The sequence below is a fragment of the Salmo trutta genome, chromosome 6, assembly GCF_901001165.1.
Source record: "Salmo trutta chromosome 6, fSalTru1.1, whole genome shotgun sequence".
NCBI lineage: Eukaryota > Metazoa > Chordata > Actinopteri > Salmoniformes > Salmonidae > Salmo > Salmo trutta.
The window spans coordinates 42,507,007-42,716,722 of record NC_042962.1 but is presented as its reverse complement, the minus strand read 5'-3'; the positions used below and the strand labels follow the sequence as shown (position 1 = coordinate 42,716,722).

General features: G+C 43.2%; 5 protein-coding genes and 1 non-coding gene across 9 annotated transcripts; 1 reads left to right on the top strand and 5 right to left on the bottom strand.

The window, feature by feature from the left end:
• Nucleotides 1–21,554: 21,554 nt before the first annotated feature.
• On the bottom strand, nucleotides 21,555–40,189 carry LOC115195961 (trafficking protein particle complex subunit 10). Its single transcript, XM_029756342.1, has 23 exons — nucleotides 39,771–40,189; nucleotides 38,227–38,308; nucleotides 37,942–38,077; nucleotides 36,215–36,411; nucleotides 35,712–35,907; nucleotides 35,457–35,568; nucleotides 34,861–35,108; nucleotides 34,344–34,490; nucleotides 30,194–30,308; nucleotides 29,741–29,817; nucleotides 29,322–29,413; nucleotides 28,909–29,049; nucleotides 27,834–27,946; nucleotides 26,913–27,469; nucleotides 26,545–26,686; nucleotides 26,251–26,409; nucleotides 25,686–25,915; nucleotides 25,335–25,435; nucleotides 24,895–25,021; nucleotides 24,621–24,791; nucleotides 24,251–24,431; nucleotides 23,975–24,169; nucleotides 21,555–23,772 (listed from the first exon to the last, which is right to left on the bottom strand). The coding sequence occupies exons 1-23, from the start codon at nucleotides 39,829–39,831 to the stop codon at nucleotides 23,516–23,518; spliced, it is 3,837 nt and encodes a 1,278-aa protein (XP_029612202.1). The 5' UTR covers nucleotides 39,832–40,189; the 3' UTR covers nucleotides 21,555–23,515.
• Nucleotides 40,190–58,384: 18,195 nt separating this feature from the next.
• LOC115195960 (glycogen synthase kinase-3 beta) lies at nucleotides 58,385–105,989 on the bottom strand. Of its 4 annotated transcripts, none has more exons than XM_029756338.1 (11): nucleotides 104,955–105,989; nucleotides 90,152–90,345; nucleotides 87,251–87,334; nucleotides 68,474–68,584; nucleotides 67,147–67,277; nucleotides 66,656–66,762; nucleotides 66,249–66,346; nucleotides 64,855–64,962; nucleotides 62,761–62,968; nucleotides 61,723–61,821; nucleotides 58,385–61,079 (listed from the first exon to the last, which is right to left on the bottom strand). In XM_029756338.1, the coding sequence occupies exons 1-11, from the start codon at nucleotides 105,040–105,042 to the stop codon at nucleotides 61,015–61,017; spliced, it is 1,293 nt and encodes a 430-aa protein (XP_029612198.1). In that variant the 5' UTR covers nucleotides 105,043–105,989; the 3' UTR covers nucleotides 58,385–61,014. The 4 variants fall into 4 exon arrangements, with proteins under 4 accessions (XP_029612198.1, XP_029612200.1, XP_029612199.1 ...); XM_029756340.1 differs by having other exon boundaries at nucleotides 62,761–62,947; XM_029756339.1 differs by having other exon boundaries at nucleotides 64,867–64,962.
• A 10,791-nt stretch (nucleotides 105,990–116,780) lies between these two features.
• On the bottom strand, nucleotides 116,781–120,756 carry LOC115195959 (leucine-rich repeat-containing protein 58). The gene is made up of 4 exons (XM_029756336.1): nucleotides 120,115–120,756; nucleotides 118,373–118,501; nucleotides 117,925–118,202; nucleotides 116,781–117,712 (listed from the first exon to the last, which is right to left on the bottom strand). Exons 1-4 carry the CDS (start codon nucleotides 120,567–120,569, stop codon nucleotides 117,519–117,521), a joined length of 1,056 nt encoding a protein of 351 aa, XP_029612196.1. The 5' UTR covers nucleotides 120,570–120,756; the 3' UTR covers nucleotides 116,781–117,518.
• A 651-nt stretch (nucleotides 120,757–121,407) lies between these two features.
• On the bottom strand, nucleotides 121,408–142,499 carry LOC115195958 (follistatin-related protein 1). Its single transcript, XM_029756335.1, has 11 exons — nucleotides 142,367–142,499; nucleotides 142,194–142,250; nucleotides 130,142–130,243; nucleotides 129,714–129,843; nucleotides 129,410–129,445; nucleotides 128,494–128,624; nucleotides 127,610–127,728; nucleotides 125,353–125,465; nucleotides 124,597–124,707; nucleotides 124,226–124,326; nucleotides 121,408–123,410 (listed from the first exon to the last, which is right to left on the bottom strand). Exons 1-11 carry the CDS (start codon nucleotides 142,367–142,369, stop codon nucleotides 123,369–123,371), a joined length of 945 nt encoding a protein of 314 aa, XP_029612195.1. The 5' UTR covers nucleotides 142,370–142,499; the 3' UTR covers nucleotides 121,408–123,368.
• A 24,158-nt stretch (nucleotides 142,500–166,657) lies between these two features.
• LOC115195956 (gap junction alpha-8 protein) lies at nucleotides 166,658–171,047 on the bottom strand. The gene is made up of 2 exons (XM_029756334.1): nucleotides 170,942–171,047; nucleotides 166,658–170,536 (listed from the first exon to the last, which is right to left on the bottom strand). Exon 2 carries the CDS (start codon nucleotides 170,519–170,521, stop codon nucleotides 169,373–169,375), a length of 1,149 nt encoding a protein of 382 aa, XP_029612194.1. The 5' UTR covers nucleotides 170,522–170,536; nucleotides 170,942–171,047; the 3' UTR covers nucleotides 166,658–169,372.
• A 15,643-nt stretch (nucleotides 171,048–186,690) lies between these two features.
• Nucleotides 186,691–186,763, top strand: trnaa-ugc (transfer RNA alanine (anticodon UGC)). The gene has a single exon. It is a non-coding gene; the product is annotated as a tRNA-Ala (tRNA).
• Nucleotides 186,764–209,716: the final 22,953 nt, after the last annotated feature.

Below are 209,716 nucleotides of genomic sequence, written 5' to 3'. Positions count from 1 at the left end.
TGGCTTCATCTGTAATATTGAACGCATTGCATAGGTATTGGAACTGTGTACCTTTGGAATTGCAGTGAAGAGTGGCTTCGTGAGCAATATTTGAACGCTTTGCATATTAGAACTTTGATTATGGGGTGGCTTATGGATCACTGTGGTTTGGAAGCCTTAGGAAGAAGATTCATGTCAGGTCATATGAAACGTGAATTTTGCAAGATTGCTCTCTGGTGATTCACATCGAACAAGATTCGTTTCTATTGGATTCATGTGAACTGTCAAAATAACTGTATTCCGTGATTTTTGCTATGGAACTGTGAATTGTGTTGATTGGAAAAACGAAGACAAGTGACATTTGTGGAGATACATGATCTTGGGCGCCTTTTGAAGTAGCTCGCCTCTTTGGAACGCCGTTTGGGTACACCTCAAACACAGCTCTATTATAGAATGTTGTGTGTTCTGAATTTGCACGTGCAAGCCAAGCGCCACCACTACTCTCAGCAGTACTGTCAAAGCTGTACAAAAAAAAGTATGCAAACAAGCAAACACCGGCCACGAACGATGTGTTTACAATACCGCATTGGTAATAAGGCGTGATTTGTTCAACCGCAATTTCTGGGGTAGCTAGCTTTAGCTAGGTGCCTAGCTAACACCAATACAACCATTTACCTTTACATTTACGTCATTTAGCAGACGCTCTTATCCAGAGCGACTTACAAATTGGTGCATTCACCTTATGATATCCAGTGGAACAACCAGCCTGAAAACGATGACCAGTAGAAACTGCAGTCATTTTCATTATTCTTAGCAATGATTTAGGAATCCTTGTTGTTCGCCAATTGAGCTAGCCAGGTACTTAACCCTGTTGCCCAAAGCTAAAGTTATAAGCAGCCACTGCGCTTCATCTGGCTAGTGAGGCTCGACCTGACCGGGTTATGAGTTGTGAAGCTAGCCACAATAAGGATTAGGCACAATAGTGGAATTTGCGGTTTGCCTTCAAAATAAAAGTACCTATTTCAAATCAAAAGGTGAAATAAAAAATAAAAAAAATGTATTAGTCACATGCGCCGAATACAACCGTGAAATGCTTACTAGCCCCTAACCAACAATGCAGTTGAAAAAAAATACCGAGAAGAATAAGAGATTAAAAATAACAAGTAATTAATGAGCAGCAGTGAAATAACAATAGCGAGACTATATACGGGGTACCAATACAGAGTCAATGTGTGGGGGCACCGGTTATTTGAGGTAATATGTACATGTAGGTATTTGAAAGTGATTACAATTGGTGGAATCATGCCATATTTAGACTAGATAATGTTAAACAATTTGAAGCAATGAAACGGGGTGTCAGTCTACTCGTGATACCCACAGAACACAACTGTGAAGCTTTTACGCAAATATTAGCGTTGTAGCTCTTATCACGGGACTGTGACTGTGTGAAATAACCTCCCCAGTCAGCCTATTGTGTGTATTGACATTCATATTGCACTGTACAGCTTTGGGAATCAATGAAATGGGGTATCAGTCTACTCAATACCCAATATATATTTTTCCCAACATCCTCCTCAGAGTTATCAGACTACAAAACATCCACACAGTATTGTTTTTCCTCGGGAATAGTGTTCAATTCACAAATGTTGACAATAAATGTGGCTCAATTCACAGTTGTTTCAGAGTCCCGCAACAAGAGCTACGACACTAATGTTCTCTGGGTGCCACTGAGTAGACTGATACCCCATGTCATTGATCCACAATCCATAGGTAAGGTTTTTATACAACAACATTCCAACCTCGTTTAGCATGATCTATTCAATTATGGCATAATTTACTATTTGTATTAATTTCATCACTGTCAATGACATACTTTTATTTTGAAGGCTTACACGTTCAACACGTTTATTTGACACTTAAAATATTCTACAATTATGTAAATGTGCTCACGCATCAGGGGAGTGTCTTGATGGGATCTTTCCCCAGATATCTCTCTGGACTCATATGGTAGCAGGGTGAAAACTGAGATCTGGATTGGATGCAAATAGAAACTGTCCCATTATGAAGTATATCCTAGATCCATATATGAAATTATGGAGATGCGTATCTGGAGCATGTCTACTCCTTATATCTAATAAAATGTCAGGTATTCGGGTATATATCCTCTGATATTTAACCTTTTCGCTCAGTGGATGGTAATTCAAACCAGGATTTGGTTCTATGTGGTAGTTAGTTCAAACCAGGATTCCCATTGAACTGAACCCAGATCCCCTCAAACCAATCAGGTAAATTTCCTTTTATTTCCTAAACCAGGAACTCTGTGTAGAATAAGAGTGTAGATGTGAGATATTACCTTATAAGTGTATTTTTTTCAATCAATATCTGAGCAAGTGAATCATTCATTGTTCCCATTTTAATCAAACATTAGTAGACTACATTAGAATGACTATTTGTGAAATAAAAATATGAAGACATCTTGTCAGAATGCTTTTGCTTAAAATGTTTTCTTTATGTGTAATTCTTAACTTTAATTATTTGCTTACTTACCCTCTGGTGTTTTTATCCGTGAAGGTTAAATACTTCCACAGCATTATGAGTAAATATAGAAAGTATAAAGATCTACTGAGAGATATTCCTGTCTTTCCAGGTAATGTGTTTTATTTATATTTCTATTCTATTTCTGTTATGTGATATTTTATTCCTGTCAGTTTCATAGAGATGTAATAAAATAATCATAACTGGGGGGGGGAGAGGGAGTCCACTTAATAAATGTTATTATGAATTGACAGATATGCCTAGGCCAATTTTTGGTAATATTCAGCCCCTGGTACAGTCTCCTGATTCATTGGAAAGGATATACTGTAGCTTTCATGAGCAGTCGATGTTACATTCCAGTCTCATTTTTAACACAACATTTCAGTATAATTTATAACAGCCACTTCCAACTCATGTTCTATTTGATCAGCGTAGATGTTTGAATGTTTTAAAAATAGATCAACCATGAGTGCCCGTTAATGTGAATTTGTCATGTGTGTCCTTGTAATTCAGACATTTTTACTAATGGAATAACGCGCAATCTGGCGCACCCCAAGAAAAGCTTGATGGGCCTCTACACTAAGTGGAACATGGAGAAGTACAACAATGTGATGATCAAGAACGTTGTCAAACTGTGTCAGATCCAGGCCCATCATGCTGTCCTGGAGGTAACAGCTTATGTGATACACTTATACTTATTTCAGACAGAAGATGTGGTTACCTGTAAAAAATACAAAGCAATGTTTATATGACCTCCTTTCAAACAGCCCCTTACTTACCATTTTTTTTGCAGATATACCCCTTTTATACATCACATCAAATGTATTTATAACGCCCTTTTTACATCAGCAGATGTCACAAAGTGCTTATACAGAAACCCAGCCTAAAACCCCAAACAGCAAGCAATGCCGATATAGAAGCACGGTGGCTAGGACAAAGTGGTTGTATAGGGTGCAATAAGTCAGTACATCAGGAGTAAATGTCAATTGGCTTTTAATAGCCGAGTATTCAGAGGTCGAGACAGCAGGTGCGGTAGAGACAGAAAGAGAGAGATAGAGAGTGTGTCTCTATCTCTACCGTACCTGCAGTCTCAACCTCTGAATGCACAGCTATGAAAAGCCAACTAACATTTACTCCTGAGGTGCAGACCTGGTGCACCCTCTACAACCACTGTGATTATTATTTGACCCTGCTGGCCATCTATGAACGTTTGAACATCTTGAAGAACAATCTGGCCTTAATGGCCATGTACTCTTATAATCTCCAACCGCCATAGCCAGAAGAGGACTGGCCACCCCTTAGAGCCTGGTTCCTCTCTAGGTTTGTGGTGGAAATTCTAACCAAGTGAGAGTAACTTTGTCATTTCTTCAAACAATCATCTTTATTTAATATTGATTACTTATTGCGATAATGAAGCTGGTCTACACTGTCACGACTTCCGCCGAAGTCGGTCCTTCTCCTGGTTCAGGCGGCGTTCGGCGGTCGACGTCACCGGCCTTCTAGCCATCGCCGATCCACCTTTCATTTTCCATTTGTTTTGTTTTGTCTTGTCTTCCCACACACCTGGTTTCAATTCCATCATTACATGTTGTGTATTTAACCCTCTGTTCCCCCTCATGTCCTTGTCCGGAATTGTTTATTGTAGTGCTTGTGCACGTTATGCTGGTGTGTGACGGGTTTTACCCATTGATTTATTATACTGTTTACGGTGGTTTTATTTATTAAACTGCACTGTTGTAAATCAGTTCTTGCTCTCCTGCGCATGACTTCTCTGCCGCCAGTACGCACCCCTTACAGAATTCCGGACCACAATTACGAAGTCAGCAGGAGCAGGTACCCCGGGTATTGGGGTGGAGGAGCGCGTCTGGGGCACGCAGCAATGCTCCACCATCTTGGCACCGCCATGGACCGCGTTGTCCATACAATGGACCGCTGGGAGAGACAGGGAGTTCTCCCAGCGCCTCCACCAGCACAACCGGGGTCTCCACTACGCGCCCCTCCTTCTCCTGGTCCAAGTGGGATTCATCTCTCCCTTCCCCAGCAATACGATGGGACGGCTGCAAACTGCCAGGGGTTCCTGTTGCAGCTGGACTTATACCTGGCAACCGTCCACCCGGCTCCTTCGGGCCGTGAAAGGGTGTCTGCCCTCGTCTCGTGCCTCACTGGGAAAGCCCTGGAGTGTGCCAACGCCGTGTGGAGAGAGGGAGATGTGGCGTTGGACCAGTTTGAGGAGTTCACCTGCCGCTTCCGGGCAGTCTTCGAACACCCGCCCGAGGGTAGAGTGGCGGGTGAACACCTCTTCCATCTGAGGCAGGGGATGAGGAGCGCCCAGGAGTTCGCCCTGGCGTTTCGGACCCTGGCTGCCGGCGCAGGATGGAATGACAGGGCCCTGATTGACCATTATCGCTGCAGTCTGCGCGAGGACGTCCGTCGGGAGTTGGCCTGCAGAGACACCACCCTCACGTTCGACCAGCTGGTGGACCTGTCCATCCGGCTGGATAACCTGCTGGCTACCCGCGGACGTTCAGATCGGGGTCTGTTGGTTCCATCCCCCTGCACCCCTCTCCGATACCCATGGAGCTCGGAGGGGTGGTGCGCTTGGAGACCGGAGGGGATTCCAGCTCGTGAACCATCTGTGGCTGCAGAGGTCACACTGCCGGTCGGTGCCGTGTTGGTACCTCTGGGTATCGAGGTAGCTGGCAGGGCGCTCTGGCATCACCCCAGGTGAGCCGGCACCAATCTCACTCAGAGCCCTCTGTTGCACATATGTTTGTGTATGTCACAGTTTTCCCCGCATTCCCAGCATAAGGCGCTCGTCGATTCAGGCGCAGCTGGGAATTTTAATGATAGATCGTTCGCCCATAGTTTAGGGATCCCCATTGTTCCCATGGCTGTGCCCTTCCCCGTTCACACCTTAGATAGTCGACCATTAGGGTCAGGGTTGATTAGGGAGTCTACCGCTCCTCTGGGCATGGCGACGCAGGGGGGTCACAAGGAGAGAATTAGTCTCTTCCTTATTGAAACTCCTGCGTTTCCCGTGGTTCTAGGCCTACCCTGGTTAGCTTGTCATAACCGCACTATTTCTTGGCCACAGAGGGCTCTCACGGGGTGGTTGCAAGAGTGCTCAGGGAGGTGTTTAGGGGTTTCCGTTGGTGCTACTACGGTGGAAAGTCCAGACCAGGTGTCCATCGTGTACATTCCCCCTGAATATGCCGATTTGGCTCTCGCCTTCTCCAAAAAGAAGGCGACTCAATTACCACCCCATCGACGGGGCGATTGTGCGATAAATCTCCTGGTAGACGCTGCACTTCCCAGGAGTCATGTGTATCCCCTCTCACAGGCGGAGACGGAGGCTATGGAAACATATGTCCCCGAATCCCTGCGTCAGGGGTACATTCGGTCCTCCACTTCACAAGCCTCCTCGAAGAAGGAGGGAGGTCTGCGCCCGTGTATTGACTATCATGGTCTGACCCAGATCACTGTGAGGTATAGTTACCTGCTACCGCTCATAGCCACAGCAATTGAGTCAATGCACGGAGCGCGCTTCTTCACCAAACTAGTTCCTAGGGTATCGCATTTCCACCTCAGGGGTGGAGATAACAGCCACTTCCAACTCATGTTCTATTTGATCAGCGTAGATGTTTGAATGTTTTAAAAATAGTTCAACCATGAGTGCCCGTTAATGTGAATGTGTCAAGTGTCCTTCAACTGTCATTCATTTTGGCAGCTTGTAATTCAGACATTTTTACTAATGGAATAACGCGCAATCTGGCGCACCCCAAGAAAAGCTTGATGGGCCTCTACACTAAGTGGAACATGGAGAAGTACAACAATGTGATGATCAAGAACGTTGTTTTAGTACTACTTAGTACTATATCTCTTGACATAATGATGAAAATAATCATGGCCTCCAAACCCTCAAGCTGCATACTGGACCCTATTCCAACTAAACTACTGAAAGAGCTGCTTCCTGTGCTTGGCCCTCCTATGTTGAACATAATAAACGGCTCTCTATCCACCGGATGTGTACCAAGCTCACTAAAAGTGGCAGTAATAAAGCCTCTCTTGAAAAAGCCGAATCTTGACCCAGAAATTATAAAAAACTATCGGCCTATATCGAATCTTCCATTCCTCTCAAAAATTTTAGAAAAAGTTGTTGTGCAGCAACTCACTGCCTTCCTGAAGACAAACAATGTATACGAAACGCTTCAGTCTGGTTTTAGACCCCATCATAGCACTGAGACTGCACTTGTGAAGGTGGTAAATGACCTTTTAATGACGTCAGACCGAGGCTCTGCATCTGTCCTCATGCTCCTAGATCTTAGTGCCGCTTTTGATACCATCGATCACCACATTCTTTTGGAGAGATTGGAAACCCAAATTGGTCTACATGGACAAGTTCTGGCCTGGTTTAGATCTTATCTGTCGGAAAGATATCAGTTTGTCTCTGTGAATGGTTCGTCCTCTGACAAATCAATTGTAAATTTCGGTGTTCCTCAAGGTTCCGTTCTAGGACCACTATTGTTTTCACTATATATTTTACCTCTTGGGGATGTCATTCGAAAACATAATGTTAAATTTCACTGCTATGCGGACGACACACAGCTGTACATTTCAATGAAACATGGTGAAGCCCCAAAATTGCCCTCGCTAAAAGCCTGTGTTTCAGACATAAGGAAGTGGATGGCTGCAAATTTTCTACTTTTAAACTCGGACAAAACAGAGATGCTTGTCCTAGGTCCCAAGAAACAAAGAGATCTTCTGTTGAATCTGACAATTAATCTGGATGGTTGTACAGTCGTCTCAAATAAAACTGTGAAGGACCTCGGCGTTACTCTGGACCCTGATCTCTCTTTTGAAGAACATATCAAGACTGCTTCAAGGACAGCTTTTTTCCATCTACGTAACATTGCAAAAATCTGAAACTTTCTGTCCAAAAATGACGCAGAAAAATTAATCCATGCTTTTGTTACTTCTAGGCTCGACTACTGCAATGCTCTACTTTCCGGCTACCCGGATAAAGCACTAAACAAACTTCAGTTAGTGCTAAATACGGCTGCTAGAATCCTGACTAGAACCAAAAAATTTGATCATATTACTCCAGTGCTAGCCTCCCTACACTGGCTTCCTGTTAAGGCAAGGGCTGATTTCAAGGTTTTACTGCTAACCTACAAAGCATTACATGGGCTTGCTCCTACCTATCTTTCCGATTTGGTCCTGCCGTACATACCTACACGTACGCTACGGTCACAAGACGCAGGCCTCCTAATTGTCCCTAGAATTTCTAAGCAAACGGCTGGAGCTAGGGCTTTCTCCTATAGAGCTCCATTTTTATGGAATGGTCTGCCTACCCATGTGAGAGACGCAGACTCAGTCTCAACCTTTAAGTCTTTACTGAAGACTTATCTCTTCAGTAGGTCCTATGATTAAGTATAGTCTGGCCCAGGAGTGTGAAGGTGAACGGAAAGGCTGGAGCAACGAACCGCCCTTGCTGTCTCTGCCTTGTCGGTTCCCCTCTTCCCACTGGGATTCTCTGCCTCTAACCCTTTTACAGGGGCTGAGTCACTGACTTACTGGTGTTCTTCCATGCCGTCCATGGGAGGGGTGCGTCACTTGAGTAGGTTGAGCCACTGAGTGGTCTTCCTGTCTGGGTTGGCGCCCCCCCCTTGGGTTGTGCCGTGGCGGAGATCTTTGTGGGCTATACTCGGCCTTGTCTTTGGACGGTAAGTTGGTGGTTGTAGATATCCCTCTAGTTGTGTGGGGGCTGTGCTTTGGCAAAGTGGGTGGGGTTATATCCTGCCTGTTTGGCCCTGTCTGGGGGTATCATCGGATGGGGCCACAGTGTCTTCTGATCCCTCCTGTCTCAGCCTCCAGTATTTATGCTGCAGTAGTTTATGTGTCGGGGGGCTAGGGTCAGTCTGTTACATCTGGAGTATTCTCTTGTCTTATCCGGTGTCCTGTGTGAATGTAAATATGCTCTCTAATTCTCTCTTTCTTTCTCTCTTTCTTTCTTTCTCTCGGAGGACCTGAGCCCTAGGACCATGCCTCAGGACTACCTGGCATGATGACTCCTTGCTGTCCCCAGTCCACCTGGCCATGCTGCTGCTCCAGTTTCAACTGTTCTGCCTGCGGCTACGGAACCCTAACCTGTTCACCGGACGTGCTTGTTGCACCCTCGACAATTACTATGATTATTATTATTTGACCATGCTGGTCATTTACGAACATTTTAACATCTTGACCATGTTCTGTTATAATGTCCACCCGGCACAGCCAGAAGAGGACTGGCCACCCCTCATAGCCTGGTTCCTCTCTAGGTTTCTTCCTAGGTTTTTGGCCTTTCTCAGGAGTTTTTCCTAGGGAGTTTTTCCCAGCCACCGTGCTTCTTTCACATGCATTGCTTGCTGTTTGGGGTTTTAGGCTGGGTTTCTGTACAGCACTTTGAGATTTCAGCTGATGTACGAAGGGCTATATAAATACATTTGATTTGATTTAATTTGATCCAGGCCCATCATGCTGTCCTGGAGGTAACAGCTTATGTGATACACTTATACTTATTTCAGACAGAAGATGTGGTTACCTGTAAAAAATACAAAGCAATGTTTATATGACCTCCTTTCAAACAGCCCCTTACTTACCATTTTTTTTTGCAGATATACCCCTTTTATACATCACATCAAATGTATTTATAACGCCCTTTTTACATCAGCAGATGTCACAAAGTGCTTATACAGAAACCCAGCCTAAAACCCCAAACAGCAAGCAATGCCGATATAGAAGCACGGTGGTGTAACGCCCTGGCCATAGAGAGGGGTTTTTGTTCTTTATTTTGGTTAGGCCAGGGTGTTACATTGGGTGGGCGTTCTATGTTCCTTTTTCTATGTTTTTGTATTTCTTTGTTTTGGGCCGTGTGTGGCTCCCAATCAGGCACAGCTGAAGTTCGTTGTTGCTGATTGGGAGTCACATAAGGAGCATGTTTTTCCTTTGGGTTTTGTGGATAATTGTTTCTGTTCAGTGTGTTTCCTGACAGGACTGTTTCTGGTTGTTTTTGTAAAGTGTTCTCTTTTTGAATTAAAATTCTAATGATGAACACATCCTCTGCTGCACCTTGGTCTAATTCTGACGACGGCCATTACAGGTGGCTAGGACAAAGTGGTTGTATAGGGTGCAATAAGTCAGTACATCAGGAGTAAATGTCAGTTGTCGAGACAGCAGGTGCGAAAGAGAGAGAGTCAGAGAGAGATAGAGAAAGAGACACACTCTCTACCGTACCTGCAGTCTCGACCACTGAATGCACGGCTATGAAAAGCCAACTAACATTTACTCCTGAGGTGCAGACCTGTTGCACTCTCTACAACCACTGTGATTATTATTTGACCCTGCTGGCCATCTATGAACGTTTGAACATCTTGAAGAACAATCTGGCCTTAATGGCCATGTTGTCACGTCCTGACCATAGTAAGAGGTTATTTTCTATGGTAGAGTAGGTCAGGGTGTGACAGGGGGTGTTTTGTTCTGTTTTCTATATCTATGTTTAGTTCTAGTTTTCTATTTCTATGTTGGGGTTTTTGGGTTGATCTCCAATTGGAGGCAGCTGGTCCTCGTCTGTAATTGGAGATCATATTTAAGGTGCGCCTTTGTTCATAGAAAATAAAATGTTGAAAAAAAGTACAGAAAGTTCGGACGCCATCTTAATCCCTTCTTTTACATGTAAACCATTAGCAACCTAGACTACTTACAATGGGTAAAGTACCAACCAGTTTTACACTCGGTTAAAATTCCCTTCAATTGCCTTCAAACATCATCAAACTCATAGACTTTGTAATTAACCGTGTTACCTCAATATTTTGAGTGATATTGCACTTTTGCGGAAAACGTTAGTTTTCACAACTAGTCATTCTCCAAGAATGAGAAGAAATCTCCAAGACCTCACGATCTCACTAACGCACTCCATTGACGTCACAGCTCCCTTAGCTGCAGTAATTATATACATACATTAAATGTAAATACCTGGGAGACCAAGAAAATGGCTCCATGAAGGGACGGCTCCATAAAATAACAAACATCAGAAATGTGACCATACATATTTGTGTGTGTCACATAAACACATGGCATATGCTTGAGTACCACCTTGACATCTCTGATCTGCTTGCCTCAATAAATGAATGCTAGAACATTGGTAGCCAGGATTAGCCATTTGAATCTAGTCTCCTAATAATTGCATAACATTTACGTCATTTAGCAGACGCTCTTATCCAGAGCGACTTACAAATGGGTGCATTCACCTTATGATATCATAACGATGCAAGTTAGACATGTTGTTATCTTTTGTTTGCATGTGAGCATGTCTTTTTGTTGGTCCTGTCAATGTTGAGTGATCACACATGACTCAGCACACATAGGTTACCTTGCCTGCTTGCAAATACGTGCTAAAAGTGGGGCTGTTTAATAGTATTTCTGATTACCTTAATTCATCACCACCAATTATTTTAATTTTTTACAGAAAACCACAGAACCCCACTGCAATATAGGCCTACACTCTGATAAAAAGGTGCCATCTACAAACTAACATGATTCTTCCACTGTCTCCATAGGAGAACCCTTTTTGATTCCAGGTAGAACCCCTTCTGTGTCTAGGTAGAACCCTTTTGGGCTCCATTCCACAGAGGGTTCTACATGGAACCAAAAAGTGTTCTCCTTTGGTGACAGCCAAAGAACCCTTTTGGACCCCCTTTCTCACAGAGTGTACTCAACAAGTTTAGCCTGTTAAGTTTACACCATTTCATTCTGTACTCAAACATCTGCCTGGTATTCAAATAACATAGCACCACCACCTTTGAAGGTTTTCGTCAACCTCTGCTCAGACTTAAATCACAATTTTACAAGAACCTCCTCCAGGGGTGATTGTAGTATCCTCAAACGGACAAAAAGGAGACGAAGCACCCCACACTCATTTTAGATCCCAAGGGGTCTTTATTTTCATACTGTATGCTCTCACTCTCATCACTATCTCCTTTGCCATCTTCTCATGTCTTTTCTTGGAACTCCATCCATACACACACACAACTGTAGCATCTTGTTTACATTTCTCACATTTTAGGCATCCAGCTGAGGCCTTGGATGGATCATGTTGCACTGAGATGGGCACAGGGGTATGTACAGTCATTTTTAGTGTGGTGGAAAAGTAGTTTAACAGGAGAAGAGGATGTGGTTACTTGTGGAGGGAGAGCATTGGGGGTGGTGGGTTGAACGGCTGCAGTGAAGCTGATTGGTTGCTCTAGCTCATCACATCTTCACTAAAAGAAAGAGATTTGGAAATTAGTTCGACATTGCCATAGTTCAACAGCTGAAAAGCCGTCATTAACATACTCCCAGAGATAGCAATACATTCAGTATTCACTGAATGAAGTTGCCTACCCAGACCCATTTACAATTTCATGAAATGAATGATACTATAGCACATTCAATTACATTATTATTGTACAGTCGTGGCCAAAAGTTTTGAGAATGACACAAATATTAATTTCCACAAAGTTTGCTGCTTCAGTGTCTTTAGATATTTTTGTCAGATGTTACTATGGAATACTGAAGTATAATTACAAGCATTTCATAAGTGCCAAAGGCTTTTATTGACAATTACATGAAGTTGATGCAAAGAGTCAATATTTGCAGTGTTGACCCTTCTTTTCCAAGACGTCTGCAATCCGCCCTGGCATGCTGTCAATTAACTTCTGGGCCACATCCTGACTGATGGCAGACGATTCTTGCATAATCAATGATTGGACTTTGTCAGAATTTGTGGGTTTTTGTTTGTCCACCCGCCTCTTTAGGATTGACCACAAATTCTCAATGGGATTAAGATCTGGGGAATTTCCTGGCCATGGACCCAAAATATCGATGTTTTGTTCCCCGAGCCATTTAGTTATCACTTTTGCCTTATGGCAAGGTGCTCCATCATGCTGGAAAAGGCATTGTTCGTCACCAAACTGTTCCTGGATGGTTGGGAGAAGTTTCTCTCGGAGGATGTGTTGGTATCATTCTTTATTCATGGCTGTGTTCTTAGGCAAAATTGTGAGTGAGACCACTCCCTTGGCTGAGAAGCAAACCCACACATGAATGGTCTCAGGATGCTTTCCTGTTGGCATGACACAGGACTGATGGTAGCGCTCACCTTGTCTTCTCTGGACAAGCTTTTTTTGGGATGCCCCAAACAATCGGAAAGGGGATTCATCAGAGAAAATGACTTTACCCCAGTCCTCAGCAGGCCAATCCCTGTACCTTTTGCAGAATATCAGTCTGTCCCTGATGTTTTTCCTGGAGAGAAGTGGCTTCTTTGCTGCCCTTCTTGACACCAGGCCATCCTCCAAAAGTCTTCGCCTCACTGTGCGTGCAGATGCACTCACACCTGCCTGCTGCCATTCCTGAGCAAGCTCTATACTGGTGGTGCCCCGATCCCGCAGCTGAATCAACTTTAGGAGACGGTCCTGGCGCTTGCTGGACTTTCTTGGGCGCCCTGAAGTCTTCTTCACAACAATTGAACCGCTCTCCTTGAAGTTCTTGATGATCCAATAAATGGTTGATTTAGGTGCAATCATACTGGCAGCAATATCCTTGCCTGTGAAGCCCTTTTTGTGCAAAGCAATGATGACGGCACGTGTTTCCTTGCAGGTAACCATAGTTGACAGAGGAAGAACAATGATTCCAAGCACCACCCTCCTTTTGAAGCTTCCAGTCTGTTATTCGAACTCAATCAGCATGACAGAGTGATCTCCAGCCTTGTCCTCATCAACACTCGCACCTGTGTTAACGAGACAATCACTGACATGATGTCAGCTGGTCCTTTTGTGGCAGGGCTGAAATGCAGTGGAAATGTTTTTTTGGTGATTCAGTTCATTTGCATGGCAATGAGGGACTTTGCAATTAATTGCAATTCATCTGATCACTCTTCATAACATTCTGGAGTGTATGCAAATTGCCATCATACAAACTGAGGCAGCAGACTTTGTGAAAATTAAGATTTGTGTCATTCTCAAAACCTTTGGCCATGACTGTAGTGTATTACAATGTAAAATATGTATATATCCTATAGCAACACGTGTGTATATTTTCATTTACAATTTAATTCATCCATGCAATAAAAAATACTAGCATATCACATTACGTTATTGTACACTAGCCTACTCCCCTATCGACACAGTAAATAATATTGCCTATGTGCTTTCGACAATACATTATCAACTCGTTATCAACTAAAATGAATTATTATAAATTATTTTCAGTAGGCCTAAATATTTCCTAAAGATATCACAACTTAAATATAGACTACTTACTCCTCAATAGGATCAAGGATATCTTGGTAATTATTTTCATAATCTCTAAGGAAACTATCTGGGGCAGACATTCGAAAATCGCTTCTGCCGCTTGTAAAAAAAACGAACAAATGAATGTCTGTGTCGTCTCCGAGCTCTCAAATATCGTGCCAGTCTCTTACTCTATGAACGGTCACTGCTATCTGGATTCCTTGGGACATCCTTACCCTGAACCCTAAACTAACACTAAACCATTTTATATTTATACTTGATAGAGGTAGAGACATCCCAAGGATCACGAATAACACGGACCCACTGGGAAAGCCTATGAACTCCTCTATTCGACTGAAAGTCGTGGACACAACTCTTATTAGTTGTCTGATGTAGGCTACTGGGAACTGGTAACAACACAGTCTGTGATTGGCTAACAACATTTAGATCTATATATAGCAAGTCTGTGGACTTTTCCACCAAAAAAAATTGAATATTATCTGCCATGACTACAAGGTCCGATAGGAATTTAGGGAACTCAGTGAGGAACGCTGTATACGGCCTAGGAGGCCTGTAAATAGTAGCTATATAAACTGATTGAGTAGGCTGCATAGATTTCATGACTAGAAGCTCGAAAGACAAAAACACAGTCATTTTCTTTTTTGTAAATTTAAATTTATCTACAAATTATATATTTTTGGAGGTACAGAAAACAGTTTTCAACCAGCGATTGAGTTGTGAGACTTTGTTGTAGAGCTCATCACTCCCCCTAGCTGGGAGAGGGCCAGAGAAAATTACTTGATGCCAACTCATCTTTCTTGCTAATTTACACTCTGAAGCTATGTTGTGCTTAGCAGTGGCGATTTTAGCATGTAAATCTTGATGGGGCAAACTCCCCCCAATTTTTTTTTAATGCATGCCAGCAAAGCCACTACACAACACTAAACAATACATTGATTGCACAATAACGGTGACAAGCGGTGCCCACAAACGTTTAGGGCCTACATAAAGCTGTCCCAACAGCAGAGCTTTCTTTCCAGCACAATGGAGTGAATCCTTACCACCGCTACAACTGGCTATCAGCGGAGCCTTGTCTGGCAACGAAACAATTCATTCAGCCTCGTTTACTGCCTTTTTAAAAAACATAGCTGATATGGCTGACCATATCTCCCTGGCATATTACATTATTTATGCAGCAGTGTATAAGACATTGTTGGACTCACTTTGTTGTGCGCGGTGGTCCTCCTTGGCAAATTTTGTTATCAAAGAAAAAGGTTTACAATTCCGAGTCGGATGACCGTTCAAAACATATTTTCCCAGTCTGACTTCCCAGTTGCAATGCTTGCGATTAGCCACTGTCACCAATTCCTTCCAAACATCTCATTGTTGAATTTGCTATACGTTTTATCTATATTTTCTCTTCCTTATTTCTCTTCATATGACAAGGATTAAAAAGGATTTGCCAGTAGACTTGATTCACGATGATGACTGCTCGCTAAAATTGTGAAATTAAGGTGTTGACGTGATCAGTCCAATCAATCAAAACTACTGTACATATAACGTGATTTGACGTAATTTCTGTGGCCAATGACCTTGACCCTTCTTGGAAGGGCACTTGTAATATAACACTATGGTAGGACCCAAAGGGCTGACATTTTGGATGTCTACCCTTACTAAAGGACTGAAGCTAGGCAATTGCGCAAGGTCCCCATGAGTGACAGAATACTGAGCCAATCACGGCGCAATGCTCCTATTTTCTGCTGGCCCGCCCCACCACCACATAAAGCACTGAGCTAGACTGAAACACCTGCATTTTGGAGCTGCCTTACTCAAGAAAACAAAAAAGAGACCATGGTTGTATGCGGCTTTATTAACTCTAATATATATATTTTTTTACATTATTTGCAAACTGATACGTGACACGTATTAATGCCAAAATAGCATGCACGCCCCCCCCCCAACTTTTTTGGGTGTATATATATATATATATGCTTAGTGACTGTTTTATCCCAACATTATTGGTGCCGACGTGGATAACAATATCCCTATACTCTACACTCACCAGTTTTAGCCTTAACCAGCACCCTCTTCAGATTAGCCTTAAATCGGTAGCCCTGCCCCCTGGTAAACAGTGTAGGATCGCTGGATGATTCTTTTTAAGTTTAATATTGCAGTTAATGGAGTAGCCAGTGACTAGGGTTTTCCATTTGTCAGAGCTAATGGTGGGAAGCTTTGGCGGTTCAGACCCCGTAACGGGTGGAGGAGAGACCTGAGAAGGCTCGGCCTCTGACTCCGACTCGTTGCTTAATGGGGAGAACCCGTTCAAAGTTTCTGTCGGTTGGATGAGCGACACCAGTTGAGCATGCCGACAGCATTTCTTTACAGAAGCCTTGAGAAAATTGTCTGGTTGCGGGGACTGTGCGGGGGATTTATAGGACTTTCTGTACAGACTCTGTTTCATCCTTTCCTACACTTAAATTGCCCTTGCCTAACAATTGCATCTGGAGCTGGGCTTGCAACTCGGCTATCCTCGTCACAAGGCGATAGTTCTCCTGTACAGCGACTGCAATTAGATGGAATAGCGTTAATGTTAGCTTTTTCGGCTGGTGGAGGGCCTGTGGAACCATGTCCGAGGTGAAAAAGTTGAATTAAAAAAGGTTGAGCGAGGGAAAAACAAAGACATTGGTAAATGTATTAAATGCAGAATTGAATGCAGAACGCGGAAGTGTGCCATTAGCTGGGGAAGCTCATACCTATCAGTCGGTAACTGGCCAATTGGGAGGGGTAAGGGGACCGTGGTTGTTAAACCATGGGGTAGTTTGCAATTCAAATTAGTTGTTAAACTTTGGAAGAGTTAATGAATTTACCTGCAAAAAAGCTGAGAACTATTCACACAGACCCGATACCTGTATTTTGGTTACAGGGTCTGAAAATGTAGGTTTCATGGCACAGCCTCGAGGTGGGATTTAATATACCTTGTTTTTTACAACATACCCCTTTCAGGTACACAAAAAAAGCAGGTAGAAATCTCACCTCTTTCTGTCTGTGTATGAAAGACACACACAGACAGACACACTTAGATTTTAGTCATTTAGCATACACTTGTATCCAGAGAAACTTACAGTAGTGAGTGCATACATTTTCATACTGATCCCCCATGGGAATCGAACCCACAACCCTGGCGTTGCAAGCACCATGCTTTACCAACTGACCGCATGCACACACACACACACACACACCAATTGATCCAGTGCCATCAAATCTACTCAGTCCTCCAGGTTGGCTTTGGTCCAGGCCTGGGGCTCCAGGAGGCTTTGAAGTACCTGACGGACCCCAGGGGCAAGCTGTTCGGCCTGGACATCTCAGAGTACATGCACAAGGTGTCCCGGGAGCATCTAGGCCCTCAGCTGGTCTCTGGGAGGGTCCACCTGCTCCAGGGCAGGGTGGAGTGTATTCCCCTCCCGGACCACTGCATTGATGGAGTCTTCCACTCCAACTGCCACCTCTACTGGCCGGACATGGCCACCGCCACCGCCGAACTGCTCCGTATCACGAGGCCAGGTTAGTGGAAGCACGGCACACACATGCGTATGCCACAGGCACACACAAGATGCAATTCTTTATTGCAAACAGTAGAGGGAAATGTGAGCGCAGTCAGGGCCATACTATGCAAGCTGTATAACAACATGCACTAAACTTGTACTGCATCTCTACGGCACTGCATATCTATAGAGTTATCACAGTAGCCTATACAGGAAGACAGTATTGCAGTGCACAGAACCTGTTGTTGTATCTCTCTGTATGATGGTTAATACAACCATAGAAATAGAAGGATCGTTCTAATGAATACAATCCCCTCCTTTTCTATCTTCCCGGTAGGAGCGAGGATGTTGGCAACATGTGACCTGGACTTCCTGCGTCGTGGGGTGGAGCAGGGCTTCTTCAAAGGTGTGATGGTGGAGCCTGAGCCCTACATGCAGGCCCTGAGGGCTGTGGGTTTCCTGAGGGTCAGCATGGAGAACCTGATGGACGAGGGTAAGAGCTTCCAGGTTATCTATGCTACCTCTTCACTTCCCTCCACCACTGAGACTCAGAACAGTTAGGAACACGCTCTGTATGTACACTCCGGATGTGTTTGATGGATATAACAGCATAGTGTATCATAAAAACGAATGTTACTTCCAAAGAGAGTACGTCTGTTCATACTCAAGGTTTTATATTGAGCATGTATGTTACTGTGATGATTGGTTGTCAGAAATAAAGTATTTACCTGTCATTCACTTTGCATGGGAGGGTTATATACAGTACAAGCCTTGACTATTAAGGTTTTTTGGTGACCACAGAGTGCCTAGTGTTAAATAGCAGGTTTACAGTATAGACATATTGAGGATTTTGTTATCAGTGACAAATGCATGCATGTTCAGCAATCCATTTTATTATAATTTTCACTTATTTGCATATGACAGATTTCTGTCAATAAAAAGCAATCAATCAATCAATCATTCAAACAGGGTCTCACAGTCCCATCTCCAAATAGACTGCATTTGAAGGAAACAAAAAGATCAAGACATTAGTTTGCGTGGGTGAGCTATTTTATCTATCTGAAGCCAAGACAAGACCTTGGTTTTTAAATGCAATGGTTGTACTGCTTTTTCTGACCTTCAGCAGAGCGTTTGGCACCACTCAGTGGGCCGTAGGGAACTCTGCGAGGGAGGTGGTGTTCAGGTATGTGGATCACGTGGCCGAGCCAACAGAGATGTCCTTCAGCCATGCTTGCTTCAATGCAGGTCGACTTGGGGTTCGATTCAATCCGTATCGTTGAAGTTCAGCACTATAGCGCGATTGAAATGTAAAGGTAATTTCCGATTGAGCCGACATATGTAGTGTTCACCGTGAATGCAGTCTCTGCTAATGCAGTCTCCGCTAACGTGAAAACATTGCCTTTACATTTGTATTGTGCTGTAGCACAGCTCTTCAGCACTACAGATTTAATTGAGCCCTTGGTGTTGGTGAAGATCTCATTATGGAGGTACTCACTCTGTACTCCCAGGTTAACCTTAAGATGCGTTGGAGGCATCTGATGTGGAAGGATTCCAGGATGATGTTGTGCTACCTATATTGGGTCCAGGTCTCTGAGCCATAAAGCAGACTGGAGACACAAACAGCATTGTATACTGCCACCTCGGTGTGGGTATTATCGACCTTCCAAGACCTTGGCCCGAGGCATCCGAAGGTAGCGAAGTCTCTAATGACCCGAGTATGAACTTCTGATATCAAATAGAGCAGGAATGTATCCTCTCTCTGGGGTCTAGATGTGTGGAAGGATGCCTTTCAAAGCTCAGTAGGGTTTTTGAGAGACTGAGAGGAGGTAGTGTATAAACACATCTGATTATTCCATAGAAATAGCTAGATAAAAGTTCAAAGGAAAGGAGGAAAGACTAAGAGAGTGGTCGAGACTGGTCCTTGGTTGTTTACCAGAGTTCTTTGTTCAGACAGTTCGTCCAGAGCATGGTTCTAACAACATTAAAATGGCTGCCTAGCTCTAGTTTGTCACAGAGGATAATGTTGAACAATGGTCTAAGTAAACCATATAATTAATAGGCATTGAAATGTACATGTGTATTGTTGTGTATGTTTTCCAAACCCATCCCACTGGTCACCGACGTCAGTTCAACATCTAGTTTTGATTTACTGTTGGTTGAGTTGTCAACTTAACGTGAAATTAACAAGAATTGTCACCATGTCAATGGATTTAGGTTAGAAGTTGGGTGAAAAAAAATACAAAATTCCCTTTTTGCAAATCCAATCAGTTTTCCACATTGATTCAACGTCATCACAATGAATTTCTTTGTTGAAATAATGTAGGAAACAACGTTGATTCAACCAGTTTTTGCCAAGCGGGATTGTCTATCTACAGTACAATGAACTCCATTAATGGTCAAACTGAATATTTATATTAGTTATTGGATGTACCTGCGGTGGAGAACTGCCATTTTTCTCTCCCTCTTTCAACACATCCCTTTTTTTCTCCCCAATTGGTAGTTACAGACTTGTCCCATCGCTGCAACTCCCGTACGGACTCAGGAGGCGAAGGTTGATAGCCATGCATCCTCCAAAACACGACCCTGTCAGGCCGCACTGCTTCTTGACACACTGCTCGCTTAACCCGGAAGCCAGCCACACCAATGTGTCGGAGGAAACACGTACAACTGTTGACCAAAGTCAGCGTGCAGGCACCCGGCCAGCCACAGCGCGATGGGACAAGGACATCGCTGGACCAACGCTGGGCCAATTGTGCCCCGCCTCATGGGTCTCCTGGTCACGGCCAGCTATGACACAGCCCAGGATCGAACCCGGGTCTGTAGTGATGTCTCTAGCAATACGATGCAGTGCCTTAGACCGCTGCACCACTCGGGAGGCCCTTTTGACAGGCTGAAAAAAATTAAAGGGCCTCCCGAGTGGTGCAGCGGTCTAAGGCACTGCATCGCACACACATCCCAAAGCACACACATCCCTGAGTCGCTCGTCTTTTCAGTTCGCTGCAGCTAGCGACCGGAACGAGTTGCAACAAACACTCAAACTGGACAGTTTAATCTCAATTTCTTCATTCAAAGACTCAATCATGGACGCTCTTACTGACAGTTGTGGCAGCTTTGCGTGATGTATTGTCTCTACCTTCTTGCCCTTTGTGCTGTTGTCTGTGCCCAATAATGTTTGTACCATGTTTTGTGCTGCTACCATGTTGTCATGTTATGTTGTCGTCTTAGGTCTCTATGTAGTGTTGTCTCCCTTGTCGTGATGTGTGTTTTGTCCTATATTTTTAGTACATTTATTTTGAATCCCAGCCCCCGTCTCCGCAGGAGGCCTTTTGCCAGGCCGTTATTGTAAATAAGAATTTGTTGACTTTGCTAGTTAAATTAAAAAAATGGAAGAATCATGCATCTGTCTCGAAACAGGGGCAGCGGGAAAAAAATACATCTTTTGTGCACTTAAACAGCAAATGGAGGATGCTTTGTGATTTATTTTCATGCCAGCCAAGTAGGCTATAGTCCTGTTGTAAAGATAAGCAATGTGCTTAATATTAGAAAAGTAGAGGAATAAATATATTAGGCCTAACCTATAGAAAGCTGATGGGAAAAGCCTAATTACTGTGACTAAACGGTCACATGGAATTTGACTGCCTTCATGATCGCCAGGTGTGGCGGTAATACGGTCGCCGCAACAGCCCTAGGCACAGCACACAATGGCTAATATAGCACACTGTTTTACAGGGCTACCGTGGCACGTATTGTAAAGCAGTTCAGTAAAAAAAGTATTGGTGTATTTAAGTGTAAGTTAGGTCTACACCAATACTTTTTTACAGAACTGCTTTACAGAACTTGCCACAATAGCCCTGTATCTGAGGATTTCTTCTATATATAAGGCTACTGAAAATGTAAGACATACTTGTGTCCCAACCTTACATTGGATCTCTGTCAGATTCACACCACCTAAGAGCCTCATGCGCACCTACAAGTTCCTCCATGGCTTGCCCCAATCTGACCTGCTCTATGCACACGACCCTTCCTGCGGTCTCTGTTCCTCAGACTTGGACTTCTCACCCTTCCTATACAAAAGCTATGAGTGTGACAGAATTGCTTATAGTAGCCAAATCAGGCCCTGTAGGTGTTTAATTTGAGTCACCCAAAAAAAAACGTCCAGTTTCTCTTCGCACAAATACTTCACTGAGCACCAGAACAGTCACATTAAAACATAGGTATATTTAATTTCAACTGTATAATGCATACATATGATTGTTTTCAGATTAATTAAACTAATCAGTGGTGTTGAACTTCAATGGAATCATTTACATACAATTGTTTTATTTGATTTCAGTGACCAATGACTGTTGAAAAAAAATAAAAAATCACCAGACAATTCCCAATGGCATTATTTATTTTTGTGAGAGTGATTGATTCCATCCCTTCCAGCTATTTGCCGTTAAATAATATAGAAAAAAATAAGACAATAAATACAGCTGGACATAAACTAAGATGTGTACATAGACGAGCACTGATATCATAGTTTTTCCTGACCAGTTAGACACCCTCGTACACACCGAGGACACATGGAAGTTGCAAAGACAGGCCTGTGTTGCTGTAAGATCGGGCCAGTACGTTTTGTAAGTGGAGTCCGAGTGGGAGGGGGGTTCTCTTTCATTAAGATGGCCAGATAGAGGGAACAAGCCTTCTGCCTTTCGTCCTGGCGGTGAGCACTACTTTCTGTTTGTGGGATTATGCTAGATACAAGCCCAGAGGTCGAGGACTACAGGACAGGAGTATAGCTGAGGGGGTGGTGCTAAACCCTCATTGGCCTCCTGTAGATACCAACAAACCACACCGACAGACACAGAGCAACAACCAGAACTTGACCGGCGACACAGTACAAAAATAGGTCAATAAATGAACGAAAATCGCATTTATACAAGCGAATTTCCCCTCCTTCTAAATTGTTGTTTTTGTTAAAAGAATTGTGCTATGATAAGAAAGTGCTCTCCCTGACACAGTTACCGTAGCAACAGCGAATGTCTGAGAAAAAAAAAAAAAGGTCAGACACCACATTTACTAAACATAGAATTTACCTGCTCAGCATTCAAGTAAACCACAAAGTCATACAGAACACATGATGGTAACACTTCAAACAGACGGTCACTTTCAGACAAGTCACAAACAATCAAGTTCAATTTCATCCCATTGTTCTCAGATTTCACTGATAATTGAATAAGTGAATTTCAGTGAACCTTAAAACCTGAACAACAAAAAACAAGGCAAAAATAGGTCCTCTTCCAGAGCCAAAAGCATGTGTTTGTTAGTACTCGGATTAAGTGCGTCTCACACCTGCTCGAAAACAAAAATAGTTTATTTTTCCACTAACATATTCCTTCGAGACAATTTGTTTTTGGTGCAGCCTTTGCACACAGTCGGTCAGTACAGTGATTCCCTCTGGAATAATATGTACATATTGAACAGTTTGTACAGTGGCCAGAGGGTGGCGCTATGACTACAGCAAAGGATAGAGGATTCAGCAGGGTTTGGGAGCAAGGGGCTGGAAGTGAGTGAGGAGGAAAAATGAAGTAGATATTGCTCACACACACACACGATTAACTGGCCCCGCTCTTTCCCTTCATCTATCACAACTTGCCATGTCATGCATAGACAGAGACACCCACCAACCAATACAAACAACCACAAACCGAAGCACCCCTGTCCAAACACACGTTAGTGTGTCCATGTGTGCCTCATACAGAAGGTTGTGTTGACGATCAGTGGAACCAGCAAGCTGGTCACAGGTGCGTGGGGTGGGTTCTATGCAGAACCGTTTTAAGCGGTTTACTGTGTCCACGGAGCAAGAACCAATAAGAGAGCTAGTTTTACAGGTACACCAAACCCTCTTCTCTGACAGTGGGGGGAGAGAGGGGTATTTTCATATGAGAATTCAGTGAATACTGAAAAAGATTGACAAGATAAAAATACAGCAGATGGAACTCTCAGGCCAGAACAGGAGCAGGGCCAGTGGGCGGCCAGCAATGAGTCCTGAGAGGAGAGCCAGTGTCAGTTCCCTGCCGCCATGCCACGTCCCGGTTCCAGAACCACAGCCAGGAACCAAACCACAGAGGTCCAGGCGTGATGGGGGCACAGCGGGGGGGCAGCGGCCCACAGGGGTCATGTGACGTTAACCTCCATCACGTGTTCGTCAGTAACGGGCAGCACCAGCACCTGCCGCCCCTGGCTCCAATAGAACACCTGTCCTGGACTGAAGGGCTCCAGGCGGGGCATGGGCAGACCCCTCTGCTGCTCCCGCTGCTGCTCCCCACTGCCCACCGAGTGGACGCTGCCCCGGCTACGGATGCTGGCCGTGTCGCCCTGGTCGTCCAGACCTTTGTCCAGCAGGGACATGGTGTCGTTCTCTAAGCAGCTGTCTGTGAGCGGCCAGAGAGAGTGTGTGTGTGAGAGAGAGAGAGTACAACACATGCTGTAATAATGCCAATAAGCAAATAATCTAAACAGCGGGTAAGAGGTCGACAAAGACGGCACAAAATATAGACTACCATTTTGTTAAGTAATGGGAGACATGCCTACGGACTAAGCTTAAGTACCGTTCTGCAGCTGTGGGTTACATACCTGTGTCGGGCTGAATGGCTGGGACGGCACTGTGGGGCAGGTACTTGAACACTTTGATGTTGGGGAAGGGCAGGTACCCGGCGAACAGGGGCATGACCTCCATCTGAACCCTGTGTGTGGCGCTGGCAGCCACAGGCATGGACACCACCCCCGAGCTCTTGCCACACACCGCCCAGTTACTGCTGTTGTCCACCACTGCAGACAACACACACCAGGGTAGACAGGTAAATACCGGACATGGACGGACACACACATACACACCTTCCCGTGTCCTACCTTCATACATGAGCTTGGTGGTCCTCAGGCCCTCTATTTCTGTAGACTCCTCCTCCTCCCCTTCAGTCTCGCTGGGCTCTGCCTGCCGTGTGATGGACACCTCGAGGCCACAGAGGGCGCCGGTGCGACAGTGCTGGTCACCAGACGGCGGTAAGATCTCGGCCTTCAAGCTGTAAAGGGTCTGGGGAGGAAGGTTTAGCAGAGTCCACGGTTAGCAACATCGAGCAATGTTCGAGACCCAGAACGGCGTCTGTGATGAGAACAGGGTTGTGTTCATTCGTTTTGCAATGGAAAACAAAAAAAAATGGTGTTTTTCTTCCATGTGGTGCCTAATGATGGGGACCCAGAGCTGGGTCTTGAGTATACGCACAGAGACCCGGTCCAGCTGGAACTCGTAGCGGTAGGGTTTGAAGGCTGTGCGTGCGTCCGAGGCGGAGACGGGCGCGAAGCTGGCGGAGAATGCACACTGCAGGCACAGCGGGAGGTGTTTGACCCAACGCATCTCCCACAGGCAGAACACTGACTGCTGACTGCACACCGTCTGAGGCAAAAAGGATCAGATGAGTGAGTGAGTGAGTGAGTGAGTGAGTGAGTGAGTGAGTGAGTGAGTGAGAGACGAAGTGTGTGCACGGAGAGTTACTCACCTGTTGTGTTTTAGCATTGAGTGAGAGCAGCTCCACCGGGGTTGTGGGCTGGCGCTCTGTGAGGACCGGGTCCACCAGGTGGAAGTTTGTGTCGGACACGTTCTGGAGACACACCTGTATGTACTTCCTGTGTGACCAGTCAGATCAATATTTAGATTCTCAACGTCACCATAGATTCCTTACTAAATGACTGAGCAGACATGTCATTGAATAGACATCGAGGGCACCGTTTTTTTTTTTTTGCATTTCAAATCCTGTAGACGAGAAGGTATATTACCCAACGCAGGTTCAAAATACTGCAATTGGAATTTGCATTGCGTGCATCACTCAGTAAATAAATAAAAAAAGGTTCAAATTAAATCATGCTATATTTTTTTTTGCACACATCTGTGACTGTGTTTCCCCATACAGTAAAAGCAGATGTAGTGTGTGTGTCCTACCTTTTCCCAGCAGAGAGTATTGAGTGCTTGGCTTTGAAAGGGACATAGAAGGTTAGGGATATGAGCGTGGAGTAGATGGACCAAGGACAGTCGATGGAGACCTATGGAGAGAGAAAGAGAACACACAGGGCTGTGAACATCTGTTAGGCATGGTCATGTTCATTAGGGTACAGCGTAACAGAAGACTTTCAAACTTTTTGAGGCGGAATACTCATTGGACAAATCCAGGTAGTCCCTCCGTTTCAGTCTGTTGTCTTCCGTTGGGTCCCTAATGAACATGACCCTAATAAATGACATAAAGGTGGTCCTGGGGTTAACTCTATAGGCTAGGAGGGCAAACGGTCTTCTAACCTTCTGGTCGATGTTGATCATGCCATTGTCTGCGTGGCTGTGGCTCTTGGGCCGGTGGCGGACCTCGCCGTTGGTGAGACGCTCGATGTCGGGCTTAAAGGGTGTGGGGGGGATGTGGCACAGCACCTCCAGCTGGAACTCCAGGGTGTGGTAGGGAGGTGTGGGGGGCAGGGAAATGCTGGTCACCTTCTCCGATGACTGAACGGAAAGAGCATGCTCCCCCACACGCTCTGCAAAGATATGGAGAGAGGGTGCGAGAGAGAGAGGGAGAGAGAACAGAAAATAGTTAGCAACAGCATTAGTAGGGAAAGGCAGTCAGCATGGAACGCTAAGGTTGTCTCCCCCTATGGACTGAGGGTCATTGATCTCCATGGTAACCCCCAGACCTGCCTGGGCTAATATTAGTGATTGAAAGCAGTGGCTAGTTAAACAAAAGGTGTGGATTGCAGTCCCTCCTCGTCTATAGACTACTTTCAATGAAACGAGGCAAATTTGTTCATTTGGATGAACTATCCCCTTTAACCTCTCTGACCCTTGACCCAGAGTGGATGGAAGGAAGGCTGACCTCCCGTGCTGGACAGGATGGTAGCAGAGCAGCAGCTAGAGTGGAGGATGGGCATGGAGTCTGTATTGCTAAGCTGCAGTGCGTCACCCTTCTTCACACTGTAGTGGCCTGTTGCTATGGTGAACTTCACCTTCTGAGGAATGCCTGCCAACAGGTTGTCTGGAGGGCAAACACAGATACACACTGTTACACAGTCACAAATGTAAAAATACAAGGATGACCCAGTCCAACGGGCAGCGATTAGCATCTTTTGTTTATGGCAAAAGAGGGGAACAGAGGGCCAGACAGACGGACCTGAGAGAGGCTCGATGGTGAGCTGGGGCTCCTGGGAGTAGACCTCGTACTGCACCACAGGGTAGATGTGAGACTGGACAAACTGGACTCTCCCCACGCTCCCGCACAGCTGACGTAACGTGTACGAGCCCGGCTCTCCAGTCTAGAGAGAAAAGGGCGAGAGAGTGGAAAGAGAAAAAGAGAGGCCGACAAGGAGTGATAAAGTGACACTTGACCTCTAATTGACAGCGTTCCCCATTCTGTTTTAATGGAGAGGAGGCAAGGAGATTACAGATTTCTTTAGACAAATTGAAAATGAGCAATGGGGTGGACTTAGCTCCGAGACATGACTATTGATGACATTATAGGAGGCAAAAAAAAAAACGTACTGGGGCCGTGAACAAGATGCTGTTGTCGCCGGGCTGCAGCGTTATGTTGCGTGCCCTCAGCATCTGGGCCCCGTCGTCCACGGCAACCGCTGCCGGGAGGGCCCCGGCGGTGGGCGTGTCCAGGGAGGCTGAGCTGTCGTGGCGCCGCAGCAGCAGGTGCATGTTCTTACACACCACCCCCGTGGAGTTGAGCGAGCTGTCCGACGGGCTGCGGTCCTGCATTTCGTAAAGCTCCAGTGCGGGGGGTAGCGAAGCGCCCATCCCGGCCCCAGCTAGGGGGCTTCCCTGGGGGAACAGGACCACCCCATCCCCCTGGCCTTGTGGTCCCTGGCCCGTCCTCCTCTGGGTGCTGCCCGCCCGGCCCCTCGCCCCGCCCTGCTCCAGGCTGAAGTGGAGAGTGGCGGCCAGCTGCTCCACCTGCACGGCCACGGGCATCAGGCAGCGTACGTGCAGCTCCAGCTGAAGGGCGGCACCCACGTGCACCACGGCGCCAGGCGGGCTGAACTGCATCTGGCGCAGCTGGGCAAACGCCGCCATGCTCAGAGCCACAGTCTGGTCTGGAGAGACGAGAGGAGGAAGAGAGGGATGAGAGAGGGAAGTGACAGAGGGCATGGCATTACATGGAAACATTGTGAAGTCAGAGTTATGTTGGACTAGCCTGGGTGCCAGTCTTTCTCCTTATGGAATTGTCAGGCTTGACAATGACAATGGAGCAGGCAAAAGCACAAACAGATCTAGCCACTATTTACATGTTTGACCAGTTTAGTTGGCAAGACTCTCAGAAGTTGAGACAACCAGACAAGGATCCTTGAATTTTTCATTGTGCAATTAGAAGCTTTCAACTTTCTTCCTGTATCAATGAGAACAAACAACTGACTGTTCCTGCCATGTCTCGAGTGTACGTGGTGTGTGTGTGCTCACCTGAGGGTGCCGGGGGCTGGCTGGCGAAGGTAAGGATCTCCTGGCAGAAGTGCTTCCTCTCCAGCTCTGGCAGGTTGGCGTCGCCCGCCAGCAAGGCACTGGTCTGCAGGTAGCTGACACAGTGAGTCAAGGAAACTTGAACTAGAAGATAGCCAAAATACAGATACCTGGCTATTTCAATGCAATGGGAGAGTGAAAGGAGAGAGAGCCTTCAGAAAGGATTCCCTACCGTGCATGCGGATTGGAAAGGGGTAAAATAGTAACCAACCTTCCTTTGTGGTCATTATTCATCTAGCTACCCATGATGGAAATCTTTAGTCCACCCACTCATTTAACGGATGACCTCTCAAACAAGTGATAGCACAGAAGGCTGGGTTGTGTTCAGTAGACACAAAATGGGGGAAAGAAATAATGCTCCGAAACGATATGAACCAGAGAGGTACTCTTTCCAATAGGAGTCCCACGTTTTTGTTTTCCATTAAAAAAAACGTTGCTACGGTTGGCCCTATTGAACATGACCCTGGGTCATATAGAATGTACACCAATGAAGACATTGTCCGTGTTGAGAGCATCTAAACAGTGATGTATTATGGGTAAATTGTGGCTGACTGACCTACAAATAACATTGAGTAGTTATTTATGATGCAAGGTGATTCGTAGTTAAGTCTCGATTAGCCTTTAAAATTGGTTGCAATGTCGAACACGCCCACTGAGACTGATTGACATTGGGTCATATACACTAGGCACAGAACAGAAAAAAAACAGAAGAAAACAGGCAGGGACTACCTGAACTTGTCTAATGGCAAACACTTGTGTTGTTTCCCGTTGCAAAACGTTTTGCAACAGTGTGCGATAATGAATACAACCCTGTAGTGAGGTGGTCAGTGTGTAAACTCTTTGTCAATCATGAGGTCAGTGATCTTCAAGTCAGAAAGTCAGAGCTCTAGAAAGAGGCTCGAGTTTCCGAGTTGGAATTCTGAGTTGGATGACCATTCAAAACGATTTTCCCCCAGTCGGAGCTTGTTCTCCCCCCAGAGTTCCCAGTTGTTTTGAACGCAGCATTTTTGAAGGATACTCTTCAGTCTGCTGCAAGAGCTTCTGACACTCAGCCATCTGCTTCCTTGTATGAGTCACCTGCAGGCTCCACCCCTCTGCCACATAGGACCTCAGAGAGTCATCAAGGAAGCCCTCTGCTCTCTCCGGGTCACCTTTCTTCCTACGCACAGAAACCACACACACAGGTAACACCGTTTTCATTCATTTAGCATCAATCAATTAGAGCAACCCTATAAATCTTTCATTCATTAGTCATTAGCACATTTAGCTGACTGGGGCTAATCATTTTCCCAGCGACCTTCATCGTTTGAAAACTTACAATAGGTATACTACATTTAATCGAAATGATTCCCTCACTGGAAACACCATTCAGAGATGGAGAGTGAGAGGCAGAGGGTAGAGAGAACACAAAAAAAGATAGAAAAGACGTACATGTAAAATTCAGCGAGACTCTTTCCAATGAGCCGGGATGAGCGCATCCGGCCTATGGCTCTGTACATCTCCATAGCAGCATGTGACAGCTCCTGAAAAGAGGGAGGGAGGAAGGGTAAGAGAGCAGGATAGAGGGGGAGAGAGAGAGAGAGAGGGAGAAGGATCATCAGAGGACAAAGAAAGCATTCAGTAAATAAGAATGTTTAGCTCTGTGATGGCTTTCTGCCCCAGTGCCTAAAGAGAGCGGACCTGGAGGGCAATGGGGCCCAATGAACTAGATACCAAGACTATAAACAGAGGCACTCTGTCTATGAAGTGTCCCATGCACACACATAACATTATGAAGCATAATCAAGGCTCTAAACAAGGACTACAGTAACTGGCTACACCATTATCCACCTAATCAACATGGCACTTACCAGATAGTGTTTTTCAAACGCCTCCACAGACGATAAGGCCTCATTGAGTTTTTTGTAAGGGCTCTGCAGGCTGTTGACTGTAAGAGAGAACGCAGGAGACACACTTAGACTTTCTCTAAAGACCATTTCAGCTTTTTCCTTAGCGCAAAGAACTTCCAAGTCCTCACAATGATGTGTTTGTGTTGACAGTAAAAGTAACCCACTTCAACCTCAAACAGAGAGTCATATGCACAACAGAGGGCTAAGCGGTTTTGACATGGCATACAACACAGCACAACCATTATCAAATGACACCATCCAACATTATCCATTCTAATGCAATGCTCAGGTACTACTACTTTATAACTAAGGGCCTATTGTGAACCAACTGGGTCTCCAGCACACCTGTGTTAGCCAGCTGAGCTAAAGCCTAGGGCATTAGTGTGTGTGTGTGTATATATATATATATAATACCCGTCTCTGGTCTCTCTTCCCCCAGGCCAGCCAGAAGGTCCACGGTGCGGTTTAGGTCTTCGGAGGTGGGGCCCTTCTCAGCCACCAGGCCACACAGGTAGCCCAGAGACTTTAGCTGGGAACACAACAACACACGCGTCACAACATACATAGGGCCACAATGACAAGCTGGAAATGGAGTCTTACGGCGATGACCAGAAAGTGTGTTATCAGAGTTTCTTGACCACGTAAAACTCCTTGGGCCAGTTTCGCGGACACAGATTAAGCCTAGTCTTGAACTAAGAAGCACTTTTAATGATGATCCTCCATTGAGCATACTTCCGGAAAATAAGCCCCTTGTGACTTTAGAACGGTGTAGGTCTGCAGGGCAGGGGCTAACACAGTGTACCTGCAGTGATGTGTGTTAGGTCAGAGGTGCAGTAGGTACAGTGCATTCGGGAAAGTATTCAGACCCCTTGACTTTTTCCACATTTTGTTACGTGACAGCCTTATTCTGAAATTGATTAAATATTTTTTTTCCTTCATCAATCTACACACAATACCCCATAATGACAAAGTGAAAACAGGTTTTAGAAATGATTGCAAATTCATTAAAAATAAAAAACAGAAGTACCTAATTTACATACAGTTAAAGTCGGAAGTTTACATACACCTTAGCCAAATACATTTAAACTCAGTTTTTCACAATTCCTGATATTTAATCCTAGTACAAATTCCCTGTCTTTAGTCAGTTAGGATCACCACTTTATTTTAAGAATGTGAAATAATAGCAGAGAGAATTCTTTATTTCAGCTTTTATTTCTTTCATCACATTCCCAATGGGTCAGAAGTTTACATGCTACCAAATACTAATCGAGTGTATTGCCTATAAATTGTTGAACTTGGGTCAAACATTTCAGGTAGCCTTCCACAAGCTTCCCATAATAAGTTGGGTGAATTTTGGCCCATTCCTTCTGACAGAGCTGGTGTAACTGAGTCAGGTTTGTAGGCCTCCCTGCTCGCACACGCTTTTTCAGTTCTACTCACAAATGGATTAAGGTCAGGGCTTTGTGATGACCACTCCAATACCTTGACTTTGTTGTCCTTACGCCATTTTGCCACAACTTTGGAAGTATGCTTGTGGTCATTGTCCATTTGGAAGACCCATTTGCGACCAAGCTTTAACTTCCTGACTGATGTCTTGAGATGTAGCTTCAATATATCCATGTAATTTTCCTTCTTCAAGATGTCATCTATTTTGTGAAGTGCACCAGTCCCTCCTGCAGCAAAGCAGCCCCACAACACGATGCTGCCACCCCCGTGTTTCAAGGTTGGGATGGTGTTCTTCGACTTGCAAACGTCCCCCATTTTCCTCCAAACATAATGATGGCAATTATGGCCAAACAGTTCTATTTTTGTTTCATCAGACCAGAGGACATTTCTCAAAAAAATACGATCCTTGTCCCCATGTGCAGTTGCAACCTGTAGTCTGGCATTTTTATGGCGGTTTTTGAGCAATGGCTTCTTCCTTGCTGAGAGGCCTTTCAGCTTATGTCGATATAGGACTCATTTTACTGTGGATCTAGATACTTTTGTACCCGTTTCCTCCAGCATCTTCACAATGTCCTTCGCTGTTGTTCTGGGATTGATCTGCACTTTTCGCACCAAAGTACGTTCATCTCTAGGAGACAGAACACGTCTCCTTCCTGAGTGGTATGATGGCTCTGAGTCCAATGATGTTTATACTTGCGTACTATTGTTTGTACAGATTAACATGGTACCTTCAGGTGTTTGGAAATTGCTCCCAAGGATGAACCAGACTTGTGGAGGTCTACAATTGTTTTTCTGAGGTCTTGGCTGATTTCTTTTGATTTCCCCATGATGTCAAGCAAAGAGGCACTGAGTTTGAAGGTAGGCCTTGAAATACATCCACAGTTATACCTCCAATTGACTCAAATGATGTCAATTAGCCAATCAGAAGCTCCTAAAGCCATGACATCATTTTCTGGAATTTTCCAAGCTGTTCAAAAGGCACGGTCAACTTAGTGTATGTAAACTTCTGACCCACTGGAATTGTGATACAGTGAATTATAAAGTGAAATAATCTGTCTATAAACAATTGTTGGAAAAATTACTTGTGTCAATCACAAAGTAGATGTCCTAACCGACTTGCCAAAACTATAGTTTGTTAACAAGAAATTTGTGGAGTGGTTGAAAAACGAGTTAACGATTCCAACCTAAGTGTATTTAAACTTCCGACTTCAACTGTATGTACCCTTTGCTATGAGACTCGAAATGTATTTATTTTTTATTTAAACCTTTATTTAACTAGGCAAGTCAGTTAAGAACAAATTCTTATTTACAATGACGGCCTAGCCCGGGCCAAACCCTAACGACGCTGGGCCAATTGTGCACCGCCCTATGGGACTCCCAATCACGGCCGGTTGTGATACAGCCTGGAATCAAACCAGGGTCTATAGTGACGCCTCTAGCACTGAGATGCAGTGCCTGAGACCGCTGCGCCACTCGGGAGCCCAGGTGCATCCTGTTTCCATTGATCATCCTAGGAGATGTTTCTACAACTTGATTGGAGTCCATCTGTGGTAAATTCAATTGATTGGACATGATTTGGAAAGGCACACACCTATCTATATAATGTCCCACAGCTGACAGTGCATGTCAGAGCAAAGAAGTCGAAAGAATTGTCCGTAGAGCGCCGAGACAGGATTGTGTCAAGGCATAGATCTGGGGAAGGGTACCAAAAAAAGCACACCGAGACCTCCATCATTCTGAAATGGAAGAAGTTTGGAACCACCAAGACTCTTCATAGAGCTGGCTGCCCAGCCAAACTGAGAAATTGGGGGAGAAGGGCCTTGGTCAGGGAGGTGACCAAGAACCCAATGGTCACTGACAGAGCTCCTCTGTGGAGATGGGAGAACCTTCCAGAAGGACAACCATCTCTGCAGGACTCCACCAATCAGGTCTTTCTGATAGAATGGTCAGACAGAAGCCACTCCTCAGTAAAAGGCACATGACAGCCCGCTTGGAGTTTGACAAAAGGCACCTAAAGACTCTCAAGACAATGAGAAACCAGATTCTCTGGTCTGACGAAACCAAGATTGAACTCTTTGGCCTGAATGCCAAGGGTCACCTCTGGAGGAAACCTGGCATCATCCCTACGGTGACGTATGGTGGTGGCAGCATCATGCTGTGGGGATGTTTTTCAGCAGCCGGGACTGGGAAACTAGTCAGGATAGAGGGAAAGATGAACGGCGCAAAGTACAGAGAGATCATCGATGAAAACCTGATCCAGAGCACTCAGGACCTCAGACAAGGGCGAAGGTTCACCTTCCAACAGGACAACAACCCTAAGCACACAGCCAAGACAACGCATGAGTGGCTTCGGGACAAGTCTCTGAATGTCCTGGAGTTGACCAGACAAAGCCTGGACTTAAACCCGATCGAACATCTCCGGAAAGACCTGAAAATAGATGTGCAGCAACGCTCCCCTCCAACCTGACGGAGCTTGAGAGAATCTGCAGAGAACGTGGGAAACTTTCCAAATACAGGTGTGCCAATCTTGTAGCGTCATACCCAAGAAGACTATGCTGTAATCGCTGCCAAAGGTGTTCAACAAAGTACTGAGTAAAGGATCTGAATACTTACAATAGCAGTCAAACGTTTGGACACACCTACTCATTCAAGGGTTTTTCTTTATTTTTACTATTTCCTACATTGTAATATTATAGTCAAGACCTCAAAACAGTTTTGCACATGCTTGGCATTCTCTCAACCAGCTTCACCTGGAATGCTTTTCCAACAGTCTTGAAGGAGTTCCAACATATGCTGAGCACTTGTTGGCTGCTTTTCCTTCACTCTGCGGTCCAACTCAACCCAAACCATCTCAATTGGGTTGAGGTCGGGTGATTGTGAAGGCCAGGTCATCTGATGCAGCACTCCATCGCTCTCCTTCTTGGTCAAATATCCCTTACACAGGATGGTGTGAAAATTTCTAAAAACCTGTTTTTGCTTTGTCATTATGTAGATTGATGAACATTTTTTATTTAATCAATTTAATCCATTTTAAAATAAGGCTGTGCCATAACAAAATGTGGAGGGGTCTGAATACTTTCCCAAATGCACTGTATATGTAGGTAGGTAGGTAGGGTACCTTCTCTGTGGCATAGGTCCACAGGCCGACAGTGTGGGAGCAGTTGGCCTCTAGCTGGGCGCGGTCGCAGCAGCCCTCGATCCTGTGCAGCACTTCCAGACAGCTGAGGAACACCCAGCAGTCCAACGCCCCCTGGACTACAGACACCTACACACACAGGATGAGGATCTCTAGATTTACATTTTATATACATTTTTGAATCCACAAACCTTCTCCATCTGCGTCCCACACACACAGATACACAGCTCATGCACAAACCAAAGCCAATGTATAACACCAAAATTGATGTTTCCAACCAAACTCTTTTTGGCAGGAGGCTACAATGGTAGGGGAAACACTGGAGTGTGCATGGCCAGAATCAGAGTGTTTGAGGGGACCATTTTGAGCAAGATGAGGTGCACTGCAGAATAGTTCATCTTCATCACATAATGAGTAGTAATTTGGGGCCGAAGTTGATTCGTATGTCAGCAGTTTGGCCCAGTTTGACTGCAATAAAGTACTCAAAAATGCACTGTACCTCGAGCAGGCGAAGCTCCTGGACACAATTGTGCAGCAGCTCCAGGGCTCGCTGGGTGACCTCCCAGGGCCTCTGAAGGAAGATGAGCAGAGTGCACTGGCGGGAGAACAGGTAGCTGCGCAGGTCCAGCAGGCTGGCCTCACCGAGCTGGATCAGCTCGCGCTTCTCCATGTCGATGGGCCGCCGCAGGAGCAGCCCGCTCCAGCGCTTCACAGGGGCACAGAACGAGCCCAGCCAGTTTGCCCCGTCTGAAAGACACACAACAGGCATGGACACAAGAATAAGATTTTGCCCTGTGTAGTACAGAAAACATACACACAAATAGGCCTATAGTAGGGGTAGGCAGGGCTCTACGCTGACCTTTTTTCAAGGAGCACGTGTGCACCTAAGTTGAAAAATGTAGGCGTACACAAATACATTTTGAAGCACAATTAAACATTTTTTGGGTAATAAAGCTGGAATCCTTCATTTTTCTTAGCACACTGGTGTTGCTAAATAAAAATTCCAGATCACACAGCTAAATATGTAGGCGGATATGCAAGTAAAATGGTCGCACTGTAGAGCCATGGTAGGGGTAGTAAACAATGCCACTCTACCTCCAGCCCCAAAGTTGAGGACATACTGAGTGAAGAGAGCGTCCAGCTCGTCATACTGGACCAGAGCATCCTCAAACTGCTGCAGCATCTCAAACACAAAGGCCAACTCCTCCTGCACAACACACACACACACACACACACACACACACACACACACACACACACACACACACACACACCAATTGGTTAAATAGGTTACAACTGCTTCCCCTATAGTCGAGCAGGGATGATTGACAGGTGGTGGGAGTGACCCACCTGCACCATGAAGTAGTCGCAGAAGCTCCAGCCGGGCTCGGTGCGTTTCTCGCGGAGCGTGCGCATGTCATCCTCGAAGCGGCCCAGGTTCTTGGTGAAGGACATGAGCAGCAAGGTGCGCAGCTTGGTCAGGAAGGAGCTCCACGAATCCTGGGACCGAGACGACTCCTTCAGAGGGTCAGACAGAACCACACACCTGAACCATGGGGGGGAGAAAGAAAGAAAGAAAGAAAGAAAGAAAGAAAGATAGAAAGAAGTGTTAGAGAGAAAAGTCTCCTCCTGGAGAGCCACACTCCTGCAGGCTTTTGCGCCATCCCTCATCTAGCACATACAATTCTGCTAAATGAGTTGCTCAGGTCCTTGATAAGATGAATCTGGTGTGTTACACAACAGAAATGGATCAGAAGACAGCATGCCCAGTAGATCTCCAGGAGGGAACCCTTGGTAGACAAAATAGCTCAGATTCTGTTCTAACAAGAGATAAGAGCGGTGATTTTGCCGACCTGTCGCTCTGCTTGTTGCAGAAGTCGTTGCGGATCTTGTCTACGATGGAGGTGCGTGGCAGGATGTTGGTCTTGTTCTTCTTCTTGGCTTCGCTCTCTACCACCACGATGAGCCAGTCCACCGAGCCGTGCAGCCGCAGGGTGCTCTGCCACCGCAGCATGTCATCCTTCACCGACGCCTTGTACATCTCTGTGTCCTGACACACACACACACACACACACACACACACAGAGAGAGAGTATACAAAACATTAAAAGCACCTGCTCTTTCCATGACAGACTGGCCAGGTGAAAGCTATGACCCCTTTTTGATGTCACTTGTTAAATCCACATCAATCAGTGCAGATGAAGGGGAGGAGACAAGTTAAAGGATTTTTAAGCCTTGAGACAATTGAGACATGGATTGTGTGCCATTCAGAGGGTGAATGGGCAAGACAAAAGATTTAAGTGCCTTTGAACAGGGTATGGTAGTAGGTGCCAGGCGCATCGGTTTGTGTCAAGAACAGCAACACTGCTGGGTTTTTCACGCTCAACAATATCCTGTGTGTATCAAGAATGGTCCACCCCCCAAACGATATCCAGCCAACTTGACACAACTTTGGGAAGCATTGGAGTCAACATGGGCCAGCATCCCTGTGGAACGCTTTCGACACCTTGTAGATTCCATGCTAGGGATGCAAACTGACCCTCATTAAGCGAACAACAAACGGTAAAACATTTCCAAACAGTAAAATGACGTGCCCCAAAAAAATCAGATCTATCAGATCTGTATATAATGACGAGATATGTTCCCGCCCTAACAATGCGTGTCATCCCAAGGCAAAAAGGCAGACGACAAGCTTAGGCCCAAAATAAGCCCATAGAAACGAGTTGGACTTATTTTGGACAGATTTTGGCTAGAGTGAAACCTCTCGCCTCGCCTCTTCCTCTCTGATACGATGCATGCATACAAGGACTGGCCATTTTTCATTAAGAGCTTAACGGAAACATGCAACAATAGCAAGCTTATCATCTTACAGTCAAAAGGCTATAGAATGTTACTGAACATGCAACTTATGTAATGGACCAGCCAATAAAACGTCATTTTCAAACATTTGCCAAAATGCAACTAGCGGAAAACACAGTTCAAAACAGCGCACCTAATGTTCCATATGTGACAGAGATGAAAATCTCTGTCAGAAACTTAGAAAGAGGGGGAATCTAATAGCAACTACTATTGATGGCTTGCTATATGACTAGGATTGTGTCATTGGCTTATGGACAATGAAAGAAAGTTGATAAGAAAACCATTAGAACAGGAGAGAAATGCTGGTAAACGGCATGAGGAAGTCCATATAAAATAATTGCCTCCACGTTTCTATGGATGGATTTTCACAAGGCTACTTGAAGCAAGGTAAGACATGCCTCCTCATTATTTGAAGTAAAACGTTCAGGTTTCAAACAATTACACTGCCTCAAGCTCACATTGCAAAGTGGTGGGTGATGGGCTGGTAGTCAACGGAAGACAGGCTATAGCCTACGCATCCAAACGGCGAATGGGAGGCGCGCTTTACATGTTGAGATTTAGAAATAAAAATAGCATTAATACACCCATATTATACGAACACACAAACAGCTATTGGAGCTCTTGTGAATCATAATACGGTGTTGAATGTTATGATACCAACAACAATGCCGGTCTGTCCAATATGTTCTCACTACATCAAAGTGACGAGCTGACTACTCACACAACAGTCTGTCCAGTATATGTGCAGGAAGGGGAAGGTGAGCAGGGCTCTATTTCCGTCCTTAGGAAGCAGCTCCTCTTTGAACTGAACAAAGTTGGCCTCGAGGTGAATCATCTTTGGTGGGCGTCCGTAGGACCTTCAGATGAGGAGACATTGGCATTAAAAACAAAGGAATTTAAAACAGTCAGCCACACACTCAAACACACAACTTTGCACTAACCACACAGTTGCGCATGCCTACACACACACATCTGATAGCGAAGTGCAAACATCCCAATAGCTCACCTCCTCCACTCCATGGGCTCCCTGGGTAACTGCTGTGCCAGAGAGGTGTAGAGGGAAGTGAACAGGCTCTGGTCGCCAGCACCTGTGTGTCGGGGTTGAGAGACAGAGTAGTGAAGAAGAGAGAGAGAAAGGGAGAGCAGACAGGTACTCTGTGCTTCCAACCAGCATCTTATTCCATTTTCAGGGATCAACGAGATCTGTGACTCATTTGTTTCGTTACATTTTATTAGCTAGCCATCTAGCTAGGTCTCACTGCACACCTTAGGCTACATCACCCAGAGCAACAGTGTGAGATGGAGGCTGAAGAAATTTGGCTTGTCACCAAAAACACTCACAAACTTTTACAGATGCACAATCGAGAGCATCCTGTCAGGCTGTATCACCGCCTGGTACGGCAACTGCTCCGCCCACAACCGTAAGGCTCTCCAGGGGGTAGTGAGGTCTGCACAACACATCAACGGGGGCAAACTACCTGCCCTCCAGGACACCTACACCACCCGATGTCACAGGAAGGCCAAAATGATCATCAAGGACAACAACCACCCGAGCCACTGCCTGTTCACCCCGCTATCATCCAGAAGGCTAGGTCAGTACAGGTGCATCAAAGCTGGGACCGAGAGACTGAAAAACAGCTTCTATTTCAATGCCATTAGACTGTTATCCAGCCATCACTAACATTGAGTGGCTGCTGCCAACATACTGACTCAAATCTCTAGCCACTTTAATAATTAAAAATTGGATGTAATAAATGTATCACTAGTCCCTTTAAACAATGCCACTTTATATCATGTTTACATACCCTACATTACTCATCTCATATGTATATACTGTACTCTATACCATCTACTGCATCTAGTCTATGCCGTTCAGCCATCGCTCATCCATATATTTATATGTACATATTCTCATTCATTTTACACTTGTGTGTAAAAGATAGTTGTTGTGAAATTGTTAGATTACTTGTTAGATATTAATGCATGGTCGGACCTAGAAGCACAAGCATTTCGCTGCACTCGCATCAACATCTGCTAACCATGTGTACGTGACCAATAACATTTTATTTGATTTGACCCCGTCAGTGATACATTGACAGTCCACTGCTCAAACTTGAACAGTCAGCGCAGTGTGCTACTTGTAGCTCTTATACAGGCCTCGTTTGATTAGTAGCTTGTTAGCTAGCTAACTAAAAAAAGCACAAGCCGACTATGTAAAATAAGACAGAGAGGGGATGCCGAAATGCTGCATAAGGTATAGGCTATTTTGTTGGCGAGTTAGCTACTAACTGTAGCCAAGCTAGCAAGCTAAGCCCTTTTCAAAATTGTCAATGTAGGACTTCTGAAACAATCTTTAAAAACTGTATACGGTAGCTGGCTAGCATGCCGGTTAGACAAGATAGATTATCTGCAGCAGCCACTGCATTGGTTGAGGTGTCACTCAAATTCACACCGCACAGCAACCACTGAGGTATACTGTAGCTAGCTAGCCAAGAAAGCGAACATTGCTAGCTAGCTAACGTTAACGAGACAACTGAAAGGTTAACTAACATGTCACAATCGGCTTGTTTTCCATTGTGTAGATTGTTGGCGTTTCTTCATGGGCCTCCATGGATTCCGAGAGTCAACATTAGTCCTCCATTTGAAAGTGAACAATATCACTAGTGTTGTTATCAGAGCTGTACATTTCTGTTTGTATCGAATTTGGGCCTTTTTCCTTTTCATTTCCTGTATGTCCCTGACAATATGACGACATCCGGCACAAAGTCAACGAGAGTAATGCCGCGTTCATGACTTCATGATTTGACCTCCTTTTTCTTCCCGAATTCCCAGTTGTCTTAAAAGCACCATAACTATTGTGGGCGTGTGGCAAATGTGTGCCTGTATTGGAGTGTCAATATAAGTATGTGTGAGTCCAGTATGTGTGCATAGTCAGAACGAGTTTGTGCAAAATGGGTCAATGCAGATATTCTGGGTAGCTATTTGGTTAACTATACTGAACAAAAATATGACGCAACATGCAATAATTTCTACGATTTTACTGAGTTACAGATCATATATGGAAATCAGTCAATTGAAACAAATTCATTATGCCTTAATCTATGGATTTCACATGACTGGGAATACAGAAATGCATCTGTTGGTCACAAATACCTAAAAGAAAATGGGCCTCACAATGGGCATTCAAATTGCCATCGATAAAATGCAATTGTGTTCGTTGTTCGTAGTTTATGCCTGCCCATACCATAACCCCACAGCCACCATGGGGCACTCTGTTCACAATGTTGACATCAGCAAACCACTCGTCCACACAACGCCATACACGTAGTTTGCAGTTGAACGTACTGCCAAATTCTCTAAAACGACAATGTTTTTATTTTATTTAACATTTATTTAACTAGGCAAATCAGTTAAAAACAAATTCTTATTTACAATGACGGCCTACAGCGGCCAAACCCGGATGACGCTGGGCCAATTGCGCGCTGCCCTATGGGACTCCCAATCACGGCTGGTTGTGATACAGCCTGGATATGTAGGTGGCCTATGGTAGAGAAATTAACATTCAATTATCTGGCAACAGCTCTGGTGGACATTCCTACAGTTTTGGGGAAGGTGGGATTGGGGGGCAAGTGTTTAAACTGTGCAGTATTTAGCAATAATAATAAGAGTCTTGCAGCAGTTGTGTGTGTGTGTGTGTGTGTGTGTGTGTGTCAGGGGCGGAAATCCCGGGGGGGACACGACCCCCCTATCCTGGGAAAAATATGATTTGTCCCCCCCAATATATCACTGAAACATAACTATGTAATTTAAATAATATTAATAATACGCAATGAAAGCAATTGTGCTGATTATAGACACTTAATAGCGCGTTTTTAAGTTTCAAAAGATTGCAACCCCCCCACCCTTTGCCTCACAATGGTTTGATCCACAGCCAGTTCCATAGCTTGCTAGGTAACAGAGAGGTCGTATCTACTGTCTGAAAGGCACTCAATGCACGTAACTGACGTGAGGTTAATCCAGTCAATCGCGCACACACACTAGCTGAATATGCAGAGCTAGCGCGCAAATATTAACTATTAAGCTAGCTAGTACCTATTCCATTTATGTGTTGTCGTCAAAGATGGAATCAGCATGCAGATGATGTAAGTTAGTGCTTCAAAGTCCCTGTGATAAGGTTAGCGATAAACTGATATCCAAACTGAACAGAACTACACTCTCTTCTACCATTGTCTTAAATATATTTAATGGTCTCGTTGCAAAAGCTAAATTGTCGCAAGTGAACTTTTATTTATTTATTTTATTTCACCTTTATTTAACCCGGGTAGCAAAGATTATAGCAAACACCACTGAAACTGAATTGGTGCTCGCTAGCATTGCAAATTCAGCTATTGTTGGAAGCCAGCCAATATGAAACAAAGTATTAAAATTACAAGAGGTTGCAGCATATGTTGTGTAAATGGTGAACTCATACAGCTGTCAACTCTTGTCATTTTAATCCGTTTCACATTTGCTAGCTACCTTTTAGATCGAAGCCCAAATAGAATGATTGAAGATGATAGAAGCCCATCTCCTACTGTAAATAACCTACACACTGTGTGTGTAGCCAGCCAGCCAGGTTGAAAAATGGCTGAAAAATAAAAGACGGACATCAGAGTATTTTTCAATACACCAAAACGCATAATAAGAACCCTAGTAGCCTAATATCTCAAAGACTAGTTGATAAAATGTTCATAAGAAAGAAATGAAATTCTAATGGAAATGTTTTACAATGATGTCATTAGGCAGAGCAGGCAACAGATGGCACACAGACAGCAGAGTTGGGGACAGATATGCAGGGACAGACTGGCAGAGACAGGGAGTCTCAGGTAAGTTTGTTGAGTCTTTGTTTGGCAACATTATGAAAGGTTCTCAATTTTTTTGACTTGTAAAATAGGAACATAATTGGAAAATGCCATGGATACCCCCACTCTCAACTTAAACTGGTGACTGAACTAAGATTTGTTAAAGGCAATGGTATTGCTGTTGTGATTAGTTGTGTAGTTTTGGGTACCGGTAGTTAGGAGTACGGCAAACACCTTATTTCTTTGGTTCCTCAATATACATTTACCATATTACAATGTAGGCTATGTGTTACAGCACTACTTTTGGTGTCCCCCTCAGGAATTGCTCTTGAGAAAATGTAATGTAATTGTCCCCTCCAAAGTTGATATCAGATTTTTGCCCCTGGTGTGTGTGTGTGTGTGTGTGTGTGTGTGTGTGTGTGTGTGTGTGTGTGTGTGTGTGTGTGTGTGTGTGTGTGTGTGTGCTAAGGTGCGGAGAGTCAGTGCAGGTGGTCAGTCCAGTTCAAGTGTTAAGCAGGTTGATGGTTTGTAGATAGAAACTTTCTCTAAGCCTTTTGGTATCAGACCTCATGTTCCGATACCGTCTGCCCGATGGTAAGGGAGTGAACATCTCATGTGTGGGGTCCTTGATGATACTGCTGGACTTCCTCAATATACAGAATATACAGTATCTCCTGGATGACTGGGAGTACAGTCTCAGTGATGTACTGGGCCGTCTTGACCACCCGCTGGAGGGCCTTGCAGTCGTGGTCAGACATTCTCAATGGTGCAGCGATAGCATTTAGAGTGGACCTGGGGTGGCATGCTGAATTTCTTCAGCAAACATAGGAAGTAGACTGTTGCGCCCTCTTGACAAGAGTGGTAATGTTGATGGTCCATGTTAAGTCCTCTGTGATGTGGACGCAGAGGAACTTAAAACTGCATCTTTCTACTGCAGTCCCATTGATGTGGATCAGGGCATGTTCCCTCTGCTTCCTGAAGTCAACAATCAACTCCTTTATTTTGCTGATGTTGAGGGAGAGGTTATTGTCCTGGCACCACAATGCCAGTTCACTTATCTCCTCCCTATAGGCTGATTCATCATTGTTGGTTATCAGGGCTATAACCGTTGTGTGGTCAGAAAACTTGATGATGGAGTTGGTGCCGTGCAATGCCATGCAGTCGTGGGTGAACAGGGAGTACAGCAGAGGGCGGAGGACACACCCCTGGGGGGCACCTGTGTTAAGAGTCAGTGTGGAGGAGGTGTTGTTGCCAATCCTCACAGCCTGTGGTTTGCCTGTCAGGAATTCCAGGATCCAGTTGCAGAGGGTGGTTTTTGCCTTGAAGCGAGCAAAGAATGTGTTAATATAACTGCAGTGTCCAATTTACAGTAGCTATTACAACAAAAAATACCATGCTATTGTTTGAGGATAGTGCACAACAACAAAACACTTTTATCACGGCAACTGGTTTGATACATTCACCTCTGAAGGTAAATAATGTACTTACATTCAGTAATCTTGCTCTGATTTGTCATCCTGAGGGTCCTAGAGATAAAATGTAGAGTAGTTTTGTTTGAAAAAATACATTTTTATATTAAAATATAGGAACTGAATTCTACAGTTTAACCCCAATGTTGTCTCTGGCTCCACACCCCAAGTTCTTTATTTTGATGAATCTCCTGTATGATGAATCTCCTGTATGATGGCCTAGTCAGTCAAGTTCTTTATTTTGATGAATCTCCTGTATGATGGCCTAGTCAGTCAAAAGAGAAATGGGTGATCATACCAGGCTGATTATGACAGCATTACAACTTTGGAGCATTATAGGTCTGAGTAACCTCACCGATGTCTACACGTTAAAGCTCTACTTCATAGCTAGCAAAACACTTAACATGTTCATGTATACACATTGTATAACCTGCTCACATCCGGCTCTGTGGATTTTCTCTCATAGCTCAGGAGTCTGGCCTCCTTCAGAAGAGCCCAGAGCTTTTTCAAATCAAAATCAAATCAAATGTTATTTGTCACTTGCACCGAATACAACAGGTGTAGACCTTACCGTGAAATGCTTACTTACAAGCCCTTAACCAACAATGCAGTTCAAGAAATAGAGTTAAGAAAATATTTACTAAATAAACTAAAGTAAAAAATAAAATAAAAATAAAAAATAAAATAACAATAACAAGGCTATTAAACAGCGAGCAGCAGCAGTGTAATACAAATGTAAATAGTCCAGGTGGCCATTTGATTTATTGTTCAGTAGTCTTATGGTTTGGAGGTAGAAGGTGTTAAGGAGCCTTTTGGACCTAGACTTGGCGCTCCAGTACCGCTTGCCGTGCGGTAGCAGAGAGAACAGTCCATGACTTGGGAGACAGGAGTCTTTGACAATTTTTTGGGCCTTCCTCTGACACTGCCTAGTATATAAACTCAGCAAAAAAAGAAACGTCCTGTCACTGTCAACTGTTTTTATTTTCAGCAAACTTAACATGTGTAAATATTTGTATGAACATAAGATTCAACAACTGAGACATAAACTGAACAAGTTCCACAGACATGTGACTAACAGAAATGGAATAATGTGTCCCTGAACAAAAAATCAAAAGTAACACCAGCTGCATTAAGTACTGCAGTGCATCTCCTCCTCATGGACTGCACGAGATTTGCCAGTTCTTGCTGTGAAATGTTACCCCACTCTTCCATCATGGCACCTGCAAGTTCCCAGACATTTCTGGGGGGAATGGTCCTAGCCCTCACCCTCCGATCCAACAAGTCCCAGACGTGATCAATGGGATTGAGATCTGGGCTCTTCGCTGGCCATGGCAGAACACTGACATTCCTGTCTTGCAGGAAATCACGCACAGAACGAGCAGTATGGCTGGTCGCATTGTCATGCTGGAGGGTTATGTCAGGGTGAGCCTGCAGGAAGGGTACCACATGAGGGAGGAGGATGTCTTCCCTGTAACGCACAGCGTTGACATTGCCTGCAATGACAACAAGCTCAATCTGTTGATGCTGTGACACACCGCCCCAGACCATGACGGACCCTCAACCTCCAAATCGATCCCGCTCCAGAGTACAGGCCACGGTGTAACACTCATTCCTTCAATGATAAATGCGAATCCGACCATCACCCGTGGTGAGACAAAACCGCGACTCGTCAGTGTAAAGCACTTTTTGCCAGTCTTTTTGCCAGTCCTGTCTGGTCCAGCGACGATGGGTTTGTGCCCATAGGCGACGTTGTTGCTGTCGTGGAAATATCGAATCAAATATTTATCGGATACCGGAACTTGTAAATTCAAAATATACTTTATTACAAAAGTAACAGAAGCCGAGCAATTCCATGGAACAACGGAACTCTCTTGGTACAGACCGCAGGCTTTATAGGTTTCCACCTTCAGATAACACACATGGTCACTCCCACCTATGTAGATTATTAACACCCCTTGGCCTCTCGCCCCCATTATCTTTCTGTCTCAATTCTTGCTTGTTAACGGCCACATCTGCTCAGTTTAGATTATATTGGTGGCGGCGCCATAGTATTAATACAAAAAATAATACATTTATTGCATATATATGTTCCTAATATAAGAGCTTTTCTAATAATACTTGATTAGTACAAACATATATTCTTATTACAGATACATGGCTTGTGGTGCCTATATTAATTAGTTAAGGTACACATTTTCTGCTTACCAACTGTTTTTACATGTCTAGTGATTAGCTCCATGTTGACCCAGCCTGTACACTCCCATGGATTCTGCTTACATTCTGTTTTTACATGTCCAATGTTTAACTCTATGTTGGTCCAGCTCTGTTCATTCACCTGAGCTCAGCCTTTATTCTGCTTGCACATGTCTATTAATTAACCTTATGTTGATTCTGTTCACTACTTCTGGGAGAAGTCTAGATACTGGAAAATCCCCATGATGTCATTAATTTTCTCCTACATTTCACAATGATTAACAATGTGTTAACACCATTTCACAAGAAGGTTTTCTGAAAAAAAACATACCTCTTAACCATTCATTAATCAATCACTTCAGATTAAATAATTTGGTGTGATGAACCAATAACAAAGGGAGAAATGCAGAGAAGCAATTTGACAATAAGTATTTAGATTGTCATTACTGATACACCTATTAATTAAATGTGAGAAGGTTTTGAGTGGTCATTGGGCTGTACGTTTTTGCTTGACCTGGCAACACTGCACGTGCCGAAAATCATCGTGCTGATTCACATGAAGGTGACATATCTGAGCATACATTTGCACCATATTCAGTAGTAGGCTACAAGGCACGGTACAGCAAACATTGTATGAGGCATTATACGTGTCTATACCTTGACTGTAACATGTAATATTCAACTAACAACTGTTAAGGCAAAGCCGCAATAGAGTCATTATTGTAAGAATCGAACTGCTCATGCAACGAGAACCAGACTGTTAGGGGAAACTTCAGCACAAACTTTTTGGGGAGACTGGTGTGGAGGAAGGGGGTACAATGTGTAGCTACAGGGCAGACTGCCAGACTGCTATGGAAGGTTGAGTGGAAGCTTATGTGAAATAACTAGCTAGCGTAGTCCAAGGGATGGAATGGCAGATAAGATGTTGGATGTTGTGATCGCGTTGCAAAAATGTCTTAATTATTTTGGTTGGTTGGTTCAGCATTGTAATTCGTTGTCATTGCTAGATAGCTAGCCAACTAATGAGCAAATTGTAGCTAGCTATATGCTAACAGTAGCTAGCTAAACTACCCAACTAGATTACATTAAATTCGGCTCTATTGTGGCTAGCTAGCTCTCTCTCAATAATGTTGACTAGCGAGCCAAGTTAACCTAATTATATCTTAAATCGTGTGGTTGAGTTAGCTTGGCTAGCCATTTTCGATGTTGATCAGGTAGCCAAGTAGTTTATATAGCAAACAAGTGCTAATGTTAACCCACTGAATTATGTTATGTTTCACTATATTGGATCACTCCAATATCCACGGCGGAGGGATACATCCAAGGTGACGGCTGGGGTCCGCCCTATATATATAGACCCCCTGGCCGCGACCCACGTTCTACGGACGTCCGTATGGTTTGAGGTACAAACTTTCTGAAGTTCGCTTGGTAAGTCACTGGTAATAGGCTGACCACACCGCTCGCGTTGCAAAATAATTTTAGAAATCTATGTTATTCAATTGTTGCATCCACACTGCGTGCGTCTGCGTTGCCAAGGGCTAAAATAGAAGTCATTCCTATTTATGACGCAGATCGCGCTGCAAGTCCTGCCTCTCCCATCTCCTCATTGGTTTATAGAAGCAAGTACCCACGTGCCATCTCCTCATTGGTTATAACCACGTGGGTGATTGAAAGACGAACTGTTTTGTCGGTTGTGGTGGTAATACTATGAAAGTGTAGATGCCAATCACCATGTAAGTTCAAAGATGAAAAAGCCTTGAAGGAGAAGAGATGACTAGAAACGATTCGGTTGACCGTTTTATGTGTGGATTAATTGTCGGAGTAGAGGACCTTGTGCATTTCAGGTAAAATAACAACTCAATGTTTATATCCCAGGACAAATTAGCTAGCAACAGCAAGCTAGCTAAATAGGACAAATTAGCTAGCAAGTGCAAGCTAACTAGCTAAATTGCCATACATGTTTAATGCTTTTCAACCTGTCCCCAAATTAATGTCATTGGTTCAGAGTTTGTTTTGATATTTTAACCTGCGTATCGTGATCGCGTTTGGTGTAGGGGGACAAAATACATTTATGCACGATGGCGCACGCGCAGCCGGTTTGGGTTCCGTGTAAGTGTAATATCTTGCATACTCACTAGCTGTTTGCCGCCTGGAGCAGCTAGCCGCATGGCCAGCCCCTCTTGAGTGCTCCACTTGCTGCGTGCGGTTTATCTGTATCTACACCCGTGGTTTGTCGTACTTGTTTCGTTAGCGTTACGTTACGACTCCGTGTGCGTCCTTTAGTATTGTGGCTCTTGCTGCCACAAACCGTAATTTACCTTACACAACTTTCCGACTGGCTTGTACTATGTATGTGTTGTGAATTGCTTTATCATGCTTCTCTGCTAATTACCCTGCAGGTTTTTTTTTCTTGTTCTTTCCCCTGCAGAGTGTAAGAGTATCATGGTGGGCTTTCCACTATGTTGAGAAATTAACTTTGGAGTTCCTTAATGGAGTTACTCCATCATATAGGGGTGTTTTTACTGCTTGGATATTAATCCGGCTAGGTAATATTGCAGTTGGCAAAAAAACAAAAATCAAATCCATTACCTGGTTGCTGTTTTTTTTTTGGCTGCCTGCTTTTCCCACACTGGCCTTCCCTGTTTTTTGCAGAGGTACTGGGTAATTTAACCCTCACCGGATTCCTATTCCTCCAAGCGAGTCATGACATAAGTGTTGGACCCCTGCTCCGTGGCCTTGTTGGCATTGCTGATATATGGCTTCCCTTTGTGACAGGTGTGATGGTGTCATCCCCCTGGGGATCTGCATACCATGTGTAGGCACTGCCTGGGTTTGAGCCACGTGGAGAGGGCGCTGGAGTGCCCTACTGAATGCCGGTTTTGTGTGGTGTTCTCAAAATGCCTGCGCCTGGCGTGATTGGAGGCCAAGCGTGAGTGGGTCGGTCAGGCTGAGGGCTCCCTCCCTCCTTTAGGAGTGGTGCACCAGCGAGTTGTTTGTCCCTCTACTGGGCCCAGTACCCCTCCCAGGAAGTGTGGCCGGAGCCACTGCAGGCAGAGCCCATCTGCTACCAGTCCTGGACGGGGGCAGGAGTCGGACAGCTTGGACCACCTTGAGCGGAGGGCGCATGCCCTGCGTCAGGAGGTTGATAGCTTCAATGGTGATGACAGCTGTTCCCTGTTGGCCAGTGATAGGCTGTTGCTGGGGGACGATGCTGACACTGTTCACCACCGTGAGCTGGGCTACCAGGCTGACAGGCTTCTTCTCCCCCAGCGGCTCGAGAGGAGCCTACTCACTCAGGTAGCCTCTGCACTAGATATCAAACTGGTGGACAGTGATGACTCTCCATCTGTCCCCATCTCTGCTGAGTTCCGCGAGGCCTTGCAGGAGAGCTGGGCCTCTGTCAGGGGGCGCTTCCGACTCACAGCAGAGACTGGACCATGGCGTTATGTTGCGGGGACAGAGTCACTCGTCCTCTGGGAGTACCCGACCATGGACACCATGATAGCTGCCCTGGAACTCCCGGACCGGGAGATTATAGGGCGGAACCGGCGACTGAAGCCGGGACCCTCCAGAGTCTTTGATCTGGACTTGAAAACCACATATGGGTCCCTCTGCTCTCTTGGCCGCCTTACTAACGCGGCCATGCTGCTGCAGGACTACCTGCAGACTCTGTTGCCCTGGCTGCGGGAGGGCGAAGAGGAGCTCTTTCTGGAAGCGATGAAGGTGTCTCACCGGCTTTCCCTGTTCTGGAGGGATGTGGCACGCGCCAACAGACGGGCCGTGGCGTAGGTGGTTACCTCCCGGTGCCATCTCTGGCTGGCCCAATCCTGTCTGCCAGCTGCTCTCCAGAGCACATTTGCCACTCTTAGTAAGAAGTTTTCAGAAGTTATGAGCTTAACTGTGATGGGTGCAAAGGACCTACTTCTAAGTTTCCTTGACTGAAAATACTATTGTGATATCATTAAATTACGGTTGCATATCTGCTTGTGCAAAAGTTTTTAAATGCAGCAAGAGAATGAGGCCGACTTCTCCAAAATAACTAGATGTGGTCAAGGTCTGGAAATGAAGCATGGAGGAAATGGACAAAAAATATGTAAGCAAGGCTGGCAGTCTCCCTCAAACACATTCAATTATGATAATGCCCTTTTAGTGTAAGGGCTGTTTGAAAATAGCGTTCCAAACCCCTCTACCAATCAGTGGCGACCCATCATTCAGGGCAGGTGGGGCTCTCACATTTTTTGCAAAAAAAGTCAAGTCATATTTTTTTGGTGGGGTTGCCTCTGTTGCATAATATTTTCACATTAATACGTGTCACATATCAGTTTGTAAAAATGTTTTAAAAAAATTAAACTGAGTTATTAAAGCTAATAACTGAGTTATTGCTTTCTTAAGGCAGCTCAAAAATGCAGGTGTATCAGCCTAGCTCAGTGCTTTCTGTGGTGGTGGGGCAGCCAGCGGAAAATACGGAGCGTAGGGGTTGGTAATGTTCTCTAGTTGCGCCGTGATTGGCTCAGTGTTCTGTCACTCATGGGGACACTACGTCGCTGCCAAATCTATGGGTAGAGCTTGAAAATGTATGCCCCTTTGGTGCTGCCATGTTAGAGGTGCCCATCCAAGAAGGCTCAAGGTCATTGGCCGAAGATAAAATGACGTCAAATCTACAGTAGCTTTGATTGGACTGATCATGTCAACGGCATACTTTCAAAATCTTAGCTACCTGTCATCATCATGAATCAAGTCGACAATATACTGACAAATCCTTTTTAATCCTTGTATGAAGAGAAATTATGATAAAATGTATCGGTGCTCATCGGCCATTAGACATAAACATTACACAACAAGTTGAAAAAAGTTGGAAATTCAACAATGAGTGGTTTGGAAGAAATCAGTAGCTAACTGCAAGCATTGCAAAGCAATCACTAGCCTGCTATTCAGTGGAGTGGGTGTGTGGTCCCAATTCTCGGTTTAAGGTAATCTTTTCAAAGCTTAAAATGATAGACATTCAACATTGGCAATGCTGTCAATCCAGCATGATTTCTGCCATGCTCAAAACGACTGTTAACTCAGAACTTGGAAATCTGACTTCAGTGAGTTCAAGACAACTGGGAACTCAGGAAAAAACGAGCTCCAACTGGGAAAATACTTTTTGAAAGGTCATCCAACTCCGAATTGTAAGTTGGGAACTCGGGCCTCTTTCTAGAGCTACAACCTGAAGATCACTGACTTCATCATGATTTGAGATAGTTTTTTTCCCGAGTTCCCAGTTGTCTTGAATGCACCATAAGTCCAGAGAATGCTACACTTTGATGACAAAGTTAATGACAAAATTTGCCCACGAAGGACCACGGCGCCACCTTCCTGTTCAAGTGAGCACAGCACAACAAGGTGAGTCCAAAAAATGTATTGTGTGCTGCTGCATAAATGATGTAATATGCCAGGGAGATATGTATATTGCTAAGAAAGTAATACTAAGTGTATGTTGTGTCTGAAGTTGTTAGTAGCCCATGTGCCTCACCCTAATAATTTGGTCTATTTTCCCCTCTTAATTTCACCTACTGTTCTGACTTTGTGGTGCACATGTAACCTATAACCTGTTTTTAAAGAAATTAAATCATTGAATATTGTAAGAGCTTTCATTGTCTGCTTATATGCCCCCTTTATTTATCCTACGGTTCTGACTTGGTGTACAGGGAGAACACTGTACAAGCGACCCATGTTTTGAATTCTGTCGCTGTACATTTCAAAAGTGCCTAACAAAAAGTTATATTGACTACGTCCATCCTAGCTCATTAATGTCTTAATCCAAATTACGGATAGCCTCTTATCCGCTTGTCGTTCCCTTATGCCATAGTTTGTACATCTCAATTGTCAGTAGAAACTACATTTGTTTAAGCAAGTCAGCCATATCAGCTATGTTTTTGTAAAAGGCAGTAAATGAGGCTGAATTAACTGTTTTGCTGTCAGACAAAGTTCCGTTTATAGTGGAGCCAGGTGTAGCAGTGGTAAGGTGTTGGGACTGCTGTTGGGACAGCTTTATTTAGGCCCTAACAGTTTGTGGGTACCGTTTGTCACCGTTCTACTGAAATTAATGTATTGTTCAGTGTTGTAGTGGCTTTGCTGGCATGTAACCCCCCCCCCCCCCAAAAAAAAGGTGTTCGCCCCACCATGCTAAAATTGCCACTGCAGCCAATAACTGCAAATTGTCATTTTTCCACTCTGACACTCCTAGCAAAATTCTTGCTTGAGAAATTGCCCTTTGCTAAGAAACTATTTTTGTTTATTTTTCACAATTTTAATTGAAAACAATCACAGTTAGGTACTTAATTGTTACCCAGAAGTGATATTCAGATAAAAGTGGCTGCATTGGACCTTTTTAAAGTTGCAATATAATGTCTAGAATGAAGCCTGTGCTGCTATGGATGTGTTGAAGGAGAGGGAGAGAGAAATGGCAGTCCTCCCTCCACCGCAGGTACATCCAATAACTAATATAAATATTCAGTTTGACCATTAATGGAGTTTATTGTACTGTAGATAGACAATCCCGCTTGGCAAAAACTGGTTGAATCAATGTCGTTTCCTTGTCATTTCAACAAAGAAATTCAATGTGATGACGTTGAATCAACGTGGAAAACTGATTGAATTTGCAAAAAGGGAATTTCGTCTTTTTTTTCACCCAACTTTTAACCTAAATCCAATGACATGGTGACATTTCTTGTGGAATTCACGTTAGTTGACAACTCAACCAAATGTAAATCAAAACTAATGTTGAACTGACGTTGGTGACAAGTGGGATGGGTTTGGAAAACATACACAACAATTCACACACGTACATTCCAATGCCTATTAATTATATTGTTTACTTAGACCATTGTTAAACATTATCCTCTGTGGCACAGTAGCGCTAGGCAGCCATTTTAATGTTAGAACTATGTCTAGATGAACTGTCTGAGCTAATCAGAAAATACTATTTATGCATGGATCTTCAGCGGCTTTTTACCCCAGGCTCACACAGAATGTCCAGCAAGTCCTACCTGGTGTCATGCTATCACCTGGTGCCCAAATCCCACCTGGTGCCCACAGACTCTGAGGCCAACACCACTGCTCACCACCCAGGGGACAGTCCTCTCTCACATGCCCCTGCCAGAGCCCAACTCCTCCCTGGGGCTTCTGTCCAGCTGTGGCTGATCATGGAGCAGCAACTCCATCGGTGTTGGATATGCTAGCTCTGTTCACTTTACTGAACCCAGCTGCAGCAGAAGCAGTAGCATCAGCAGCAACTGTAGCAGCAGCAGCTCCTGCTCTGCTCCCCAGCAACACTGACACCACCCAGAGGTGACACTGCCCGTGGCTAACTTAGCAGGGAGCCTATCAGGGCACAGCCACTAACTATATGTGCCCTGAATACAGAACAAAACTCTGGTAAACAACCAAGGACCAGACTTGACCACTCTTAGTCTTTCCTACTTTCTTTTTAACTTTTATCTAGCTATTTTGATATGTGTTTATACACTACCTCCTCTCAGTCTCTAAGAAACCCTATTGGCATCCTTCCACACATCTAGACCCCGGAGAGAGGATACATTCCTGTTCTATTTGATATCAGAAGTTCATACTCGGGTCATTAGAGACTTCGCTTCCTTCAGATGCCTCGGGCCAAGGTCTTGGAAAATCGATAATACCCACACCGAGGTGGCAGTATACAATTCTGTTTGTGTCTCCAGTCTGCTTTATGGCTCAGAGACCTGGACCCAATATAGGTAGCACAACATCATCCTGGAATCCGTCCACATCAGATGCCTCTAACGCATCTTAAGGTTAACCTGGGAGTACAGAGTGAGTACCTCCATAATGAGATCTTCGCCAACACCAAGGGCTCAATTAAATCTGTAGTGCTGAAGAGCTGTGCTACAGCACAATACAAATGGAAAGGCAAGGTTTTCACGTTAGCAGAGACTGCATTCACGGTGAACACTACATATGTCGGCTCAATCGGAAATTACCTTTACATTTCAATCGCGCTATAGTGCTGAACTTCAGCAATGTGGATTGAATCGAACCCCAAGTCGACCTGCATTGAAGCAAGCATGGCTAAAGGACATCTCTGTTGGCTCGGCCACGTGATCCACATACCTGAACACCACCTCCCTCGCAGAGTTCCCTACGGCCCACTGAGTGGTGCCAAACGCTCTGCTGAAGGTCAGAAAAAGCAGTACAACCATTGCATTTAAAAACCAAGGTCTTGTTTTGACTTCAGATACTGCAGATCAGATAGCTCACCCACATATTCTAATGTCTTGATATTTTTGTTTCCTTCAAATGTATTCTATTTGGAGATGGGACTGTGAGACCCTGTTTGAATGATTGATTGATTGCTTTTTATAGACAGAAATCTGTCATATGCAAATAAGTGAAAATTATAATCAAATGAATTGTTGAACATACGTGCATTTGTCACCTATAACAAAATCCTCAACATGTAAACCTGCTATTTAACACTAGGTGACTGTGCGCTCTGTGGTCACCAAAAAACCTTACTAGTTAAGGCTTGTACTGTGAATAACCCTCCCATGCAAAGTGAATGACAGGTAAATACTTTTATTCATAAATTATTTCTGACAACCAATCATCACAGTAACATACAAGTGCTCAATATAAAACCTTGAGTATGAACAGATGTACTCTTTTGGAAGCAACATTTGTTTTTATGACACACAACATGCTGTTATATCCATCAAACACATCCGGAGTGTGCACACAAAGTGTCCCTAACTGGTCTGAGTCTCGGTGGTGGAGGGAGGTGGAGAAGTGGTGTAGATGACCTGGAAACTCTTACCCTCGTCCATCAGGTCCTTCATGCTGACTCTCAGGAAGCCAAAAGACCTCAGGGCCTGCAGGTAGGGCTCAGGCTCCACTGTCTTGCCCTTGAAGAAGCCATGCTCCACCCCATGACGCAGGAAGCCCAGGTCACACGTGGACAACATCTTCCCTCCTACCGGGGTGGAAGAAATGGAGGAGGTTGTATTCACAGAATTAGAATGATTCTTCTATTTCAATGGTTGTATTAACCGTCATACAGAGAGACAACACCAACAGGTTATGTGCTGTGCACTGAAATACTCTTCAGTATAGGCTACTCTACTGCCCTCTACTGTTTTCAATAAGGAATTGCAGCTTGTGTGTGCCTGTGATAAATGCGCGCTAGTGTGCCGCGCTTACACTAACCTGGCCTCATGATACGGAGCAGTTCGGCGGTGGCGGTGGCCATGTCCGGCCAGTAGAGGTGGCAGTTGGAGTGGAAGACTCCATCAATGCAGTGGTCCGGGAGGGGAATACACTCCACCCTGCCCTGGAGCAGGTGGACCCTCCCAGAGACCAGCTGAGGGCCTAGACGCTCCCGGGACACCTTGTGCATGTACTCTGAGATGTCCAGGCCGAACAGCTTGCCCCTGGGGTCCGTCAGGTACTTCAAAGCCTCCTGGAGCCCCAGGCCTGGACCAAAGCCAACCTGGAGGACAGAGTAGATTTGATGGCACTGGATCAATTGGTGTGTGTGTGTGTGTGCGTGCGGTCAGTTGGAAGAGCATGGTGCTTGCAACGCCAGGGTTGTGGGTTCGATTCCCATGGGGGATCAGTATGAAAATGTATGCACTCACTACTGTAAGTTTCTCTGGATACAAATGTATGCTAAATGACTAAAATCTAAGTGTGTCTGTCTGTGTGTGTCTTTCATACACAGACAGAAATCCCATCTTCTTTCTACCTGCTTTTTGTGTATCTGAAAGGGATGTGGTGTCATAAAACAAGGTATATTAAATCCCACCTTGAGGCCGAGCCATGAAACCTGCATTTTCACAAACCCTGTAACCAAAATACAGGTATCGGGTCTGGGTGAATGGTCCTCAACTTTTTTGCAGGTAAATTCATTAACCCTTCCATTATTTAACATGTCCCAAATTTGAATTGCAAACAGCCCCATGGTTTAACAACAGCCCCCCACCCCTCCCAATTTTGCAGTTACCGACTGATACGTATAAAATGGGTATTCAGTACCTGCAAGAAAGTGATACATAAGGGTTTGAAAGGGGGTCATGTAAACATTGCTTTGTATTTTTACAGGTAACCACATCTTCTGTCTGAAATAAGTATATCACATAAGCTGTTACCTCCAGGACAGCATGATGGGCCTGGATCTGACACAGTTTGACAACGTTCTTGATCATCACATTGTTGTACTTCTCCATGTTCCACTTAGTGTAGAGGCCCATCAAGCTTTTCTTGGGGTGCGCCAGATTGCGCGTTATTCCATTAGTAAAAATGTCTGAATTACAAGCTGCCAAAATGAATGACAGTTGAAGAACACGCATGATACATTCACATAAACGGGCACTAACAGCTGAACTATTTTCAAAACATTCAAACATCTTCGCTGATCAAATAGAACATGAGTTGGAAGTGGTTGTTATAAATTATACTGAAATGTTGTGTTAAAAATGTAGCAGGGGCTGAATACTACCAATAAATCGGCCTGGCCATATCTGACACACTGGCCCACCAGAGACAAATGGGCCAGTCCACTAATCTATTTTGAGCCAGTGTTTTAAATGGGACAGCTGCCCATTAGCCAAATTATAATTTTTTACAAAAAATCATAACATTTCTTAAGAGGCCTGTTTTTTTTGGCACGAACTACCCTATGGCCATTCTGTTTTCTGGGCAGCAGTTTTGGATTTTGAGAAACTTTTGAATTGTTTTTCCAGTTAGGATTCTATTATTACTAAGAAACAGACGGGAATATCATATAATATAATATACATATAAACTAAACACATTATCTGGAAAGAGAAGAATATCTCTCAGTAGATCTTTATACTTTCTATATTTACTCATAATGCTGTGGAAGTATTTATCCTACACGGATAAAACCACCAGAGGGTAAGTAAGTAATTAAAGTCAATAATTACACACAAAGAAAACATTTGAAGCAAAAGTTTTTGACAAGATTTTTTCATAAAGTTTTTTTCACAGACACAGAGTCATTCTAATGTAGTCTACAAATGTTTGATTGAAATGGGAACAACAAATGATTCACTTGCTCAGACATTGATTGAAAAAATACACTTATCAGGTAATATCTCACATCTACACTGCTATTCTACACAGAGTTCCTAGTTTTGGGAATAAAAGGAAACTGATCTGATTGGTTTGAGGGGATCTGGGTTCAGTTCAATATGGAATCCCTCGTTGTAGCAGAGCAGAGAAGACCGAACTAACACATAAAACAGAATCCTGGTTTGTCTGACTTACTGTCCTGTGAATGTCCTGTAGCATTATTTCAAAAAGTGTATCAACTCTCTATCTCTGACTGTGAAGTCTCTTAAAGCCACATTCGGACAATGAAAATGTCTTCACATTATGTTCCTCAATATGATAATATTGTAACAGTCAAATTAGCATTGAAAGACGGCTTGAAGTACCCTCCGTTTGGCTCAACAGTCCTTGACTTGAATAGCAGCAATACCCTGGTGTCATTTTCAACTCCGTTACATACATTGATAGGTTGCGATTAATCTATATTAGACATTTACTGATGATATATATTGAAGTTGCAAACATCTACATTAGACCTATTGTACCATAAGCCATAAACTGGTGCATGGCGAATTTGCGTCCTACAATTTTGGGCTCAAAAGAAGTGCATCATTCAGGTCTATGGGGTAGGCTACTTTAGATTCCACTGCGTTTTGTATTTTTGTTTATTTTGTGACTGTGATGCCACAAATATGTACCACCCGTAGAGTGGCGTGCCGCTAGTGTTTAAATATGAGGGAATGCAGTTCAACACAGGTAGGTCACATTGGGCGCCTTCGTAAATTCACTCTGGCTATCTACTCCAATTCAGAGCACTTTCGTCTGAGTGTGCCAGAGCACAGAACTGATGAATTTACGAACGCGTAACACCTGCAAAAAAAAACGTTATTAAATTGTTATCAGCAGCAGTCTGTCACTTGTACATTTTTTTAAGAACGGAAATGACCGCTCTTTTGTATTGAACAGACTAAAGAGGCAGTACTGTTATATTTAATATTGTATCCAGAACCATCCAAATCAACTGTGTTCAGCAGTTCCTCAAATCCAGATAAACACCTGTATTTCTTTAAATGAAGATTCAAAAACATTTATGTAAATTGGTCAGGCAAATGTGGAAATACTGCAGAAAGGTGAGGAAATTAAGGGAACAAGGTAATATATGTCAAATCTGAAAATGAAATGTATTTTGTTAATTTGAAATGTATTTACTGTTAATCCCCTTCTTAGAATGAAGAACGTAGAAGTGAGTCCAACTATCTATATTATAATACCTTAATCCACAACCTGGGGTAGATTTGCATCTTACAATTTGACAGATTTTCTTAATTTTGGGCTCAAAACAAGCGCGTCACCAGGACCATGGGATAGGCTAATCCTACTGGAACACATCCAACTTTGAGCTAACAACAAACAGGGTCGTGCTCAGTAGAAAACGTACTGTAGCAAATGTTTTGCAACGGAATAACAAATATGTGCGTTCTTATACAAGTTCCAGTAACTCAGTTTCAATGTTTTCTCTGTTCTAAACACAACCCAGGTAGCATATGAGAACATAACAAAAGACATGACACAGTTTGTTCATTTCCAGGCTAACCTACTGTTTATTTAATGCAAATTACAGTACCAGGTAACTATTTCTCTGAACCAAGTCACAGAGACAGAAATATTTACAGGGAGAGGGGACATTAAGCATACCTTCACAGAACAAAAGGTTTATATTCAAAATGAAATCAAAATTTCAGTCACAGAGGCATTCAAGTAGTAGTGTTAGTTTTTTCTGTTGTAAATTCTTAATTTCTGAATATAACCCAGTCCTTTTTTCCATTTTTTTTAATATATATATTTTTTAAACATTGTGTTTTGTACATATATTATCCTTAAAGTCACAAGAAGTGGTCACATTGTTTGTTTTACAGGCCAAATGATTGGATAGCAACACATTTACGGATGCAAATATTACAAGCAAGCATACAAATATATGCTTAAAAAAATGTCATAAAAAACATGAAGGATCGGTGCTACATAACATCTCTCCCAGAGTGCTGTTGAGAATGTGGACACACAAATCCTACAGACAAATTGTTTATTGCCATAGTTGAGAAAGTAATACTGAATACGACAAGACTTCCCCCCCCTGAACCATGTGGGGTTGTACGTGCATCGCTCATAAAACCATAAAAACACATTTTAAAACCCACCCAAACCTTCCTGGAAAGATCATGTATTTTTAAAGTGTCTGAGAAAATCAATGATACAACTCCCCCAACCCACCACCACCAAAGGGGATCCCAAAGTCAAAGACACATAGCCAATCGTACAAAAAGAAACAGTGACGAGGTGATGTGATGAGTGTGGTCTGTGTGACGCCTGGCTTTGCGGAACATGAAAGATCAGAGAGGTGGAAAGGGGAAGTCAACAGCACTCCACGAAGGAATAGGGTGAAGCTGCCCTGTACGCTGGTCTCGAGTCAGTTTTGTGTTTTCCCACTATGGTTAGGATTTCGGGAGGCCAAGCTGATCCTAGATCTGTGCATAAGGGCAATTTCACAACAGAGCCTCCAAGTAGGACCATAGAGGGAGGAGACCTGGGGAAGAGAGGAGCGAACGAGTGGAAGCAAAGGCACTCCAACCTATAGGAGTTGGATACATTACTGGTTATTCTTACAATGATACAGCTGGCACCTACTGTACAGTCGAGATTGAACTACATGGCTGGAGGAGAAAAACAAAGCTGATCTACAGTTTGACTATACAATAACTTTTAACCTGAATGTTTTTTTCTTTTGTATTCTTCTTTATCATTCATTTTTGTTTTGTTTTTGCTCGTTAACAGTTCTTGGGTCTGCCTATTTACATACCATACATACCACAGGAAGACACGCACACGTAAGCCAGTTTGGTGAGGAGCATCTACTTACATAAATACATACACATTTGTGTGTACTGTTTGTATAGGTCTTCAAAGTGTTGAGAGATGGGATGGAAGGACTTTCAGTTGCAAAAGGAGAGCAGGAAAGGGTGAAGTCAGAATGAGGAAGGACTTCCAACAGTGGTTTAAAATTACATGGGGCTGCGTCTGAAATGACACCCTATTCCCTACTACTTTTGCCCAGAGCTATGTGGACTGTGGTCAAAAGCAGTGCACTAAATTATAGGGAACATTCAGACACAGAATGGTAACAAAGAAAGATTGTGATGAAATGCAGCACAATCAACAGCATACGCCCTCATCCAAGCATCCTTCATAGCCAGTCCCCGAAACCCACCCCATCCTAACAAGAAACAGAACAATACCAGGCTTTACTAGTCATAATGTCTATCTGACAAGCAGCAGGACAAGTAAAACAGAGGTCGTGGTCTTCATTGAAATCACATGAAAGACCAGCAGAATCTCTTGCTCTTAGGTCTGTTCTGGCAAAGTTTTGTCAGTACGGCATTACCCTTAGGGGAAAAACGGGGTAAAACTCATTTCTGCACCGTTTCTGGCAGCTAAAACGGGGACGAACCCAAAAAACATGCGGAGGTGCGAGACAACTGTTGCCTTACGAGCAGAATCACAAAATGGTGCTGCATACAGTAGCAGAATTGTGATTTCTGAAGCGGGAGAGAGAGAGTAGCTGACACAATTCTACAATATATCAACTGTGTATGTGTACATTGAACACAGACAGATATCGAGGTCAACTATTAAAAGTCACAATGTCATCAAGGTCCTCAGATGTATATGTATGAATGGGTGGGATGGGGTCGACAGGGGCCCCAAGGGGCCACAGTCTGAACGTAAGGCTGTTGCAGGATGCATGTAGAGGCCTCTCCTACACAGAGAGTGGGTGACTATACCTAGCATAAGAAAAAAGGAAGAGTACTTTTGTATACTTATTTAGCTATACATTATGTCTACACTAAACACACCCGCACTCAGTCCCCTCCTCTTCAAAGCACAGAAAGATGAAGAGCAGCTCTGAGAACATATCACGGTTGTCCTTTTTGTACAAATAAATAAACAAACATTAAAACGATAGGCGAGGAGAGGGTGGAGGTGGTAGAGGAATAACGAAGTTCCGATTCGGTTTTCCTTGCGTTCATCTTTGTCGGGCGTCAGTTTTCTTGCTTTGCTTTATTAGTTGGTTGGTGTGCAGCCATGCCACTGTTGTTGTCCAGGAGCTGGGGCATGGGCAGCTGGCAGACGGGTCAGGAAGAGGGCTCAGGTGGAGGCGTTGGAGGCGGAGGCAGCGTTGGTGGTATGGCCACGGTCTCCGCTGTTGGCATCTGGAAATGGAAGCAGTACGTTACACTACTCGCCTTTAATGAGGGGAGCTCTGGGCCCTTATTCACAAAGCGTCTCAGAGTAACAGTGCTGATCTGGGATCAGGTCCACCCTTTCCATATCAAGTTATTCATTATTTTGTAACGGGGAAATCTGGTCCTAAATCAGCTCTCTAGACGCTATACTCTGGGACGCATTGTGAACGCGGGCCCTGGTTAGTACTGAGAAGAGACTCTAGCCAGGAGTCCTGAGAGGTGAGGACAGAGGAGGAGAGAGAGAGGTTCCCAATCCTCCACTGACCCCTAGCCCCTGCCACAAGAACCCTAGTTTACACCTATCCAAGCCTGTCAGATATACAAACGTGTCCAGGGGTTGATTTAGGAATGGCAATAGTGGGAGAGGCAGGGTGAGAGAGACACGAGAGACAGGGTGAGAGAGCGACAGAGACACAGGGTGAGAGAGAGACAGAGACACAGGGTGAGAGAGAGACAGAGACACAGGGTGAGAGAGAGACAGAGACACAGGGTGAGAGAGAGACAGAGACACAGGGTGAGAGAGAGACAGAGACACAGGGTGAGAGAGAGACAGAGACACAGGGTGAGAGAGAGAGAGAGAAAAAGACAGGGGGGTGGGGGGTGTACTGACCTGAGGGTGCGGAGGCGTTGGTAGGGGTGAAGGCCCCGGGCTGATTCCGGGCGTGGGCGGGGATGAGGATGGAGGCTAGGGAGGGGTTACTGGACAACTCTGGAAGCAGAGAGAAAGAAACACCACGTCAAGACACAATCACCTATAGACAGAGAGCACATCTTAGATTTACAACTACAGACCCGACTACCACCACCATCCTACCGGAGTCACAGCATGCATTGATGACCACGTCGTAATCAATCACCATCCTCAAATTCAGTAAGTCACATTCTGTCTATGGACAAAATTTGCATACTCCCAAAGTTTGCACTTGCACACTCGCCATCATGGATTTAAAAGAGTTGGATTGGTGTAAATAGTGACTAGAGGGCGTTTCCAACCATGTCACATCCACGACAAGAAGTGTGAAAGTGCACACTTTGTGAGAAGGGTGGAGAGTCAGGATACAACCACATCTACCAGTTACAACCACAGAACCAACTACCCAAATACAGTTACCTATAGACACACATCCTACCATTTGGCCTACAACCACAGAGCCAACTACCCAAATACAGTTACCTATAGACACACATCCTACCATTTGGCCTACAACCACAGGGCCAACATTCACATTCACCATCATAGCATATTTAACCTTTATTTTAGCAGGGCCATGGAGACCAAGCTCTCTTTTACAAGGGATCCCTGTATTACAAAGCAGCAAGGAATAGTGACACAATTACATCAATCATAGTCACAACATTAATTCGCTGTGATCAAATTGCAATCTTAATCACAATTATCTAATGGAGTAATAGTCACATTCCCCATTATCAACCACCACGCTAATCAGTAGTCAAATTTGGCATGTATAGAAATACAATTACTAGAACAGACATTCCTATTCAAGTCAAAGTTCTGTGATGAGTAGACTGGCATCCATATTTAGTGGTCCCATGAGTGTTTCAGTCAAATTTGGAGTGGTCTGAGGGTCTTTGTCCATTCTAGTAATTCTGTAGGAGATACAGAGCTGTGTCTGAGCTCCATCCATACCCTGTGTGGAGAAGTTGAAGAGCAGGGGCTTCTCGCGCCCGTTGGGCAGCTTGAGGTTGGGGTCCCGGAGCTCGTCGAAAAAGGTGTGGGCACAGGCCTCCAGGGGCGTGAAGCGCGCTGTGGGCGTGTACTCCAGCAGCCGCGAGCACAGAGCGATGGCCTCAGGGGGCGTGCGCGGCCGGAACACCTGAGAGCCAATCACACAAGGCTGAAACCGGTCAATGACACAGGTTAGAGGTGACACGTCGGCTAAAGCTCCTGGGTGAAGATTACCCTAGGTACAGATCTAGGATCAGCTTCCCCCAATCCTAACCTTAAGCATTAGTGGGGAATATGCAAAACTGACCAAAGATCAGCGTCCAGAGACAACTTCACCCTACACCTGCTAAACCAATGACAGCTAAATATTATACAGTGCCTATGCAAAATCCCAATATTTAAATCTAAGGCTGCAAAATGTGCAAGGTTGAAGACTTTCACTAGGCACTGCATATACACGACACTACAGGTGGAATGACAGGGTTTTAAAATCTTGCTCCACTTTAAACAACTTTACACATATATATATATATATATATATTAGTGTATACATCTGTTTTTTTGCCTATGAATGGTTTCTGAAGCATTTATAGACTTATTAAGGGTTTATAAAGGCTTCATTAAACCTTTGAAGTGACTGTTTAAAGTGGGACCTAAAATGTCTAGTAGATTCACTTTTATTCAGACACCAACAGGCCAGAGGACAGTGCAGTGCAGTACTACACCACCAGAGGGAGTATAAACATATCTTAAAGGCGCTACATGGTCAATCCCGATCTCTGCATTGGTCGTGCAGCATTTAAGGTGATACGGCCTCTGCAGAAGTCAGGGCATTCATACTTCTTGCGCTTCACCGAGCAGCGCAGAGCTATTTTGAAGGAAGAAGTGAGTTTGTGTTTATACAGGACCTCCTGCCCTTTCCTACCATCAACCAATCATGTCAATGCGGAGCCATACGGAGCCCTCCGCATTGTTACAGAATTTGAGAGGCGCAAAGAGATGCAGTATGGAGCTCAACTTGGCCACACCACCCACACGGCACCTTCGACCACATTTTCAGATCAAGCATAAATTGTCTCTTGCAGAGGAGAGAGCTGGTGTAAAACCATGGGCCAAATATTGCGGTCCCAATTACCTCCCTAACTGTATCCCTTCCCCTTGGCCCTAACATACTGACCAAACCGCATGCGCCATCGTGCGCAAGTTGATTTTGTTCACCCACACCAGAAGCGATCAGGACACGCGGGTTGAAATATCAAAACAAACACTGAACCAATTATATTAATTTGGGGACAGGTCAAAAAGCATTAAACATTTATAGCAATTTAGCTAGCAAGTTTGCTGTTGCTAGCTAATTTGTCCTGGTATATAAACATTGGGTTGTTATTTTACCTGAAATGCACAAGGTCCTCTACTCCGACAATTAATCCACAGATAAAACAGTAAACCGAATACGTTTCTCATCATCTCTCCTCCTTCCTTCAGGCTTCTTTGGACTTTATATGACGGTTGGCAACCAACTTTACAGCATTACTACAACCGCCTGGAGTGTGGACCTAAGTTCATTTTTCAATCACCCACGTGGGTATATGCTCCTAAAAACCAATGAGCATGTAACCCTTCGATGTGTGCAGATTTGTAAAGGTGGAATACTTATCCAACCCTTCAGATGTAGAAACACTCAAGGGTTAGAGCCTATAATAGTCAGCGAATTTGGACCAGCTGTCCCTTTTGTCACCAATGTGGCGAGGTACATTGTGAGTCCTGCACCCACTGAGCACATGCTGTTCAACCTGCAGATTCTAAAATGAGCTCTGTGTGAGTATTTGTGTGTACACTGCTGTTCCTCTGCTTGCCCCTGGGGCTGGTGACCGTGTGAAAGTGTTTAACATGCTTAACTCAAGAACACTGGAGTTCACTGATGCATGAGTGCGATTTGAAGACGGGGAGAATCCGAACTTCCTCTTAAATTACATTTTCACTCAGCGACAGAGAAAGAAGACACTCAGATGTAGGCGACTGAGATTTTAAAATAGTAAAAAACGGTTCCTGTACCTGTTGACTCACCTTAGTCCATGGGTGTGCCTTGATCTGAGGGAACTTAAACTCAGTGTAGTTGGGATTCATCTCTCTGATCTGCTCCCGAGTGGGAGTGCCGAGAACCTGGGGAGACACGGAGACAGAGGAACCGTTTTCCCATCGATATGTACAACTATGTACATTTGAAGTATCAGGTGTGTACTTAGTACTTGCATGGCAAAACGGAAGTTAATCACTCATGACATTAGTTACATTACCAAGGGGTTGTTCTCAATTCCGAATTTGGGAATTGACTCCCATTCAACTCATCAGTTGAAATTCTAAATTGGAATGGCCACACCCCACAGGATGTAGAATTTGAGTGGCAGGAAATATAATTTAACTCAAAGAAATTCCACTCAGTCATAGAACATGGGAGATTCATTGAATCTGACAGGTCACACAGATACCAAAGAATACATTGGTTTTCTCTGGAAACAATGTTCATACTCTTAACCTTAGTGCTTAGAATAGCCAATTATATTTCCACCAACCATTTCATTTGTTTGGCTTCTTTTTGTTTGGCTCTAGGGTCAACTTGCGGGATAAACTAATGCATTCTGGGAAATGTAGTACTTAAATGTAAGCGATTAATGACATATAATATTCACATTCACATACAGGTTTTGTTTTGCTTGATCATTAATTTTAAGTGTCCTGAAAATACATTTTTTCATCAATATTTTATATGCGTGTATATAACAAATATTTGATGTTTCATGTACAATATGTACACTAAACAAAAATATAAAACGCAACATACAAAAATGTCAAAGATTTTAGTGAGTTACAGTTCATATAAGGAAATAAGTCATTTTAAATAAATAAATTAGGCCCTAATCTATGGATTTCACATGACAGGGAATACAGATATGCATCTGTTGGTTACAGAAACCTTAAAAGAAAAGGTAGGGACGTGGATCAGAAAACCAGTCAGTATCTGATGTGACCACCATTTAACTTATGCACACATCTCATGCACACATCTCCTTCGCATAGTTGGCTTTTCATTGTGGCCTGTGGAATGTTGTCCTACTCCTCTACAATGGCTGTGAGAAGTTGCTGGATATTTGCGGGAACTGGAAAGAGCTGTCGTACAGGTTGATCCAGAGCATCCCAAACATGCTCAATAGGTGACATGTCTGGTATGCAGGCCATGGAAGACCTGGGACATTTTCAGCATCCAGGGAATTGTGTACAGATCCTTGCGACATGGGGCCATGCCTTATGCTGAAACATGAGGTGATGGAGGCGGATGAATGGCACGACAATGGGCCTCAGGATCTCGTCACGGTATCTCTGTGCATTCTTTTGGTTGACGGTCCGGCTTACCGTCCGTTCTGTTAACATTTGAAGGCAGGTGTTTTTACCTTGATGATCTCCACCAACTGATCCACCCCACTGTCGCCGGGAAAAATGGGTTGCCCTAGCAACAGTTCTGCTAGAACGCAGCCAGCGGACCATACATCTGCAGAGGATGGAGAAATACTGTGAGGACTCACACACAGACTTGCACACCCACACACAAACACTAGTAGTGGGAGTGTACATATACTGGATGTATAGTTGGTGTAACGTGTAGGTAGTCAGTGTAAGGTGTTAGTAATGGGAGGTGTAGTCAGTGTAAGGTGTTAGTAATGGGAGGTGTAGTCAGCGTAAGGTGTTAGTAATGGGAGGTGTAGTCAGCGTAAGGTGTTAGTAATGGGAGGTGTAGTCAGCATAAGGTGTTAGTAATGGGAGGTGTAGTCAGCATAAGGTGTTAGTAGTGGAAGCGTACCTATGCTGGAGGTGTAGTCAGTGGCCCCAAAGATGAGCTCGGGGGCTCTGTAGTACCGTGAGCAGATGTAGGACACATTGGGCTCACCACGGACCAGCTGCTTCGCACTGCCAAAGATAACCAAGGATGAAGGAAGGAAGGAAGGAAGGCAGGAAAGATGGTGGGTAAGGATGGTCAAAAGGAGGATTTGAGACTTGAAACTGCTCTTTCTTTTATGTATACCAGTTAGCAGTTTGCTCAATTCCTCTCAAACGAAAAAAGGATGGAGGAAGCAAGGTAACGAAGCTAGTAACGTTCTCAGACACATCTTCAGACACAACCCTAACCTAGTCCATCTCAAATAAAAATTCTTACTAGAACTCAGGCCCAGACCACAGCAAATTGCTGTTGTGTAACCCTGAGGGGCTTTGTCCATTCTAGTAATTATATTTCTATGAGCTGGGCTGGGTCTATGCTCCTCCATCAATATGGCTTTCAATGTTCCAGCCCACCTGCCAAAGTCACAGAGCTTGAGCACGGCTGTCTCTGGGTCCAACAGCAGGTTCTGGGGCTTGATGTCCCGATGGCAGATCCCAAAGGAATGGATGTAGGCCAAGCTCCGGAAGAGCTGGTACATGTACATCTGCAGAGAGAGATGTGGACACAAACAACTTAGTACATGCTCTAAGCTAGCTACACATAATGACATGAGTGGTAGGCCTATAGAGTAGAGGCAATTCCTGCTCCCTCGTATTCAATGGGCTAAAAATAACAGCGTGCCAGTGTCCAAATCCCCCAGAAGCCTCAGCCAGCGGTCCCTGGCTCTGACTCTAGTCCAGCCCTTTGTTTATGCCACTACTTCCACTTCCTTAAGTGGCAAGTTGGAAAGGCAGAGACGGTGGGGGCGCTATAATAAGGCCGCTGACGGCATCTCAACTGGCCGCTACACGATGACGCAGGACAGCATGGTGAGGACGGGAGGGAAATGCCCAAAGGACTGTCTGCCTGCCCAGACACACAACCATCCCACTACCACTCATTGCGCGAGACTATTCTGCTGGTTCTACAGTACCGGGCAAACATTTTTATTTGTACCCCTTTTTCTCCCCAATTTCGTGATATCCAAATTGGTAGTTACAGTCCTATCCCATTGCTGCAACTCCCGTACGGACTCGAGAGAGGCAAAGGTCCAGAGCAATGCGTAACCCCAAAACACGATCCCGCCAAGCCGCACTGCTTCTTGACAAACTGCTCGCTTAACCCGGAAGCCAGCCGCACCAATGTGTCGGAAGAAACACCCTACAGCTGGCGACCGAAGTCAGCGTGCACAAAATCGCTCCGCCACATTGAGTCACTAGAGCGTGATGGGACAAGGACACCCCGACGGCCAACACCCTGGGCCCATTGTGCGCCGCGTCATGGGTCACAGCCTGGGATCGAGCCCGGGTCTGTAGTGACGCCTCTAGGTCTGCGATGCAGTGCCTTAAACCGCTGCGCCAGTCGGGAGGCCCTGTACCGAGCAAACTAAATCAAGAACAGCTCAAGTATTTGACGTTTGTATTTGACCCAGGTCTACCACATATTGCATCTAAAGCAGTGTTTCTCAACTCCAGTCCCCAAACAGTACACATTTTTATTAAAAGGCCTGGACAAGAACATCGGATTCAACTTGTCAATTAATCATCAAGCCCTCGATGAGTTAAATCGGGTGTTTTTGTCTGGGGCTACAACAAAAATGTGTGCTGTTGGGTGCTCGACCTGAGTTGAGAAACACTGATCTAAAAAGAAACATACAGAGAGTAGTATCTTGATGAAGCGATAGACTTGAGGGGGTCTTACCTTCACATAGACCATGGGGAGGGTCTGTTTGGCTCGGCTGTAGTGTCTAGCCACTCTGTACACAGTCTCAGGAACGTAGTCCAAAACCAGGTTGAGATACACCTCGTCCTTCTGTAACACACACGCAGAGACATTTAGAGTATGGGTCAGACTTGGGACAGTTGGCTGAGGAGGTTAGAAGCACGTATGAATTCCTTTGGAGTGATCACAATATAACATGGTTCTTGTTCATTAGGCACCAAACGGAAGAAAACAAACTGAAACGTTGAGGCGCTACCTGGACCAATAAGAAAGGCTAATTTTCGTTTTCCGTTGCAAAACATATTTTCCATCGTGTGCCTAATGAACACGACCCAGGGCTCGCTGGGTGACTAAGCAGGCCAGACAGACAGTGAGAGAGAAAAAAATAAGAAAAACGGTTACTGTATGATCTGGCAGAGACACGTAAGCTAGACTTTACATCAAGGGAGTCAGATGGTTGTTTTTTTTGGCAGGGCATCAGAGGAACAGATGACTGTTCTAGTTAGGGCAAATGGGTTTTCACACTTTTTCTATGAATCCGTCCCTGCAGATGTCTTCAATGAACCACTAAAAGATTAAGAATGATCACATATACACTGAGTGTACAAAACATTAAGAACAACATCCTAATATTGAGTTGCATGCCCTCCACCCAGCCCTCCCGTTTGGCCTCAGAACAGCCTCAATTCGTCGGGGCATGGACTCTACAAGGTGTCGAAAGCGTTCTACAGGTATGCTGGCCCATGTTGACTCCAATGCTTCCCACAGTTGTGGCAAGTTGGCTGGATGTCCTTTGGGTGTTGGACCATTCTTGATACACACAGGAAACTGTTGAGCATGAAAAACCCAGCAGTGTTGCAGTTCTTGACACAAACCGGTGTGCCTGGCACCTAATACTATACCCTGTTAAAACCCCCGTTTGTCTTGCCCATTCACACTCTGAATGGCACAATTACACAATCCATGTCTCAATTGTCTCAAGGCTTAAAAATCCTTCTTCAACCTGTCTCCTCCCCTTCATCTACACTGAAGTGGATTTTACAAGTGACATCAATAAGGGATCACAGCTTTCACCTGGATTCACCTGGTCAGTCTATGTCATGGAAAGAGCAGGTGTTCTAAATATTTGTGTATATGTTTTAACTGTATATCATCTGTTCCTACCACACAGGAAATTAAAAAGGCCAAGTCAGGCTTAGAGGTGTTGGATCCCTGTGCTCAGCCTTATTAAGTCTTCACAAGACACACAGTCACAGTCGCACACACACACAAACACTTCCTGATAGAGCCATGCTCTAAAATAAGCCCTACACAAAGGATGACTCACTCTCCTGCCTTTCTCACTACGGCAACAGCAGCCCCTAAATTTCACCTCTGATTGACTCATCGGCCCACACAAAAGGCAGGTGATTGGATCCTTCCCTTGTTCCCCCCTGACCATGTAAATAAATGATTGGTTTGACAGCAACAGGTAGTGACTGCTTGACTGCTCAGTCCCAAGTGACAGTGTGTGTGTGTGTCTGCCTATTTTATGCATTTGCCAGTATTCGCTAAATGAACTCAGAAAAACACAGGTTATCTGTAAATCATGTGGTAGGCTATGATGTTGGGCTGGAAAAATATGGCACTAATGTCATAACAATTTGTGATTTTTTTAGATGGGGTATGTCATTTGTGCCAATTTGTGCCATGGCTGCATGTGTCTAAATGAGATGTTGTTTCAGCCAGACCACTTAGGACCCTGATTAACCATTAGATGGTGGGAATTAAACAGTGTACAAGTAGCAATTGTGTATTTTCCGGAATGGTACAGTTAAGCAATAACGCCCGAGGAGGTGTGGTATAAGGGTTGTTCTTAGGCACAATGCAACGTGGAGCCCTTAGCCATGGTATATTGGCAATATACCACTAACTACCAAGGTGCCTTATTGCTATTAGGTCACCAATGTAATTAGAGCAGTAAAATTACATGAAATAGCACAGCTTTCAACCAACCAGCTTTCAGGGCTCAAACCACCCAGTTAAAAAAAGTATAATAATCTGTTGCATGCCCTAATGAGCACCACCCTCTCTATGGAACGACAGTGACTCCCCTTCCACAGCAGACAGTCTCATGTGTCTATGAAGTCACAGTCAGAGGAGGGGAAAGGGCAAGCAGGGACGCAGATCAATGTACAGACCTCCAGACACTAGGTCCTGGTGTTCAGTCTGGCTGGGGCTAAAGGTGTAAAGTTGCTTCCTCTCCTAGTCCCCACCCAAAATAATACCCTAATAACTGTATAAATGTTTTCTCCCATCACAAGAGGAGGCGAGGAGATGAAGTCCCTTGAGAAGCACCCGTGGTCAGCCAGAGAGACGTAATACCGTCACTGGGCAAGGCAGGGCAGAATAGGAGCCGGCTCTTTAAAGGTAGAGCAGCAACCTTTAGTCTGGTCACATAGCAGGCTCTGTTTCTCTCTGGCCCACATCCAGAGGCCAGACACCCAGTGTCAGCATGCCCACCACACTGTGCCAGGCTGCAGGATCACATCACATTAAACACACACTACAGGTCGTAGTGGCAGACTGACTGTGTCACTTTATCTATGCAAATAGACCTTCACTGCACACCACCATAGGCCACAATGTCAGTCTGTCTAGCCACAATGACACAAATATAAATGCACCACATGCCTTTTTTCTTTTTAATTAACAGGTTTTAATGCCACAACCCTAATGTCCCCTTCTTCACGTATATCCCAACTAGGGCTGCCCCCCCCCCCAAAAAAAATCTTGGTTGATCAAGAGTCGTCTGTTCCAATCGATTGGTCGAAATATTAAAATGTGTATTTTTCCATATATTAACACATCCTATGTGTATAATCAAATCGAATAAATTCACTGAACTTGTCTGATGCTTTAAGCACAATGCCTGATTAAATAATTAAGACACACAAATGACTAGAGGGAGTCTGACCAGCAATTTAATTTGATTGTGTCGGGCCAGGCTCAGACTTGCTGCGCTGTGTAAAAAAAAGCAGTAAGTGTCTCTCTCTCTCCTCCCTGCTGCAGTGACCACCACTGAATATCAAAGTGCTTATCGTACTGCCCGTGTTGCTGAAGCTGCAATATAATTACAGCCATTTCTGACTGTAAAGTTAGGTTACCAAAATCCCTCATTTGTTCAGGAAGAACATTCCCTATTGCCTCAACCCTTGCTCTCTTTACGTGACACATGTATGTATTGCATGCACTTGAACAAAGACCTATTGGCATGGGACTAGTATTACTAGAGAACGTTGGTTATGTAATTATAACTCCAGAACGTCCGTTTTCCAGAGGACGATTCGGGCAGGATTAGATTTTTTCAAAACTGCCCCCTGTAATTTTTTTATAAATAAATTGACAGTTATGACAGAAGCCTGGAGGTTTTTATTCTAGGCATGAAGATATAATATTTCAATATGTCCAGGTGATAGGGCCACACTGATAACTCGAGACTGGTTCCCAAGTTTTTAAACCATACCAAACCATCAATTTGATTTTTTAGCGATTCGCAGTACGTCCTACAATTGAATTGTTACTCTCCTGCGATGTAAAAATTACTGACAAGGCAGATTTGGACGGGACTAAAATTACAGATGTGGTGTTTTGTGATCGTGCACATAATTACATTACCCGACCTCCCCCAGTAAAACTAATCCGGTCCGAATAGGGCCTGACTTATAGCATATCATAATCAAATCAATACATTGGTCATAAACTCTGAACACCGTAACAGCGAAATAGATGCAGAGGACACCCCAACCCGAGCACTCCATTCTGCCACCTCAGGTCTCTTGGCCCTCCCACTCAGCCCAGTCCAAGCTCTTCTCTGTCCTGGCACCCCAACGGTGGAACCAGCTTCCCCCTGAAGCTAGGACAGCAGAGTCCCTGCCCATCTTCCGAAAACATCTGAAACCCTACCTCTTCAAACAGTATCTTAAATAATCCTTCTCACCTCAACCCACCCCCCCAAAAAAACACAATTATACACTTGACCCCCCCAACCCTCCTCCCAGCTCTTACTCTACTGACAGCTACATTGAGGAAAAATTTACTTTCTATGCCTGTGATATGTGGTTGTCCCACCTAGCTATCTTAAGATGAATGCACTAACTATAAGTCACTCTGGATAAGAGTGTCTGCTAAATGACTAAAATGTAAATTACATGACAAATAAATGCGAAACAAGGGAATGTTTACTGGTTTCTGAGGTAGTAAAGGGCAATTCAGATGTGTGGAATAAATTTGACTAGTTGTGGAAAACACTGGAGAACAAGAAAAAGAAGGTAAGGAGCAAGCGCTGCGTGCATATTTTGTGTGCCAAACAGATGCTGTATAGAATACAATATCATTTTTCTGACCGTTTGGAACAATGTAAACAGTAAATAAAGTCTGTTGTAGCGTTTTTTTGTTAGGCCTTTATTACAGCAAAGACTAAAAACAGTTGCATTCATTTATTTATTGTTTAAGCTAATTATTCAAGGCTTGCTTTATTTAATTTTAAAACTAAAATGCTTGACTGCATTTCAAATCATGAATGACTCGTATGCTGTGTGATGACATGAACAAATGAATGACTGATTGAAATATAAGTAAGCCTAAGTAAGTTACGGTATTAAGACTAAACAGGAGGCGCTTTTAGGCCTACAGCTCAGTCAGTGGTGGTTATACAAGGCTGCTATACTAAGCATTCCAATCATAATGACATTACTTATGATAACAACAATAAGGAGATCAAGAAAAAGGAGCATTATAAATAGTTTTGACAATTTGGAACAGTGTAAACACTAAATAAATGATAAATAATGTCAGAGAATGTTCTAACAAAAGAAAAGTGTAACGCCTTTATGACAGCAAAGCAAATAAGCCGAATTTGTGAAATTGTTTACTTGACATGTTGCGTGAGCACGGAACCAGTAGGCTATTAAACACTCAAACAGGTAACAAAAGCAGGACATGTCTTATTTCTGCAGATATATTGATGATTTATAAAGCCTGGCACATTTAACAGTTAGGCTATTGATTATAGACCTAATTAAGTTGGGGTTTCCTCTCTCCTCACCTTTCTTAGACAATAAGGCAAGGGCTGTTTTCTCATCTCATTCTGCTGCTGCCTCCAACACATTGTTCTCAACACCAATATGCTGGTTAACTTTGCTATTATCTACATATAAACATGGTCTAGGAAAAGGCAACAATTCAACAGCCCACTGATGTGTTTCTGAACCGCGGACAGCGACCACTATCCAATGCGGGAGAAAGCGTATATTATAAAATATAATTTTTATTAGTGTTGCACCATTGTTCTTATGTAATATAATCACATACAACTTCAGGAGCATGTCTTAGATTGATGGAACGTGCCATCGCCATGACCTCCACAATGGATCAGTCGACTTCAGACAGGCGAGAAATCAGTGTCTTGTACGCCATGATATATATACACAGTATCAGTCAAAAGTTTGGACACACCTACTCAAGGGTTTTTATTTATTTATTTATTTTTTACCATTTTCTACATTGTAGAATAACAGTGAAGGCATCAAAACTATGAAATAACACATGGAATAATGTAGTATCCAAAAGAAGTGTTAAACAAATCAAAATATATTTTATATTTGACATTCTTCAAAGTAGCCACCCTTTTCCTTGATGACAGTTTTACATACTCTTGCCATTCTCTCAACCAGCTTCATGAGGTAGTCACCTGGAATGCATTTCAATTAACAGCTGTGCCTTGTTATAAGTTATTTTGTGGAATTTCTTTCCTTTGCAATGCGTTTGAGCAAATCAGTTATGTTGTGACAAGGTACGGGTGGTATACAGAAAATAGCCCTATTTGGTAAAAGACCAAGTCCATATTATGGCAAGAACAGCTCAAATAAGCAAAGATAAAGAAATGATGGACTGTCGTTTTAAGACATGAAGGTCAGTCAATACAGAACCTTTCAAGAACTTTGAAAGTTTCTTCAAGTACAGTTCCAAAACCATTGAGCGCTATGATGAAACTGTCTCTCATGAGAACTGCCACAGGAAAGGAAGGCACAGAGCTACCTCTGTTGCAGAAGTTGTTCAGCTTCAGAAATTAGCAATTAACTACACCTCAGTTTGCAGCCCAAATAAATGCTTCAGAGTTCAAGTAACAGACATCAATCAACTGTTCAGAGGAGACGTGAATCAGGCCTTCATGTTTGAATTGCTGCAAAGAAACCACTACTGAAGGTCAGCAATAAGAAGAAGAGACTTGCTTGGGCCAAGAAACATGAGCAATAGACATAAGACCAGTGGAAATCTGTCCTTTGGTCTGATGAGTCCAAATTTGAGATTTTTGGTTACAACCGCCGTGTCTTTGTGAGACGCAGAGTAGGTGAACGGATGATCTCTGCATGTGTGGTTCCCATCGTGAAGCATGGAGGTGGTGTGATGGTGCTTGGTGACACGGTCTTATTTATTTAGAATTCGAGGCACACTTAACCAGCATGGCTCCCACAGCATTCTGCAGCAATACGCCATCCCATCTGCTTTTCACTTAACGGGACTATCATTTGCTTTTCAAGAGGACAATGACCCGAAACACACCTCCAGGCTGTGTAAGGGTTATTTGACCAAGGAGGAGAGTGATGGAGTGCTGCATCAGATGACCTGGCCTCTACAATCACCCAACCTCAACCCAATTGAGATGCTTTGGGATGAGTTGGACCACAGAGTGAAGGAAAAGCAACCAACAAGTGCTCAGCATATGTGAGAACTCCTTCAAGACAGTTGGAAAAAGCATTCAAATAAAATTGTATTGGTCACATACACATGGTTAGCAGATGTTAATGAGAGTGTAGCGAAATGCTTGTGCTTCTAGTTCTGACAGATTACTTGTTACGGTTTACTGCACTAACAATTTCACAACTACCTAATACACACAAATGTAAAGGGATGGAATAACAATACGTACATAGAAATATATGGATGAGCGATGGCAAAGGCAAGATGCAATAAAATACAGTATATACACGTGAGATGAGTAAGGTAAGATATGGAAACATTATTAAAGTGGCTTTTTTTTTTAAAGTGACTAGTGATCCATTTATTAAAGTGGCTAATGATTTGAGTCTGTATGTAGGCAGCAGCCTCTCTGTGTTAGTGATGGTTGTTTAACAGTATGATGGCCTTGAAATAAGAAGCTGTTTTCAGTCTCTCGGTCCCAGCTTTGATGCACCTGTACTGACCTCGCATTCTGGATGGTAGCGGGGTTAACCTGTTAGGGTTAGGGGGCAGTATTTACATGGCCGGATAAAAAACGTACCCGATTTAATCTGGTTACTACTCCTGCCCAGTAACTAGAATATGCATATAATTATTGGCTTTGGATAGAAAACACCCTAAAGTTTCTAAAACTGTTTGAATGGTGTCTGTGAGTATAACAGAACTCATATGGCAGGCAAAAACCTGAGAAGATTTCATGCAGGAAGTGGCCTGTCTGACAAGTGGTCGTTCTTCTTGTCTCTGTTTATTGAAGAGTCAGGATCTTAGCTGTAACGTGACACTTCCTACGGCTCCCATAGGCTCTCAGAGCCCGGGAAAAAGCTGGCTGAAACACATTATCGCCTTTGCCAAGTGGCCGATCAGAGGACAAAGGAATTAGGCGCGTGCCCGAGTCGACCCAGTGATATATTTTCTTTCGTCTGTTTACTTAATTGCAGATTCCCGGTCGGAATATTATCGCTTTTTTACGAGAAAAATGGCATAAAAATTGATTTTAAACAGCGGTTGACATGCTTCGAAGTACGGTAATGAAATATTTAGAAATCTTGTCATGAAATGTGCCGTGCGGGTGACCCTTATTTACCATTCGGATAGTGTTTTGAACGCACGAACAAAACGCTGCTGTTGGAACATAACTATGGATTATTTTGGACCAAACCAACATTTGTTATTGAAGTAGAAGTCCTGGGAGTGCATTCTGACGAAGAACAGGAAAGGTAATCAAACGTTTCTAATAGTAAATCGGAGTTTGGTGAAGGCTAAACTTGCTGGGTGTCTAAATAGCTAGCCCTGTGATGCCGGGCTATCTACTTAGAATATTGCAAAATGTGCTTTCACCGAAAAGCTATTTTAAAATCGGACATATCGAGTGCATAGAGGAGTTCTGCATCTATAATTCTTAAAATAATTGTTATGCTTTTTGTGAACGTTTATCGTGAGTAATTTAGTAAATTGTTAGTAAATTCGTCGGAAGTTTGCGGGGGGTATGCTAGTTCTGAACGTCACATGCTAATGTAAAAAGCTGGTTTTTGATATAAATATGAACTTGATTGAACAAAACATGCATGTATTGTATAACATAATGTCCTAGGTGTGTCATCTGATGAAGATCATCAAAGGTTAGTGCTGCATTTAGCTGTCTTCTGGGTTTTTGTGACATTATATGCTAGCTTGAAAAATGGGTGTCTGATTATTTCTGGCTGGGTACTCTGCTGACATAATCTAATGTTTTGCTTTCGTTGTAAAGCCTTTTTGAAATCGGACAGTGTGGTTAGATTAACGAGAGTCTTGTCTTTAAATAGCTGTAAAATCGTCATATGTTTGAGAAATTGAAGTAATAACATTTCTAAGGTATTTGAAAATCGCGCCACAGGATTCAACTGGCTGTTACGTAGGTGGGACGATTTGGTGCCACCTGCCCTAGAGAGGTTAACAGGCAGTGGCTCGGGTGGTTGTTGTCCTTGATCTTTTTGGCCTTCCAGTGACATCAGGTGCTATAGGTGTCCTGGAGGGCAGGTAGTTTGCCCCCGGTGATGCGTTGTGCAGACCGCACCACCCTATGGAGCCTTACGGTTGAGGGCGGTGCAGTTACCATACCAGGCGGTGATACAGCCCGACAGGTTGCTCTCAATTGTGCATCTGTAAAGGTTTGTGAAGGTTTTAGGTGACAGAGCCAAATTTCTTCAGCCTTCTTCACCACACTGTCTGTGTGGGTGGACCATTTCAGTTTGTCTGTGATGTGTATGCCGAGGAACTTAAAACTTTCCACCTTCTCCACTACTGTCCCGTCGACGTGGATGGGGGGGCTCCCCATTTCCTGAAGTCCACGATTATCTCCTTTGTTTTGTTGACATTAAGTGAGAGGATGTTTTCCTGACACCACACTCCGAGTGCCCTCACCTCCTCCCTGTAGGCTGTCTCATCATCATTGGTAATCAAGCCCACTACTGTTGTGTCGTCTTCAAACTTGATGATTGAGTTGGAGGCGTGCATGGCCACGCAGTCATGGGTGGACAGGGAGTACAGGAGGGGGCTGAGCACGCACCCTTGTGGGCCCCAGTGTTGAGGATCAGCGAAGTTGAGATGTTGTTTCCTACCTTCACCACCTGGGGCCGGCCCGTCGGAAAGTCCAGGATCGAATTGCACAGGGCTGGGCTGAGACCCAGGTCCTTAAGCTAAATGATGAGCTTGGAGGGTACTATGGTGTTGAATGCTGAGCTGTAGTCAATTAACAGCATTCTTACATAGTGGCTTGCAAAAAAATATTCACCCCTCTTGGCATTTTTCCTATTTTGTTGCCTTACAACCTGGAATTTAAATTGATTTTTTGGGGGGGTTTGTATCATTTGATTTACACAACATACCTACCACTTTGAAGATACAACATATTTGAGCGTGCATAACTATTCACCCCCCCAAAGTCAATACTTTGTAGAGCCACCTTTTGCAGCAATTACAGCTGCATGTCTCTTGGAGTATGTCTCTATAAGCTTGGCACATCTAGCCACTGGGATTTCTGCACATTCTTCAAGGTAAAACTGCTCCAGCTCCTTCAAGTTGGATGGGTTCCTCTGGTATACAGCAATCTTTAAGTCATACCACAGATTCTCAATTGGATTGAAGTCTGGACTTTGACTAGGCCATTCCAAGACATTTAAATGTTTCCCCTTAAACCACTCAAGTGTTGCTTTAGCAGTATACTTAGGGTCATTGTCCTGCTGGAAGGTAAACCTCCGTCCCAGTCTCAAATCTCTGGAAGACTGAAATGGGTTTCCCTCAAGAATCTGTGCCATCCATAATTTCTTGAATTCTGACCAGTTTCCCCAGTTGCTGCCGATGAAAAACATCCCCACAGCATGCTGCCACCAACATGCTTCACTGTGGGGATGGTATTTTCAGGGTGATGGGAAGTGTTGGGTTTGCGCCAGACATGGTGTTTTCTTTATGGCCATTAAGCTCAATTTTAGTCTCATCTGACCAGAGTACCTTCTTCCATGTGTTTGGGGAGTCTCCCACATGCCTTTTGGCGAACACCAAATGCGTTTGCTTATTTTTTTCTTTAAGCAATGGCTTTTTCTGGCTACTCTTCCATAAAGCCCAGCTCTGTGGAGTGTATGGCTTAAGGTGGTCCTATGGACAGAAACTTCAATCTCCTTCAGGGTTATCTTTGGTCTCCTTGTTCCCTCTCTGATTAATGCCCTCCTTGCCTGGTCCATGAGTTTTGGTGGGCGGCCCTCTCTTGGCAGGTTTGTTGTGGTGCCATATTCTTCAAAACATTTTATAATAGATTTAATGGTGCTCCGTGGGATGTTCAAAGTTTTGGATATCTTTTTATAACCCAACCCTGATCTGCCTGCTTGGTGGTGCCCCTTGCTTAGTGGTGTTGCAGACTCTGGGGCCTTTCAGAACAGGTGTATATATACACTGAGATCATGTGACAGATCATATGACACTTAAATAAAGTCCACCTGTGTGCAATCTAACAAATTATGTGACTTCTGAAGGTAACTGGTTGCAAAAGATTTTATTTAGGGGCTTCATAGCGAAGGGGGTGAATACATATGCACGCACGACTTTTCACTTTTTTATTTATTTTTTTAAATTTTTGAAACAAGTAATTTTTTTCACTTCACCAATTTAGACTATTTTGTGTATGTCCATTACATGAAATCCAAATAAAAATGAATTTAAATTACAGGTTGTAATGCAGCAAAATAGGAAAAACGCCAAGGGGGATGAATCATTTTGCAAGGCACAGTAGGTATTCCTCTTGTCCAGATGGTATAGGGCAGTGTGCAGTGTGATGGCGATTGCATCGTCTGTGGACCTGTTGGGGCGGTATGCAAACTGAAGTGGGTCTAGGGTGGCAGGTAAGGTGGAGGTGATATGATCCTTGACTAGTCTCAAAGCACTTCATGATGACAGAAGTGAGTGCTACGGGGCGATAGTCATTTAGTTCAGTTATCTTTGCCTTCTTGGGTACAGGAACAATGGTGGTCATCTTGAAGCATGTGGGGACAGCAGACTGGGATAGGGAGTGATTGAATATGTCCGTAAACACACCAGCCAGCTGGTCTGCGCCTGCTCTAAGGACTTGGCTAGGGATGCCGTCTGGGCCAGCAGCCTTCCGAGGGTTGACACGTTTAAATGTCTTACTCACTTCGGGCTGCGTCGGTGGCACTGTATTATCATTAAAGCGGGCAAAGAAGGTGTTTAGTTTGTCTGGAAGCAAGACGGCGTCTGTGACGTGGCTGGTTTTCTTTTTGTAGTCAGTAATTGCCTGTAAACCCTGCCACAAACGTCTCGTGTCTAAGCAGTTGAATTGCGACTCCACTTTGTCCCTACACCGACATTTCACTTGTTTGATTGCCTTGCGGAGTGAATAACTACACGGTTTATATATTCTGCAATATTCCTAGTCATCTTTCCATGGTTGAATGCGGTGGTTTGCGCTTTCAGTTTTGCGCAAATGCCGCCATCTATCCACAATCTCTGGCTAAGCTAGGTTAATAGTCACAGTGGGTACAACATCTCCAATGCAATTCCTTATAAACTCACTCACCGAGTCAGCGTATAAATCGATGTTATTCTCTGAGGCTTCTCAGAATATTTCCCAGGCCGCGTGATCAAAATAAGTGGATTCCAATTGGTCAGACCATGGTTCTAGTCACGGGTACATCCTGTTTTGAGTTTCTGCCTATAGGACGGTAGGAGAAAAATGGAGTCGTGGTCAGATTTGCCAAAAGGAGAGCGGGGGAGGGCCTTGTACGCATTGCGGAAGTTAAAGTAGCAGTGATCCAGTGTATTGCCCATGTGAGTGCTACAGTCAATGTGCTGATAGAATTTAGGTAGCCTTGTTCTCAAATTAGCTTTGATAAAATCGCCAGCTACAATAAATACAGCCTCAGGATATATGGTTTCCAGGTTACATAGAGTCCAGTGAAGTTCCTTGAGGGCTGTCGTGTTATCTGCTTGGGGGGGGGGGGCGAATATAGCCGGCTGTGACTATAACCGAAGAGAATTCTCTTAGGAGATAATGTGGTCGGCATTTGATTGTAAGGAATTCTAGGTCAGGTGAACAAAAGGACTTGAGTTCATGTATGTTGTAATGATTACACCATGAGTCGTTAACCTGTTGGGGCTAGGGGGCAGTATTTGCACGGCCGGATAAAAAAAACATACCCGATTTAAACTGGTTACTACTCTTGCCCAGAAACGAGAATATGCATATAATTAGTAGATTTGGATAGAAAGCACTCTAAAGTTTCTAAAACTGTTTGAATGGTGTCTGAGTATAACAGAACTCATATGGCAGGCCAAAACCTGAGAAGATTCCATACAGGAAGTGCCCTGTCTGACAATTTGTTCTCCTTCTCTGGCATCTCTATCGAAAATACAGCATCTCTGCTGTAACGTGACATTTTCTAAGGCTTCCATTGGCTCTCAGAAGGCGCCAGAAAGTGTAATGGGGTGTCTGCAGTCTCTGGGCGAAGTACAGGAGCTCTGTTTGTGAGTGGTCAGGCTGGGAACAGTGACACTGGAGATGAGGCGTTCATGAGAATTCTCAATTTTTTTCTTTCAGCCTTTGAATGAATACAAAGTCGCCCGGTTGAAATATTATCGCTATTTTAGGAGAAAAATCGCATAAAAATTGATTTTAAACAGCGTTTGACATGCTTCGAAGTACAGTAATGGAATATTTTGTAATTTATCACGAAAATCTGACATAGCGATTGCATAAATGAGTTCTGTATCTATAATTCTTAAAATAATTGTTATGTATTTTGTGAATGTTATTCATGAGTAATTTAGTAAATTCACCGGAAGTTTTCGGTGGGTATGCTAGTTCTAAACATCACATGCTAATATAAAAAGCTGGTTTTTGATATAAATATGAACTTGATTGAACAAAACATGCATGTATTGTATAACATAATGTCCTAGGAGTGTCATCTGATGAAGATCATCAAAGGTTAGTGCTGCATTTAGCTGTGGTTTTGGTGACAAATATTTTTATTTATTTATTTTATTTCACCTTTATTTAACCAGGTAGGCAAGTTGAGAACAAGTTCTCATTTACAATTGCGACCTGGCCAAGATAAAGCAAAGCAGTTCGACAACATTCAACAACACAGAGTTGCACATGGAGTAAAACAACATACAATCAATGATGCAGTAGAAAAAAAAATAAGACTATATACAATGTGAGCAAATGATGTGAGATAAGGGAGGTAAAGGCAAAAAATGCCATGGTGGCAAAGTAAATAAAGTATAGCAAGAAAAACACTGGAATGGTAGATTTGTAGTTTGAAGAAAGTTCAAAGTTCAAATATAAATAATATGGTGCAAAGGAGCAAAATAAATAAAAATAAATAAATACAGTAGGGGAAGAGGTAGTAGTTTGGGCTAAATTATAGATGGGCTATGTACAGGTGCAGTGATCTGTGAGCTGCTCTGACAGCTGGTGCTTAAAGCTAGTGAGGGAGATAAGTGTTACCAGTTTCAGAGATTTTTGTAGTTCGTTCCAGTCATTGGCAGCAGAGAACTGGAAGGAGAGATGACCAAAGGAGGAGTTGGCTTTAGGGGTGACCAGAGAGATATACCTGCTGGAGCGCGTGCTACAGGTGGGTGCTGCTATGGTGACCAGTGAGCGGAGATAAGGGGGGACTTTACCTAGCAGGGTCTTGTAGATGACCTGGAGCCAATGTGTTTGGCGACGATTATGAAGCGAAGGCCAGCCAACGAGAGCGTACAGGTTGCAGTGGTGGGTAGTATATGGGGCTTTGGTGACAAAACGGATGGCACTGTGATAGACTGCATCCAGCTTGTTGAGTAGGGTATTGGAGGCTATTTTGTAAATGACATCGCCGAAGTCGAGGATTGGTAGGATGGTCAATTTTACGAGGGTATGTTTGGCAGCATGAGTGAAGGATGCTATGTTGCGAAATAGGAAGCCAATTCTAGATTTAACTTTGGATTGGAGATGATTGATGTGAGTCTGGAAGGAGAGTTTACAGTCTAACCAGACACCTAGGTATTTGTAGTTGTCCACAAATTCTAAGTTAGAACCGTCCAGAGAAGTTATGCTGGACGGGCGGGCAGGTGCAGGCAGCGATCGGTTGAAGAGCATGCATTTAGTTTTACTTGTGTTTAGGAGCAGTTGGAGACCACGGAAGGAGAGTTGAATGGCATTGAAGCTCGTCTGGAGGGTTGTTAACACAGTGTCCAAAGAAGGGCCAGAAGTATACAGAATGGTGTCGTCTGCGTAGAGGTGGATCAGAGATTCACCAGCAGCAAGAGCGACATCATTTATGTATACAGAGAAAAGAGTTGGCCCAAGAATTGAACCCTGTGGTACCCCCATAGAGACTGCCAGAGGTCCAGACAGTAGGCCCTCCGATTTGACACACTCAACTCTGTCAGAGAAGTAGTTGGTGAACCAGGCGACGCAATCGTTTGAGAAACCAAGGCTACTGAGTCTGCCGATGAGGATGTGGTGATTAACAGAGTCAAAAGCTTTGGCCAGGTCAATGAATACGGCCGCACAGTATTGTTTCTTATGCTTGCTTTGAATATGCTTGCTTTGAAAATGGCTGTGTCATTATTTTTGGCAGGGTACTCTCATGACATAATCTAATGTTTTGCTTTCGCTGTAAAGCCTTTTTGAAATCGGACAATGTGGTTAGATTAACGAGAGTCATCTTTCAAATGGTGTAAAATAGTCCTATGTTTGAGAACTTTGAATTATGTCATTTTAAATTTGGCGCTCTGATTTGTCACTGGCTGTTGAATTGTGTGGGACGATTTCGTACCCTAGAGAGGTTAATCATGAAGCCCTTCTTCCCAGAGAGATGTTTATGTGGGTGTGACGCATGACGAAACCCGGTGGCTGTACCGACTCCGACAACATATCCCAAGCGAGCCATATCCCAAGCGAGCCATCTTATTATTCTCACTTTGCTTGGTGAGGTAGATTGTTGCTATAACTTGATGATCCTTCACATACCTAACCATTTCCTTGGCTCTCTTGTGGAGTGTATCCATTGTTTTCAGTGCCATGATCTCCTTGAGGAGCAGATTCAATGCAAGAGAAGCACAGCCAATGGTTGTGATGTGAGGGTAGGACTACTCCACTTTAGACCAAGCAGCTTTCATGTTCGCAGCATTGTCTGTCACCAGTGCAAATACCTTCTGTGGTCCAAGGTCATTGATGACTGCCTTCAGCTCATCTGCAATGTAGAGACCAGTGTGTCTGTTGTCCCTTGTGACTGTGCTCTTGTAGAATACTGGTTGAGCGGTGGAGATGTAGTTCATTATTCATTGCCCACGAACATTCAACCACCTATCAGAGATGATTGCAATACAGTCTGCTTTCTCTATGATTTGCTTCACCTTCACTTGAACTCTGTATCCAGAAAATGAGTAGATAAAGCATGTCTGGTTGGAGGGGTGTATGCTGGGCAAAGAACATTCAGAAATCTCTTCCAATACACACTGCCTGTGAGCATCAGAGCTGAACCAGTTGCATACACAGCTCGAGCAAGACATTCATCAGCATTTCTCTGACTACGTTCCTCCAACCTCTGATTCCAGGAGGACCATGAGCTGTTGCTATCGATAAGGTGTCGGATTTATCATTTTCACCTCGAACAGAAGTAGAGGTTGCTTGTTGTGAGCAATGAGGAAACTTCATGCACTTGGCCAGATGATTCTGCATCTTGTTGCATTCTTCACATATGATTTGGCACAGTATTTGCAAATGTACACAGCTCTTCCTTCTGCATTAGCTGCAGTGAAACATCTCCACACATCAGATAGTGGCATTTTCCTGTAAAGATTAGAATAAAATGAAAAAAAAGGAAAAAAATACATTTCCATGTACAGATAAATAGATAAGCAGTTAGAATAAACAACTCCTTTGTAAGATTTTTTTTTTTTTAAATGAAACGTGTATGGAAACAGGTGAATTAACACTCCTCAGTTAGCAGGCTCAAGCAAGCTAAAATATGGTAGCAAAACCTAACTAGCAGAAATTGTTAACAAGTTAGAAATGATTTGAACACTTTGCTGAAGGCTACTATTTACTAGTTAACCTCACTAGGGTAGGGGGCAGCATTCGGAAATTTGGATGAAAAGCGTGCCCAAAGTAAACTGCCTGCTACTCAGGTCCAGAAGCTAGGATATGCATATAATTGGTAGATTTGGATAGAAAACACTCTAAAAGTTTACAAAAACTGTTAAAATAATTTCTGTGAATATAACAGAACTGATATGGCAGGCGAAAACCTGAGGAAAATCCATCCAGGAAATGCTTTTATTTTGAAATGGCTGTTTTTCCATTGAAAGCCTATCCACCATAAAAAGACTTATGACCCAGATCACAATCTCTATGGCTTCCTCTACATGTGGCCAGTCTTTAGGCATTGTTTCAGGCTTTTACTCTGAAAAATTAGGGAGTAACAGCACTTTTAATGAGTGGACAGTGGAAATTTCCAAACATGAGTCCAGCGCGTGACCGGGAGTGTGCCTTTCTTGTTTTCCCTTTTCCATTGACGAAGTTATTGTCCGGTTGAAATATGATCGATTATTTATGACAAAAACATCCTGAGGATTGATTATAAACATCATTTGACATGTTTCTACGAATTCTTATGGTACTTATTGGATTTTTTTTGTCTGTCTGTTGTGAACGCGCTTTGTTCCATTGGATTACTGAACAAAACGCACCAACAAAACGGAGGTTTTTGGACATAAAGAGGGACCTTATCGAACAAAACAAACATTTATTGTGTAACATGGACTCTTTGGCGTGCAACCATATGAAGATCAAAGGTAATTGACACATTTTATCGCTATTTCTGACTTTTGTTACTCCTCTTCTTGGCTGCTAACTGTTTGTAATGATTTGTCTGCTGGGCGCTGTTCTCAGATAATCGCATGGTTTGCTTTCGCCGAATGTATTTTTGAAATCTGACACCGTGGTTAGATTAACAAGAAGTTAATCTTTAAACCGATGTGTAACACTTGTATGTTTCATTAATTATAATGAGTATTTCTGTTTTTGAATTTGGCGCTCTGCAATTTCACTGGATGTTGGCCAGTGAAAGCGTCCCACACCAAGCGTCCCACACCCCCTAGAGAGGTTAACAAAAAAATCATGTATGTCATAAAATATATTTACCCCACCCAGTATTGTAATCAAAACTTACCAGAAAGCATGTAGTCCTTGGCTCAGACAGTGTAGTAATGTGGGCTCAATAGCATCTCCTTAGTGTGCAAGATCTTGAGAATCAGCTGTTCATGTGGTGGAAGAGAGCACTGCACATGTGATGGAAGAATGCACTGTGCATGCAGAGGGTTGCAATTCCATTGAATTGGGGACAGTTTAACCAAAATATGCCAGAAGATCTAGAATTGCCTTATGTGTAACCCACAAAAAAGGTTCACTGTTATAAGCTAACTTTTTTCATGAATTTAAACAAAATTCCCGGGCTTAACCTCCCATCGAAAATGTACGGAAATTTACTCAAAAGTGTCCGACCCTTTGCAACCCTATTGGCGAGTAATATACTCAGAAGCGGTGGGTGGTGTGCACGCCTTCGAAGTCTGACCAGGAAGCTGCTCCGTCTACCTCTTCTGCGAATACATGGTTTTGGGCCGGCCTATAGGATTAGATCCAATGTCCTGGGTGGTGGTCCGAACAAAGGATCCGCTTTCGGAAAGTCGTATTCCTGGTCGTAATGTTGGTAAGTTGACGGCGCTCTTATATCCAATAGTTCTTCCCAGCTGTATGTAATAGCCCAGGAAATCTTAAGTGTTAACAATGTAAGAAATAATACATTAACAAAATACTGCATAGTTTCCTAAGGACTCGAAGTGAGGCCACCATCTCTGTCGGCACTATTCCAGGCGAGTACCTCATGATGCTGTTTGTGAGAATGCCAAGAGTGTGTAAAGCTGTCATCAAGGCAAAGGGTGGCTACTTTGAGGAATCTAAAATATATTTTGATTTGTTTAACACAGTTTTGGTTACTACATGATTCCATATGTGTTATTTTATAGTGTTGATGTCTCCACTATTATGCCACAATGTAGAAAATAGTAAAATAAAGAAAAACCCTTGAATGAGGTGTCCAAACCTTTGACTGGTACTCTATTATATATATTATTCTTTTTTTTTGCTACTGCTTGACTAAAGAAATCTTGGTCGACCAACAGCCTATTGAACAAATAATTGACCAGTCAACTAAATGGGGTCAGCCCTAATCCCAACAATATAAGAGTATAAACCTAAACAGCTTAACTTAATATGAAAATCTTCACAATGGAAAGCCTAAGAATATAAGTGGTAGAAATAGAAGTTCAGGAGCAACATTTAGTCTAGCCAGTGTCAAACAAAAACTTGTTGAATAGGGAGTCTCCATCACCTGCAACAACACACAGAGACAGACTGACGTATGAGCAGCAACCACCCACCTTGTCTCCACTGGAATAGAAGAAGTAGCGCAAACGCACTATGTTGCAGTGGTCCAGTTTCCTCATGATCTGCAGCTCCCGGTTCTGAGACGAGATGAGACAGAGAGACATTGATAAAATCTGACAACCAGTGAGTATTAGACAAGTCAAACAGGCTAGAGAAGCTAGCTTCACACTGAGCTAGTTGCACTCTCCCAGAAGAAACTTTCCTCTGATTCTGGACCAGTCAGACACTCTCTCTTAAATGAGTCTAAAAATGGCTTTTGAGGCTCATCTGAGATGGGCTGAGAGGGGGCGCGAGAGAGAGAGAGAGGGCGCGCGAGAGAGAGAGAGAGAGGGCGCGCGAGAGAGAGAGAGAGAGGGCGCGCGAGAGAGAGAGAGAGAGAGAGAGAGAGAGAGAGAGGGCGCGCGAGAGAGAGAGAGAGAGGGCGCGCGCGAGAGAGAGGGCGCGAGAGAGAGAGAGGAAGCGAGAGAGAGGAGAGGCAGCGAGAGAGAGAGAGAGGCAGCGAGAGAGAGAGAGAGGGGAGAGGCAGCGAGAGAGAGAGAGAGGGGAGAGGCAGCGAGAGAGAGAGAGAGGGGAGAGGCAGCGAGAGAGAGAGAGAGGGGAGAGGCAAGCAGAGAGAGAGAGAGGGAGAGGCAGCGAGAGAGAGGAGAGGGAGAGGCAGCGAGAGAGAGAGAGGGGAGAGGCAGCGAGAGAGAGAGAGAGGGGAGAGGCAGCGAGAGAGAGAGAGGGGAGAGGCAGCGAGAGAGAGAGAGGGGAGAGGCAGCGAGAGAGAGAGAGGGGAGAGGCAGCGAGAGAGAGAGAGAGGAGAGGCAGCGAGAGAGAGAGAGAGGGGAGAGGCAGCGAGAGAGAGAGAGAGAGAGGGAGAGGCAGAGAGAGAGAGAGAGAGAGAGGGGAGAGGCAGCGAGAGAGAGAGAGAGAGAGGGGGAGAGGAAGCGAGAGAGAGAGAGAGAGAGGGGAGAGGCAGCGAGAGAGAGAGAGAGAGGGAGGGCAGCGGAGGAGGAGAGAGAGATGGGAGGAGGCAGCGAGAGAGAGAGATAGAGGAAGGGGAGAATGGGGCAGCGAGAAGAGAGAGAGGGGGAGAGGCACGAGAGAGGAGAGGGGAGAGGCAGCGAGAGAGAGAGAGAGGGGAGGGAGAGGGCAGAGCGAGAGAGAGAGAGGGGGAGAGGAAGCGAGAGAGAGAGAGGGGGAGAGGAAGCGAGAGAGAGAGAGAGAGGGGGAGAGGAAGCGAGAGAGAGAGGGGGGAGAGGAAGCGAGAGAGAGAGGGGGAGAGGAAGCGAGAGAGAGAGAGAGAGGGGAGAGGAAGCGAGAGAGAGAGAGGGGGAGAGGAAGCGAGAGAGAGAGGGGGAGAGGAAGCGAGAGAGAGAGGGGGAGAGGGAAGCGGAGAAGAGAGGAGAGAGAGGAGAGAGGAGGGGGAGAGGAAAGCGAGAGAGAGAGGGGGAGAGGAAGCGAGAGAGAGAGGGGGAGAGGAAAGCGAGAGAGAAAGGGGGAGAGGAAGCGAGAGAGAAAGGGGGAGAGGAAGCGAGAGAGGAGAGAGAGGGGGAGAGGAAGCGAGAGAGAGAGAGGAAGCGAGAGAGAGAGAGGAAGCGAGAGAGAGAGAGAGAGGAAGCGAGAGAGAGAGGAGGGGGGAAGAGGAAGCGAGAGAGAGGAGGCGGAAGCGAGCGAGCGAGGAGGCGGAAGCGAGCGAGCGAGGAGGAGGAAGCGAGCGAGCGAGAAGGAGGAAGCGAGCGAGCGAGAAGGAGGAAGCGAGCGAGCGAGAAGGAGGAAGCGAGCGAGCGAGAAGGAGGAAGCGAGCGAGCGAGAAGGAGGAACCAGGTGTTGAACCAGGTGTTGAACCAGGTGTTGAACCAGGTGTTGAACCAGGTGTTGAACCAGGTGTTGAACCAGGTGTTGAACCAGGTGCAACAAGAACTCAAAAATTTTAATAAATACTCTCCGATGTATTCGTCTCTGCAGTGAAATGTGTGACATTGAACCAGGTGTTGAACCTGGTTCAACACCTGGTTAAATCAGGTGTGCTAGTATTAGAATAGATCAAACAAGTGGAATGGCAAGGGGTACTCGAGGAGAGATTTGGGAAACAGCTAAAACACAACCATGTGTGTCCATCACAGAGCTAGTGAAACGTTCAAGATAAGAGACTGAGAATATCTAGTCTGAGTTTGGCACCCTGTCAGTGTCTTAAATTAGAAGCCCACACATGGATAATTTAGGCCAGCTACAACTATCATAGATCATTGTAAAACAGTGACAGCCATAACTGATTGGGGGTCAAATCATGTCAGTGATATCTGAACAGGGAGCAAATTACCCACAGAGACACATTATAAGCTATTTCAAACACTGGCACTGTGCAGCCATTGCAGCCCTTGTTTATTAACACAGCTACGTCAGTGAGGAAATCCATGGGTTGAGTTTCCTTTAGGGTGCGACAAGAAGAGATTAACTATTCATCAACTCAATGCTTGAGCTGAAGCTGGACTAGGGAGGGACGAGACTGCGCCCCGTTTCAGCTCCAACAGGAAGGGGCGTGTTCTCACGAGACATGACATCACTGGGGACTAGGCCATCATGCACAGGCCGACTGCCATGATGATTAACCAAACGCCTATCAGTGTGGTACGGCAGGCTACGATCACCATGAGAGAGCAGTCTCACAGCGGTAAGTGCCCTGACAAACCTCCTAGTGTTTTCAGTCGAATGACAGTAGAAATGTGAGCCCATTTAATGTGAGACTCCAGTTAGGGATCTAGTTTCAGTGACGTCATACTGACAGTGACTCAAATGACCCCAAGACAAAGAACTGTCGTTACTCAAAAACACACGGTGCAACAAGAACTCATAAAAATTAAAATAAATACTCTCCGATGTATTCGTCTCTGCAGTGAAATGGTCCTCACCTTGAACCTCTTGTCCTGCAGAACCTTCTTGATGGCTATTAGCTCCCCGGAGTCACACAGTTTAGCCTGGTAGACCACGCCGAACGAGCCGTTGCCGATGACCTTAGTGTCTGTATAGCTGACCTCCTGCGGCCGGTCGGGGCCCTGGCCTGGGGTCGCTACCACTGTGGTCACCTTACTGCCATCTTTGTCTCCTGAGAGAAAGAAAGATGTCACACAAGAGATGCAGTATAGGACAACTCATTCAGCCACAGTCTTTACACCAAGAAGCTCCTGTAACATTTGTCATCCTCTCTCGTCACTGCATCTCTAGATGTAGGCTCAGACTGAAGCCTGTAAGCCAGAAATTGGAAGCTGTACTAATCCACTTTTTAGCTATGAGTAATTTCCTAGGAGCAGAGCTACCCATGTTAACGGGCTCTGGCAGACACTGTAATGACGACAGCCTGAAAGTACAGTATAAGGATAAAAGTTATAGGCGTAAAGGTTGTGGTGAAAATGAGGATGTAGTTTTAGTCGAAGATAATGTGTGGGTGGGTGCATTGCAAATGGCTAAGCACTTTTCTAGTACTGTTCCTATTTTGAAGCAGCGCTGCAGGCACCAAATGTTTCCCCAAATAACAGCTCCAATTTAACAACTGCACATCGCCATCGCAACTTTTGACAACATGAAAATGAAAGTCTACTGGAGATGTGATTTGACAGACCAAGACGAACACTAACAGCCGGTCCCAAATCACTCTTTACCCATCCCGCTTGGCCCTAAGCCTTCATTGTTCGCAGATCATAAGGGCTCTTCTAACCTACCGTTATGGCTGGCACCTGGCCGTGGACCTCAACACAAACCCAAAGAGCACCAAACAATCCTAGATTGCACTGTCCTAAAATGTCATATATATATATATATATATGATGTCATTCGGAAACATAATGTTAACTTTCACTGCTATGCGGACGATACACAGCTGTACATTTCGATGAAACATGGCGAAGCCCCAAAATTGCCCTCCCTGGAAGCCTGTGTTTCAGACAGAAGGAAGTGGATGGCGGCAAATATTTGGACTGGTAAACTCGGACAAAACAGAGATGCTCGTTCCAGATCCCAAGAAACAAAGAGCTCTTCTGTTGGATCCGACAATAAATCTTGATGGTTGTACAGTCATCTCAAATAAAACTGAAGGACCTCAGCGTTACTCTGGAAACCTGAACTCTTTTGAGGAACATATTAAGACCATTTCAAAGAATGCTTTTTTCCATCAATGTAACATTGCAAAAATCAGAAACTTTCTGTTAAAAAATGATGCAGAAAAGTTAATCCATGCTTTTGTCACTTCTAGGTTAGACTACTGCAATGCTCTACTTTCCGGCTACCGGGATAAAGCACTAAATAAACTTCAGTTGGTGCTAAACACAGCTGCTAGAATCTTGACTAATACCCCAAAATTCTATCATATTACTCCAGTGCTAGCTTCTCTACACTGGCTTCCTGTAAAGGTTCGGGCTGACTTCAAGGTTTTCCTGCTAACCTACAAAGCATTACATGGGTTTGCTCCTACCCATCTCTCCGATTTGGTCCTGCCGTACATACCTTTACATACGCTACGGTCATAAGACGCAGGCCTCATTGTCCCTAGAATTTCTAAGCAAACAGCTGGAGGCAGGTCCTTCTCCTATAGAGCTCCATTTTTATGGAATGGTCTGCCTATCCATGTGAGAGACGCAGACTCAGTCTTGACCTTTAAGTCTTTATTGAAGACTCATCTTTTCAGTAGGTCCTATGATGGAGTTTAGTCTGGCCCAGGGGTGTGAAGGTGAACGGAAAGGCACTGGAGCAACGAACCGCCCTTGCTGTCTCTGCCTGGCCGGTTCCCTTCTCTCCACCGGGATTCTCTGCCTCAGCCCCCGTAATAGGGTTAGAGTCACTGGCTTACTGGTGCTCTTCCATCCCATCCCTAGGAGGGGTGCGTCACTTGAGCGGGTTGAGTCATTGACGTGATCTTCCTGTCTGGGTTTGGCGCCCCCCTGGGGTTCATGCTGTGGGGGAGATCTTCGTGGGCTATACTCAGCCTTGTCTCAGGGTAGTACGTTGGTGATTTTAAATATCCCTCTAGTGATGTGGGGGCTGTGCTTTAGCAAAGTGGGTGTGGTTATATCCTGCTTGGGTGACCCTGTCTGACCACAGTGTCCCCTGCCCCCCCCCCCCAGTCTGTTATTTCTGGAGTATTTCTCCTTTCTTATCTGGGGTCCTGTGTGATTTGAAGTATGCTCACCCTAATTCTCTCTCTCGCCCTCCTCCCCTACCGGAGAACCTGAGCCCTGGGACAATGCCTCAGGACTACCTGGCCTGATGACTCCTTGCTGTCCCCAGTCCACCTGGTCGTGCTGCTGCTCCAGTTTCAACTGTTCTGTCTGCGGCTATGGAACCCTGAACTGTTCACCGGACGTGCTACCTTGTCCCGGACCTGCTGTTTTTGACTCTCTCTCGCTACTGCACCTGCTGTCTCCGACATTTACTCCTGAGCTGCTGACCTGTTGTACCCTCTACAACCACTGTGGTGATTATTATTATTAGAGCCTGCTGGTCATCTATGAACATCTTGGCCATGTACTGTTATAATCTCAACCTAGCACAGCCAGAAGAGGACTGGCCACCCCTCAGAGCCTGGTTCCTCTCTAGGTTTCATTCTGGGTTCCTGCCTTTCTAGGGAGTTTTTTCTAGCCACCGTGCTTCTACAGCTGCATTGTTTGCTGTTTTAGGCTGGGTTTCTGTATAGCACTTTGTGACATCGGCTGATGTAAAAAGGGCTTTATAAATACATTTGATTGCTATTGATAAAGCTTTGTCAATCAATCAGTGCCAGAACCTGTCAATCACAAAAGTACAAACTACTCTTCTACGAACTAAAATGTGGTTGAACGCTCCAAGAAGTGCAACATCATGATGAAGGGTACCACAACGCTGTTTCTGGAAATTGACAAGCCAAAACGACATTATACAGCCTAAAACTGCTAGCAAACTCCACCAGCATGCCCCATCAAATTAAATCTTATTAGTCACATGCGCCAAATACAACCTTAGTGAAATGCTTACTTATGAGCCCCTAACCCAGTTTTAAAAATACAGATAAGAATAAGAGATAAAAGTAACAAGTAATTCAAGAGCAGCAGTGAAATAACAATAGCGAGACTATATACGAGGGGGTAAAGATAGAGTCAATGTGCGGGGGCACCGGTTATTTGAGGTAGTATGTACATGTAGGTAGAGTTATTAAAGTGACTATGCATAGATTACACCACTTCTACTCTCTGTTGTCAAGAGGGGATGAGGGGGGGGCACTGCAAATAGTCTGGGTAGCCATTTGATTAGATGTTCAGGAGTCTTATGGCTTGGGGGTAGAAGCTGTTTAGAAGCCTCTTGGACCTAGACTTGGTGCTCCGGTACCACGAGGTTGCAGAGAGAACAGTCTATGACTAGGGTGGCTGGAGTCTGACAATTCTTTGGGCCTTTCTCTGACACCGCCTGGTATAGAGGTCCTGGATGTAAGAAAGCTTGATGTACTGGGCCGTACGGACTACCCTCTGTAGTGCCTTGCGGTCGGAGGCCGAGCAGTTGTCATACCAGGCAGTAGATATGCAACAGTAATCATGCAACATTCCAATTGGCATGAAGAGAATGAAAGACACCAGCAGTGAAGTATTCCGTAAAGTGAAGTCCTGGGTATCAATTAGACACCAAACTGAATAAATAGAAAACACTCTGAAACAAGGAGACTACAAAATGTTTTAAAGCATTCCAGTTGCGAGTCCTAATGAACATGACCTTGACCTGGCAGCCACTCTCACCAATTTACTAGAGATAATTTATCATCTCAGATCATGCAAGGAACGTAGGCGAGTGGGCTTGATGATTTGTTAAATACAGGGGGATTATTTTTTCCAGTCGCTTTAAAATGGCCACTCCATACTTTGAAGATTTAGCTCTAGGCCTATATACTAGTGATTATACCTTGGAGGAGTGTTGGTGTAGCACTGACCTCTTAGCACCCTGCAATCTGTTTTACAACCAGCACTTGCATATCTCTGTGGTGTACACACACAGAGTGCCCTTACGCCCCTCTAACACTGACCTCTGATATTACTGCCTTGGCTACTGCAGAGGCTTGACGAGGGAAGAGACATTGCAGCAGCAGAATTTCACAACAGCTACGTCGGGGGATCCAGTACTTAACTCTGCACTCTCTACAGCGTTGCTACCGTCTGGGTCAGAAGTCAAGGGATAGAGGAAATACTAGAGTCTTAACAAAATGTTAAATACACATTATCAATGTGCCAATCCTGTCTGAACACGCTGCATCTCTATGTAGGAAGCCACTGAGCTCGTAATGCGGTAGAATATATGGGAATTTGGTCTCGGGGGTCAGACCACTCCAGGTCACACACTTCCTCCCTTTCTCTGCTGAGTAGCAGGAAAGTGGAGCAAAATGTCAGAGCTGCCAAAGCCTGATGGGGAAGGGAGGGACAGAGCAGAGAGTACTGCCAAATTAGGCATCTCCTCCTCCTCTGAACACACACGCAAAGAAAACAAGCACCCAACCGGAAGCCTGACACCATGTTACTACTGCAGGGGATGAAATTGTAATGAGGACAATGTCGATTATAATGGTGTTCACTGAAGTTAAAGACTGACAATCAGAGATTACAGATTTGACGAGACTGTTCATTATCCTAATGCGTTTGACAGTGTCTACAGTCAGTGACTATTGTATATCCTCGAAATGTCAAAAGAGAAAACCCGACAAGGGGTGGGGTTGTGTGTCTTTTTGTCATTAACAGCTGGTGTGCGATGTCTAATATTAAAGAAGTCTCAAGGTATTGCTCGCCTGAGGTAGAGTACCTTATAATAAGATGTAGACCGTACTATCTGTATTATTCGTAGCCGTCTATTTACCACCACAAAACGAGGCTGGCACTAAGACCGCTCTCAACCAACTCTATAAAGCCAAAAGCAAAGAAGAAAATGCTCACCTAGAAGCGGCGCTCCTAGTGGCCAAGGACTTTAATCCAGGCAAACTGAAATCAGTTTTACCAATTTTTTTACCAGCATGTCACATGTGCAACCAGGGGGGAAAAAATCCTAGACCACCTTTACTCCACACGCAGAGATGCATACAAAGCTCTCCCCCGCCCTCCATTTGGCAAATCTGACCATAATTATATCCTCCTGATTCCTGCTTACAAGCAAAAACTAAAGCAGGAAGTACCAGTGACTCGCTCAATACGGAAGTGGTCAGATGACACGGATGCTACACTACAAGACCGTTTTGCTAGCAAAGACTGGAATATGTTCCTGGATTCATCCAATGGCATTGACTGGAATATGTTCCGGGATTCATCCAATGGCATTACACCGGCTCTGACGCTCGTCAGATGTGGCAGGGCTTGAAAACTATTTACGGACTACAAAGGGAAACCCAGACGCGAGCTGCCCAGTGACGCGAGCCTACCAGATGAGCTAAATGCCTTTTATGCTCACTTCGAGGCAAGCAACACTGAAGCATGCACGAGAGCACCAGCTGTTCTGGATGACTATGTGATAACGCTCTCGGTAACCGATGTGAACAAAACCTTTAAACAGGTCAATATTCACAAAGCCGCTGGGCCAGACAGATTACCAGGACGTGTACTCAAAGCACCAACTGTCAATTGTCTCACTGACATTTTCAACATCTCCCTGACCGAGTCTGTAATACCTACATGTTTCAAGCAGACCACCATAGTCCCTGTGCCCAAGGAAGTGAAGGTAACCTGACTAAATTATTACCACCACATGGCACTCACGTCGGTAGCCATGAAGTGATTTGAAAGGCTGGTATTGGCTCACATCAACAGCATCCTCCTGGACACCCTAGGCCCACTCCAATTCGCATACCGCTCCAACAGATCCACAGATGACACAATCTCAATCGCACTCCACACTAGAGGTCGACCGATTAATCGGCATGGCCGATTAATTAAGTCCGATTTCAAGGTTTCATAATCAGTAATCTGCTTCTTTTTTTGGGGGGGGCCGATTATGACCGATTACATTGCAATCCACGAGGAGACTGCGTGGCAGGCTGACCACCTTTTACACGAGTGCAGCAAGGAGCCAAGGTAAGTTGCTAGCTAGCATTAAACTTATCTTATAAAAAACAATAAATCTTAACATAATCACTACTTAACTACACATGGTTGATGATATTACTAGTTTAACTAGCTTGTCCTGCGTTGCATATAATCAATGCGGTGCCTGTTAATTTATCATTGAATCACAGCCTACTTCCCCAAACAGGTGATGATTTAACAAAAGTGCATTCGCGAAAAAAGCACAATCGTTGCACCAATGCACCTAACCATAAACATCAATGCCTTTCTTAAAATCAATACACAAGTATATATTTTTTTTAAACCTGCATATTTAGTTAAAATAAATTCATGTTAGCAGGCAATATTAACTAGGGAAATTGTGTCACTTCTCTTGCGTTTAGTGCAAGCAGAGTCAGGGTATATGCTGCAGTTTGGGCCACCTGGCTCGTTGCCAACTGTGTGAAGACCATTTCTTCCTAACAAAGACCGTAATTAATTTGCCAGAATTTTACATAATTATGACATAACATTGAAGGTTGTGCAATGTAACAGAAATATTTAGACTTAGGGTTGCCACCCATTCCGATAAAATACGGAACGGTTCCATATTTCACTGAAAGAACAAACGTTTTGTTTTCGAAATGATAGTTTCCGGATTTGACCATATTAATGACCTAAGGCTCGTATTTCTGTGTGTTTATTATAATTAAGTCTATGATTTGATATAGCAGTCTGACAGCGGTGGTAGGCAGCAGCAGGCTCGTAAGCATTTATTCAAACAGCACTTTCCTGCATTTGCCAGCAGCTCTTTGCAATGCTTGAAGCACAGCGCTGTTTATGACTTCAAGCCTATCAACTCCCGAGATTAGGCTGGCAATACTATAGTGCCTATAAGAACATCCAATAGTCAAAAGGTATATGAAATACAAATGTTTTTTTGTTTTTTTAATACAAAGAGAGAGAAATAGTCCTATGAAACACCAGCTTTCATATGTTCTGCGCAAGGAACTTAAACTTTAGCTTTTTTACATGGCACATATTGCACTTTTACTTTCTTTTCCAACACTGTTTTTGCATTAATGTTTCATTATTTATTTGAGACTAAATTGATTTGATTTATTTCTTCTTGAACTGCACTGTTGGTTAAGGGCTTGTAAGTAAGCATTTCACGGTCAAGTCTACACTTGTATTCGGCGCATGTGACAAATAACATTTGATCACATGACCGGATCCATTAGTTCAATGGTCTACTGCAGGGCTCTCCAACCCTGTTCCTGGGGAGCTACCTTCCTGTAGGTTTTCGCTCCAACCCCAGTTGTAACTAACCTGATTCAGTTTATCAACTAACTAATTATTAGAAGCAGGTGCACTAGATTAGGGTTGGAATGAAAACCTACAAGACGGTAGCTCTCCAGGAACAGGGTTGGAGAGCCCTGGTCTACTGAGAGCCCAACCCTCCCTCCCTTCCTATGAGGGACTGACTGACTGGCCACTAACACTGACGGCTTCCCATTTCCTAAGTCAGGGCTAGGATGTGGGTTATGGAGGGTCAGCCCCACAGAAAACAATTGACCAGATAGAGCTCTGTACCATTTCTGATCAAAGGGTTTAGTATTATTGCTCTGTCAACAGGTTTACACCCCTTGTTGTAGGACACCCTTAAGGCTTAGATTGGAAAGGTTTAATTTAGACTGTCTTAAGTCCAGAGAGAAAAATTACCTCTTGCTGAACAGACAGAGATACTGCCTGACTGACAGTCAGACAGTTACACAACTGTCTCAAACAGTGTCACAAGATTTTTTGCCATATTATGTTGATACCTTCAGATTAATGTTATCCCCCATCAATTATCATTGGGGTTAATACTACAAAAATATTATGTTTGAAATTGTTATGTCACCGATACACTTTCCATAGAATGCCCAACATTCTGCTATGAACTACACATGAAAACCAGGCATCTTACAACTTTTAATTAGACATTTTTCAGAGTTGTGTAATGGAAAGGTAATGCGAAACCTCTTGGATTGCAGAACTCATGTAATGTGTTCCCGGTAGTACCGAGTCCTGAGCACAGATACCTACATTTTCCTCGAACATTCCAGAGCCTGGCTGGTGGTGAGCCATTTCCCCTCCCTACAGGGACCAGAGGCTCGGCCCACGTCAACAGCTACATCAGAGCCTTTCATTTCCTTCTGTACACTGACTCACACTATCATCATAACATCACACCATTATCAACACTGATTCGATACACTACCCAGATGCACATTATCAAATGTACGCAGGGAGGGATGCAAGCAGAGAACCATTCACACAGACTTGCAGGAGATGCAAACAAGCGGCAGACAACACGATGCTCTTAGGTTGGAAATGATAGAGATCTGGTTTCAGAGACACAGCTGCCATGTGGTCACTCAGTTGTTGAAAACAAGCTTCGCAATCAAAACGGTCCTCCTCCTCAAACAAATACAGGGTTGGGGAGTAAATGATTACATGTAATCTGACTACGAAACAACTAACCAGCTTTGTTACCAGCTAAAATATTGTAATCAGATTACAGACACTTGGAAAAACTAGATGATTACTTCTTCAGAAAGTATGTTTGTGAAAAAATACATTATCGTACCTTTGTTTTCTCAATGACATTAAATTCAGCATTGAAACAAGGCCCAAGTCAGAGACCACTATGCTGACACACCAAATGCATTTGATAGATCATTTTTGTCTTCTTCTAATGCCTAATGGAAAGTAATCCAAAAGTAACTGAAAGTGATCAGATTACGTTACCGAGTTTGGGTAATCCCCCCCAAAAATTACATTACTGATTACAATTTTGGACATGTAACTAGTAACAGATTACATTTAGAAAATAACCTACCCAACCCTGCATACACAGAGTACGGTCATTGATTGCAGTATAGATTTCATTTTAAAAATCTTTATAAGGGCAGGGGATAAAAGCTAAATACTTTTTTTGTTCTTGGCCAGCTGCTTTGGAAACTCCTCAGAGGGGGCAGGATGCAGAGCGAGTAACTAAGCAAGCGAGTGAGTCACAAGCTGTTCTAGGTTTGCAGTTGCATCATGATGCTGCTAATACCAGTTCTTCAGATCTGGGGCCACGTTCCCAGCCGCCACATTCAGCAGACAGACTGAGACCGATGCGTTCCCACAGACAGACAAATGTGATTACGATTGGAGCGCAGGCCTGCAGGGCCTGAGCAATATATGGTTAGCCGTTATATTACAAGGGTCTACTTTCTGCACGCACTGTAGCAGGGCAGTACACTGGGGAGAAAGTGAAGCCCATCGCACACAACAGCTTATCCACTAGGAATAATGTGTCACTTCAATGTGGCGAGGGGATGAATGCAATGTGGGTTTGATGTGCTTGAGCAATCCTGTAAAGGAAAGGCTTGTGTTTTTGTGTCTTAGCCCAATACTACCAAAACCTGGTGTGTGTGAAGAGAACTGAAACAAGTTAGTGATACTACTGTAGGCGTGGGTGTGTGAGTATTCAACATTGCCTTACAGCATGTTTGATTAGGGCCTCTGGATCAAAAGCTGTTCCTCGGAGAACAAGGTGAGCAGAGTGACGAGGAGCCTGATACCGGCTCAGCACTTTGCTATGTGATGAGTCAGAGCAGAGCCTGTGACAACACAGGCACATTTCCCACCCACCCTCTGACTGACTGACACACACACACACCTAGGCTGTGAACAACCTTTTTCATACAGAGCCACCTTTACTTTTTTTAAAGAACGTATTGCTATTAATTAACATCCAATTCGCTAAACTTTTTTCAGTTTAGCTGTGAGAGATGGGTGGAACCAGCCTTTTCTTGCCGTCATTCAAAATGTTGATGAGCAAGACTGATAAGCTATCAACTGACAAAAATGTATAAAAATGATGAATTTCAGCTTTTTTTATGAGAATGTGTCTTAACACATTGGCATTCCTTCTCCAACACAAACCACAACCAGGTGAGGACGTATCCTAACGCTGCTTGGTTTGTAGGTTGCCATAGTGCCTCTGCCCCGGTGAGTCAGCACGTGATTCCCTCTGATAAGGTGCGGTTTAGCACAACGGGGAGGGAAAGAGCACCCGTGCCACTAAGTATAGTGTTATAAGCGGAGGATGCTTCACTGTTGCTACATACACACACTCAGCCCAAAATACTGCCCTATAGATGAGGCCAATCCCGTGAAATAAACACAGACATACCCCACACACTGAGACCAAGGGCTTAACACCTGGGGGATGTAACGCAGTAACTGCTCCCCCAAACAATTCCCAAACCCTTTTCTTTGACATTGTGTAAGGTGCATATTCAGCTATACTTTGCTTATGACTACATTAGCTGATGTCAAGACTATCATGTGCACGAGTAAAATATATGTATGCCGGTGCCACAACCGCCAATAAGGACATTGATTTATTTGAGGTTCCTTACCAGCGGAGTTAATCCCAAAGGCCACGGGGAGAAGCCCTGACACCGGAGCAGCAGTAGCTCAGCAACAGGAAGGAAACAGGACACCAGAGGAGACGCACAACCCACTGAACTGGTCACAAGACCCTTGGCATGTTCGTGACAGTTGGGCCGTAGTAAGCCTGCTGAGAATAAACAGCAAATGTAATCCTATTTTTCATTCAGAGGGGAGTGAGTCGGTGAGGAAAAAAAAGGCCAATTCAACGAACCAGGCAGCTAGCGACAGTCTTGAAGGATCTGCTGAGGTCTCATATCTGGCTCCAATTTTCTCCCCTATGCGTTACTAAGAGTGGATCAAGGGCAGCTGAAATTGAATTACGTAACGGCACCTCTCTTCTTTATGAGCATCTCACATCGCGTTATGCTGTTACAAAAGCCAAGGCCACATGGAAGAATGAGACAAATTAGGCGCTTTTGATGATAACATATGGGCGTAAATAATATATGATGACTTGAACAAACCATAAAAAGGCTATTTTTTTTTTTTAAATGTGGTGGACTTCGGTCTTCTCATATGATCCAATTAGATGAGGACTTTAAACTTACGTTTCCCTTCAGTAGACTCCCAAGTCAATTAGGGTTCTTTATCAGCTGTTTTAATTGCATCACCAAGGCTGCGTTTACACAGGCAGTCCAATTCGTATTAAAAAAAACTTAACACTAAATTGGTCATTTGACCAATCACATCAGGTTTTTTCACATCAGATCTTTTTCAGAGCTGACCATCAGAAATGTGCTGCCTGTGTAAACACAGCCCAAGGCATGTCAACTGACCTTCATTACCATGTTTAATGTTCAGTAGGACACACCATAGCAAACAAATGAACATTTGTATTTCTAATTGGGCAGGTCCAGGAAGTTCCTCCCGCTTTAGGGAAAGGGGATAACTAGTCAGTTGCACAACTGAATGCATTCAACAAAAATGTGTCTTCCGCATTTAATCCAACCCCTCTGAAATTAGAGAAGTGAGGGGGGCTGCCTTAATCTACGTTCATGTCATCGGCGCCCGGGAGCAGTTGTTGTTGGGGGTTAACTGCCGTGCTCAAGAGCAGAACGGCAGATATTTCCACCTTGCCAGCGCTGAGATTCCAAACCAGCGATTTTTCAGATACTGGCCCAACGTTCTTAACTGCTAGGCTACCTGCTGCCAAGATTAGGGTTTACTCCGTTTTCAACTGTTTGGTGCCTACTGAACGTTTCCCTTGGAAATGATGGAGAAGATATCTAATTATGATCAATGCCGCCACCTCACCCACCCGCATATCACCCAGTCATCCGTCCATGCTCATATACTCAGCCTTCACATCCTCCTTCTCCTCCTCTCCCCAGCTGGACATTACATCTGATGCTTTCTTCTCCAGATCCCTATTTCCATTTCCTCCTGGCTAGTACACAATAGACTATGTCATACACCACTAGGGAGCAAAGCCTTCTCCGAATACAAATGAGGGCTAAAAAGGTAATCTTATGGTGAGCAATTTCCCAACATCTTTGTCCAGGTTCTTTAAATGTGTACATCAGCAAACAAGCAAGCAAACACCAAGGCATAGCTTGACATTAACGCTTGTCCTCTTGTCCGGGACAAGTAAAAATATAGATTTGAGTAAAAACAAATATATAAATCACAATATCAAACAATTACTCCGATCAGAATAATATTCAAATCAATTTTTCATATTAAAAAAGTCTACATTTCAAAGTGTAGGTGATATGCATATCGGCTAGTCTAATGTCCAAAACGATGCTAATATGAGGAAGGCGGCAGAAAATGTAGGCAAACTTTAATGAGATTTTTAATAACATAAATAAGTTAAAACGCCAGTCATGTTTGACAAATATAATGAAGGATAATTAACATTAATGTCTAAAGGCTTGATTAATATGCTATTGAAACCAGCATTTCTCATGTTCCATTGGTTTTCAAATCAACTTTTTTTATTGTCCAGCAGCCAAAGGCATAATTCTAGTCATATTAGTAACCCATGCTAGTTGATGCATCTTTAAAACTCCCCTATTTCTTAATTTCTAAAGGATATTTTCATCTCTGTCACATTAAACAGATTGTCTCAAAAGTGTACCGCACACACAGTGTGCATTTTGGAACATTCATGCATAGCCTACAGCCATGAGCGCATTGTTGAGCTTATAATATGAAGTAATAAATATTTATCAACATTTTAAACTAAACTGTCTGACCTGCTGCATGAGCCTCATTTCTGTTTATAAAAAAATATACGTGCAATGGTCCCATAACTGTCCCAGAGTCTGTTTTGGACTGTAGACATATTTTTTTATCGTCCCAGGGATGGCGGGACGCTCTTAATTTCGAGCCCTGGAGGGAATTATTTCATAAAAACATAAGTACTTGGTTGTCATTGTAATGTTGCAATATTTTATAGGCTACCAAGGGGGGGGGGCAACCATCCTCCAGGAGAGCCTTAAAAAAAAACAATGGGCAACCTACATTTGTCTTATTCTCTATGGTAAAAAATATGCATTGGATTTTGTAAAGAGGACAAGTGCTTAATCTTTTGGACAAGTAAAAAAAAAAGATCTGTCTTAGGACAAGTGGCTAAAAAGTTCATGTCAAGCCCTGTAAGTATACACTGATGTGAGAGAAAAGAGCATAGCCCACTCTCATCTTATGTGCACACATAAACAGGATGACTCTCCAAAGATGGGAACTTGGTTTTGGCCTATTTATAATGTAATTAAGTCGGAGTGTTGAAACGATACAGATATTTGCTCTCCAAGGGTTGACCAGGCTTTTCAGGAGACAGACATTTTAAAAAGCACTAGCAGGTCAGGACTGACTGACTGACTGACTGGAGTCATGACCAACCATGGATACCTTCAGAGACGTAGGCAGACACCAGATGCTGCGGACCAATCAGAAAGTCCCGGTGCTGCCCCCATTTTCTGGGGTCTGCTGATGCTGAACGATAGAGCAGGGGCCAGCAGCTCTCCATCCGCTGAGCAACTTGTCAATTATTGAGCTGAACAAAGTGCTGATGAGCTGTGTGACCTGGCTGGCTGTGTGTGAAGCTCCAATAGTAGTAGTAGTCAGAACTAGCCTCATTTACCAGATGTTGAAGCTTTACTAGAAGTAGACCTATGCAGCCAAAGCATCCAGTATAGAGAATTTAGATGAAGATTAAATGAATTTGGTGAAAGGCCGATGCTCCTATGTGCCAGTTATTATTTTGATGAACCAAGCAATCTTATATTGGTATTAGATGTGAGTATAATGAAATGGAGATACAATGGAATCCTACAGAAAAGTTAAGCAGCGTTTTTAGGTTTTTATCCCACTTTCACAAACCCTTTGGCAAAGACCAATGATACTGTGGGTCACACCTGACCCAACAGTCTAGCAAAACCGACCTGCAATACATACTGTAGGCTCTCCAATACAGTGGACAGTCCTCTCTTTAAATGTACTGGTCTGGATTAATTCTGCAGCCCCGAGGCTTCATCTGACCTAACCCTGCTCGATACCCGAGAGAGCTCGATCAACACTACCCATGGCGTGTCTGCCTCAGAGCTGCAGGGTGGGAAATGAGTGGATTGGACATGACAGTGTTCCCCTAGGCATGCCCTATCAGCTCTTTCACCAATCCATTGTTTCGGTACTCCCAAAAATCAAGGGGTCAATCTCTAGAGTAGAGGTAAGGCTCAAATGCAGTGATCACTCCTCCTGCCAGAGGCATTTTGACTAGCTTACACATTGAGCACTACAAGCAAAGATACTTTTACATCTAGGCTATTTTATGGTGGTTAATAATATGATCAGTGATCATTTGGAAAGCTCCAATGGTATTTTACCATCCATTTACATTTTGTATGATCACGTTTCTCAATAATCCCAGACATAATGCTAATAACGTCATGCAAAATACCAGACGGTGGCTCTAAGTGCACTGGTTGGGTCTAGGTGACAACGGTTAACTAAGCAAATGACTTGGACAGTGAATGGGAGAGTAACGTTACTGTCTGAAAATGTGTGTGGACCCATATGGCATTTCAGTATTAAATGTGAATTAGGCTAGGCCTAGTCCACTCCAATATATACATGTCTACCCTTGTATCATAATAGCAGCAGCAGAGTAGTATGACAAAAAAGCACAGAGAACATTTCAGATTTTTTGTTGTTGTAAACTAGCGTTTAGCTCTATGGTCATACTTACTGCTGACTTTCATACTGCCAAATGCTGAGGGCTGCGGCACTGCCTTGCAGCTCTCCGCAAAGGAGGTGGTTCTGGGCCGACCCGACATATTCCAATCCAAGATATCCCTGCTTCTTCTTCAGTCGAATCGTACTTTTTCCAGTACTATTAGTCTTTTGACTTTAAAAGAAAATTGCTAGCTAATTCCACGATAGAGGTCTGCTTCTTCTTATATCGTTCTAGTTAGCCAGCCAGCTAGTTGCTGTCAACTGTCAGTATACTGGAGTATTTTTTTTTTCAACGAGGCCATGAATTTTATTGTTAGCTAGAAAACTAATTTCGAACCGGTCAGCTGTGTCAGGTCTCGAGCTGTCCGTCCAGCCACATTCAGCAAGAATCTGTCATTCCTTTTATTTTGTATGCTCTTTTCACTTACGTAGGCTAACGTTATAAAGGCATTCTATAAAATAACGGCCTGAGCCAGGTGTCTCATAAATTGGGCCTCTCAAAGTTGCCAGTACATTAAAAAAAACATAACCGTAAACAAGAATAGGCTACATACAGTGGCATGAACGACAAGTCTGCTTACGTTGAATGATTCCCCAAATAAAACAATATCAGGTCCAATAGCAATTCTTCATATTCTTATATGGAGACTAAAGGATCCGACAGCACCAGCCATGGCGGCTCCCAGTCTCAGACCGACCAACATTCAAATCGGACACAAATGAACTAAATTCACGATTTTAGGCCGAAAGAAACGCACGGACGTTTCTGTGACAACTTCGCCCCCATAAACACGGAAGCAATTGACGATAGTCCTTGCTGGCTGACGGCGACGTGAAAGACTATTGCAAATGTGTTTTTTTGTTGAAAATAGTCATGATACAGCACTACTAAATCTGAAATTCTCTTTTGATTCCTTCTTTCTCTGTCTGCTACTTCTCTTTGTCAGACTACGACCAAAACAACGCAAATTACTTAAACTATTGAGTGGGTGAATCTCCTTTCACGATTTCCACTAGATAGCACAGCCACAAAGTCAAAGTGCCACTATTGTAAAGATTCATGAAAAGAAAACATACATTTTTGGTCTTAATTTCAGGGCATTGTTAGGCATACGGTTAGGATTAAAAACACATTTTAAGAAAATACATTTTAGAAATGGGCGGGGGTTTTGACTCTGTGACTGTGGTAACTAGTGACGACCCTCTACGACGGCCTCTACGCAAATCTTAAACTACGGGAATATCGAATTGTGCACGCTCAATCAGACGCGAGGAGGTCACGTCGACCAATCCAAAGCGAATCCATACGAAATGTGTGTAGAGAACGCAAGCGCAATGAGCGCGTTGATGTCTGTAGTCTACTGCCGCTACTGTCAAGAAAAAATGTATTTAAAGGTATTTCGACATACCACATAATGGTGCAGTAGCGTGTATTCATGGGTTCCAAGGAAAGCCAGGCTTAGCCAAATATTTGACAAATAAATCAAATTAAAAAACATTCCCTTTCGTCTCTCGCTTTCTTTTTATAATTTTCCGTCAATTTGCAAGTGTCTGATTCTCACCAGAGAAAGCATCCAAGCGAGTGAAACAGCTCCCCTCTGTTTCAGTATGTGTTCCTTCGGAAAGTATTCAGACCCCTTGACTTTTTCCAAAATTAGTTACGTTACAGCGTTATTCTACAATTGATTAAATCGTTTTTTTCCATCAATCTACACAATGACAAAGCAAAAAAAAATGTTTTGAAATGTTTGCTAATTTATTACAAATAAAAAAGTGAAATATCACATTTACATAAGTATTCAGACCCTTTACTCAGTACTTTGTTGAAGCTCCGTTGGCAGCGATTACAGCATAGTGTCTTCTTGGGTATGATGCTACATGCTTCTCTGCAGATCCTCTCAAGCTCTGTCAGGTTGGATGGGGAGATGTTCGATCTGGTTCAAGTCCAGGCTCTGGCTGGGCCACTCAAGGACATTCAGAGACTTGTCCTGAAGCCACTCCTGCGTTTGTCTTGGCTTTGTGCTTAGGGTCATTGTGCTGTTGGAAGGTGAACCTTCGCCCCAGTTTGAGGTCCTGAGCACTCTGGAGAAGGTTTTCATCAAGGATCTCTCTGTACTTTGCTCCATTCATCTTTGCCTCGATCCTGATTAGTCTCCCAGTCCCTGTCGCTGAAAAACATCCCACACCATGATGCTGCCACCACCATGCTTCCGTCCTACGGTGCTTCGTGGATGGTGCCAGGTTTCCTCCAGATGTGACGCTTGGCATTCAGGCCAAAGAGTTCAAACTTAGTTTCATCAGACCAGAGAATCTTGTTTCTCATGGTCTGAGAGTCTTTCGGGGCCTTTTGGCAAACTCCAAGAGGGCTGTTGTGCCATTTACTGAGGAGTACCTTCTGTCTAGCCACTCAACCATAAAGGCCTGATTGGTGGAGTGCTGCAGAGATGGTTGTCCTTCTAGAAGGTTCTCCCATCTCCACAGAAGAACTCTAGAGCTCTGTCAGAGTGACCATCGGGTTCTTGGTCACCTCCCTGACCAAGGCCCTTCTCTCCCTATTGCTCAGTTTGGCTGGGCAGCCAGCTCTAGGAAGAGACTTCATTGTTCCAAACTTCTTCCATTTAAGAATGATGGAGTCCACTGTGTTCTTGGGGACCTTCAATGCTGTAGAATTGTTTTGGTACCCTTCCCCAGATCATGGCTTGGTTTTTGCTCTGACATGCACTGTCAACTGTGGCACCTTACATAGACAGGTGTGTGCCTTTCAAAATCATGTCCAATCAATTGAATTTACCACAGGTAGACTCCAATCAAGTTGTAGAAACATCTCAAGGATGATCAATGGATACAGAATGTTCCTGAGCTCAATTCCGAGTCTCAAAGCAAAGGGTCTGAATACTTATTAATAAAGTATGTCTGTTTTTTAGTTTGTTTTTTTGCAAACATTTCTAAAAACTTGTTTTCGCTTTGTCATTATGGGGTATTGTGTGTTGATTGCTGAGGATAAAAAATACATATATTTTAGAATAAGGCTGTAACGTAACAAAATGTGGAAAATACTTTCTGAAGGCACTGTATCTGATGCTGTCTGGACCAAAAGAGTATGTTGCCGCCATAGCATCTGATTGATGCCAGCAAGCATTTGGCCTCCCTTGATAAAATAATTAGCCAATCAGCATTGAGCTGAGCTCAACTGTGGGTTGTCCTGGTGCAGCAAAACGCCCCCCAAGGGAGGCCAGTTTGGATTTGGCTTTACACCAATAAATCTGCCATTTCCTAAGCCATGGATGGAGATGGGGAATTGGACTTAATTCTCTGTACAGGCCAATGATTGTGATTGCGATTCTGATCTAACCATGAATTAATATGTTTTGCCACTGGCCTGAGACAATTGAAATTCAATATGTGGCCTACATGTAGCCTAGTTAGCTAATTTAGCAGGTTCATTGTTGCCCATGCGAGAAAGTTAGGCTAGCAAGCATTTTATCTTGGTAGCCTATGACAACAAAAACTAAAAGTGTACTGTATGCCAGAGCCATAGATCGTTTTGCCAACATGAAAGAGGAGGATAGCATTGGTGTTCAACTAGTTTATAAGTAGGGTGTTTTTACTTGCGAGCACACACACAGAAATAAATCAGTACCATGGACTACCACATGATATTTAGCTAAATTGATTGGACCAGTGGCGACTCGTCATTCAGGGCAGAGCCCCACCTGTTTAGCTATAAGAAAAAGAAAAAAAACGTGTCATTAATACATTTCACAGATCAGTTTGCAAACAGTGTAAAAACATTTGTAAAAAACTTTGAGTTAATAAAGCCGCATACAAACATGGTCTTTTTTTTGCTTTCTTGAGTAAGGCAGCTCCAAAATGCAGGCGTTTTAGCCTAGCTCAGTGCTTTCTGTGGTGGTGGGGCAGCCAACGGAAAATACAGAGCGTAGGGGTTGATAATGTTCTCTAGTTGCGCCGTGATTGGCTCAGTGTTCTGTCACTCATGGGGACACTACATCACAGCAAGCCTCTTGGTTGCTGCCATAGACTTACATCTGAAGTGCCCATCCAAGAAGACTCAAGGTCATTAGCCACAGATAAAATTATGTCAGGTCACGTTATATCTACTATAGCTTTGATTGGACTGATCATGTCAACATCATACTTTCAAAATCTTAGCTAGCAAGCTAGCAGTCATCATCATGCCTCAAGTCGGCAATCTACTGGCAAATTGTTTTCAAACCTTGTCATATGAAGAGAAATTATATATAAAACATATCGGGGTGCTCATTGGTCATTGGACATAAACATTACACAACAAGTTGGAAATAATAAATTCAACAATTAGTGCTAAGGCACCACTGCAGCCCCCGGTTCGATTCTAGGCTATGTCACAGCCGACTGTGACCGGAGACCCATGAGGCGGCGCACAATTAGCCCAGCATCGTTCAGGTTAGGGGAGGGTTTGGCCGGCCGGGATGTCCTTGTCTCATTGTGCTCTAGCAACTCCTTGTGGTGGGCTGGGCTCCTACAAGCTGACTTCGGTCGTCAGTTCTACAGTGTTTCCTCCAACACAGCGGTGCAGCTGGCTTCCGTGTTCAGCGAGCAGTGGGTCAAGAAGCAGTGCGGCTTGGCTCTCGACCTTCACCGAGTCCTTAGGGGAGTTGCAGCGATGATACAAGATTGTAACTACCAATTGGATATCACGAAAAAGGGGGTAACGCTATAGATCAGAAAAGTTTCAACACATTGGCCATGCTGTCAATCCAGCATGACTTCTGCCGCGTTCTAAACAACTGGAAACTTGGAACTGGGAAATTTCAGTCTTCAGTGAGTTCAAGACAACTGGGAACTCGGATAAAACTAGCTCCGACTGGGAAAATACAGAAAATTATTTTGAACGGTCATCCAACTCAGAATTCCAAGTCGGGAGTTTGGGCCTCTTTCTAGAGCCCACAAGAAGGACCACTGTGCCACCTTCCTGTTCAAGTAACCACAGCACAACAAGGTGAGTCCAAAAATGTATTGTATTGTATGCTGCTGCATAAATGATGCGATATGCCAAGGAGATATGCATACTGTAACCAAGAAAGTAATACTAAGTGTATGTTGTGTAGTAAGCTGTTAGTAGCCCATGTGCCTCACCCTAATAATTTGGTCCATTTCCTCCCTCATAACTTAGCCTACTGTTCTGACTTGATGGTGCACATGTAGCCTTAGCCTGTTTTAGAGAAATGTAATCATCAAATATTGTAATAGCTTTCATTGTCTGCTTATGTGCCCCTTTATTTATCCTACGTTTCTGACTTGGTGTACAGGGAAAATACTGTAAAAAACAGACCATGTTCTGAATTCTGTCGCTGTAAATTTCAAAAGTTCTGAACAAATAGTTATATTGACTACGTCCATCCTAGCTTGTCTTAATCAAAATTATGGATTGCCCCTTATCCGCTCATCTTTCCCTTATGCCATAGTTTGTACATCTCAAATGTCAGTAGAAACCACATTTGTTTAAGCAAGTCAGCCATATCGGCTATGTTTTTTAAAAGGCAGTAAAGGAGGCTGAATGAACTGTTTCACTGCCAGAAAAGGTTCCGCTGGTAGAAAGGTGTAGCGGTGGTAAGGATTCACTCTATGGTGCTGAAAAGACCGCTCTCATATTGTGGGCACCGTTTGTCACCATTATAGTGCAATGAATGTATTGTTTAGTGTAGTGTAGTGGCTTTGCCCCAACAAGATTTACATGCTAAAATCGCCACTTGATTGGACTAAATTGTTTTTGGTATCTTTAAGTTTGTTTTCAGTGTATTAAACGAAGCATATATACCCTTATTGATTTGATGATGCTTAAGTTAAAATGGTGCTGGAATAGCTGAGGCAGTGCTCCTGTTGTCTTTGTGCTGACTTGTAGTAACTCTGTGGTTCTAAATCAGTAGTTGATTAGTAAAGTGTCAAACATGAACTTGCTTGACCATGCTGCAGGTGATATAACTGTTTGTTACATTAAATATTTGCTTTATGGACTTCACAGGACAGATGTTGCTCTCCGTTTTTTGGGATAAAACAAACGTATGTGTGTTGCTGAATATATTCTGCCACTGTGTGGCAGTTGTCTTTCGTTGTCACTGCCTTATTGTATATCACGGTGGCATATGAACAAATGGGTTATAGAGCAAACAACGCAATTATCACAACATAGGTTGTAATATGGCTCTTTTACTGGCTTGGTTTATCTTCCTCAGTGATTATATCAACACACCGCTACTGTAACGGTGGAACCAGGTAGGCTACATGAAGGATGTAGACATGAAGGATGATGGTCCACCAGCCAGACTGCACTAGTGGAATGATGTCGCTGTACTACACCATTCTTTAAATACCTTGTAGTCTGAAAGATAATCCAGAAGTAAACTGTGTAGTTTATTTCCCTCACCCTGATATATTCATTCATCCATTCATTGTCCATTCTGGTGTGAGTAGACCCTGGATTACTTCAGGTAAGCTTAGTATGAGTAACAGGCAGGTTGATGGGTTTCCTCTTTGCATCCTCTTCAAGAATGACAGATGTGGGACACATTCAAGTTTAATGGAAAATCTTAAGGGAGAGAAATGTTCCTATCATTATGCTACAGATTATAATGGCATGGGACACAGGCTAGCTAGACCATTTATGGTGGCATTGTTGGCAAACACATCTGGACTTGGACAACAGGATCATTTAAACTAGAAAAGATATTAGATTTACATGCGTGATTTGATTTAGTTATCCAATGTGTAATAGGCCCTATGAAAACAATTACATACACTCCCACTGACCAAGAAATCCAGTCGATCTAAGATTCAAGTGCTGTAAACACACATGCTCATAATCCACAGCAGCAGCGGGTTATATTTATGTCTGTCTCTAAGGCTTTTGGCTGGCTCTTGGCGATCATAATTCAGCACAAAAAGTCTGCATCCATAATGGGAGCAGTCAGGGTAAAGTAATGGATGTAGCTGTTGCCTTCATAGCAACCCAGTGCCTCCAGCTATCATCGCCAACACATCTCTCTTTAAACTCTCCCCGCAAAAATACATTTCAAATAAAAAGTTCCTAATGACCCACTCCTCCCCACCTTTAGCTAGATGTGTTGAAAAGCTAATGGCTAATTGCTAAGCTCTGGTCACAATGACATGTCATCATTTTAGAAACCTTTTTGAAATAAAAGTCAAGGTATTCCATCAAGCGAAACACTTGAGGAAATGAATATGAGGGTTTTTTGATGTTCAGGACACGACTAATGGAACTCAGAAAGTCTTGAATTCATGAATAAATAACGTTGATTGACCTTCCCCAGTAAATTTTCACAAACAACATTTGTATCTAAAATGTATTTTCATGCAATATTGCTTGTATATTTTGTAATGTCACATTTATATTTGATAGATATATGGAAACATACACCTTAACCCAACAAAGAATCATAGTCCAGAGTATGGCAGAAAATCTAAAACAAAATTGATGGCTCTGCAATGTTCTATTATGATTTCGTTTTGGTGCAAGTTATGTTAGTGTTCAATGGGACAGTGTATTTTGAGACAGAAGATTGATTGATGCTCTAAGACACATTATTTCAATAAGTGGTAGATTTGCTGTATTTTAGTTGTTGGCTCGCCGAGAGACTTATTGTGTTGCCAGGTGTTGCAGATGCAGATGAGGCTGAGTTTGAGTGAGGAGGCTCTTCTGCACAGGACCAAGGTGCTTAGCTCCTTGTGTGTAGGTAATTGAGTGGGATTCCTGCTGAGTCATTATGGAGCCAGGGCAGCAACGAGTTCCATAAATCATATTCCATCAACATTTTTAAATGCCAGGAGGATCTCCAGTCCCAACCGGGAGTACTGCAAAATCCACAAAGGGAAACTCTGCCAAGAGTTTTATAGCCTAATAAAATCATGGATGGGCACCTGCTTTTACGTGGTACTGATTAGGCCTACTCTATATTTTCACTTGGGTGGACTGCTGCAGTAAAGTCAGGCCTGCTAGGTCTACTCATTATAGTGTTTTTACATTTAGAGAGCTGCTGAAGCGTAGCCCACTGGGCACAGACTTCAATTCAATGTCTATTCCACGTTGGTTCAACATAATTTCATTGAAATGATGTGGAAACACGTTGATTCAACCAGTGTGTGCCCAGTGGGAGGTGTCATTCAGTGAAACAACTAGGCTTTACATAGACAGGCCTTGGTATTCATGCAGTGGCAGGACCTGAGGAATACTTTCCCAGCATGCCATGTAGACTTTTTGTGAGGCTGTTCAATACAGTCAAAGCAATAGTTGCTACCAGGGGCACAACTTTGGTTTTAGAAGTGGGGGGGACATTTTATTATTATTTTTGTAATAATTTGTATCCGGTTGGATAAACACTCCAAACAGCCTTCCCGACCGCTCGGAGGCGTCTGCATGGTCCTAAAGTACACCATAGCCTCGTTTTGTATCACATTCCAATTATAAAACTGGGGGGGACAGAAATGCAATTTCAGAATGTAGGGGGGACATGTCCCGCCCCCAGTGAAAGATGTGCCCCTGGTTGCTACAATCCTTTCTCCTGCAATCTCCGTGTGCTCCTCATTCCTCTTTCCCTCTGTCTGAGTGTGTCTTGTCAGAGAATAGCACAGCTAATTTACCATTGGTTCATGCTCAAGGACAAGAATAAGAACCCTAGTCAACACAAGGTACATTATTTTTCAGGTGCTATGATCTTTTTTCTCTTGATTGATCCAGAAAGACTGGAGGACATATGCTAGCGACATGGCTCTTCTTGACACTGCGCATGGAGATGTAGTTTTTGTTAAACAATACGAAAACCGCCTCTTCTTACAACCCACAAGAAGATTAAACAATTGACAGTAAAAGGGTCCGGATCTAGCAACACTTGGTCTGTTGAGTTGCAACTTTATGGTGGTGGTGTCATGACTCCTTTACACCACAAGAGGGCATGATTGACTCAGCTTTCCATTCATTGATGTCCTGAATACAACATAAAAGAGTAAACGTGATAGGCTACTACAGTTCTGGGAATTAAAACGTTAGTCAGACAGGACAGCAATATGATCCAATTGACACACCTATCACTATAACACGTTGTAATCCCTACTGCCTCTGATCTGGCGGACTCACTAAACACAAATACTGCATTTGTAAATTATGTCTGTGTTGGAGTGTGCCCGTCTGTCCGTAAAGAAAAAAAGTTAATCATGCTATCTGGTTTGCTTAATATAAGGAAATTGATGTATAGCATTAACTGTTTTATTTGAAGTATGGCAATTGAGTACTTTTTTCCACCACTGTACTTAAGTACATTTAAAACCATATACTTTTAGACTTCTACTCAAGTAGTATTTTACTGGGTGACTTATACTTTTACTTGAGTCATTTTCTATTAAAGTTACAGTATCTTTACTTTTTATCAATTATGACAATTGAGTACTTGTTCCACCACTGATTTTACACATTAAGTTTAAAATGTCACGTAACATGTCCTACCCACTGTAGTCAGCACATTCCCATATATGCAGTTCTACACGTTCATAGTGTGGTCTTATCTATAGAAACTCATAGATAATAGAGAAGATGACCTTAGGTATCTTTATGAGCCATACCATCTTCGACTATCTTCCCACGCAGCTGCCTCCCAGTTGAACACTACTGAAAAAAGTGCCTAGATAGATGTACTGTACTTCAGCCCAGACACAAATGTGGCAGTACTGCTATGGAATGCATAAATGAAGCAATTCAACTGCATAATGAGATAACCCTTCCCTGATATCAGAATTCTACAGTTCTACAGTTCCAGGAGTTGATTATTGGTGAGAGCCTTCCATGGATAGTTTACAAAAGAAGCAAGGTGTTATTTTTGATTTATACAATTGGAATTTTTTCACTCACCTATAAGTATATCGCAATAGATATATGTCATCATACAACTGGCACTGCCACTTCAGTTCTGTAGGGTTGAAGAGTGCAAGCCAGGCACAGAGAAATGGGGATTTTTGCAAGAGCATTCAGAGCAATCTCTTTATCCGCAGGATTACTTTACCACCCAATTAAGAGCCGTTTAAGAACACGTTTAAGGGATGGCCATGGTACAAGATTAGGAATGCTTCATTTGTTGTTGCTATCTTACATGTTCATCAACAATATGGAAGACAAAATAACTTAATAATTGAAATACGGTCATGTGAAAAAGTAAGTAAACCCTTTGGAAAGTGGTATTTTTTACATATTTTTACATATTTGTACACATGGATATTTGAGCTAAATTCCAACCACATTCATTGATAAAGGTAACCCAATTTAACAAATCACACACAAAAACATTTACTTTGAAAATGTTATGCAATTAAAATAAACAAAAATGGAATTTCCATATGCAGAAAAAATGTGTGCACCCCTGCCTTTACCATCACCTAAAATGGCGAAAATTAGGATTAGGTGCACCAAAACAGGTGACAATGATTAGGAAATCATTAGAGAGTACCTTGGGAGGGTCCAGCCTTCCATAAAGATTAGAAACTTGGCCTGGTTTCGTCTTAACCATATGGGTGTGTGGTAATACATCATGCAAAGATCAAAATACCTATCCGAGGCCCTCAGAAGAAAGATTATTGATGCCTGTGAGTCTGGGAGGGAATACAAATCAATTTCTGAGCAATTCGAAGTACATCGTTCCACTGTCTGACAGATCATCTACAAATGGAGAAAATTCCAGACAACACCTGAGTAAAGACCAAAACTACTGGAACAATGTGCTCTGGACAGATGAGTCAAAGGTGGAGTTGTTTGGCCACAATGCTAGATGTCATCTTAGGCAGAAGAACATCATACCAACCGTAAAGCATGGTGGTGTTATGGTTTAGGGCTGCTCGCTGCCTGAGGGACAATTTTAACGCAACCTGGACACAGAAATGGAACAAAAACAATATCATGAAATGGTACACTTTTTTTAATGAATGAAAGTACATCATGCTAAATTCTTCACATTGGATTGATTATTGCCACAATTATTGCCACTGGTATGAACAGCTAGATGTGACTAGATGTTCTTTGCCATTCTGCCATCAGATTTGCCACCGATGCCCTTTTATAGAACTCATAACTACAGTCTATATTCTTCTGTAAACTGGTCATCTCTGTATACCTGTCGCAAGACCCACTGGTTGATGTTTATTTATAAAACCCTCTCAGGCCTCACTCCCCCTTATCTGAGATATCTATTGTAGCCCTCATCCTGCACATACAACACCAGTTCTGCCAGTCATATTTTGTTGAAGGTCCCCAAAGCACACATCACTGGGTCACTCGTCTTTTTAGTTCGCTGCAGCTAGTGACTGGAACGAGCTGCAACAAACACTCAGACTGGGCAGTTTTATCTCAATCGCTTCACTCAAAGACTCAATCATGGACACTCTTATTGACAGTGGCTGCTTTGCGTGATGTATTGTTGTCTCTACCTTCTTGCCCTTTGTGCTGTTGTCTGTCCCCAATAATGTTTGTACCTTGTTTTGTGCTGCTACCATGTTGTGCTGTTGCTACCATGCTGTGTTATGTGTGCTGCCATGCTATGTTGTCTTAGGTCTCTCTTTATGTAGTGTTGTCTCTCTTGTCGTGATGTGTTTTGTCCAATATTTGTATTTATTTTTAATCCCAGTCCCCGTCCCCGCAGGAGGCCTTTTGGTAGGCCGTCATCGTAAATAAGAGTTTGTTCTTAAATGACATACCTAGTTAAATAAAAAATCAACAGCATTATCTTATGTATCCAGGTAACAGAACAGTACTCATATCAATGATACACTATGTATAAAATAAACATAATATTAATTTCAATTTATTCAAATAAATGATTCATTTAAAATAATCAAACCAATGTAAAACATTTAATTCACAGTACAAGCTCTGGATTAGTCTCGTTGAACAAGAAATCATCACATTAACATACAACTTTCCCCTTGGTTAGTAACAACAAAAATTGTTGTTTTGTGAGATAAGGGAAGGCATTAACGCATGGGGTGTAAATGCTACAGGCGACAGAGACTACTGTATATTAGGACTGCATGTGCAAGCAGCCAGTGTCAACAGAAGTATGACGATTAAAAGGTAACTTAAGAGAGGTGATTTAAAACAAGCATGAAACACATTCTGCGTTTCTGAATCTATATTGTAAAGAAAATCAATTGTACATACAATTCATTCATCCCTTCATTCATCCCTTCATGTTAACACAGAAACTACAAACTGAGGATCTACATGAAAATACATTTGAGGAGTGCCATACAACAAAAGCAGTACTCCATAAGCTTCAGTTAGATGTTTAAAACACTACGGCTCGAAATATCAATAATAAACTGTGGTTAATTTACGTTACAATCAGTCCTTGAGGAATCCTACATCTCATGTTGAAAGTGGCACTCTATTGTAAGCGAACAGCACAGTGTCAGTGTTTATCGTGTTTGGCACAGGAGAAGTTGGGTTAGTCAGGTCAGTTGGGAGTCATGGAAACTGTCCATCATCCAGTATGTGTCAGTAAACTCGAGGTCCTTTCACTTTCTTCTATCCCAGAAGCACTCTCTGCAGCCTGTCGGCCGACACGCACCTCTCGTCCTCCGACTCAGCATCGCTCTGTGGGTTGGAGCTGCAGGGAGAGGTGCATTCTGGGGAGCACAGGTAGTGCATGAAGGGTAGCCGATACTTCCCGCAGAAGTCCACAAACTTGATGTGCCTCACACACGAGTCAAAGTACACACCTGAGAGGAAGAAGTAGCACAGCAATATGAGAGCAATAGAAATATCTCAAGGTGTGATTTTATTTACAAAGAATATGTTTTATTTGAATTTGTCCTCAAATTATTGAGGAGGACCAGCCTTCTCTTCCTCCCTGGACGAGCCTCCTCTGATCCACTCACAAATACTAGTACATAACTATGTAACTTAAACCTGTCCCCTCTCCTCCACTTACCGGTACATTTAGGGTTGGGACACTTGCTGGCCAGGTCCAGGTAGTGCACCAGGTTTCCAGGCAGGTCATTGGGGTGGTAGTGCAGGTTGCGGGACTTGATGGTCCGTCCGGCCAGCTCCAACAGGGAGGGAGGGTCGTAAGTCATGTCTTTGATGAAGCGGACCACCAGGGGGTTGCCGCGGAGACTGAGCTCCTCCAGGTGCACCAGGCTAAGTATCTCCCGCGGTAGGTAGGTAAGTAGGTTGTTATGGAGACTGAGGCAGCGCAGGGAGTAGAGTCTACAAACAGACATATTTAGACATGACCGTGAATCATGGCTTTAGCTCAGCAGGCTAACACAGTCTTATGACACACAGGAGACCTAAGTATATATAAAAAATAATAATGTTGGTCAGTCACATGAGCAAATTATGTAAAGTCAGTGTTTCTCCTATGGGATGGCCCTCACCTTGTGAGTTGGGGGGGTACACTCTGTATCCGGTTGTCACAAAGGACCAAGTATCTGAGACCGCGAAGGTTGGCCAGCTCTGGGGGGATGGAGATGATGAGGTTCCCACCCAAATAAAGCATCTCCAGACTGCATCAGATCAGAGAAAAGTGTTTTTCTTCACACTTGGAGTGACAGGGAACATTGCTAAATGAACATACAGATGTAGGATCTTAAATTGAACCAGTTTTCTACAGCCCACAAATAATCCTGTGGATTATATAATGCACAATGTTCAAAGGTCAAGAATGGCCAAACAGTTTGAGTCTAAATCCAGAAGAAGCATGTTGAAATTCCAGGGTTCAAAGATCCCGGAGGACCAGATGTATTGGACTGAGTGATCTGTTTGTTTTTGGAGAACCACTGTGATAAGTTTACACACATGCACATACTACACTCTTGAACACCTCCAGAACACCTGCCAACGTTCTCTGATCGAGCTGACAACAGAAGAAAGAGAGAGGAGATAGAGGGAGCGTTCGGAATTTAACTCCAGTTTTTGACAATTTTATGTCAACGGAAGATATACAGAAGAGGTGAGACGATTGTAAAATAACTGATTGTTAAACGTCTTCTCTTTTTAGAAAGAGATCGAGAGAGAACGAGAGATCCTATGATAGAAACGTCAAGAGGGAAGGCCTTATGATGCAAAGCACAGCTGCTAACTTAGCTACAATACAGTCGGAAACTGCTGTGGGTTTTGGGGGGCGTCCAATGGACCTTTTCATCTTGTCTTTATTCTCTAACTTCTTCTCCACTCTGTTCCAAATCCTGAACCCCCATTTTCCTCTCACAGTGCCAGTCCCCCACTGTGGCAAGGCAATATGTCAAATGACCTGATTTTGTAACATGGCACACAGCCAGCCAGACAGGCTAAGCCACACTGATGAGACGACTCCAAAGAAGTGTGTCAATGCAGCACCAAGATGGAGACTATGGGCTCCTGTACCATCATGCAGGACATGATCAGGAACCACATGCTCATGTGGAACCTATCTAGGTGAATACAGCAACAGTATTGATTTTATGCAAACGTATTTGCCCTTAATCTTAACCCTAACCATCTAGTTCCTGAGTGCACACTATGAAATTACAGCTGCAGTACTGGAGACCCAGTAATTTCCTTAAGTCGGCAACAGAGTTTATTATTCTAGCCTACTACTACATAATGGTTATTATGAGCATGTTATTATCAGGTAGGGTGGCAGGTAGCCTAGTGGTTAAGAGTGATGGGCCAGTAAGTGACAGGATGCTGGTTTGAACCGCTGACCTAGGTGAACAATCTGTCGATGAGCCCTTGAGCAAGGCACTTATCCAGAACGACTCATAGGAGCCATTGGGGTTAAGAGCGTATGCTAAATTACTAAAATATATATGATAAGGGCAACATAACCTTGATATGGCAATTTCTTTATTCACATTTGAGTGTCCCGACGTTGGGTTATTAGAAGCTAAGCGTTTATAAGCTCAGAAGCTTAAAAAGCTTAAAGCTCATCTAATGTTCAACAACCTCACTTCGTCATGCATAGCTGTGTGCAGATAGTTGTTTGTTAAAAGTCCCCCTTTTATATTAAGTGGCTATAAAACCTATGATTATATGGCAATTAATGTTACATGGGGTACTACCGTGTAGGCAGTTAGTTGCATTGTAACAAATACCGTTTGCCTAAATTGTTACCGCTATAATGTATCGGTATTCTTACCTGGTAATATTTTCTATCTCTGGGGGGATAGCTTTGAGTCTGTTACCCCCAAGAGACAGATATTTTAATCGCTGGAGTTTAAGAAACTGAATGGGCAACTCTTCAAACATGTTCCCACTGAAGTTCAATGTGTCTATCTGCATGGACCCAAATTCATTTGGGAACGAAAATTCGTTCAAACGGTTGTTCTTGGCAATGAGTGTTTTGAGGTTTGACAAACGTTGAATGTCCTCACAGAGAACCGTTAATCCATTGTTGCTTATATCCAGAACTTCCAATTTGGAGAACAGACATACCGAAGCGGGAAACACTGTCAGTCGGTTGTTATACAGGTAGAGTTGTTGGGTCACTCTCCTCCGTTCGTCACCGACAGTGTCCAAATTTAAACTTTCCAGATTCAGATGAGACAGGTCCAAAATGCAACCCCCCTGATCAACTGTTGCAAATAGCTCCATATTCAATACCAATTGCTATCCACCTAGTTCAAACATATGAATGAATTACAATGTGATTTTACAAAATATAAGCTCTTTCAGCACTGATCACGACCGTATAAAGCCTCTTTATGCATTCAGCTCATGTGCAAATCCTTTCCAGACCGCACACGCACAGCTGTCACATTTGCATCAAGTTCACATGTAGTCGGTTATTTAAGCTTTGGATTCTCCGCCCCCAGTTTAAATTAACCCGTGCATGCCTGCTTGCTCTGGTGCCACAGGTGTCCATGTCCAGAAATCAAGTTTGCGCGTGTGTGGATGCTTTGTAAATGTTTTCACACTGAGATATATGGTCAATTAACTTTGCAATTGGAAACCCCAGCTCTCATTTCTATTAGCAAATGAGGAACCATATCTAATATTTTGTCATATGTCCTACTAGTTTTAGTGGTAGACCTTATGTCACAAAGGTCTGGAGACATGTGAAATCATAAAATACATGTGCAATGACAATGACGACTATAAACTGGGTGGTTTGAGCCCTGAATGCTGGTTGATTGGCTGAAACCACGGGTATGACAAAACATTTATTTTGTACTGTTCTAATTACAATCGTAACCAGTTTATAATAGCAATAAGGCACCTCGGGGGTTTGTGGTATATGGCCAACATTCCATGGCTAAGGGCTGTATACAGGCACTCCGCATTGCGTCGTGCTAAGGACAGCACTTCGCCGTGGTATATTGGCCATATATCACACCCCCTCGTACCTTATTGCTTAAGTATCCAAAGAACACACACACGCACACACACATTGTCAAAAGTGTATCAATAAAAATGTGCTTAACCATTCTAGTACGTCTATTAAATGTATTTATTGACATGTATAAAGCTTGCATACCTTTTTGACAGTATAGTAGTCTTAATAATCAACAGGGAGTAAATGTTTTATTAAAAGTCTACTGTAACAGCGAACAAAGTGAGATGGTATTATTCTAAAAGTGAGACAATAAAACATTACAAACAAAAGAAACACGGGCTTTTAACTTCAATTAGATCATCCATTTGGCATGGTTTCATAGTGACAGCCATTGTTCTCAGAGAACGACAGCAGGCTGTCCCATAGGTCTTAGTGAAAATTTAAGGCACTGAATACCACACATTATAAAGACATTGAAGTGAGATCCACCACATTCAAATATTGACATACAGGACATACAGCTCTGAACAAAGAAAGGAAAGCTCAAGTCTATACTGTGAACCTACTTTCTAAAAGTTACTACACATACTGTACTTCAGGTATCTTGCATTTGAACTTTGGTTTAAGTAATGCCATCTAAAATGTTTTTTTAGAGGTTGTTTTGGCAGTTTTTCCCAATCCTTGAGCCTAACAAAGTCATCCAATCAAAGCAACTATATCCTGAGAGACCGACATGCATCAGCTTCCAAAATAAATGAATTGCAGTACTGTTGGCAAAGCATGCACAGATTTTGTATGTCTCAGACGGACCAGACAATTGTGTATTTCAAACTAGTAGGAGGGACCCATAGAACTGGAGTACTTATGTTATCAAGTACTATTAGTACTATTAGTTAGTCCATATCTTGAAATATTTCCCCATGAACATTCTACAATTGATCAACTTTATTGCTGGGTTTGAGAAGGAGACACAAGCATTATCACAAACTCTCCTAGCAATACAGTACTGTCACTACAGTGATTCAAACAAGCACCATCTATGTGTTTTGGTAGCCTGGATCCATACCGAATTCTTCAGTTTCACTTCACAATCCCAAGAAGTATCCAGGCTAGTGTTTTGGCATTAGATTCATTTTATGGCGTAATAACTCTACAACCCCATGATAGAAAAGCCATTTGTAAATAGATGGACAACATTACCTCATCAGTGTAGACATGTAGCCTACAGATTGAACCCTAGCATCATCACTTTACCTTGAAAAAGCAGGAAACCCTGCACACATCTAATCATAGATTCTTGTCATATTGTTGGTGCATAGACCAGAAAATAGAGATGGAATACATGTTCTTGTCTAAGACTGAGTGCCGACACTCTTCATTTTCCTTTTCCTAACAGATTGAACCCTGGCACCATCAGATGTTATGGGTCAGTGGGTTTTACTGTATATATATTACAGATATGATATGAGTAGTTATACTGCCAGGAAAGTGCAATCACACTGTTGATGGATTTACAATGGTATTCAGGTGCATTTACAACTCAGCCATGTGTTCATCTTTCACGTGATTCACTGGCCCTATAAAATACTCAGGTGTCTGAAATAGCACCCTGTAAGGTCAATGCATCTGATAAGGCTTTCTCGCTGAATTGCTTATCCTCTGTGATGTGGTTGGTGTGCGTCGTGGCAACTGTGATGTCATTTTCTGCTAAAAGTTGTTCTTTACAACTTGTGCTTTCTTTATAGCTCTTCTCTTTTCTACAGATGGGCTAATTTGACTAACAGAAACAACAACGAAAACAACAAATTAACTAAAATGAATACAAATATCAACCCACCACTAGGTGATGGGGATTCTTACCAAGGCTTGGGAGTGTCACTCAAATAAGATAGCAGTACTGTGTTTGTAGGTACACACAATTCAACTAGTCTCCCCTCTACACAGTAATATTATAATAGACATTGGTACAGTTTTTTAAAAATCATAATAATTAACATTGTAAAATATAAAAACTAAAAACAAGTGATGCATTTCTTTAGCAACAGTACAAGCTCCAAAGCTTCAGCCAGATAGTGATTGTTGATGGTGGGACTGAAGGAGGGCTCTCTCGCTCTCTCTTAAATGTCCTTAGTGCTCACTTTCATCTTCTCCACAGTTTCCTAACAGGAGTTAAAGGAACAAGATTATTGGCTACTGTAGTACAAGTACCGTTATGATACACAGTGAATACAGCATGGGTTCATATCGTTTTTACCCCTTAAAATACATTAGCTGCTCGTGATTGAGCTTGCCTGACACAATGGAACCAATGAAATAGTCCCAAATGTGCAAACCCCGCCCTTCTGGCACCTCAAGCAGGCTCAATCAAATGCTCCTAGTACTAAAAAGAAAGCAAAACCTATGTCTGATGTACAGTATAGATGCAGCCAAAAAGTGAGACAACCCTAGAAGCATGGGCATGTAAACTATGACAAATATAGGCCCTGATTATTACAGTAATTGACTCATAAAGTTCTAAGTACAGGTGTGTGTGTGTGTGTGTGTTGTAAAAGTCCACAGCCTCATTGACCTATACTGTAACTTAAAGGGGCAATCCACAATTGAAACAATAACACTTCTCAAGTGTTTCGGTTAAAAGCTGAGGGATGGGCTGGAGAAATGTACTGTAACCACTCTCAAATTCATAGCCAGTGCTATGGATGTAAGGACCGACCATCCATGATATCAGAATTATAGTTTGAACCATGTTTTAAGGCTATACAATGTTTGTTTACATTTACAAGCTTATATTTTGGGTTCGGATGGAGTGTGACAGTTGAACTCAGCTCATGAGGCATTTACAAACTATACTCTTTAAGAATCAATGGGTACATATCATTCATTTCTAAGTCCAAAAATTGATGTAGCAACTGCAGATTGCCCCTTTAACAAGTAGCAGTGAAACGTCATGTGCTGTTCATGGTGCCAGACTAACCTGATGTTTGTTGAGCTCAGCCACTCTCCGTGTCCACTCCTCCTCTGTCATCTCCTGGTCAGCACCTTCAGTCTTCTCTACAGCAGGCACCTTATCTGTGCCTGCAGGGAGGGAGAGAGGAATAGAGAGAGAGAGAGAGAAAAAGAGAGAAAAATAAAGAGAGGAGGGGGGACAGAGGAAGCGAGACACAAGCCAATATGGACAGAGATAGAGAGTAACAACGAGGGAGATAAAGCGAGGGAAGAGACAGACATAAATAGAGAGAGCGAGAGGGAAAGAACATAACTAATCTTAGCGCAGAATCCCCTCACACTATGACCCAGATAAGTAAGGGCCTACTATAACGGCTGGTGTGAGACAGCTAGTCTCACCTTCGCAGGTCACAGCTGTGCAGACCCAGTTCCCACAGGCACAGACACAGCGGTTACACTCCACCTGAGTCTCTGCCCCGTCCTCATAGGTCTCATCCTCCAGGGCACACTCTACAGGAAGCAGGAAGTGGATAACAGGAAGTCAGTGGACATCACAGGAAATTACATGTTGATCAGTAACAGCGCAGAGTTTTCAAACCCAGAGATCAAAGTGGTCAATACTTTCGGGAGCGCCTTGCGGAAGCAGTCTCAACGGACCAGCCCGGTTTTGGGAAATCAGTAGGAGAAAATTCTTCCTTATTTGTACATTTTCTTTAAATCTATAGACACAACCTACAGTAGATTCGAGCCAATGTTTGAAGCTGAACATGTCATTACTACCACTTTGTGAAAGTGACAAACTGACACGTTTTAATTTTAGTCAAAAACAACTTTATATCGAAGGAATGCTTTTGATTTGACAACCTGCACATGCAAAGTTTGGCACAACACGATCGTTAGACGCGATGACGTGTTTCTGCGCATAACCTTAGATAGCTAATGCTGCCATGACATCGCCTACATCTGGGATATTTATTGGAGAAGCAGTTTCTGGACATCTTCATGTATATTTTCTTTGGTAACAGTATTTTATTTATGAACGTGTCTTTTTTGGTGTGTTTTTAAAATGGTCTAATAATCAAATCACATTTAAAAAAACGTAAGGCTTGAACATTGGACATAACAGGAAGATACTGTATATGGTGTAAGTCTTACTTCTCTCTGGTGGGTTGAAGCCAGGCTTGAAGCAGTTTAGGAACTCATCGAAGCTCAACTTCCAGTCCGTGTTCTCATCTGAGAGCTCGATGAGGGCATCCACACACAGGCTCCTAGTGACCAACAGGAGAGGTGTGGGAATTAACAATAGGGCCAATAAGACACAGGAGGGAAATAGAGTAAAACAGACTACTGTTACCCTCATTTCACTGGAGCTAATGTATATACACTGCATTGACAAAACATTATTGAGTTGCACCCCAGCCCCTTTTGCCCTCAGAACAGACTCAATTCGTAGGGGCATAGACTCTACAAGGTGTCGAATGCATTCCACATGGTTGCTGGCCCATGTTGACTCCAATGCTTCCCACAGTTGTGTCAAGTTGGCTGGATGTCCTTTGGGTGGTGGACCATTCTTGATACACACGGGAAACTGTTGAGCGTTGAAAAACCCAGCAGAGTTGCAGTTCTTGACACAAACCGGTGCGCCTGGCACCTACTACCATACCCTGTTCAAAGGTATTTCTGTTTTTTTATTTCTAATACATTTGCAAACATTTAAAAAAAATGTTTTTGCTTTGTCATTATGTGTAGATTGATGAGGATTTTTTAAATGTCATCCAATTTAGAATAAGGTTGTAAAATAACAAAATGTGGAAAAAGGGAAGGGTTCTGACTACTTTCCAAATGCACTGTAAATGTTCCTCAATGTTCCTTAGACTGGGCCTAAAACAAACCACGCCTAAACCAAACCATGCCTCACTATTTTGTTTTTGGCATCTTTTAAAACTAATGCATTGGAATGACAATGACCACAGGAGTTGGCAAGACAGCACAAACAGATCTGGGATCAGGCTAATGCCAGTCCAGTTGCCCTTTAACTCTGGTCTATCTCACAGATGACCCCAGATAGCCAGCCGACACACATTGGGAGGAAGGTTCCACACATGAATGAGAGTTGATACTGCCCAAATCCCCATGGCACTCTCTGCGCTTGCTCCCAGACCCATGATGCATGGGAGAAGGGTATGGTCCCACGGGACAACCAGTGTGGTGCCACTGAGGCCCAGCCCAATTGCCACCCACACCCACCACCACTTCCCATCAAAACAAGCCGCCTCACCATAACAGAACTGCCAAAACAGCACTTTCAGCCCCCCCAAATCACCCATCCCCCTACCCCACCCCTGCCCCCGTACACCCTGTCTCGAGGTCACCATGTAAACAACTGTGATATAACAAATCTACATCACTCATCCTCATCTCATCAATTACATTCTTTGATGATTCCATACAGTCACAACTGTATAAATCTACAGCACACTCGCCATGGCTCCAAAGGTGCAGCAGGGTGATTAGACACTAACAACTGAACAGTTCAACATCAGACTTAGAAAACTTTGATAAGGGCAAGAACTGAACAACTGAATTCTACAGGATGTGATTAGCATATATTGATGTATTATACAGGTTGCCATTGCTTCTGTATACGGTAGTTTTATATCAATATGGCAATAACCGATTCACTGAAAGAACTCAATCAAATACTTATTAGCAGTGCAAGCAGTAGCTTCATCATGGCCTTTCCATTGCTTTCAATTGCTCCATGTACTTAATTAAATTAGTGTTAGTCCCAGAAAAATGGCTATTTAACTTATTTTGAAGTTAAGTCCCTGGTTAGGTGCTGGAAATTAAAACCCTGTTCATTTTCTTAGGGATCTCATTAAGTGCTGAGCCCCACTCATAATAAGAGAATGTGTTGGTGGAGATAGCTTCTCTTCTCTTCAAGCAGCAATTGAGAACAATGATTGCAAGGTACAGTCACTAGTCTTTTTAGTAAGTACTCTTATTCAACACAGAAATACACTGAGATATAAATACACCGAGATACCAATATGTTGAGAGACAAACAATCATGATGTTGAGACTACTTGAAGTGAATGCACTAAGCAATTATCAGTAAGTAACACATGACATTATATGTCTAAACATTTCAACGGACTCAAAACGTCTGGAATTTAGTCAGGACCATTATGATATGATTATAAGACATTATAATCGGGTCATACTTGCTCATGATTTACAATGCATTATCAATAACCTTTAGAATGCATTATACCTGCAGGCTTTACGTAAAGTGTTACCCGATTATGGTCTGGGCTCAGTGAGAATCAACCAGTGGGCGCAGCTCACCTGAGCTGGTCTGTGATGAGTGACAGCTGTGCGCTACTGACTCTGGGCCAGTGGTCGGGCTCACCTGAGCAGGCGGTTGTTCTCCTCGTCAGCATACGAGGTAATGTTGATGGCTGTTTCGTTGTGCTGGAGGAACTTAAGGAACTCAGTGGAATCCAGCTGGGAGTCTCCATTGTCATAGTCCTGTAGGAATATTCATTCATACATTTTTATTTTGAGCCTATGAGGATGCAGGAGATGTGTTTTTTTTTTTGAAGGAGTGCAGTTCCACCACTCTTTAGTATGATTATTTTTGCTTTATTGAGTATGAAAATAAATGGTGGAGATGACCATCAGAGCTCTATGGGCTTTCTGTGAGAAGTGTTAACCACACAGGCACACAGTGGGAGATGATCTTGTCTCTTTGGGGGGCCAGAGCAGGAGAGCTGTTGCATAACTGCTGTTATGTGTACAAGTGCTGGGCAGTGGGAAGAATGTTAAACAGTCTGTTCTTGCTGTGGGGCCTTTTCTATGCTGTGAAGCTTGGCCCGCAGGAAAAAAAAGAAGAAAAAAACTGACAGAGGGGGAGAACTCGGCGAACTTTCAACAGATTCTGTCTCAGTAGAGCTGCTGCAAGTGAAATGTATCATTCTGCTGCTTACGGAGTCATTAAGTAGTCCATACATGCTAACGGATTGTAACCTTAGCCGTTTTATTAAGACGAGGACAGAGGAGGACTTTCTAGAAGTACAGGACTAGAAATAAACACAACTCCATTCCACTTGAAATAATGTGAGCTGTTCGGTACTTTCCCCTGCAGTTTTCCATTATTTTACAACAATAGTTAAACTATGAAAGTATCATTACCTCTCCACACACACACCTCACACACACACACACACACACACACACACACACACACACACACCCACCCACCCAACCCCACAAACACGCACAAGTCCGACCTACCTTGAAGTACTTGAGCAGGGTGTCGGAGAAGTTGGAGCCCTTGGCGAACCAGCCGTCAGGGACCACCTCATTCTGCAGCCACTGGATGACCCGGCTGCGCAACTCGTTCCTGTTGGCCAGGTAGCACACGACTACACAGGCAGAGAGTTGAGAGAGTAGAGAGGGTCAGTACTGCAGACAGCTGAATGATTATATAGACTCGCTAATATTTACCTCGTGTTTTTACTGGAACTAAATATGTGAGAGTACTGCTGTTTGTGTGTGTGTTTGTTGGGGGGGGGCTGGGTGTGAGTGTGTGTGTGTGTGTTGGGGAGGCTGGTGGGTGTGAGTGTATATGTGTGTGTGTGTGTTGGAGGGGGGGGCTGGGTGTGAGTGTGTGTGTGTGTGTGTTGGGGGGCTGGGTGTGAGTGTGTGTGTGTGTTGGGGGGGCTGGGTGTGAGTGTGTATGTGTGTGTGTGTGTTGGGGGGCTGGGTGTGAGTGTGTATGTGTGTGTGTGTGTGTGTGTGTTGGGGGGGCTGGGTGTGAGTGTGTATGTGTGTGTGTGTTGGGGGGGCTCGGTGTGAGTGTGTATGTGTGTGTGTGTGTGTGTGTTGGAGGGGGCTGGGTGTGAGTGTGTATGTGTGTGTGTGTTGGGGGGGGCTGGGTGTGAGTGTGTATGTGTGTGTGTGTGTTGGGGGGGGCTGGGTGTGAGTGTGTATGTGTGTGTGTGTTGGGGGGGGATGGGTGTGAGTGTGTATGTGTGTGTGTTTCCCTTGAGCGCATAGCTGTCGTGTGAAAGTGTAAAGGAATATCCAACAGTGTATCTTCCACAGTGCATGCAAGGACAGTATAAAATGAACATACTGCTATTATTAATCATTTATTCATTAACCTCTCTGAGACAATGGGCCTCATGACCTTGAGCAGTATACTTACTTGGGCTAGCAGCAACAGCTTTGTCTGTCTTTTTCTCTGAAAGAAATCACAACACAATCAAAACAACTGCAAAGACTTCGCTTAATCTCCTCTTTATTGCAGAATGTTCCTTGGAACACAGAAATAGAATTCCCAGAACAGACTTTCCATTCAAGGTAATGCTCTGTGATGGGAAGACCAGCAGTCATATTGAGTGTACATATGTGTTTAATTGAAATGTGCATTGTCTGAGGGGCTTTGTCCATTCTAGTAATATATTTCTATGCCTTAAGACAACCCGGGGATTATTTTCAGGGTCCCCTACCTTCACAGTGTCCGTCGTGGTACACCTGGATCTTGAGGCCGGTCAGACAGGCGTCGCGGTGGAGCTCACAGTGGTTGCGGTACGTCTTACCGTTACTGCCACACACCGAGCGCTTGTGAGGTTTGCATTGCTGAAGACGGAGAGAGAGTACACATGTTTTCAATCTGTGCAGTGAGACATTTGGTCTTTGCCAGGAATGTGTGTGTGTGTGTGTGTGTGTGTGTGTGTGTGTGTGTGTATGTGTGTGCGCATGTATGCATGTGAGTGTGTGTGTGTGTGTGTGTGTGTGTGTGTGTGTGTGTGTGTGTGTGTGTGTGTGTGTGTGTGTGTGTGTGCGTGCATGCATGCATGCGCATATGTGTATATGTGTTTGTGTGAGCGCGTGCATGCATGCATGCCTGTGTGTGTGTGTATAGGCTAAGACTCACCTCGATGCACAGGCAGGAAGGTTCCCCTTTCTCTGTCACAGCACACTCCCTGCCAGCCCCACAGAATACATTGGCACACACCTTGGACTTGCTCTTCCCCTCCTACAGGGACACAGAGACACAGAAGACATGGGAGATTATACATCTGATGCCTTCTACTTGTGTGATGATGTCTATAAATACAAATGAACATCTCCTCCCGCAAAGAAATTGAGATTGCATTCCACTTCTTACATGCATTCTTGTAATCTACATGACCAGAAAGATACGAGGAAACACTAAGGAAATTCATAAAAATGAACAGTAATAAGTAATAGGGAAGGGTCCTTCTTTACTACCGTAAGTAAACTACAGAGCGATCTCATTGAAGGTGGCCATCGCCATCTAGTGTTGCCTAAAATAGCTAGATTTACAGGTAGAACATTTGACCGGAATGCAGTCATTTTAGGTTTATTTGAGCAATATGCATTATTATACAATTCCTGAGTAATGTTAGATTTAGAAAAAGGGAGATTTTAACTGGAACCTGGTCTACTTGACTTGAGTCAGATTGTATTTGTAAAGACTGCACAATTATATCAATAAAATAATATAATGTTATTGACATTGATAATTTTCTGCTGTGATCACAAGTTACTCACTGGCCGGACAGACAGACACAGACAGACAGACAGACAGACAGACAGACAGACAGACAGACAGACAGACAGACAGACAGACAGACAGACAGACAGACAGACAGACAGACAGACAGACATGAAGGCTGTCACTAGATGGCAAAATGTCATTCACTTCCTAGCGGTAGAGTTTTCTAATGTGTATACCATTACTGTAACACCCTGATCTGGTTCACCTGTCCTTGTGGTTGTCTTCACCCCCTCCAGGTGTCGCTTATTATCCCCGGTGTATACATTCCTGTGTTTCCTGTCTCTCTGTGCCAGTTCGTCTTGTTGCCAAGTCAACCAGCGGTTTTCCTTGCTCCTATTTTTCCCCAGTCTCTGTTTGTTTCTAGTCCTCCTGGTTTCGACCCTTGCCTGTCCTAACTCCGAACCTGCCTGCCTGACCACTCTGCCTGTTCTGACTACCAGCCTGCCTATCCCCTTGTACTGTTTTGGATTCGGATCTGGTTTCTGACCCCTGCCTGGCCTGACCTCGAGACTGCCTATCGTCTGGTACTGTTTGGACTCTGACCTGGTTGATGAACTCTCGCCTGTCCTCGACCTGCCTTTGCCTACTCCCTTTGTTATAATAAATATCGGAACTCCACCATCTGCCTCCTGTGTCTGCATTTTGGTCTCACCTTGTGCCCTTATAATTACGTTCTGTTTCAGATGTCTTGATATACAGTATGTTACATTTTAAGAAACACTATGTCATTTCAATATATATAGATTTTTACACTCAAACACATAGACACCAACATCGAGAGAGAGAGAGAAGTGTGTTGCCCTTTTGTCTGCTATCTAAATCCCCCAGACTGCTATCCAGACCCTCAGTTGCAGATGGAAGTCTGAACAGCCCGTTGACCTGTGACCTTTCATTCACAGCGAGGGCCGCTAAGCCACAGTGACTTTAGCATAACAATGTTTCGGCAAATGCCCTCCCACACGCATAGCGACACATGTTCTCTCAGCCAACGCAGTCAGACAAAAGACACCCACAATTTTATAGGGCAGATGGTAGACAGACAGACACCGGACCAATATGTCATGGAGTGTCCAGGTGACTGAAGAACACAAACAAACCCACACATACACTATCATTCAAAAGTTTGGGGTCACTTAGAAATGTCCTTGTTTTTGAAAGAAAAGCTAATTTTTTTGTCCATTAAAATAACATAAAATTCATCAGAAATACAGTGTAGACATTGTTAATATTGTAAATGACTATTGTAGCTGGAAACGGCTGATTTTTTCAAATGGAATATCTACATAGGCGTACAGAGGCCCATTATCAGCAGCCATCACTCCTGTGTTCCAATGGCACATTGGGTTAGCTAATCCAAGTTTATAATTTTAAAAGGCTAATTGATCATTAGAAAACCCTTTTGCAATTATGTTAACACAGCTGAAAACTGTTGTTCTGGTTAAAGAAGCAATAAAACTGGCCTTCTTAAGACTAGTTGAGTATCTGGAGCATTTGTGGGTTTACAGGCTCAAAATGGCCAGAAACAAAGAACTTTCTTCTGAAACTCGTCAGTCTATTCTTGTTCTGAGAAATGATGGCTATTCCATGCGAGAAATTGCCAAGAAACTGAAGATCTCGTACAACGCTGTGTACTACTCCCTTCACAGAACAGTGCAAACTGTCTCTAACCAGAATAGAAAGAGGAGTGGGAGGCCCCGGTGCACAACTGAGCAAGAGGACAAGTACATTAGAGTGTCTAGTTTGAGAAACAGACACCTCACAAGTCCTCAACTGGCAGCTTCATTAAATAGTACCCGCAAAACACCAGTCTCAACGTCAACAGTGAAGAGGCGACTCCGGAATGCTGGCCTTCTAGGCAAAGAAGAACATTCGTGAGATGCAGAAAAAATGAAAAGATGCTGGAGGAGTGCTTGACGCCATTTGTCAAGCATGGTGGAGGCAATGTGATGGTCTGGGGTTGCTTTGGTGGTGGTAATAAAGTGGGAGATTTGTACAGGGTAAAGGGATCTTGAAGAAGGAAGGCTATCACTCCCTTTTGCAACGCCATGCCATACCCTGTGGACGGCGCTTAATTGGAGCCAATTTCCTCCTACAACAGGACAATGACCCAAAGCACAACTCCAAACTATGCAAGAACTATTTAGGGAAGAAGCAGTCAGCTGGTATTCTGTCTATAATGGAGTGGCCAGCACAGTCACCGGATCTCAACCCTATTGAGCTGTTGTGGGAGGAGCTTGACCGTATGGTACATAAGAAGTGCCTATCCATCCAACTTGTGGGAGGTGCTTCAGGAAGCACGGGGTGAAATCTCTTCAGATTACCTCAACAAATGGACAACTAGAATCCCAAAGGTCTGCAAGGCTGTAATGGAGGATTCTTTGACGGAAGCAAAGTTTGAAGGACACAATTATTATTTCAATTAAAAATTCTTATTTATAACCTTGTCAACGTCTTGACTATATTTCCTATTCATTTTGCAACTCATTTCATGTACGTTTTCATGGAAAACAAGGACATTTCTAAGTGACCCCAAACTTCTGAACGGTAGTGTATTTAACATATGGCACCAATATGTTATTAGATTTTCTATGCAAATATGAGGGGGTTCTAATGGGGGACCATGTATAGACTGGTGTCACAGATGGCATGACTGGGGGTCAGAGAGCACCAGCTGCCTGAGCCTTGTGACCCCCGACCTCTCACAATTGATATTTTGGGGTATATTATTAGGATCCCCATTAGGGTCCACACAGCCGCAGCTGCTCTTCCTGCCAGGCCACACAACCCTACTTAAGTATTCCAGGAAATGATTAGTAACAATCATAACTATCTGCTGGTATGTCATTGCTTGGCTGGCATGTGTTTTGAGATTTTCACAGACAAAAGATATGAAGCCTTGTGTAATCTCTCTCTATATATATATCCCTCCTTATAGAGACATAGTCACTCTCTTATACATAAGCTAAACAATCAAGAGGGTTTGCGTTTTTTTGATTCTATTGGTTCCATTGAGCTAGGCTAGCCAATCAAACCCAACATTTGAAATTCTCTTGAATACTATTTGAATCTAGGCCTGACCCACACATGTACGCACTGGCATGTACAGTATGTGCACACTCTAGCACGCAGACACACTCATACACACACTGTACGATATGCAGGTCAGGCCGAGACCCCCTGTCTCAGGCATGTTATTTTCATTAGTCCACGTGAAGACTTATGGCAGGGTCGGTCCGCAGGCCAAGAGCTGATGGTAAAAAATACTTCCATCTTCGAGTTGTCTAACGGAGGAGCTGTACACACATCAACACACACACACTTGAACACACACACAGATTTGCATTCTCAGCTGGAGTGTTTGGTCTGGACTGACTTCTCTCTCTGTGTGCCCAGAGGGAGATGGATAGCGTGAGTGGAAGACAACAAGAAGAAAGACACTTCAGAGAAACGAGGGCGCAAACATTCCCCTGCAGAGCCAAGATGAGGAATTTGGGAGCATGTCCAACCTGTGACTCTCCCATCCAATCCTAACTTGTTTTATAGGGCAAAGTCAAGACACTGAAAAAAGAAAGCTGGAAGTCAGGGGCATACCAAACCATTCATGGCTTTAATAGCGCTAGAAGAACCAATCAGTTGGGGAGAGAGCCTTCCATCTGTTATCCAAGGAACCTAGTTTCTAAATGACCTACTTATCTGGGTATAACTTAACTCCGGCTAACCCCAAATGCGACACACTCTCATTGACCTAATACCAAAATCCCTCACTTTTTGGTATTATTTTTTGTGGACAGATTTTGGGCAGAGTAAATGCTCTCACATCACCTCTTCCTCTCTGGTGTATCCAGAGAGCTACTGGAGACCCATAACAGAGACGGATAAGGAAGCGAGACACCCCAATCGCTGTTTTTTTCTTCCGTTTTTTTTCTGGTGCAATGAAAGTCACTGAACTAACTAGACCAGACCCAGCTGCTATTGCATTGGTGTCTATGGGAGACCGACATTTTTTCCCCCAATGGTAAACGGCCTGAGTGAACTATCTTCATTTATCCACCATCTTTGCCCATATGGCTCAAACAGAGGAAGTGAGTGTGAATGGACTGTGAGCAAAACATAACGGGTATACAATTTTACACAACACTGCCTACATGGCTTTCACAATAAAAATATTCTGGCTCCACCAGCACCTTCTGAGGTGACTCAGGGGAAGATGTTAAAATGGCTACACAGGTATAACTGTTTCTGCTCTTTATTTCACAGCCTCTTTGGATCTTTTGGAGGGAGAGGCCTAGAAGGGGCCAGGCAGGAAAGAACACACAGGGAACAGTGATTACATTAGCAGAGAGACAGACAGCAAACATGGGCCTGGTCTGGTCACTCCACAGGGTGAGGAGAGCAACTGTGTTCTCCAACCGTGGTAAATATTCAAACCAGTGCCAAGACTAAAACTCCATGATTGAGTTATCACTTGGGATGTACTGTAGTGGGGATGACCACGACTTACACTAAACTCCAAAGACTAATGACTACACATTGGCAGACAACCAAAGGTCAATTTATTGGATATATGTTGGATAATGGTATTTTACAGACAGAATGAACTATAAGGCCAACACCGAGTTTTTGTGAGGTTCATACCAGCAACACAGAGAGTTACTAGAAACCCGTAGGGCTCAAACACAGGAAGTGAGTGTGGACGGACTGTGAGCAAAACACAATGAGTGCACAATTCTACACAACAGTGAGTGATCACTTTGGAGAAACCTTCCAGCGCCCAGCTGCAGACAAGAAACAGACCTAGTCCCAAAAACATACAGACACGGTTTTCTTCGATTCAGACAAAGGACGTGTCACTTTCATCATCCTAATTGGCAAATAAACAACAATGTTAAGGTTTGAGTTCTAATAAACTATTACTGTATTTAGGCCATTAAGATGTCATATTGGAAGAAACTACTCTCTCCTTTCTGTTCTGTGTGCGTGTGCGTGTGTGTGCGCGCGCGTGTGTGTGTGTATGCATGGACTACTTTGGTTGAATAATGGAAAGATACTGTTCAACGACAAACCAAAGTCACACCCTAGGTGTAACTTCAAGATCCTTTGTCATCAAAGCTTCAAAAGCCTTTACATAAAATGTAATTGCCAATGTCATACTTTTCTTTGAAAGCCAGTAAAAAGGCTGTAGAGGCTGATTATACTCTATGACTAATCTTTCCAGCTGGCTGACTGCTGAGACCTTTAATTCTGAAGTTGCTTCCAGAAGAGGAGTGTGTGTAATGTCTATACTTCATACTTCACCAAGACCCAAATCACTGGGCCCACAGTGGACTGAACATATGAGTCACATTAGTCCTTTGCAATCAGACCAAAAAAGAATTGAGATGGAGGTAGAGGAAATGTTGTTTTTGTACCGTAGCCCTGTCTCGTGTAAGGCTGTGTCTATGGCTATTGGGGAAGGGGGCCTTATACATCTAAACAGAAGGACAAACAGCAAAGAAAGGCCTCTTGTCTCCCTGCAGAGAGAATATACAGGTAACTGCCAACATAGTATCTTAATAGAGCAGAGCAGAGCCAGAACAGTTTCAAAGCACCTCGGCATGAATTCTACAAGTGTCTGGAACTCCATTGGAGGCATGCGACACCATTCTTCCATGAGAAATTCCATCATTTGGTGTTTTGTTGCCGGTGTTGGAAAACGCTGTGTCAGGCGCCAATCCAGAATCTCCCATAAGTGTTCAATTGGGTTTAGATATGTTGACTGTGACAGCCATGGTGTATGGTTTACATTGTTGTCATGCTCGTCAAACCATTCAGTGACCACTCGTGCCCCGTGGACGGGGGCATTGTCATCCAATGGGGGCATAGCCATGGTAGCCAAAATAATGTTGCCCCTGGCTAGCCGTTAAAAAAACGATTGTGTTGTCTGGTTTGCATAATATAAGGAACTTTAAATGATTTACACTTTTAATTTTGATACATAAGTGTACTTAAAACCAAATACTTGTTGACTCTTAATTAAGTAGTATTTTACTGAGTGACTTTCACCTTTACTTGAGTCATTGATTATCCTTGATTTTTCCAGCACATAACTTGAACTACATGGAATTGCAGAACAACTTCAAACTTGTCTTATCCATCTACATAGGATCATGATTTTAGTTTAAACTACACACACACATAGATCAATTACAATCAGTTAAGTCGTGCCTCAATAAGTGTGTCTAAAGTGAACAGCATTCTTTCCCTCTATATCCCAGATCAGGCCCAAATGAGAGAGCTCACCCCACATACCAGGCATTCCTGCCCAGGCCAAAGGCCTGATTCGGGGGACTGCTCACCCAGACAAACCCTCTGACTTCCAGTGCCATGGCTGCTCGCTCCAGCTGTGCTGACCCATTTAGCACTTGTACAGCCCAGCTCCTGCTGCTAAGCCTGCACACACACACACACACACACACACACACACACAAACGAACAAACGCCCTCACACACTGGAATGCTCTCACCCATGCATGAGCGCACACAAATTTCAGTGATGGGGGAAAAAACTATGCAATTACATATCGGGATATTATTTTGACGATATATCCTATCCTATCCTTTTAACAACATTGCAATATTATTTTTGTGCTAGTTTGCTGTACCTGCGGCGAGACATTCCTCCAAAGCTTGTTCTCCATCTTCTTTCTAAATAGAGAGCCCATTTGTTTTCAGCACTTTCATTTCCATCACTGATCAAAAACTCATTTGATCATGGCTGTCTCTTGTCTGCATCAGATGGTGAGCAATATGTTTGGAACACCGAATCGCAATAAAATCACAGTATCGAATTGCAATACATATAGAATCGTGAGAATCGCATTACATGTCGTGATAATATCGTATCGAGGGGTCCCTGGGAATTCCCAGGCCTAATACACATGCACGCACAAGGGTCTGAGCTGTGTGTGACACCCCCACCATGGTGGGAAGTAAGCTGCTGTCGGGAGGGTGAGGGAGGTGGGGGGGCCATAGATTTCCACATGGGGGGGTCAGAGGGCTCTGATCATGGAGGAGGTGACCCTGTGTGGCCCTGGCTTGTAAGAGGACATCTGGCCTGAGGTGGCCCAGCTGGGAGTGAAACTTTGTAAACTCCATATTAGTCTTTATGAGACTTCTTCGGGAAGAAGCAGCTGCTTAACCCCAGGTTTTGTGTTCACTACTTACGAGAGAGAGTCGGGATAAGAAGGCACTAGCACAAAGTGATTCTTTGACATGTGATTCTTTGACAAAACCTCTCAGTTTTAGACCCTGACTCAGGCATCAGATAGGTCAATAGGTACTAATAATAGTCGCTGTGCCCCCCTAAAATGGTACCTGACAAAGAGAATTGAGTCAACGCATACATATTTCATCATGTAATGAACCCCAGTTCTTTCTAAAGCTGGCAATGAGTTTTGTTCTACTTTCTTGTTTTGTTTTGCGTTCCCAACAAGCAGTATGCTTGCATAAGTAAATAAAAACTTGGATTCCCTGAACATTTCGTCAGAGCGTCCTGCTCGGACAAAAACACGCGTTTCACATTAAGCTTTACAGAGCTAGGAGGGCGTTAAGGTGGGCAGTGAATTCCTCCCAGGCTCTCTCACGCCTCGGCTAGCATCCAAAAAGGCCAGCTTTCTAACCCAAGAACTCACATCCTTTTCCTCCACTCACACATTCAACCTGAGCACTGACAACTCGATTCCGTGTTTTAAAAACTTCAGATACAAATTCTATTTGAAAACGCTCTTTCTGATTCTCCCTCTTTTCTATTTCTCTTCACAGATCTTCTGGGAAGTTGCGTCTGTAACAGTATAGCTTCCGTCCCTCTCCTCGCCCCTACCTGGGCTCGAACCAGGGACCCTCTGCACAAATCGACAACAGCCACGCTCGAAGCATCTTTACCCATCGCTCCACAAAAGCCGCAGCCCTCGCAGAGCAAGCGGAACAACTACTTCAAGGTCTCAGAGCGAGTGACGTCACCGATTGAACCGCTATTAGCGCGCACCCCGCTAACTAGCTAGCCGTTTCACATCGGTTACACGTCTGAATTTGCAGTGTCCTAGCTGCTGCTGTAGAACTTATTCTCTTTATTTGTCTGTCGCTCTAAAATGAGCATTTAAATAATTCCATGCATTTAAATTAGAATATTGGTAGATGCATTTGCATCATGCATTATGTATTAAAATCTTTCATTAATGAGATCTTGGAGGGGTTATAAATAGGCATTCCACAGGCTCGCATTCATTCTTTGATGGTCTCTGACAAATTCATTCATTAATTCATTCACCGTATTAAAAGTGATTGGTTTAGATAGAGCGTCTCGTTCCTAACGGCAGTTTGAACCAATAAAAGCCAAGGTGATGTCATAACAAAAGGCGGGCTCTAACAGCCTAATCAGCCTATAGCCTTATTGTTTCAAGTTCGTTCTCATGCTAGGTGAATGGAATGCCATTACAGTGCTTCTCTCATCCACCCAAAAGCCTTGTATATACCATCTCCCATAAATCCTTGGGAAGCTCAGTCCATTCAACTCCTCTCCCCCTAACTGTGTATAGCTCCCTCCTCTCCCCCGTCCTCCCACCCTCTCTCCCCGGCTAGTCTCTCGACTAACTCTCATCGCCTATATCACTCTCTCCCACTCTTGTTTCTCACTTCTTCATCCCACTCTCTCTCTCTCCCACCCACTTTCTTCCTCCCTCCTGTCTCAATCTCTTATTTTTCTGTCTATAACTCATCTCCCTCTCCCCCCTCTCTTCCTGGCTAGTCTTGGCTGGTGCTGAGTGGTGTCATGGCAGAACGGGCTTGTTCCTGTGTTGCTCTGTGCAGGCGGAGAGGGTGAGCTAATGGCTGACAGATGTTTTAGAGGAGGAGGAGAAGGAGACACACTCTAGGAAAAGGCATGCATTCTTAAAGCAGAGCACTGTTCCAATCACACACTCTTGAGGAGGGCCAAGCTAGCACACTTAATAAACGTATAAACTGCCATGAACAGTTATAAACCGTTATAGACCATTGTGTTAATACAAGACAACCTTGCTGTAAATAGCCTTTCTGCCCTACAAGGTTGTGTTTATCAGTTGGTGGTTATGCACTCATTTGCGCTGTGTTCCTTATCAGCTGTCCAGGCAACAGCTTCAGTCATCCAGACCACATTTTGAGACTAATTGCCCCCCTAATAGGGCTAGAAATCGGCTGGTTTTCTCTCTGTCTCCTCTCGCCCCCCCCCCCCTTTTTTTCTCTCGCTCTATGAATCAGGGAAACATGCCAGCCAGGGAGAGAGCGGAAAAAAGGCAGAGACAAAAGATAAAGAAAGAGAGAGGGAAACCTTAAACTGGCGTAAAACACAGTGAAAAACATCAACATTTCCCTTAATGAGCTTCACAAGCTGCTCTGTGTAGGAGAGCAAACAAGCGTTTCCACTGAGGGCATTGAGGATGGCTCTGAATTAGTGCCAGAAGTGAGGGAATGGGTGCCCTGCACCACACGCCTGTCAACCACAACCACACACACACACACACACACACACGCACGCACACACACACACACCATAACCATGTTCAACAAAACAAGAAGGGAGAAGGGAGGGAAAGAGAGAGAGAGAGGCAGTTGGATCTCCTCATTGTCTAAGGCTTAGCTGGCTCCTCAGCCATCACACATGCCTGTCAGATCCCAGCCTGCTCCACTCTGACCCCTAAACCATGAACCCTGGCCTCCAAAGGACATACAGCAGTAAATTCAATCTGGTGATGGACAAACAGTCACCTTGGCTCATATCTCCATTATGGGCATCATGGTACTGCCTATAATGCTTGCTTTTAGATTACAGAAGGACTGCGCTACCCGTCAGTAGCTGGTACCTAAAGCTATTTTTCTTTCAGACAACAGTCAAAAGGTTATGGAGCTATGCCCTACTTCCAACAACACATTGATTTTCCATTCTGAAATCTATAGAAAATGGCTCTGTCTGGGTATCCTTTTTCATGGGCCTTTGCAACAAATACAGCTTTTAGTTTGACAGATTTGACATGTATTCCTCTAGTGCCGTTACATGTTCATGTCCAGGGTTGGATAACTCAGTCCCCCTGGCTGTGAATGAACTAACAGGGCCTGGGAGGGCATGGATGAAGCAGGACAAACTGTACACAGCTGAGACCATGTCGACTGTCCGTGTCCACACTAACAGATTACAACTGAAATTAGGACATCTGAAATACCAACCTAGTTTCTGCTTGGAGCAGCATGTTTAAAAAAAAAAAACATATTCAATGATACTCATTCACTACTATGGTATTCGTTGCTGTCTGCACCACAGTATAACCTGGAGGGAAACAGGTATGAAAGGAGGCTGGCTTTGAAATGAACCTTTAGAAATCTAAACCAACAACTGGGAAAATCCAGACAGATTGAACACAGCAACCACTTTTCCTCTTTCTTCCTTGTCAAGACTGCAAGTCTTTGTATGTTGAGGTCTAGGGCATGTTCTCTGACTCAGTGTACATGCGCAGCTAGATGAGGATATAGACACACACAGGTGCGCACACATACATCCAAATATAGAAGATGTGGCCCCAGGGCTGTAGATGAAAAGACTGACACATCTGCCATCTGCGTTTGTCAACACCTATGAGCTGCCAAGCTGTGTATTTCACAGCTGTTTAAACAGGTAAAGATTGTTTAAAAAACACACACACACAAATACATAGTAAAAAAAAACACCTGGAGTCTTTCATTGCAGGGCACTGGTAGTGTGTATGTGTGTGCATGTGTGTGTGTGGGTGTGCACGCCTGCCTATCTGCAGTGCTTGTGTGTGTGTGTGGTTGAGGTGCGGCAACAAAAAAAAATCTCATTGGCTTTCTCAATTGTCTGTTATATTGGTCTATTTTCTCTGGGACAATCAATCACCTCTCTGGCCACAGCAGCACAAGACCAGGTCATTAAGAAGTGCCATGAACCTAGCCAGAGCCTCCAACATGTCAACAACGCTACATTGGTGGTCAATGACCAAAGTGGCCACCTCTACAAACAACTGTGAACAACTGTTCCTGCATGGCAACCAATCAGAAGTAGTTTCCAGGAAACGGGTGAATGTTGACATTGCATCTTTGAAGCTGGACAGATGTGCAAGACTCTGCCTCTTCTTTTTCTGAACTCGTTGTCTTCTTTAAATTACTGTGTTTAGTTATTTATATAAAAACGTACACACATCAGACTGTCCCAAATTAAATTTACCAATCAGACAAGCACGTTACTGTTGGATTATGTACAATTGCCAAATAATTAAAAAGTATACTTTTGAAAAAAAAGGACAACATTCGTTTGTCACCAGACTAATCGTCCTCTAGAGCGTATATATATTTTTACATCTAAATAATAAAAAGCATTTACCTCGGCATGACAGCAAACGACTGCGACTAGTAGACATACAAGGACACTTCGAAACATCTGCAGAGAACACAAATAAGACAGTTGCTTCAGTGACGGCCTGACAGTCAAAACAAAACTTAAGAAACTTGAGTATTTATGAAAACGAAGATGTTTTCCTTTTTCCAAAAACTTACCATGTTAGCGGGTGATGACCCAAAGGCAGAGGAGAAGCGGCAGTGTCCAGACCGAGACAAAGGAGGATAGGAAAATTAGATTGGCGAAATTTGAGCACCACGAAGGAATTTCCCCCGTCTGTCTCCCCCCTCTCTGACTTGGCCAATAGCGCTCGAGACACTCGAAGCGCGACTGTGCAACAGCAGCAAGAAGTGAAGTGTTCAAGGATGGACCGATGACGGGGATAGAGTTGATTCAAAGTTTCATGTTATCCAAAAATACATGTGCCATCCATGGTTCCTTAGTTGATTTACTGTGTAGCCTAGAGTTGAAGTCGGAAGTTTACATACACTAAGGTTGGAGTCATTAAAACTCGTTTTTCAACCACTCCACAAATGTCTTGTTAACAAACTATAGTTTTGGAATATCGGTTAGGACATCTACTTTGTGCATGACACAAGTAATTTTTCCAACAATTGTTTACAGATTTTTTCACTTATCACAATTCCAGAGGTCAGAAGTTTACATACACTAACTTGACTGTGCCTTTAAATGAAATGGCTTTAGAAGCTTCTGATAGTCTAATTGACAACATTTCAGTCAATTGGAGGTGTACCTGATGTATTTCAAGGCCTACCTTCAAACCCAGTGCCTCTTTGCTTGACATCATGGGAAAATCAAAATAAATCAGCCAAGAAAAAATTTGTAGACCTCCACAAGTCTGTTTCATCCTTGGGAGCAATTTCCAAATGCCTGAAGGTACCACGTTCATCTGTACAAACAATAGTATGCAAGTATAAACACCATGGGACCACAAAGTCGTCATACCGTTGCCGTACTTTGGTGCGAAAAGTGCAAATCAATCCCAGAACAACAGCAAAGGACCTTGTCAAGGTGCTGGAGGAAACCGGTACAGAAGTATCTATATCCACAGTAAAACGAGTCCTATATCGACATAACCTGAAAGGCCTCTCAGCAAGGAAGAAGCCACTGCTCCAAAACCGCCATAAAAAAACCAGACTCCGGTTTGCAACTGCACATGGGGACAAAGATCGTACTTTTTGGAGAAATGTCCTCTGGTCTGATGAAACAAAAATAGAACTGTTTGGCCATAATGACCATCGTTATGTTTGGAGGAAAAAGGGGGATGCTTGCCAGCCGAAGAACACCATCCCAACCGTTGAAGCACGGGGGTGGCAGCATCATGTCGTGGGGGTGCTTTGCCACAGGAGGGACTGGTGCACTTCACAAAATAGATGGCATCATGAGAAAGGAAAATTATGTGGGTATATTGAAGCAACATCTCAAGACATAAGTCTGGAAGTTAAAGCTTGGTCGCAAATGGGTCTTCCGAATGGACAATGACCCCAAGCATACTTCTAAAGTTGTGGCAAAATGGCTTAAGGACAACAAAGGCAAGGTATTGGAGTGGCCATCACAAAGCCATGACCTCAATCCTATAGAAAATTTGTTGGCAGAACTGAAAAATAATTAATGGTGGTGGCTAAGCCGTGTGCTGACCGACGAGCAGGAGTGGGCAGTGGTGGAAGTGGTGAAATGGTGAGGACCAGGAATGACATACTGTACAGCTGTACGGCTGTCCGAAATAAAGCAGGCCATGTAGGAGAACGATGACACCTTTTCCAATGTGGCATCCATCAGCCTACCAACAATCCCTCGCCTTTTGAGGATGCACCAGGTATCTATGAAACACATTTACCTGGTGGCTTTTGAGAGAAACAACAACCGGTTGAAACAACTGCAGGCCGAGTATGTACAGGTGCAGCACAATATACTGTATTACTGTAACTATTTGATGCACATTCTACTTCACAATATCATATTGGAACTACTCTGTAAAAATAACTAACCAAAATATATTTTTAGAGGTTAATGGTGCTTGATGCTGCTGTGAACCATCACAAGTATATCTTTGTTGATGAAGCGAGATTCAAACTGGCCAAAACTCGACGCCGTGGGCGGAACCTCATCGGCCAATGGGTGACCTGGACAACGTGGCAGAAACATCTCTAGCTATCTCTGAAGATGGTGTGGTAAGACGTAGGCCATTACTTGGATCCTAAAACACTGCACACCTAATTTTGTTTTTCAATGAAATTGAGCAGGCCTGTCACGGTGAAGGGGTCACCTAAGTCATTGTGTGGGACAATGTCAGGATCCACCATGCAGAGGTGGTTCAGGCATGGTTTTGGGCCCATCCTTGATTTGTGACCCTATACCTGCCCCCATAGTCTCCTTTCCTCAACCCGATTGAGGATTTTTTTGGAGCGTGGGGGTGGAAGGTGTACAATCGCCATCCACATGAGCATGCCACCCTTCTTCCGGCCATGGATGAAGCATGCGACGACATCAATGCAGACCAATGTCAAGCTTGGATTCGCCATGCCTAAAGGTTTTCCCATGGTGCATGAACAATGAAGACAATCACTGTGATGTGGATTAGAATGTATGGCCAAGACAGGTATGGTGCAAATGAATGCATGCTAAACTTTGTTTTATTTTCATTCATTTAATTTGTTTCATTTAATTTGTTACATTTGATTACAGACAGTATACCTATGTTGCAAATGTTTTTTTGCATGAATGATTGTAGAGGGTGTCTTCATTGATCACACCTTTGATTACACATTGGATAGATATTATGGATATTATACATTTTTACGTAAATTGTTGGGGGGTAATGTAAGTTTATTGCCTAATGTGTAAACGGTGTAATACAGTAGCATATTACATTCAGCACTTCTAAGGGCGATTTGAAACACCTATCTTGCATCGTTTGCTATTGGATTAACTGGTAGTTAAAACAACTAAATTGAAAAGACATCATCTTTATGTTGTGTTTTGGGGATTACACCAATGTTATCATTACATTTCACGATAAACTTGTATTTTGAATCAATGGTTGTGTGGTTTCAATCCAAATGAATGCACAATGACAGGTTTTGAATGAAAGACTGGCTGCGTTACAAGCGTGACCAGTTTGGAGTTGTGAAAATGTACCACATACAGTACCTGTGAAAATAGTACCAAAGCGATAGAAAAAATGAACTTGAATGTGTTTTCCAGTGGTGCTGGTTGAGCACATTTTTACAAAGTTAGAGTGCCACAAGTTTGAACTGTGTGTGTGTGTGCATGTGTCTGTGTGAGTGTGCGTGCCTATGTGTGCATGCCTGTCTATCTGCTGTGCTTGTGTTTGTGTCTGTGGTTGATGTGTGACAAAAACATTTCCTCATTGGCTTTCCCAACTGTCTGTTATATTGGTAAATTTTCTCAGGGGATAGATGCATGAGCACCACAGCACACAAGCAGTTAATTAACAAGACAAACACCATAACCTAGCCAGAGCCACGAATTTTCACAAGATTCTTGCTTTTAGCCTTTTTACATTTAAACTATTTATTTACATATTCCTACTCTTCAAGGTCTCTACTAACAGGATTGGTGCAATATTCATCCCCAAAAAGTGTTAAGTTGCTGAAATTAGGCAGAATATGCAGGATAAGGCTCTGGATATGGTAAGATCACTACAATAATATAATGCGTTGTTATGCCCCTTTTGAAATCTAGATAACACACGCGTATTGCTCTAATTTGGTTAGAAACTCAATGGCATCATTTGTAGCAAATTTACAGGAATGTCTTTCATCACCAACAGTTGTTTAACAATGTAACCCTATCAAATCATGTCAGATGAAAAACCTCAACATTGTACTTTTTTGCCGTGGATGCAAACAGTTCTGTAATTATGGGCTCTTAGAGTAGCTATCAGAATCGTATTTCTCAGAGATACTTGTCCACTAGATAAATCACCCTTCGTCTGTTAAAAAGGACTAAATAGTTCCGAAGATAATACCAACCAGAGGGTGAACATATCTTAAAGGACTTTGGTTGCAAGAATGACTGAGGTGACACTCATTTGTTGCTCCCCATAATAAGCACGGGGAGTTGGTTCAGGTCTCCATCCTGACTCTGCCCAACTCCCCGTGTGCCCCCCCCAAAAGAATGTTCTTGGGGATGCCTCTCGGTCTTCCTTAAATCCTCCATAGCCCTGGATATGCTCATCCTCATCTCTGCCCATGTCCATTCTTCTTCACCATGCTCCTTACCCCACTGCTTGGTCCGTTGGTGGTGGGTAGTTCTGTCACGTTCGTCGTAGAAATTGGACCAAAGCGCAGCGGGAATATGTATGCTCATCTTCTTTATTTAATGAGAAGAAAACAAAACAAAACACTTAATACCAAAAACATCGACGAGAAACAGTCCTGTAAGGCACACAACTACACAAGGAACAACTACCCACAAAAACCCATGAAAAAACACCCCTACTAAATAGAACCTTCAATTAGAGGCAACGAGGAACAGCTGCCTCCAATTGAAGGTCAACCCAATAACCTAAACATAGAAATAGAAAGACTAGAATGAACATAGAAATATACCAACATAGAACATTAACCAAAAAAAAAACGAAACACATAAAACAAACACCCCCTGCCACGCCCTGACCAAACTACAATAACAAACAACCCCTTTTACTGGTCAGGATGTGACAGAAGTGGATGATTATTATAATAATGCATATAATATATTATACATTTAAGTGTACACGTCTATGTAATATAGCCTATATAATAAACCTCATTATTATCAGTGTATTTGTGTCTATATGGCTGAAGAAAGACGTAGCTCCTCATTACATTTATTCTTAATCTTAATTTTCAAGGCATTGGCTGCACTTCCCTTCGCAACACACTAACACAATAATTATAATTCTACATTATAAAATGTTAAAATAATATCTCATCTGGGATTCAAGCCCTGGCCACAAACTGGGACCATTTTCAGGAGCCAGGCTCGCTACACTTTGAGCTAGCTCGTGGGACTGCAAATGCATACTGTGTGCCTTTACTTGTCTAAAAGCAGATTAAAACTGAAGATTTGACTCCAAGTGACCAAGCAGTCTATAGCGTAGATTGCACATATCAATTTGGTGTGTGAGGTATGACATTCCTCCTTGCATGTTTATATGTGTCACGTCCTGACCAGCAGGGGGAGTAGGTGTATAAGTGTTGGTCAGGGCGTGGCAGAAGAAGTTGGGTTTTCTTTGTTCTGTCTAGGTTGGGTGTTTCTATGTAGAGGTAATTGGGGTGGACTTCCAATTGAAGGCAGCTGTGTGGTGTTGCCTTTGATTGGAAGTCCTATATTAGTTGGGTGTGTTTGTGGGGAATTGTGTTTTGCACTGCGGTTTTTTTAAGCCTGCAAACTGTTGCTGCTACTGTCGTGGGTTTTTGTTTTCCGGTGGATGCTTTACTCCTTTTGTTGGGGGAAATAAAATATGAGTATCCACACTTCCGCTGCGCCTTGGTCCTCCTTCACCGACGACAACCGTGACAATATGATTACATGATGAGCCATGTATCTTTGTATGACCACATAATGAGAGTTTCGTAATATAATAATAACATATGCCGTTTAGCAGACGCTTTTATCCACAGATTATATCCAAAGTGACTTACAGTCATGTGTGCATTCTTCCTCTACTATTATCCAAAGGGTGTTTTTATATGGCACAGTCTGTGGGTGGTGTACATAAAGGTGTTGTCATAAGGTGGACCTTGTGCAGCATTCCATTAACAGGCTATAGCAAACTAATTTAGATACCATATAAAGTGATCGGAAAGTACAAGTGTGGATGCTTTTGGGACACACCCAGATAGAGAACTTCCAGGTCAAAGGTCATGTCCTGCTCCCTGTGCTGGTAATTTGTCAGGCATGCACATGTAGATTGGCCTCTGCCTACTTTCTTCTCGCGCATACCAGAGACCTGAGAACAACAGAGGCTACATATCATCACATACTTTATATTAAACAGACACATCTATAGCTGGCTTAGCAGAACAAACATCATTTGGTATTTTAATTTTAACACCTTTCAATCACTTCTAAATAAATAGATCAGTTAGCTACCTCGGGCTGGTGTTCTACCACATCCTGTTGAGACATAGTCCTACAACACAAATAGAGTGTCAGTGCTGTCTCACACACACACACACACACACACACACACACACACACACACACACACACACACACACACACACACACACACACACACACACACACACACACACACACACACACACACACACATACACACAATTAACCCTATGTGTCACAATATTCAATAACACTTGTAGGTAAATAGTTTCAGATTGATATGCAGTCTTAAAGGGAGAGATCACTTCATACATTTAAGTCATTTAGCAGACACTCTTATACAGCACAATTTACAGTGGTGAGTGCATACATTTTTCATACTGTCTCCAGCGCAATACTCTAACAAGTGAGCCACACACTCTCTGAGAAGAAGCAGGTTGCTATAATGTTGTAGTACTTGAGACCAGTCTCGGTCTCGAGGCCGGTCTTGAGACCACATATTGAGTGTCTAGGTTTTGTCTTGGTGTTAGATACATTTGTACTCGGTCTTGACTTGGTCTCGGATAGTGAGGACTTGTCATTTCTTCAGAGACCAGCCAAGACCAGCGGAGTAAAAACCTCATAATAATCAGCTTCCATTCAGTCAGCGCATAAAACCTCTTTGCTAGGCCAAATATATACACTCCTTTCTTGAAACATTAAACGGTATCTTAACAGCCTTTATATATATTATAGACATATTGGCGAAGTGGTGAACCTGTAGGCCTTCAGTGTGTGACAGACTTGTGATTCTGAAAGGACAGCCACCGTAATACCAGCGCACTCACGTAGGAGAGTGCACTTTTTGTAAAACACAAAGGGTTAGTGGTGTAGTATGGCTATAGGCAAGTAAAGTATAAACCCAAAATCAAATTATTTTTCAGTGGACATTGCGTATACTCACTTCTTAATTCCTACTAATGCATATCAAACTAGTGTAGTGGAGGTATACGATTGATCAATTATGTAGTACCATAGAGAAATCATGCACAAAGTATCCTACACAATCGCAAAGCACGTGACAAATATTCCCACGCGTGGCGCACACAGCCTAGTTTTAGCGGAATATCATCTGCAGGCAGCAAGAGTGAGTAGCTCTCAACTGGTTTTAGCACAGAATAATGACATTGGTAGCCGGTAGGGTAGGGAAAGACGTTTGAGTTTATGATACCTACCAAATAATGCTAAGGCAAAAATGGGTATGCAAAGCAGGTATTGAAAATGTTTAGTCCAAAGTGTTGTTTGTTTGCATCAGGGAAGTAGACGGGCCCGGGTGGAAAGATGCTCACCACTGGGGACATAATAAGCCAGGAGGTCCCAATCATAAGAATACAAAAACACCATCATTAAGCATTTCCCAATCGAAATTTACAACTATTACTTCCCATTGGAAAAAACATTTCACGTTTAGCACACAAAGTAACCAGTGACCTACAGTTTAAAGTGGAACTGACAGTGTTTTAACTAATTTGCAGATATGAAACAAACAGACAATCATACAGTGCATTCGGAAAATATTCAGACCCCTTGGCTTTTTCCACATTTTGTTACGTTACAGTATTTTCAAAACATTTATGAGATGTGTTTTTTCCCTCATCAATCTACACACAATACCCAATCATGGCAAAGCAAAAACAGGTTTGTAAATGTATTTAAAAAAAATAGAAACACCTTACTTACATAAGTATTCAGGCCCTTTGCTATGAGACTCGAAATTGAGCTCAGGTGCAATTTCCATTGAGCATCCTTGAGATGCTTCTACAACTTGATGGGAGTCCAGCTGTGGTAAGTACAATTGATTGGACATGATTTGGAAAGGCACACACCTGTCTATATAAGGTCCCACAGTTGACAGTGCATGTTGGAGCAAAAACCAAGCCATGAGGTCGAAGGAATTGTCCATAGAGCACCAAGACAGGATTGTGTCGAGGCACAGATCTAGGGAAGTTTACCAAACAATATCTGCAGCATTGAAGATCCCCATGAACACAGTTGCTGCCATCATTTTTAAATGGAAGAAGTATGGAACCACCAAGACTCTTCCTAGAGCTGGCCGCCCGACAAACTGAGCAATCGGGGGAAAGGGCCTTGGTCAGGGAGGTGGCCAAGAACCCAAAGGTCACTTTGACAGCGCTTCAGAGTTCCTCTGTGGAGATGTGAGAGCCTTCCAGAAGGACAACCATCTCTGCATTAGTCCACCAATCAGGCCTTTATGGTATAGTGACCAGACAGAAGCCACTCCTCAGTAAAAGGCACATGACAGACAACTTGGAGTTTGCCAAAAGGAACCTAAAGGATGCAGACTATGAGAAACAAGATTCTCTGGTCTGATGAAATCAAGGTTGAACTCTTTGGCCTGAATGCCAAGGATCACGTCTGTAGGAAACCTGACACCATCTCTATGGTGAAGCATGGTGGTGGCAGCATTATGATGTGGGGATGTTTTTCAGCGGCAGGGAGTGGGATCGAGGGAAAGATGAACGGAGCAAAGTACAGAGAGATCCTTGATGAAAACCTGCTCCAGAGTGCTCAGGACCTCAGACTGGGGGGAAGGTTCACCTTCCAACAGGACAACGACCCTAAGCACACAGCCTAGATAACGTGGGAGTGACTTCGGGACAAGTCTCTGAATGTCCTTGAGTGGCCCAGCCAGAACCCGAAGTTGAACCCAATCAAATATCTCTTGAGTGACCTGAAAATGGCTGTGCAGCGCCGCTCCCCATCCAACCTGACAGAGCTTGAAAGGATCTGCAGAGGAGAATGGGAGAAACTCCCCAAATACAGGTGTGCCAAGCTTGTTGCGTCATTCCCAAGATGACTCGAGGCTGTAATCGCTGCTAAAGGTTCCTCAACAAAGTACTAAGTAATGGGTCTGAATACTTAGGTAAATGTGCTATTTCTGTTTTTTATTACAGGGTATTGTGTGTAGATTGATGAGGGGAAAAAAACTATATAATCCATTTTAAAATAAGGCTGTAACATAACAAAATGTTTAAAAAAGTCAAGGGGTCTGAATACTTTCCGAATGCACTTGAAATATCAGTCAAATATATAAAATTCCCAGTTTATAATACAAATCCAACTTTGTAGGTTTTAAAAATAGGTTATATTTGACTCAATGTTCAACGATGGCATTGTTGGCAGATTAGATGGATGCAATTCAGTGCATGATTCATATAACTCACCAATACATTTCTTGGTTGTCCAAAATATATTGCTATCAGGTTGTAAATCATAGCTGATCTGGTACATTGTTTGCTGCCTCCATTCGGGATGCACTGTTTCAGTTTCAAGGACTCAATATTCTGGACAAAAACAGGTGAATGTAACTAAGGCTGGGAATGTCAATACAATCAAACTAGCCAGGGCAATTATCACAAGTCAGTCATAATGTGGCTAATAATGTGGCGTATCTTTTTATGTTGCAATGTAAAATACAGGAGCCTAACATTAGCTAGATAGCTAGGTAGCTGCTAGGAGGATTGCATGTCATGCTATTGGAGGAGTGGGTAAGTGAATTAATTTTTCCCCTCATATAATTTTTTGGTGGCTATACACAGCTAGAGATGCAGGAGTCATTTGGTTAGCTAGCAAGAACTTGAACGACTGTTATCCAGTTAGCTTATCTCTTGCGTTTGCAAATTCACTCTGGCTATCTACTCCGATTTCAGAGCACTCTCGTCTGAGTGTGCCAGAGCGCAGAACAACTGATGAATTTATGAATGCGCAACACTTGCTGAATATGACCGGTGTCAGTAAACGTAGACAAAAAAGTCATAGTTAGTCAAGAATGCTCTAGATACCATTTAAACAGCACAACCCGCTCTGCTACGGTGAGTAAAATGGTCAGGTTGAGGTGAACTCTCATTTGTGTCTGGAAGTAGCTAGTTAGCAAGCTAGCCAACTTTAGACAGTTAGCTTGGGCGCTTGCTTGGGACAAGCATGCATAGGCAGGCAAGCTGCAGAAGAACAAACGAGACTACAATTCCCAATCGTTTATCAGTGCAGTTTTGACAGCCAACTAGCTGAAAAAGTTTGAGAGGGTTTATCTAATATTCCTTTGTTAGATCTTAGCTCATCTTGCTCTGGCTAGCATTAGTTGTTGATCTTGTTGTTGTTGATGTGCATAACCGAGTGAGAGAGAGACTATCTTTCATGGTTGTTTGATCAATAGGAATGTAAAGTTCCCAAATGTAAGAGGACTCCCGTGGTGTTTACATATTTGCAGAAATCTATTCATTGTGACTTTTGGCAAATGTGTTCTAATGATCTAAAGTCATGCTGTTGCAACTGCCTGAAAACACACAGTCCAGTTCAAAGTGAATGATCCCAGGTCGTGTGGCAAATGTCTTGTTTATATAAAGACTTACTGTAGACTCCGGTCCTGGACAAGATAGATGTTTTTATTCGCTTTAATTTACTGCAGCATCTATTAATTGTCCAAATGCACAGCCACTTTCTCACTTGATATCGCTTTAGAATTTTCACAAATGCCTTAGTATACATAATTCCCAAACATTACAAGAATTTATGAAAACGTGAAAATGACCATATCTATGTGGCCGCTTGTCAAAAAAATTTAAAAGATGTGAATAAGATTTCATGTTGCTAAAATGCTGTCAGTTCCGCTTTAAATGCAACAATTTTCCACACACAAGTTATTTTCAAAGAGACAGCAAGCGCCCAGATGATGACGATGATTTGAAACTTAACTTCCTGTTTAAAGTTATTTTTGACAAGGGAGAATCTAACAAATTAGCAGCAACATCCTCTTTGATAACACCTGCTGTATTCACTGCAAACTAGCGACTACAAAAGCTAGCTCGACTGTGGGAAAACTACTGCTCACTATTGCGCAGTGACCTGTTGGTCTTCAAGAAGGCAGAAGTTTATGTAGGTTTTTTAAAAACGTTCCCACCCATTAAGTCAAAATGTGATTGGTTGTCACTGCAAATTTAGGCCCTGATACAGTTGAATGGCAGATGACTTTATCTAGCTTCCAACAGCCTAGGATATGTCTGACTTAGCTTGCTAGATTCATCTCCCCAGAGACCAGCTAACAAAAATCCTGATTGGGTCTTTTTTCTCTTCAGTGTTAACCCTTTCCTTTCCAATAAAAACTGAAGAGATTACATTAGAATATCACTGAAAATAATAGTAATAGTATAATCATTAAATATACACTGCTCAAAAAAATAAAGGGAACACTTAAACAACACAATGTAACTCCAAGTCAATCACACTTCTGTGAAATCAAACTGTCCACTTAGGAAGCAACACTGATTGACAATAAATTTCACATGCTGTTGTGCAAATGGAATAGACAACAGGTGGAAATTATAGACAATTAGCAAGACACCCCCAATAAAGGAGTGGTTCTGCAGGTGGGGACCACAGACCACTTCTCAGTTCCTATGCTTCCTGGCTGAAGTTTTGGTCACTTTTGAATGCTGGCGGTGCTTTCACTCTAGTGGTAGCATGAGACGGAGTCTACAACCCACACAAGTGGCTCAGGTAGTGCAGCTCATCCAGGATGGCACATCAATGCGAGCTGTGGCAAGAAGGTTTGCTGTGTCTGTTAGCGTAGTGTCCAGAGCATGGAGGCGCTACCAGGAGACAGGCCAGTACATCAGGAGACGTGGAGGAGGCCGTAGGAGGGCAACAACCCAGCAGCAGGACCGCTACCTCCGCCTTTGTGCAAGGAGGAGCAGGAGAAGCACTGCCAGAGCCCTGCAAAATGACCTCCAGCAGGCCACAAATGTGCATGTGTCTGCTCAAACGGTCAGAAACAGACTCCATGAGGGTGGTATGAGGGCCCGACGTCCACAGGTGGGGGTTGTGCTTACAGCCCAACACCGTGCAGGACGTTTGGCATTTGCCAGAGAACACCAAGATTGGCAAATTCGCCACTGGTGCCCTGTGCTCTTCACAGATGAAAGGAGGTTCACACTGAGCACGTGACAGACGTGACAGAGTCTGGAGATGCCGTGGAGAACGTTCTGCTGCCTGCAACATCCTCCAGCATGACCGGTTTGGCGGTGGGTCAGTCATGGTGTGGGGTGGCATTTCTTTGGGGGGCTGCACAGCCCTCCATGTGCTCGCCAGAGGTAGCCTGACTGCCATTAGGTACCGAGATGAGATCCTCAGACCCCTTGTGAGACCATATGCTGGTGCGGTTGGCCCTGGGTTCCTCCTAATGCAAGACAATGCTAGACCTCATGTGGCTGGAGTGTGTCAGTAGTTCCTGCAAGAGGAAGGCATTGATGCTATGGACTGGCCCGCCCGTTCCCCAGACCTGAATCCAATTGAGCACATCTGGGACATCATGTCTCGCTCCATCCACCAACGCCACGTTGCACCACAGACTGTCCAGGAGTTGGCGGATGCTTTAGTCCAGGTCTGGGAGGAGATCCCTCAGGAGACCATCCGCCACCTCATCAGGAGCATGCCCAGGCGTTGTAGGGAGGTCATACAGGCACGTGGAGGCCACACACACTACTGAGCCTCATTTTGACTTGTTTTAATGACATTACATCAAAGTTGGATCAGCCTGTAGTGTGGTTTTCCACTTTAATTTTGAGTGTGACTCCAAATCCAGACCTCCATGGGTTGATAAATTGGATTTCCATTGATTATTTTTGTGTGATTTTGTTGTCAGCACATTCAACTATGTAAAGAAAAAAGTATTTAATAAGATTTTTTCTTTCATTCAGATCTAGGATGTGTTGTTTAAGTGTTCCCTTTATTTTTTTGAGCAGTATATTATTATAATCATAATTGTTTTAATCCTTAGCCCTCTGAAGGTGTAGAAGACCCATTGTTCTCCACTGTGTTTGGGTTAGCAATAATGTTGTTCTGAAAAATGAACACAGAAATACTGGACATTTGGAACTCTTATTATGGTGGTAATTTGACAAAACTGCAGTCATGGTCTTGAATTGGACTCGCATTTTTCTGGAATCAGCCTTGACTCAGACCCCTTGTCCCCTTCCCGGTCTTGACTCGGTCTCGATTTGCTCCGGTCTTAGTTTTGAATCAGTCTCGCTTTAGGTGGTCTCGAACACAACACTGGGTTGCTATACATTACTTTTACACATTGAATAAGAGACTCATCCGAAATTGAAAAAATCCAGGCATTCATTTATAAAATCCAGTTTGAATGTTTTTGTTAACGGTCATATATGATAATGTACTTCTAAAATCCAAACGGGACAAGTATCACCAACCTGTGTATCTTCAATTTGTGAAGGTGGGTGAAGATGGCATATGAGAGAACGAGCATGATCGACAAACCCAGACACGTGATAGACAGTCGAGTAAGACCAAGAGGTTCTGAAGAACAAGGAAATAAAAAATATAAATGTTTGGGAAGTTTAACTTGTTGCTTAGTGGCAATTCTACTGCTTTATCATGAATGTTACTGGCCTTGTACACTGTCAGGTTTTACAACTGATGTACAACACATTTGGCAGATTGATTGTGAAACAACAGAGTATTTGTCATGGAACCCAAAATGGTTATACCTGAAACCAAAAAGGGTTCTCCTATGGACAACCGAAGAACCCTTTTTTTCTAAGAGTGTATATCACAACAACTGTGTCAAATGTATTGTATATCAGTTGTGTGTAAAGGGCTTCTATGTTTTGAATATGTTGTGCATATAAGATAGATTTAATATCTAAATGCCATCCTGTAACTCACCAGTCTTTTTTCCATCTGTTGTTCCAGTGGTTCCATTCGCACTATGTTTGGTTTGGTTCAGAGAATATTCACCTGTGTGTCCAATAGGTTGATAAAACTGAATCATAGTGCTGTTTAGTACACAACAATATGTAATAACAACATCGAGAGACAGTAGAAATCAGCAGACTACAGTGGGTGACATTTTCATCACACAAAAGAGCACACATCTCTGAAAAAAAAACACAGCTAGATTCTGTGCAAGAATTAAGGCTGCTGGCTACCTGACAGGCTCACTTTCCTGTTGAACTTGTCATCTTTCTTCTCGAATACACAGGACATAAAACAATATAAAGTGCCTTGCAAAAGTATGTAGACCCTTTGGATTTCTTTAAATTTTGTCATTTCTTTTTAAAGATCAAAAAATTCATAACTAAAATATAGACTTTGCATAATATGAGTGTAACCTTCGACTTCTTACCCCAGCATGTTGAAAGGACAAACAAAACCATGAAAAAAACATTGGCCATCATCTCAAAACTTCTCTATTACTTCCTTAATACTTAAATAGTACTAAACAATATCCAAGCAGCACCTTATCGTTTCTTGGCTAGTGTTATCTTGACTGTCTTGATATATTTTGTAATACATTAAGCCCAAAGAAGCAGCAAAAATTGAGAAAAAAAATCTCACACTTCAGCCAACATGTCATGAATGCCAATGATTGTATTTACATATCCTGCCCCCCACCACACACACTCACAATTAACCCTCTCATCGCTCTCATCTTGGTCTTTATTGTAACAGAGAATGTGTTCTCAAGGACTTACCTGGTTAAATAAAGGCACAATAAAAATAAACGCAAACACATTAGAAATGTCCATGACTTTCACCACTTGTACTGGTGTAAAATTTCGCCCAACCTAAACCCTTACATTTCACAGATTCTATGGTACTCTGAATGAGTGTCTGCTAGTGTCAAATACTGTGATAATGCAATACATGTTTGGTTATTACTGTAGGCCAAATATACTCCACAAAAAGCTTGCATGTGTAAAGATAAACAATTTGAAAAGATATCATGTCTCATCACACTGTGACCAATAGGGAGCAGCAGAAAACTAAACTCCTTTTCAGCTTAAATAGTTGTAGTAGTGTAGTCATAGCAAGCAACATGATGGCAGGGCATAGAGTATAGTATGCTTTCAAACTCTAAGGTTGTACAGTAGCTTATGTTTTATTGGAATTCCTGTGTGTGTGTGTGTCTCTATGTGTGAATGTGTGTGTGTGTGTTCATGTTTGTGTGTGTGAGTGATGCGCGAATGTGTGTATGTGCAAGTGTGTGTGTGTGTATATGTGTCCGTGAGTGCTGTGTGATAAGTGCTGCGTGATTATGTGTGTGTGTGTGTGTGTGTGTGTGTGTGTGTGTGTGTGTGTGTGTGTGTGTGTGTGTGTGTGTGTGTGTGTGTGTGTGTGTGTGTGTGTGTGTTATTCGTCTGTCTCTTGATTATTGGAAATGTACACAGCTTGAAAAATAAACTAATATTCCTCTAATATTTACTATTGATATTCCTGATATTACCCTGACATTCAGGTGAGCAGGGCAGCAAGGTCGACTACTTTCAGCATGCTAAATGTTTAACTGATTAGCTTGCCAACGTCATGAATTCGTTTTGGATTTCATTTTTAAATGAGATTTAATCCAAATGAACAGCACCCCATCTGGAGCAGCCCTCAGAAGTAAACGTCTGCCCTGTTCACATTACACACATACTATATCTGAGCTTTGGGCTAAGTTGATAACCTTGTAGCTTGTAGCATCCTGTCTAGGACAGGGGTTTGAGGGGCCACTGCACTATACTGAGATGGTTTGCATTTGTTTGTTGAACAAGGCACAATGCTCCCCCCTCCGCAGAAGCATTACTTTCCTAATCATATCAACACTCAGAAAGGTTTGCTTTACCTCCTCTGACTGGTGATTGTTCAAAACGCTTCTCATAATTTGTTGCAATGTGTCAGTGTTGGAAAAAGTACCCAACTGTCATATTTGAGTAAAAGTAAAGATACCAGTAAAAGTGAAAGTCACCCAGAAAATACTACTTGAGTAAAAGTCTAAAATAATTTGTTTTTAAATATACGTAAGTATCAAAAGTAAATGTAATTGCTAAAATATATTTAAGTATAAAAAGTAAAAGTATACATCATTCCAAATTTCTCATATTAAGCAATCCAGATGGCACATTTAAAAAATAATAATAACAATTAACGGCAGTGGCGACCCATCATTCAGAGCCCCATCTGTTTTGCAATTTTTTATTAATAAAAAAGAAATCTAACATTTTTTATTTTTTGCTTGTTTTGCACTTTATTTTGGCATTAATACGTGTCACAAATCAGTTAGCAAACAATGTAAAACAATATATATAATTCATTGAGTTAATAAAGCCTCATACATACTTGGTCTCATTTTTGCTTTCTTGAGTAAGTAAGCTCCAAAATGCAGGTGTTTCAGCCTAGCTCAATATTTTACTAATTCCTTTGCCTTTGAATATCGAGGAGACTAAAGATTTATTTGCTCTTTATTCATGTGTTACACATGTATCATTCACTTAATTTAGTAGAAAGAGAATGATTAGTCAGTAATTTTTATGAATGACTTGCTCAAATCTAGAACCGGACTGCCGTCAGAAAAAGTGTTTCCAGGTTTGAGGTCATGTCCTGCTCCCTGTGCTGGTATTGGTCAGGCATGCACAGGCATGTAGATTGAGTTGATCTTCTCTTTGTAGCTTCGGTGTCCTCTTTCTACTGTCCTCTCTGCACACCAGAGACAAGAGAATGCACAACAACAGATAGGCTACATATCATCACACACTTTCTGTTAAACAGACACATGTTTTTGCGTCATCATCAAACAGGGGATATGGCACATGTATACAGATAGGATCTCATTTTGATCACCCCGTTGTTGCAGGAAATGCCTGCAGGTTGACAAAGTGCAGTCAACTTTGTTCGAAGGGCAAAAATGATCTGATTGGTTTAGGGCAGAACAAATCTGATTAGTTTCTAAAAAAAAATCACAGAAATTTCCTACACAGCAGGACATGCAAACATGTAGTTTATATAAGGTTTAAAAAGGCCTCTAAAGTTTATTTCCATTTTAAAATGGCAGACTTGACTTGCACTAACTAAAAATATAACCAACAAAATGTCCATTAATTATAATCCACACAATAATTCACATTTCCTGCTGCAGGATCATTTTCCTGCTATGAGAAACTGGTCATTTTAACACCTTTCAATCATTAATTAAATAGATCAGTGAGCTACCTCGGGCTGGTCTTTTACCACATCCTGTTGATACACAGTCCTACAAAACAAACAGAGAGCATCAGCGCTGTCTCACTCACACACACACACACACACACACACACACACACACACACACACACACACACACACACACACACACACACACACACACACACACACACACACACACACACACACACACACACACACACACAGGGATGGACTGGGACAAGAATCCAGCCCTGGCATTCTAACCATACATGCCCGTATCACTATGTGCGCCTTCAACTCAAATCATGAGTATTCATCTAAGAAAGTCATTCACAGTGCTTTAATAGGAAGTAAGATAAATATACTTTTGAGGTATAAATAGACAATTGAGGTATTCAATAAATGAGTTGTTTCATCTAACACATCTAAGCAGGAATGCATGATTCAAGATATTTTGATGTATAACCGAATCTAGTGATCCTGGTGGAATCTGACTTAAGCTGTGTTATCTAGTGGTGACCCTCCTTTCCCGCCTGCCTGATTGCCTGCCTCATACGAGTGAACACAAATGTTCATGGAAAACAAGGTACGTGTTAACAAAAGCCGTTAATAAAAGCAGTTTAGTAATTCTCTAAAACTATCTAGAATGATCCAATCGATAGCTAGCAAACAAAACTACTAATGTTAGCTTGCTGGTGATTATTCACGAATTAAGCAGAGCCAGTTCAGAAAGGAAACCTGAATACCCCACCGCAGCTGATGCATAAGCTGAGATGGTACCAATTAGAAGCTAGTATCAATCACATCTACCTTATTTGACGGTCTACTTAAACTGACCGGGTACGCTCACTCATTCTGCTGCTGCTTGCTGTGCTCGAGTCTTCTTGGGTACAACGCTACAAGCTTGGCACACCTGTATTTGGGGAGTTTCTCCCATTCTTCTCTGCAGATCCTCTCACGATATGTCAGGTTGGATGGGGAGAGTCGCTGCACAGCTTTTATCTGGTCTCTCCAGAGATGTTTGATCGGGTTCGAGTCCAGGCTCTGACTGGGCCACTCAAGGACATTCAGAGACTTGTCCCAAAGCCACTCCTGCGTTGTCTAGGCTGTGTGATTAGGGTTGTTGTCCTATTGGAAGGTGAACCTTCGCCCCAGTCTAAGATCCTGAGCGCTCTGGAGCAGGTTTTCATCAAGGATCTCTCTGTATTTTGCTCCATTCATCTTTCCCTCGATCCTGACTAGTCTCCCAGTCCCTGTCGCTGAAAAACATCCCCACAGCATGATGCTGCCATCACCATGCTTCATCGTAAGGGTAGTGCCAGATTTCCTCCAGACGTGACGCTTGGCATTCAGACCATGGAGTCTTGGGTTCATCAGATCAGATCATGAGATCAGATCAGATCAGATCAGAATCTTGTTTCTCATTGTCTAAGAGTCTTTAGGTGCCTTTTGGAAAACTCCAAGCGGGCTGCCATGTGCCTTATACTAAGGAGTGGCTTCCATCTGGCCACTCTACCATAAAGGCCTGATTGGTGGAGTGCTCCAGAGATTGTTGTCCTTCTAGAAGGTTCTCCCATCTCCATAGAGGAACTCTGGAGCTCTGTCAGAGTGACCAATGGGTCTTTGGTCACCTCCCTGACCAAGGCCCTTCTCCCCCGATTGCTCAGTTTGGCCTAGTGGCCAGCTCTAGGAAGAGTCTTGGTGGTTCCAAACTTCTTCCATTTAAGAATGATGCAGGCTACTGTGTTCTTGGAGACATTCAATGCTTCAGAGATTTTTTGGTACCCTTCCCCAGATCTGTGCCTTGACACAATCCTGTCTCAGAGTTCTATGGACAATTCCTTTGACCTCATGGCTTGGTTTTTGCTCTGACATGTACTGTCAACTGTGAGACCTTATATAGACAGCGGTGTGCCTTTACATATCATATCCAATCAATTGAATTTACCACAGGTGGACTCCAATCAAGTTGTAAAAACATCACAAGGATGATAAATGGAAACAGTATGCCCCTGAGCTCAATTTCGAGTATCATGGCAAAGTGTCTGAATACATATGTATATAATGTATAGTATTTCTGTTTTCTGTTTTCGCTTTGTCATTATGGGGTATTTTGTGTAGATTGATGAGGATTTTTTTTTAAATTCAAGGATTCTGAATACGTTCCGAATGCATTGTATGTCGCCTTAATAAATTGTTAAACATATTTCTTCACTGAACAAAAAATATAAATGCAATATGTAACGATTTCAAAGATTTTACTGAGTTACAGTTCATAATATGAAATCAGTCAATTGAAATAAATTCATTAGGCCCTAATCTATGGATTTCACATTACTGGGAATACAGATATGCACTGTTGGTCACAGATACCTTTAAAAAAATGTAGGGGCGTGGATCAGAAAACGAGTCAGTATCTGGTGTGACCACCATTTGCTTCATGCAACGCGACACATCTCCTTCGCAACTCCTAGAGTTGATCAGGCTGTTGATTGTGGCCTGTGGAATGTTGTCCCACTCCTCTTCAATGCCTGTGCGAAGTTGCTGGATATTGGCGGGAACTGGAACACGCTGTCGTAGACGTCTATCCAGAGCATCCCAAACATGCTCAATGGGTGATATGTATGGTGAGTACACAGGCCGTGGAAGAACTGGGACATTTTCAGCTTCCAGGTATTGTGTACAGATTTTTCGAAATGGGGCCGTGCATTATGATGATGAAGCATGAGGTGATGGTGGTGGATGAATGGCACAACAACGGGCCTCAGGATCTTATCATGGTATATCTGTGCATTCAAGTTGCCATTGATAAAATGCAATTGTGTTTGTTGTCCATAGTTTATGCCTGCCCATACCATAATCCCACCGCCACCATGGGGCACTCTGTTGACACAATGTTGACATCAGCAAACCGCTCGCCCACACGACACCATCTGCCCGGTACAGTTGAAAGTGGGATTCATCCGTGAAGAGCAAACTTCTCCAGCATGCCAGTGGCCGTCGAAGGTGAGCATTTGCCCACTGAAGTCGGTTACAATGCCAATCTGCAGTCAGGTCAAGACCCTGGTGAGGACGACAAGCACGCAGATGAGCTTCCCTGAGACGGTTTCTGACAATTTGTGCAGAAATTCTTTGGTTGTGCAAACCTACAGTTTCATCAGCTGTCTAAGTGGCTGGTCTCAGACGATCCCACAGGTGAAGAAGTCTGATGTCAAGGACCTGGGCTGGCATGGTTACATGTGGTCTGTGGTTGTGAGGCTGGTTGGACGTACTGCCAATTCTCTAAAATGACGTTGGAGGCGGCTTATGATAGAGAAATTAGCATTCAATTCTCTGCCAACAGCTCTGGCATTCCAAAATATTTGACATCTGTGGCATTGTGTTGTGTGACAAAACTGCATATTTTAGAGTGATGTTTTATTGTCCACAGCACAAGGTGCACCTGTGTAATGATCATGCTGAAATGCTCATTAACAGGATGTAAACACATTTGTGCACAAAATTTAAGAGAAATAAGATTTTTGTGCATATGGTAGATTTCTGGGATCTTTTATTTCAGCTCATGGGACCAACATTTTACATATTGTGATATATATATATATATATATATTTCTTTATGACCCGTTCGTGGCACAAATTCTTTCACTTTTAGATTTGTAAGGATGGGTTGCCAGGACCGGTGGTTAGTAGACCGGCGACGTCGAGCGCCGGAGCGGGAGTGGACGTGACAAGGGACACCAAAGAACCAAACTCAAGTGGTTTTAGATGTATATGTAATTTGGACTGGAAGCTGTTGAAAATGTGATCTGTACGTGAATTAATAACCGCAGCTGTATAGGAGAAATATTTGTAGAAAATCAAAGGGGAGGAATACAAAATAAATAAAAGGTGTACCTTTGATAAGAGAGGTCAAGGAACCCACCACACTTGTCTGTAGATCTGTAGCTCATATGGACATTGAGCAATTTGACCCATCGCAGGAAATATTCATGGCAAATCAGTGAAAGGAAAAATGGCAATTCTGATGGGTGTAGCCTACTAAGGACGAGGGTAGTCAGAGACCTAACCACAAGTTGTTTTAGATGTATATGTGGATAGGAAGCTATTGAACATCAGATCTGTATGTTAATTAATATCTAAATCTGTAATAGGAAAACTATTTGGAAGAGAATAAAAGAGGAGGAATAAAAAAAAGTGTCATTTTGATAGGAGAGTTGAAGGAACCCACAGCCCTTGTCTGTATATCTTTAGCTCATATGGATAGAAAGGTATTCAAAGTTAGACCCATCAAAATAAATATGCCTATAAAATCAAGGAAGTGGTGAACTGGAATTCTAATGAATGTAGTATGGATGAGGGGGGTCAGTGACTTCACATTATGTGGTTGTACATTTCCATTTCACCTGGATAGGGAGCTTTTGAAAAGTACATTTGTAAATGGGTCAATAATAAAAATGTTGGGCCCTTAAGCGACTGGAGGCCCTATGCAGTGTGTGTAATCTTCATGGGAATGCAAAAACAAATATTTTTTTTGCTTACTTGCAATCACATGTATTACACTTTTACGATGGTCCCTAAACCATCTGAAAACAGCACAATGCTTCCTTTTCGGCTTTGTTAAAGATACACTGTGCAGAAATCCCTCCGCCATTTCCTGGTTGTTAAAATTCTAATAGTTTGCCTAATTTCAGTTTATGTGACAAAACAAACAACGATAGTGTAGAGAATCATTATACCGTCTAAATGTTGTATTTCCAGCTGTTTGAAAATGGTGTACAAAACCGAAAGCAAAAACAAAACTTAAGACCAGGAAGCATAGAAATAGCGCACATAGAACAGATCTAGATACATCGCTCTCATCATCCTAGGACCTTGACGATCGAACTCAGACAATCAAAAGTCAAAACAAATTTACTGTGGTGGAAGTAAGCCATCTGGCGCGAGCGACTCATGTGGGAGGGAGACTAGAGCAGAGCCAGAAGTTCTGACTGAACAGACACACATTTGAGCACCCCAGGACGGTGCATTTATTTTGTGCTATTATAATTTATGCTATGAAATCCTGCGATTTCATTGGGGCAGTTCCCCCTCATAGCAAATAGCTGGCAAAACAATCTAAGCAATGTTCGCATGACCTGTAAGCCCACAGAGCTGGCAGTCAGTAACCAGGTTTCCATCCAACCCTTTTATGCCAGTGAAGTGCATGTCAGATAAAAAATGTCATGACAGTCCTGATGGAAACAGAAGATTTGTCAGTAAACTTTCCAAATGTCCGAAACACACAGAGACACTGAGGCTGTGTTTACAAAGGTAGCCGAATTCTCGTATTTTTTCCATTAATTGGTATTTGGACCAATCGCATCAGACCTTTTCACATCAGCTCTTTTTCAGAGCTGTTCTGGATTAGTCAAAAGACCAATTTGTGAAAATTGTCAGAATTGGGCTGCGTGTGTAAATGCAGCCACACACACACACACACCCCTATCTACATCGATGGGACCGCAGTGGAGAAGGTGGAAAGCTTCAAGTTCCTCGGCGTACACATCACTGACAAACCAAAATGGTCCACCCACACAGATAGTGTGGTGAAGAAGGCGCAACAGCCTCTTCAACCTCAGGAGGCTAAAGAAATTTGGCTTTACACCTAAAACCCTCACAAACTTTTACAGATGAACAACTGTTAGGCTGTATCACCGCATGGTACGGTAACTGCACCGCCAAAAACCGCAAAGCTCTCCAGAGGGTGGTGCAGTCTGCCCAACCAGGGGCAAACTTCCCGCCCTCCTGGACACCTACAGCACCCGATGCCATAGGAAGGCCAAAAAGATCATCAAGGACATCAACCACCCGAGCCATTGCCTGTTCACCCCGCTATCCTCCAGAAGGCGAGGTCAGTACAGGTGCATCAAAGCTGGGACCAAGAGTCTGAAAAACAGTTTCTATCTCAAGGCCATCAGACTGCTAAACAGCCATCACTAGCACATCAGAGGCAGCTGCCTATAGACATAGATTAGGAATCACTGGCCACTTTTAGAAATGGATCACTAGCCACTTTAATAATGTTTCTGTATCTAGCATTACCCATCTCATATGTATAAACAGCACTCCACACTATTCTGCGGTATCTTAGTCACTTTTAAATTGTGTGTACATATTGCATCACCCATCTCATATGTATATACTGTATTGTATTCTATACTACATCACTAACTGTTAAACAGCCATCTCCAGCACATCAGGGGCTGCTGCCTATAGACATAGATTAGGAATCACTGGCCACTTTAAGGAAATGAAACACTATCCACTTTAATAATTTCTCTGTATCTTACATTACTCATCTCATATGTATAAACTGTACTCTATACTATTCTACGGTATCTTAGCCACTTTAATTGTGTGTACATATTGCATCACCCATCTCATATGTATATACTGTATTCTATGCTACGCCACTGTATCTTAGTCCAATACCACTCTGACATACAGTATATAGTCTTAATCCATTCCTTACTTAGATTTACGTGTATTTTGGGTATATGTTGTTTAACTGTTAGATATTACTTGTTAGATATTACTTGTTAGATATTACTGCACTGTCGGAGCTAGAAGCACAAGCATTTCGCTACACCCGTAATAACATCTGCTAAACACGTGTATGTGACCAATACATTTGATTTGATTTGACACACACACACACACACACACACACACACACACACACACACACACACACACACACACACACGCACACACACACATATACTGGTAGGAATTCCAATAAAATATAAGCTACTGTGCTACCTTAGAGTTTGAACGCATACTATACTCTATGCCCCGCCATCATTTTGCTCGGTGTGACTACACAACTACAACAATCTAAGCTGATCAAGAGTTTAGTTTGCTGCTGCTGTGATGAGACATGTTGTCTTTCCACATTTACATTCAAATTGTTTATCTTTACACATGCTTCTCGATACAAGCTTTTTGTGGAGTATATTTGGCCTACAGTAATAACCAAACATTTGTTGCATTATCACAGTATTTAACACAAGCAGACACTCAGTCAGAGTACCAAATAATCTGTGAAATGTAAGGGTTTAGGTTTGGTGAAATGTATTACACACTGATTCGAATAGATGAAAGTCATGGCCTTTTATACTTGCTAATGAAAATATATACTGTGTGTGTGTGTGTGTGTGTGTGTGTGTGTGTGTGTGTGTGTGTGTGTGTGTGTGTGTGTGTGTGTGTGTGTGTGTGTGCGTGTGTGTGTGTGTGTGTGTGTGTGCGCGCGACCCAAGTCTGTATGTGTGATGCAGAAAAGACAAGGAGGCGGCACCTCTTGACCACACCTGACCTTTTATTGGATTTGTTCACAGTTTCAAAAGATGATACTTGCACACAACTATGAGCAAATAGGACTACAAGTTAGTAAAACGTTTATTTTCTTTTTACTAAGAATACTTATTTTGATCGTAAAAACAGTAAAAGACTGACTTTGATACTGCTAGGACACTTAACCCTATGGTGAGGTTTGAAATCACGAGGCCCTCGTCTGTCTCTTGATTATTGGAAGTGTACACAGCTTGATAAGAAACTAATATTCCTCTGATATTTCCTCCTGATATTCCCGATATTCCCTAATATCTCAGATATTCCCTACTGGTATTCAGGTGAGCGGGGCAGCAAGGCCGATGACTTTCAGCATGGCTCAATGTTTAACTGGATACCTTGCCAATGTCATGAATTCGTTTTGGATTTCATTTTTAAATGAGATTTAATCCAAATGAACAGCACCCCATCTGGAGCAGCCCTCAGAAGTAAACGTCTGCCCTGTTCACATTACACACATACTGTATGTGAGCTTTGGGCTAAGTTGATAACCTTGTAGCTTGTAGCATCCTGTCTAGGACATGGGTTTGAGGGGCCACTGCACTATACTGAGATGGTTTGCATTTGTTTGTTGAACAAGGCTCAATATTCCCCCCTCTGTGGAAGCATTACTTTCCCAACTATATTAACACTCAGAAATGTTTGCTTTGCCTCCTCTGACTGGTGATTGTGCTAAACGCCTCTCATAATTTGTTGCAATGTGTTGATGGCGATACTGATTGCTGAATCATTCGGCCTCTGGCAAAATGGCAGGACTTAGTTGGAATGAAAGCACCATTGAAATGTTCATCAGATCTCTGGTCTGTGTCTTGTTCATTAGGGCACACAACGGAACATGTTTTAAAATGTTTTTGCCATGGCAATCAAAACCAAGCCAGTTACAGTACTCCCTTTCTGTTTGTCTGTTTTTGTCCGTTTTGTTGCCTGATCAACACGACCCTGGTGTTTTTCTGAAGTAGGGTGATGGGTAACAAGATATGCAAAACTTTGAGGAAGGAAGATAGGAGGAGGATTCTAAAACTCTAAACTGTATGTTTGAATAACCTAAAATAGAATTGGGATTTAATTCAAATGAACAACATTAGAGCAGTTCCCAGAGCAACAATGCCTTAACCACTACAATATTTTAAATAGCATTTCTTGTAAAATAATGAAAATAGAAATAAAAGCGACCATTAACATGGAATCAATTGACGCTCATCAAAACATTACAGACATTCTATTTAGACACACAGTTCAACTTTCAATTTCACAATATGATGTTTCAACGTCACAATATGGAAGGGCTCATACAGACTGAAGACAAGTATCAGAAAGTATATCCTTGAGGCACTTACAGTAATAAATGCTTCCATATTTCAAAAGCAAGGTTGATTTTAAGGACTGTAAATTGTTTCACTTCAGCATTTATGTTCTGTCACTGTCCAGTTAGCAGAATTAGTGTCAATGGGTTTCTGATATGTATAGTCTTCATTTGTAACACAAATGAATCAACTAGATAACCAATACAATTTAAAAGAATACCTCTTCATCATATATTTGTACATATGAACATCGGTAAAGCAAGATGGCATGTTGCCTGACAATATGACTCATGGTTGAACTGTGTCGACACCTGACCGACATGATAGACGTTAGTGTGTTGACCACTGTGTAAATGAATTTATTGACGAGGCCCTTAGTTGAATCATTTAATTCCAGTTTTGAAACATACATTGCGAACTGAGCACTTTGTCGACACTGCTTATGGTTGTCACATTTCGTCAAATGGAATCAAAAAGTTGTTTTCTTTCAAACTTTGTCAAGGAAGGCCTGCTTTGTGAATATGAGTTTGTTATTTTATTCTCTCTTGTTCAACAATACTTTGTGCTGATAGGGCAAGATCTTTATCATCATGGCGGCTGTGTGTAGAGGAAGGGAAGAAAGTATTTGGCCCACAGTAGTTTCCATGGTTCCCATAGTTATCAACAAAATATATATATTTTTGATACATGTTGTGGATTAAAAACGTAAATGCCAAGATTGATGTCAATTTTCATTTAACCAGTGGTCGTTTCTTTAAAAAAAATTTGATGGCAATTCTATGAGAATGTGATGTTTCACCTCACAGATAAAATAAAATGGACATTATACAGCTTGCACACATACTGTAGGTCTATTAGGTGAAATAAATGAGTTGTATTTGTGTGAGTAGATGTGAAATTATTGTAATACATACACACACGCTCAAGTGTAACCCTGACAGTACTGCAAAAATATCTTGCTCAATAGAAATATAACATTTAACATCAAGCTAAATGGCTAATCAAAAAATGTAAACATCGGAAGCGTTTGGTTTTTGGTTAAACTCTTGATAGAAAATATGTGAATTAAAAAACAGCACGTTTTTGTTAAATAATAACCTCCTCTGTAAGATATGAATCCTGCTGAAAATGACCTTTTTTCTTTTTGTTAGCTTTTAAATAGATTGATAAAAACAGTACAAAAAATGCTGTCTTATAAAATACAAGTTTATCTTTCTTTTAAAACTAAAGGCTCCTTGCACATTGCACAGCATTTTAAACTCTTTTTCCCGAATAACAAGCTGATGTTAACTTCCCTCACAGCGAGAGTTAAGGCTCTGTGAGGCTTTGCTCCCATGCTTTTTCACATTGCTTTCACTTTCATACTGTCAAATCGTCTGACCTTGCCCTGCTGCTGGCTTTGCTTAAACTGCTGAGTGGTCTGGTGTCTGCTATCGTGTCGGTAGCCTCCACGTCGGGGTCTGCGGGGCCCTCGTCCTCGCCGCTTTCCGGTAGGACCCTCACCTCCGCCCCAGTGGTCTGGACGTAGGAAGGCAAAGACTCGTCGTACACTTTAGAGACGTTCTCACTTCCCGCCTGGTAAGGTGCGTGCAGCCTGCCTGCCTCCATGCCCACCTCTGTCAAGGGGAAGAAGTGCGATGCGGGCTTGTCCTCCTCCAGCAGCCGGTAGCCCTTGGCCTTCTGGATGGACGACACGGCCATGGAGTGCAGGCTCTTTTCCCCAGTTGGGCTCTGGCCTTCGCCGCCCTGACCGCCCTGGGTCTGGGGCGGTGGCTTGCGGAACACGAAGCGGATCTTCTTCAGGCCCAGGTGGCTGATCTCCACGAAGTTGAGGAAGAGCGAGACGCATGCCACGGCCAACATGAAGATGATGAAGACAGTCTTCTCGGTGGGGCGCGACACGAAGCAGTCCACGGTGTTGGGGCAGGGCCAGCGGCTGCACTGGTACAGCGGCAGGATGCGGAAGCCGTAAAGGAAGTACTGGCCCACCACGAATCCCACCTCGAACAGCGTCTTGAAGATGATGTGGCAGATGTAGGTCCTCAGCAGGGTGCCCTCCAGCCTGAACTTCTTGCTGCCCTTGGTGCTGGTCTCCTTGGTGGTGCGCACGCTACCCTGGTCAGGCGCTAGCGGCAGCCTCTCCTCACTCAGCTCCTGCTGGCGGCTCAGCTCGGCCTCCTCGCGCTCCTTGCGTTTCTCCTCCATGTGTACATAGTGCACAGCGTGACCAACATACACCAGCGAGGGCGTAGACACAAAGATGATCTGGAGAACCCACAGACGGATGTGCGAGATGGGGAAAGCCTCGTCGTAGCACACGTTCTCGCAACCAGGCTGCTGGGTGTTGCACACGTAATCCGACTGCTCGTCGCCCCACACAAACTCAGCGGCTGTGCCCAGGATGAGGATCCGGAAGATGAAGAGCACTGTGAGCCACACCCTCCCAATCACCGTCGAGTGTTCATTTACTTCCTCTAATATGTTTCCCAAGAAGCTCCAGTCACCCATGATCAACAATCAGCGCTACATATTGAGGGTTGAAGAAGAGAAAAGCATGTTATAAATCGATCTGACGACAAAGAATGCAAAGAATCCTTAAGTTGCATCCACAACTCTCTTTTGTCATTTTTCGATCCCCATATAACAATCAAAAATGTTCTTTATAGCTAGCTACACTGTGGATAAAAACATTTTGTAACTACAGCACTCACTCTTTGTCAAATCCAGAGAGAGCAAACACAAAATCGTTGCATGCCTCGTTGCCTCACCCCAAATGACTAAAACCAGTCCAAAAGCACATTTTGCAACAAACATCATAGCAATAAACACCTTAACTCTCTAAACTCTATATAAATAATCAATCCCAGGTTATATTATTCCCGAAACATGAATATAATATTGGTGAAAGTTAACAAATGGGCAACTTGCCACAGTGAGAGCTCCAGTGTAGTTGTGTTCCCCTTCTCTTGGCACCCAATGGTGTGAAGTGAACTTTTTTCCTCTCTCTTTCCCACCTAAGGCCCCCAGTCCTTGTCGCACCACTGAGCAGAAGTGAATGAATTGAGTCTGATGGTTGGTTTTTAGTTTGCTGCAATATTTAAGCTGGGAGCCAGACAGCCTTTATTCGCCGGGCGACGTGTGGTGACGCAGAAGACAATAGGATCATCCAACACAAATGGGAACGTATGGGACACCGCAGTTGGGAATGATACCAACTCACGTAGTGTACAATATACATGGTGTGTCCCATTGAATGGTTTTATATTAGGGAGGGAAAGGAGGACAGGCAAGGCACATCCTAATGAACAAGCTGCCGACAATAAAGCTGTTTACTGACTTGGTTGGACTGAGAGATATAGCAACTGATGTAGATTGTTTATTGGTGAATTATACGTTTCATGTGGAATGTACTGTGATCAGCAATAAATAATCTACTGTACACTGTTCTGAAATGTGTGTGCTTTTTTGAGAAAGTTTACATTTTGCTGGTATTGGCTTGGAGTAAGTGGGTAATAATAGTATACCACAGAGTGACCACATCAGCGGTCTACGTACTCACAATACCCCAGACTCATCCTAATGAATCGTGTCATGTTATCATCAACTTATGATTGACAAACAAAGAGTTACCAGTAATAGGCATTATAAAGCATTATATCTAGCTTTATATCCTGTCTTAACCTCACAAGACCATGGTTTGTTAGCCAAATACAGTTACTATGTAATGTAATAAAATTGTATCAGAGCTGGAAAGTACTAAATTACCTATTTCTGTTATTACCATGTTATTGCTAAATTATTCTACGCCGTAGAGTGCTACCAATATTTCTGTATTGCTATTATTGTATTTGTATTTTTTGTTATTGACATCTTTATTTTATTTGTATATTTAGCATGGCCCCAGTGTTTAAATGAAATGTACACAAACTACCACATTATCTGATGTTATTGTCTGCAGTGTTTAGTCGTACTCAAACAAAAAATAAGACATAAGATTGTACATGGGTTACCTAATGGGTTAGATATGGGGGTAACACTTTGGTGTACAGGGGTATAATGCATATGAGTGCATCATAATACATAAGCCTTGTAATAAGTACCTTTGAACTGCTTATAATGTGTTAGTAGTCTTATAATGAACCAGAGCTAATATCAGTCATTTTTTACACAAAATTGACACATATTATTAATTGATATAATATTATAACAAGTAATAACACATAACTCCATGCCTTAATCTCTACGGGATCGGTGTCCCTATACCATGACGGTTGAGCTAACATGCGCTAATGTGATTAGCATGACTGTTGTAAGTAACACCAAACTTTCCAGGACATAGACATGTCTTATATGGGCAGAAAGCTTAAATTCTTGTTAATCTAACTGCACTGTCCAACTTACAGTAGCTATTACAGTGAAAAAAGACCATGGTATTGTTTGAGGAGAGGGCACAACAACAAAAAACTTACCATGGCAACTGGTTTGATACATTGACCTCTGAAGGTAAATAATGTACTTACATTTAGTAATCTTGCTCTGATTTGTTATGCTGAATGTAGCATAGTTTTGTTTGATAAAATATATTTTTGTTATATTCAAATGTTCTGCAGTTTGAACCCCTGCTGTCTCTGGTTTCACACCCACCCCGCCCGGCCATCTAGATGTGTGAAAGTTAGTGTATAAGCTAATGATCCATCATGTATGACATTCCTGGGAGTGTGTTAACTTAAATGTTGTATTACCATATCATGTTTGTATGTTCTCTATAGTTATGTACATGGAAATGTATCAATTGACCAATTCAGGAAACATTTGGGCAGACTTGATACAAAATATTGTCCAGTATTGCAATGCTTCACTGGATCAATCTGAAATTTTGCGCACACACTGCTGCAATCTAGTGGCCAAAATCTAAATTGTGCTTAAACTGCAATATTACATTATGGCCTTTCGCTTGCATTTCAAAGATAATGGAACAAAAAAAATAGATAATGCATGTTTTTTTGTTTGTATTATCTTTTACCAGATCTAATGTGTTATATTCTCCTACATTAATTTCACATTTCCACATACTTCAAGGAGTTTCCTTTCAAATGGTACCAAGAATATGCATATCCTTGCTTCAGGTCCTGAGCTACAGGGAGTTAGATTTGGGTACGTCATTTTAGGTGAAAATTGAAATAAAAAGGGTACGATCCTTAAGATGTTTTTAAGTAAAGTGTTACTAAAATCGGTTTCAACAGGGCGTGTCCTCAGGGTCATAATTCACGAACCACATCCTCTCTGCTGATTTTATTGGATCCACAACAGGACGTACCTTTCATCCAATGAGAAAGCAATCTGCAGATGATACCTCCTGTCTCTCATTGGCTGAAGTGAAACAGTGGGCCCTCGGGTATGAGGGGGCTTGCTGATGACCCACTTGTTTTTAAGTAGAATACTGCATCTTTTCTTTGCCATAGCTGTAAGTATCAGTTCTATGGATTGCAATATGCCCCAAAAAAGTTCCATCATCCCTCTAGATAGAAAGAGTTTCATTCCAAAACTCTATATATCAATTTTCAGAACTGTTGGCAAATAAGCTTTTATTGTTTAAAGAAATGATGAAAGAGATGTGTTTTTTTCACTATATAATCATGGCATGGGGTCATTCAATGACAAATATGCATTTGTTTAAAATATATCACATGATGGTTTCATTTCAAAGAGACAAATAATCATGTTTATTTGCAAAAGGCTATATATCCGCCCCTCTCTCAGAGAAATAAGTAGTACCGCTAGGTTTTACACAGTCAAATGTAACAAATAACAAAACAATTTTATAAAGAACTGTACAAATGATACATTGGTGACATCAATATTTAAAAAAAATATATATATATTATTCAATACAGTAATATGAGATCTATATGTAAAACATTTACATTTGACATTTTTATCATTTAGCAGATGCTCTTATCCAGAGCAACTTACAGTAAGTGCATTCCTCTTAAAAAAGCTTGGTGAGACAACCACATATCACAGTGAAATATACAGATTATGAATATTCCATTCCAGCTAAACTATTTAAATACTGTATAGTGTTTAGCAAAAAAACACATTTTCATGCTCATCTAAAATACAATTTACAACCACATGAAGGTACCCATAATCTATCATTTCTGATGAAAAAAAAAAACACAAATGTAAAAAATTGGTGCGTTTCGGAAGTAAGCTCTTCATTATATCCCATTTTATCTGAAGTGTTTGATGACTGACCGGAGGTGGAAAGCATGGATTAGAGTCTTTGAGCGACTATACAGTTGAAGTCAGAAGTTTACATACACCTTAGCCAATTACATTTAAACTCAGTTTTTCACAATTCCTGACATTTAATCCTAGTAAAAATGCCCTGTCTTAGGTCAGTTAGGATCACCACTATATTTTAAGAATGGAAAATGTCAGAATAAAAGTAGAGAGAATGATTTATTTCAGCTTTTATTTCTTTCATCACATTCCCAGTCGGTCAGAAGTTTACATACACTCAATTAGTATTTGGTAGCATTGCCTTTAAATTGTTTAACTTGGGTCAAATGTTTCGGGTAGCCTTCCACAAGCTTCCCACAATAAGTTGGGTAAATTTTGGCCCATTCCTCCTGACAGAGCTAGTGTAATTGAGTCAGGTTTGTAGGCCTCCTTACTCGCACACACTTTTTCAGTTCTGCCCACAAATCTTCTATAGGATTGATGTCAGGGCTTTGTGATGACCACTCCAATACCTTGACTTTGTTGTCTTTAAGCCATTTTGCCACAACTGTGGAAGTATGCTTGGGGTCATTGTCCATTTGGAAGACCCATTTGCGACCAAGCTTTAACTTCCTGACTGATGTCTTGATGTTGCTTCAATATACGGACATAATTTTCCATCCTCATGATGCCATCTATTTTGTGAAGTGCACCAGTCCCTCCTGCAGCAAAGCACCCCCACAACATGATGCTGCCACCCCCGTGCTTCACGGTTGGGATGGTGTTTTTTGGCTTGCAAGCCTCCCCCTTTTTCCTCCAAACACAACGAATGTCATTATGGCCAAACAGTTATATTTTTGTTTCATCAGACCAGAGGACATTTCTCCAAAAAGTACGATCTTTGTCCCCATGTGCAGTTGCAAACCATAGTCTGGCTTTTTTATGGCGGTTTTGGAGCAGTGGCTTCTTCCTTGCTGAGCGGCCTTTCAGGTTATGTCGATATAGGACTCGTTTTACTGTGGATTTACTGTGGATATAGATACATTTCCTCCAGCATCTTCACAAGGTCCTTTGCTGTTATTCTATGATTGATTTGCACTTTTCGCACCAAAGTACGTTCATCTCTTGGAGACAGAACGCATCTCCTTCCTGTGCGGTATGACGGCTCCGTGGTCCCATGGTGTTTATACTTGCGTACTATTGTTTGTACTGAAGAACGTGGTACCTTCAGGCATTTGGAAATTGCTCCCAAGGATGAACCAGACTTGTGGAGGTCTACAATTTCTTTTCTGAGGTCTTGGCTGATTTCTTTTTATTTTCCCATGATGTCAAGCAAAGAGGCACTGAGTTTGAAGGTAGGCCTTGAAATATATCCACAGGTACACCTCCAATTGACTCAAATGATGTCAGTTAGCTTGACATAATTTTCTGGAATTTTCCAAGCTCTTTAAAGGCACAGTCAACTTAGTGTATGTAAACTTCTGACCCACTAGAATTGTGATAAGTGAAATAATATGTCTGTAAACAATTGTTGGAAAATTACTTGTGTCATGCACAAAGTAGATGTCCTAACCGACTTGCCAAAACTATAGTTTGTTAACAAGACATTTGTGGAGTAGTTGAAAAATGAGTTTTAATGACTCCAACATAAGTGTATGTAAACTTCCGACTTCAACTGTATAACTGGTCCAACTATATGATATTACAGAATAAAAATAATAATGCTGTATTTCAAAACATATCAATTCTAAACGTATTTCGGTGAGAAAAATTGGTTGTGCGAGAACACAGGACAGCCAGCAGTAGTGATGCCCTTCAGCACATTGAGGCTGGGGTCATGGAGGTCATAGCACTAGACTGAGGGAAGAGTCAGACCAGACATTAGTGGGTCAAGGAGGACTGCTAGTTCTGACCGTGTGGTTTAGTTAATGTTTCATCTCTGGAACAAAATGAAGCTGCCATTTTATTTACAGCTTTTACATTGTTGTCCCCAAATCCTGTGCATCAATAACCAGTCTTCCCCAAACTTTCCCTAAGTGAATTTGAAAGGATATTCAGGTACAGAGACACATGTATACTAACTGGGCTAGTTCTCCGCGCTGTACTTGTCTGTTAAGGGCACTACTTGTTGATATTGCCGGCGCTAGTGGCCTAAGCCGAGAGCAGGGCTGTGAATGGCGCAGGGATTTTGCACAAAAGCATGATGTCATGATGGGGCATGCGGGCTCTTTTGAGCAAGGGCGCTGAGGCGTGAGCCCAGATTGTGCCAATGAAGCACCTACTCGTCGCTAAGCGGAGGACCATCCTGCCAACAAAGTTATCTTACGCTTATCTGCCTACCCGCCGTCGCGCCACACGTTTCCTGCTCTTGGGGTTGCGATTTAGCTGACGATCCCAGAATGATGCGACGATTTGGGATAGAGAGGATGCAAGGCATTAGGGGAAATGAAGGCCAGAGGGGACTCTCACGCTAGCATGTAGTAGTAATTTGGAGGAGAAGCGTGTTAGTGCCAGTGGGTCTGGCTTTGATTGCACCCTATATGGAAATTTAAACAGGTAGAACAATGCAGATGTGTCTTAGGATATCCCACCTGCATTAATTTATTTAGCAGTACCCAATTCCCAAAGCACTGAGGTTATTTCTTAGAGCTATTTCTTGCACTGTAACAATACGGCTATAAGTATTCTCCTTGATCTTTGGGTGCTGCACAGTTGGTCTCTCTATCTGTCAGTTAGTGAACATCCCAGTCCCACATTGACTTCCCTCATCTCGTCTTCCTGTCATAATCCCAATAATCTCTATTCCAGGATCAGTCGTTTGATGCTAGCCAGGCGGGATGCTCTCTTATCGGTTCTTTGTGCATACCAGAGATACCAGCCACAATAAGAAGGATTTGTACGATTCAGCTCACTTACACTGGTGTGTGGGGGGATAGGGAATGGGAATAGAGCGAATGGATGGACGGACGGTCCCTCTTTGCTGCCTTCCAGTGGAAAGCGATGTTATAGTTGGAGTGGGACAAAACCAGGGCAGCAATGATACATTGCATGTGTAATAAACTGTTATCTCACCACCTCAACAAAACTTTAATGTGAGTATTTTTTTTGTTTGATGTTATTTGGTGTCATGGAATGCAGTCAAACTAAATGTGCACATACACAGTACCAGTCAAAAGTTTGGACGCACCTACTCATTCCAGGATTTTACTATTTTCTACATTGTAGGATAATAGTGAAGACATCAAAACTATGAAATAATACATATGGAATCATGTAGTAACCAAAAAAGTGTTAAACAAATCAAAATATAGTTTATATTTCAGATTCTTCAAAGTAGCCACCCTTTGCCTTGATGACAGCTTTGCACACTCTTGGCATTCTCTCAACCAGCTTCATGAGGTAGTCACCTGGAATACATGTCAATGCATTGCAAAGTAAATTTGTGGAATTTCTTTCCTTCTTAATCTGTTTGATCCAATCAGTTGTGTTGTGACAAGGTACGGGTGGTATACAAAAGATAGCCCTATTTGGTAAAAGACCAAGTCCATATTATATCAAGAACAGTCCAAATAAACAAAGAGAAATGACAGTCCATCAGTACTTTAAGACATGAAGGTCAGTCAATCCGGAAAATTTCAAGAACTTTGAAAATGTCTTCAAGTGCTGTTGCAAAAACCATCAAGCGCTATGATGGAACTGGCTCTCATGAAGACTGCCACAGGAACGGATGACCCAGAGTTACCTTTGCTGCAGAGGATTAATTCATTAGAGTAACCAGCCTCAGAAATTGCAGCCCAAATAAATGCTTCACTGAGTTCAAGCAACAAACACATCTCAACATCAACTGTTCAGAGGAGACTACTAGAATCAGGCCTTCATGGTTGAATTGCTGCAAAGAAACCACTACTAAAGGACACCAATAATAAGAAGAGACTTGCTTGAGCCAGAAACACGGGCAATGGACATTAGACCAGTTGTCACGGCTGTCTTCATGAAGAGAGGACCAAGGCACAGCGGGTTGCGTGCTCATCATTATATTTATTTTAAATAAAGACTGTGAACACGGAAAAAACAATAAACAAAGAAACGACGACAGGAAACAGTTTAGCAGGCAATACACATAACAGCAGTGCTAAAGACAACAACCCACCATTAACAAACAAAACACAGCCCTATATATAGGACTCTCAATCAAAGGCAACTACAAACACCTGCCTTCAATTGAGAGTCCAACACCCAATTACCTAACATAGAAATTACTAAACTAGAAAGAACATAGAAATACAAAAACATAGAACATAACCCAAAACCCAGAAATAATAAATCAAACACCCTTCTAAACAAACCACCACCCTGAACCACATAAAACAAATACCCTCTGCCACGTCCTGACCAAACTACAATCACAAACAACCCCTATACTGGTCAGGACGTGACAGTACCCCCCCTAAAGGTGCAGACCCCGGATGCACCTCAAAATTAAAAAAATAAAAATAAACCCCTAACTAAAGGGAGGGAAGGGAGGTTGGCTGCCGTCAACGACGGCACCTGTGCTACACCCCCCCTCCCCAACCCACCTATACTGGAGGTGGCTCAGGCGCGGGACGTGGACCCCGCTCCACCCTTGGCTTAGCCCACTTAGGTGGCTCCCCTGGCTGCGCCCGGCTGGCGGGCGACCCTGGCGGCTCCAGACTAGCGGGTGGCCCTGGCGGCTCCGGACAGGCAGGCGGCTCTGGCGGCTCCGGACTGGCGGGTGGCTCTGGACTGGCGGGCGGCTCTGGACTGGCGGGCGGCTCTGGCAGGCTCTGGACTGATGGGCGGCTCTGGCGGCTCCGGACTGGCGGGCGGCTCCGGACTGGTGGCAGACTCACCCGGTTCCGGACAGTGGGCCGTCTCCCCTGGTTCCGGACAGTGGGCCGTCTCCCCTGGTGCCGGACACTCTGGACGAGGCACTGTTGCCGGACACTCTAGACGAGGCACTGTTGCCGGACACTCTGGATGAGGCACTGATGCCGGACACTCTGGACGAGGCACTGTTGCCGGACACTCTGGACGAGGCACTGTTGGCGGACACTCTGGACGAGGCACTGTTGGCGGACACTCTGGACGAGGCACTGTTGCCGGACACTCTGGACGAGGCACTGTTGCCGGACACTCTGGACGAGGCACTGTTGCCGGACACTCTGGACGAGGCACTGTTGCCGGACACTCTGGACGAGGCACTGTTGCCGGACACTCTGGACGAGGCACTGTTGCCGGACACTCTGGACGAGGCACTGTTGCCAGACACTCTGGACGAGGCGCTGTTGCCGGACACTCTGGACGAGGCACTGTTGCCGGATACTCTGGACGAGGCACTGTTACCGGATACTCGAGCCTGGTCTGACGCACTGGAAGCCTGATGCCTGGGGCTGGTAGTGGAGGTACCAGCCTGGGGACACGCACCTCAGGGCTAGTGCGAGGAGCGGGAACAGGCTGAGTTGGACTGGGCTGACTCACTGGAAGCCTGATGCGTGGTGCTGGTACTGGACGTGCCAGCCTGGAGACACGCACCTCAGGGCTAGTGCGAGGAGCGGGAACAGGCTGAGTTGGACTGGGCTGACTCACTGGAAGCTTGATGCGTGGTGCTGGTACTGGACGTGCCAGCCTGGAGACACGCACCTCAGGGCTAGTGCGTGTAGCGGGAAACACTGGACCGTAGAGGCACACTGGCGGTCTCGAGCGCAGGACTGGCATCACCCCTACTGGCTGGATGCCCACTTTCCCCTGGCACATGTGGGGCGCTGGTACTGCGCATACCGGCCTGAAAATACCCGGCCTCGTCACAGTACCCATCACCCCAAAGCACGGGACCTGTCCAGTCAATGGTCGTTTGGAAAAAACACGGGGATTTGGCTTGGGACTTAATCCTCGCCCAGCCAAACTACCCGTGTGCCCCCCCCCCAAAAAAGTATTGGGGCTGCCTCTCGTGCGAAAACCTGCCTCCCAGGCAGGTTATCACAGTGGCCAAATAATTGTTCCCATGTCCAGTCAATCCTTGACTCCAACACCTCCAGCGACCAGGATGCCATCTCCTCCCGAGCGCGCTGCTTCCTCCACTCCAGGTGCTGCTCCCTACAGTCCACCCGTAATCCCCTTTGCTCCTTTCTCCGCTGCTTGGTCCATTTTTGGTGGGTAGTTCTGTCACGGCTGTCTTCATGAAGAGAGGACCAAGGCACAGCGGGTTACGTGCTCATCATTATATTTATTTTAAATAAAGACTGTGAACACGGAAAAAACTATAAACAAAGAAACGACAACAGGAAACAGTTTAGCAGGCTATACACATAACAGCAGTGCTAAAGACAACAACCCACCATTAACAAACAAAACACATCCCTATATATAGGACTCTCAATCAAAGGCAACTACAAACACCTGCATTCAATTGAGAGTCCAAAACCCAATTACCTAACATAGAAATTACTAAACTAGAATGAACATAGAAATACAAAAACATAGAACATAACCCAAAACCCGGAAATATTAAATCAAACACCCTTCTAAACAAACCACCACCCCGAACCACATAAAACAAATACCCTCTGCCACGTCCTGACCAAACTACAATCACAAATAACCCCTATACTGGTCAGGACGTGACACCAGTGGAAATCTGTCCTTTGGTCTTATGAGTACAAATTTGAGATTTTTGGTTCCAACTGGCGTGTCTTTGTGAGCTGCAGAGTAGGTGAATGGATTATCTCCGCATGTGTGGTTCCCACCATGAAACATGGAGGGGGATGTGTGGGGGTGTTTTGCCCATGACACTGTCTGTGATTTATTTAGAATTCAAGGCACACTTAACCAGTATGGCTACCACAGCATTCTGCAGCGATACGACATCCCATCTGGTTTGGACTTAGTGGGGCTATCATTTTTTTTCAACAGGACAATGACCAAACACACCTGCAGGCTGTGTAAGGGCTATTTGAGGAAGAAGGAAAGTGATGGAGTGCTGCATCAGATGACCTGGCTTCCACAATCACCGGACCTCAACCCAATTGAGATGGTTTGGGATGAGTTGGACCGCAGAGTGAAGGAAAAGCAGTCATCAAGTGCTCAGCATATAGTTGAAGTCGGAAGTTTACATACACTTAGGTTGGAGTCATTAAAATTCATTTTTCAACTACTCCACAAATGTATTGTTAACAAACTATAGTTTTGGGAAGTTGGTTAGGACATCTACTGTGTGCATGACACAAGTAATTTTTCCAACAATTGTTTACAGACAGATTATTCACTTATAATTCACTGAATCACAATTCCAGTGGGTCAGAAGTTTACATACACTAAGTTGACTGTGCCTTTAAACAGCTTGGAAAATTCCAGAAAATGATGTCATATCTTTTGAAACTGCTGATAGGCTGATTGACATCATTTGAGTCAATTGGAGGTGTACCTGTGGATGTATTTCAAGGCCTACCTTCAAACTGAGTGCCTCTTTGCTTGACATTATAGGAAAATCAAAAGAAATCAGCCAAGACCTCAGAAAATAAATTGTAGACCTCCACAAGTCTGGTTCATCCTTGGGAGCAATTTACAAATGCCTGAGGTACCACGTTTATCTGTACAAACAATAGTATGCAAGTTTAAACAACATGGGACCACGCAGCCGTCATACCGCTCAGGAAGGAGACGCGTTCTGTCTCCTAGAGATGAACGTACTTTGGTGCGAAAAGTGCAAATCAATCCCAGAACAACAGCATAGGACCTTGTGAAGATGCTGGAGGAAACAGGAACAAAAGTATCTGTATCCACAGTAAAATGAGTCCCATATCGACATACCGCTCAGCAAGGAAGAAGCCACTGCTCCAAAACCGCCAAAACCGCCATAAAAAAGCCAGACTACGGTTTGCAACTGCACATGGGGACAAAGATCATACTTTTTGGAGGAATGTCCTTTGGTCTGATGAAACAAAAATAGAACTGTTTGGCCATAATGACCATTGTTATGTTTGGAGGAAAAAGGGGGAGGCTTGCAAGCCTAAGAACACCATTCCAACCGTGAAGCATGGGGTGGCAGCATCATGTTGTGTGGGTGCTTTGCTGCAGGAGGGACTGGTGCACTTCACAAAATAGATGGCATCATGAGGGTGGAAAATGATGTCCGTATATTGAAGCAACATCAAGAGATCAGTCAGGAAGTTAAAGCTTGGTCACAAATGGGTCTTCCAAATGGATAATGACCCCAATCATACTTCCAAAGTTGTGGCAAAATGGCTTAAAGACAACAAAGTCAACGTATTGGAGTGGCCATCATAAAGCCCTGACCTCAATCCTATAGAAAATTTGTGGGCAGAACTGAAAAAGTGTGTGCGAGCAAGGAGGCCTACAAACCTGATTCAGTTACACCAGCTCTGTCAGGAGGAATGGGTCAAAATTCACCCAACTTATTGTGGGAAGCTTGTGGAAGGCTACCCAAGACATTTGACCCAAGTTAAACAATTTAAAGGCAATGCTACCAAATACTAATTGAGTGTAAACTTCTGATCCACTGGGAATGTGATGAAAGAAATAAAAGCTGAAATAAATCATTCTCTCTACTTTTATTCTGACATTTCACATTCTTAAAATTTAGTGGTGATCCTAACTGTCCTAAGACAGGGAAGATTTACTAGGATTAAATGTCAGGAATTGTGAAAAACTGAGTTTAAATGTATTTGGCTAAGGTGTATGTAAACTTCCGAATTCAACACTACGTGGGAACTCCTTCAAGACTGTTGGAAACATTCCAGGTAAAGCTGGTTGAGAGAATGCCAAGAGTGTGCAATGCTGTCATCAAGGCAAAGGGAAGCTCCTTTGAATAATCTCAAATATAAAATATTTTTTGATTTGTTGAATACTTTTTTGGTTCCTACATGATTCCATGTGTTATTTCATAGTGTTGATGTCTTCACAATTATTCTACAATGTAGAAAATAGTAAAAATTAAGAAAAACCCTTGAATGAGTAGGTGTGTCCAAACATTTGACTGGTAATGTATGTCTATCATTTTTTTCATTTGTTGCTCCAATTATGAAAACTGTAGACCATTGAACAACATGGAAGGAAAAAAGACAAATCTTTCACTTAAGAAGCAAAAACCCTATATTTTTTTGCCATCTTGGTGTTCATCAGAATTAGTGCAAACAGAGAGACACACAGAAAACAAAATTGCATAAAATTAGGCAAAAGAGACAAAATCACCATTGCTGACGTGAACAAGCAACTTGCCTGTGGGACCAGGCAGCCACACTGGTCTACTTTGTACATATCTGGACACAATAAATATTTAGAATACTTGTTGGAAGGTTCAATTGTTTGGCATTACCACCTCCGTTTTGGCTGCACATTTCCATTTCCAGGTTCAGCCCCAAAACACAAACGAGACAAAATTATACAAGGGAAAATAAATATCCGGACCCATTGCTAATCTGGTTATTAGGCCACTTATACAGTACCAGTCAAAAGTTTGGACACACCTACTCATTCAAGGGTTTTTCTTAATTTGTAGTATTTTCTACATTGTAGAACAATAGTGAAGACATCAAAACCATAAAATAACACATATGGAATCATGTAGTAAACAAAAAAGTGTTTAACAAATCAAAATATATTTCAATTCTTCAAAGCAGCCACCCTTTGCCTTGATGACAGCTTTGCACACTCTTGGCATTCTCTCAACAGGTTTCATGAGGAATGCTTTTCCAACAGTCTTGAAGAGTTCCCACATATGCTGAGCACTTGTTGGCTGCTTTTCCTTCACTCTGTGGTCCAACTCATCCCAAACCATCTCAATTGGGTTGAGGGCAGGTGATTGTGGAGGCCAAGTCATCTGATCCAGCACTCCATCACTCTCCTTCTTGGTCAAATAGCCCTTACATAGCCTGAACGTATGTTTTTGGTGATTGTCCTGTTGAAAAACAAATTATATTCCCACTAAGCGCAAACCAGATGGGATGGTGTACCGCTGCAGAATGCTGTGGTAGCCATGCTGGTTAAGTGTGCCTGGAATTCTAAATAAATCACAGACATTGTCACCAGAAAAGCACCCCCACCCCATCACACCTCCTCCTCCATGTTTCAAGGTGGGAACCACACATGCAGAGATCATACGCTCCACTACGTCACACAAACACACGGCGGTTGGAACCAAAAATCTCAAATTTGGACTCATCGTACCAAAGGACAGATTTCCACCAGTCTAATGTCCACTGCTCATCTTTCTTGACCCAAGAAAGTCTCTTCTGATTGGTGCCCTTTAGTAGTGGTTTCTTTGCAGCAATTAGACAATGAAGGCCTGATTCACGTAGTCTCCTCTGAACAGTTGATTTTGAGATGTGTTAATTGAACTCTGTGAAGCATTTATTTGGGCTGCAATCTGAGGTGTAGTTAATGAACTCTAATGCACTTATCCTCTGCAGTAGAGGTAACTATGGGTCTTCCTTGAAATAAAGAAAAACCCTGGAATGAGTACGTGTGTCCAAACTTTTTATTTTTAAGCAAAGTGAAGTGACGTTATATTGCTTGATTTGAATGAAATTGACCTTCATTGTACTGTGTTCTTCAAAATATTATTAATGTGTCTAATAATTGTGGTATCACAGCATTTGACACTAGTTAAATGCCCATTCCTTAATTAAAAAACAGCAAAACGGAAACACTTCACACAGGGATGGCCCTGGAGAAATGTCACCACTCTCAAAACTACAGATGTCCCAAATGTCTAGTTCCCTGTACATCACAATAGGCCTGCATGGCTACACCTTATCCCTGTTCTATAGTCACCAATGATCCCACCAATAATCATGCTTCCAAACAACCAGTGTTGGCTATAGATTCCACCCTGTTGGACACAGCCATAACCACACACGCACGCACACACACACACACACACACACACACACACACACACACACACACACACACACACACACACACACACACACACACACACACACACACACACACACACACACACACACACACACACACACACACACACATAATGGACAAGGGACAAGGCCATAAAAGAGAGGAGAAAGGGGTAATTGATTGTTCCCTCCATTCTGAGCGGAAGTGAATCCAGAGGTTCCTCTGTGACTGTGTGGGGCTGAAGGACCACTGGGAGGAAAGATAGGCTCATGGCTCATACAATGGAGGAAAGAGAAAGAGTGGAACTGGTGCTGTAGTCACAGTGGAGAGAAAGAGAGAGCGGTGGAGAGTAAGAAAGTGTGTGTTTAGCAATGAGAAAGACAAGAAAAGAGATATAAATACATGAAAGAAGGAAGTAGAGATGATGAAATAAACAGTGAAGCAAGAGAGAGAAGTAGACTGTTTTAGAAGAGAGTTAAAGGAGTATCAGAACTCAACGCTTTTGTTCCACCCAAAGCAGCCAGTCAGATATGAGTTCACCCCCAAGTTCCTGTTGCCAGCTGCTGCAACACAATGTTATCAGCCTGTGAGCACGCAATGGCCATTCCGTTCTGTGGACACACACACACACACACACACAAACACACACACACACACACACACACACACACACACACACACACACACACACACACACACACACACACACACACACACACACACACACGCGCGCGCTTAATCATTCTCTCAGGCGTACACACACAAACACACCATCTCCCAGGGCCAGGATTCTATCAGGTTTCAGATACAAGCTCCCCTCAGCACCACCCATGTGGATGGGACACACTTTGTCAGACGATAACCCTGCCCTGCATGGTGTGGCTATCACACGCCAGGGTTTAACAGCGCCAGGGGTCATTATAAAAATAGAGGTTAGGGTTTATGTCCCACTACACTCTAGATTTATTTCACAGAAAATACATCTGTGCTAAAAGTAACAGTTGAAGATGTCAATGGATGTGAGGGAAGTACCTGGAAATTGTAATTATGTCTAAAATTAGAGTACTTCTTGTTAAAAGGCCACAGTTCAAAAGATTGTTATGATACTCACTTGCACACGCATTTAGCTTCCTGAGAGACATCACAATGGAACTTGGTACATTTATTTTCCTCAAACTCAAAAATCTATAACTTTGATCTAGATCTGTAATCTATACCAAGGTTATGTTCTTTTGCCATTTCATAAATGCTACTTGTGGACATATAAATTGAACAGGGTAAATCAGTAGAAACTGAATGACTCTATGAGTCTAGCATGTATGTTATGTGCAGTCAGATGGTGAGGTGCCCCACCCAGCAGTGTGAGAGCAGGCCAGGGCAGAGGGATGACTCAGAGTCAGGTGTCTAGACCAGGAGACCCAACCCTACAGAATGTAGTAGTAGAAGTGGTAGTGTAGTAGTAGTAGCAGTAGTAGAAGTAGTAACAGTAATAGAAGTAGTAGCAGTAGTAGAAGTAGCATTAGTAGTAGTAGCAGTAGTAGTAGTACGAGACTCGGGACTCTGTAGCTCAGTTGGTAGAGCATGGCGCTTGCAACGCCAGGGTTGTGGGTTCGATTCCCACAGGGGACCAGTATTTAAAAATGTAATAAAATGTATGCACTCTACTGTAAGTCGCTCTGGATAAGAGCGTCTGCTAAATGACTAAAATGTAAATGTAGTAACAGCGGCAGTAGGAGTAGTAGAGGTAGTAGTAGTTTTGATTGGTGTAACGTTAGAAACCACAAGTGTCTATCCAGATAATGAAAAGGCACCCACGAAAGAAAGTTCAAGGGACTTATAGTTACATGTCATTTGTGGCGTGCATGATCATGAGCAGACCCACTGAGCATCATTTGGTTGAATCACTGTTGTTTCCATGTCATTTCAACCAAAAACAAAAAAATATGATGATGTTGAATCAATGTGGAAAACTCATTGGATTTGCAAAAACATCAACGTAAGGGCATTTTTTTATGTCACTTTTAACCTAAATCCAATGACAAACCGTTTTTTATTGATTTCACGTTGAATTCAGAATATTTGACAACTCAACCAAATGTAAATCAAAACTAGACATTGAACTGACGTCTGTGCCCAGTGGGAAGCCATTGTAGCCTATCATTTCACTTCCCATGTGAGAACCATGAGCACGGGCTGACATAGCTTTGTTGTACCGCAGCAGAAGCCTGCCAGCAGCCTACCTACCAAAGTTTGCATCATGACCATTACAATGTAGAAAAAAGCATATCAGCTATCTTTCAATAGCTATCCATATTACAGGCGCTTCATCTTATTGTAACTATTTCTATGCCGAATTTGCGGCCACAATTTATGGAAGCTGACAAAAATTTGGAGATAACAATAGTTGACAAAGTCAAAGATAGTCCAGTGGTTTCCCTAAATCAATGCTTATAATAAATCCTGCTCCAGAAACAGCCATAGCTGGCTAATCTTTTGAATACTGGTGTAGAAAAAAATACCAGCAACAACAGATAACGTTAGATAGCTAGATAAGGTTAGCATGCTAGCTAGATACACTGACAGCTGTCAGTGCCCTATTTGTTGATGTTTATCAATTCTACATTGAAATTCCCACACCCAATTCAAAAATAAGTATAATTAGCCTTTGTCATTCTTCGGAGGTGGAACCTAAACATGCATTTTCTCTCCAGGAGGGTCCTTTAAAATCATTTCAATTTCAATAGAGAAGTACAGACATTTAATGATTAGATAAAAGAACACCCTTCCTTCTTTCTAATCGCATCATCAAATATATTAATACATGTTCACCCATAAAAAGGATAGTTTAAAAATGACAAATGCACCATATCCTTTGGAGAACTAGCAACATTGCTAAAGCTTAGCTTTGGATGAGTAAACAAGTCCCAGATCTCAGAATGGTTTTTTGACGTCTCCCTCTTTCATGACCTCACCTTACTTACAATTATTTTTTATTGATAACCCAGCTTTGTGTGATTTGATTGCAGATAGGACCTTGTAACGCCAAGTTCAAAGGTGTTTGTGCACATTGAACAACCTAATTGCAAAAAAATTAAAATCATAAATTATTTTTAAAAAATGTATCTGACATATCTCACATGTGAAGGAACACTTAAAGAGCACCTCTATATGAATAACAAAGTTTTTCCTGCAATTCGTATGATATGTTATAAATTCCGATTCGTATAATATGTTACGAATTTGTAAGTACATAAGGTCCCGTTCAATCTCTTTAAATCGTTTAACCACTTTCTACCTAGTTTTAGTCGTTTAAGTACAGACTGGAGTATTTTTTCATCAAAACCAAAAATCTATAATATTTTTTTTTTACTCAGACACCTGCAATCCATTCAAAACCTCCCACAACTACCAAAGTTGGGTCGCCACCCACTAGTTGAGAATCGCTGACCTAAAGGGCTTCTGAGAAAGGGCACTGTGTCACACCGTCCACAGAAGGTGGCGCCCCTCCCCGGTCGGGCGGTGCTCGGCGGTCGTCGTCGCCGGCCTACTAGCTGCCACCGATCTACGTTTCTGTGTCTTTTGGTTTTGTCTGTCTAGGTCCGCACCTGTTCCTTGTTAATCATTAGTGGGGGGGTATTTAGTTTGTCCTTTTTGTTTGGGAATTAGTGCGGGATTGTTTCATGTCATGTTCTTAGTGACAGTCGGCATTTTGCGCTGCTTCTGCCACGCCGCGTATTTTTGGATTTAGGCATCAGGGTTGCCGGGCTGCGCCCCGTTTGTTTTGTATTTTGGAGCTGTCCACCTGTCGGATATTCTGTGCACCCTGCCTTGTGGCGACTTATTCAGTGATTATTAAAACATCTGTTCAAACGGACCTCAGTCTCCTGCACTTGACTCTACCCTTTCCTGCTATCAAGGATAGCTCTGACACACTGAATATCAACACGTAAAATTGTAGTCACCAAGCCAGTGTAGGCCTGTGGTTTTCCAATCTTTTTTTTCTATAGTTTCATGACTCTTCAAAAGTCACTATAGTGGATATTGTGTGTGACCGTAGGACAATCCTGTATGCACTTTTCAGGAATACTTCAAAGGTTTGAACTGCAATGAGCAATTTTGTCTTTTTGGTTGGACTAACTGCCAATTCAGAATCATCCAAAGATCAATGAAGAATGAATGCTATCTGAATTCATGTTAATTTCACTGCCAAACTCTTCCTTTAATCTGGAAGAATTCCTAATCATTCCAATTTCACACATTTTATCTTGCATGAGGTAATTCAGCACATTTGTGAGATGAGCATGGATTTGACAGAGTACCGTGAAATTGAAAATTTGGTTGAAAATTTGTCTGGTATTCACTTTTCTCTGCAGTAAGAACGTTCCCGGGCCGTGTCGCCATCGCACAAAGTGCTTTCCCCTCTCTGTCTCTCGCTTTCTCTCTGTTCTTAATACCAGGTTCAGATGTCAGTTCGGGGAAAGGATGACTTGTCTGAAATATCAGCAGAACTTTTGTTGGGCAGAGTCGATAAAGAGTGAACCCTTCTGCTGAGTAGGGAAATCTGCTGTCTTTCTCCCTATTGTTCAGGGAGGTTAAAGAAAAGAATGAGAGGTGACACGGGTCCACCAGGGGAGACGGATGCAAACACCAAGGGGTCAAGGGGTTTTTGTCTCTTTTTGTCCTCGAAACAGAGTTTTTAATGGTCCAAGTATTAACCTCCTAAAGAGACACCTATTGTCACGGCTGTCGAAAGGAGGGGACCAAAGTGCAGCGTGGTTGTAGTTCCACATTTTATTAAATCCGTGAAACTTTGCAATACATAAATAACTGAATTGACAAAGCAACAAACCGTGATGCAGAGAGAAACAAACTCTACTCAAAATATAATAACCCACAAAAACAGGAAGAAAAAACCCCTACTTAAATATGATCTCCAATCAGAGGTAACGAGGACCAGCTGCCTCCAATTGGAGATCAACCCAAACAACCCCAACATAGAAATAGAAAAACTAGAACTTAAACATAGAAATATAAAACATAGAAAAACACAAAACACCCCCTGTCACGCCCTGACCTACTCTACTATAGAAAATGACATCTTACTAGGGTCAGGACGTGACACCTATGTCTTTTGTTTGGCCATTGAGAAGCCAAACGACATGATTGTGCTGACATTGCAACACAACAGTGTTCATTTCGCCCACAAAAATATTAGTCAAACACCTATTTTTCAGTGGCATTTGACAACACTATAACTGACTAAATAGGTACTGAAGAAACTAAAACAAGACGAGACAAAATGATCTCTGTGACTAAAATCTGTCTGCTAAGTGCACTGAACTAGTTTTTGGAGAGATTGAGAGCTTTTCAGTGAAAAGCACAATTCATATTAGCAGCACAGATGCGCTGCGCAGTTCTGTCAGCAGTGGGAAGGACGCCACACCCGGCACACACAGCCTACATCAGCTGGTGAGCTGCGGGGGAACAAGTGATGAGTGTGGGCAGACAGGCAGACAGACTCCGCTCCGCCTCCGATTATACACCGTCTGACTCGATTCAGACTAGAGGTTTAGTGACTCGACTACATCACTGGGAGAAACAGTCATTAGCTCCCGTTCTACTTTTGGACACCAATGTGGCTGCAGCGTCTGTGGAACGTTGATATCAATGGCAATGTCACTGAGTGATGGAGGTGCAACCCATATTACTTTGCCAATACTCTGGTGATTGTGCTACTCTCTCTCTCTCTCCCCCCCTCTCTCTCCCTCTCTCTGCGCTTGTGTGTGTCTGTTTGTTTTGTATCTGATGTTCAATATCTATGTAGCCTGAATTAGGAATTTATATGGCCAGATTCTTCTTATATTCTATATGTTTGTCATATTTCTGCTGTTGGGAATAGAATAGCATTGTATGCAGAAAAATATGTTGGTAGGACAATTTATGTTTGTGCACATGGAAGTCAGTGATGTATGTTTACTATAAGTTAATGAGGCAATACAAATGTGATGTGTCTTAAATGAAAGGGCATCTAGTTGGCAAAAATGTCCAATTGTTTGTCATTTTGATAGTAACTACACTAAATCATTATTCAAATGACAAAAATGTGACTAAGACTTATATTTTAGCCCAAAAAACTAAGACTAGACTAAATCGAAAAAATAGTGCCAAAATGAACACTGCAACATAATTTCCAACAAATATGTCACTTATGAATGAGACATCAAATATGCATGTCACATATTGACATATTGTGAAGATTTGACATATAATATATTCCACTTAGCATATGCTTTTACAGCAACACATAATGGTATTCATGGTATTTTCAGTGGTGTAAAGTACTTATTAAGTAAAAATACTTGAAAGTACTACTCAAGTAGTTTTTTGGGGTGTCTACTCTACTTTACTATTTATATTTTTGACAACTTATAACGATGTGCGCTGAGAGTCGGGAAGCAAGTTCAGGGAGTGAGTGTTTTAATAAACACACCATAATACAAAATAAGAAACACGAACAACGCACAGACATGACACAGGAACAATGACGCCTGGGGAAGGAACCAAAGGGAGTGACATATATAGGGAAGGTAATCAGGGAGGTGATGGAGTCCGGCTGAGTCTGATGACGCGCAGGTGCGTGTAACGATGGTGACAGGTGTGCGCCATAACGAGCAGCCTGGTGACCTAGAGGCCGGAGAGGAAGCACACGTGACACAACCTTTACTTCACTACATTCCTAAATAAAAAAATATACTTTTTACTTCATACATTTTCCCTGACACTCAAAAGTACTCGTTACATTTTGAATGCTTAAGCAGGACAGGAAAATGGTCTAATTCATGCACTTATCAAGAGAACATACCTGGTCATCCCTACTTCCTCTGATCTGGCTGACTCTAAACACATGCTTCATTTGTAAATGGTGTCTGAGTGTTGGAGTGTGCACCTGGCTATCCGTTAAAAAAAATAATATGCCGTCTGGTTTGCTTAATTTAAGGAATTTGAAACGATTTATACTTTTACTTTTGACACTTAAGGATATTTTATCAATTATATTTACTTTGATACTTAAGTATATTTAAAAGCAAAAACTTTTAGACTTTAACTCAAGTAGTATTTTACTGGATGACTTTCACATGAGTCATTTTTTGTTAAGGTATCTTTACTTTTACTCAAGTATGAAAATTGGGTACTTTTTCCACCACTGGGTATTTGACTAGTTAATTTTTTTCGTATTTCATGTCCAAATCATAAACTTAGGGCTAGATTCACACCGTATTGCAGAAGTATTGCAGAAGATCCGCGTTATTGCTCAATTTAAACTTTAAGGCAATGTTCCCGCGTTCGCAGAGACTGCATTCACAGAAAACACTGCATATGTCGGCTCAATCAGAAAATGACCTTAAAAAGTTAGAGGTCTTCCGCGATACGGATTGAATCCAGCTCTTAATTAAGCTACACAATCAATTTTAGACACTTTGGTATGATTTGGACATGAAACATGAAACATGCTTATATCGGAGATAGAGACTGGCATTGGATTCTTGCCACAGTAAACAAATGTCATTTTGGAATTTGGTTGAACTATCCCTTTAAGAGATTGGGTTGGAATTTGACAATGATGAAGATTAGCGACAGTTGGACAACTCCTGTCATTTTCTATACACTGTGTTAACTAACCTCCAAACAAGCTTCAATGCCATACAACACTCCATCTGTGGCCTCCAACTGCTCTTAAACGCTAGCAAAACCAAATGCATGCTTTTCAACCGTTTGCTACCCGCACCTGCCCGCCTGACTAGCATCACTACTCTGGACAGTTCTGACCTAGAATACGTGCACAACTACAAATACCTAGGTGTCTGGCTAGACTGTAAACTCTCCTTCCAGACTCATATCAAACATCTCCAATCCAAAATCAAATCTAGAATCGGCTTCCTATTCCGCAACAAAGCCTCCTTCACTCATGCTGCCAAACTTACCCTCATAAAACTGACTATCGTACCGATCCTCGACTTCAGCGATGTCATCTACAAAATAGCTTCCAATACTCTACTCAGCAAATTGGATGTAGTCTATCACAGTGCCATCCGTTTTGTTACCAAAGCGCCTTATACCACCCACCACTGCGACCTGTATGCTCTAGTCGACTGGCCCTCGCTATATATTTGTCGCCAGACCCACTGGCTCCAGGTCATCTATAAGTCTATGCTAGGTAAAGCTCCGCCTTATCTCAGCTCTCTGGTCACAATAACAACACCCACCCGTAGCACGCGCTCCAGCAGGTATATCTCACTGGTCATCCCCAAAGCCAACACCTCCTTTGGCCGCCTTTCCTTACAGTTCTCTGCTGCCAGTGACTGGAATGAATTGCAAAAATCGCTGAAGCTGGAGACTTACATTTCCCTCATTAACTTTAAACATCAGCTATCTGAGCAGCTAACCGATCGCTGCAGCTGTACATAGTCCATCTGTAAATAGCCCAACCAATCTACCTACCTCATCCCCATATTTTTTGTTTTTATTTACTTTGCTGCTCTTTTGAACACCAGTATCACTACTTACACATCTGCACATCATCATCTGCTCAACTATCACTCCAGTGTTAATCTGCTAAATTGTAATTGCTTTGCTACTATGGCCTATTTATTGCCTTACCTCCTCATGCCATTTGCACACACTGAATATAGACTTTTTTTCTATTGTGTTATTGACTGTATGGTTGTTTAGTCCATGTGTAACTCTGTGTTGTTTTTGTTGCACTGCTTTGCTTTGCTTTATCTTGGCCAGGTCGCAGTTGTAAATGAGAACTTGTTCTCAACTTGGTTAAATAAAGGTGAAATAAAATATTTTTTTTTTAAGTATTTTGTCTTCATCTATTGTGTAAACCTGCATATTAACTTGTTTTCATCATATAAATCATCCCATCCAGATCTGTCCCATTTCAGGTACTTTGATTGTTTGATTGAGCTTGGAGGTGCCAGGTGTGCGGGGTTTGCACTTTTGGCACACTTTATTGGTTCCATTGCACCAGGCAAGCTCAATCAAGTGCAGCTAATGCATTGGGGTGGAAAACAAATACTATTTGAACCCAGGTCTGGACCCACCCCTAGATTAAATATGTACTTAAGTATTACATTAGGTTGCTGAATCTAGTCAGTGTACCCATCCTCACCATATTAGGGTGTCCTCTCTCTCCCCTTTCCCCTTTTATCAAGACATAAGCAAGGCTCTCCCTGACAGGCTCATTTAAGGCAGGCGGTTGCCCTGGCATTGCTCTCACCTATGCTGGGTGGAGTGAGAGAGGGCTAAATAAAGGGAAGGCATTTTATCTGCGTTCTCATGACCAGCAATATAGAGAGGCAATATGAGAGGTGTCAGAAGTCAGAGAGGTGCTGATGACAAGCGCTAGAGGCCTGGTCACACTTTCCACTTAAAGTTACAAACCCCTTCACCCTAGAGGGAGGGAGGGAGGGAAACAGTGGGAGAAATAGAGAGAGAGAGAGAAACAGTGGAAGAGAGCAAGAGAGAGAGAAACAGTGGAAGAGAGAGAAACAGTGAAAGAGAGAGAGAGAGAGAGAGAGAGAGAGAGAGAGAGAGACAGTGGAAGAGAGAGAGAGACAGTGGAAGAGAGAGACAGTGGAAGAGAGAGAGAGACAGTGGAAGAGAGAGAGAGACAGTGGAAGAGAGAGAGAGACAGTGGAAGAGAGAGAGAGAGACAGTGGAAGAGGGAGAAACAGTGGAAGAGGGAGAAACAGTAGAAGAGAGAGAAACAGTGGAAGAGAGAAACAGTGGAAGAGAGAAACAGTGGAAGAGAGAGAAACAGTGGAAGAGGGAGAAACAGTGGAAGAGAGAAACAGTGGAAGAGAGAAACAGTGGAAGAGAGAAACAGTGGAAGAGGGAGAAACAGTGGAAGAGAGAGAAACAGTGGAAGAGGGAGAAACAGTAGAAGAGAGAGAAACAGTGGAAGAGAGAGAAACAGTGGAAGAGAGAGAAACAGTGGAAGAGAGAGAAACAGTGGAAGAGAGAGAAACAGTGGAAGAGAGAAACAGTAGAAGAGAGAGAAACAGTGGAAGAGGGAGAAACAGTAGAAGAGAGAGAAACAGTGGAAGAGAGAGAAACAGTGGAAGAGAGAAACAGTGGAAGAGAGAAACAGTGGAAGAGAGAGAGAGAGAAACAGTAGAAGAGAGAGAAACAGTGGAAGAGAGAGAGACAGTGGAAGAGGGAGAAACAGTGGAAGAGAGAGAAACAGTGGAAGAGGGAGAAACAGTAGAAGAGAGAGAGAAACAGTGGAAGAGAGAGAGAAACAGTGGAGAGAGAAACAGTGGAAGAGAGAGAAACAGTGGAAGAGAGAGAAACAGTGGAAGAGAGAAACAGTGGAAGAGAGAGAAACAGTGGAAGAGAGAGAAACAGTGGAAGAGGGAGAAACAGTGGAAGGGAGAGAGAAACAGTGGAAGAGAGAAACAGTGGAAGAGAGAGAAACAGTGGAAGAGAGACAGTGGAAGAGGGAGAATCAGTGGAAGAGGGAAACAGTGGAAGAGAGAGACAGTGGAAGAGAGAAACAGTGGAAGAGACAGAAACAGTGGAAGAGAGAGAAACAGGGGAAGAGAGAAACAGTGGAAGAGAGAAACAGTGGAAGAGAGAGAAACAGTGGAAGAGAGAGAAACAGTGGAAGAGAGAGAAACAGTGGAAGAGAGAGAAACAGTGGAAGAGAGAGAAACAGTGGAAGAGAGAGAAACAGTGGAAAGAGAGAAACAGTGGAAGAGAGAGAAACAGTGGAAGAGAGAGAAACAGTGGAAGAGAGAGAAACAGTGGAAAGAGAGAAACAGTGGAAGAGAGAGAAACAGTGGAAGAGAGAGAAACAGTGGAAGAGAGAGAAACAGTGGAAGAGAGAGAGACAGTGGAAGAGAGAGAAACAGTGGAAGAGAGAGACAGTGGAAGAGAGAAACAGGGGAAGAGAGAAACAGTGGAAGAGAGAGAAACAGTGGAAGAGAGAGAAACAGTGGAAGAGAGAGAAACAGTAGAAGAGAGAGAAACAGTGGAAGAGAGAGAAACAGTGGAAGAGAGAAACAGTGGAAGAGAGAAACAGTGGAAGAGGGAGAAACAGTGGAAGAGATAGAAACAGTGGAAGAGATAGAAACAGTGGAAGAGAGAGAAACAGTGGAAGAGAGAGAAACAGTGGAAGAGAGAGAAACAGTAGAAGAGAGAGAAACAGTGGAAGAGAGAAAAACAGTGGAAGAGAGAAACAGTGGAAGAGAGAGAAACAGTGGAAGAGAGAAAAACAGTGGAAGAGAGAAAAACAGTGGAAGAGAGAAACAGTGGAAGAGAGAGAAACAGTGGAAGAGAGAAACAGTAGAAAAGAGAAACAGTGGAAGAGAGAGAAACAGTGGAAGAGAGAAACAGTGGAAGAGAGAGAAACAGTGGAAGAGAGAAACAGTGGAAGAGAGAGAAACAGTGGAAGAGAGAAACAGTGGAAGAGAGAGAAACAGTGGAAGAGAGAGAAACAGTGGAAGAGAGAGAAACAGTGGAAGAGAGAGAAACAGTGGAAGAGAGAGAAACAGTGGAAGAGAGAAACAGTGGAAGAGAGAGAAACAGTGGAAGAGAGAGAAACAGTGGAAGAGAGAGAAACAGTGGAAGAGAGAGAAACAGTGGAAGAGAGAGAAACAGTGGAAGAGAGAGAAACAGTGGAAGAGAGAGAAACAGTGGAAGAGAGAGAAACAGTGGAAGAGAGAGAAACAGTGGAAGAGAGAGAAACAGTGGAAGAGAGAAACAGTGGAAGAGAGAGAAACAGTGGAAGAGAGAGAAACAGTGGAAGAGAGAGAAACAGTGGAAGAGAGAGAGACAGTGGAGGAGAGAGACAGTGGAAGAGAGAAACAGTGGAAGAGGGAAACAGTGGAAGAGAGAGAGACAGTGGAAGAGAGAGAAACAGTGGAAGAGAGAGAAACTGTAGAAGAGAAAAACAGTGGAAGAGAGAGAAACAGTGGAAGAGAGAAACAGTGGAAGAGAGAAACAGTGGAAGAGGGAAACAGTGGAAGAGGGAAACAGTGGAAGAGGGAAACAGTGGAAGAGAGAGAGACAGTGGAAGAGAGAAACAGTGGAAGAGAGAAACAGTGGAAGAGAGAAACAGTGGAAGAGGGAAACAGTGGAAGAGGGAAACAGTGGAAGAGGGAAACAGTGGAAGAGAGAGAGACAGTGGAAGAGAGAGAAACAGTGGAAGAGAGAAACAGTGGAAGAGGGAAACAGTGGAAGAGAGAAACAGTGGAAGAGAGAGACAGTGGAAGAGAGAAACAGTGGAAGAGAGAAACAGTGGAAGAGAGAGAAACAGTGGAAGAGAGAGAGACAGTGGAAGAGAGAAACAGTGGAGTAGGGAAACAGTGGAAGAGAGAGAGACAGTGGAAGAGAGAAACAGTAGAAGAGAGAGAAACAGTGGAAGAGAGAAACAGTGGAAGAGAGAAACAGTGGAAGAGAGAAACAGTGGAAGAGAGAAACAGTGGAAGAGAGAAACAGTGGAAGAGAGAGAAACAGTGGAAGAGAGAGAAACAGTGGAAGAGAGAAACAGTGGAAGAGAGAAACAGTGGAAGAGAGAGAGACAGTGGAAGAGAGAAACAGTAGAAGAGAGAGAAACAGTGGAAGAGAGAGAAACAGTGGAAGAGAGAGAAACAGTGGAAGAGAGAGAAACAGTGGAGGAGAGAGAAACAGTGGAAGAGAGAAACAGTGGAAGAGGGAAACAGTGGAAGAGAGAGAAACAGTGGAAGAGAGAAACAGTGGAAGAGAGAAACAGTGGAAGAGAGAGAAACAGTGGAGAGAGAGAAACAGTGGAAGAGAGAAACAGTGGAAGAGAGAGAAACAGTGGAAGAGAGAGAAACAGTGGAAGAGAGAAACAGTGGAAGAGAGAAACAGTGGAAGAGAGAAACAGTGGTAGAGGGAAACAGTGGAAGAGGGAAACAGTGGAAGAGAGAGAGACAGTGGAAGAGAGAAACAGTGGAAGAGAGAAACAGTGGAAGAGAGAGACAGTGGAAGAGAGAAACAGTGGAAGAGAGAAACAGTGGAAGAGAGAGACAGTGGAAGAGAGAAACAGTGGAAGAGAGAAACAGTGGAAGAGAGAGAAACAGTGGAAGAGAGAGAGACAGTGGAAGAGAGAGAAACAGTGGAAGAGAGAAACAGTGGAAGAGAGAGAGACAGTGGAAGAGAGAGAAACAGTGGAAGAGAGAGAGACAGTGGAAGAGAGAGAAACAGTGGAAGAGAGAAACAGTGGAAGAGGGAGAGACAGTGGAAGAGAGAAACAGTGGAAGAGAGAGAAACAGTGGAAGAGAGAGACAGTGGAAGAGAGAGAAACAGTGGAAGAGAGAGAAACAGTGGAAGAGAGAGAAACAGTGGAAGAGAGAAACAGTGGAAGAGAGAGAAACAGTGGAAGAGAGAGAAACAGTGGAAGAGAGAGAAACAGTGGAGAGAGAGAAACAGTGGAAGAGAGAGAGAAACAGTGGAAGAGAGAGAAACAGTGGAAGAGAGAAACAGTGGAAGAGAGAGAGAAACAGTGGAAGAGAGAGAAACAGTGGAAGAGAGAGAGACAGTGAAGAGAGAGAAACAGTGGAAGAGAGAGACAGTGGAAGAGAGAGAACAGTGGAATGAGAGAGAACAGTGGAGAGAGAGAAACAGTGGAATGAGAGAGAACAGTAGAATGAGAGAGAACAGTAGAATGAGAGAGAACAGTGGAATGAGAGAGAGACAGTGGAAGAGAGAGAAACAGTGGAAGAGAGAACAGTGGAAGAGAGAAACAGTGGAAGAGAGAGAAACAGTGGAAGAGAGAGAAACAGTGGAAGAGAGAGACAGTGGAGAGAGAAACAGTGGAAGAGAGAAACAGTGGGGAAGAGAGAGAGAGAGAGAAACAGTGGAAGAGAGAAACAGTGGAAGAGAGAAACAGTGGAAGAGAGAGACAGTGGAAGAGAGAGAAACAGTGGAAGAGAGAGAAACAGTGGAAGAGAGAAACAGTGGAAGAGAGAGAAACAGTGGAAGAGAGAGAAACAGTGGAAGAGAGAAACAGTGGAAGAGAGAGAAACAGTGGAAGAGAGAAACAGTGGAAGAGAGAGAAACAGTGGAAGAGAGAAACAGTGGAAGAGAGAGAAACAGTGGAAGAGAGAGAAACAGTGGAAGAGAGAGAAACAGTGGAAGAGAGAGAAACAGTGGAAGAGAGAGAAACAGTGGAAGAGAGAGAAACAGTGGAAGAGAGAAACAGTGGAAGAGAGAGAGAGAAACAGTGGAAGAGAGAAACAGTGGAAGAGAGAAACAGTGGAAGAGAGAGAAACAGTGGAAGAGAGAAACAGTGGAAGAGAGAAACAGTGGAAGAGAGAGAAACAGTGGAAGAGAGAGAAACAGTGGAAGAGAGAGAGAAACAGTGAAGAGAGAGAAACAGTGGAAGAGAGAGAACAGTGGAAGAGAGAGAAACAGTGGAAGAGAGAGAAACAGTGGAAGAGAGAAACAGTGGAAGAGAGAGAACAGTGGAAGAGAGAGAGAACAGTGGAAGAGAGAAACAGTGGAAGAGAGAGAAACAGTGGAAGAGAGAGAGAAACAGTGGAAGAGAGAGAAACAGTGGAAGAGAGAAACAGTGGAAGAGAGAGAGAAACAGTGAAGAGAGAGAAACAGTGGAAGAGAGAGAGAAACAGTGGAAGAGAGAGAAACAGTGGAAGAGAGAAACAGTGGAAGAGAGAGAAACAGTGAAGAGAGAGAAACAGTGGAAGAGAGAAACAGTGGAAGAGAGAGAGAAACAGTGGAAGAGAGAGAAACAGTGGAAGAGAGAACAGTGAGAAGAGCGGAGAAGAAACAGTGGGAAGAGAGAAACCAGTGGAAGAGAGAGAAACCAGTGGAAGAGAGAGAAACAGTGGAAGAGAGAAACAGTGGAAGAGAGAAACAGTGGAAGAGAGAGAAACAGTGGAAGAGAGAGAAACAGTGAAGAGAGAGAAACAGTGGAAGAGAGAGAAACAGTGGAAGAGAGAGAGAAACAGTGGAAGAGAGAAACAGTGGAAGAGAGAGAAACAGTGGAAGAGAGAAACAGTGGAAGAGAGAAACAGTGGAAGAGAGAGAAACAGTGGAAGAGAGAGAAACAGTGGAAGAGAGAGAAACAGTGAAGAGAGAGAAACAGTGGAAGAGAGAGAAACAGTGGAAGAGAGAGAAACAGTGGAAGAGAGAACAGTGGAAGAGAGAGAAACAGTGGAAGAGAGAAACAGTGGAAGAGAGAGAGAAACAGTGGAAAGAGAGAAACAGTGGAAGAGAGAAACAGTGGAAGAGAGAGAAACAGTGGAAGAGAGAAAACAGTGGAAGAGAGAGAAACGTGAAGAGAGAACAGTGGAAGAGAGAGAAACAGTGGAAGAGAGAAACAGTGGAGAGAGAGAAACAGTGGAAGAGAGAGAAACAGTGGAAGAGAGAGAAACAGTGGAAGAGAGAAACAGTGGAAGAGAGAGAAACAGTGGAAGAGAGAGAAACAGTGGAAGAGAGAAACAGTGGAAGAGAGAAACAGTGGAAGAGAGAAACAGTGGAAGAGAGAAACAGTGGAAGAGAGAAACAGTGGAAGAGAGAAACAGTGGAAGAGAGAGAAACAGTGGAAGAGAGAAACAGTGGAAGAGAGAAACAGTGGAAGAGAGAAACAGTGGAAGAGAGAGAAACAGTGGAAGAGAGAGAAACAGTGGAAGAGAGAGAAACAGTGGAAGAGAGAGAAACAGTGGAAGAGAGAGAAACAGTGGAAGAGAGAGAAACAGTGGAAGAGAGAGAAACAGTGGAAGAGAGAGAAACAGTGGAGAGAGAGAAACAGTGGAAGAGAGAAACAGTGGAAGAGAGAAACAGTGGAAGAGAGAAACAGTGGAAGAGAGAAACAGTGGAAGAGAGAGAAACAGTGGAAGAGAGAAACAGTGGAAGAGAGAGAAACAGTGGAAGAGAGAGAAACAGTGGAAGAGAGAGACAGTGGAAGAGAGAGAAACAGTGGAAGAGAGAGAAACAGTGGAAGAGAGAGAAACAGTGGAAGAGAGAAACAGGGAAGAGAGAGAAACAGTGGAAGAGAGAAACAGTGGAAGAGAGAGAGAAACAGTGGAAGAGAGAGAAACAGTGGAAGAGAGAGACAGTGGAAGAGAGAGAAACAGTGGAAGAGAGAAACAGTGGAAGAGAGAGAGAGAGAGAAACAGTGGAAGAGAGAGAAACAGTGGAAGAGAGAGAAACAGTGGGAGAGAGAGAAACAGTGGAAGAGAGAAACAGTGGAAGAGAGAGAAACAGTGGAAGAGAGAAACAGTGGAAGAGAGAGAAACAGTGGAAGAGAGAGAGAGAGAAACAGTGGAAGAGAGAGAAACAGTGGGAAGAGAGAGAGAGAGAGAGAGAAAACAGTGGAAGAGAGAGAGAGAGAAACAGTGGAAGAGAGAGAAACAGTGGAAGAGAGAGAAACAGTGGAAGAGAGAAACAGTGGAAGAGACTGAGAAACAGTGGAGAGAAACAGGAAGAGAGAGACAGTGGAAGAGAGAAACAGTGGAAAGAGAGAGAAACAGTGGAAGAGAGAGAAACAGTGGAAGAGAGAGAAACAGTGGAAGAGAGAGAAACAGTGGAAGAGAGAGAAACAGTGGAAGAGAGAGAAACAGTGAAAGAGAGTTTGAGTTTTTATAAAACCTTTATTTTATACTCAAGTATTAACATCAATAATGACACACTGCCTTTTCAGAAATGAAACACCAAATGTAATTCTGAAAATAAAAGAAAAAAATACAAAACACTAAAATAACAAAAAATGTAAAAAATAAAATAAAATAAAAAAATACTAAAGAACATATACATTCAGCTTATTTCATCAACAAAAAATTATTTCCCCTCCTCTACAAAACAAAGCGCTCCTTCGTATGCCCACTTCTCCTCAAACAATGGGAGATCTTTTACAGCTGAGAAGAACTCAAAATCTACTTTTATTCTTACTTTCACTAATCCTTTAAAAACACATCTTATATCCTGCCCATATCCCGTTTCTATCTTATGTTTCCTACTCAGAAAAATGGACATCTTAGCTTGTCCCAAAATAAAATTTAACAGTTGACATTTTCTTTTCTGTTGCTTTCTATATTGAAACCCCAAAATAAAAACAGTGTTATTGAAAATCTCCCCTACAGCTTTAAACAAAGACTCCAGCATTTCCAAGAGAGGTTTAATCCTCTCACACTCCACAAAACAGTGAAAAATGGTTTCTCTTATATTACAAAAAGGACATCCATCTCCAACATCTGAGTTAATAACAGATACAAAAGCATTAACTGCAATGATGCCATGCAAAACCCTCCATTGCATATCACCAGTACCCTTTTGTAACGGTGGCTTGTACAGTGCTCTCCATGCTGGCTTTACCTTGTCATCAATGCCCAATTTTACCCTCCATGGAGTGTCTTTTCTATTTTTCAATTTATCTTTATTCAACACCTTGACACACCCCCTATATAATTCTTTCCCATTCACCTCATCCAAACCCACCTCTTCCAACCCTCTCAAATCCAGTAATATCGCCTTTCTTTCTGACTCTGGGATATTTGGTGTAATCCCTAGTCTTGGAAATGAGATGTCTTCATCTTGTACCTTCTTGTGGCTATGAAGCATACCCCACTCTTCTGCTGACAGAGCCTTCCTGCAGCTTCCCAGCATTTGTCCTACAATCCTTTCCGACCTCACCCCCAAATGTTCAGCCACCCGTCTACCATCCATTAAGGCGGGCCCAGCCACGGCCATTAACTGTTTTAAGGTGATGATTTTGCCCTTCACCAGAATCTTGGAAAAATGTGGAACAGCTGCAGTTGTGCAATCCAGTCTTGCCCCATACACCAGAGGTTCCTCCAACAGCCAATGCACTGACTCCGCTGAAGTTCGTCTGGACACCTTCATTATGCTCCACACCCTAAGAAGGCCTCTGTAAAACGGAGGTATTCCCTCCCTAGAAATCTGGCTACTATCAACCAAAAATAAAGCTTTCTTTAAACCTAATCCTCCAACCTGCTGTAATACAAGACCTGCCACCCCTCTCCAAACCACATTTTCCGGTCCATAAAGCAACCTTTGAATAAACTGCAACCGGAAAGCAGCAGCCCTACTAGCAAGATGTACAAGACCTTGTCCCCCCTCCTCTTTTGACAAATACAAAACACTTTGTGGAACCCAGTGATATTCATCCCAAAAGAAATCCACAATTATTGCCTGTATCTTAGCCAGAAGGCCAGATGGTGGTTCTAAAACTGACAACCGATGCCGCAGTGCAGAGGCAATCACATTGTTAACTATAATAGTGCGCCCTCTATATGACATACGAGATAGCAACCAACGCCATCTCCTTATTCTCCCTTCCACCATTTCAACCACCCCAATCCAATTTTTTTCCATAGTCCCCTCATCTCCTAGGTACACTCCAAGATACGTAAAACCTCCCTTACACCATTCCAGCCCCCCTGGCAAAGCCATGATCCCTCCAGCCCATTCTCCAATCTGTAAAGCACAACTCTTTTCCCAATTTACCTTTGCAGAGGATATTCCCCTAAAACGATCAACCATTAGACTCAAACTATCCACCTCCGCTTGATTTTTCACTAAAACAACTACATCATCAGCATAGGCTGAGAGACGAATAGGAGGAATATCCCTTGAAAGGTTCACCCCTTCAATGCGACTTCTTATGCTATTTAGTAGTGGCTCTATAGCAATGGCATATAACATTCCCGACAAAGAACATCCCTGCCTAATACCTCTACACACTTTAAAAGGAGCACTCAAACCACCGTTAACTTTCAATACACTTTCAATGTCACCATATATCACCTCTATCATGGCAATAAAACCAGAGCTGAACCCAAACGCCTCCAAAGTGTGCCATAAATATTGATGTTCAACTCGGTCAAATGCCTTTTCCTGATCAATTGAAATTAGACCAGCATCCAACCCAATAGCCCTAGAGACGTCCAAAAAATCACGAATCAGAGAAATGTTATCTCCTATCTGCCTGCCAGGAACACAGTAGGACTGGTCCGTATGTATGATTTGCCCCATCACCTCCCTCAACCTGTTGGACAAAGCTTTTGACAGGATCTTATAATCAGTGCACAATAAAGCCACCGGCCTCCAGTTCTTCACCTCCCTAGGGTCACCCTTTTTGGGCAGTAGGGTGAGGACAGCCCTTCTGCAGCTTATTGGTAGTAACCCTCCGGTTAAACTATCATTAACTACTGCTAGCCAATCCTCTCCCAACATAGCCCAAAAAGACTTAAAAAAGTCAACGGGAAGCCCATCAATGCCTGGTGCCCTTCCATTTTCCATGCCTTTTAATGCAGTGTATAACTCCTGCAAAGACAATGGTTGCTCAAGCTCAACCTGAGCTTCTGCAGCCACCTGTGGGAGCCCATCAAGGAACTGCTGTGTCACTGTTTTATCCTCTTTGTACTCACACTTGTAGAGCTCAGCATAGAACTCTACTGCCCTCTTTCTAATTTCACTAGGTCTAGTGAGCTCTTGTCCAACAGCTGATTTGAGACAATGAATAATTTTTCTTTGTCCGTTCTTTTTCTCTAAACCAAAGAAAAATTTGGATGAGGCATCCATTTCAGAGATTCCCTGAAACTTACTTCTCACCAATGCCCCCTGTGCTCTGATACCCAGCAGGTCTGCCAATGCAGCTTTTTTCCTCTTGAGGGCCTGAGTGTGGCCTCGATCTCCTGTGGTCTCAACCAACGTCATGAGTTCCACTATTTCAGTCTCTAGGGCTTTCATTGATCTGGTGATATCCTTGGTGACATTCCTCGTGTATTGCTTACAGAATTGTTGAATCTTGATTTTCCCTATATCCCACCACTGTTGAAGGGATACAAAACTGGCCTTTTGAGACCTCCACCTCTCCCAGAAAAAACTAAAACATTTCCTGAAGTGAGCATCACTCAATAAAGTTATGTTAAAATGCCAGTATGCGCTTTTAGGTTTTACATCGTTAATGAACACCACCTCTGTTATTAAACAATGATCAGAAAATCCCACTGGGGTTATCACACTTGATTTACAGACCTGAGATTGATGCTCAAAACAATAAAACCTATCTAACCTGGCCATAGAGTTCTCTCTCACATGCACCCAGGTATACTGCCTTGTGCCTCCATGTTGACTCCGCCAAATGTCACACAGTTCATTTGTTACAATGAGACGTTTTAAAAAAGTCCTTGAGGCTATATGAGGTTCTTTGTGGTTTCTATCTAAATCACTGACTGTGCAGTTAAAATCCCCAGCAATAAATAAATAATCTTCATTGTTACATTTCTCAATGGTATTTGATAATGTCTCTAAAAAGCATACCCTCTCAACTGCCACCACTGGGGCATATACATTTATCAGACACATAGTGATGTTTTCATACCTTACTCTAACTTTGAATAACCTCCCCTCAACTACCTCTTCAACCTCATATGACAAAGGCAAAAACCCTTTTGAGAACAAGATGGCCACACCCCCACTTTTTGTGTTTTTATGACTACACACCACTGTCCCCCCCCACTCCTGTTTCCACATAACTTCATTTTCCAAATTACTATGCGTTTCTTGTAGAAAAATTATGTCACTTCCCTTTCCCCTAATTAACTCATACACTATGGCTCTTTTTTTAACGTCTCTTGCCCCATTTACATTTAAAGAAGAAATCTTAAAACTGCTCATGGTTGAAGAAAAAAATACAGAGGAAGACCCAGAAACCACATCTCTTTACAGAGTTAAAGCTGCGACTGAACTCTTTCATTTTCTTTAGAATTTACATCACTTATCACTCTCGTTACCACTTTCTTGAGTCTATCAATTTCAGGGCTTGTCAAACCTCCCCCTGTTATTTTTGACATCAGAAACTTTGCTGATTCAATAAACAATTCACTTTCAGGGAAAAAATCTGTTATATTATAATCCTGCATATATTTCTTCCCTTTTGTCAACTTCAGAAATTGACGTACCTTCCCAATCCCATACCTCCCTTCCTCCCCATTTATCTCACTATTTTGTTGTGACGCATCAGATGACTCACTCTCGCTATCCTCCCCAGAAGAAAACTCCACCATCTCTACAACCTGTTTATCTTCAAGTGAATTATCCATCTCTACCTTCCTCTTGGAATTAGACCCTTCCCCACCCCTTACATTCTTCCTCTTACTCCTCGGTACTTTGAAAACAGCTGCTTCCTTTCCCATTATTTCAATCTCCTCTTGACCTCCAATTTCGTTTTCCAGCACCACCTCAGCGACGGCAGTCGCAATCTCACCGACTGTTTCCCCTCCCTCTTTGTTCTGATCTACAACAATTGCCCCCGTATCCACACTGCCTTCCTCTCCTACTTTTCCTACCACATCTGCCCACCTTCTCCCTTCCCCTGCACCCTTAGCATGTTCATCCCTTCGCGGGGGTGCGTTAGCTGCACCAGCACTAGAGCTGCTACCGGGCTCTGTGTGCTCATTCTCGGGACAATTACGCACCAAATGCCCCTCTCTTCCACAGCCAAAGCATTTCATTGATTCAGTAGAAGCGTAGAAGACATAATCAAATCCATCAATCTTAAAACTGAATGCTAAATTCAGTTCATCAGTGTCCTTTTTTAAAATCATATGCACTTGTCTCCTATGCGACACGACATGCTTCAGCAACGGAGATTTGCATCCAAAAAGAACCTTCTTTATTGTTGATACAATTTGACCATGACGAGATAACTCTCGCTCCAACACTTCATCTCTAACAAATGGTGGCACGTTAGAAAGTATAACTTTCTTTGCCGGATTCATAAGCGGAAATACCGGTGTCTGTTTGCCGCAACACAACACCACTCTCAACTATCGTATTCACCTTTTCAATGGAATCTAAGAATATCACTACAGCGCTATTCATCCTTGAGGCTGATTTGATACTATCATACCCAATGATAGCACCCACTGCCAAGCTACATTCTTCCACTGAACACCCGGCCGCAGCAGGAATCTTTACTCCATGTCGCCGACTAAGTTTTTCAAACTCCAAACTTCCGCGAGTGGCCATTGCAACCAGCCCCACCCGCTGGTTGTGCCCTCGCGAAAACCAACCTCAACGATCCCACCACCCCTATACGTGCTTAGTGATATTTAGACAAAATACTCTTAAAACAACTAAACTAATCAACATATATATATATATACACACCAAAACCCAATAGGGTGAAGATAATTCCAGTCGCTCTCACAATCACTCCTGCTTCACGACTCACTCCCAGCATGCACTCCAACGAGAGAGAGAAACAGTGGAAGAGAGAGACAGTGGAAGAGAGAAACAGTGGAAGAGAGACAAACAGTGAGGAGAGAGAGAGAGAGAGAGAGAAACAGTGGAAGAGAGAGACAGTGGAAGAGAGACAAACAGTGAGGAGCGAGAGAGAGAGAAACAGTGGAAGAGAGAGACAGTGGAAGAGGGAGAAACAGTGGAAGAGAGAGAGAGTGGAAGAGAGAGAGAGAGAGAGAGAGACAGTGGAAGAGAGAGAGACAATGGAAGAGAGAGAAACAGTGGAAGAGAGAGAGAGAGTGGAAGAGGGAGAAACAGTGGAAGAGAGAGAGAGAGAGAGAGAGAGAGAGAGAGAGAGACAGTGGAAGAAAGAGAGAGAGAGAGAGAGAGATAGAGAGACACAGTGGAAGAGAGAGAAACAGTGGAAGAGAGAGAGAGAGAGAGAGAGAGAGAGAGAGACAGTGGAAGAGAGCGAAACAGTGGAAGAGAGAGAGAGAGACAGTGGAAGAGAGAGAGACAGTGGAAGAGGGAGAAACAGTGGAAGAGAGAGAAACAGTGAAGGAGAAAGAAACAGTAGAGGATAGAGAGATAAAGGATAATCACCTAACCCTAATGATTATCACCTAATGCGTATTACATAAAGTTTTGGCCGCCAACCGACTTCATCAGAAGGAGGAACCTAGATGTTTCCCATTTGCTTCAACTGGGTCATTCCATTGTCTCCTGCTCCTTAACAGAGCTGTGATTGGTCCAACCCAAAGCGGGTTGAGTGGACAGATTGAAAAAAAGTAAAGAGTAAAGATTGAGAAACTGTGAACAGCTTCCTGATACAGGCTTATTCATTCAGATTAAAGGGGCAGTTCCCTCCAAAAATCGAGCTTAGATGTTTTCAGACTTTAAATGTGTTGTAATGTAGAGATGAATCCATGTCCTATGCCATCGAATGTGTAGATACAGCTACATGTATATGCCTCAAATTCCAAATAAATGGAAAATGATAGGCACATACTAGAATCTGGAAATTATATGGCGCTTATCTTTTCCATTCCACAGATGGCCTGGGACAGTGTAACGTCTGCTTCCAACTCACACTCTCAAACACCTAGATCCCCTGAACGCAGCTCACTCTCCAGATCCCAATCACCTGAATTCTTATCACCTGTTCACACAACTTTTTTCCCAGGCTTTGAACCCCGCGGCTTAAACAATGATGCGGCTAATATATGGATTTTTCCCACTTTCAATTTTTTTTTCTCCAAAAAAACATTCTGTGACGTGCTCAGTTTTTTGCCGGCATGAAGCTTTCATTAGACCAATGAAATTGCCGAACGGGTTAAGGTCAAACAACTTTTTTGTTTACTGTTTAGATTAAATCGAGCGCTCTCAAACTTCCCATCATTCTGATTACGGTAGTCATTTTGTCACCCTCATCATGGCAAAGACGCGGAGAAATGCATATGATGCAGCTTTCAAGTTGAAGGCGATTGATCTGGCTGTTGGAAAAGGAAATAGAGCTGCTGCACGGGAGCTTGGTCTTAATGAGTCGATAATAAGACGTTGGAAACAGCAGCGGGAGGAATTGACAAAAAGACAACTAAAGCTTACTGCTCTTTTTTTTTTTTTACAAGCCGTGTTTCGTTAAAGCCTATTTATTTTTGTTACAAGCCGTGTTTCGTTAAAGCCTATTTATTTTTGTTACAAGCCGTGTTTCGTTAAAACCTGTGTAAAGTTAATTTGTTTCAATGTACCGGTAGGCACCTGCGGCTTATAGACATGTGCGCCTTATTTATGTTCAAAATAATATTTTTTTTACAATTCAGTGGGTGCGGCTTATATTCAGGTGCGCTTAATAGTCCGGAAATTACGGTAGTTCAGTTCTTTGCACCCCATCATTGTGAGGTATTGTTTGTTTTGTTGTACGGTCTAGTCAGAGCGCTGTTTAGTTCTGTATTAGTCCTCCTGTGTATCATAGTTTTTGGCCATCCTCACTAACGATGCCTTTTTGCCTATTATCTGCCTGTGCTTTTGCCTAACAGATTTCCTGTCGTCAAACTCTTGCCTGATCTCCTGGATTACGTTGTTAGCCTTTTCCCTGCCTGTACTGTTACCTTTTTGGAGTCCCTGTGTATGACCTTCTGCCTGTCCCTGGACCCAGCTACCTGCCTCCTCCTGTGGTCCTTTTCTAATAAACACCTGCTGCACCCTGCGCTTGAAACCAGCTCTCTGTTTCCCATCGTGTTCATTACAGACAGATACTTGTCTCAACATAAGACCACTTTTGAAATGTCTGAAAACATCTGACCCACTTTGATTTTGGAATGTACT

Bases quoted from the DNA above. Each gene is read 5' to 3' on its own strand.
- LOC115195961 (XM_029756342.1), bottom strand. From the start codon at position 39,831: ATGGAGGCCCATGAAGAAACGCCAACAATCTACACAATGGAAAACAAG. The intron at 35,569-35,711 runs GTGGGTCACTCC...TGTGTTGTGCAG, and splicing joins GCGACTACTTCATGGTGCAG to GAGGAGTTGGCCTTTGTGTT. The intron at 30,309-34,343 runs GTACCCTACCTA...TTGTGTTCCCAG, and splicing joins GGACCTATGCCACAGAGAAG to CTAAAGTCTCTGGGCTACCT.
- LOC115195959 (XM_029756336.1), bottom strand. From the start codon at position 120,569: ATGGAGCTATTTGCAACAGTTGATCAGGGGGGTTGCATTTTGGACCTG. The intron at 118,502-120,114 runs GTAAGAATACCG...GATCTGATGCAG, and splicing joins GAGATAGAAAATATTACCAG to TCTGGAGATGCTTTATTTGG. The intron at 117,713-117,924 runs GTAAGTGGAGGA...TCTTCCTCTCAG, and splicing joins TCCCAACCCTAAATGTACCG to GTGTGTACTTTGACTCGTGT.
- LOC115195958 (XM_029756335.1), bottom strand. The intron at 129,844-130,141 runs GTGAGTCTTAGC...CTCCGTCTTCAG, and splicing joins CTTCCTGCCTGTGCATCGAG to CAATGCAAACCTCACAAGCG. The intron at 127,729-128,493 runs GTAGGTCGGACT...ATATTCCTACAG, and splicing joins CCCTGCTCAAGTACTTCAAG to GACTATGACAATGGAGACTC.
- LOC115195960 (XM_029756338.1), bottom strand. From the start codon at position 105,042: ATGTCGGGTCGGCCCAGAACCACCTCCTTTGCGGAGAGCTGCAAGGCA. The intron at 90,346-104,954 runs GTAAGTATGACC...TCTTTCTCTCAG, and splicing joins TGGCAGTATGAAAGTCAGCA to GAGACAAAGATGGCAGTAAG. The intron at 68,585-87,250 runs GTGGGTGGTTGC...TGTGTGTTACAG, and splicing joins TCTATTCCAGTGGAGACAAG to AAGGACGAGGTGTATCTCAA.
- LOC115195956 (XM_029756334.1), bottom strand. From the start codon at position 170,521: ATGGGTGACTGGAGCTTCTTGGGAAACATATTAGAGGAAGTAAATGAA.